Below are 277479 nucleotides of genomic sequence, written 5' to 3' on the forward strand. Positions count from 1 at the left end.
AACACTACTGACTGTTGATACACACGGCAACCTGGATGGCTCTCAAGGGAATCATGCTACACGGAAAAAGCCAATCTCAAGATAAGCATACGGTATAAGTCCACGTATTCATCATTTTGAAATGACAAGATCATAAAGATGTGTGAAAGATCAGTGGTCAGCAGTGTGGAGTGAGCTGTGCTGTGAAAGGGGACAAGCAAGGACCCTTGTGCTGGAAACTTTCTGTCTGTCCATTGCAGCAGTGGTCACACATGTCCGCACATGTGACAAAATTGCATGGAACTCAATAAACACATGGTGTGTGTAAAAGTGGTGGAACCTAAGGTTGGTGGATTGCATCCACGACAATTTCCTGGCTGTTACACTGCTCTGTAATCATGCAAGATGTGACCATGGGGGTAACTGGAGTGCAGGGTACACCAGCCTCTCTGTAGTATTTCTTACAACTGCACAATTATCTCAAAATAACAAGTTTGCAAAGTAGTGCATTTTTTGTAAGTTGTGAATTAAAACCATCTTTAAGCTATAATTGATTAAATAATTACGTGTTATAGGCTTTTATTATAAAATTCCATTTGCTGGATGAGTCACAAAGATTTTAACATAATGAAACCTAACAACTGTGTATTTCTATAAAACACAAAACAGAGTTTTGACTGGGTGAATTATTTGCTGGGATTGAAGAAAGAAATGTCACCATTAAAGATGAAAAGGTTGAAATATATGATTAAGTCTTTTTGTACAATGGCGCCAGATTTTACATAGATATTTACCTTTTAATATATGAGTATAAAGAATGACTACCTTCTGCTTAAGGTTTGATATAATTTTGATAGGCATACAATTTCTATTTTTTGTTGAAAATAGAAGCTAGATAAGGTAATAGTTTTACCACTTCCAAAGACAGTCCTTCATTGCTTGCAGGTTAAAGACTGGACACCCGTTGCCCTCTGGGGACAACACCTCAAGGCATGGTAGGACTAGAGAGGGCTGAAAGAAAGGAAAAAACTCTAAAAAAGTCAAAGGTGGATTTTGAAGTTCTGAAATATAATTAGAAAGTGATTATAAAAACTAAAAATTATAAAAATATCATCATAAAGTGAGGTCCAATTTCAGTAATAATGTCATACCATAAAGCCTGGATTTTATTTCATGTTAGAAAAATCAAGAACTAGAACATAACCAGAAACTTTCAACCCCACTTCATTGCGACTTCCTGTTCACCTCTCAGAATGTGGTGAATCACAGGGCGTTAGCAGGGTACCAAGCTTGAGAGAGTGATTTCTGTTTCTCCATGAAATATCTGTGGTGACGTGACCTTGGTCTAATCATTACCCAGCCTGAAAGTCTCCAGCAGCTTCAGTAGCTCTGACAGCTTCAACTATCATCATCAACATTTATCCCAGAGATAATTCCAGGGACTCCAAGCTCAGTATTTGGTGACAAAGACAATACACCTCATTCAGATTTTTCAAAACGCATCTGCAGGTGCAGGTACAACTTCTGAGTAACAGCAAAGTCCCTCCCATAACCCGAGGCTAAGACTTTATCAGTACAGTGATATTCGGGACAAGGCAGTCAGTGCAGGATGCAGCATATTCTAAGAAATCATCTTGAAATGGGTGAATAACTTTGGGAATTCCCAGATTCCCTGACCGGGGTAAGGTGTCTGGACAGCAGGCTGCACGTGCCTGTCAAAAGCAATTGATAGGTTTGCGATCTAATTGGTTTGCAATCAGTGCCCTGCTAAAGAGATGATGTGCTGACCACAGGCTCTCCCAAAACAAGATTTAGCTCCTTTTTGCTGTGTGTCCCTGATAGCCACGTGAGCCGTGCTGACTTTTATCAACAAATATGCATACGCAAACACCTCAGAGATTACTCTTCTCCGTGCCTAGCTTCTCACGGCGGAAACGGTCCAGTAATGCTCCCACACTCAAAGTGTGGGATCCTCTGCGCTGTTGAGGGGTCCCCCGCTTCCCTCCCCTTTAGACGCGTGTGCACAGGTTTGCTCCCACCATCAGACTGAGTTTGGTGGTGATGCAGAGCATGTGGACCTGTGCATCTCACGGATTGATATTAACAGGCAGATAATAACTTGAAGTCAGAGACACCTGTTCCACACAACACACTGCAGAGGAAGTGGCAGCTTAACTTGGACAACCAGGAACAGATAAATGTCAGAAGCACATAAAGCAAGTAACTGGCTTCTTTTCCGTGGCATAAGTCAACCCAATCCGCAAAGACCAGGTTCTGCAAGATATCGCATTCACACCTTTCCATCCAACCAGCGGCAAGGCCAGTAGTTAGTAAACCACGACAACCAAACAGAAAATTAAAGGGAGTTTGTGTTTCGTTCCACTCAAAACAGTAAGTAGTATCTGTTGAGAATGAACAGACTTTCCTTAAATGCTCCTGCCACTCAGTGAGGACTTTTTTCCTAATAAATGACTGATTTGCATCATGAAATCAGCTTGTAAGCAATGTTCCAGGGGACAGTGACTGGGGAACAGAGTCTGTCTTGGACTGTTGGTGCATATATGAGTCACCCGAGCAGGGCCAGCATGCTGGCCCAGCACAAAGTCGGGTGGTCTGTCTTGTGGGTGGCCTCGGAGAACATAACTTGTAGGTAGGTATTTAATGCAATACAAGTTCAAAAAACCCCAATACTTTTTGCAATTAACTCAAATTGTGCATCTGAAATTAATGTTTCCGCTCTCTTTTTTTCTCCAGCCAGCACATAAAAAGTCAAGACCTACAACTTAATACATGCTTTAAAAAAAACTGTAACATCATTAAAATCAATTACTGGAAGAATCTATATACCATTTGAAAAACTGTTATTAACTTACAATTCTATTTTCACTTCAAAATGGTTTAATATGTAGTAAAACAATAATAGAAGTCATGACAATAATATGGGAAATAGAAATGTAATGAACTGAATGTTAGCTGTTGGGGAACACATGTATTACTTGTTAATTACCTACCCCCATACCTCCTTCCTGCTGCCCTTGATCTGTGGCCACCGTGAGGCCATGCTCGACCACAATGCTGTACATGAATGTGGACAGAGCACGGGGTGTAGAAGAAGCCCAAGTCCCCTCTGGCCGTGCCCTGGGAGATTGTGTGACGGAGAAGGTTGTAACTGTGGCAGAAAGGACGTCTGCTATACTCTTGAGATTTTCATTCCCAAGGTCTCCGTAACCATAACTAGCCTAGGTTACTAACTCGTGATGTTTATCTACCATAGATGAGATTTCCATCATTTTCATGAGAACTTCTCCCAAAACTGAGCTGCAGCAGCTACTGGCAAGCATGCATTTTTTAGAACAAAGGATGCGTTTTCGGGTTGGAAAGAGATCACGTGTATGTGCCGTAGGCTTCCTTGATAAGCAGTCCAGCAAGGGCATGCACCTGTTCAGGTGGTGCACCGCCAGGAAAATCCCCCAGCAAGTAACCGGGAGAGGCCCCACAAATGGGAGCCTGGTTCCAGGAACATCCCCTCCGCGGTCACTGACCAGCTCGGGCGGGTCACTCATCTCCCTGAGGCCAGTTCCCTCACCTGCAGGGAGGGGCCCACGCCCTTCCTTCCAGACTTTCAGGGGGCATTTAATGAGTTCCTGCATGTAGAGCACCGAGCAGACACCTGGTCTCAGTAATGTTAGCTGGGATTAGCCTTAAAATAATTTCCAACTAGCTTTTTAATGACAGCCTCTAGGAAATGGGAAGGGAATTGGTAGTGAGAGCTGAGTGGTGGATCTCAACTGTTCCTTTCAACCCATAGATGTTGTGACCCCAAGCAGATCAGAGGAGGACCAGCCTCCACCCGGAAGTTATCACCCATGCCCCATGATCAAAGAAAGATTCATCTACTCTGCTCACTTCACAGTTTTAATTCCTGGTGAAACGTCGATGTTTCTTCAATGGGTATTGTGCAAAGTACAGGATTTGGGGTCAGAAACAGCTCTACGTGGGTCCAGCTTCTTACCAGTCCTAACTGGGAGAGCACCAGCCAGTTGCTTAATCTCTACAAGCTACTTTCTTCCATTCCAAAATTTATAAAATGATGTACCTGAGTGTGAGTATCCTGGAATAACATACGCAAGGTACCAAGATTTAAGTGATAATTAGGGGCTCTATAAATGCACGATTCTTCACCCCCTGCTACAGCGCCCAGAAGGAGGAGAGAGCTGGGAATGAATGAGCCACGCCCATCACTCCACAGAAAGCCTGTCTGCTTTGAGCAAAGTTGCAGAATATTGGTCCCAAAGATGTCCATGTCTGAATCTGTGGAACCTGTGAATAGGTTAGGTTGCAGAGCAAGGGGATTAAGGCTGCAGATGGAATTAAGCATCTCACCAGATGACCTTAAAATAGGGAGACAGCCTGGATTACCTGGGTGGCCCAACGCAATGGCAAAGGTCCCCCCTAATGTGGGAGGAGAGGAGGGAGAGTCATGGTCAGAGAGACGCCGGGTAACAAAGAGCCCCCCACCCACTGCTGGCTTCGCACATGGAGGAGGGGCCACGCAGCAAGGAACGTGGGCGCCCACCAGGGCTGGAAAGGGGAAGAAGATGGGTTCTCCTCCAGAGAAACCAGCCTGCAGACACCCTAACCACAGGCTAGCAAATCTCACTGGACGCTAATAAACCTGTGCTGTTTTAAAGCCACAAAATATGTGATATTTGTTACAGTAGCACAGGAAACAGTCAGCAAGTCAGGAGCCTGGGGAAAGACCCTTCCAGGCAGTGCTGTTGCTTTGGGGCAGCAGAGGAAACCTAAGCAGAGGAAAGAAGCCGGGACCAAAGCAAAACCGAGAGGGAAGACAGCTGAACCCAGGAGAAGAAGGAAGGCGATGCATGGAGAAGCTGGGGGGAGGGGCACAGGGCGGAGCCTGGGCGGGGCCCCGTGACACCGTCTCCACGGCGACAACACCGCCAGGCTCCCTTCTTACCCTCCAAACCCACCAAGCTGCGTCTGGAAACTTGACGCTTGACGTGAATCACTACCTCCGAAGTTGGAAACTTTACTTTGGAGGAAATTGTCCGCTGCCGTAGAAATGTGTATTTGCATTATATCTTAGGCAGAAATTACACATTTCTAAATCACAACATTGCATGAAATTCTGCCGTGTTCATAGCAAGTTAAGCACTAGAAATGTAGGCATGCCCCCCTTTCCCTTGTGACGTTTTATGTGGCGGTTCTACTTGTTGCAGAACAGGCCTATGTGTGTTTATATGGTCTCTAAACTCTTTTCTTTTCTGCCTTTATGAACTGAGCAGGAGAAGAGGATGGGGGCTGTTAGAACAGGATACGGGCAGAGATACGGGCTCCTCTGTGGACCCCAGATCCGTGAGGAGCCAGGGAAGCAGACCTGTTCACCCCCAGCCGCCCGGCCCCCCCTCCTGGGCTCAGAGCTGGTGGGCTCAGCGCTGGTGGGCTCAGCGTGGGCTTCAGGTGGGCAGTGGCCACCCAGCCTCGCACGGCTGTCTTACCAGCTCCTGGCCAGACGGTCAGTCCTCAGAGCTTCAGGAGCAAAAGGCCTTGGAGCGCTTCACGGCCTCTTCAGGCCTGAACCTGGCCAGGCTGGGCGTCCAAGGGAGGAGCCCTAATGGCGCGGAGCACGAAGATGACTCCATAGACGTCGGACCCGGCCTTCTGGCTAAGTGTCGATGACGGCCTCGTGATTCCCGTGGACGCCAGTGCTTCTGGTGGTGACCCGGCTGTGTCTGTGAGCCTGGTCCAGTCCGTCAGGTAAGCAATCTGGTTGACCTTCCAGCTGCTCGTCACTGAATCACTTTGCAGAATGGTGCATGCGTAGCCACAGCCCCCACGGTCAGAAAGAACAGAGACAGTTCGAATAGGCGGCTCAGAAAGGGGAAGTGGGGAGTGGGGTCTGTGACGATCGCTGTCTCTGTTTGCTGAGACAGGCGCCGCCTCAGTAAAGTAAAATCAAGTGCTTTAAACACATAAAGGCTTCTGTCTGACCATTTGAAAGCAGTACATCAAAGATCAAAGCAAGAAGCTGCACGTTGGGAAGCACCTGTATTACCAGTGGTAAAGGGGCGAGGACGCTGTGAGCCCTGCCTGGGGAGGATGCCGCATCTCCGTACAGCGCTTCCTGGATGCCCTGAATTTTCTGTGTGTCACATTCAAAAACACGGCAGGAAGTGGGTGATCTTCTGTTATTGAAGGCGACAACCGCCGAGTGAAGCTATGCCGGTCTCCACAGCAGAGGGACCTTGTAAACACCGAGACCTCCACCCCGTCCTCCCCCGTGAGCCCAGGACCCAGGTCCCTTCCCAGGAAGACCAGTCCCCTGGTGACAGTTCAGGAGGAGACTGAACGCGGACCCCAGTTCTGCATGTGGGAAGTTTGCACGTTTCCAGTCACAGGCTTCAGACCCCAGCAGCGCCTGTAAACCGGCAGCATGGCCGAGGTGCGTTATAACAAGCCCGTGATGTACACGGCTGATTTTGGAGCCTTTGGAAGCAGTTCCGCTGGCTGGTGGTGGGTCAGAATCGGCGGCCCGGGTGAGTTTAGGCTCCTCTGCAGCTTGAGGGTGGCTGGTTTGTAGTGAAAGCGCCCGGCGGAGGGGGGTGCCCCACGTGGCTGCCCCCCACCACTAGCCAACCCGGCTGGCTGTCCCGGGCTCTTCACAGCCTGCCCTGTGCTGTCTACTTGCAAAGTTATAAAGAGAAGGGCTTCCTGGCTGTCAGGACCTGGGAGCATCAACTTCATCCCCGGGCGTGGACCCCGTCCTCACCTGGCAGAGAGTAACCAACACGCGATGCCCCGGGTACCTCCTCAGCGTCCCTTTCATCAGAACCAACCGTCATGCGTCCAGCGGGAGAACTCCTTCCTTTCCAGCAGGCTGATTTGTACAGATAGGAAATATTGTTAAAGAAGCTCTGAGAGACCAAACTTCCCTTTCCCTCAGTTGAAGCTGGGGTTGCCCTCCTACGGAGTCTGGTCCAAATAATATGTACAGAACCTTTGGTCCCGGGCACCCAGCGAGTGTTCAGTGTGGGTTGAATGAACCCATGCACCCTCTGCACCTTTGTCACATCAGACTTTTACTTATTTTCATTGCTGGGATATTACCCAGTGTCAGGAATATCATCTCTCCCTCCTTCTATTTCTACAAGACTTTCAATGAACTTCTGAATCCCCATTATTTGCTGCAAGGGGATCTCTGTTTTGAAGTTTAAATAGCATATTGACTGAGATTCCAAATTGAGCTTAATCATGAGACAATGAAAAAGCATATTATCTTCAACCTAAGGAATCGACGTGGGCGCTCAGTCCTGTTTGGTATTGTTCCACAATACGCACCATCTTGGTGTAAAACTTTCCAACGTCATCATCCACAAACATCCGTTCCGTGTCACGGACTCGGGACGGTGCCAGGACGGGGTTGGCTCTGCCTGGCGTTGGTCTGCCGGGCACCTGCCTCTGCCCTGGCTCAGTGGCAAGAACCAGACTGGGTGGAGAGAAATCCTGCACCAGCTCTGGTCACTCGGAATCTCAGGTACAGAGGAATATGGGAGCAGTGATAGGCGATAATGTGACTGCAAAATATGGATTTGCTCTCTGTCCACAAACCCCCGTCCCTCTAACACGCAGTGTCCTCATCGGGGTGGAGTTCCTTGATGTTGACAGACGAGGGCTATAACTCTCAATTCATAAAGAAAAGAAAGGAGCAAAAATAATTAACTGGACTCCCACGTGAAATCAATAGTGTGGTGGCTCAGATGTCAACTTTGTTCCCTCAGAAACGCTCCTCCCATCAGGTCACCCATCACACACGGGAAACAGGCAAGAATAACGACGTGTGGGTCCTGAATCCTCCTCTTACTTACGGTGTGAACTTGGGGAAATCATCCCACCTTCCGGAGTCTTTTTCCTACTGTACAAATGGGGATAATGACCCCCAGATTGAAGTACTCCATGAAAGCCTGCTTTGTGAGTTCCAGGGAAGGCCCACCGAAGCCGGGGGGCCCTATGCATAGCTGCTGCTCAATAAACATTTAACTGAATTGCTGTTCAAGAGTCTGGCTTTATTCCCCTTCAATATGTGACTCTCATTTCATATCTAAGTTACATGTTTTCCCTCTGTGTTTAATTCCAAGGAGCCAAGTGGTCTAGGGTGGGTGGGTGCTTTTCATTTAAAAACAGTTGCTGGGACTTCCCTGGCGGTGCAGTGGTTAAGAATCCGTCTGCCAGTGCAGGGGACACATGTTCGAGCCCTGGTCCGGGAAGATCCCACATGCTGCAGAGCAACAAAGCCCGGGCACCACAACTACTGAGCCTGCGCTCTAGAGCCAGGGAGCCACAACTGCTGAATCCGTGCACCACAACTACTGAAGCCCACGCACTTAGAGCCCATGCTCTGCAACAAGAGAAGCCACCGCAATGAGAAGCTCGTGCACCGCAAGGAAGAGTAGCCCCCACTCGCCTCGACTAGAGAAAGCCCACACGCAGCAACGAAGATCCAACACAGCCAAGAATAAGTTAGTTAATTTAAAAAATAAATAAATAAATAAAACAGTTGCTAATTTATTTCTCCTCTGACAGGGTTCTTTGTATTTTGTGGAAGTGGTCCAACAAATAGAAGTCCATAAATGCGGACGAGCATAACCATGTCCAGATAGAAAGCTTCAGCCCCACTGCCCCCAACAGGAAAGAGTCCTCAGCGCCGGCAGGGCTGCCTCTGTCTGCGTGGGGGCTGCGTCATTTGTCACCGTGTCCCTGGTCCTCCCTTTCAGGGCCCCCCTGAGCGCCACCATCCCCACCTCCTCTGCTCAGTCCCATCACTGTAGCCCTGAACGTGGCTTTCATTTTTCTTTCCTCGCAGACTTGCCAAGATCTCATCTTTCTTTAGGATCCCTTCATATCTCGCTTCCACTCCCTTAACCCTGCTCCCCCGCCAGGCGGGGGTCCACGCACGTCCAGTGCAGCCTCTGCAGTGCCGCGTGGGGCTGGGATGCACCCAGCAGACGGTCCTGAACGTCTCTGGGGTGTGGCTGACCCCGGGGGGCTCCTGGAGTTTGCTCGGGGTCCACACGATGGCTAGTCACACCTGGAAGGGGCCGAGGGCAGGAAGGACAGGTTTCTGTGGGGGAAAGGCCTGGACTCCATGGAGTAGGGGGCCTTTCAGCAGCCCTTGGAAGGAGGATTCTTCTCCCTCAACCACAGATCAGAGCTCAGGACTTGAGATCAGCAGGTGGATCCCAAGGGTGGGAAGGGGTCCGAAACAGGACACAAAGCTCACAGAGGAGTAGAGCTGGGAGCAGGCGGGGCAAGAACAGGAGGGGGAGGCTTTGGGCATTTTCAGCAAACAGCTGGCACCCCTGGGTGGCCGATCAAACAACGAGTCACAGAGTGACCCGGGAGGAGCTGGCAAGGTACGTGGCGGCCGAGGTGAGCAGGGCGCAGTGGACTCGAAGGGGCCGGCTTTCCCCGAGGTGTCTGGACCAGCAGCGGAGTCCAGAGGCTGTGAGCGCTCCCAGCGCATACACGCCTCCTCTTGGGCCGGCACTCCTCCCCGCCCCTGTTTTCTAAGCTGACCAATGCCCGCAATTACACACTTTCCTAAAACAAGCGAATGTCTTCAATCTGCTTACAGCTCGGTTTTGCTCACTTAGAGCTATCCTGTCTCCTGAAGCGACCTTTGCAAATCTGGGATCCCGTGAGCAATGAGGAATCAACGTTGTGCACATTTAAGTTCAAAAGCCAACACTGCTCTCCTGATTTCCAGGATCTTAGACACACGTCATTGTCGTGACAGAGCCCCAAAAGTCACATACAGATACTGAAGGAGGAGGTATGGCAGGTGTCACGGGCGCCTCAGGAAAGAGGACAGCGCGCGGAGGGGAGAACCACGAGTCCATTTTCCCTCAAAGTCAAGGCCCCGCCCAGGACTCAGCGCCCGCAGGCGGGGGCGACGCAGCCCTCGGAGGCCAGAGGCAGATGATGGGGAAGGTCCTCCGTCCTTCCCCAGGCCCCTGGGGGGGGGGGGGGTCTGCTGAGACCGCAGGAGGCGAGACCAGGGGTGAGCAGAAGAGTGCAGGCAGCGCAGGACAGCGGTCCCCGCAGAGGCTGGAGGAGGAAAGGCTCATACCTTCCAAACCCACAGGGCTGGGTGTTGAGGGGAAGACAAGGGGGGCACTGAAACGGTCTCTGCAGGCCCCATTCCTACAGGCTGTGTCCCTTGGCCACTCAGCAGTGACCACAGGGTGCCAGGGCTCACGCAGGACCGTCTAGGGACCCGGCCCTCGCTCGGCTGGTGGTCCGCTGGGTCGTGCCGACCGCAAAACAGATCCTGCAGCAAAACGCTCAAACCCGAGTAGGGCCGTGGGAGACGAAGGCGGGGGGAGCTTTGCCGGCCCCCGGGGACATCAGAGCCAGCCCAGGGCCGGCCAGGCTGCCATCCAGGCTGCTGGCACCTCCAGCCCTTCACCTGCTCACTTACGCCCACGCATGTGCCAGGCCGCGTCCCGGCTCAGAGGCCCCGGGGAGGCCTGGAAGCTGTGCTTCCATTTCCCGGAGCCTCCGGGGACGGGCTGTCGGGCCTCCTGCAGGGTGGAGGTGGGGAAGGTGTGTGCGCACGTGTGTATGTGTGAGCGTGCGTGAGTGTGAGTGAGCGTGTGTGCGCGTGAGACTCTGCAGGTGTACGTGTGTGTGTGCGCGCATGCGCACTCAGTGTGCGTGGCTGTGGGCATTGGGCCCCGGGGGACACGGGCGGGAGGCGCGCCCTCGCGGGGGGCCGGGGGTCTGCACCGGAGCCGGCACCGCTCGGGCCCCGCTGACCCCCTGCGGCAGCTCTGGCTGCAGCCCTGGCGGAGGATGGGGTGACCGAGGGTTGCCGAGACCAGAGGCCCCGTGCGGGGGGTTCAGAGGGTTGTGAACCCCAGGGCCTAGGCAGAGGGGTGGCCGGCGGTCTCTCCGGGAGATGAAAAGCCGGCTTCCGCTGCAGGCGCATCCGGCTGGGTGACAGGAGAGACGGGGGCAGGCTGTTGGTGGAGAGGGGCTTTGCGGGCAGCCCTGAGGTCCAGAGCCTGTCTCTCCTATGGGGACACTGCCGGCTTTGTCCCCGAGCCCCAGGTAAGCCGGGATTGAGGCCGCACTTTCTGTCCCCTGGGATCCCTCATCTCGGCTTCCAGCGGCTGCGTGGGGACAGTCCTGTTTCGACCCCAAGGGGCCCGCGTCCCCGGCCCCTACTGGAATAGCCGCGGTGCAGAGTGACACTGCTGGGCTGGGCTGAGGGGGGTGCATCGGGACTTACCCCCGCTGATGAGCCAGGGCACCCACTCTTGCGCAACGCGCGGGAGACCGATTTAAAGGGAGCCCGTCCCCGCTGCCCGCCTGTGTGAGCATCTCTGGCCGCGCTGGTCATTTACCACCAGCTTAGCTCCCCACGGCCCGAGAGGCCCTGAGCGGCGCTGCCCTGGGAGAGAGGAGGGTGGAGGCGGCGAGGGTGGCTGGTCAAGGGGCCGCGGGGGGGGAGCTCGGTAGGGGGGCGCACAGAAGGGGGGCGTGCGGTAGGGGGGCACCCACGTTGGGCCCCAGGGGTGGCCGCTTATCTCCCACGACCCTTTCTATTAAAGTCAGAGAGCTTTTCTAGGGCAGTAGGCCCGTGATCCGGGTGTGGGCTCAGGTCCCAGCAAGGCTGGGGAATGGGTGAGCCAAGGACGCTGGACTGAGAGGCCAGCCGAGGACACTGGGAATCTGGGGGTCTCAGCTGCTCAGCTGCAGGCAGAGAGTGTGTAGGAACAGGGGTGTACCCCTGAGGGAGGCCGGGAGGCAGAGGTAGGGGGTACCAGGCTGCTGAGCGAGATGGCCTCCTGCTATCTGCCCTCTTAAGTCAGGGTGCCAGCCAGTCGCTGGCGACAGAGACCAAGATTCAGCCCTGGGACGGGTGTTAATGAGGGCGCGCGGGCATGGAGTCTGGGTGCAGGTTGGGCTGCAGAAACCAGTGCGTCCGGGAGAACAGACCGGGCAGTGTGGAGACCACGTGGATGCCCGAGGCTTCCGGAGCCAATCTCAGTCCCAGCCCAACTCATGGGGGGCGAGGGGGGCGGTGCCCAGGCCTTTGCAGGCCACGCCCACCACAGCTGGGAACCCACAGCTGAAGTCATCCTCAGACACTTGGTAACTATTCAGATACTCATTCTAGCCCGGACCTACGATGACCTTTTCTCCCTGGTGTTTACCTAAGAATTGACACTTGGAACAAGACGCCGATGGTCTCAGGCCCTCGGAGATGAAGACAAAGCCAGCGTGCAGTCTCCGTCTGGTTAGAGGAGGAGTCCCTGATGCTCCCTTCACACCCACACCCCCTTCCGAAGGGATCAGTGACATCGTAGCTGTGCGTCACTAAAGAGGAATTTAAAGGTGGCTCTTCAGGAACGAGGAGCAGTCTTCCCAGCTGCCTGACCTTTTCCTTCCCGCAGTGGGGCCCCCAGCTCTCCTCTGCACCCTGGTAGGCTCAGCCCGATCCTGGTTTCTGGGTCGTGCTCGGTCTTAAGGAGAATAAGTGCACTTGGTCAAGTGCAGTTCTGCGGCCCCTCAGGCGGGTCCAGTCTTCCACCAGCTCCGACTGTTGGATGTTGCATCGGGCATGCGACACTGGAATTCGATTTCTCAAGGACTGTCCATGTTGATAGACTCGTTGTTTCTTGGTGGTTGAGAGTTCCAGCACACTGGGAGGCCTGGTCGATGCGTCTCTGAAATCCCTCCCCGAAAGTAGCAAGTGCCCTCCTCTGTCTACACCTGTGTTCCTACCTGTAAAATGGAGACTGTGCCTGAGTGATGGTCTTGTGAGTAGAGAAGAATCAACAGGGAGAAGGGATGGGTATCGTGCCCAGCGGACGGTTGCTGGTCCGGGGCATCCAGGGCACAGAAGTCCTCATGTCTCGGTGGACCCGGAGCAGGGCCCAAAGCGCTCAAATCCTAGGGTGACTCTGCAGGCTGGGAAACCTGTGGCACTTTTTCCTATTGTCCTTTCTAACGCTGCTTCTGAGCACAGTTTTACTGTAGCCTTAGCAATCTTCCAAATCAGACCCCAAAATAGCTATTTTGACTAAATACAGAGTTTTCAAATAAATGCTTAAAATGTAGGGTGCTTCATAAAGCTGTGCTTACAGTCACATAATTCTTGGTGAAAAATAATCCAAAACCTTCCTAAGCCTATAATTTAAAAACTCACAATGAACTAAACTTCTACCCAAATGCCACGCGTCAAACAATAGACGACTGGGAACATGGAACATTCATACTCCGAGTATTCATGCAAGGCTCAGAGCTGTTCTGACAAATTGCACACACATTCAGAAAGTTGTTGGCGACAGTTCAAATCAGCTACAGCATAGCTTTCTGTTAGTAAACCCAGTGTGTTCTAGTTACCTGCCCCTACGTGAGACGCATGATTGCACTGGAGACACTTGCGGCCTGGTGCAAAATTTCACCCTTCATAATTTTGTAAGCACACATTGCTTTGACCATAAAAGAACCAATGAGTGTCTACATCTAAAAAACAAAGATTTCAAGAGCAAGTTGACACTAATTTTTTCCCCATTAAAAAGACGGCCGTTCTGAAATGCTTCAAGACCTATCTAAAATTCCACTTGGATTACTGTTCTTACAGTAGACAAAAGTACAATTTTAAAAAACGTAGTGAGTTCAGTCGCTGACAGGGTTTTTGAGGTGTTCGTTCATTCTTCTGCCAGCGTTTACAGCTGTAGTGAACAGTTTGGTGCAGCTCTAATTTCTAATTATGACTTCCTGGGAATGGAGGAGATTGTCAGTTTTACTCGGCCCGTGGTGAGAAACAAAATGATTCTATTTTCTCCTGCCAGCCAAGTCATCCTATTCTTCAGCAAAGCTAAGAATAATCATCAAAATAACAAAAATCAACAGGAGTGATTAATGTTTTAGGACCGGCTGCTACTGACTTTTTCAAAGAGAGGCAGTCAGGGAACTCGCATTCAGAGAAGGTTTTCAGAAAAGTCTTCTGAACTTCCCGTGGCAGGACTTTCCCTCAAGCTCTGAAATACACGCGGCCCAGAGAGGAAGCCAGTTACCCTCATATACACGCCCTAATCCAACAGCACACAGACGCTAAAAGGCTTCTCGCCCCTTCTCCCCCCAGGATGGCTGAAATAAGGAAACCTGAACAAATTAGACCCTCGTTGAGTTATCTTTATTTTAAGGCTGGAGATTCTTCTAGTGTGGTGAGCAGGTGACACGTGGGGCCGAAAGGCTGCAGCAGATTTGTAGAGAGCAGGACCAGGAAATGCTATTGGGACCAGCAAGGGCTTCTCATTCCTTCAAAGCAGAAGAAAGAAAGGCCGCAATGCAGAAAGAACACCCCCGAGGTAGACCAGCTGTCCGCCTCTGGAGCCAGCAGTTCTGGCTTCTTTCCTCCCCTGTGCTGCCCTTAGCACTTGACTGGTGAGCTGGTTGGGTGCAAAGACCACCTGAGAGGTCTGGGACTATAGCAGCCTGGTCAGCTAACAATTGATCCCAGACACCAGGGATCAAATATCAGAGTGATATGCATTTCAATAACTCTGGGTTGATGCTTTAAAGAGGAAAGACATGTTCGCAGGAGGGTGACCAAAGCAGATTAAATATTTATGCTGAGAGCACCTGTGAGGGACTCTCCGTGACCTCGGTCACCAGCCTCTCGGGCAATTTCCCTTAGCCTAGCCTCTCACCTTTTTATCTCAGAAGGTTAAATACATATATTCTTCTCAAGAAGAGCGGTGGGAAGTCTTTTGTAGTAGCTGTGGAAGGATTTTCAGCCAGCATCTCTGAGGCCAGTGGGTACTGCTCACCACAGTCTGGTCCCACTGGGCTCCCATGGACTCTCCCCAGCCGGACACAGGACACAGAGCTCCCTGTGCCAGCGAATGAAGCAAACAATGACATTCCTGTGCTCCAATCAGACACACAAGCCAACACACTCCGTTTCTTCTTTAAAGTGAAAAAAATCCAACATTTATGCGTGTTCTCAAATTAGCGACGTCCTATAAGAAAGATTTGGAAAGAATCTATAAGAATCTCATGAGAGAGATGTGTAAAGATTTATGATGGTGCACATACCCCCGTTCTTTAGATGAAGATGCTTCGGGGTGATGTCTCCCCTGTAACCTTCCCTGAGTATGAATACGCAGAGTCGCTGTACCTATAAATACCTTTACCTTATTTTCACTGTCATAAGCGTTTACGAAGACCCCGTGGTAAATTTGCAACGAGATCTAAAACACACGCTTCCTTTTCATTAGTCACTTGTGTGCACCCTCTTCATGCCCAAGAAACCATTTGAAAATGGATTCCTTGCTTAGCTTTCAGGAATTTGTTAATTTGGGCGTTTTAACACAAGAGGATCAGGTTACGCTGAAGCATGACCTTACTTGGCAGGAAGCATCATAAAAGTTATACAAAAGGGCCCCATTCACAGGGATGCTGGTGGTGTCGCCAACCCGGATAATCAGAGTTTACTGAAAAGTAAGTGAACACAGAGCCAGTTCTTCTAGCCATTCATTCTAAAATTAGAGCCTTTCAACTGCTTTCTACAAGAGGCCACACAGTGTGGTCAGGTAATAAAAATAACAACCCAACATGGAAATAAACAAATAAAAGACGCATTAGGGAGGGAAGATTAATAGGATAATCTAAACAGTTACGTGGCTGTGGTGGCGTGTTATGAGAAATTATTTAAGTCATGATTTTCACCCGGGCCATGTTCCACCACAGTAAAAATTCTACATATGGTTAGAGCACAGGGATGCAGGTCTGTTATTCCTGCTATAAAGTTTACTTTCTTGTAAGAATGTAGTAGCTCGCATTGGGGCTAGACCTCATGTGTGTAGACATCTGAAGTTAAGAAAAGCATTTCCCTTTCAGGTAATAAGATTCCAAAGTCCCAAACCATATGAAGATTAGTAAATGAAACTACTAATATTTTTGTCATTTGTAATGGAAGCGATAAATGACCACTGCAGACTTTGATCCGACGTACAATCATTCTCACCAAATCCCTGTAGCATAAACCTGGGAGCGCAGGAAGTGAAATGAGAAAGCGGACCCACTCGGGTTGAACTTGCTGGTTTGAATGGGAGCCAGGCCAGCTCCAAAGGCTGTAGGGATGGTCCAGACCATCTCTCCCTTGTGGGTGGGGTCCCATGAAAGCAGACAGGAGTGAGAACTTCAAGCTTGTAGCAGTAAGTCACAGGGAGCCGGACCTGCTACTCATCACAGAAGAATTACGGTGCAGCTGTGGTTCATGCAGGAGACGGAAGCACAGGCACCGCTGGACCACGGCTCATGTCCTCAGGAGCTCCTCCTTCCACAAGCCTGGTCTCAGCCTTCTCTATGCTGCCTTCCTCCCAGACGGCACCTGCCCATTCCCTGGAAGCTTACATTTTTATCAGCTTAATGACTTAAGCAGAAAGAGCGTCTGTTTCCCAGGGGTTTTAACAAAGCCCGGGGCTAACTTGCTCCTTTAGGTTAAGTCGTGCTGTGTGGCCTCTTACTTCCTCTGAATGCATCGCTGTTAACCTGTGCCGTCTATGCTGGGTTGTGTGCTCCTTCCTGGAACTGGGGCGGCGGGGTCAGCCACACAAAAGCCACAAGGACCGGTGACATCAGGGAGGCTGGCAGATAAGGGCCCTTGAATCGCATTACAAAAGTGCTCGATCTCCTAGTCATCATTTTCTTATCCACAAGTGAAAACACTAATCACATCTTATGATATTCATGTGTATTAAATCAGACAACACAAGGCACAGGCTTCTAGTAAATTCTCAATAAATGTTAGTTCTTCCGTGACCTCTGAAATAATAAAAGAGTGTTCAGTTAAGAAATGCAATGCAAACTATTATATACAGGATGGATAAACAACAAAGTCCTCCTGTATAGCACAGGGAACTATATTCAATACCCTGTGATAATGGAAAAGAATCTGAAAAAGAATGTATACCTATGTATAACTGAGTCACTTTGCTGTACAGAAACTCACACAACATTGTAAATCATCTATACTTGAATTTTTGAAAATTTTTTAAAAGAAATGCAAACTAGAGGGCAGGTGTGGGGGCTAATGGGACAGCTCTTCTAACACACCATGTCTGCGTTTTGATATCAAATGAAAGTGTATAGATAGATGTGATCGGGAAAAATGCGACTAAAAAATGACAAATGTTTATTGAGTTACGTACTGAGTACTTTAGCTTATCTCTTTTCCTTCCACGACCCTAGGAGGTAGATTCTATTAATAGCCCCGATTTTCAGATGAGGGCATTGATGCTCAAAGGAGCAAGTTCCATTTGTAGGATGAGCTGGTGAGCGAGCCCAGAGCTCTCGCACGGAACATTCCCTCAACTAAAAGATTAGAAAACAAACATTGAACTAGATGTGTGCCTTAAACCAACATCTCACCGCGTATCCTGAATGCATTGCGCCAGGCACGGGGTGGAGACGCCCGAGCCACCACTCCTGCGGCAGGGGACCGTCAGTCACCCGCGGACCCGCTCAGACAGAGCCCGGAGAAAGGCGCCTTCTCGCGGGGGGGCGGGGGGGGGACATCTAAACAGCACATGTTGCTTCCTTGAGGATCCGGAAGGACACAAATTGAGGTCACTGCTGTTCGTTAGGAAGGGCGCTGGGAGGCATGTGCGCTGAGTCCTGACCCCTAATAAACACTCGGAAATCATGGTCTGTGCCAAGTGACGACGGCCAAGGGATGACTTTCCGCGAATCTACACGTCATGGGCTTCCTTTAGCAATCGACTCCTAAGGGTCGCTATGCAAGTCCCCTCCACTACCTAGAAGACTCTTCCCCTGTAAGGGGTGGGAGTCTAAGGTTTTACCTCCAATGGAATTCCCATAATACTTTTAAAAATCCAGTCATCAGGGCTTCCCTGGTGGCGCAGTGGTTGAGAGTCTGTCTGCCAATGCAGGGGACACGGGTTCGAGCCCTGGTCTGGGAAGGTCCCACATGCCGCGGAGCAACTGGCCCCGTGAGCCACAATTACTGAGCCTGCGCATCTGGAGCCTGTGCTCCACAACAGGAGAGGCCGCAATAGTGAGAGGCCCGCGCACCGCTATGAAGAGTGGCCCCCGCTCGCCGCAACTAGAGAAAGCCCTCACACAGAAACGAAGACCCAACACAGCCATAAATTAATTAATTAATTAATTAATAACAACAACAAAAAAAAATCCAGTCATCAGCTTCTTGCTGACCAGTGACGGCAGTCCACATGGCGTGTGTTTCCGGTGGCCGAGCATCACGGCCACAGCCTGGATGAGTCCTACGGATCAGCTCATCTGAGACCGGCTCCTGAGGAGCGCAGGCCGTCCTGTGCACGGCTCCGCTGTGGAGCTGAGCTGGGTTCCCAGGATGGGAGCGTGGCACCTGTCCATTCTCCCAAGGGTGCTGACCAGGGAGAGTGTCCCCTGGTTATGCGCACGTGGCAGGTGTTTCCACAGAGCTGATGAGGGGAACAAAGGAGAAAAGAGTGGCGCGGAAGAATACTACTGTATATATTCACTATCCCTCTCTCTTTAGACAAAGACAAAAAGACTTTGTATCGTTTCTAATGGGAACACGCTCTCTCGTTAACCAAGCCGGAGGAGTTAGTGGTGATAAGCACCTGTACTGGTTGCCAGCTGTCGGTTAAGTGACTTAATCTCTCCAAACCTGTTTCCTCTTCTGGAAAATGGGCATTGAATGTCTGGTACTCACAGTGATTCTAGGAGCTAAAATTCAAAGCAATAAATATTTTTTATCTTCCAGTGGAGCTCATTTCATCATAATAAGTTGCATAATCAGATCTCTTGTTCAAACTGTGTCTCAGTTTTCAAATTTAGAAACATGGAGATAATGTCTTCCTACCCTGGTTTCACTGCAGAAGTTGACACTTTCCACAAGGAAACTGTTTTTTAAACAGAAGCACCGTATAAGTGCAGAGTAACGATAACTCATCACTGTAGCTGTACGTATTTTTTCCATGAAATGTTTTAAGTTTTTATATTTATCGTTAGCTTTTTTCAAGGATAAATATAAAGACATCATGGCAAGTGCTATATTTAAGGAGCTCCATGAAACAAAATTAGGAGGTGTTCCATGAGAGGAGAGCGCGAGAGAAGAAAAAACGAGAGAAAGAACTTCCGGTGTCTGTCAGGATTGAAGTTACAGAATTTGACAAAGCCACTGAGAAGTGAGTCAGAATCTTGGCATTTCTGCAAGATGCTTTTGTGAACAGGAGTGTTTAAATAGTTTATGATGTGATCACCGTGAACGCAGAGAATCTTCTGGTCTCAAAAAGAGAAAGGAAATTAAAAACGCAAATACTGAGAAAGTGTCCATACGTGCAGAGCCCGTGATTTAGTGATGCTCTTTTTACATTAAGTGAGCCAGGAGATCACAGACTTGAAACACCTAAATATGATTTTTCACTTAATTATGCTTCACTCATAATAGTATTTAAATTGCATTTAAATTGCTTATTCATTCATTGGATTTGTCAGATAGAAAATGTATTTTTACCCCGGGTTGTGCTGAGCCTGGCCGTGAAAGCGCTCAGTGCGATCTCTGGGTTCCAGGATGAGTTTGCAAAGATATGCAGGAGGAGACTTAAGTGTGCAGGGCAGCCTCCGTCATTGGCGTTCTGGGGCGGGTTTTGAATTTTTAAACAATCTTGCTAAAAGTAATCGCACCATCACTCTCTCACCTTTGTATTTTGCTAAATAAATATATTGTAAACCTTAAGGTATCAAAAAATGTTAGGATAAAACAACTTTAAATAGAATTAGAAAATAGAGTTCAATCTCAACTGCAAGTCATAACCACTAGACAATCTACAGAAAATGTTCCCAAAGTTTAAGTAGAAGTTCAGACTTAAGAATTTTTTTCTGTATACGTTTAAGGGAAAAATTATGAAAACTACTGAAAAGGAAAGAAAATGTCATGTTGATTTGATGAAACGCCTTAAATATGGACCCATATGGGGGAGTCGTTTATGAAGAGATGGGAAAAGCCCTTCACCTGCTGCCCTCAGCCAGGAAAAGATAAATATGGCCCAGATAAACTTGCTCATTGAGAAGGGTCCTTATGCCGATAGAAGCTGGTGGTGGGTCACATTCCTTCCCACATCCTTACAGGTGGGAGGGTGGTGGCCGAGGTTCCCATGAACCTTGTGCCTTAAGGACAACCAGCCTGAGACTGTGTCTTTCCAAGGCTTCGATCTACCGTTGCTCCTGAGATGATAGGAAAGACACCGTCACTCCGAGGACATCAGCGAGCCACCCCTTTTCTGAAGGTTTTCTTGTGGCCAAGGCCCCCCTTTTCCACTTCTGGAGTCCAGATCCCACGGGTGGGTCACACCTGCAGGGGTGGGGAAGTCAGAGAAGTCTCAGCTTCCCAGACACATGAAATGTCCCCAAATCCATACCAGCGCAGGTATGCGTCCACCGGAGGTGTGCTGCCACCTGTACACTATTTGTTATCTGCACAGCTACACACACACACACACACACACACACACACACACACACACACCCCTACCTGCCCTAGAAACCTCCCCTCTTATCAATGCAGATCGTAGCATCTTCGTCACTGGGTTTCTTCTTCCAGGAGACGGAGCCCGCTTGGAGAGTAAGGACCATGTTCTCTTTATTTAAATTCACAAGGCCTAGAACACAGCCTTGCTGACAGTTGGAATGTTGCAAATATTTACTAAACAAACCAATGAACTGGAAACCAGAGTCCCGTCCCTCTGCTTCATTCCAACCCCCGGGTCCATCGCCAGAGCAACACAGAAAACGGAAGCAATGATGTTCATCTTTGAAGCTGCTGACAACAAAATCAGGTGAGGAGCAAAGTCTCCAGCTGCATCACCAGCGACAAAGAGCAGGATATGGGGCGGGAGGGGCCGAGACAGGATTCTCCCCGAAACTCGGGGACCAGGCGCACGGCCCAGCGTTCATCTGTACTGTACGCATCTTCTGGGATAAGAGGATCATTTCTAACTCTAAACTTTGTGAGGAGGGGAAGAAAAGCATCAGCAAGTTGGACTGTGACCCCCTCAAGCTATGGTAGGACCACATCTTCAGGGCAGAGGAAACACTGGAAAAGAACGTCTATCCAGGGAAGAGGGGAGACCAGAGAGGTTTCCTGCTCCCAGATCAGCCTGTGTTCTCCCCAGCATTTCCCCTTGGCCGCTTCTCCTCCCGACCTTCATCTGAAGTTAATTCCCCACGAGGAAGGATGCTTTCCCGTGTCCTGGACCAGGGCACATGGGGGCTGCGTAAGGGTTTAATCACGCTGATCATAGCACAATAGCCGTGTCTGCGGTGGGGATGAAGTTACTACGCTTAAGTGTTTGAACAGCTTATGTGAACCGCTCACCAAGAAGTACAGGTCTTGGTACACTCAGTACAGGTTAAAATAACTTTCTTTTCCTTTGCCTTTTTTTTTTCAACCAGATTGGGGGCTTTAAGGTCTCATGATGTAACCGGAATATTTACAGAGCAGAAACTGAGAAAATGAGGAGGTGTATTCTTTCAAAACCCAGACTCCAGCCAACAGGAGGGAGCAGAGTGGAGAATGTCAAGACAGTACAAACACTAGGAACATGGCTTTGTTCCCTTCTTTCTCTGGGTTGGATTCTTCACTTTTTGATTCACGGGCTCCAACAAACGGAAGCGGAGACTAACGGAGGCCCTCTGAACACTTCTTCTGTGACTGAGAGAGTGAGAAAGTGAAAATAAAGCTTGAATCAAAATCTCCTCCCCTAAAACTCCAAGAAACCACTCATTGAGTATACTATCCTCAGCTTGGGTTGCTCACCCAGCAAACCTTGCCTCCTGAAGGGAGAACCTCGCTGGAGCTGTGTCAGTGCGTCTGTCCAGAGTGTCACCTCTGTGGACACGGGAACACCGATGCTGACACTTGCTAGGGATACCGCCTCCATCCAGCATCTCATCAGACCCCTGAACCTCGGGCCAAAGCAGGGTCATAGATGCAAACATGTCTAATTCCAGATACCACGTGTCCCAGACTCACAGGAAGACTCCAAACATGGATTTCCCAGAGCCTGCAGAGCCCGCCTCTCCATCCTGGGCCCACCCCTGTGACCACCCGGTGAGCGGAACACAGATGCGTTACCTCCAGCTGGGGCTGCTGTTAGTGAGCACACGTGAAACCTGCTGATAAATCTCATGTCTGGTATTTAGGCGACTGGAACTATTAGAGAAAACTCAGACCATCAGCACAGTTCACGAAGATGACGGCAGAGCCTGTGAAAGACCAGGGGTAGGTGTCGATCTCCTGGTCCATGCTGAGACAGTCTATCTCCAAAGTGCTTTGAGGCAATAATATTGATGAAGGTGGTGATGATGATGAAGATGGTGGAGATGATGACGATGGTGCTGATGGGTCATGACAGTCGTGGTGACGGTGATGCTGATGGTGATGAAGAAGATGGTGAAGGAGAAGGTCTCCCACAAGTCTGCTCAGAGCCTGCATCCCAGAGACGGGTCAGTCTGCGAGTGAGAAGCACGGGGACTGAAGGAAGAGAACAGCTGTGTTCAGCTCTCCAGAGGCCCGGAAGAAAGAAGGGGAACCCTGCCTTCAACCCCGAGCGCTCGGGGACCCTGTTAAAGAGCAGACAGGTCATTCTGGTTCCCAACGTGGACCTGCCGCTCACAGTCACGTGGCTGGACGTCACAGCTGCTGACCGTCCCATTAGCTCAAACCCCAACTCACCCAGAGGCTGCGCAGGACAAACGAGGCTCTGTGCCTAACAGGCTACAGAGAACCGAGCAGCTGGGCCCAGCAAAGGCCGGCTGACGACTCCGCCCACCCACGAGGCCGTGTCACGGTGGGATCCTCCAGACGCCACGTTCCCTCTTCCTGGTCACCCTGAGCCGTGGGCCCAGGCGATTGGAGCTGCCACGAGCATCGGTCAAGCAGGCCCTGGCTGTGCCGTCGCTCGGGGGCCCCGGGCACTGGGCCCCTCTGCTCCCTCCTTTTCCCTGCTGGGGGGCCCCGGGCACTGGGCCCCTCTGCTCCCTCCTTTTCCCTGCTGGGGGGCCCCGGGCACTGGACCCCTCTGCTCCCTCCTTTTCCCTGCTGGGGGGCCCCGGGCACTGGGCCCCTCTGCTCCCTCCTTTTCCCTGCTGGGGGGCCCCGGGCACTGGGCGCCTCTGCTCCCTCCTTTTCCCTGCTGGGACGGAGGACGGCTGCCCTGAGCTCCTCGGGCCCCTAATCCGCTTCCCCACGTTGGTGAGGGTGTACCTGCAGGAGGGACGTTTGATCCACAGGTCTGCCCAAGCTGCCCAGGCTCTGGGTCCCCTGTGCTCACCCTGGCCCTCAGAGCCAGCACTCAGCTGCAGCACAGCTCTGCCGGGGCCGTTGCTTACAGAGGCCCCATCAGACGCAGTGAGCTGGCAAGGCTGCCGTCCTTGGCGGACAGAGAAACTCCCACTGCAAATCCCTGCTCAGGCGAATTCACGCCAGGACACTCCAACTAAAGCTCTGTCCGCCAAGCCAGTCAGCCTCCTCCAAACACGAGGCCTGCCCCACCGGACACTTAAATCTTCCAGGCTCGTCGCTGAGGCCTGGGGTGAGGGCAACGTGCACGCACAGTCATGCACAGACACGCCACCACGCGTGCACAGAAATGCACCACAAGTGCGCACACCCACGTGCGCACACACACATTCATAGCCATTCGGGCCCACAGGCAGGGAATGATCCTGGATGTCCTCTCGTAGCACCACCGTTTACACGTCCCTCTCGAACAATCACAGTAAATATTCGTGTTTCCTTTGGCTGGTGAACTGGGCAGACAGCAAAGTGGCAAACGTCCCCCACACTGGGCGGCCTCACACTGCGCGCTGTCTTCTTCACACGCTCCCCTTGACACCGGCAAGGAGTCCTTACTGTCTTCCACAGCCCAACCCTCGAGGCCAGATTTTAGGGCGCAAGCCCCTGGGGCTCCAGAGGACCCTTAGGCCACGGAACCGGGGATCGCTGTCCCTGTGGCCCGCGTGGTGTCGGGGAGTTCCTACAGCCTCCCAGGTCTTCCCGATGCAGAGAAACGCTCTCTGGGGACCCTGCTCTCTTTCTGAAGCTGGCTAATAAATTTCTTTATGGAAACAAAGCCTATTTCTTAATGAAAATAAATTTCTTTGGCACAAGATTCTGTTATGATTTCCTCTTTTCAGGCTTCCTCTGCTCCCCACGCCACCTTGTACCCTGGTCGGTCCTCACTCTCTGGTGAAAGGCATCTTCATCCACCACTGGTCGTTTCTTTCCTGCTTCCACTACTCTAAGACGCTTGAAAAGTCTATTCTTAAATTTTCTTTTTCCAGTTTCACTTAACACACTCTTACATGTATGAACGTAAACAGACCATGTTCTCATGACATTGGTGTCACTGAATATTATTGTTTTCATTCTTTTCTTATTTCTCTTTCCTTTGCTTTTAATGACCTCTATCTGTCACTACACTTAGCATGTTCTGACTGACACACAAAAGGCAAGGTTTACACACACACACTCACAGGTACGTGACATTACAGGCTTCTTTGTGTGGATTTGTCTCACATAATCATGACGTCTGCCATCACCGTTGACCTTCATAAAAGTTTTATGTCAATATTGGACTCTATAGTCCAATATAGGAAGGACTCACATTACCAATCAATCCACAAGTATTTGAGGACAGTCCACTCTACCCCTTGAATTCTACAAGGCATTGTAAGTTTCCTGGACTCAAAGAATTCTCTAGCATAGTGGAGAATCCCAACCTAACGTTTGTAACAAACAAGTGACAGCAAACTGCATGATCTCTTCTATAGAAATTCTAAGGAGGGATATATACACAGGGCGGGGAGGGCAGCCTTCACGGAAGAAGTAACTTCGGAGTTAGACCAGGAAGGATGAGAGGATGAGATTAATTTGGAGAGATGGACCCAGGCATCATGAGATTGAAGCAGGGCCAGGGGGTGGGGGAACAACCAGAGAAAAAGAGGAGACGGTACTGGTTTGTACTGGGGGGAGAAAGGATGCAAGGACAGCAGCCGGGCTCCAGTGATGGGGATGTGTTAGGATGGGGACCATTTGGTGTGAAGCTTCATCTTACCCAGATGTTTTCCCCGAGCCTTCGTGTAAAGCAAATTTCAGTTCTTACAGAGCCGACTGCACCTACAGGGATCGCAAAATACTTCCCTGCCACGACCCTTCCCGCCAAAACACACCAAAGCTGGTCTCCAGGAACGTCAGTGTTGACCATGATGAGATCAGACTCTGATTGCCCCACAGAGGGACCGAGTCCTGAAACCTACCGGCTTCTCTGACCGCACGTTGCCCTGGGGTCCTTCCCGCCGACATTTGCACACAGGAAGCTCACGCCCATGCTAATTGTGATTGATTTCTGAGCTCCGTGTCCATCACCCCAGCCCCAGCGAGCCCTGATGACCTTGCAAAGACCACTGCTCTGAGGACAGCCGTCTCCACGGCTCCGGAGGGCCGAACAGGGAAGGAGCAATTCCTAGTCATCTTCACAGAAGTGTAAAGATTGCCAAGAAACCCATGAAAAGCGTAAAACCGCCTCCTAATTAAGTCACTTCCTAGAAGACTAGGCTTTACTCGCTGCAACCGTTCCCTAAGGAGTGTTTCCGCGCCGAGAGGAACCAGGTGTGCCCATTTCCCAGGACATAGGGGAGGTCAGAGGTGCGGGAGGTTTGTGCTCCCCAACCTATCGAGAGCGCTGAAAGCGCTTAGAGCGCTAATCAGTAAGTCGCATTACCCGGACCTAGAGTGTTACCACCCACAGGAAAAGCAAACGTTGTGTTGCAAGGGGACTGCTTGGCAGACTGCGTTGAGGTTTTTCTCTGATGTTAAGCATGATGGTTCTATCTGGGGCTCTTTTAATTAAAAACAAGCTCTGCAGAGCAACATTCTAGCTCCGCCTGCCCCGATTACACAACAAGATGCACAAATATCTGTATTTGTTTGAGCTTGATGCTAATTTATGTTTTATGTTATACTGATGGCCTGATCTGACCAGTTAAACAAAACGTACCATTACATCCTAAAGGATATTCAATGATGAGCTTGGCTACTATTCTTTTCGGTGTCGTCATTTATAAGGGGTATAATTTAAGGCATATAATTCATTCCACGATCTTTTATTTACAGCACACAGCGTGTCATGCTGGATGTTAAGATATACACAGAAGGAAATTGAAAATACATTTTGAGCACAACCAGTTTGCTGTGGATGTATCCAGTTCCTCATAACGTTCTCCTAGTGGTCGTAGCTTGTTCACCACGCTGCTGGCATCCACCAGGAGGAAATGTAAAAAGCCAGATACTGGTAACGATGACCAATATTTCCAAAGTGTAGACGGATACGTAAGTATTCGTTACTGTCTACATATTTTAAAAGAAAGTTGAATTTAGATAAGCCCGAATGGAAAATTCAAAACATACTGTTTTCATGGTTTTTGACTTAAAAAGGCCATGCATTTTGTACTTTGTATCTTCCGCGCAGGGAAGCCACAAAGCACATCCCTGTGTGTTTCCTCTGGTCCACTAGGACCTCAGGCCAGTTAGTTACTCAACGACGCTGGCTCTTCACGGACCACCTTTTTTTTTTTGTTTGTTTGTTTTTTTGCAGTACGCGGGCCTCTCACTGCCGTGGCCTCTCCCGTTGCGGAGCACAGGCTCCGGATGCGCAGGCTCAGCGGCCATGGCTCACGGAAACACCCAGACAAACTAAAAACTATATTAAAAACTACACCCGGATGCGTTTGCTGCTGCTGCTGGGTGAATGGCTGGCATTCAATACCTAATAATTTAATTCATTTACAGCGACGGTAAATCCTACCACGTGAGTTGGGTGGGGACTAGTTGATTTTCCCTATACTGTTTGTTTGGTCTTAATAGGCAGGCCCTCTCTTGCATTAATAAGGAGATTGTACTCCAGTCCGAATCTCAAGGGAGAGCCGGGGCTGTGTTCAGTGACAGTGACGTTCTCCGCCACGTCCCCGTGCGTCCTCACGGTGTGTCCTCTTCTGTCCACACACACGCGGACACACACATGTGCACACACACATGGACACACACGGACACGCATCATGTGGACACACACAGGCACGCACATGTGGGCACACACACACAATGGACACGCACATGCGGACACACACACACCCATCATGACTGCCTAGGTTGGACAGTGGTTCAAAGCTGAAACAGACCCCGTAAAGCTACCTGGAAATGTGAAGTGTTCACTGACCTGCTTTAAGATCGCTTCTTCTCACAGTTCAGGGGTCCCAACCCCACCAGCAAGTCTCCGTCAGAATTTTGTTCCATGAAGCGTCTGGGGGTGTCTCCATATCACTTAATCCCCTCTTTCCCGAGGACGAACAGTCAGGGAGCTTTGAAGGACGTCCTAATCTGTGTGTTTATCTGAGCTGCGTCTTAGCCGAGTCTCAAGACATCCGACTTGCAGGTGCAGCTTTTAGAAAACGTAACAGACAGAAGTGTCCCCATGGGCATAAGAGTTAGTGAAATATCATGGAGATGAGAGTTCACGGCTTTCGTAATTCAGTGACCCCTCTCCTCTCAGGCACAACTTCTATCAACTTTGGTACCAGGAAGAGCAGCATGTCCTCCTAACTGGACAATTAATGTGGTTCAGGCTGTGAAAGATGATCCCATAGTTCCAGATGCTTACATGTGGTCATTATGTTTAGATCTTACCTCCTAGGGAGCTAAAAACTTAAACTTATCTTGGAATAACTGAGCATAACAAAAGAAAAGGAAATTAAAATGCATTTGACAGAATGAGCTTGAAGTATCTTCTATGCACGTTTGCTCATTAAATTTTTAATTGTTAGGGGCTTAGGAGTGATTTTTCCTTTGTAATGAGCTATGTAAGGAAGAGTCAGTCTCCCAGGTGGGAAGGGGGCTGAAGGGTGACTCCAGATACAGCCAAGTTCCTGGCATTTAATCTAGAGCTAATCTAATTTGCATTAGAGACTTCCTTTGTTCAGCCTGGGAGGGGGTAGTTTGTTTAAGCAGCACTTTTATACTCTCACTTCATAATAGAAGATTTACAGGTATTAATCCAAACTGCAGTCAGTTTGATGCAAAAGAAGGGGTGAATTCCTGGGAAGGAGGAATTCACCTTCCCTCTGAACGCTGACAGGTCCCCCAGCTAGAGGGAGTGTTTCTGAGATCAGGAAAAGCTAACCCAGCCCTACTCCTTCTGGACAAAGTTATTTAAGCAGATCAAACTCATGAACAGTAGCTTAGCACCACGGAGGGAACCGACCAGGAGGTGGGTGAGGCTCAGATCAGGGCTTCGCCCCAAGAGGTACCCTCTCTCCACTGTCCAGAGGAGGGACAGAGAAACGGTGTGTTCTCCCGAAACCCGTTCAGAAACAGATGCTTAAGTTAATTTGTCTTTTTCACATTTTGTCCTGTCTGTAGTCTTACTTCATAACCTAGTTGGGAGAACAACTTTTCTCAAAATCCAAATTCAATGGTAGGTACGCCGAACTACTCAGCTCCGGGTTGCAGAATCATTTCGTATTTGCGGCACCAAATTTACCCTTTATATGGGGCGACATTTGCTGTTCAAGTGAAATTCTTCTCTGTCCATCGCAGTGTAAGCTTCCTATGGAAGGGCCCCATTTTACATTTCTGAGCCCTAAAACAGGAGAGCAGTTTGTAGCACATTAACTCCAATCGGCGTTTTTATAGGCATGTAGGTCCAATATTCATTCAGTCTCTCAGAAACAACTGTGACATGACCAGCAAAGGAATTACTACAGCTCTTTTCCGTTGCAATAATATGTATTATTTCATTAAACCTTAGATTTAGAAATACCTTTAAGAAGGCATTCAACTCATTTCTCTACTTCTAAGTTGATATTGGAAAACATAAAATAATAGCTTCCGTATCTAGTAAGTCCTCTGTGCAGGCGTGGGCTAAGTGCCTTAGACTTTATTTCTAATCCCTAGACTAGCCCTACGGGTGGCTATTATAACCCCCACGTTACAGATCAGAAGACTGAGGCTGCGGAAGAAGTGAGAACACAGAACCACACAGCTGGTGGACGCAGACGTGGATTTGAACTCGGTCAGTCAATCTATGCTGACGTCTGCACTTTTAAAGCAAAATAACTTAACCTGTGACTTCACTGTTGGGCACACATAAAACCAAACATAGATGGTTCCCATTGCAGGAGTGTGTCACTTAAAATATATATGATGCATATTTATGTATACGTCATGCACGGATGCATGCACACATATATTATATAAAATCATAGCTCTTGAAAACAGGCAAGCTTTCGAAGAGAATTCAGGATTTCTGCATGTAAGCAGTTTGCACTGGATTTAGACAAATATGATGAAGACGCGCAGAAGACTGAATGACTTTCAGAGAAGCTGCGTCACATCTGAACGGTGCATAGTGAGCTTCGAATAAAAATGAATCACGTCACCTAAGCAGCAGTGAGCCTTGCACCAGACTTTCTATAGAGAAAAAGTCTCAACTAATACAGTCATTTTCTTGAAGATAACATATCCTGTAAGTAAGAAGCTGCAGTATTTTCTGGGTGACATTCTCCCGTTCCAATAACTGGAAACAGGTCTGAGGACATCAGCAGAGGACACCCCCTCACACTCTCATGATCACCCGAACCCCATGCCACGCAGGGCACGTCCCACCCGGGAAAGGTGCCCCTTCCCTTGGTTTTCCGGATTCACCTGAACGTAGCCGGTGTGTGGAGCCTTACTGTACACACTGTTTACATATATGAACTGGACAGTCTATCCAGGCTCTGTATCTGCTGTGTAAGATGTGTTTTCCATAAAAACTCATTTCAGCCCTCATCAGGGCGCGTCCGCTGCCTCGGCCACCAGACGTGAGGATGCCTGCCTGTACCTGGTGAGGCCTGAGCGGGGTCGTGACCGGCTCCCTGGCCACAGGACTCGGGCACGCAGCCCCTCCCCCTCGGTCCACCGTCCCCTGCCCGTGGCCGCCGCTCGGCAGGGCCGGGCGCACGCCTGTGCTCCTGGCTTCAAGTCTGGTGCCCTGTGCCGTGGTCTCCCCGTCCTCTGTCCTAAACTCACCCTCCCCCCACCTCCCCACCCTTTCGGGACATGCCAGTCAGAGCCCTCTGGGGACACAAGCCTCGAGCCCTGTGGGCTTCTGCCTGACCTCCAGAGGTGGCTGGGGTTTGATTTTCTTTCTCTGGCTCTCAGACCAAACGAATAGCAAGCCCTCCTATAACTTTCACAGCAGATCCTTCCTCTCCAAGATGCTCCTGTTTTCCTCCTGCTCTGTAGATGAGGAAACCGAAGCGGAATGATTTGCTCAAAACTTTCCAGCCCCTGAGGCGTAGACCCCAGGCATGTCCAGCTCCAGAGCTCACCCCCCAGAGCTACCGTGGCCACAGCTGCACGTAAGGGCCTGAAGATGCATAACCCTGCCTCCCTCCCTGCCTCCCTCCCTCCCCAAAGCCTGTGCTTCTGACACATGAAGGGTGAAGACACTTATCACAGACAGGCGGTGCACGGGCAGCCCCTGCCCAAGAGTCACCACCGCTTTCCCTCATCCTCGAGTCCCCCAGACAAGAACAAGGAGGGAGAGGACTGCTGGTCACGTGAACGGGAAGGGGCAGAGGCAGCCTGGAAACCAGCACGAGGACGCGGCCGCCTGATCCCACGCCAAGCGTCAAGGCTCATTTCCGCGGCATCATCTCTCACCGGAACTTTTATAGAAGTCTGAGAAACTCCCTTTAAGCATGTATGTAATGTATGCTTTTATGGGACTGTCTCGGTGAAATTGTATCTCAGTCACAAATCTCTGCATCTGTAAATGTCAGACAGCATCAGTCCCCCGATACTCGGTAATGCCGGCATCCCAGCTCCATCCCAGCTCCTCGAGGAGGACCGGCACCCGGAGCTTCCTGCTCCAAGCAACAGCACGGACTTCCCAGGAACGGGCAGAGCTGCAACCATGGGGGCCGACCACCGCTGGCCCCCTGCACCCCCTCTCCAGAACCTTCCATCTGCACGTGTGAGCTTCTGCGTCCCTATCCAGCTGGGTTTTGAAACGGCCGTGCTGCACCCATTCCGCCAGGGACACCACACGGCGGGAGCCCTGCCCGGAAGCGGAGCTCACCCACCGCTGGCTGGAGAACGTCCTGGCTTCCAGTGAACCGCTTGTCCAACGAGACCCAGGACACAGAACTCGGGGAAAGGGAGCGGTCCCGAGAGGGGTTTTAGGGTGTCAAGGTTACCCTGCGGCCCCTCTAGGCCCTGCTCACTGCAGAGGCGCCCAGACTCTGGGCAGATGGCTTGTCCATCCCTGGAGGAATTTTCCAGAAGTCCTGCACAGCCTCCCACACTTGCTGCAGAATATTTCAAGTGGATGAAAGAGCCCAACAGACATCTTTTCTGGATTCATATTACGGGCCTGAATTTAATTTGTTCAATATACCCCACACTAACGATGCCCATTTAAGACATCCTGTTAAAAGCTGATAACATTAATTTAATGGAAAAATGCCAATATCACTCCAAGAACTCTATTAGATTTTCTCCCTGCTAAATTAATGTTACTAACTTTTAATGGACGCTGTAATTAGATGTTATTATTAACGGGAATATTACCCAAATTAAAATCAGACCGTGCGAGAGACACAACGTACTTTTCTAAGGGCATGAAGTGCGCTGTCTGGACGTCACACGTGCCCCTGTGGGTCCCACGGCCCGGGCCCTGCTCCTCGGACCCACGGCAGGACCAGGCCCGGGGCTGGGCACACAGGGCCTGAGTGGGGTCCGAGCCACTACCCTAGTTCCCACTTCGGAGGGGAAGCGATGGCCCGCACCCCCTGAGGGGGACAGGGGAGCCCTCCCCCAACTTCACACGCAATTTAAAGGGTCGCTCTCCATCCGGCCTGATTGGGTTCGGCAGTTTGAAATTGATTGTTTGGGTTGTAAAGCTCGCCTGCCTTCCCAGCCAATTTAAAAGAGGCAGCTAAGCTGCTGGCTTATTACGAGCTGGACGGCAGAGCCAGGAGTGCCGTGAATTCAGAGTTGCGGGGTCTGACCCCGCCAGGCCCTATTACTCTTCAGAGGTGTCTCCTCAGGACCACCACCCAGCCCGGGATACAGAGGAATACCTCCCTCGACACCCCCTACTGGTAGAGGCCACCAAGGGGCAGCTAAAGCTAGGACGCGGGGCGGGCGGAGGGGGGACAGAAAACCCACGTCTGCCAAAGCTTCTCTCCTATCAGCTCACCGTGAGGACCCGGGATCCCCCTGCAGAGCCAACCTGCGTCTGACAAAGCAGCCCTTGCCGCTCAAGGGCTTTGTTTCAGAGACCAAATAAGCACAGTTATCTGGGATACTGGCTCTCTGTCCCGCAGGTAATGTGAGGTCCCAGCGGAAAGCAAGGTCAAGACGAGGCTTGGGGTCCCTGGACGGAGACCACAGACCAATCAAGGCCACAGATTTTCTGAAAGCATCCAGCCAGCATTTTAACTCAGCGTCCAAGTGCTTCATTTGTATTTCAGCTTCTTGCATGCTTTCAGCCTATGTCTAGTAGGAAGTTAATCATCAGGAAATAGAGAGCAGAGTAGGAGAATCAAAAGGATTTTAAAATCTGCAGATCGGGTGATGAGCCCAGAACAACTGCCCAGGTTTTCTCTCCTGGGAGACCTTTCCTCACCCCGGCTCTCCACCCAGAACTCCACGCTGAGAAATCATCTTTACGTTTACATCACACTGTACCTGACGTCCGTGTATCTCCATTGCCCAGGTTAATTATTTTTCAGCAATGATGTGAGTAGACGCCCATCCATCGGCCAGGACAGAAACTGTCCATATCTTGTTGAATTTTCCCGTGCCTGGCATAATCCCTGGCACAGAGTGTGCATCTGATCACTTGAATAAATGAACTTACACAAAATGAGTAAGAAAAGTTGATTTTTACTGTAATGACAAAGGAGAGCAAAGGAAGTTTCTCATATCGTCGTAAATCTGAAGAGGGTCGTTAGGAAATGGATGGCCGAATTGTGATATTTTAGGAAGAGAGCGTGCGTCTTCTAAATTAGAATTCACCTAGCTATCCAAGGACTTGAGCACACTGCCCGAAAAGAGCAATGGCAGCGTGAAGAGGACGCCACACCCAGCAGGCCTGATCCTGGCTGCTTTCGAGAGTAGGGATCGTGAGAGAGTCCTGCAGAGGTGGTGTGGTCGTCGGGGGTCTTCTTGGCACTGACACGCCCCAGAGCACTGCACTTCCCTCCACTTGGGTGTTCTAGCTCGGGGGGCTTCTGTTGAGGCCACTATGGGTTTGGGTGGGATCGACTTCATCGCATTCCCAGAGCAGGCCCTTAGCTGGGCCATCCCAGCCCCTTTGTCTCAGTGAGGGGTCAGGGACTCGGAAGGCCCGCCTGGGGAAGAAGCAAACATACGTTGGGGGGGTTGAGAAAAGAGTGGTCAAGAGAGGCTGTTGGAGCCGTAAGAAACCACGTGTTAGACTGAGTACCACTGCGCTCGACACGTCCCACAAGCCAAGGACTTCCCTGCATGTTTTGAACCAGTTAGAGCTGGGTTTTTCTATAACTTGCCATTAAAAACAGTCTAATCATTCAGTCATATAAAATGAATAATGGGAAAATCATAAAATTCCCTATACGTTCTTTGGGGAAAAAGTCAAATCAACATTAAAATCATGATCTCAAAGTGACTGATTTCTTTAATGAATTAAAAACTTCCATACATGTTTGAATGTTATTTTTTAAATTGTTTTTTCATTCCTAATTCCATTTTGTGCAACCAGGAAGAATTTGCTTCTAAATCAGAAGGAGACTCTGGCTGATGTGAAATTTTTAATTAACCACGAGCAACTGAAATTCATAACCCAGTGGGAAGTTAGTATACTTCTCACGTACCTGCTTCCCAAGCTAGTATTAATCTATCCATGGGTAGTTTTCTCTGTTTTACTGACTGCATTTGACTAGTGTGTTAAACGGCGTGGGAGAGAGGGAGGCTACGACGGCAATGTCATAATATACTTACTGAAAAAGGACCCGTCCAGAATAGTGTTAGCAATGCAAGGATGGTTCAACATTCAAAAACTAATCAATGAATTATCAGGTTGACCAAAAAGTTCATTCGGGTTTTTCCATAAGATGTTATGGAAAACGCAAATGAACTTTTTGGCCAACCCAATATACCACATTTGTAGAATAAAAGTCAAAAAACACATGATCATCTTAATAGGCACAAAAAAGCATTTGACAAAATCTAACACCCTTTCATGATTTAAAAAAAAAAATGCAACAAACTAGAGATTGAAGGGAATTTTCTCAATTTAATAAAGGCATCTGCAACACACCCACAGCTAACACCATCCTTAACGGTGAAAGAGTTTGTAACAAGACAAGGATGCCCACACTCACCACTTCTAATCAATATTGTACTAGTGGTTCTGGCCAGGGAAATAAGGCAGGAAAAAGAAATAAAAGCCATCCAGACTGGAAAGAAAAATAACTGTTAGAGTTAATAAGAAAGTTCAGCAAATTTCCAAGAAGCAATGGCAAAGTTTAGGTCTAGAAGTGGGGAGTGACAGCTAATGGAGCAGGGCTTCTTTGTGGGGTGATGAAAATATTCTGCCGTTAAACAGTGGCAATGGTTGCAAAACTCCGTAAATTCACTCAGATGTGTACCTTAAGTGTGTGAATTATATCTCAATCAAGAAAAATGTGCTAATAATATTCAGCATCTATTGAAGCTTGTCCATTTCCAGGCAGCAAACAACCAAGACAAAAAGCAAGGAAGACAGAAGGGGATTCACTCTGGGAGCCAACGTGTAACTTCTTCCCACAGACAAAATCTGATTCAAAACAAATCCTAGAAGCTCATCCTGGGCTAATAAGACCAAAAGATAATCCGCAAATTTTAACAAGTATTATTTGATTTTTCATAATCAATCTCTGTCAAAGTCAACTTTACAGAGGAGCATTCTCGTTTCCACCTTCTGTAACACATGATTTTACAGAATAATAGTTATTTCTCACTCTTCAAACATTCTGATCAGTCCGTGCAAGACTTTCCACTCGGGAAAAATACGTTTCATCCTTAACAATCATTTCTCGTTACTATTTTAATCACAGACACTAAACAAGCCCTCGGAAAATGCAAATCAAATAGTGCACTTGAACCAGCCCCAGGCAACAACAGACCTTACTCTGCATATGCGTTTTTAGATTCCCTTTCAAGGGCAAACTCCCAACAGTAAAAGATGCCTTCTTTTAAGTATTCAAGTTTGAAATGCTAAGTAAGAGAGTTTATCGAACTTACTTACCTTCCACGTTTACTGTTGTGGACTTCTGAGTTTTTCCAAAATAAAGGTTTAGTCTGCAAGAAAAGAAAAAAAGGTGAGTTAAAACATAATATAAACGTGAGCGTGGTCTATGGGCTGTTTATATTATGGGTTGTTTTCCTAATTCTTTTGCTCTTATCTAATTCCGTACAAATGCATTGGTTCCCTCTTTCACTCAGTCATGTTTCTCTGAGTGCACATAGTGACTGCAGGATCCGTAGCACTGCATCAAATAACTCTTGAATGAATGCAGGAAGGTACCCAAGCTCAGAATACAGGGACCCCTGAGGGGCATTTTAGGGGAGAAATAGGGGCCCCAATTTGGGCCCTCCATTCTGGTGCCCGTCACACAAGCTCTGGGGTGGCCAGGACAGGGGCTGGTCCTTCGGTCCACGTGTTGCTTAGAGCCCCTGGTGTGGGCGAGGCGTTCTGGTAGATGCTGACATGTGATACACACGTGTGCTGCACACAAGCTGACCCAGTTGTGTGCAGCAACACAGGCGTCAGTTCCCTGACCATGGAGCTCCCAGAGCCCCGCAGTCCTGTTCAATCCCATCCCATCTTGTGATGGGTTGCTGGACTGTCCAGGCCTTCCCTGCTGGTGGTGGGCAGTGTGGCGACCACCCCTCACCCCCAGGGCTCCCCAGCGCCCAGGGCTGGCACTCAGGCGGCAGGTAATCCTCTGCTGCAGGTCCCTACTCGAGCCCTGCCACCCCAGCAGCAGGGACCTTCCCCCACTTCCTTCCACACGTCCCAGAGCTGATACGTGGCGCAGGTCTGGACTTTCTGTTGGGTGGCCACACTCGGCCCCAACTCCTCCTGTTTACCTCTCGCTGAGCACGCCAGCAGGACGCCTCACCCCCAGGCCACCCATCTCTTTGCTCCTGGGCCGTCATGTTCCATCGTCTCCCTGCAGGCAGACCCCTCGGCTGCCCCGACTTTCTTGAAGGTCATGGAAACCTGGACCCCTGGCTGGTAGCTCAGCACCGTCTGCTCTTAAGGCAGCCAGCACCCCAAGCTCTTCATCGCCCGGCTCTGGCGCCAGCCCCAGCTGCAAGGACAGCGTCCATTGACCACTCCGGCCATGCGGGCTCCATCCCCAGCTGTGCACGCTTGTGACTCAGGCTCGGCCTCGGGGAACGGGGGTCTCCGGCCCACCTATAGAGCACAGTCCGGGGGGTCTTCTGAGACCCGCTTCTGAGCACGCCCACTTCGCAAGCATTATCCCTCCTCCCCCCGTCTGCAGGAGCCCAGGGCTCTCCCTTTCTCAGCCTGGTGCCCCCGGCTCCAGGCTTCTCCGAGCAGGCCGGCTCCAGCCCAGGTTCTGCGCTACGTGTCACACCCGGGAGTGTTGAGAAGCGCCTCGGGTCCCCCAACCCTCACTCATGCAGCCTGACATTCTCCCCGAGGCCGAGATTCCTACCTTTGTCTTATAGCCCATGTCTTCCCTGGTCACACGTGACCCTTTGTGCAAGTCCAAGTCCTCTCACTGCCTGAGGTATTTCTACCGCCCCTGCCCCAGGCTCAGGGCCGCCTGAGCCCCTGGTCCAGGTGTCCTCCGTGAGGGCCCGCGGCGCGCCCCTCCTCCCCCGACGCGCATTCCAGCGGCCGCCTCGTCTGTCTGCCCAAAGCGAGCCATCTCAGTGGGTCCCTGCGGGAGTGGACAGCATCACTCAGGACTAGGTGACCAGGTGGGTCGGACGGGACAGCAGGGCCCAGGCAGGTGCTCGTCCCCTCCCAGCCTTGACCCCTGCTCGACCTTGGACCCGGTGCCGCTCCAGGGCCGGGACAGGAGCCGCGAGTCCTCTGGTATTTCGCTTGCGCCATCGGTGAAAGAGAACATCCTTCTTCAAACACTCACACCCTCCCCACAGAACAGCAAGCAGCCCAGGCTCGCCTGTCCTGCTTTTCTGTGACGGTGAACGAGGTGCCAGCCCTGCCCTCAGGGGCGTCACCTGCGGGTCACCGTGTCACCCCAAGCACGTGCTGTGCGTTCTTAGCGGGTGATTGATGGGCGTGTCCGTGTTCGGTCATTGTATGTTCTTAAGTGAGTCTTCAGGAATTGCGTCCTCATCACCTCCGATAGCATGAATCAAAGGTCCGGAACCTCATACAAGTCTTGATGAAGGAAAGGAAGGAGAGGGGACTCTCGCCCGGAGGTCTCAGCTCCCAGGGGACCCATTCGAGGAGGTGTCAGGCAGCAGGGTCTGGAGGACAGGAAGAGGGACTCGGTTTCCACCTCGGGGTCACTTTCCCAAGCAGCTTGGGGCGGGAACGTGCAGCCCTCCATCACAGCCTCTGACGCCCAAGGCCAGCAGCCACGGGGCTTAAGAGAAAGACCTAAACAGAAGCCTGCTTCTCACCCTGGGAACCAGTCTCCAGGGACAGCGACGCGGACCAAAGCCGACGTTTAACCAGGAAGGAAGGAGCAGCTCAGTTCGACTCAGCCCCTTCTTTATTTTTTAATTTTTACTTTATATTGGAGTATATTGGAATAAAAACATTGTGTTAGTTTCAGGTGCACAGCACAGCGATTCAGTTATACATACACACGTATCTATTCTTTTTCAAATTCTTTTCCCATGTAGGTTATTACAGAACATTGAGCAGCGCTCCCTGTGCTGTGCAGCGGGTCCTTGTTGGTTAGCTGTTTTATATATAGTAGTGTGTACATGTCGCTGCAGGACGTTTGCAAAATACTAAAATCCAGCCTCAGAGAAACACGTGGCCCCTTGTTAGGGGCCCAAGCCATGACAACACGGTAACTCAGGGGCATTTCCTGTCCAGCCCCGCGTCGCGGTGCCCACGCCAATTAACACCTCCCCCCCCCCACCCCCCCGCCACCGACGGGGCTTGTTTAGCCCAGGATGCGGCCATCACCTCTGAAGGAAGCCCTGGCCGGCAGTCAGCACCACGTCGCGGGCCATTGGGCCGCCTGCTGACCCGCAGCACCTCGGCCTGCGCTCTGACGGCCACCAGGAGCCTCCCACCCTCAGCAACATCCCGTCCTCAGCAACATTTACAAGAGTACGACCCTTACCTAACGGGTCCTGGGAAAGGACCCAGCATGTGGACCGCGGGCCGGGAGGGACAGGCCTGGAGGTGGGGTCTGCAGCTGCCATGGCTGTCGTCTTTTTCTCAGACGCTGGACTTCTGTGGTCGCCTTTCAGGTGCTAAAGAAAGATTTACGTGGAGTTTGGAGTAAACCTCGAAAATCCACTTAAACACGTTGAAGGACTCGGTTAGTCAGGCCTCTGAGAGCTCTGTGACCCCTGTGAGCAGCTAAAGCGAGCTGCGAGCCCTGGGGCCGGTCGCCTGGAGAAGGACCCGCAGGAAGCAGTGGCCGCTCGGGCTGCCCCCCAGGGAGGAGGCGACCCTCGACTGGCTCCACGGCCAGCGCCCTGGTCCTGGGCAAACAGGGCCCCTCGAGTGGCAGAGACGTGATTCTGAGGAACTGCAGGTGAACAGAGCTCAGGAAGCAGCGCATCCCCAGCTGCGGTTACGCCAGACACAGGGCCCCGGGGGGAGGGACACAGGATCTGTCAGCCAAACAGTGAACACTCAGAGGATCCAAGTCTATCCCACGGGAAAGATGAGCGCAGGGCGTATCGTGGTGGGCAACGTTCCAGCAGCGAGACACGACCTCAGGGGTCAAGGCTCTCATCAAATCTAAGGCACCTGGTGGACGTCCGGTGCTGGGACCACGACTTGAAAAGACTGGAGGACAGTGAGCCCCACCCCACACCCTGCTGCTTTAGAGACAATGAATTCCACAAGCCGCCCTGGGTATTCGGGGATCCACCCGCCCGACTCTTTTGGCTTTGATTTGCTCTCTTTTCTTGCAGTCTTTGCTAGGATTTCTTTCAGTTTCTTTGCTGGCTTCACTCTGGGATTCGTCTGTGTCACTGCCCCTGCGGGGCCGTCCCTGGAAACAGGGGACACGCGTGGACACAGATGACAGGACGACATGTGGGCGCAGGGGGTGTGACCTTCAGCCATTCCGCTCACTACAGGCCGCACCCACCGTGGCAACGGAGCAGGGTGTGCCCAGGGCAGCCCATACCCGGCCCAGGGGGAGAGGCAGTGTGGCCAAGTGAGGAAGGGCCGCCAAAGTGGCCTTTGGGGTGTGACCTTCGAGCTCAGGGTCCTCACGCCCATCGTGGTGACCTCTGTTTCCCTTGTGCCGCAATGAAACAGCTGAATTACCACCCCGACTGCAGGAGGATTAGGCCAACCAGCTGAGGAGACGGGCTTCACGCAGAGGATGCCCACTGCCCCGGATGGGGTGAGAAGGAAAGCAGAGCTCCCAGACTAAGCCCCTGGGAGCCATTCTTCACAGAGGGCCCCCCTGCAGAGGTCACCCGGGCTGACCTCACAGGAAAGAACTGTTGAGCGTGACTGTGTGTATTGGAAAAACATGCACTTGACAATATTGGTTCTTCCGATTACACAAGTTTCTGGGCCCCCAGCGGGATGCGCAGCGAGGCACGCGAGAAGCAGGCCTCAGCTCTGCAGCTGGACGGAAACAAGCATGTGGGGAGAGCCCTGGAGGGGCCCGAGACCCCGCACCACGTGTGCCGAGCATATGTCTGGAAACCTATTAAACGAGAGTGCGGGCAACTTGTCAGAAAGTTTCAGATCAGCCGCTCACTCTTCCCGAATACTTTTTAATTGGTCAATTAGTTCTGTAAGTGTTTGGGGAAGGCATTTCTTCAAAGGGGCAGAGTGTACGGGTCTGTCTGAAATTATCTAAATTCTGAATGCCAATCCTGCCGGCTGGAGTCGGGCTGTGTCTACACACTCCGACTGATTCCACCGTTTGGACTAATTGGCTTGTCACCAACCAGGTGTCTGACCAGAAAGGCCATCGATTCTGAGGAGGGCATGGGTGGGGTCCGCCTGATCGCTAAACGACTAGCTAGTGATTGGTCCACGGGTTGAGAAATGGGAACCACAGCAAGTACGGTGAACCGCAATACGGATCTAGGCTAATACTTTTATTTGACTCTGTCCAGGGACACATTTTAAGCAGCTGTTTCTGTGATGAGGCCATGGCCACCCAGGCTGAGGACGGCCATTGAGACACCGGTGGTACAGATGCTTCTGGAAATTCTTCACCCAACAACGTCTGCATCTTTATGCTAATTATTCGTGAGCAGATACTCTATCTGAACCATTGCAAACTGCTTCCCCTCATCTTTAATTGGATTTTATTAACTCGCATCTATTGTTAAACTGAGACAATAGCGTGGAAGGAGCGGACGGGATCAGTGTGAATGGCAACCCCCTTGTGGGGAGTAATTTGAACAGGTGGGCAAATTGAAATATTTAGTGAGGTGCTTTGTTTTAGCTCGCATTGAAAAGTTTATAACGATCCAATACTTGTTCAAAAATACACCCGTAAATGGAGTTTATCTGTAGATTTTACACAGCCAGGCCCCATGAAATAAGTAAACGCTACCGTCAGACAGAAGGCATTGAAGTGGCGTATGTCTGTGGGCGAGGGAAGCAGAACTCCTGTTTCTGAAATAAGTGGGTGGGCAGCCCCGGAGGAGTCTGCTCTGACTGCTGATGTGTCCCTGGAGGTGACTGCGTCAGTGCAGGTGGAGTGGAAGGGCCAGGATGCGTGCGACTAACACCCCCAGTGTTACAGGAAGAAGGGCCGGTCAGTGTTAAAATCCTCCCCAAGGCCCGTCTGGAAGGTCCACGAGCTGTGTCCCAGGGATGGGGACTCCCTCGGTTGGCATTCGAGGCCGCACTCTGCGCGCTGCCAGCTGGGAGAATCCCCGCCTGGTTCCCGCCCTGGGCGGCCACGTGACAAGGGGCCTCGGGAGAGGAGAGGACCGTCTGATGGAAGATGCCCAGGGAAGCATTGCAGATAAAGGGTCCAGGCAGGGCTTAAGGAAAGTGTCCCAGCTCTCGGAACAGACCGTGGGGAGGGCGTCCATCAGGACAGGGAGCCTCCTGAGCTTCACGGTCGCTTCTGGTGAAAAGTGATAGTGATAATCACCCTCACCTGTGTCCACACCTGCAGCCAGACCGAGGGCAAAGCTAGTATGGTGCTTCGTGTTTAACAGAGATTGGATCCAGCTGGGGACGCATCCTCGAGGACATGTGTCCTATTCCAGAACCATTGTGAACACCTACGTGCTATAAACACATTGGTTCGTGTGACTATCCACAAATTCTCCCCAAAGCTGCCATTCGCTCAAAGCTTACTTCTCCACTTTCTATTACGAAACAAAAAACCAACCAAAAAAAGAAAAACCAAAAAGAAACAAAAAGCAACAGCTTTTCCTAAAAAAGCTTACTTTTCTTTAGAGGAGTTGCTCCAGTTTCACCCATAAAAATTTCTGAAACTTTCCTCATCCCTATTTTCCACTCTTCTGTCCGCTACATGTCGATTCATCCTTCCCTTCTGCAGTGAACTTAGCCTCATCGTGGGACTGGTGTGTTTCCTCCTTCATCTAACTCAGTTTGGTCTACACGCTTGCAGCTCCACCACATAAACTTTCAGAGTTTTGTGCGTTACAGTCTGGTTAAATCCCAAGCGCCTAACACAGACCTTATGCAAGAGATGACAAGGGAGATGGTGACAAAGTGCTAGCACCCTTCTCTCCTCTGCAGGGTTCCCTAGGCCCTGAATTCCAGAGCGGCAGAGGTCACCTAAGCTGGTGAGAAACCCAAAACAAGTGTAAACTACGCTGTCAGGGTGCTCAGAGCATCTCTGCGTACCCAGCAGATGTCCACAGTCCACACCAGACATTATTTTATTTTTATTTCTCCCTGAGATTATCAGGGTGCTCTGAGTTAGGAGCACACTGATTTCCTCTTTTCAATGCTAAAAAGAATGCTTTGCGTCTTGATCAATTACACATTAATTTAAGATACTGTTCAATAACAATGATTTTCTGCTGTTAAAACTATATAATTGCTTTGAATCTCCCCCAAAGATACAGGTTAATGAAAACCAAATGACAAGCAGGGAAAGAAATGAAATGAAATGATAATTTTGTAATTCGAAGTTTTAAAAACTCTTAGAAGAAACTTGATCAGAGAAAATCACATGTATACACACAAATGATATTGTGTCAAAAATATATATATATTTTGGAACTTGTGTTTTATATATATTTATACATATGCAATAAAATAATACAACATATTATTAAAGGTTATATAACATAGGTTATAAAACCAAAGACGCTACTATCCTGAATTTTTCTTAGAGCACACAAAATATATGTATTTTTTAATTTCCAAATTGCTCACCTCCTACATAAACAAATAATGTAAATCACTGTGAATTAAATGTGAACATTTTCAATGACACCGTAACGCTTAATGGTTAACAGTCACTGTCAACGATGCTAATTTTTATAATGAATTTTCCCCTCTGAAGATAAATCCACTTATCTTTAAGAAAAATAAAGACATCACGTTCTCAAGTAACTGTTTGGAACAGAAGGAAAACCACACGGAAGCTTCAGGTCCATCCCTCACATCCGGATGGACAGCCACATGCAGTACGTTTTCATTCTCACCATAAATCAATTGGATAGTTTGCACTGTAAGTGCAATATATGATTTTCCCACTTTTTAAAAGAAGCAGTTTAAAATGCCATATTTCTATGTATCCCGAGCAGTTTGAGCGACTTGATTTCAAAGTTACAGAAACTGCTATTCTCATGCTGTAATTTGAAAAAATGATTTTGACAAAAATAACCGTTGAAATGAGTCAATTTAGCAGCGACAAAGAACGCTTTCGACTATAAATGCAGTGTTTAAGCAGTTATTTTAACAGTAGACTTGTCAAGTTGACAGAGCTGGGCATCATAAAAACTGTTTAAAACTGTAAATTTAACTGTTAAAATTAGCAGTTACACGGTTGGCTGCTAAACATGGTGAAACTAAAGCAAAAATGAATCCAAGCAACAGCAAAAAGTGTTTTTTTTCTAATGTCATTTTCTGGTCGTTTATTGTTACTTTTCTGAGGTTTGATATAGGATAATATTTTGAAAGGGGAAGGAAATATTCTGGGAAATTTGCTAGCAACAGATGCTCAGTTAGCACAGAGGAAGGAAAGCAGATGGGGGGTTAGCTCCCGGAGGGGGCGTCCTCCAGCCATGGCCCCTGGGACACGTGTGCCCTGGTCCATCAGGCCACTGAATCTTCAACGCCCCGTGGGCAGCTTCCCATCTGAGAGATGAGCTGGTCACCTTCCACCTTCCGCGTGAGGACTGTCCTCCATGAGCAACAAAGGCTCATATTCGCATCAACGGCTCAACTCTGCAGCTGGGAAAACACACTTGGCGAGAAACGATATTCCAAGGAAACAGCAGAGTGTGACGCTGGAATTTGTACTGCTGGGGGTGGACACCCCGGAGGGTCTTCGGGAGCCTGGGATGAGGGGGGGAAAACTCAGTCACCCAGAGGTTCCCTCACCGGAACTTCTCCACATGCCTTGACCAGAGCTGGGACATCGTCAGTCAGGACCCTCTGACAGTGTCGAGCCCTGGTGTGCTGGTAACTGGTTAGAAACGAGTCCTCCACCTAGCATGCCAGACTAGTTAGGACCTAATCCCCCAGAGTCACACGTGCACAGACAAACTTATGTGTACTGTTTGCTGGTTCCCATGGTGGGACTATTCCCACGGTGGCCGATTTGGGTACAAATATGATGTCAGGTAGGATGGAGGTGGGAGTTGCCTCCAGTCCCCCAGGGATCATGGCTGAGGCAGCAAGAAAAACATCACCAGTCCCGAGCTTCCCTCGGTGACGGTCCTTGAAGGGGTCCGACGGCCATCAAGAAACCGCGTCCTTCATGCTGCAGCTGCCAGGCGTCCCAGGCCGGGTCCCAGCGGCGTCCCAGGCCGGCTGCCAGCGTGGGTCCGCTCCACCTGGGGGCCCAGGAGCCCCTCTTGCTCACCTAGACCTGCCCTCATCCGAGGATCACGTGAGGCCGTCGCCGTGGACACCACGTCCTCTGGAAGCCCCCACCTCACACTCTCACACGGGGATGCGCACCCTGGCACGTGTCCCACAGTTAGCCCTTCTGCTACAGACTTCAGCTGTCCTCACGCCTCCTTCCGAGCTGGGCTCGGTGAAACTGTCCAGGAGCTTGGGGAACAGTAAGGCCAGCCCCATTACACAAACTAGTTTAATTGGAGAATAATGGGAGATGCATGCTGGTGAGCACTGAGGCCGGCTGTGGACGTCCTCAGACACCAGGCCCACTTTTTGTAGCAGTAGGGAGCCACGGAAGGTTCTTGAGCTGGAGCCTGACATGATTCAAGGGTGTTTCGGGGAAGCCGTGACCACAGTGTACAGTCTAGAGTAGAAAACAAGCAGGTGGAAAGAAACTGAACTTTGGAGACGCCTAAACGAGGGGTGATGGGGACCAGGGCCGTGTCCTGAAGGTAAGAGGGAGGCGCCCACGCTGGACAGTTTGGAATCGACAAGGCAGCGGTGACGCTGGATTTTAACGCGGTCGTGGACCCAAGCCGGCACAGAGCTTCTGGGTTGTTGATTGAAGCTCTCGGACGGGAACAAGAGCCACAGCTGTCAAAGGGGAGCTGAGGACGGATGAGTCCAAGGGCATCCCAGGAAGCCTTCCGGAGACTCCAGACACTCTTAACAAGGAAGCAGTGAGAGGGAGCTCAAGGTCAGCAGGGTGTGAAGGGATCCTTCCATCGAGGACCGTGGTCCCTCAGGGGGCTGGAGCGCCTCGTGAGAAGATGCCCGGTGGGAGGGGTGCAGGGCACCAGCGCCAGGCATGAAGAGCCTCCAGGAGCTTGGGGACAGACATTGGGGGCACGCCGCGGCCACAGCACACGCCCCAAGGCAGGCGGAGCGGGCAGCCTGAGGCAGGGAGACCAGCTGTCCAGACTCGCAGTCATGCGGGTGGGCAGTGCCAGAGGTCGGGGCTCAGGCGAGCGTGGGCAGCAGACAGAGCAGGGGACAGAGGTGAAGCCGCACCGCGCAACGGAGGCGGCCCGGGGGCCAGGCTGCCCCACGGAGGGCCCGCCCGGGCTTCCGCCCACGCCCCTGGGGTCCTGTGGAGGGGGGCATGGTCCGTATAGTTGTTTATAGTGTTAAAAAAAAACAGGCTCTCAGACTGATCCTGGGGGTTCCTGAAACAATAAATAAAAAATTGAAATCCTCTCTCCCTGGCGGAGGAAGACACTGACGAACACTGAGACGCAGACGCCACGTCGGCAGTTACAGGACTGATGACGCCCATTAGACGCTGATGAAGCTCGGGAAGTGTCGTGTCCGCCTTAACATTAGGAGCTGTTCCTGGCTGCCACCTGTCACAGGACAGCCTCTTACGACAGCACTTCGTCCCCGCGGGCTCGGCCACAGGGCCCGCCTCTGAGCAGGAATCAACACTGGTCTAACAGGAGCTTGAAAAATCACATCTTTCTGGAAATAATGATACCACCACCTTGCCTCATATACCTCTTTGCTGTCAAAGACCTTACAGCATTTTCATGGGTATTTTTCCCCGCATACCCAAAAGTTTGTACCAAGGAGTCTGGCAAAGGGCGTTTTTGCTATTTATTCGTAATCACAGCACGTCCATTTCCATAGTAACTAAAAGGAAAATGAAGAAGCTGGGCTCAGAAAGACCAGGAGGCTTCTCGAAGGCCACAGGCGTTTGGAGGAACCTAAGCCAGTTCACAGCACTGACCACCAGCTCACAGCCACCAGCACTGCGGTCGTCACCAAATACACGGGACGTCTGAATTCTGCACCTTCCAGTAAAACAGAAATGCTGAGAAGTACAGGTATTTGCCGGTTTCATTGGGAGCCCATCAGATTAAGAAGCAGGCCTGGAGGCCCGGTCCAAGCCTGTGTTTCCTGGGTCTGCGGGCCATCGGGGCCGCCCGTGAGATGGAGATCCAGGTCCACACCCCCAGGGACGGTGAGGGTCAAATCTGACCATGAATATTAAAGCCAGCAGCACTTTAAACAAACGTGTGTTATTAATCATCATCATATAGGAAACTATCGCATATGTTGGACTAAAATCAATGCAGGAAAAATGACCCTCCCTGGAAACGTCATTTGTCCTAATTCTTCCCTAAATATCAATGTGGCTATATATACGTGCACAAGTGCGTGGACCATTTTGAACCCAATGAGTAATTACTAACCAATTATTAAGTAGTAAACATGTGGCCACAGCTTGGAGATTCTTTCTAATAAGATGGATGGAAATTGAATCCGTTCCCTGTGAACGTTTTCGATTATTTTTGCCATAATTCTAAAGCATTAAATATGCCGTTTTCTGTGCTGTGGAGATGCCGTAAGTCAGACCTGCACGTCATGGACGTACTTCTGGTTTTGGCACTGGGCCATGAATAGAATGGAATAGAAGAGAACAGAATAGAATAGAATTATTTAGTTTAAAGGAACTTGGACGTTGATTTAGTATCCAACTCCTTCTTTCTATACTTTAGGCAACTGAAGTCCACATAGCCTAACAGATTTTTCACAAATCATCCCATTATTTTATTCAAATGTATTGACCAAAACGTGTAATTTCTCTGTTGATGTGACGGAGTTTCTAGCAGCTCAAATTTGACATTCCCAACCATGATCAAACAGACTTACCTTTTTAGTGGACAATTATGCGAACCCTGGCCCTTCCTCAACCCAGGGGCAGGGCAGTGAAGTGGGAGCAGTAGGTGCCCACCCAGGTGAGGCTTAGGGGGTCTAGAGCCCCTCTTCCGGGGAAAGTCTGTATATGTACGTTTTTCCAGGGGCTGGAAGAGCTGTCCTCTCATCCCACCCTTCTTAACTCTCTCCCCAAAATCGACTTAAAATGCCAATAATAACATAAATGTCATTATTAAAATGCCCTAATTAAATGAGTGCATCCTTAAGTAAACCCTGGGACCTCGGAAGCACTGTTTTATTCTCTGGTCAGGTTAGGGAGGAAATTTCCACAGTTCAGTTTCTTGCCCTCACAAGTTCAGGCCACGTCCCAGAATGTTTGTCGTGTTCCTTCCCCGCCCCTGAAGGGCGAGACACTGGCCTTATCAGATTGTAAGACAGCAGATGAACGTTTTGTACATTTTACTGTTATATAAAAAGGAGCATTAGCCCTTTCATAAAAGGCTGACGGGAATGCTTGTAAATAAATGTTGGTAAAATAAAAAGTATTTTCCTTCATGTTTCTGCATCATCATATTCTGTGACCCAGGCTCCGTCATCCCGTCAAACGCCCAATCAGTGAACATTTGTGGGCACGGCCCGCACATCAGAGAGCTGGCTGGGAACGTGCGTCCCTCTCTGCAAAGGTCCCCACGGCAGGGACACGGGCGGCTCACAGGGAACCCGAGATGCAAACCAACCTTGGAGCGTCCAGTCAACACATAGCACTTACGGACAGGGGTCCGCACACTTCCCAGAGCCTCGAAAACCTGCCAGCGAACCACACGGGGGTCCAGGAAGCCCCGAATCCGGGGTCTCGGTCTGCAGCTCTGGCTCTGGTGCCCCAGGCGCAGGAGGGCAAGGTTTGCTGAGTGAAGCAGAAACGTCTCAGCTGCTGAAGGACTCCTCCACGCACAGCTATGACCCAACCCGCAGAACCCAGGGCTGCCACGACTCACTGTCCCAAACGCAGTGGACGGGGCTGGCGTGGGGCTTTGATAAAGTCGACACCCGTGTCTGACCAAGCCGACCACGTGTGCCTTCCACACTGTTACTGATTAAATCCTAGGACTTATTTTGTGTCGCAGCGTCCTGAAGTGGCCCTTAATTTGAAATAAGAAGCTGCTTTGTCCACAGGGAGCAGAGCCCTCGGTGCCCCGTCCGGGGTGGACCATACCCACGTCTTCCTCCCTCGGGCCCGGAGCTGACCCACTGCAGCAGCGCCTGCGTGGACCCCAGAGCCCCGTGGAGGCCACATCCGCCCATATCCACGGGATCCCCGGACATCCATAAAGGAAGGAATGGCAGTTCAATTACTTTTTACAAACCTCATCTTTTTCCTGAACCAGAAGTGATGACTCTGTCCCTCCCGACGGTTTATCGACGTTCCAGGGAAGGTGAGGGCTTCCCTCCAAGCGGCAGCCTGTCCTTCCCAGTGATGGAGGCAACACCCCCAGCGGCGAGGGGGGGTGGGGGAACGGGAGGGGAGCTCTGTCCTCCCCGCTCCGCCCCGTCCACACTCGGCAAAGGCCGAGCGGCGGCAGAAAGATGCGCCCACCGCCCCCAGGCCCTGTGGTCCCCGGTGCCAGAGAAGCACTAAATCCTACGGGAATCCTGCGGCACCGACAGTCGGGGTCTCAGCACGGGGTGGAGAGGCCTCGCTCACTGGAAACCACAGAGCTGGCAGGCTTTGACACCTGAGGGAAACCCAGCTTAGGATTAAGTACTTGGAACATTTTAAGGAAAAGCTGTCTATAAAAGAATAAAGATTTTTTGAGGTCATAGCTTCTTTCTTGACATCACGATGCATCCTGGCTCTTTCCTCTGCATTCAGGGTTTCCTCCCTTTCACAGCTCAGACATCTCTGCTTGAGGCCCCCTAAGAAACAGCCTGCTGGGCCGTGCTGAATGGACTGGGGTCTGAGCGCGGCCTCCAGAAACCCTCACCAAGGAGCATCCCCACCGGCTCAGCGCCTGTGCACCTGCCCTTGGAGCAGCCCGTCTGGAGCACGGGCTACCCCAGCTCGGCGTCATGTCAGCAAGGCCTGAAACTCACAGCTCCCAGCGTAAGTGACTCTGCCCTCTGACCTCGTTGCGTCAGAGGTTAGCCCTGAAGGGACACGGACGCTGCGGATTTTTGTGTGAGGAAGGAGGAAGCCTGGAAAGTCGAGGTTATAACTGCACCACTACTTTCAGGTCATCGTACAGTTCCTTGGTCCCAAAGCAGACAATAAAGACTTGCGTGGCTTTTGTTTTCCCTTAATCTCTGAATCAACAGTTTCCCTCCCCCTTGCAGACCCCTGTTTCAGTTGTGGAATTTATGATTTCCTTCAAAACAACGACTTCTGCTGTTGGGTAAGCAAATCTCCTTCTGCTGGTTAAAGGTTCTGCTTAGGGCGACAGCTCACGCCCCACCTTGCTTGGCGCTTTGCTCCATTTCTGGTGGTGTTGAAGCTTCGGCTCCTGGCAGGGAGCTCGTCCTGCAAGGGCCAGCCCGGGAGCTCCAGGGGCCAGGGGGTCCCTGCCGGCCCCTCTCGCCGGCCAGCTGCCCTACTGCCTGGACGGGCAAACTGAACAAGTAAGAGGGAACATTGGAGCTACCTGGACAGCGCAGAGAGCAGGCGATGGGGTAAGATGGGTGACTGGAATTTCCCACCAATCACCAGGCAGCGCGTTGGCCGCGGCAGGGATTGATGAAGGGTTCGGTTGTCCATCTCACATCACGGCCTTGCTGCAAATGCCCACAGAGGGGCTGACACGGCCACCATGTCAACAGAAACTGGCCTGGCTCCAAAACATAAGGAGAGACCTCGAGTCCACAATTTGCCGTCTTACAAGGTGTTCAGTAATCACCCCGGATGGCCACTTTGCCCGCAAATGTTCCACGTCAAGTGTCGGTGCGCTTCTCCCCGACTTTGGGCCGGAGCTAAACTTACACGTCTTCACTGGGGGAAGGTTACCTTTTCCTTTAGGTTCAGTTGGTTTTTCCTAACTACCCTCAAATAGGAACTGCTACTTCAAGGGCTTTAAGAAAAGTCCCGTTGGGGTTCTTTTAAATGTATTTTAAGTGTCTACCGAGTGTCAGAAACGCGCTGTCTGTTAAAACATCACCTTAGGAGGACAGTTAGCGAGAGCGCGGTCAGGGCCCCGGAATCGGGAACACGCTACGTGCCGAGGAAGAGGCAGCATGTTCCCCGCGTGTGGCCTCACGGACAACAGCCAAGAGGGCACCTGAAGTGAGAGAGGTCTGGGATCAGGATGAAAGGAACGTTCCTGTTCACCTGTGATTTCTCCCGTCCCAACACCACGTGGGCACCAGACAGATAGCTGCTGAAAGAGCAGAGCGAAAGTGAACAAACTCATCTGCTCTGGAGGAGGCTGGACCCCGAGGTGCTCGCGGGGGTCCCTCAACCGAGCGGGGGCTACAGTAAGGCCTCTGGGAATCCCTTCCGAGTATGAGACGCAAGATCTCGGCGTCCCCAGACACGCGCCCACTTCGTCCTGCGGGCGGATAGAAACTCCCGGTGTCTGTATCTCCGTCAGGAAACTGAAGGGCTTACTGAGCAGGAGAATTTTTCCGAATCTGAGATGACGCCCAGCTACATTCTCTGCCCATCCTCTGCGGGGCGGGTCCCCTAGCTGAGTAACAGACCAGCTCTGGGCCCTCCGCCCCCGAGCACACGTGGCCAGCCCACACTGAAATCTGAAAGCAGATCTCACAGCAAACACCGGCCCAGCCAGGCCCGAGCTTGCAAGGGTATTTTGATTTCGCATTTCCTTTCTGAATCCATTAATATTTTATGAGACCACACAGAGGGCTCTTGCACTGCACGTTCCTCCTCTCTTTTTAATCATGTGACGTGCTGTAAGGCATGAGATATTGACAAAAGGAGGGGGACGGAAGGTGGTTTGGCTCTGGGAGGGGGAGCAGACGTGTTCTGAAGGGCTAGAGGGCCGTGCCCCTGCCTCCATCCAGTCACTGGGCTGGTCTTGACCAATGAGCCCCTTCTCCTCTGGTTCAAGTCTTGGAGTCGTGGACAAGCTCCTAGCTAGGGACACAGGCCACTTTCCAGGACACACGGGTCCAAGCAGCAGCCCCCACAAGCCGCCAGGAATGCTTTCCCTGACCCCTGCGTTCTCTCCGCCCTCATTCCCACCAGTCACCCCCCCCCCCCGCTTCCGGCAGGCTTCCCAGGTTTGCTATGCAGACGCCCCTACAACTGTCACAGTCCACACTCCCTGCTTCAGTCCCCACTTTGCTGTGTCCGGAGGAAAATGGGAGGGATTACCTGCATGGTTCCAGAGAGTTCGACCCCCCCTGGGAGCTAGTTTACAGGAACATCCCTGCCATTGTCCTAGGTACCACCTCACCTGTGCGTCGGGGTGCATGGCTGCTGGGTAGTAAGGCAAGCCCTGCAGTGTAGACAGCTGACAAGGGTAATAGGGTGAGCTCTGCAGTGTAGACAGTTGACAAGAGTAATAGGGTGAGCTCTGCAGTGTAGACAGTTGGCAAGAGTAATAGGGTGAGCTCTGCAGTGTAGACAGTTGGCAAGAGTAATAGGGTGAGCTCTGCAGTGTAGACAGTTGGCAAGAGTAATAGGGTGAGCTCTGCAGTGTAGACAGTTGGCAAGAGTAATAGGGTGAGCTCTGCAGTGTAGACAGTTGAGAACATTCAGACTCTATTTAAAAGACAGACCAAATCTCACTTCAGCATTTTTATTTTAAAATGAAAAAATGCAGTAGTCTCGCAGCGTTCATGGGTAAAACTTGATCGTTTCCAGTAGTCTTGAGCGATCCAAGCTTCTGGGTAGTGTCATTGTGGGTCACCCTGTGCATCAAATCTGGGGTGAGGTTGGCCTGTGAGAGGAAAGGCAGGCCGGGGCCACAGCAACTCAGCCTAAGAGGACTTTTCTTCTCTGCTCTTTGTCGCGGGGATGTTTTCCCAGTGAATTTATAAGCTACGGTGACGGTCGCAAAGGAGAGAATTCCAAAATGCTAAGGATCAAAAGCAAGATGATAGGAAGAATCGTGCGCACATGGTAACGGCAGAGCTCCAGGGCACAGGGAGGGTGCGGGTCAGTTCCGACCTCCTCAAGGCCCGCAACAAGCTGATGTTCACGACGTTCTCATGTCGTCTTCAGTGGAAGTGAGTTGTGCTGAATTAGGCACACCTCTCCTGGTCTTCGGAGGAGAGGAAGCCCTCTGATCTTCCAGGAGACGTGAGGGCCTCCTTTCACAGGGTCCTTTGTGATGGTCTCAATAAACTCACTTTGAAGAACCACACCGGCTCCTGCTCTGCATAGGATGCCTCCCCCAGTCGTTACAAGCATTTGCAAATCCATTTGGTTGATGTGTCTGTCCTGGCAGAAAATGCTCCCAATACCCATCTCCTCTTTCTCACCAGATTTCATTTGGAGTGGCAACATGCCCAGCCTTATATTTTATTTCCAGCCTCTCTTGCACCCAGGGAGGAATTTTCAATACGTAATTTGTGGTCATTGGGTAGAATTTCCAGAAAAGGAAACGACTCATGCCTCTTTTGCTTTTCTATACATCGTTCTTCTGAGCTAGGATATAAAAATAATGCCTAGAAATCAGCAGCCATCTTGTGAGCATGAGGCAACTTGGAGAATGGAGGCACGCATGTGCTAAGAACAGCAGAACGGAAAGATAAATGGAGCATGGGACGTCATGGACCTACCACGCCAGCCCCGAGCTGCTTATCCCCAGAAAAACAAACGCCTAATTTCTCTAAGCCATGGTTATTTAGGGTCTCTACTGCTCTGCTATAGCCAAACACAATTTCTAAATGACACACTGTAGTTTTTAATCTCAAGGAAGCAATGGATATAAACTTTCATATTCTGTCATCATCATCATAAAACTGTAGCAAAACCTAAGCTTCAAAGTCTCATGATCTCGGGGCTGTTTCATGCTAATGTAATGATGGATACCAGCGGATTAATCTATCGCTTCTACTAATTAGTCGTTATGTTTTTAAACAGGGTCTTCAGGAGTAACGGCTTTACCTACAGCAGTGAAATTTGATAACTTGGCAACCAATGAGAGAGTTGTGGGTCTGTTAATGATTAGGCCTCGTCCAACCATGGCGTGCAGGTGCCACCTTTGTTTTCTCTATGTTGTTCCAGCCTCCAAAGGGACAACCTTGCCCCCAAAATGATATACCCTGATTGAGCCGGACACCCAGATGTGACCTGAAGCAGGGCGACTGGCAGAAGTGTGGACAAGGCAGATATCACTGGAATTTGAGGAACTATATCATTTCTCATATTACCACTCTCTGTCCGAGAGCTTTGACCAGAAATAGAGTTTTGTTTTCTCTTTCTATTGTGATTAACAAGCACCGGACAGATAGACAGTTAGTCTATCTGTAGATAATGTGTCCGTTTCCATCAGGAAGACGGTACAGATGTGGAGGGGCTGGATTATAACAGGGTGACTAGTTGGGGAAGATGAACGCTAGAACAGAAGAGTAATTTTCTGCCATGCATGAAAAATCCATCTGGCGGATACTCACGGGGACTTGCCAAACCTACTTTCAGAGTTTGGACCGACCCTAAGTGTCACACAGATCTGACATTCACAGCAGCCACAGCAAGTGTTCCCAGTTCAGAATCCCTGAGAACCCTTCAAGTATCTGGCATCCATGTGTTAAACAAAATATGTCTCGTAGCTGAATTTGTTTATAAATTATGAGTGAGACATTAACAAAGTTTTCTGTTGACCACACAGCATTCATTAACCAATCACAAAGGTTTCAAAGGCGGTTTATGACCTTAGGAGCCATTGAAAAGTTGAAAGGGAAAACAGCGCTGATCTAAATGCTCAGCTTTCTTGCCCTTTGCAGAAACAGGTACTCTATCTCCTCTTAAACTGAAGCTTAGCCCGACGGACTCACCGCTGAAATGTGATGCTGGTATAAACAACGTAGCATCACAATCAGCGGAGCAAGGAAGCCCCCTGGAGAGGCTGCCTTTGAGGAGCTGGTCTTCCCACCTGAAGAAATGCAGGTTATGGACATGGAGTGACCACCAGGCTACCACACAGCAACCTCTGCGTCCACTGGTCACCTCGGAAAGAAACAGCAGGTACACCTCCCGTATCAAGAATCTGGCTCCCACCGCACTTGGCCACCTTCTTTCCATTAAATGACAAGATAACCAATTTCATAAATCACTGGTTAAAAGAAAAGCTACCTTTCAGAGGTGTATGAGCTGCAGAAATCATAGTGGGTGTTCTAATGGAATTTAGAAATACCAGGGAAGTTAGAATAAGAGAAAGTAGACATTCCACTAGTGAGTTTCTAGTTTTCTACTTGTCTGAAAGCAGGGATGATAACGACGGTAAAAAAGCATATTTGACCTTTTAGGACTGACAAAACAAGTGTGATGTTTGACAGTAATAGCTATTACATAATTCACTTTCCACTTAAGTTTTCAATAGCGCTCACAAAGTTAGTGCGAACTCGACGGCATGTGTATACACACGAAAGGAATGGAGGAAAGCAAACCCGCTTCTCAAATAGTTTACAGTGTTTTGATCGTTTAAGAAGACTTCAAGCATTATTTTCCTAGAAATTCTGACAAAATGATTCTATCAAATTAACTACTTGCTCCAAATTACATATTGTGTCATTAATCCCGAATATAGGTTATATTTACAGGCAATCAGCTTAGCCATCCTGTCATGTCGGAATCTTCTATTTCCAAAATTCTCGGGTAAGACATCTTGCAGAGGATCAATATTATCTCTGCTTCTAAATTTCTATTATCTTCATCCAATAAGTGTGACTGAATTAGATGCCTAGTGCCGCATGAATCTCAAAAATGAAAAATAATATCACCCTTTGTGTCCTAATTCAAGCTTCAAGTGTAAGAATTCATTGTTCCTCAAGGCAGGGCAGGCAAGGAAGAGCCAGGGGCAGGTGCCAGGACACGTGATGTCCCATCTCGGATGGGACAGATGCTGGGAAGTGGCGGGAGAGCCAAGGCTGACGATTAAGGAGAGGTGGGCGGCGGGGACGCATCAGCTGGGGAGCACTGGGCTCTGGGAGGGCTCTAGCCAGAGCAGCACATCATCATCATCTCTGTCACACATGATGCCGTGGACGTGGCTGCAGGCCTGTGGGCCCCCGTCTGTACCTGTCGAAGGGATGATGGAACATCGAATGGAGAGAGACATTGCTCATCCAGGCACCCAGGGGCGGAGTCCAGAGGACAGGACACGGGCATCCGGAGCCAGGAGCGCCGGCGCCCTGACCCAGGCCTCGCAGGCTCGGCACGAAGCCTGCTGGACAGGGGATTCGGGCTAAAATAAGTATTGAGTCTTCGTAGACTTTGGCCGCAGTCGCGCAGGCTGGGGGTCTGGGAGAAGAAGCAAAGATACGGGGGAAGTCCAACTCCAGAGTCTGTACATGCGCTGGAAATATGCCTGGCTTCAAACACTTTATATCTTCCTTGATAGCTGCCCTCCTTCCTGACTTGTCTCCATGCGCAGCATCAGAAAAACGAGTTTTTCCCATAACAACTCGCCAGTTAGATGTGAAATCATAAACACACAAAATACTTTCTGATCCAATCCAGAGACCCACACTCTGGTTTGAAAACAAGGATTCCCAGAACGGTCGTGGGTCTGGGTGGGTCCAGGCGGCGTCCGGCTTCCTTTCCTCAAACAGAGCCAAATCCCAGTGCCCGGAGGCCCTGGGGACGCTGAGTGCCCCTCCAGCCCCTGCCGCCACTCTGACCCCACCTGAGGTCGGTCCAAGGGCACGAGTTCTCCCCCTCCCTGCTCCCTCCTGAAGCCCCAACGCTCAGCCCCGCTTCCTGAACCTCCACTGAGAAAGCTGAATTCCTCGATCTATGTGCCGTCTTTCCCCACGTGCAAATTGAAACTTTGATCATAACTAGGAATGTTCTTTTGAAAGCTGTATGTTACATAACCCAGGGAAAACTCAGTCCAGAAGGAACTACTGTAAGTGAAGGTCAACGTCAACCTCAGTGGAAATAACTCATTTCGGCACCCGCAGCTGTGGAGTCATCAGGGAGTTGTCTGGCTACATGGTTTTTCACATCTGTCAGTTAATTTAAAGAAATGAACGCACACTCTTTCATTAAAGCGAATCACGGAGATTTGCACCCCTCCCTTGAGTGCCTGGAGTCTATACATGATAATAATATGTTACGCGGGGTCTGGAATATCATATTTTCAACTCTAATCAATAGACTTTACATACGATATAATCTGCGTTACGTAAGAGTGTAGATGATTTTTCAAATCAACAGTCTGACATTTAGGGACATTCTGGATGAATGAATTTAAATCCATACCCAAATTAAGATAATTAGCTTCTTTTATTTTGAGGAATGATGTTACTGTACAGGTAATATTCTTCTATATCATGAGTTTCGGACCAATAGCCAGCAATGGAAGTTGCCCAATAAAATGTGACCTTGCAGCATTTTGTAAGGCAAGGCAATTTTGAAGGATGACCCTAAACATCTTTGCTGAAATATATTTTGAGTCACCGATTTGAATTTGCTGAAGAGAATGACCTAGCTCATTCATTTTTGCCATGTTTTTTCTGCCCAGCACTTTCTCCTCCCAAATGGCTCTAGAGTTTAAAAGACTGAGCAGATCCAGCTAAGAAGATAAGGAACATTGCAAGTATTAACCAGTTTCAGTAGCTACTGAGCGTCCCGCACTCAAAACATGGCTGGAAGCCGGTGGTTCCCATCCCCGCAAAGCCTCAAGCTCCTTTCCGCTTGACATGTTGTTCTAATCAACACTCCGACACCTGGAGGCTCAACAGGCTGGAACCCAGGACAGGGACCCCAGTTGCAGGGACCACCTCTGTCGTTCTAAGTTTTATATATGGGTTAGCAAGGGTCCCCATCCTTCCCCGCAGCCCCTGCACGGGCGGCAGCTCAGGCTGCTCTGTCGTCCTCCATCTCCTTGGCAGACTCTCTGGTGTGGCCTTGACCCTGACTCATCCCGGGCTCCCCCCCCAGAACAAGGGGGACTGAAGATGCCAGCTCGGCACCCCGAGAACTTCCCGGCATCATATGGAGGAACAGATGCACAGGACAGATAGATTTCTTTTTTAAAAATTTTTTGTTGGGGAAGGACACTTTTTATTTGCTTGTTTGTTTCAAGAATGCTGAAATAAAAGAGCAGAGAATTCGACACCGGACGCCCAGCACTATGTCTCCATCTGTCCAGCCTGAACCAGGTTGGGGTCCCCAGGTGGAGGCAGAAGAGCTGGGGTCCAGGAGCTGTCACTCTGGAAAGGCTGAGAGCCCCGGCACATGGAACATTTCTGTGCCAATGGTGCTGAGCAGCTAACATCATCTCATGACGCCCCAGAGCTTGTTTCTCCCTTTAACCCCATCAGAGATAAGAAACACTTGAGGAAGGGGGTCGGCTAACTTGCCAAAGCCAGACACGTGTGTCAGCAGAGCCAAGAGTTGAGGCCAAGCTGTTCAACTTCAAAGCAGGAGCCCTTAGTCGCCACGGAGCCACCTAGGCTGAGTCTAAGGCACCTGGATCTTCAGTCGTCTGATCCGAGGTCGGGTGTATATTTACTGTGCTGTTGGGGGCCCAGCGATAGTGTGAGGTACACTGTTAAGGAAGGAGCCTTCTCTATTTAGGGGCTCAGCCACCACCCCGTTAGTTCCCTACAGATTGGCGGCTGGGGAGTTACTGGCCAACAGTACTTCTGGCGGGGGTGGGGAAAACAGTGGAAGGAAATATGTCTACACAAAGAAGGAAGAGGAGAATGTGGCTTCCTGGAGACCACAGCCACGGAGACCACAGCCATGATGACCACAGCCATGAAGACCATAGCCCTGGAGACCACAGCCCTGGAGACCACAGTCCCGAGGACCACAGCCCTGGAGAGCACAGCCCTGGAGACCATAGCCATGGAGAACACAGCCCTAGAGACCACAGCCCTGGAGACCACAGCCCTGGAGACCACAGCCATGAAGACCACAGTCCTGGAGACCACAGCCATGGAGACCACAGTCCCGGAGACCACAGCCATGGAGACCACAGTCCCGAGGACCACAGCCCTGGAGAACACAGCCCTGGAGAACACAGCCCCTGAGGACCACAGTCCTGGAGAACACAGCCCTGGAGAACACAGCCCCTGAGGACCACAGTCCCGAGGACCACAGCCCCTGAGGACCACAGTCCTGGAGAACACAGTCCTGAGGACCACAGCCCTGGAGACCACAGTCCTGAGGACCACAGCCCTGGAGACCACAGTCCCGAGGACCACAGCCCCTGAGGACCACAGTCCCGAGGACCACAGCCATGGGGACCACAAGTGTGGAGACGTCCCTTGGAAGCCCCAGTAGTAACTGGGAGAGAGACCTGGGGGTGGGGACTGAAGTCCTGGAATCACCAGGGATGTCTCAGGTGCCCCCCAAGCATTGTGCTCTTGTGACCACATTTATTCATGGACAGCAGGTAAGAGACACTTTTCACACCTGTCCTGTGTCACCTGGGCAATGAGGAAATTAAAAGACCCCATTGCTGGGCTTCCCTGGTGGCACAGTGGTTGAGAGTCCGCCTGCCGGTGCAGGGGACACGGGTTCGTGCCCTGGTCTGGGAAGATCCCACATGCCGCGGAGCAGCTGGGCCCGTGAGCCATGGCCGCTGAGCCTGCGCGTCCGGAGCCTGTGCTCCGCAATGGGAGAGGCCACAGCGGTGAGAGGCCCGCGCACCGCAAAAAAAAAAAAAAAAAAAAAAAAAAAAAAAAAAAAAAAAACCATTTCTGAGGTTAGGGAGAAAAAGGGACTTTCATTCCTTGCTGATGGGAATATCAAAGAGTACAACTTCTTTGGAAAAGAGCTTGGCAGTATCCTCAGAAGTTAAAGGTGCAGCAGCCACATGCCCCATCCTCTGCACCTTAGGTATTCACCCGAGAGCAGTGGAAGCACGTACAGACGAAGACGTGTACACAAATGTTCTTTTCAATTTTATCAGTAACAGCCAGCAAGTCCATCAGAAGGTGGAAAGATAAACTGGTGCATCCGCACGGTGGAAAGCCACTCCCAACGAAAGGCGTAAGTCTGGGTGCAGGTTACAGCACGACCAACCTAAATAACTCGCCAAATAAAGGGATCCAGGGCCAAAATGAAAAGTGCATACTTTCTGACTCCATTGATAGAAAATTCAAGGAAGTTAAAACTAGATTAGCAGCTGCCTGGGGACAGGAGTCGGGAACGTGGGGGGAGGTTCGGGGGAAAGGGATCGCAAAGAGACACAAGGGAACTCTGGGATGAATGAACACCCTCCCTGTCTTCACTGTGGTGATGACTTCACAGACAGACGATCAGATCAAATTGGCTCAGTTGCACATTTAAAATATGTGTAGTTGATTAATGTCAGTTACACCCCAGTAAAGCTGTTTTGCAAAGTTGCTCATCTGGTAGGAAAAAGGGCTTCACGGGTAAAAGAGGAGATACAAAGAGACTGAGGACTCTGCCCAGCTCAGAGCCGTTTCATCAATAAGTGGAGTCTGTGCTCTGCACGCGGGTCCCCCTTCCGACGGCCCCCGGCCTGGCCACGCTGCTGCGGACTCCGGCCTCTTACGGCGACCGTTAACCCTGAGTGACATCTGGTTATTTTCTGCACCAGCCCCTGATCTGCGCTTCGTGACGACAGCACCAGCTCCCTGGTAACAGACGGAAGAGCCGCGGCATTTCCCCTGGTTTCCTTGTGCTGCTGGGAGAACGAGGTTCGAATGGCCGGCGTACACGGAACGCCCTCCTCGCCCACAGCTTATATTCACAGAGCTGGCCTTTCTGAGTGGCTGAACACGTGGGAAATGCCAGCTTCCTTTGCAGAGGGTGGCAGCTGGGGGAGAGAAAGCAGGAGGAGGAAAGAGAAGAGGGAAGGGGCCAGGCAACCTGTGCGAAGCTGCGGCCTCGGGGGGGCAGGGGGCACCCGCCACACGCCCCGGGCACACCCAGGACCCCACTGTGCTCAGCGTCGCGGAAGCAGACGACCAGCAGGTGGGAAAAGCGAGGGGCCCTTATGCAGGCACGGCCTGGCCCCAGGGCACCAGCGCCGCAGCAAGAGCGTTTCCATCTGGGCCAGGGCCGGGCCGGGCAGACACACCCCAGGGAAGGGACTCGCAACGTCACACGTCACCTAAGGGAGGCTGGACAGCAGGCTGAACGTCGAGGCTCAGCAGCTCGCCGTTCCTCAGCCTCAGAGCAAGCGTGTCCTCGTCCCACGCGGGCAGAGAGCATCGCCCGGCTCTGTAGAAACGGTACCAAAACCAACCGTGCCCGTCTGCTCAGTCACTGAGAGAACAGGAAGTGAGGGCCACGCTGTACTCTTCACCCACAGACAGCAAGTCCTGAAGCCTGAGCTCTCAGCGTGCGAAGGGAGGGGCTCCGGGCAGGGGGCAGCGCCCGGCGTTACAAGCATGGGGCCTGGCGGGCTCCTCTGGACGTCATGGGGAGGTCACTCTGTCCCTGTGGGTCTGTTGGCCTAGCTTCTCCAGCTCCCCCAGGCTGGAGGTTGGCCTGTGGACAGCTCATCATGTGTCCTGAGCCCGTTAGACTTTCTGAAGGGCATCGCCAGGACACCTGCACTCAGACTGCCCAGGGTGGACCACCCCCTCCCTCAGTGACCCTGGCAGACAGCCGCGGGCTCCCCTGCCCAAGAGCCTGCCCACTGCCGCCGTCTGGCACAGTCCTCACGTGTGCCACCCTCCCCGGGAGTGGGACTGGTCCCTGGTCACCTGACGCCCGCAGGACTGGTCTGAACAGCAGTGGTCAGTGGCTGGAGAATGGGCTTCCCTCCCCAAGGGGGCACGAGTGCCGGGTCCTCCTGGGGCCAGGTGGTGGCACTGCTGCCTTTAGGCATCTACGGCCACGTCCTCGGGCCTCCTCTCAGGGCCGCTCCAGAAGCCAGTGCTCGGAGCCCACCAGGCCATACATACCGTGGGGATGGAGCACCCTGAACCCACAGGACCTCTAGAGGTGAGGCTGTCTCCTGACTCCACAGGGCTCCCCGTTTTGAAAATCAAACAGAGTGACTGGCGGTGGCCCAGGGGCACCTCTCTCAGCCTTAGCCCTCCCTACTCAGCGCAGGACAAAAGTAACCTCTGCATCTCATCCACGTCCTGGGGAAATTTTGTGGCAATTTAAAATGGTGCCTATGCAATTTATTTTTCCACTTCTCTTATGAGGAAAGTTTCCAAAAACCGTAACAGTGCCAGAGCTGATTGGAGGCCAGCAGAAGGTTTCTTTGTATTCTTGTCCTGCTTGCCTTTATTTACAATGCACTCCGTTCACTTGCCTGTTTCACATCAGGAACGCATCTTCTCATTTCTCTCTGTGAACGCCCACCCCGCTCCCAGAGAGGGGTCCCTTGGACCCAAGTCTTTCCCGTAGGTTTCCTTCTGCCCAGAGCAGCTCCGTCACCCTCCTTCACAGCCCCCAGCAGACACGTCTTCTGGAGCCAAGTGCGTTTTCACCACGACCAAGAAGGACCCATGAGGGTCCTTTTTAAAATGTCCTGTGCTTCTGTCAGCGTCACATATCTAAGCAATAATCATTTCCATTTGATTCTTTAATGTTATTTCTTATCAATTAAGTACACTGTGAGATCATGTTGATCTATTATCTGTAAATTTAGAGGCTGGGACCACTGACAAAGAAGACACAGAGAAGTACACTTTAGACAAGATTTTATCTTAGGAGATGCAGAGGACGGTGAGGGAAGTCAGCACGGGGACTTCCACCAACGCTGAGCTGAGAGCTCACAGCATCCACGTCATGGGTCTGTGTGGATAATGTCCAAGATGCTGGTCCATTCAGAGCACACGCTGAGTTCACCAGAGAAAACGGGAATGGCAGATCCCTGCGAAAAATGCCCCACAATCACGGCAAATGGTGCAAAGAGCCCCGAACGCCACATAACGCAAGTCAGGGAACATAGAACCCAGAGAAAGAGGAACGAGGTCACAGCGCCCTGTCCTCCAGCTCGAGACGGAAGATGCAGGCAGAGGCCTTCAGGGCTGCCCCTCCGCCTAAGCCCGGCCCAGCAGGGCCACAAGCAGAAGCTGCAGCATCCTTGCACAGAGAAATATCAAAGTCAGGGACCATGGATGTTCAACTAGGGGGCGGTGCAGCCCATCCCGTTCCGGCTGGAGCTGATAAAGGCCCAGGATTCCACAGAACTGGCCCTGAGCTCCCACCCCTGACTCGCCAAACCGACCCTGAGGCTGTAAGGTAGGTCCCCGGGGCAAGGTCTCCGGGACGACACGCACCCTTGTCCCACCTAGGAGACCATGAAGCCCAGGCCCCGAGTGCCAGGTGTGTTGACCCCCTGTCTGTCCTCTCCCGCCCCCAGTTCAAGTCCCATCTGAGAAGCTCGCGAGGGGGGACAGAGGCTGAGGCAGGAGTCAGGGGTCCTGGGTTCCCGGCCAGCCTCTCGCTGCCCTGTGATGTGGCCGCGGAAAAATCCCAGCGCTTCTGGGCCTTGCTTCTGCATCTGCAGAGCCAGAGAAATTATGTGCACGCGCACGCACGCTCGTGCGCACACAGCGCTTAGAGCCGAGGGGTTGATAAGTGATGCTCCGGTTGGTGAGGACAGGGCCGAGGAGTGGGCGGGGCCTGCTGGGGTGGGCGGGGCCTGGAGAGGGGACGCGAGGGAAAACCAGGAGGAAAGTGTTTCGGGAAGGGGAGCAATCACCGCCTCCAGAGCTGCTGAAACACCAAGAGCATGAGGACAGACCTGGTGATGGCCCGGCAAGATGGGAACCTAGGGTTACGAACAACCAGAGCGAAAGGAATGTCACCTACCGTCGGGCGGAGGGGACGGCAGCTCCTTACCCGGCATCCGCAGTGAAGACCACACAGACAAGCCCCCGCACAGTGTCACTGGGCCACAGAGGCCTCCCAGCGGGAGAGAGAGAAAGGCCCTTCCAGGCAGGACGCACTTGCGGGGAGATGGGCTGGAGATGCCTTTCACCCGAGAAGTCAGAGATGTGATGAAGCTCCAATGGAGAGCCACTCGGGGCTGGGGAGGACTGAACCCCACCCCTCCACGAAAGCACCCCACTCCCACTCACCCCTCCACAAAGACCCCCTCCCCAGTCACCCTCCACGAAAGACCCCTCCCACCCTAGACTTCTCTGAGCAACCCACTGACTCATTTGCTCTCATAGTCTTTGCTGAGACTTTATTCCTACATTATTCTGCAAAATCCACTGCAAGACTCAGATCACGGGAAAAACCCTACCTGAAAATAGCTTTCCCGAGGCGTGATTTTCTATCAGGAGGGTCTGGGGCACGTCCAGGGCTCCAGACACGAAACCGCTCTGCGGTTCAGAGCCTCCTGACGCACGACGGTGGAAGACTTTTTGTCCAAGTTTTCAAGGGTCACTTTGCACATCTTTCCCCTTGTTCACCGAAGCCATATTTCTGGTGTCATTTTAATAGATTCTGTGTGCATTTTCAATATCTGTTCAATTCACAGTTTGATTAAAGGTATAACGAATCGTTTTTCTGTCACATTCAAAAAGAAATGCGTTCATGAACTCGCACACAATCTGACTTCCCATAAATTCTCTTCTTAGACATGCATTTGGTCAGATTCACGAGAGCTTAATGTCAGATTATTATTTCTGGCACTCACTCATCAGTACCTCCCCAAAAATCCACCTCAGGATGTGAGTCCCGGATCCTGCACCAGAAGTAATTGATCCTGTGACATTCCCTGGTTAATGGAGACTTTCCCGTTCTTTCAGCAGCACGTTCAGTCAGATCCGGGTACCAACTGTGTGATGACACGGCTGTGAGTGTTTCCACTGAGCTGGAAGTGTGTTCTCACCGAACAGGGGGAAGGAGTTCTCAGTTAAAGATATGAAGCTGACACCATCTTTTCCGCCTTCCAGTCTGTGCTCCGTAGATGCTTTTCCCAGTGTGACCTCCCCCTCCCCAATTCCAAACTGGTGCCTGTCCTCCTCACAGGGTCTATGCTGACCCCGCCTGGAACGGCATCAGATTAAAGGGTCGCGCACGACACAGCCCGGCATCCAGCACTTCTTCTCTCTGGGTTGTGTACTTTCCTGCAAGGCAGGAGTCGCCGTGCTCTGCAGGAACGGCTATGACAACTTCCACATTAATCTCCTGGTTTTAAAGAATACAGGCTTTTCAGACTCTGTATCTTTTCCACTTTTCGTTTGAATTTAAATGCATTGATTTATGGTCATCTGAATGCAAAGCAGAACGCGTATTATATGAAAGAGGAGGCTTCACCTTGCCTCCTGGTGACCTCATCCCAGCCACACGCCCATCCCACCTCCATATAAAATGAAGACACAGAGCAGAGCAAAACACCAACTTGTCCTGTGTTTTCCCTTAAAATGCAAACTTTTCTTCACGTGTAAATTCCAGGAAGCGCTAAGCTAAGTGTAAAATAAAGGTGAGAGTCCTTTGGTTCAAAACCGCAGCCATCCTTCCCACCCAAGCAGCAGGCTCTGGGGCCCAGGCAGAATTGACAGCAGCAATGACAGTGCCATTTCCTGGAGGGGTCAGGAGCCCCCCAGGAGGCAGGGAGTTCCAAGATCCTCCCTGAGGGTGAAACGCAAACTCCGAAGGTTTTGTCAGCAGCCCCTGGAGACCCCACCCCTCCTTCCCGCCCTTAATCCCCGGAAACAGGGAGCTTCTAATTCACAAAATCCACTGCAGCCTGGACACACGCTTGCCCTGCCTCTGACTGTGGTCCGTTTATCAGCGCGGGACTTGGACATTAATTAGGGCTTTATTTGCTGCTGGGCCCCTTTTTCTACAAATATTTCCTCTGGGCCATGACAGCCATTTCCTGTCCTTTGATCTCGCCCCACAAGTAATTGAACCATTAGCCTCGTACCTGCAAGAAGCTGAATAGGGGCCCGTTCTGGGAAGGGCAGGACGGCTTCACACCAACACACATCCTGCTGGTCGGACAGAGCTCACGCCAGGAATCAAGGGTTGGACCCAGGTGAACATCGCTGAAAATAAAAGGAATAAAATATTAGAAAGTGTAAAAAATTAATTTTGCGTGCTGCCTGTTAGGGAAGCTTCAGGGTTTTCAGTTTTCAGTTTGGAAGACCTGAGTACCTGTAGTTAAGTAATAATAGTAAATTAAAGCAATAAGTAACACTAATGAAGTGTTTACTGGGTACTAGACACCATTCTACACTCCGATCCAAGACTCTCTGGCTGGGCCGTCCCCTGAGGGGACAGGAGTAGGGCCCCCAAAGCCACGCTGCCCTCAGAGGGAAGCAGGACACACAAGCAACACACGGAAAACCTGCAGACCACGTGAATCGAATGTGCATCCAACAGGATGGAGTCAAGTGTACAGCGTGTGGGCAGCCACACCCAACACCGGGGACAGGCTCCATCCACGTGGGCAAAACGCGGAAGGGCCCCTGTTCCACTGCGGACCTTAGGGCCCCAGTACAGACTCTGGAAAACTGAAGGAAAAGAAAAAAGGGGTTTCTAACCTTTAAGTTTAAAATTTAGTTTCTCAAGCTGTCAGTACTCTAGATGTTTCCAAGAACACTGGCACAGGTTTCAGCCTCAATTCACACAAGTAAAGTCCATTTCAGATCAGATCAGATGTTCATTTCAGGTCAGTTAATTTATTAAACCGACCTTAAGAAGTGGAATAAAACTGGTGTCTCTAATTCTGAAGGCGCCCCACTCAGATACAAGAAGAACGACTGAGATAGAGCAAGACGCACACCATTTCTGTCTCTCGTGTGTTCTTACCCTGCTGCCAAAAGGTGGAGGAATTTGAAGAGGACATTGCTGATAATCGCTTTGCTCAAATGTTTGGGGTTGCAAAGACCGTCGCCTACCGAGAAAGAGCATGTTCTCACTCAAGTATATTAACAATTATTATTTCAGTGCGGAAACTTCCACAGGAAAACATACAGAATTTATTCCATGTTCGAGGAGGTGAACCGTCTCCATCTCCTCGGGTATGAGAATCTGTTTCTTTTCATCTTAGGAAGTAAAATCAGCCACATGTAGAGTCATGACGTTCAAGAACTTTCTTTCTGATACAATTCTGCCTGAGACGCTGAATTTGTGTATTTTTATACAAATGTAAAAGGTCTTTTTAGTGCAAAAGGAGACGTAATCGGAACTATTTTTCTTTCTCTATGTCCCATTTTTCCAGTGGCTGCTTTAAGTTGTAATGAACCAGACAGGCAGGCAGTTCTTCGAAACCAAAGAAAGAGGGGAGCAGAGGATGCAACTGGGGCAGGGGGGTGGACACGATGTCCCCCAGCTGCAGCGCCCCCTGGAAGAGCCCACAGGTGCTCGGTGACAGGGAGGCTCATGACCCCGTCCCTGGCGCAGGCCCTGCTGTCTGCCCACCAGCCCTCAGTCTGCAAGAGAGGAGTGAGGACCCTTGCACAGAGGGCTGCCTGCCCCACCCCGCCTCCCCCTCCTTGGGGTCCCTGGCAGGTGGAGGAACAGGCTGGCAGAGGGCTGAGAGAAGAGTTCCTTTCCCTCCCTGATCCAGACACGGGCACCGTGGTCAGAAGCTAGGAGACGGCCGCCGAGGGGAGGCAGCGGCCCAGGGGGGATGGGGAAGTCCTGGGCCGAGCTGTCCTGCCGGGCTGGTCTCCAGCTGCGGTCAGAGCTCCCGCCCGCCCCGTCCGGGGTCAGAAGCCAGGAAGGCCAAGGGGCAGGCTGCCCGCTATGGGGTTGGCGCTGCCACTCCCCGGAGGCAACCAACACGGCCAGAGAGGCCACGGGATGCCACTCAAAATAGCCCATGGCCCTTTTGCTCAGGTATCTTCAGACCAAAGTCTGCAGCCCGTGGACAGGCCTGCTGTGTGTCTCGTCCACCCCCAGCCCAGGCAGTGGCCTCACCTGGGCCGAGGCTGACCCGGGTGAGCCTCCCCGTCCCTCTCCGCAGGTGTGCAAGGAGCGCGGACGAGCCCAGGCCCCTCGTCTCAGTGTCTGAGGTCGCCTTCCTGCGAGATGGGCTGACCTTCCCTGTCTCCTGTTGGTCTCCCAGGGCAACCTGACTAATTATCACAAACCTGGCAGCTCAGAGCAGCAGAATTTATCCTCTCTCAGCTCTGGAGACGGGAAGTCTGGGATCAAGGTGCTAGCAGGGCCGCACTCCCTCCAGAGGCTCCAGGGGAGGAACCTTCCTGCCTCTTCCAGCTGCTGTGGCCCTGGGGCCCCCATGGCTGTGGCCACATCCCTCCGGCCACACGGCCTTCTCCCTGTGTGTCTTCCTGTAAGGACACCAGCCAGTAGAGTTATGGCCATGCTGCACACAGGACGACTGCGTCTCGGGATCCTTAACTTAACTAAATCTGCAAAGACCTTAAATAAGGCCATATCCTGAAGTTCCAGGGGGGACACAACTCGGGAGGGGTCGGCCCGCTGCAGGACACAAGGCAGGTTCCGTCCCCAGAGGAGAAGGAGCTGCGGGCCGTGTTCTCTCCACCCTCCAACGCCTGCAGCTACTGATGGCAGCTCCCGCAGCAGGAACGGTGGCAAACCCTCTAGATTTATCATTTCATTCAATTCTCATGATAACCCCAAAAGGAGACACATTAGTCTTGTTTCAGGAGCAAAAACCTGAGCTTTGGAGAAGTTAAGAAGAGTAAGTAGCAGGCAGGGCTCCGACCAGGTCTTAAGCTTCCACTGCCCACAGCCCGCCTTGCATAGCAAGGAAGGTCCCCACCGGGGCCCCGTCCCGGCCCCTTGTGGGTCTCTGCGGGGACGCCGGTCACGGGGCGGAGCGGGACGGGCCCTGACGGGGGCCGAGGACGACACGGGGACCCCAGCCTGAAACTGTCCCGCCAGCAGCGAGTCTGGGCCTCCTGCTGCCTGGCGTGGCCGGTGAGGCTTGCAGTCAGAGGGAGGCGCACGTGAATTAGCTGTAGCAGATGTTTTTTCTCTGGGAACTACCAGACCTTTCTGGCCGCTCATTTATCCTTCAAGGGGTAAGACTCTAGCCTTCTATTATGCGCTGTCATTGGAGCATTGCACAACTTTATCAAACTTTTTATTCTGGAAACTGAATTAATTTTCTGCAAGGGGTTTTTTGTGCAGCTCTTTAATCACATTTACTGGAGAACATGTGTACTGTACAGCTGGGGAGCCGATTACGGCTTCCAGAAAGGCCACTTTCAAAGGAGATTGCCCTCGCAGCCGAGCCCTCCATCTGAAGGTCCCCGGGTTTTGTGAAGAGGAAAAAATTAATTACTATTTTAATAACGAAGCCAAGCCGGCTGAAAATCCTCTTAGAGGGCGGCGGATGATGTAAGGGCCGGCGGGGGGGATATTGAAAGCTCTGATCACACGTCCTCCCTCCTCGCTGCTCCTCACCCTCTGTAAGATGATACGGGCTGCTAGGTCACACATTAGGGAATTAGACATATAATAATAACACTGTTTTTTCTTGGGAAGGGGAAAGCTGTGACGCTGCGGCACAGCCTGCTGGGAACTCCCGTCAGCCTGGCCCCGGGCCGCGCTCCCTCCCCGCCCCCAGTCTCAGGCTCCAGCCGCCTGGAGTCGCCCGGCGGTCATGGGGGCCTCGGGGTGAGGCGGGTGGTCGTGGGGCTGGCCGGGGGCTGACGTGAGCATCTCCAGCTCTCCCCAAGCCTTTCCCCTCTGGCTTCCAGAGGAAAAGGTTGAGCTGGGGTCTTTCATCTGCTGGCATTTCTCCTGGAAAGTGAAAGTTTTGCACCAGAATGCTGACGCGATGAGGCAACGGCCGAGTGAGCAGAGGGGGTCCCAGTGATGAGGGACCCAGAGCACTACGGGCACCGTGGCCAGCCACATGCAGATGGAAGGGGCCCGGGAAATATACAGCAAACTGCGTGCAGGACGCATGGGAGGCCTGGTCCAGCCAAGGGCTCCCTGATTTCAGATCCATCCTGTTTAAGAAAGGACACCACCAAAAACTAGTAGAGAGAAAGAGACAGAGAGAGAGAGAGAGAGAGAGAGAGACTGTGTGTGCATGTGTGGCGGCGTGGGGACCTGTAAAAGAGATGCAGGCTTAATCAAAGAATCAGGAAAGAATTCTCAGACCTGCAGTAGATGGCATATTGATGACGATTCTGCACCAATCACATGAGCGTATATTAAATAAATAAGAGTTAGCCCTCACCAGAAATATTTTATAAGAAGTCCCAAAAGAAGGCATCGCCCAGTAAGAGAGAATTATTAATAATTGAGAAGACATGTGAAGGGGTTAAGAAATCGCAGAGGCTGCTGTGATAAGCAAACCAGTTATGTTTAAAGCGAACGTGCCCGAGAAGCTTCAGAGCCGGGTGCAGGCAGGGCCAGCGCACGTCTGTGGGACCGCGGTCCACCCAAGGATGCCCCTGCACCCTCGCTGCCGGCTGGCCCTGGGCAAGACCGAGCTGACGGGACGTGCACGCGGTGGAGGGACAGCAGCTGCGGGGGGAGGTGGCATCGCGGAGGCAAACGCTGCGGCGCATTCAGAGCTAAGGAGAAGAAGGAAGGAAAGTCGAGGCGCGTCCCCTGCAGCCTGGGGCTGCGGAAGGTGGTCAGGTCCCGGGTGAGGGGCAGAGTCGAGAGAAACATTTCAACCCGCGGGAACAGCCTCAAGCATGATCTCCTCCACGAATTAAACAATAACCTTCCTGAGTGTCTGGGGGTCTCTGAGCTTTACCCCGAAAGGGTAGAGACAGTTCTATCTCCCTTATGACTCTAAGGGGTGTAAGGACCCTTCTCCCTCCTGGGAGGTATCAGCTGACCCGAACTATTTATGCAAATTTTTAACCCACCCCGAGAGAATTCAACTACGTTTCACATCACCTAAACTGAGCTGGGATCAGTGCCTCAGTGACAATGTACACACAAAATGGCATTTGAAGAAATACGACTGTTCACATGTTCCTCACTGGCCATGATAGCATGACTATCCTGTGGTCCATGCTCCTTTTTGTTTTAAAAAAAGATAGAATATATGTATATGTATAGCTGATTCACTTCGTTATAAAGCAGAAACTAACGCACCATTGTAAAGCAATTATACTCCAATAAAGATGTTTTTAAAATTAATTAATTAATTTTTTAGAATAGAATAAAGTGATGGTCGTGTCTTTAGTTGAAAGAATTCCATACATGACCCGGCTCCTGCTGTGGATGGAAGTGGGACCCTCTCAGTCCCGGTCTCTGCTTTCTTTTCACCCACGAGGCAGCATCACCTGGTGAGAACAGGTGAGGCAGCCACGCCCCACTCACCCGTCATGCCTCCTCTCCACTTTCTTTCTCACGGTGTTTCCTTCCAAGTCAGGTGATCTGTCTCAGCCACAGGCCAGGCTGCCAGGGTGCATTAGGAGAAAAGTGGACAGGACGGAGAGAGACAGAGAGACAACAAAACGAGAAGTTTCTACCCGTGGGGCAGTAACACCAGCCAAATGTCTGAGCGCTGCCGGCTGAATTCCCACCAGTGGGCCCCAAACGTGGCCCCGTCCACGCAGCCACACCGCACTAAATGAAGCAGGCGCCCCAGCAGCACACGGCACAGGCTCTCCTACTTCCAGGCCCTCCCAGCGCTGAACACCCTGCCTCAGTCACGGGGTGATGCCATCACGCTGCCGAGCTGTGCAACGTTGGGCGCCCACCCGGATGGGCCTCAGAGACAGCGGGACCCAGCCGCACACCCACCGGGAGCCCCTAGTGCAGGGCGGGCCCCGCACCCCGCGCAGGCTGGAGCAAGGTTGTGAAAGAGGAAAGGACAACCACCGTCCCTGCCTGGATCCTCCACCCATTCCAGCTGAGGGCCCAGCAGCCACCGTGTTTAGACCCCCAGATAAGTGAGGGGCGTCCGGAACCCAGCCCTGCAGAGCAGTTCTGGGGGCACATGTCTGCAGGGCATCTGCGCTCATGGCCTCTGTGGTTCCCTGAGCCGCCCTGGAAGGAAGGGCAGGAGCCCCACTGTACAAAGAACCCATGACATCCAAGCAGGTCGTTTCAGCGCAGCTCGGCCAGTGGAGCACAGAAGCGGGTCAAAACCCAGCAGCCTGCTGCGGAGCCTGCCCTCTGTCCAGGGGTCAGCACACGGTGGCCCACACGCCAAATCCCGCTTTTGTGCCTCCCATGAACTAGAATGATTTTTAAGTGGTTGAAAAAATGAAAAGAATCATCACATGTCAGGACACGCAGCATCGTATGAAATTCATCGTTCGGGCACATAATCAAAGGTGTTTGGGGGACAGACCGAGGCTGACGGCTGCTTCGGCACTGAGAGTAGCTGAGTTGATGCAACAGATGCCACGTGACCAGAAAAGCCTAAGCAGTTGGTACCAGTCCCTTCACAGCCCGTTCACTGACCCCTTTTGTAACCCACACAGGGCCACGCAGCACAGTCAAGCTTGGAGTGGACTTCAGCCTTCAGCCCAAAGCCTACAGTCTGAAAACCCAAACGCCGACAAACCCGCCCGACTTAAACCCACAGGAGGACGTGCAGGTGACTCTTGAGCTTGTGCTACAAGCCCTTCCCCTTCCTGCAAACTAGGATTTCTCCAAAGCCAGCAGGAGCCCACGACTCCATCGAATGGAAAAAGAATGTATCAGGCAAACAAATGGCGAAGTTTTATTAGCTGTTTATAACCTGTACTTTTTTCTAAATTGCTAGAGTTAGCATAAAAGAGACATGTCATATTGATGTGAAGTCTCCCAGTTAGGATTATGAATTCCGTGACTGCATGATTGCCTTGATATCAATATGCTTTTTCATGAATTGCAAAGAAAAGCAGGTGTATAAAAATAAAACTCACATAAAATATAAATTATCATCGTGTGAGTTAATTCTATACCCTCAGGACACAATCGCTCATGCACTTTATATTTGCAAAACTGTTTGTGAGTTACTTTTTCCGATTTATTTATTTATTTCTATTTATTTTACATGTTTTCCCTTTGCTGAGAGAACTCTGTGAGATAAACATCTTATTTCCATAACCGTCCCAGGAAGACAACAGTCATAAAATGTTTCTATATTAACCTTGATATCCCAGATAAAGTGACGCAGAGTGTCATGCAAAATGCAGACAACGCTGGAGGCATCGGATCTTCTCCTTAGAGGGGGTAGGAGAGGAGATAAAGAAAACAAATGTTTCTCCTTATCAGAGCTGGTGCTGTAGCAATGGAATAAATGCGTGATGTCGGGGGAGAAGCCTTGCTTAGCTGCTAATGACACTGACTGATCTAGGAGGTAGTGTAACCCAATGGCTAGGGCACTGTTTGTATCTGTTGTACAAATGTCTTAACGTTTTGCATTTGGGGCGGGGGGGAAAGGGATACAAATTTCTTTCTTTTTTTTCTCCCAGGTTGAGATAAAATTGACACACAGCACTGTATAAGTTTAAGGTGTACCGCGTAAGGATTTGACTTACACGCATCATGAAATAATTACCACAGTAAGTTTAGTGAACATACATCATCTCATACAGATACAACATTAAAGAAATAGAAAAAACGCACTTCTTCCCTTGTGATGAGAACTCTGAGGTTTTACCCTCTAACAACTTTCATACGTAACACGCACGTGTTCATTCCATTCATCACGTTGTACCTTGCACCCCTGGTACTTATTCATCATGTGACTCAAGTCTGTACTTTTTGATCACCTTCATCTGCTTCCCCTCCCCCCTACTCCCACCTCTAGGAACCACATATCTGATCTCTATTTCCCTGGCTTTGTCTGATTGTGTCTGAAGTGTAATTGACCTACAACCCTACGTCAGCTCCTGGTTCGCAACGTGGGGATTCCACAATTCCATACATTTCAAAATGATCACCACGACCAGTCTAGTTACCCTCTGTCACCACACAAAGGTATTAGGTATTCCTAATTCAAACAATATTCCCCTCACTGTACATTTCATACTCATGACTCATTCATCTTGCACCTGGAAGTTTGTACCCCTTAATCTCTCTCACCTATTTCTCTCATGCCCCCCGCCACCCTCCCCTCTGGCAAGCACCTGTTTGTTCTCTGTGCCTATGACTCTCTCTTTTGTTATGCTTGTTCATTGTTTTGTTTTTAGATTTCACATATAAGTGAAATCGTAGGGTAATTGTCTTTTTCCATCTGACTTATTTTACTTAGCATAAGTGGTCCATCCATGTTATTGCAAATGCCAACATTTCATTCTTTTTTATGGCTGAGTAATATTCCAGTGTTTATATATACCACATCTTCTTTATCCATTCATCTGTCGATGTACACTTAGATTGCTTCCAAATCTTAGCTATTGTAAATAATGCTGCAATGAACACAGGAGTGCATATGTCTTTTCAAATTAGTCTTTTTGTTTCCTTTGGGTAAATACCCAGGAGTGGAATTGCTGGATCATACGGTAGTTTTATTTTTAATTTTTTGAGGAAACTCCATGTTGTTTTCCATAGTGGCTGCGCCAGCTTACTTTCCCACCAACAGTGCAAATGTTCCCTTTTCTCCACAACCTCGCCAACTCTTGTTATTTGTTGTCTTTTTGATAATAGCTATTCTGACAGGTGTGAGGATTGTGGATTTACTCTCTAACAACTCTCATTGTGGATTTGATTTGCATTTCCCTGATGATTAGATGTTGAGCATCTTTTCATGTGCCTGTCGGCCATCGGTGTGTCTTCTTTAGAAAAATGCCTATTCAGGTCCTCTGCCTATTTTTTAATGGATTTTTTGTTTTTGATGTTGAGAGTTGTATGAGTTTTTTGTGTATTTTGGATTTAACCTCTTATCAGATACATCATTTGCAAATATTGTCTCCCATTCAGGAGGTGGCCCTTTTGCTTTGTTGATAGTTTCCTTCGTTGTGCAAAAGCTTTTTAGTTTGATGTAGTCCCATTTCTTTATTTTGGCTTTTGTTTCCTTTGCCTGAGGAGATAGATCCAAAAACATACTGCTAAGACTGATGTCAAAGAACACACTGCCTAAGTTCTCTTCTAGAAGTTTTGTGGTCTCAGGCCTTACATTTAAGTTTTTAATCCATTTTGAGTTTAATTTTGTATACATTATAAGAAAATAGTCCAGTTTGATTCTTTGACATCTGGCTATTCAGTTTTCCCAGTACCATTTATTGAAGAGGCTGTCTTCCCCCAGCATAGTCTTGTCTCCTTTGTCATACATTAATTGCCAGTATAAGTGTGGGTTTATTTTGGGACTCTGTATTCTGTTCCATTGCTCTATGTGTCTATTCCTGTTCCAGTACCATACTGTTTTAATTACTGTAGATTTGTAGTATAGTCTGAAATCAGGGAGCATGATAATTCTGGCTTTGTTCTCCTTTCCCAAGATTGTTTTGGCTATTCAGGTTCTGTTGTATTTCTGTACAGATTTTAGGATTATTTGTTCTAGTTTGTGAAAAAAGCCATTGGTATTTTGATGGGGATGGGGACTGCATTGAACGTGTAGGTGTCGGTTGTAACTTCTTTTTCATTTCTGATTCTATTTATTTGGGCCCTCTCTCTTTTTTTCTTGATGAGTCTAGCTAAATGCCTATCAATTTTGTTTCTCTTTTCAAAGAACTAGCTGTTAGTTGCTTTGATGTTTTCTATTATTTTAAGTCCTGTTTCATTTATTTCTGCTCTGATCTGTATCATTTCTTTCCTTCTTCTAACTTTGGATTTTGTTTGTTCTTCTTTTCCTCATTCCTTCAGCTGTAAGGTTAAGTTATTTGAGATTTTTCTTGTTTTCCTGAGGTAGGCTTGTATCAGTATAAATCACCCTCTTAGACCTGTATTGCTGCATCCCACAGATTTTGGATCATTGTGTTTTTGTTTTCATTCACCTCCAGGTATTTTTTAATTTCTTCTCTGATTTCTTCAGTGATTCATTGGTTGTTTAGTAGCATATTATTTAGCCTCCATGTGTTTATGGGTTTTTGCAGTTTTTTTCTTGTAGTTGATTTCTAGGCTCATAGTGTTGTGGCTGGAAAAGGTGCTTGATATGATTTCAATCTTAAATTTACTGAGACTTGTTTTGTGGCCTAGCATGTGATCTATCCTGTAGAATGTTCCATATACACTGTAAAGAATGTGGATTCTGCTGCTTTCAGATGGAATGTTCTATATATGTCTATTAAGTCCATCTGATTTAATATGTCATTTAAGACTTGTGTTTCCTTATCAATTTTCTGTCTGGATGATCTGTCCATTGATGTAAGTGGGGTGTTAGAGTCCTCTACTATTATTGTGTTACGCTCAATTTCTCCTTTTATGTCTGTTAATATTTGCTTTATGTATTTAGATGCTTCTATGCCAGGTGCATATATATTTATAATTGTTACGTCTTCTTCTTGGATTGATCCCTTTATAATTATGTAATGTGCTTCTTTGTTTCCTGTTACAGCCTTTGTTTTAAAGTCTATTTTGTCTGATATAAGTATTGTTACCCCAGCTTTCTTTTTATTTCCATTTGCATGGGATAACTTTTTCCATTCCCTCAGTTTCAATCTTTGTGTGTCTTTACGTCTGAAGCGAGTCTCTTGTAGGCAACATAAATATGGGTCTTATTTTGTATCCATTCAGCCACTCTCTGTCTTTTGAATGGAGCATTTACTCCATTTACGTTTAAAGTAGTTGTTGTTAGGTATGTACTTACTAACATTCTGCTAATTTTTTCTGTTTTTTTAAAAGTTCTTTTTGTTCCTTTCTTCTTCTTTTGTTGCCTTCCCTTGTGATTTGATGACTATCTTTAGTATTATGTTTGGATTCCTTTCTCTTTGTTGTGTGTGTATTTATCATAGATTTTTGATTTGTGGTTACCACGAGGTTTATATATAGCCTTATGCATATAAAGATATACATAGCTAGACAGACAGATATGGTTCTTTCAAGCTGATGATCCCTTTCTCCCCTGCTGTCCACCCTGCCGTGTAGCCCATGAGACACTTGTGAAGAGGCGGCAGCTTTTAATCTTTTGCACAAAGGGAGTCACTGGACTAAAGTCCTGCTGGGTGAATGGACGTGAGTCTGGAAGCAACGGTGCAGAGCAGGCGCAGCCTGCACACCCATGCCCTCCCCCACGGCTGATTCCCACAGGTGTTACATCCTCCCTCCTGCAAAGCGTTCACACCATGCCAGACGGCTTTCACAGCCAAGGCTGAGGCGAGAACTCACGCGACTCTCACCAGAAAGTCTGCCTCCTTTGCATCAGGTTGGGGCCGTGGGAATGCGTTTACTCAAGGAGAGGGGGGCAAGGTTGTGTTTGTTGTGCTGTGGCTTGATTCTAAGAGTCTTGTGTGATCAGCTGCCTAATGAAAAGGATCTGGGGGGCTTTGAAGATGCCCCATGTTGAAGACAGTGGCCCCCAGGAGGAGGAGCCCAGACCTCTGAACCCACAGTCCCAGGAGGTGCTGCACATCAGTCAGTTGTCCCCGAGATGTGGTGCTGCTCTTACAGCCGCTGACACAACTGTCCTGACTCACACAGGACAGATTCTCCCCATCAGCCTCCCACTTACAAGAACCATGTCGTGTGCTTTCCAAAAATCTAATTGACTTCCTGCTTTCATTTCCATTTCCAGATCAAGACAGTGAAAGGGCATTTCCCCCCTTTCTGAGTAACCCAAACAGTTTTGCTCTCAGAGAGGACAGAATCTATATTTGTGAGCACAGAAGCAAATGTATAAGGGAATATGACTGATACTTTAATTAAATAAATTTTCTCTGAATATTTCAGACTGAGCACTCAGGGCAGAAATGCTGATACATGGAAAACCTCATCTGAATGTCCAAGCTCATCTTCCTGCCCCTTTGGCCACACCGATCACATCCTCCCTCTATTATGCATGATCAGACTATTATATTCGAGTTCCTTAGTAACGGAAATATATTTTGTATACCCCATAACACCTAGCACTGTGCTTTGGCCACTGCTGACACCTGATAAATATTTAATTAGCCCACTTATACAATATCAATCCTGCTGGAATATGCTGTCTGCCAGCCTTTTTATGGGGAGTTCATTTCTTAATTATATTGATCACTCATATCATGTGAAGCATAATTGGATCTTTTCTTCCGACAATATATTTTTAATGAAGTGCTTTGACCTCTTTGTATCTGTAAAGTATGTCTCCTGGATAAAGTGGGTCACTTACACAGGAATGTTTGCTGTAGACTCAAACTGAAAGTTTCAGGGGATATTTGCCTGTTTTTCCATCAGGAAAACTGTCCCGACAACCTGGTGCCCTGCTACCTGGTGACAGTGCGGTGATGTGACAACAATTATTGGGATCTTCAGATAAGGGAACTGAGGCCCAGGGGATCACACAGCTGCTGGGGGCAGACACCCCCAATGGCCTGCTCTTAACCACATGTGATGCTCACCTCAAACCCAGATCTGACAGAAAGGCAGAGCTACAGCCTCAGGAAGATACTTTTTATCTTTATGTCTTTAACTGTCTTCACAAAAGTGACCACAATCAAAATGTTCCTTTGTGGTTCTTCTTGGGCCTTAACTTTACTGGACTCTAACCTGCTTGAGACTGTCCGGTGTCTGGATTGGCGTGGTGACCTTATTTCTCCCCTCACCCCACCCACCCACCTCCTGTCCTCACACAGAACATCCTGGGCCTCTCCCCCAACCCACAGCAACACACCAGCCACTCAGAACCTTCAACTTTCCTAAAACACTTGGGGAGCAAGTGATGTTGGCCCCACCAGCGTTCCTTGTCCTGTGGCTCGAGCTGAACCCATGCTTGTCTACCGCCCACCCACCCCCAACTTCCTTCACCATCAGCTGAGGATATTCCTTGTTAATCACATGAAGTAGATGCTCTCCTCCCTAAGAGAGTTGGAAGCTGACTCCGGTGTGGGGGTCTTGCCAGCTGGACAAGGTTGGTATTCCCTCCTGCAGTCGCTGGTCAGGGATGCAGGCGGGGCAGGTGTGAGAGCTGGTGCAGTATCTCCGTGTTTCAGACGGATGGAAACCAGGAGGCAAGAGGACGCAGAGCTGGGGGAGGCAGCTGAGGGCCAACAATACGTCGAAGAGACAACATGACAGACCTACTGACCGACAGTTCAAATCAAAGTATAGAGGATCACATACCCCGCCCTTGCAGCAGGCAAAAAGTCTCTCATCCAGGCATCTGGAGGTCAGACACAGGACAATGCGGCCCAGAGATGTCAACCTACCTGGCGATGGCTTATGGGCAAAGTAGCCCCACATGAACCCTGCAGCATGGGCACCCACTCACCACGGCTGGTCAGCCATCATCCTCGCAGGAGGCCACCCTGCCAGCCATAGAGGCCAGCGCAGAGCCCCAGCAAAGAATGGCCTTTGAGCGAGTCCAGCTAGCCGTGTGTCTGCAAGCCAATTCCATGGGACCCTCCATTCTGGGAGAGGCAGTGTCCCACTCTGACCTGGATGGACACAGGTTCTGGATGTGGGCTTGCTTTCATCACATGCACCATGGCCACTGTCTGAGGGCTTACAGAGGCTTTGACCCTCTGTCCCGGAATCAGGATGAGACCCATGGACCATGAGAGCATCCTCACAGAAGAGGGGCTGCAGTGGTGGGCGTGGCCTGGAATCCCTGCCCCTTCATCTCCCCATAAACGCACATGCACACACATGCATGCACACGTTCACACATGTGAGTGCAGACACACACATACACACATGCACGAATTGTACCAAACTGGTCCATAGCTGAATGGACGACAGGAGAGGGAAAAGCTTCTTTGTTCCTTTCCCAGATGTCTACACAATCAGACTTACCTCACCTCTGAATACATGGGTCTACTCCGGGATTGCAAGCCTTGGGGTCTCTGCAAACACTGCAGAGGAGATGGTAATGGCCAGGTTCTCGAGAAGCCCGCCAGAGGCTCTGCTCTCAGCATGATGCCACATAAGGGCCAGGAGAGATGGACCAGTAGCTATGACACAGAGCTAATGTTCTGTGTCTGCCACGAAGCAGGGGTTGCAGGAATTGTGGGTCAGGCAGGAGAGTGGCTCTCTTTAGAAGAACAACAAAATAAGGCACAGTCTCTAAGATAGATGGTGTTACCATCCCGAGACTCAGGGAGCACAAGGGCTACGTGAAAGCTAGTCACTTATGTGGCCTGGACTCAAACCCAGACGTCCTCCACCTTCAGGCCTGTGACCACTGAGGAAAACAGGCTCACACACAGCCTGGAGTCTGCATGTTGTCATCATGTCGTCATCAGGGGATCTAAGTCAAATGAAGGCTTCTTCTGAAAGCCACACTAAGGCATGAAACGACACCATCATCCACTCACTCAGGCACCCGTCCAACAACAACAGTTTCCAAGCTCTGTACAGCTTGCCTGGGATGCAAATGTGTAAAGCACATTCTCTGTGCTCAGGGAAAGTAGAGTCCCACCATCTCTATTTAATGAAAAAGCCAGAAATGTAACTAAAGGAGATCCAGTGTAAAACGCGGTCTGATCCAGGTCGAGCCAGGGCGTCCCCTAGGCGTGGGGCGGTCACGGCAGCAGCAGAGCCTCCTGGGGAACACAGAGCAGGAAGAGAGGACGGTCGGAGGCTCTGCGTCCCTGCAGAACTGACAGTGTCGAGGACACGCGGATCACCGCGGGCCGGGAAGGGACTACAGATGACACGGGTTTGTGCCGCAGAGCAGTCACAACACTAATTTAATTTGCTCTTCAAGACAATTATAGGAACAGCTATTTTGTCTGTGCGGCTCATTTTCCAAAACAAAACTTGGCGACAGAGATTGGGATCTGACAGACGGGGCCGTTTCTGGGAAGGAAGGGCGTTTGAAAGACGGTCTTTGGGAATCTCCCATGATGGCCAAGTGTGCCTCCCGTGCCTGCAGAGCTCATTTTTAGGAACCAAGATATAACACACAGTTACAAATCAACAATTACAACTGTGAGGAGAGTCTGTTCCTTGAGTGCCCGTGGTCTGGGACCATGCGCGCTGAGCCCACTGCCCGAGGGCTGGACACAGTAGGTGCTTAATAACAGCGTGTGAGATTGAAATGAAATCACTAGGTGAAATGAACAAATGACGTCAAACTTGGAGCCGGCAATGCCTTTGTTTAGAGCAGAGATATCCAGACGTTACTCGAGACGTCTTATCTGGGGCTCATCAAAGCCAGGGATGCATTTATTTCTTCAATAAACATAATTTGTCGTTTACTTTCTGTAAGTCAGGGGGCTTGGTATGGGGGCAGGATGGGGAGGAAACTCCAGCACAGCTGGCTCCTTCTATCCATGAGAAGGAGGCTAACCTTGGTGCCATGCTTCTGTCTTCCCCTGGATAAACTGCAGAAAAATTGTGATGTGGAGGAAAACCGAAAACAGAATCTCAAAATATGCCTTGATTCCCTTTTCTATGAAATTTGAGTTTCCTGAGCAAACGTTCTCTTAAAAGAATTGGAACTCCTCTTTAGGGGCAATTTTAAGGGTCAGGATTCCCTACCAGGTGCCTCACATGCTATTAACAGGGAAATAAGACAAAAATATTTCAGTGGAAATATTGGCTAACTTTTCCATAACGATTACTCTAGAGGAAGAAAAGTACAAATTTTTTTAAGAATTTGCTTTACTTCTATAAAAATTTCATCATTAAAAGTATAATGAAGTGAGAAAGAAAAGAATTGAGGTAACCATTTGAACTACTTTTAGAAGAATAATAGGAGCTGATGATTTGATTTTGAAAAATTATTGGTCTGATCAACCCAAAACTACTAAATAATGGTTTACTTCATTCTTCCCTCTACTCATAGCAACTCCACCCACAAAGGATATCGCTGGGCTTCATTCTTTGCAATACGTTGTTCTATCATTTTATGATGCTGTTTAATCTTTCATTTAGCTTTTAAAATAATTCACATATAGCAACTTCAAAAGGAACAAAGCCACGCAGCAGAGTTTCTCCCACCTGTCTGCCAGCCCCTCTTCTTCCTCCCCAGGGGAAGCCAGTGGTGACCGTTTCTCCCAGAGCTACTCCAGAGCTACTCCAGAAAACGTGTGTGTTAGTCCTCTTAGTTTTCCTCTTGCCCTTGGCGCCAGACTCCAATTAGCCTTAGAGTAAAAAGTTTCCTGTTCTATTGTAGAGAGAGTTACAAAACTATTCTCCATAACTCATGAGTGTTTATCATTTATACATTATTTAGCTTTCTCTTCTCCAGGGTGAATAACCCCAATTACTTTATTTCTACTCACTGGCCATATCCATGGGGAGGACTTTATCTTCTCAGTGTTGTCTTCATCCCAACTATCTGATAGGTCACAAAACTGGCAAGAAGGTTGAAAACATGACAATGGTTGAGCTGATCATAACTACCTTAGAGCCCTAATGCTGGCTGTTATCTTCCATCGGGGGGTGTAACATCTTCGGGGGCGGGGTGAGACTGATCTCAAGATGAGTTTCTTTGGAGACTTTACTGCCCACTCTGTGGACACCAGTCTGACTTGTGCTGAGTCTCTCACGATCCCTGGCACACAGGCACCTGGGAAGTGAGTGTTTGCTAAAGGGACAGAGCTTGAGAAGGGTCCCCCAGTCACCCACCAAGACAGTCCTGACTGGCGTCAGGTGGACATGTCCCAGTTCTCTGGGAACGGTGGTGGGCATCCTGACCCATCCACACTCTTCTATCGGCCCCCGCACTGGTGACTGGCAAGGTCTGTCTAGGGGGTGAGCAGGTTCCCAAGCCCCGTTCCTTCCACTTACCCAAATTTCTGAAACCCCAGCTTGTGAGACTAAAAAACAAAACAACAGTAACTCATTGCTGCAGAAAGTCACAAGATTTTGATTCAGCCCTTCAGAGACATTTCCATCGGGAAAGTGGATAAACGCTGATTTTCAATTTAATTCTGTCCCCAAAGAAAAATTACGGCTTTGGGTTTGGTTTTGAATTCACTGAGTCTTTCTCTACAGTACTCTTCCAGAAGGGTCTGTATTCAGCAATGTTTTTCTGTCTTGACTAGTTCTTGTATCTGTGTGTGACCTTTTTCTTTCCTTGGCGCTCTGTCCTTGAACTTGCCTAGAATGTTTCCTTAGTTAAGGGAGACTCTTTGATCTCAACGCCACCTCATCCAGCGAGGGTCCACGGGGCATATTTACAGGCACAGTGGCAAGCTGGAACTCTCCAACACCTCATGAGATTTTTGTTTTTGACGAAAATTAGATTTTTGTTGTTGCTGTTTCTTTTCATTCAGTCACCAGGATGTTGATTTTGATTAAGTAACTTTCATTTGGGGAAAACAAACCTTCCAAACTCTGAGGAGACTGGAGATGGGTGAAGAGAAAAAACGGAGGCAGAAGAAAGTTAAGGAGGCTTAATGGAAAACTGAAAGTCAGGAAGAAAAGCTTTTTAAAACAGAGGAAATTGTTTCTGTTGTATTTCCAGAATCCACGTGGCGTGTGCAAAGACGTATCTAGAAAAGAGACAACACAGCCTCCAGAGCACGTTTGCTCTGTGATCAGAACCCGAAAATGAGAGTCAACACAGATACTGCGCTCCACTGCCCTGAGTGAAGTCTCCATTAGGTAAACAGCACGCACACAGGCACCCGCCGCGTGTTTCGATCCACAGACTACGGGGCACATTCTTCTTTCCATGTCTGGTTCATCCTCAGCACTTACGCAGCTATTTGAACGGGCCTCGGTGGGCCTGTCCTGAGGGCGCATCCGTTCTGGACCACCTGTGCCTGCAGGACAGTCCAGGTGATCTGCTAACGGGCCCCGGCCTGAACTAAGGACACAGAAGCAGCAGGGGGTCTGAGTCTCTGTGCTAGAAAATTAATGGTAAAGCAAGAACTCACTCGCAGTCCCAAGGACCTTCCAAGGACGAGCGCTTCTCCAACTTTAACAGATACAAAAATCACCTAAACGGCTACTGAAAACTCAGACTCCTGCGCCTACCCTGAATGCCTGATTCTGTAGATCTGGTGAAGGGGCCAAGCGATGGCGTTTAAACAGATTTTGTGGGGGGTTCATGTGCAGCCTGTGCCCGGGGCTCTGAGAAACCAGGGCTAGTCAGCGCCCTACCCCACCGTTCCCATCTCCCCAGGACCCAGCACGGCCCGCGGGAGACACCCCGTGTGCTTGCTTCCAAACAGTGGATGCTAAGAACACGATGGACCAAAGACCAAGTAGAGGGTACGCGGTCAGAGAGCCCCGTGAGGAAGGGCAGCGGGGCCCAGCTCTGAAGAGGGACCCCCTGCACCCAGGCCTCCCACACGTCCTGCCCCACAGAGGCAGTGAGGGCGGGCCCTGCATGTGACCGCTCTTTACAGACAGGGGGAGGGGCTCGGGGAAGCGGACCTCTTGCCCACGAGGCACAGAAGTGGCTGGAGCTGGAGAGGTGAGATGCAGACCCGGGTCTACACCTCACAACACGCGGTATGTTCCGCCTGCAGACGGCAAGACCCCAAAAGGCGACCGGGCTGCGAGCTACGTGGTGGGCGTCTTGAAGCTGGCGGATGAAATATGCCCGGAGTCAGCGCCCCGGCAGGCCTGCGTAAACAACATCCTTGCCGTATTCCGGACCATTCTGGGGGGATGCTGTAAGGTCTTCTCTAGCCTCCTTTCCTAAGAATACATTTGATTCGGGTGGAAGCCAAAACAAGAGATGATCTATGACTCAAGCTCCTGGCGTGGTGCGGGAAGGCAGAAAGGAGCGGCAGATGACAAGGCACCTGAGCAGGATAGTAGGTGGTCGGCCACTGCTGACGCCTGGTGCCACTTTGGCAGAGAACGCTCGCGTCCCCGGCACTAAATTGCAGCCTCTGAGAAGAACGGCTGGAGCCGCAGTCAAGGCCCTGGATTAATGGAGCTCGAACAACTTCAAATACCGCTGAACAAGTTCCAACCACCTCTTGTAAAGTTTCTCCTCTGCGGGCTAGGTAAACAGAACACTGTCTCTTTAACTGATTTTATTTTTTTTCCCCTTTCCTTTCCTTTTTTTTTTTTAGTTTAAAGATTACATTTAATATCTATTTCCCAGCAGTGTACAAACTGACATCATCTACTCATAAAAGCGGAATGCTTTGCTTTTTTAAGCTTCAAGCTGAATAACAAATTACCACGGATGACAGCATAAAAGAATAACAGAATGGAATCAGAAGAAAATTCATCGCCAACAGAAACCCCCCGCTGAGGAATTTCAATTTCATATAGCTAATTATCCCTGTCAGTTGGAAGAGCTGACAAAAAGCAGCCTTTGTTCTCGTTCTGCCTCCTGCTTTCCGCTCTCAATGAATCCCGGCATACAAATATGACTAATTGTCTTTGCAGCGCTCGAGAGCGCTGTGTATAAATGTTCACGAACTGAAAATGATTTGGAGGGTATTCACGCACTGATTTATGATATTTGAACACAACAGACATGCATAATTCAGGTGACCAACGTTAGCACCCTCACACGCCCGTATTACAGAGATTAAGCAAGATTCTCTTTTCACGTCCCTTTTTCGTATCTGCTTTGTGACAGTAACTCACTTTGCACCTATTAAAAGAGGAAGCATTATATGTCTGCCGTGGCTCATTGAAATTAGCATGAACAAGATTATCAGCATTTAAATAACATACGGGCAGTGAAGTGACTTGGGAGTGGGGCGTTCGGTGGGAGCAGAAAAATATTAGGGACTTTTGAAAAGCATGACAAGATCTCTCTGTGAAGGTTAAAGTTTGAGGGTTTTATCTCAGTTTGTTGGTGTGGTTTGGGGGATTTGCTTTGTGTTTTTGCTTTGTTTTGTTTCTTTTTTTTTTTTTTTTTTTTTGCCCCTCGGTCTTGATCAGTGTCGTCAAAATGCTTTTCCGTTCATGTAGCTAATGCTTTCATTGTCTTCTTTTAGTCAATGAAGGTAGAGTTTTCTCTCACTTTTTTTAACTTCAGCAACTGAAACTTTACGCTCTTTGTGGCAACAGCTGAACAAAATGTAAATGGGATTCAAAATATAATAAAGAGGAAATAACATTCAAGAGGACAAAGGTTTTTGTCACTAGTAAACGAACGTTTCTCAAAATTACGTCTTCTCTGTTTAACAAAATCATTTTTGTAATTATAATTTAAAGTTAACTCTAATTCAGAAAATGAAAGTTAGAGTTCTGTCCTAATTATGGCAGCCGAAGAGTCTGTTCAAACAAACCTATAAAACTACAACATTTATTAACTGTTACCAGATATGTGTAATTGCATGCTTGGTCTAAACATATATTTTATTATCATCTGTGCCTTTTTGTTGCAAAAAATTAAAAAATGAAGCATGCTTTGGTCAGAGCTGAGTAGCCTCTTTAAAGTTTAGAGAATGAAAGCTATTCACTAACAAGTAGACATTTTTTGGAGTCTAATCATACTGTCAAGGTTACTAATAAAGGACCAATATGACATTCTAAAGGGCTTAGTATAAATTACTCCCCCAAAAAAGTGCTTTTGAGCAGTGAAAGAGATTTTTTTGTAAATTGCTTCTCCTGAATTTTTTTAGTGTGGGAACTTTAAGAAGTGTGCTTCCGGGGTAATTTTTATAGGAAAAGCAGCAATTCGAGATACATGCTTTTTACTCAGACAAACACTGCCAGCAGCTGCTTACCTGTTAGAAACAGCTAAACGACCACCAAGCTCACATGCTCTCCTGTTGTCGAAATATGCGTTAACTAGAATCCCGCCCAGATGCAGAAAATGCCTCCTGGACCATCCCCCCCGTTACCCCACCCTCTGAACGTCCGTCTGGCTCTGAGGTGCTGGCACCTTCTGTGCTTCTGTTCACATCAGCCTCATGGTCCACAGAAGGGCCTCAGCACTGACTACAGAATTCCCTGTTCAGGGAATGAGTAGTTTAACAAGAATTTTTAAAAATACGAGCACCAGGGTCTCATCAAGATCTGACTTTGGACGTGAAGTTGTACGCGCTGGCCCGCTGCCGATACTGCAGAGGGAGAATGTCATCATGTTGGTTCAGAATCTCTATCTCTGTGCTTCTGTGTTTCCGCAAGGAAAAAAATACACCTGTGTGTGTGTCTGTGTGTGTATGTGCATCTCAGTACAAAAGATGTTTTGGGATAAAACGTAACTACATCCCTGAATTCACTACTAAATCCAAAAAGACAACCCCCTTGAAAAAGAAAGAATATCATGAATCCAAGTGGATCCTAAGTAGGGATGAAGGCGCAGGACCGACAATCACTACAGGTCTGAGAGGAAGCGCATGCCGGCGGTTGAACGCGTACTAGTTTGAGTGTGACATTTGACAAAGTGTTCCCAGGGTAGACTTAAAGGAAGAGGGCATCCTTCTCCGAATTTCCAAAAAGCAACTACCATCCTAAGTGTCACTGTCAAGTCATTCATCTCTTTGATAGAACAACAACTATTCATGAACTTTGGGGAAACTTTCCGAGAGCTCGAGTTATGAATTCCCAGAACGACACATTAAAACAATACAGTGGATTAAAGCTCAATCAAGAGAAAACAGGTTGGTTTGTTCTCAAAAGACATTTCAAGTTACCAGACGGAGTGGCGAGTGTTAGAGAGAAGAGTCTACTGTCAGAGGGAGACTCAGGGCAGCCATGGAAGCAGAGGCGCCCGGACCGTTCTCAGCTCCTGTCTTCCACCCCGAACACAGCGCCATCCCCCACCTCCACAGCCTGAGCCTGGCCGTGGTGACGCACCAGCAATGTGAACTGGAGGCCAGCAGTGGCCAAAGGACTAGGGCCCTGGACCGTCCAGGGGGCCGAGAACGGAAGCCCCAGACAAGCGGGAAAACTGTGGGGAAAAGCACAGGGTGGTGCCTTCAGCAATGGTAGGCAGCCAGAGCAGGCGTGGGGGGGGGGGGCAGGGTGACAGTGGACAGCATCCTCCCTGAGCACCCCAGGACACAGTTCATGCCAGGGGGAACTGGGGGCGGCCCGCAAAGTGAACGAGGAGGCGATGCTCCGTCTCCCTTGGTGTTCCTGCACGTGATATTTCATACATGGGCTACATGGAATTTTCTGTTAGTTAAGCTTTTTGTATAAACATATAATAAATACACTCAAATTTGCCTAGTCCCAGATTTGCTGGGAAGGGGGAAGCACGGCAGCTGCTTCTAATCGCCTGGGAAAAATCAAGTAAAAAAATGTTTGATTAAGGTGCTTTATAAAAGTTACACATGTTCAACTCTAAGCATCTAGAAGGAAGGTGAGCCCTACAGGCAGAGCCTCCACGTAGACACGTGATGTGTCATGTAAAACGCCGTCACAGAGCTGTTTTCACCACACACAACATATGATGACGCTGACGGTCAGTTTTACCAAAAATGATGGAACCTGGTTCTGGCCCTTTTATTTGCATGGAAACTGTGGTTACTGGAAATTGTGTTTTCTCCTGAGGCAAGAACAGTGCTTGGTAAAGATGGACTCGTGAGAGCAACGTGTTCCTTGAGAAAAACCTCAAGGATTCCCAGAATCGTAGACTGTTTTTGTCAGAAGGTGATTGAAGGTTTAGCTCATTAAGTTCAACTATTTGTTTTTACAGACTAGAAAACTGTGGTCTGGGGGGTGCTTCCCAAAAGCCACCCCGTTGGTGGCCAACTAAACTCCATCCCATGGTTCTTAACTTTTAGTGCAGTAAGAGCCTCGCAATGACGTCCTGCCTTATATTAAAGTGACAAGGACTTTAAATCAAACTGCACTTATTTTCAAAGCTAGTGAAACTCCCATAGGTTTTGCGTTGCAAAGCTGTTTCATCACTTTCTCTGCCAAGGTTCTAAAAATTTAAGGTTGTAATAGAACAATTGATCGCTGGGCCCCTCCAGGATGTATTGTGTTATGGCTGTTAGCAACACGAGGGCTGAGTGTCCAAATCCGGGCAAACGCAGACCACAGCTGGAGAGCAGGCTGTGTTGGGGGTGTTATTAAGGTGCCAACCATTTTAATGGGACTGACTGCATTTTGGAATTTCATCTCAGAATGTATGTAGAGACGGTGTGGCTCTCCCATGATAGGGTCGCTGCGGGTCTCGTGAGCATGAGGATGCAAGATGCCCCATTTCTGCCCCTGGGAGAAGCCGGCTGTTTGAAGGAGGGACTGGCAGGGCAGCTCTGGGTCCGTGAGGACCGCGGCAGCAGGCGTTGCCCCGGCCCCAAGTCCTCCTAAGCCAGCCCCTCCCCCAGGGCAGCGCCAGAGGTCTCTGCTGTGGGAGGGGAAAGATTAATGCGGGGAGTGGGGAGAAATAGAGAGACCGCTGAAGCCTAAGTCATTAACTGGCAACCTCCAGATGTTTTAACTGCAAAAATAAAAATTTGCTTTTCTTAAAATTATTTAAAATTTTACATTGTGATCATTACAGATTCATGTGCATTGTAACACATAGTACAGAGAGATTCTGCACACCCGTCCCCTAGCTTCTTCCAGGGATAACGTCTCACACACGCTAAAACAGCATCACAACCAGGAAACGGACACTGATGTAACCCATCCACCTGCTTTTAGATTCCACCAGTTTGACATGACTTAGACGAGTGCGTTTTTATCATACGAGCATGTTGCTGGGACCAGGGCTCAGTCAAGATCAGAACAGCTCCAGGACCGGAGCTTGTCACCACGGTCACCTCCCTCCGTGACCCTAAGCCCTGAAACCACTAGTCTGTTCTCCAGCTCCACGGGCTTGCATTTCAAAATGCCATGTGAATGGAATCAGGCAGCTTGTAACATTCTGAGATGGACTTTTCACACTCAGGGCAATTCACTCGAGATCCACCAGGACGTTGCACGAATCAGCATCTTCTCTTTGTTGCTGACTCGTGTTCCATGGCCCAGGGGTGCCACACTGGGCTTAACCTCTCACCTGTTGAAGGATACCTGGGTTGTTTCCAGTTTCTGCTGTTAAAGGGAAAGCTTTTGTGAACACTGTGTACCGGTACCAAGTGAATGCAAATCTCCTTTCTCTGGGGTAAGTGCCCAAGGGCAATTGCTGGGCTCGTGATAAGCATAGGTGTTGCAAGAAAATGACATCTTTTTACTTTCAATCTGCCTATGTCACTGTATTTGAAGTGAGCTTCTTACAGACAAATGTTAGTTTGCCTTGTTTCATTTTTTAAATCTCTTCTGCCAACCTCTAATTTTTAATTTTTGTATTTAGACTGTTTACACTTAATTATTGATCTATTAGGGCTCAAGTGAGCCATTTAGTTTGTTTTCTGTTTGTTTCTCATTTTTCTGTTTCTCTTTTCTTATTTTCCCATGGGCTACCTGAACATTTTTAGGAGTTCACCTTGATTTATTTACAGTGCTTTTTAGTATATCACTTTATATAGTTTTATTTGTTGCTCAGTATTATAATATACATGCATAATTTATCGCAAAACTGGTATCAGTGTTTTACCACTTTAAGTATTGAAACTTTAATTCCACTAGGTCCCTTTAAATATAATTATGTTATTTTCTCTACATACATTGAGCACCACATCACATACTGTTATAATTTTGCTTCAATAGCCAAGTGTGATTTAAGAGCTCGTGAAGTCAGCATATTACGTTTACCCTTATTTTTCTCTTTCTGGTTGTCTTTCCTTTCTGAAGTCCCGAGCTTTCTTCTGCTATCACTTCCTCTGTTTGGAAAACTTCCTTTAGTTGTTCTTTAAGGGTAGGTTTTCTAGCAACAAATCCTCTTAGTTTTCCTTCGTCTGAGCATGGCTTGATTTCTCCTTCATTTCCAGAGGATATTGTCACTAGACAGAGAATTGAAATGTGCTGTGCCTCTTCCTTCTGGCTCCGTGGTTTCAGATGGGAAATCTGCTGTCCTTGGAGCTGGTGTGACCCCAGAGTAATGTCCTTTCTCTCTGGCTGCTTTCAGGATTTTTTCTTTCTCTTTAGTTTCAAAAGATTAATTAGAACGGCTTTTGGTGTAGATTTCTTTGGATTTATATAACGTAGGATTTGTTTAGCTTCTTGAATTTGTAGGTTTGTCTTTTGCTAAATTTGGGGGGTTTTCAGCAGTTATTTCTTCAAATACTTATTCAGTTCATTCTCTCCTCTCCTTCTGGGAATCCAATGATATAAATGTCAGCTCTTTTATGATTGTCCCACAGGCCCTGGAGGGTTTTTTTTACAGTTTATTTTCTTTCTTTTCAGCTTAGGTGAATTCTATTGATCTGTCCTAAAGTTCACCAATTCTCTCCTCTGTCATCCCCATTCTACTATTGAGCCCATCTACCTGGTTTTTTGTTGTTTTATTTTTTATGATTGTATTTTTTAGTTCTATTTTTCCATGTGGTTCTTCTTTATACCTTCTACTTCTTTGATGAGATTTTCTACTTTTTATTTTTATCAAGAGAACCTGTCATGATGTGTTGAAGCATTTTCTGGATGGCTGCTTTTAAGTCCTTGTTGGGTCATTTGAATATGTGATTCCTCTCAGCGTTAGTGTCTGTTGATTATCTTTTCTCATTCAAGTTATGATTTTCCCAGTACTTTGTACGATGCGTGATTTTCAGCTGCATCCTGGATATTTGGGAGACTATATTATGGCAGTCTGGTCCTGTTAAATCTTCCGTTTATAGCAGGCAGTCACATGTTGAGATGTAGTGCGAGGGCCAGGTGGCTGTGTGTGTGGTTTTCCCCTGGGCCCTGCCAACACCACCCCCGCAAAAGTAGGGAACTGACTCCTACTGTATTGCTCCTTTCAAGTGGGGGCTGGAGCCCCGGTCCGTGCTGGCCACTGGTGACACCAGGTGGGGATTGGAGGGCATTCACACCGCTGAGCAAGGTCGAGAATCTGCTCCCTCCTGAGTCCCACCGACACGATCCCAGCAGAGCAACTGGAACACACCCTACTCCCACTGGCCGGCAATTGAAAGTTAGCAATGTGCTCAGCCTCACAGACACCACCATGCAGCCTGCTTCACGGGAGTGGGTGATGGGGGTCAGGGGGGTGTAAAAGGTCCGAAGTCTCAGGCAGGAAGGAGCCTGTGTGGTTTTTCCTGGTTCGGCTGGAGTAACGTTTTCTAGTGCTGGCCATCCTTCGGCGGCCCTTTGGCTAAGGGGACCTGGCTTTTCTTGGAGGCTTTTTGTCTGTGCCCATTGGCAGTTCTGGGCTGGGGGCTCTGAAGAGTCTGCGCATCCTCTAGGATGTCAAGTAGGCAGTAAGGAATTCACTGCCACATCACCCCAAGTCTCAAGCTCTCTAGCCAGTCTCACTGGCTTTCTTCTTTCCACCCTTTAGAGTCTTCTTATACTTATTTGTTGTGTTATGGTCAGAAATTTTACTTGTAAGAGGGATAAATTAGGAGGAATGGAACTATTTCCTCTTGGCCCAAACCAGAACATTTCCTTATAATTTTTAATCCATTAAAATAAAATGCAAAGGAAATAAAGAGATGTTGCCCATGAGTTAAATTTGCTACAGATAAGCATTTCCAAATCTCAGCAATACTGACATTTGGGGATACCTGATTCTTTGCATGAGGCTGATCTGCAGCCTTGACCTCCACCCATTTGACGCCAATAGCACGCACCACCCCCACTGTGACAACCAGACATGTCTGCACACATCGCCAAGTGTTACCTAGGAGGCAAAATCACTCAATACTGAGAACTAGGAATTCTGATCAACTGGAAATGTTTTATACACATACAGACATCTATATCTAGGGTATTTTATTGATGCTCCTGGAAAAAATAACAAATTATGGCAATTTTCTCAATATTTTTAAAATGTATGATAAATCGTTATCTTGACAAGTTATCTGAGAAATGTTGTACGATGCAAGAGCTCTTTGCTGGCTGGCTCTGAGACTGTGAGCCCCCCATCAGGGACCCTAAACCATGTGCAACATTAGGTAACACACTCAACTAAGGGTCGTAAGTTTCCTTGCATGTCTAAGCGAATGGTGAGTTCAGCTCTCCTCTTGACATGAACCATACCAGCAGTTATAACTTGTCTTTAGAGCCCAGCTAGCCCACCACCTGCCCCTTCCCTCTGTCCCCAGGGCACCCGGGTTTATCTTCACTTGCACCATCTGTGCAAATGGGACCTTCCCTACTAAACAAATCTGAGATGTTGCCCCAGAGGTTTTCACACCAACTCCTGCAGAAGAGATTTCCACACCGTCGTTAATTTAAAGCTGCCAGTTTCCAGAGAACCTCTGGTCTAAACATGTTACATTCACAGAAAAAAAAAATACACTCACAACCCCTATCAAATGATCAATCCCCTCAGCTCTGTCATATCAGAAGAGCCAGCACCTGAGGAAACACACCCAAAGGTAAACAAGAGCCACCCTGATGAAGCAGAACGGACCCTGCATTTGGGATCAGAAGGCCTGGCTTTGTGTCTTTACCCCTGACAGAATGACATTTTCTCCCATGAGCCCCACTTTCTTCATGTGTAAAAGAGCACAGTAATACCACCTCCGCAGCTACAGTGACGTTTAGATTAAACAGCAAAGGAGACACGATGGTCTAGTCCACAGACAATTGTTCGAGGTGGGTTTTCTCCCCCACTCTCCTCAAAGCCCCCCCACATTTACATTGCAGTGTATTGGTGGCTAAGATACATTATTCTATTTAGCTGACCAACGCATGAATTAATTAATTAGTGATGTCACCGAAACAACATTTTTAATGTTTCAAATGCAGAGAGTTGTGTTAAGATATCTGCTAGGCTTGGAGATATAAAGTTACATAAGTCACGGTCACCGTCTCAAGGAAGTCATAGCCGCTCATTCATTTCTCCAAACTAATTATCATTGAGCACTCTTGTTTACGCCTATGAGCACTGTCCTGGTGCTGGGAACGGATAGAACAATGGTCAAGACAGAGCCCTCCCCGCAGAGAGCTTACAGCACAGGAGAGGAGAAAGGCAGCCTGGTGAGCGTGACAAGAGCGGGACTTCATGGTAAGTACTATAGGAACACCAGGCAAAGGGCAGGCCCCAGCCCAGGGAGTCAGGGAGGGCTTCCTGTAGGACGGGAGACTCCAAATACAAACAGGGTTTAGGCAGGTGACTATAGGGGGACGGGTCATCTGGATAGATGAAAACCAAATAAAATGTGTAAACACAGAAGATACCCAATAAATGTGAGACGAATGATTGATTTGACTGACTGATTGGCTAACAATCAGATAAGCTTTCTTTCCAGGAACTGGAGGAGAGTAGGGTGGGGAGGGAAAGAAAACGGCCTAGGGTCTCAGCAGCTACTGACAACAGAAGAGCCTAGATTAAAGAACAACAGCATGAAGGGTCACAGGGACGAGAACCTAGAAAAAACAAACCAAAAATATACAGAAAACCAACGGGTCCTAATCTCCCCCATCTTCTCCCCCCAAAAGTCAAGAAGCAGTATCTGCCTGGAGAAGATGCTGTCCAGGTCGCTGGCGGTGGGAGTTCTTACTGAAGAAAACACATGGCAGGAAACCCAGAGGCAGAAAAATCATGTTCTTAGATGTCTAAGACTGAAATACGCAAACATAAATGCAGGAGTCAGGGCAGGAAATTAGAGGACAGCCGGCTGGGAAGGCTGGCACCGGCGCTTGAGCAGGTGAAGAATCATTGAGAAGAAAAGGGATCCCGCCCACCTCGGTGGCTGGGCAAGTGTGTCCGCGCATCTGAGAGAGCCCGGGCTCTGTGTCCCCCACACAGCCAGGGCCACTGAAATCCCCCTGGACAGAGACCCGCTGCACCAGCTCAGAGCATGTGCCAGACGGGAGCAGGATGGTAGCAGCTTAGGTTCACCGAACCCTCACCGTACATCAGGCACTTGTCAAGGTGCTTTCCTAACTTATCTCATTTAATTCTCACAACATACTAGTAGAATAGTACTACTCTCACTTTACAGATGAGGAAACTAAGAAAAATGTTAAGTAATTTGCCCAAAGTCACACAGAGGTAGGTGGCAGAGCAGGGACTTCTGTCCAAAGAGATTGACGCCTCTACACATATTCAGACACACACAACATTTGTACATACACACCAGGCACATTTAAAAAGGAAAGAAGAGAAAACCAGAGAATCCCAGCAGCCAATAACCAGGGGTGTGTGGAACGGGAACGGGGCACAGTTGGAAGAGGCATAACTCCAGAAGGGCGCCCCCTGCCCCCGACCCAGCTGTGCTGCTGTCCATGGTCCTGGAGAGTCTGGCGTCACGGGGCAGAGCTGTGCTTGCGAATCCTGCATCACTAGGGGTCCTGCCCACAGGAATGCAGAACCAGATGAGGGAAGAGCCGCTGCGGAGAGAAACCTGGGAGCAGGGAGGGAGGGTCCTGACGGCCCGGCCACTGTCACCGCACACGGAGGGACAGCTCGTTCTCACATACCCACGTGCAATATTTATTGCTGGAAAAATTGGCAAGAGTGCGCCTTTGCTTTTCCGTTTCACTGTCGAAAAATAAAAATTAGAAAGGTGACTCTGAGCCGCATACCGTGAGATCCATGTCTGTGTGCGTTTTCTAGTTTCTCACCATAGCCCTTGTCTCTCCTCCACGTATTGCCTCTGACACAGCATCGTCCTAGTAACTAAAAAGCCAGGATAACACCTCGTTGGATGTATCCAAATGGCTGATTGCAGCCGCTTTGCCTGCGTTGCCGTTCCCAGCCCATCTTCAGCTCCTTGAGAGGTAAACTTTCCTTGTGTCTGTCCTTGAAACAGAGGTTCCGTCCAGGCAGCTCGCTGAGCGAAGAAGCCCAAGGAGGAGGCTCAGGAAAGACAGCGGAGCCTTGCGGACGGCCCACTGCTCGCGCCCTGGACACCGGGCAGATGTACGGATGAAACGGTTGGCAGTGGAAACACAAAGAGAAAGAGCGCTCTTTCTATTATCCACAGTCTTCCCAGGAGCTGTTTGCCTCGTTGCCATGGCACGGGCGGTGAGATTTCATAACTGTCCTCCTGCCTGCCATGTGCTTCCCCGCAACAATGCGAATTTAATCAGCCCAGACAGTCGGTCGGGTTTTGTCCATGTGAGTGGAATAAAACTTTTCTCACCAGCTAAACCCACAAAGTATCTAAAAGCCATAAATAATCGGTAGCCCTCCTAACTTGCACCTGCCTGCTCTGTTTGATCAGGGCTGCGAGGGGCAGAGAACAACCACGGTTCCCATGCACTGCCTGCTTCTCCCGGCTGTGCTACCAATGTGTTTGCAGTGCAAAACATCCATTTTGGGTAGAGAAGTATTATTTCTGAACGGCAGAAATAATTCTGCTCCAAGCGACGATTTTAAATGGAAAAAGCTTCACAAATATTCCTTACACAGGGCAAAGAGAGCGCCCAAAGAACAGAGAGATGAGAGGAAAATACATCAGAAAGAGCATCTGAAAGGTTAGAGATGGCAGGAGTGAATTTCACTTGCATCATTAGAAATGGAAAGAGGACACTGAAATTCCACCCTTTCCTTTAATGGTAAAAGATGCCAGGACCGCTGGTCAGAAGAGCTGGTGACAGAGGGCCCAGAACTGAATTTATTCGTCACACCTGGAGACGTTACTGGAACGATTTGAAATTTTTTGCGTCTTTTCAGAAAATAATCTGCCCTATTTTGAAACGATACCATTACAATGCGATCAAGAGAAACTTCTTCTGTAAACAGTAACCTGATATTTGCATATCTTAAAAGTATGGTGTTAGATTTAAATTTACAGTAGTGGGTATTTGGATGTGTTTGTTTTTATCTCTGTATTCTGAGACAAGATGACTAAGTTTCCAAGACCCTGTTGAAAATACATTCGCTTTATGGTCAAGTGACCATGAAACTCTTTACTGTGTTTTTAGTGTATCAAAGGGCCGAAAAGTTATAAGATATGAAAAACGCTTCTTTGACACAAAACTAGGAGATGGGATTATAATCAATTTATCTGATGATCCATTTTTCAAATTAGTAAGTGTATTTCCATTATAGATTACCAAGTCATTTCGCTTCTCAGTGAAAGAGCTGAAGGAGAGAGAATTATTTAAGCTATTCCTCAGTTCAGCTACAATTAAAGAATAAGAAACAAATAATGGGATATTTGAAAAATCGTTTCTCTAAGGTGGGAGACTACTAATCTAGAGTTCCACTTTGACAAAAGTCTTTGAAGGAGTGAAAGGCGTTATCAGAAGTTGGGACCCTGTCACAGCTGTCCATGCTGCTGTCTTGTTACTTTACCCAGAGCTGCCCCGCCTCCCCCGAGGCGCAAGCCACGGTTTCCACCCACCTCTTCTGACCTTCGATGTGGCTGCAACTGGTTCCCCATGGGAGACATTAACAAAAAGTATCCTCGTTTTTGAGCTGAGATCCTGCCCAGGGAATGTTTGTAAAGTGAGGGAAACCCCTAAGCCACCTGTGCATCTCACCTGGAACCTGGGCGCAGCATGGGGTGACCCTGTCAGACCCACATGGGCTTGAATCCTGGTCATACCTGAGCAAGCATCTTCCAGACGGAATGTGGTAATGATCAGCTTCCCACAAAGCTACAGGGATTCTGTGAAATTAACCCACTGATTAAAGCCAAGTGAAGTCAGGGACGGTATCCTGAGCGCACCTCTCAAAAGACACTGAACAGTGTTGAGTGACCTTGAATGAACAGCGGTCTCAGGGGGAACACTGAGATTCGATACTTAATATCTGGCCCATAGGACATACCCATTCTGCTTTCCCCGTAGAGTTTACATGCAAGTGAAAGGAAATAATTTCACCGGCAAGCGAGCTCTCGACTCCCATTTTGTCTGTGTTTAATAACCAGGAGTCTGGTGAACTGTATCGCTGCGGGGGAGAGATATACATATTCAACATGATTTCCGCTGGAGTGCACCAGCTTTAACTTGTGGATTTTTGAGCAACGAGAATAAAAAGGAGATTGGCCTTCATCTTTCATTGTCACCTTGGCCAAAGTCTCCCTTGAGCAGGAAGGCAGAGAGGGAAGGAGGGGAGAGAAAAGGGGGGGGCCTCGCAGGATGGGGGCAGGCGCCCACTGACGGTCCTGTCAGCTTTAGGAGGCATCAGTATTCCCACCTGCGAAGGACGGAGCTGAGACCCCAAACGGTTAAATAGCGACACTTGGGGCCACGAGTCACATTTAACCAACATGTCCGAGAGCACATTGATCTTCAGTTCAGACGTGCTCCGTACCCCTGTGGGCTGTGTCTCCAGCCTTCCCCTGGGCAGACCTGCTTCATCCGTTCTAGCAAACGCTGCCTGTCCAGGTGACGGTCTGGCTTGGTTCTTGGGACGCACAAGGTGCTGCCTTTGATCAGCGTCTTGGAGGATCAGGAAACACAGAGACAGTCGGGAGGGGAGGGGAGTGATGGCTCCGCCCAGATTTAGGTAGACACGGAGCCAGGCCCTTCCAAGGCAGGTCCCATGCCTCCTGCTTGCACCTCCTCCAGTCAAGGTAAAACTCTTCCAACTCTGTCCCCCGAAAGGCGGCAGCCGCAGGGCCTCGCCGCTGGCCTCACACCGGCGCTGGGCAGCCGGAGCTGCAGCCTCCAGGGGCTCTGGTCCCGTCAGGCCGGCCAGGCAGTGAGCCCCCAGGCCCCCCGGTGGCCCACTTTCCTCCTACCTTGTCATGGGCGCCCAGAAGGGGGGCAACAGAGACACAGACCTGCACTTCTGGGGAACGTGTCAGAGAAGCGGGGGAGATGAGCTCAAGACAGGCCAGTGGAGGCTGAGAAGACCACCAATGAGAAGCACGATGTCCATCTCCCTACACCACATGGCATCATGGGAAATAATTCAGAGAGATGCAGTTAACAGGGGAAAATTCTGTCCTGAAGAAGCGCAGTCCTGTCAGCATAGGTGTTGCTCCTCTGGCCAGCTGGACAGGTCAGCCCGCAGGCCGGTCCTGCCCCAAAACTCCACCAGGACGCACCCTCCAAGCGGTCTGCAGGAGAGTAATTAGGGCCCCAGCTTCCCACCAGGGACACCCGGCTGCCTGGAATGGCCCAAGGGTGGCACCCTGTCCCTTTTGTGCTTTGCTCTAGCACCTGATAAAAACAGCCCCCCGGGCACGGTCTCCACGTGCACAGACGCTCTCGCTGAGTGGAGGGGCAGCAGCTCTAACTCACAAGCCGCCCGTAATTAAAAGCAAGAGGAAACACCCCTATACAACTAGCCGCTAGTCTGGTCTCACCCATCCTCTTGCTGGGCACGAAATCCAAAGAGCCCCACTTCCTGGCGGCCTAAGGAGACCCCACCTCTGGATGCACGGCCATGGTCTCCCTGAGGCTTAAATGGGTGAATGGAGGCTCTCAGAGAAGCGCTGCTGTCTGTGTTGGGAGCTCAACCTTAGGCACAGAACGCTCCTGTACAGAAAGGCTGTTGTTGCCTGTACCACAGGGTGCTCCGTGTACCGCAAGGACGCCCCCTGCAGGGACCACCCTGGCTGTCCAGTGGTTAAAGACTTCACCTTCCAATGCAGAGGGTGCAGGTTCGATCCCTGGTCGGGGAGCTAAGATCCCACATGCCTCAGGGCCAAAAAACCAAAACAGAAGCAACATTGTAACAAATTCAATAAAGACTTTAAAAATGGTCCACATTTTTTTTTTAATCTTTAAAAAAAAGAGAGAGAGAGAGAGCGAATGCTCCCTGTAGAGCAAGGATCCTCCCCGTAGAGCAAGGATATTCCCGTGCAAGGATATTCCCGTGCAAGGATGATCCCATAAGTCGAGCTTCGCTTTGGCAGTGCCTGGACGTCAGCTGCTGGGGTTCTTTTGCAGGAACTTCCTTGAGCTGGGATTTCTGACAATGTTATGTCTATGTTTTCGTTGCTAGGGCTGCAGTAACAAACTATTTCAAACTGTGAAATGTATTCTCTCACGGTTTGGAGGCCAGAGTCTGAGATCAAGGTGCTGGCGGGGTTGGTTCCTCCTGGGACTGAAAGAGAGAACGTGTCCCAGGCCCCTCCGCTCTCTGCTGGTTGGCTGCTGGCTGCGTCACCCCAGTCTCAGCCCTCACGGTCATGCAGCGTGCTGACTTTGTGCGCACGTGTGCCTCTGGGTGCAAATATCTCCTTTTTATAAGGACACAGTCATGTCGGTTTAGGGCCCCCCCAATGACCTCATCTTGAGCATCTGCAAACACCCCATTCCAAGTAAGGTCACATTCACAGGTACTAGGGGCAGGACTTTTGACACATAAATTTGGGGGACACACCTGCACCCATAGCCGGAGGTAGGAAAAAACCCTGAAGTAAGAGAACGGAGACGCGTGTGAGGGATTTCCACTTCAGAGATACCTGGGGGGTGTTGAAGGGTCCCCTGGGTCTGGGAAGGGCATCCTGTCTGCCTTTCAGGCCCCAGCACTTTGAGGGGCTGCAGCCCCGCACCCTGAGTCGGCCCACTGGTAACACAGCACCTTAGTGACAGCAGCCTGGCGAGGGCAGGACACCCAAAGGAATACGAGAAAGCCCAAACCAGCTTCAGACGCTCGGAGCGCAGCAACAAGGTGGGTCCCAGATTCCAGAAGGATGGCATTCCCATCTTGACACCGCTTTGCTATTTATGAGATTCTAGTGTAAAAAGTCAAAAGAACCTGTGAAAAAAGAAAGGGACCCCTTCCTGTGGAACTGTTCCTTTTTCACTCTTTTTACCCCACCTGCTCCTGCAGACTTCACACCACCCCGAACCATTCATCACCAGGGAGGGGCTGGGGGCAGCTCTGTGGCTTCTAGCGTGACAGGCACAGGAGGGGGGCAGGCTTCCGAGGGCGCGGTGCGGTGGCCAGCGGTCAGCGCTGCCGCGGCGCCCACCACAGGGTCCCACGGGCCCCCGCAGCTGCCCTCCTGCAGACGCACACAGTCACAGGATGGGCACCCCCCAGGAGACTCTGAACGGACGAGGAGAGGGGAAGAGGGTCTCCTAGGTGGGCTCTGAGTGGGCCCAGCCCCCGCGAACCACGAAGTGAGATTAAGGAACGGTCTCGGGGACAGCAGCAAAGACCTAGAGACAGAAATCTGGGGCCCTGGCAGGTCCGACTGTGAAAATGCGAGGCCTCCTATCTCGGCCCACTTCACGCTGCCTCCGGGCCAGCCAGGAAGACTTACCAGCCACAGTCAGGAGGCTATTCCCGTATTAGCAATTCACTGTCAAACGGTAAAGAGTTTGCCAAAGAATAATAGATGCTTTACATTTTATGCATAACTAGTTCTGAGACCAGGGCTATAAAAGTTTTCTATTAACATGTAAGCACCAAGACAAGTTTTTTTTTAACTTGATAAATATACATAACTCCCCCACAATGGGGCTCTTGTGTTGCTAATGGCGACCCTTAATGGGGAGTTATATTTCCAGGATTATATCTTTATTCAGTTGCAAATGATTTTTGGGGGGGGGGCAAGTTTTAATACTCTGCTCCCTCTATGAATAATAGTATCATTTGAATGCAGGGGACACCTGGTCCCGGGAGGAGGACAGAGGGGGCCTACACGGACCTGGCAGCGCTGCCAACTTTGCATTTTCCCAGCCTTCCCTATCCGCTCCATTCAGCATCTAATTTCATTCTCCCTCAGCAAAATGCTAGACACTTGTAACTTTATTCTCCCTCTGCAAAAACTTGCTCTCTTGTAAGGAAAAAATCCTGGAAAAAAAAAAATTCTCTTATCAATCTCTTCTTATATAGAGTCTAGTAATTTGAAGGCTGGCTAAAGTTTCAGGAAAAACCTTCCAATTAAATACTGTAAAAAGATAAAATAACAGTGGCCTTGCCTCTGCCCAATAGCTTTATTGAAGCGCTCTTTTGTTGATTTATTGTACATTAGCCACTGGGCCGTGCAAAGAACATTACGTTTCAGAAAGAGCTATTCGTATGCGGCCTGCGTCCACTCCAAAAACAATCAGGCCTGTATTGCGTTTTGCAAATTTATACCAGGATGTTGGTTTAGAGTGTTTCCCTGAAAAGTTTTTCAAGTAAGTGTCTGCTTTCATGGGCGAGAGAGATTGAGGCACACAAACAAACCTTTGTTTCAAAACTCACAGATGTATGGCCGGGGCTGGGCTTTGTTTTCTCTTTAAGAAGTATTCTCAGATTTTTGTTTTGAGCACAACACAGGATTGTACCAAAAAAAAAAAAAAAAAAAAAAAAAAAATCAGCTTGAGGATGAATGTCTTGTATAATCTTCGGCTTTCCCAGATTTTCCCAGGGTTAATTTTTCTGCTCCAAACTTCGTGTGTTGGGTTGGTTTGGGTGCTTTTGGGTTTGTTTGTTTGTTTTGTTTTTTAAACTCAGGCCCACAGTGAAAAAGGAATTCTAGCTACTTCAGCTTCTCATGGCTTCGGGAAACTTCATTCCAAAGCCATTCGGGGGTTTGCAAGCTCCACAAATATACTTCCGTCGGTGCTGTGATCTGCCTGTTGCTCTCCCCCCGCGCGGAGCCCTGCCCGGGACATCTGTGGGCACCAGGTTGGGTGTCCTGGGGGCAAAGGAAAGCGGAGGTGACAAAATGTTTACACTCCAAGCCAGGCATCCTTGGGGGCAGGAAAACAACTCTCCCTCCCGAAGAGCACATGAGGTGTTTTTATGTTCCACATGGTCACATGTTCAACTAAAAAATTCTTGTGCATAAGTGGTCGGGGGGGAGCAGTTAGGAGAAGAGTCTCAAGGAGGCAAAGCCAGGCAGCGGGAGGTCGTCCGCGGAGCAGGGAGCTGTCTGATGGGCCAGGAGCTGGCACAGACGGCGGCCACCCCAGGCGGCCAAGGTTCAAGTCTGCATCCAAACACAGGTCAGGCACCCTTCCTCCTTCAGGTCAGGTCTACAGGACAAGCCTGCAAAGGAACAAGATTCTTGGGTGTCCAACCCACGGAGCCCGGGAGCCTGCAAATCCTGGCTGTGCTCACCTCCAGCTGACTGGGGGGCGGGGGCGGTGTCTCCCTTTGAAAGCATCCAGGTGTGAAAGGATGTCCCCTCGTGTCAGGGTGGATGGAGGGGGAGGGCAGGTGTGGGCGAGACGCAGACACCAGACAGCCGGTGAGGGTGTGTGAGTTTAGGGGCAGCCGACTGAGCTGGGTTACAGCTGAGTCAAGGTTGGGTACTGTTCAGTTGCATTACACTTTAGTGACCACTGCTCATGTCTGTTTGTTTCATACTCCTATTTTATTTAGTTATTTTTATTTTATCTGACGCTCACAGCAACCCTACAAGGCTCAGATTATCAATCCCATTTTCAAGATGAGGAAGTTGAGACCCGAGGGCACTTAAGTAATTTGCCCAAGGTCACCCAGCTGGTATTCAGCAGGGCTGGCTTTCAAACCCAGGTCCTTCTAAGTCCAAATTCAACTTCTGTCCACGACGTGAACTCCCTCTGAGCTTTCCAAGTTCAAGGCAGGTGGGCAGTCGTTCTCATTCCTCGGACTACGGACGTGTTAGCTTTCATTTGTGTAGCTTTTCCTTTTCTTCCTCATCCCTCACCCCCGAAAATGATTTACTCAGCTCCTAGCTCTTATGGGGACGGCTAATTCTGGCTCTCCGTCAGCCTGAGCCTCTGCTTTTATTGTTTAAAGACCATGACTAAGTCGGGCTGTGCAAAATTGTACTGTGGTGTGAAAATTTAGTGTTGCTTTGTGACTCCAAAACTTCATCTCCATCGACTAGCAGAAGAGTTCTGTTCTCTTGGGATGGTCAGAGACACTGGTAATCGTCTTTGAAGTGTTACCTGGGACAGAACGTTACGTCTAGAAGTGGGGTGTTGGGTTAGTCTCTCAGAAGAGACAGGGACCTGGCAGGTGGCAGGTGGACCACCAGGTGAATGTACGTGGTCAGAACCCGGAGGGGGTGAGCCCCAGGCTCTCGAGCTGACGGGGCCCAAGGACGCAGAGTTGTCTCAAAGGAGAGTATTTCCACGCGTGTCAGATGTGGTAGCACTCGCCCCTCGCACCTGCAGGCTTCGCTAAAAACCACACAGGGGCATTCCCTTCTCAGTTACTGATGGCAGCGCCATGAAGTCAGTGAGTCTGAAAACAAATATCTGAAATTATGAATAAAATTTCAGAAGAGCCAAGGGCCCCTGGAAGCATTTGCAAAGTTAAAGCCAGCCCCCGCCCCCCGATAAAGGGCTTGTCCAGGAGTCGTGAGTGGGGCTCACATTCCTAGAATCACCTTCAGAACTGCTGGACACTGCACGTGGCTGCCCTGTGATCACATCACCTGCCCTTCAAGTCCTGCCAGCTTCGCTGAAACACCTGCTCTCCTGACCTTCACTCTCTGACAATTTGGGGCCTGACACATCAAGTGATCCTTGTCATTTAAGTCACTTATTGTCTCAAACCTGAGACTCATGTCCTTCAATCTTTCTCTTCAGGAAACTCACACTCTTTCTGTGGAAGGTTAAAAAAATAATTTTGTACTTCTACATTTTATAATATGTTGTTTTCGAAACCCCAAATCTCACCACCCACGTCAGAGTCTCAGAACCCCCACAGCACTTCCAGCATCTTCCAAGGATCAGAAGGACACAAGGCAGCCCGAGACAGTGGAGACGTCACAGAATGCAAATCTGACCCTCCCTCAAGTTCATACTCAGAATTCCAGGATTGCACTTGGGAAATACCTCGCCTGACATAATTTTCTGAGTTAACTTGCACTATTTCCAACACGAAAGCAAGGAGTTTCTTATCAGCTAAAAGTCAATTTTCCAACCATGAGCCATGTAAGGAAAACCCCTTTTGAGCGCCGGGTAAGAATAAGGACGGATATCGGGAGCACAGAAATCCATAATTACTGTTTTATGTGTCCCTTTCAAGGAAGAAACCAGGGTTCATTCTCAAAATCATCGCTCATCCTCTTTGGTGGCAGCCCCCCTCAAAGCCAAGGGGTCACACAGAACGGCCTGGCTCCCAAGCCCCCGGTCATACCTGGCCGGACTCCGGCGCCAGGGCAGCCAATGTGACTGTCACACCCACACACGTCCTCCGTCGGCTTCTGGGTCTGGGGCCTCAGCAGCCACCGCCTGGCTCTCCCCTGGGCACCCGAGCCCCTGCCACCCACCAGCAACTACTTCTGCTGCCTCCCGCCCCCTGCCCCTGGAACACTATGACCCTATGTCACAGCCCCTGTGCCTTTCCAAGGTAACACTTAGCCAATCCAGCAAACCGATCTCTGAGAATGGAAAAGGCCGAGGAACCCACCAAGCCCCCAGGTGACACCTGTGCAGTGTGTGCTGTTCCCTCAGACTTGGTTTCAAACCACACACCCAGTCATATCACCCAGCGGTCGCCTCCCCCTGTCACCCTCACCCCTGGCTGCTTTCAGTTCTCACCGTATTATCAAGTGGATTCATTCATCCAGTGGGTCCTAAGAAAAGCCAGGATGGGAAGAACCGGGGTCATGGGGGGAAGCCTGGAGCAAAGCAGCCATCCTCACCTGCTGGAGGGGGGCGGGGATTCCCAACTTTCGGGGGGCCTCCCCAAGGCTGCGTGCCAGTGAAAGAGCGGGCCGTGTCACGTGCTGAAGCCTGGGGCCTTGCAGCGGTGTCTCGAGGCTGCGACCCTCTGGGGCCTCATGTTAACACGGGAGGGTGTTTTCTTCTGCCGAGGGTCCCTCGTTCCCCAGCCGAGTGCCATGACGCTCACCTGTTCTTTGCCCTTATTCCCTCCCTGCTGTACTGGAAGGCCAGAGCTGGGGGCTTATATAAAACAGACATTCCTTTCTCCCAGTTCTGGAGGCTGGGAGTCTGAGATCGGGGTGCCGGCAGATTCCGTGTCTGGTGGGGACCCTTCCTGCACCCTGGGTGGCGTCTCCTTTCTGTGTCCTCGTGTGGAAAAGGGCAGGTGCTCTCTGGGGTCTCTGTTATCAGGGCACAAATCCCATTTGTGAGGGCCCCACCCTCATGATCCATCACCTCCCAAAGGGCCCACCTCCTGACACCATCACCTCAGGGGTAGGATTTCAGCACAGGGATCTGGGGGAACACAGATGTTCACTCCATAACAATCCTCACTGCCCTGACTGCCTCACGCCATCCACCCCCTCTCAGAGAGGAGGGAACGGAAATTTATCAGTATTATGCCTACAATTTTCAGTTCTGATAAACACAGATGTCCCAAATGATCCCGTGACCCTGTGGCATCACAGGATCCCCCGTGCTGGGTGACAGGTGACTGGTGGGCGCCCAGCCGAGCGGGGCTTCTCCTCAGGACGGAGAGCGTCATGTGGGGCTATCAGCATCTTACCCTGAATCATTGGCTTCTGTCTTGACACCTGTATTTTAGCCAACTTGAGTCCTGGAAAATCGTTTTTATTCAGGTGACATCAGTGATAAAGAGCCCATCAATAACTATTTTCCGCCTGAGAAGTGTGCTCAGTCCGCTCACTGGAACAAGAAACCACGCGTGGTGCAGCGGCCTGGAAGGTTCAGGGGAGGGAGCCTCATGGGAACACGGGAACTGGCCTGGTCCTCACCCGGGGCCACTGGCCACTGAGGCGGTGGCCGTGTGGCAGCACAGGTGGCAAGCCACAGTTCCTCATCTGCTGAGGACAGGCCGAAAGAAAGTGGGGTCTTCGGTCATCATGCTGAACCTCATGGGGCCATCATCCTTGACCCAGCATCCTGGGTCCCTGGGACCTGTGAGGTCCCAGCACTGACCCCATATCCCCGGGTATGAGCTCCCAGCAGCACTGGGACTGGCCTGGGTCAGTCTGTGCCCCGGTGAGCGCTGCCCCCTCCAGACGGGGTGAACAGCAGGTGGCTTCCAGGGTCCCTCCAAGCCTGGAGACTGAGGTTCTTTAAAGAAGCAGGGACGGGTCTATCTCGCTCCCAGGACTGCTGAGTCTTACCACCCACCCGCACCCCTCCCCGGCCTACCTCACAGCAACAGGAGCCCCACTCGGCTTTGCAATGGCTGTCAGGGGCCTGAGTCCATGCTTCACAAATCTCACAGGCTGTGGCTGTCCTTCGACGGGTTCCCTGACAGCCCAGCCACCTCCAGACCGCCCACCCCCACTTCCGTGCTTCCCAAGTGGCCTCACCTGCGCCTGTGGTCGTAACTGTCCCAAGATCATGTCTCCAGCCCCCATCTCTCCCCTACACTCCAGCCTCACCTGCCCCATCAGGTCTGACACGCCCCACCCCACCCCCCGCCCATCCCTTCTCCCCGGCCACGCCCAGCTCATAAGCAGCAAATCCCCTCTTCCTGTTCTGACCCAAAACCTGACGATGCGCCTCAGTTCTCCTCTCAGGCTGCACGGCAGATCCCGTGCTGTTTGTCTCCAGATCACATCAGGCTAGGACCACCCCTCACCCACCCCTCCAGTACCGCCTGGCCGCAGCCACCCCCCTCTCCTAAATATTCCAGACGCTGCTTGACCTTGCTCCACACGGCGTCTCGACTATCAGGTCTCCCTGCTCCGCAGCCAGACCCCCAGCTACCCCGTCTCCACCCTCCCCGACCTCAGTGCCTCCCTTCCTGCTCTGTGGTTCCCCAGACTCACCAATCACGTTCCCCCACCCCGTGTCTGCACCTGCTCCCCCGCCCCGCCCAGGTGCCCCCGATTCCCCGGCGGTTCACTCCCTCCTGCCTGGAATGTCACAGAGCCCTGCTGACCACATCCCAACCCCACACATCTCTCCCGCACAGACCGCCTGTGTCTCTCACGCTCATCAACACGGTCCTGCCGTGCGTTCCTTGGTCTGGTCACGGGCAGCTTCTCTTCCCTGTGGGAACACACGTTCCAAGAAGGTCGGGACATACTCCGTTCACTGCTAAATCCTCAACACCAAGGACCTGGCCCCTCCAAGGAGCTCGGTAAGCATCCGCCAGTGGACAGATGGGTGGACGGAGGGCGGGAGGGCGGGAGGGCGGGTGGCGGATGGAGCTGGGGCTGCACACCCACGTCACAGGCAGCCAGCGGGCAGTGCAGTGGGAGGGAAGTTCGGGGCCTGGGTGGGAGAGGTGAGGGGAAAACACAGTGGTGATGGACGGTGCGGACTAGGGGTGGGCGCCCCTGGGGCAGGTCCACGGGGAACCTGCTCAGGGTCGAGCCCCAGATCAGGCCCGTGTGCACAGCAAGCTGTGTTCAGGGGACACTGGGGTCCGATGCTCCAGGCCAAAGTGGGGAAAGGAAGACCTCCATGCCTCAAGCTACCATCTGAGAGGGTGGCTTTGGTCTCGGCCACCAGACTCACGATCTTTCCACAGTTCAGGTAGCGGCCTGCACGCAGCACCGTGCTCACGCTCACAGCACAGCCACGCTGCTCACCTGTGTCCACAGTTCAGGTAGCGGCCTGCACGCAGCACTGTGCTCACGCTCACAGCACAGCCACGCTGCTCCTCTGTGGAGCTTTAACGAAAGATGCAGAACAGCTCCTGGTCAATTCAACTCTCAGAGAATCCCACATTAACCAAGAAGCTGGGCGACCGAGAAGTCACCCCAGCTGTGGTTCTGTAGTGACCTTGCTGAGAAACACAACATCCCCAGGGCCAGGCACCAAGACCCTCTACCCGTGTGCAAACACCTTCCTGCTACCCTCAGGATTTAATTGGGAAAAGCACAAACATTCCAAACAGAACCACTTCTAAGAAACGAGGTTGATTCATTGAAAAACTTGTTCTTACAGCCCAACAATAAATGTCCAGAGAGAGGTTGGTCATTTCCTAGATGTTGTCCAGGAAATAGCTGCTTCTCCAGTCCCTGTTTTATATTGATTATTTCATGATTAACAACCTTAGATCTACAGGAGTGGATACCACCATTTGTTTATAATTCTTTGGGTCCAGTTTGGGGGAGAAAAAAGGAGACGCGTATGAGAGAAAAACAATTCAGACATCGCCCTCCACAGGCCCACCCTGTTCTGGGAAAGAGGAAGAAGCAGCCTGGTCACAGCATTTCCATATAGTTAGGTTGAAAATGTGCATATGTAACACCCAGCAATTCTACTTTTAACTGTTGACCCTGGAGAATGTCTCACACAGGCGCATGGGGAGTCATGTAAAGAGTATTCTGTGCACAACTGTTACAGAGAATGAAAAACTAGAAACCGTCCAATGTCCTTTGGTAGAGGGACAGATCACAGTTTTCCAGGAGGTGAACTATGCAGCCATCAAAATGAATAAGAAACGGGGCAGCGGAGGGAGGAAGCGAGAGGGAGTGAGAGATCTACAGAGACGACCCTTCAGAACCTACTGTGGGTTTATAAAAGTAAAGCTTCTGAGAGCTTCCCTGGTGGCGCAGTGGTTGAGAATCCGCCTGCCAATGCAGGGGACACGGGTTCGATCCCTGGTCCGGGAAGATCCCACATGCCACGGAGCAACTAAGGCCGCAAGCCACAACTACTGAGCCCACGCGCCTAGAGCCCGTGCTCCGCAACAAGAGAAGCCACCGCAACGAGAAGCCCACGCACCGCAAAAAGAGTAGCCCCCGCTCGCCGCAGCTAGAGAAAGCCTGCGCGCAGCAAGGAAGACCCAGTGCAGCTAAAAATAAATAAATAAAATAAATAAATTTATTTTTTAAAAAAGTAAAGCGTCTGAGAACAGCACGCTGTCTGCAGGCTCACAGCTTTACGGGTAGTTTATCTTATGCCTCTTGTGAGGTAATAGGACTTCAAGGCAGAGTGTAGTGAGTTAAATACGTATGTCATAAACCCAAAAGCTAATACTAAAATAAGCAAAAATAAAGTTATAGCTGATTAGCTAAAAGGAGATAAAGTAGAATGATTAAAAATTACCTGTTTGGTCCAAAGGAAACTAGAAAAAGAAGAGAGAGGAACCAACTAGAGCTGGGCATTGAATCATACACTTCAAATGGGTGAATCGTGTGGCATGTGAATTACGTCTCTGAAGCTGTTCTTAAAAAAAGGAGCAGGACAAAAGTTGCTAACAGGTCTCACGACACTCCTCGGGGATGGGGGGGAAAAACGTGTACTCCAGCCTCTCCAGCCAGAGGGGAGGAAAGTAAGCCTCAGGCTGGGTGGGTGAAGCCGCAGACACACCGAAGGTCCAGGCAGCGCAGGGGTGAAGGCTGCTGGGCCGCTGGCTCCAGGCCGAGGAGAGGGCCCGGAGGGGTTTCATGCCCTCTGCAGCTGCTTCACGTTGCTTCAATGTGGTCTTTGCTAAAGTTTGTTTAACAAGCACAGCTCCTGTGTTTACCTGGCACGGCGAGCACGTGACCAAGGTAAGACCAGGAAAGCATTTTTTAATTTTATTTAATCAGTTTTAGCATCACAATGATGCCCCGCCCCCCCCTCCCCCTGCCAAGAAGGACCTCTAGCTCTTGATTATTATACTCTCTGCAAGTGCACTGTGGGGACACAAATCCAAGAGCAGGCCCTCGGCTCCTCCAGGACCAGGCAGGTGCCTTCTCAGGAAGGGGATGCAGGAGCACGGGCATCCACCCTCTCCCCAAGACGGCAACGCCACTTTCCCCACGCCCCCTTTTGCTTTCTCCATCCAGACTAATTCTTGCTTGGGGTGCCTTTGAGCTCCACCGGCCTATGGAATTATATTTCTAACACTAGACCGAATTTGCAATGAGCCCCCAGCCCCCAGGGTGGGAAGTTCCTAGGAAACCAGCCGCACGTTCCCTGACGATCAGTGCCCAATCCAGCCTCTCTGGTACTTTGTCCTGGCCGACGGTTTGACCTACTGCCACTGTGGTTATCAGATTACAGCGTGATAAGTCATCCCGGGAAAGGAATCTGTTTCTTCATTGATGAGGTCTTTGCACGGCGAGATGGCTAGCTTAGGACACGCATAACGCAACTGTGGTTTCCCTGAGAATCACCAGAAAACCGAGCTTTTTTAAAAATGAAAATTCCTAAGACGGCCCTACAGAAAAGCACACGACCCCTATGCGTGGCCGTGTAGGCTGTTGTCTCTCTTGCATTCCACCCACACCCCATTCATAAGGCAGCTCTGGCCGGTTGAGGGACACTGTGGAGACATTCTGCAGAGGCCACAAAACAGGCACCTTGAGAGCAGTCCTACCCTGAGGCCACGGCGATCAACTCCTCATTCTGCCACATCCACCGCAGCGCCCTCTCCTCACCCCATAAATCCAGCAAAGACTTGGACCTTTTCTACACGCTGTCACCACGCTTCCTGAAATTGTCCATTCTAGCAAAACACCTACAAGAGGTCTTTAAGTGCAGCTTTTTTTTTTTCTTTTTGGCAAATGGTGAAGGCCAGTTAGAGCTGGTCCAGGAAAACTCTGGTCTCATCAGCCAGGCTGCACATCCCAGTACAGACAGCAGAAAACGGACCGTGAGTGCAGTGTGTGTAGACCACCGGCCGGGACACCTCCACACCCCAAATTCTGTAGTTATAAGGATCTGCCATTAAATGCTATTTACAATTCAATTATTTTAGGAGGGCAGCCCAGGATGTGGTTTCTGTTTGTTGCTTTTTCCCTTTATTTTTAATCATAGAAAAATATACATGACAAAATTTACCATTTTAACCATTTTTAAGCATACAGTTCAGCCTTGTCGTGCAGCCGTCACCACCTTCCATCCCCAAAACTTTTTTTTTTTTTTTGCGGTACGCGGACCTCTCACTATTGTGGCCTCTCCCGTTGCGGAGCACAGGCTCCGGACGTGCAGGCTCAGCGGCCATGGCTCACGGGCCTAGCCGCTCCGCGGCATGTGGGATCCTCCCGGACCGGGGCACGAACCCGTGTCCCCTGCATCGGCAGGCGGACTCTCAACCACTGCGCCACTAGGGAAGCCCAGAGCCTTTTTTTTTTCTTAGATGCAGATGCAATACTCTTGATGAAATTTTTCAAAAGATCTAAGGTGTTCTGAGCTCTTTTCATCGATGCTATTGCTAAAGGAGGAACACCAAGGTCCGGGGCTAAGCCAGAAGGTCCAGTCCACGTGCTGTGGTGTCAGGGCTGAGAGGGACGCCTGCTCTACCCGCTTCCATCGGAGCAGGGACGGCACTTCGGTGGTACGCAGAACTGGGCACTTTTATGGGCTTTATACACAGGGAGTTAAATATGCAACACGCTGTGCTCCGCGTAGGGTCTGACCAGGAACGCTTGGTGTGCAGGATACTGAATATCGTGCCCCCGGAAATGGGAGTTTTTGCCTCAATCTCCTAACTGCCCCCCTGCATCCACTCCACCCCCTTCACACTCCATCCCAGTGGTCCAGCCTTAACTCACAAGCAGGCTGCCGGTTCCCTCAGGGATGCAAATGTGTTCCCAGCCCCACACGTCCCCTCCCTCGGGAGACCCTTCCTGCCCACCCCTCGCTCCGCTCGACCTCTCTGGGCCTCAGTCCTCACCTTCACAATGGGGAAAGGCCTCCTGTCTCTCTTAGGACTCCGTGATGCTACATAAAATTACGGCTTAGCGAGGGCTCGAGACCTTAGCCCTGGGCTCCCTGCAGCCCACGGCCTGACCGGCTCCACAGCGTCTGATTCAGTTGCCGGCCCACAGCGCGTGAGCTGCACACTGAGACGGACCAGCAGCGTGGTGTGTCGCTGTTACTGAGCGTGTCCATCCAGGAGACACATTCTTACCATCAGAGCGGGAGACTGTGCTCCCAGTCCAGGGCACACACAGCATCCCAGGCTCAGGACCAAACCTCACAGCCCGACCTCCCCTTGGCGAGTGACGGGTAAGGAAACCCGGCTCCCTGAGGGCCAGGCCCCTTCCAAGGTCAGGGCGGTGAATCCCACGCAGGGTCCCTGATAGCAGGTGGGGGTCTTCCCTCCACACCTAAGTGGGACCCGCCTCTAACCTGGACGCACAGCGAGACCCTGCCCAAAGGAGTCTGGTTCACTCAGACCCACTCGAGTTCATGCCGCCCTGAATCCCAGCTCCCTGATCCCATTCACCAGGCCAGCCTCAGCTAGAAATTGTCATACAAAGACCTCAGACCCTTTATTCCCCAAATAAAAGTCTTTCTGAGGACACAACCAAGAAGGGCAGCCAAGCTCCACCCCTGGGAGCAGGGGGCCGGTGATCACCCGATTCTCGCAGGCCCTGCCCTGGAGCATTTCCTTACAGCCTCAGGATATTTTCATCAGCCAAACTGAGAGGAAGACTCCAGTTCACCTCCTTCACTGGCAGGTAACACCAGCTGGACGCAGAGAAGGCAGGACCGCGCCGCGCCCAGGGTCCGATCACCCGAACGTAAAGCCTCGCTGCCTTATTTGAGGCTCGAGCGTGGGGGCAACTGTGCATCAAAGACTGACAGCGTCTTCGAGCTGAAGCTCTCTTGCAGGGGAGAGTGGAGACGCTCAGGCTGGTGTAGCTCCCGGGGCCGCAGGAGAGAGACCAGCCCAGGACCAGCCTCCCCAGGTGCGAGCCATTTACAGTGCCCCTGTCACAGGGGAGTCCTTAGGGGCAAAAATACATGTGTGTATAAAATTGCATGTAACTGGGGGGTGGCATGAATTGGGAGATTGGGAGTAACACATACACACGACTATATACAATAGATAACCAACAAGGACCTACCGTAGAGCACAGGGAACTGACCTAAATGGGAAGGAGATCTAAAACAGACCGGATACATGTGTATGTATAGCTGATTCACCTTGCTGTACAGCAGAAACCAACACAACATTGTAAAGCAACTGTACTCCAATACAACTTAATTAAAAATTACACGTAACTGCAGTATCACACAGTGTGTGCGTGAACAACCACATATTATACATTTACAGACTTCGGGGGCACCTGCCGTCACACGCGACCTGTTCCTCAGCCACCCAGAGGAGCCTACGTCCTCTGTGCCTCTGGTCCCAGGGTGCCCACCTTGCTCTCCGGGGTCTCAGTCTGAACACTTTACGGTGAGCTCTCAGGAGCCCATGAAGCCCTTGGCCCCAGCACACCACCGCCACAGGACGGCTTGTCCGGGGTCACAGGGTAGTACTTTGTGGGTCTGGGCTGTCGGCTCAGTTCTGCATCTGTCCCTGAACTTCAGCACCTACAGGGTCGTTGAAAACACAGCTCTGGTGAGAATACTGACGATACTCTTGTCAAAACTCACGTCACAAATGAGAACTCAAGTGCTTTGCCAGCGGTCACAGCGTGAGCTCAGAACAGAGCTGGATGGGCTGATCTCTGCCTCCCAGACCAGGAGAAGAAAGTCCAAGTGAACATCACGACAGGCCTAGGTGTGATGCCACGTTACACGAGTGAATCATGTCAAAGGACTCGGACAAAATAATTGCAGTGACAACCACAGCAGTGATAATAACAATACTTTGCAATTTGGCAAAGAGCAGCTCATGGCTCACAAACCCCCGTCTCACTGACCCCTCTTCCACACTCTGAAAGGCCCCCACCCACCCGTCGGACCTGGACCAGAGATCCTGGCCGAGGTCTCCAAAGGGGTAGATTTGGGGTTTGACCTCAAGGTCTTCCAAGCTTGTCACCACGTACTTCGGCGATTCGGTCCCCCTGGGGTCACCCAGAAGAGGCCCGTCTCCACACCTCCCACAAGCCACTGTCCCGTAGTGAGGAGACGTGCCAGTCAGATAAAGCGGGGCACAACGTGGGGCGCTTCGTGGGCTTGTGTTAAAGGCGCCGGAGCCTCCCCAGAAAATGGCCAGCTCTGGACTCAGCGGGGTCCTGCCCTGGAAGCTGTCCAGACGTCTCCCGTTACCAGCCCCAGAAAGGCAGATACGATACCTGGGATCCACACTGGGGTCTCTGGGGATGGTCCCGAAGACGGCATGATAAAGCGGCTCCCCTCACACAGACGACGGAAAGGAAAACCACCGTCCCATCTGGGACTGCAGTGAGGGGACAGCTTCCACGCCTGAAAGGTAAAGTTGTCTGCTGTGAAGGAGCAAAGGGCTTGGCCAGAGTCACCGTAAAGGATGTGACAATGCGTCTTGTGCTGGTTTACTGCACGCGTGGCACCAACACCTCCAAAACAGAGGCCAAGGTCACTGTCCTCTGGGAATGTCAGTGAGAAACTAAGAAGGTAAAATCAGCGGTGCCTGCCGGGCGTCTCCTCCTGGAGGTGAGGCTTTGGGGTGTGGGCGGGGCTGCTATTTGCACCGTATTCAAGTCCACGTGCTCCTGAGTCTCATACGAACCAGCCCTGAGCAGGCGAACCCCTCCCTCACCTTCATCTGAGTCCACAGAACAGCCCCGCAGAAGCCCAGGTGGCCTCCAGCTGCGTGGAGGGCTGAAAGGCCAGAAAGAAGAGGGGGATAACCGTACCGCAAATGCTGCAAAGGTCTGAGATGTCAACCCACAAAATCCATTTTTCTGTTCCACGGGTCGGATTCTGTAGGAAAACCTTAACGAGGGAAAGAAATTCAAATCCACTTTCAAGAACCATTTCTCCTCCTTCCTAGCATCTAGCAAAACACTTGGTGCCCCAAGTGGCCTTTCTGTCCACACTGAGGAATCTGAAGCCCTTAGCTTCAGTCCTGGGCATCTGCTGCTCGCGTTTCTGTGTGTCTCAGAAGCGCACGTGAGAGCCAGGAGCACGGACCCTCCCCGTGACAAGGCCACTCACTGCCCGCGTCACCCAAGCGTCACTGACATCACACCGCCCCTCAGGCATCAGCATCTCGCAGACGGAAGACCCTCACCCTCACCCCTCACACGGACCGCAGTGTGGTAGTCAGAGGGTTCCCGCCGTGGGTGCCAGGCAGGGTCCCTCACCTGGGGAAGAGCATCTCTGTCCTTGAGGAGAGAGAGGTGCTGCCGCGGGCGCGGGCCCTGGTGTGGACGGTCAGCAGGACGGGGGAAACTGGCTGCCCGCCACCTGAAGGCCACCCACCACCTCAGCCACGCAGAGGACAGCAAAGTCAAAGCCTGTATCACGTTCCGAGGACTCAGCCCTGGCGCGGACGCAGCAGCGTGTCTCTCCTTCCCGCGAGCGCTCCGAGCGAGTCGATGATCAGCAGAACCTGGCAGCGGTCTGAGGCCTCTTCACCAAAGCTTCTGAGCATCACAGTCGGGACAGAACTGGGCAGCCGCAGCCCTGCGCTCCCCGACCCCCCAAGCCCCGGGATCCCGCCTGAAGGGCGTCAGCGTGCACCCTGGGGGGACGGGTCGCCCCCCAGAACCAAGGGTCGTGTTCGGCCCTGAGGCGTCGGTTACTTTCCCACTCCTGCTGCAATAACTGACCCAGCAAAAGGCTGAGAACCACACACACATCCTCTTAGAGGCCCGGAGGCCGAGTCCAAGCCAGGCCCACTGGGCCGGATCCAAGGCGGCCGCGGGACAGCTCCTTGCAGAGGCTCTGCTCCCTTCCCGGCTTCCAGGGCCGGTTCCGTGGCTCCTGGGCCTGCACCCTGGCGACCCTGCTCCCTCCCCCCCGTGATGACCCTTGTGATGACACTGCTCCTGCCTGGACGGCCCAGGGTCATCCTCCATCTCCAACACGTGCGGTGACACAGCCACGGCCGCAGGGATTGGAACGTGGACATGTCCATCCGCCACGAGCGATGCGGCGATGCCTCCGCTGCAGCGCCCCGAGAGAGGCAGGGCTGCTCCAGCCACAGCTCCTCTGCAGCATGGCAGGCCCCCGTCCCACCCACCTCCACGACCCCGTCCCCGGCTCCGGGCCTCAGCGGGGAGCCTCGTCCCTTCGACCCGCCGACCACAGCATGCCCCTCGACATCACTTGCCACCGGCTTTCCCGAGCCTTTGACCAGGACCCGGGGAGCCTGCTGTGAAAACCCGTCTCTCTAAGGCAGTGGGTCCCAAAATTACTTTGGAACTTTGGTTAAAAAGAATATTTTTTTCCTAAAGAAAAGTTGAACAGAGCTCTAATACATAAAATAGCTCCAGTGCCGCTGACCTGGCTGAAATGGGGGAAGACGTGGGGTCTTCCTTGCTCTGCCCCCCGCCGCTCACCTGCCCCACCTCGGAGGCCATCCGTGGGCACTGCCGACAAACCCAGGGCTCTGGAACGAACCTGGAGGACCCTGTTCCAAAGGAATAGGCGGTGCCGCTCTGTCGCGACGTGACCACCGCACAGGTCCCCCTGGCAGCCAGACGCGGACTGCCCAGCAGAGAAGCAGCATCTCATCAAAGTCGTCTCTGAACAGTTACATCTTGCGGGGGGGGGGGGCATCTCTGGAGCATGGGTGCCAATCCTGACACTTAGGTAAGGCCGTGGACACCACACCTGTCCTCCGAGGGCAGAGACCATACCCCTATTGGGCATTTGACCCACGTGTGAGGGGCGTGAAAGACACTCACCCCGGCTGGAGGCCGAGGCCCCGGCAGTTAGGACTGTGGCTCTGGGTTTGAATCCAGCTCTCACTCATGTTAACCTGGGTCTGCACATACTGTCAACCCCTCTAGGCCTCGGCGTCTTCATCGGTAAAACGTGACTTGTTGTGAAAGCTGAATGAGATAAACTGCTGAGACGCTGTGTGGCACACAGTATGAACTCAATAAGTATCAACCATCGTTTCTTTTTCTCGCTTTTCGCTCAATACAAATGGCTCCTCCTCTTGGCGCCAACAACAAGCAGTGCCCGTGGCTGAGCCCCTGCCTCTAAGGGACCCAGTGTCGTCAGCTCCACCAGAGGTCTGGGTGTGAGCGCATCCAGCCACCTTGCAAAACTGATCAAAGTCTATGACCAGCATCACAGACCTCCAGGTGGACCTGCTTCTCAACCACACCAACAGCAAGACATCAACAGAATCCGCCTCTGAAAGTTGTCTTTATGGGGAAATCACTCCTCACTTTCAGGGAGACGTCATGAGACTATTCAGACCTCACGACGTGCAGCTCCCCTACGGCTGAAGGTGTGGAGGTGATGGTGAGAGCTGATGGGCTGTGGCCTGCAAGGGACCGCCACCCAGAAGAACGTGCCAGATGACAAGCGACCCTACGCGTTTCTTTACAAAAGGAAGTAACAGAACCCTGAGCTGAAAGTCCGTTGTTTCTAAGACCACTTGGGAAAACCCTTTGTGATAGTGGCAGGTTACTCAGTAGCTCACAGCCAGGACTCAGACCTCCCTAGGATGGCGACAGCTATGAATCAGCTATTAGCGACATGTGCATTGTGGGAAACTATTATGCCTGACAGACGTCCACATTCTTCTCAGCTGGCTTAAGGAACTTTTAAAGAGGGCTCTTATAAATAAATTAATTAAATAAAACAAAATATTTCTAACTAAAAAAATAAAAATAAAGAGGGCTCTTAAGAGATCTGCTTTCAGCCTCAAACATCATCACCTTCAAGCAAATATTCACAGAGAAAGCACAGCAGGAACCACTAAGTGCCCCCGAAGTGAGCAGAATTGTCCACTGAGCTCCACACAACCCAGTTATTACTTATGTTTATTGCCCGGGACTGACAAGCTCACAGTGTCAAATGATACCACCAGGTCTGTACAGAAAGTAAATCTTCTCCCCACCCAGCCCCCTCGCTGGAAGAAGCCACCACGGCCAGTTTATGGAGAATAATACTCCCAAGAATACGCGTAGAAGGGTTTTTCTCCTGAAATAGTTAACACAGCGCGCCACGTGTATTTTGGCGCTTTTGTTTTCTTGGCGATCTTCCCCTGCGAGGGCACGTAGAGCTGATTGAGATTTTTTTTAGCACCTGGAGAGGGTATTCCAAAAAATGGATGGACTATGAATTATTTCTCAAGCCTCCTCTTCATGGACAATTTTACTGTTTTCATCTTTTTCTATGAAAAATGACACAATGAATATCCACGTACACCATTTCACACATGTTGAAATGATGTAGTCAATGGGTCAAAGTATATGCAACGTACATGCAAATTTGTAATCTCATTAGACATTACCAAATCGCTACTGATAGACAGTGGACCAATTTATATTATTACCAACAATGAATTAACCCACCTGTTTCTCTACACTCTTTTGCCAAACCATTATGTTACCATTATTTTTGGTCTTTGCATATCTAATAGGTGAGAAAAATCTCTGTAGTTTTAATGCATTTCTCTAGTTATGAGTGAGGTTGAGTCTAAGATCCATTTGTATTTCCTTATATATAAACCTTTCATATACATTTTTCTACTGGGTTGTTCTTTTTTGTTTGTTTGTTTATTTGTAGGTGATCTTCACCTGCTAGGAAAATGAGCCTTGTGTCTGTGATGTGAATTACAAATATTTTCCCTAATTTGTCATTTGTCCTGTGATTTTGTTGTGTGTTATATTTGTCATTAAAAATGTTTGATTTTAATGTAGTCGAATTACTTAATCTATTTTTTTATATCTTCCAGGTTTGGTTTCATACTTAGAAAGACCCTCCCCATCCCAAGATTCAGAGAGAAAAATACAAAGTTTATGTTAAATACTTTTACAGTTTTATATTTATAATTTAAATCTTTGGTTCATTTGATATTTATTTTGGCGGGAGGTATGAAGTATGAGTCCCATTTTATTAATTTATTTTTAAAGGAGTGCTGTCCAGTGTCCCAATATCTCTTATTGAGTTCTCTGTCTTTATCATGTAATAAATTGCAGTGTGGACTTGAGACTATTTCTGGACGCTCTCTTCTATACCACTGACAACACCTAACTATCCAGTATCATTCAAGCACCACCTAACAGTAAAATTGAAAACCCAGCAGTGCTAGATTGCACTTATTTTTTCATGTATCCCTGCTAATTTTTCAATATAATTTTGGAATTGCCCAGTGTGTTCTGTTGGGATTGTTACTAAGATTGCATTAAATTTGTAGGATAGTTTAGGAAGAGGTAATTCCTTACGATGACTCTTCCCAAGTAGAGATGCTTTTCCATTGTTCGATTCTTCTTTTGTATTCCACACTATGTTTTAAATGTTTAAACATATAGACTTTGAGGGTTTTTTTAAAGTTTATTTTTAAAGTTCATCTCTTGGTATTTTTATGTTAATGGTTGCAACTTCAAATGGGCTCTTTCCTCCAATAATTCTAACTGGGCGTTCTTGGTATATACGAGCGGCATTAATTTCTATATATTTTATTCCTAACCACCTCACAAAATTCTCTTATTTGCAATGATCTTTCAATCTATTTTCTTGGATTTATCAAGTAAACAATCGTATTTGTGAAAATGGTGATAATTTTAACTCTTTGAGATTTTCAGAACTCGTCTCCTCGTCTCATTTAATTGTATTAGCTGACGCCTCCAGCAGAGTATTAAATAATAGTGATGATAATTGCTTTCCCAGGCTCACTTTGTTCCTGCCTTAATGGGAAAGCTTCCCGTGTTTCCCCGTTACACACAGAGCCACATACTTAAAACCTATGTTCCCACACTAACGAAATACGTATCCGATCCCACAATAAAAGAGATATAGAATCATCTGCTTTAAATCATGTATGGAAGTTGGTATGTATTATGTAGATGTTATATATATTATAAAGATGTATTAACAAGTGCTTTTTTAACACCTACGGAGATTTTTATTAATGTAGTGAATAATGTTAAAAATATGTTAATATGGAGCCCCTCATGTTGAATTTTTGGATTCCTGAAATAAATCTCCATCGGTTAAGTTACATTATTTTTTAATCTGCTGCTAGACTCTGTTTTCTAATATTTCGTTGAGAATATTTGTTGCTTTTTATAAGTGAGACTTGATCTGGTTTCTTTTATTCTGCTATTTTTGTCTGATTCTGCTATCAATTTCTTTTTAATTTATTTATTTAATTTATTTATTTTGGCTGTGTTAGGTCCTGATTGCTGGGCCCAGGCTTTCTCTAGTTGCGGTGAGTGGGGGCTACTCTTCATTGCAGTGCGCGGGCTTCTCACTGCGGTGGCTTCTCTTGTTGCGGAGCACGGGCTCTAGGCACACGTGGTTGTGACACACGGGCTTAGTTGCTCCGCGGCATATGGGATCTTCCTGAAATAGGGCTCGAACCCGTGTCCCCTGCATTGGCAGGCGGATTCTTAACCACTGCACCACCAGGGAAGCCCCTTGCTATCAATTTTTAATCCATGAGAAGAATCTGAGAGTATACCTTGTGTTCCCACACTATGACACAACCAAGTAGTGTTGCCAACATCTATTCATTAAAGGTTTAAGAGAATTTCCTGTGAAACCAGGTCTGGCATATTTGTTCTGTTTCTCTCTGTTTTCTCTATCAATTGGTCCATTTATATTTTCTATACCTTCTAGACTCAGTGTTGGTAATTCATATTTCTGGAAAGTTCATACATTTCATTCAAGCTGTCAAACTGATTTGCATGGAGTTGAGCAGTTGAATTCTGAGTCTTTGCGTCTTTTCTCTACGAGCCATATGTCCATCTTCTCCTGGAGCAGGGCTGGTGAGGGTGATGGGAAGAGATTATAAGTCATTTTTACCATTTTTACTTTTTCTCCAAAAGAGCAACCTTTGAAAATATTTACTGATTTTCTGGTTTAAAATTTATTGATCACTACCGTTATCTTTAATTTATTCCTTTTGCTTTCCTAACATTTACATAGGTGCTAATTTTTCTAAATTTTATGTTGAGTACTTAATTTACTTTAATCTTTCTTATTTATTTGTATGGTATAATTATTTAAGATTATGAATTTTCCTCTGAGCACTGCTGTAGCTATATCCCATCAGTTCTAACATATCATTTTTATAATCATTATTTCTGAGAGATTCTGAGATTTCAGTTTTTATTCCCTTTTTTACCTGAGTTGTTTTTAATTATTTTTAATTGTTTTTTAATCTTAATTTTCTTGGTAGTGAGATTTTTGTCTGTTTATCTTATCTTATGATTTTTGTGGATAATATGTTATGATTTTGTGATTAATTTCTAGCTTTATTGCATTATGACCAGAGTATATAATCTGAACTGTTTCTTTATATATATATATATATATATATATATATATATATTCTAATGGGTGTGAGGTAGTATCTCTTTGTGGTTTTGATTTGCATTTCCTCGATGATCAGAGATGTTAAGTCCCTTTTCATGTACCTATTGGCCATTTGTATATCTTCTCTGGAGAAAGTTTATTAAGGTCTTTTGTCTGTTTCTCAGTTGGGTTATTTTGTTATGTTTGGAGAGGTTGTTTGTTTGTTTGTTGTTATTGAGTTGTATGAATTCCTTATATATTTCCGATATTAACCCCTTATCAGATATATGGTTTGCAAATACTTTCTCCCATTCCAGTGATTGTTTCTTTTGCTGTGCAGAGCTTGTTAGTTTGATGCAATCCCTCTTGTTTATTTTTGCCTTTGTTGTCTGTGCTTTTGGTGTCATACCCAAAAAATCATTGCCAAGACCAATTATGAAACTATTTTCTGATGAATATTCTTCACTTGCCATTTTTTCTATTTTTTCCTTTTTATAGTCTTTTTAAAATATAACCAGTGCTACCTCTGTCTTTTTATACCAAATATTTTCAGAAAATTTGTGCAGAGGAAAGACAAGGGCTGTGTTGCAGAGTAACAGAAATTCTTATGCAATAAGGCTATGTGTCTGTGAGTGTGTTATTTTGGCTCTCACTTCTCACAGATAGGCAGCTAAAGAGCTACTCAGGATACAGAGCAGCCCCCTTAACCTACTCCGTCAGCAGACAGTTACAGCCAGTGTGGTTTGCATGAGTCCTGTCCCCCCCACCTTCCAGACCTCATCCAGCCCATCTTAGTCCAGAGAAGGTCAGCAGCAGCCCCTACACCTATTTCTTATTGTTGTTCCAAACTCAACACCTTGCCAGGTGGGTTCAACTCTGCTGGGCTTGCCTGAGACCTGCCGCCATGCATGGACCCAGTTTTATCTTCATGACACTTGGCAGCCCTTCCTCACCCGTCATTCCTCGGGTTGCAGGTGTCTTCTGATCTCACAGAAGATGCCACTTGTATTTCTGTTTCTCAACATCCTGTGTGATTTCTGAGAGGAAAGAGGAATAGGCTGTCCATATATGCCATCCTGTCTCAATGTTCAGTAGTTACAGCCAATCCCCCTGAATTACGGGGGCTAACGGTCTGCCTCATCTGGCACAAAACAGATGAGCTCTGAGTAAGAGTCCTTTCCAGATGCTACCCTGCCTGATTCCAGAAAAGAGAGACCTAGGAGGTAGAGGTAAGCAGGAAAAGCCTGGCAAACACCTTGGAAAAGATAAAGATACTGCATGTTTGTCCATAAGGGAGGACACCCTGGCAAAACACAGGCTTCCGGGGAAGGGAAAGAGCTCGAGGGGCAGCCCAGAGCTTGTGAGGCTTTCTTGTTATCCACGTTGACCTAAGGTTGTTTGCAAGGTTGATGCAATATTTTCCCCATTGAATACCTGCATCTGCATCCATCTGCAACCACCATGACATCAAGAGGGGTCAACAGCTACCATCTAAGCTACCCTTTAAAGCAGCAGAACCCCTCACGACAGCTGGGCTCACGGGGCTTTTACTGCCAAGCTCTGCGTCTAGAAGGTGCTCTTCCCATCGCTGAGCTGATCCAGGCCTCCCTTCCGCAGCGTCTGCTCTGGAAACGTCCGGCATCATTTCTCCACCAGCCCTGCTCCAGGAAGCCTACATCTGACTGTTTGCACCTGCTGAGTTCCAGCTCCCGACCGTTTGCACCCAGAGGGCAGAATCCAATGGCGCAGCCCGCAAGGTCGAGGTCACAGGCGAAGGGTGGGGGCTGGCTTGGCTGAGATCCTGCTGGCTCCATGGGGTTTGGGGACAGGGCTGCTGCTTTTCCTGCTCCTTGACACCACGTTCACAAGCAGGTGACACCTAATTGGCTTGTTTAAAGCCCTGGTCAGAAGAGTCTGCTGGTCCGCTCGGCGCCCAGGCATGAGACGCGGGCTGTGCTAACTACCCCAGACAAGAGATTAAAATCCGGGCTCGGGAAGGCTGAGACTTCATCAGGTCACATATAGTCTGGCTTGAGATCAAATTGAAAAATCACTTTAAACAGAACAAAAAAGCATGTCTATAATGCAGGAAAAAACCAGGAAAGCAAATTACGGCTTCTCTTTGTAAGCCATCTCTGCCTGGCAAGCCCCCTTCCTCCTGCGGGGTCCCCCACTCCCATCTTGGCAACCTGGTTGTGAAGTTTGGCGGTAACAGATTTTCTTTTTCTTTTTTGCTGTTATTAATCTTTCATCGTGTAGCATTAGTGCACAATATGTCTGACACCCTAACTGTGTTCTACAATTAGTTTCCGAGTGACCATGTCAGTAACACTGACATTAGCGTGTTCATCTGAGGATTATGCTGCAGTAACCTCCTGGCTCAATCTGGTGTTTGTAATTAAAGGGTCTGGATCTCTGTGATGCGGGACATGGTACCCCAAGGTAAGGATGCAAAGATGTATTTCTTATCCCCAAGACCCCCACTGCCTCTGAAAGTCAGTTAAACAGAATTTTACTGTTTTGAATACTATTGAATAGAATATTATATTTTTCTCCTCTGTGAGAAATTTGCAAAACCTAGTTGAGTCATTGATATACAGGATATGAGCCTAATAAACATTACCTGAAATTGATTATACTATGAATCCACTGGGAGGAACAAGAGAGTAATTGTCAATGCATTATTAGCTCCTGGCAAAATACTGTATTTTACATTTTACTACACAGATTATCTATCCTGGCACACGCAGTTCTATTGCATTTGTTTTGTTTTGTTTTTGTTTTTGTTTTGCGGTACGCGGGCCTCTCACTGTTGTGGCCTCTCCCGTTGCGGAGCACAGGCTCCGGACGCGCAGGCTCAGCGGCCATGGCTCACGGGCCCAGCCGCTCCGCGGCATGTGGGATCCTCCCGGACCGGGGCACGAACCCGTGTCCCCTGCATCGGCAGGTGGACTCTCAACCACTGCGCCACCAGGGAAGCCCTATTGCATTGTTTATTCGCCAGCTTGGTAGTTACTTCCGCGGGTTTTCCATTGGTATGACCCTGGATTGCAAAGCTCAATTAATACAATTTCTAAAATAAGGGTTCTAGAATGATGCTCTCTAGACAGGCAAAGATGGTCACTGTGTAACATACTCCAACCAGTGTTCACTAATTACTGCTTCAAAGCATATTTCGTCTTCAAATAGTTCTTTTCTCAGAAGATAGTCATTTTAAATATGATTTCTAGCATTTTCTAATCTTTCACAGATATTCCTGTGCAGGGAATTTAATTTTCTAAGTACAATCCACAAAGAATAGAAGGAAAGGATGCAATTCCTGCTCCAGGTGGCTCCAATAAACAGGGGACGCAATGGGTTCCCGACTCAGATTCATGGACCGCGCAGCGTACAGACGGACTCACATTGAAGGAAAAGGAATTCAGTTGAAGGAAAATGAGTTCGGCACACAGCTTGTGGTGTCAGGGCCGCCTGGGTCCCCAGCCTCTGCGCCCTCTGAGTTCCCAGCTGAAGCCCTGGACCCTCAGCTGCAGACCCTGTGACCACAAGCAAAAGGCACCACGGCTGCTATGGCCTCTTCTTCAGGGCCATCCTCACCTGGTGCCAACCTGCAGTCATCACCTGGGACCCAGCGGTCATCGCCTGGGACCCAGCGGTCATCGCCTGGGACCCAGCGGTCATCACCTGGGACCCAGCGGTCATCAGTGTCCCAGGAACCAAAGGCCCCACAGCCCTGGCAGCTTTCTCCCAGGAATATTCTCGAGGATGAAATTTTGTCAGCATATACTAAGAATTTTTAAAACAAAAACCCAGCTTACTGTGAGCACCTCTGTGAACATTCTGTTGAACAGAGTCCAAATATATTTTAAAACCCCAATTCCATGCACTTTACAAATGACTTTTTGTTGTTGTTGATGTGTGTGCTTTTTTTATTTTTGGTAATGCTTAAGCATGTGGTTCCCTCTATAGGGTTTTTCTAAATCTTAGTCCCTTCAGCTGCCAGAAATTAAAACAAAAAGACTGTATGACTCTCTTGTTCTGATTCCTGAGGTTTCAGAAAGGAAACTATGGTTAACGGCAAATTACATTGAATAACTCACTTGGTATGGGTTTTTCACTCAATTCTAATTATTAATAATTACCTTAAAGTTTTGAGCTGGGTGTAAAAAGGAATAGCCTTGTTCCTGCACAGCCAAAGAGCAGGCCACCTTCCCTTCCCGCCCCCGGTGGATCCTCCCGACAGAAAGGCAGGGGAGGGAGTGGTCACATGCCTTGTTTTATGAAATGAATACAGTCGTGGGCTACGGCACCAACTGTGCCCTATTTTTTATGAACCGGAAGAATGAACAGGACCCCAGCAGTAAATCCTTTGATGCAGGAAACACTCTTTGCACATAATCATCCTTTAACTCATCTGGAGGGTTTTAATCATATTTTTGTGTGTTGGGTTTTAGTAAAGTAGGACAACTCCATAATGAAGCATGAATATTAGGCAGGAGGATCCGAGGAACCTGCCTCGTGGGCCTGGGGGCAGCCTCGGCCTCGAGCTGTGGTATCCGGAGCGCCCTGACACAGCTGGCCACCCCATGGCCCGCTGCAGCGTCTGGAGCATCACGCCGGCCAGCACAAACTGAGGTCCGAGAACCGTCCCAATACCCGGACCCCTTCTAGCTTCCAACAGCCACATCCATTAAGAACACGGACTCATCTTGGTTCAGATTTGGAATCTACAAAAATGTAAAACAAGGTGGAAGTTACTCTAGATGCAGAATGTTCAGTTCTTTAAACTGTTTTCCCAAAAGAGAGGTTTCCGTTGATAGTGCATAGATGAAGTTTCACAGATTTCGGATTTTTGCTTTACTTTGGTTTCTTTCTTCTTCCTTTTTCTTTTTCTTTCTTTTTTTTTTTTTTTTTGAGTCTATCGATTTGAACCAGACAATGGAGGTGAGAACTCACATGGTCACCTCACAGCTCAGCAAGCCGTGAGCCAGAAAAGAAACGGCTGCAAGCAGTGATGTGTTATCGTGACAATGACAGCACCACACCCGCGTCCTGCGCTGAGACCCTAGTGGGGCAGTTGGCAAAAATGTCACCTTTGAAGGCCCGAGCCTTTGGCGGGAAGCTGCCAGCCAGGATACGCCGCCTCTGGGCAAGCATTTCAGGGAGATATGATGAAACTCAGTTGCTGGCTCTGATCGGCAGAATCGGAATTTATGAGATGAGTGGTGGAGCGAAACTGGCAGAGTTGTTCTGCTACAAACCCAGTCAGAATGAAAGGGGAAGCTGAGACTTCTCCTCGTTTTCCCTCCCACTGCTGCAGCACTGTATTTAATTGACTTACAATTTTTCCCTAATATCATTCTTTATGAAACCTGCCTTGAGCAATGGATCCGTGATTGTTCACCGAAGGTCGGGCCTCATTTGTTCCTGTAGATTGTGCCTAATTAACGTTAACTTGTCTGTACATAAAAAGTACAATAGGCTGTCCTTTCCAATTTAATTCCGACAGTTTAATCGAATCTGTATTCTTTCAAAAATAATTAGATCATTTACACTTCATTAACATGTAATGTAATGTTGAGACATTCATCATAATGATTTCTTATTTTTCTTGTGCAATATTATCTCCTCTAATGAAACTGTTAACGCCATGCATGCCTTAATTAGCTGTATCATATCACTGGTGATTTCTGAAGAAAGCCACGTTTTTACAGATGAAATTGAATTATCTCGGTAGGTACATTTTCGGCAGAATCTGTTCTTTCCTTGTTGAGAAACACCTTCCGGCCTCCCAGCCCCGGTGCTGCAGGCGCCCTCACGGTGGCTTCACCCAGGCCTGGAAGGGAAGAAGGGTGTGTGCTTCTCCACTGGGTCGCGGCGGAGCAGACCCCGCACCCAGGACACTCCCTCACAGGCTGCCACGTGCACTGTGGCCTGGAGGGCATGGCTGCCAGGTAGCAGGCCTCGCGGGGCTTAGAGAATGGAGAGGTCAACCCAGTGGAGATGTGCATGGCCTCAAGCAAAAAGATGAAGCCGCAGGTTCCCCTGGCTCAGGAGTGAGGCCGCTTAGCAGGCTGTGGCCACCCTTCACCGCATGCCTCCTTACACCGCGTACCGTGTACAGTGTCTTCAGACACCGGGACAAGGAGCCATGGGAAAGGCCCCACCTGACCCGGAGCGGAGCGCTCACCTGGGGCTGGTCCCACAGGACAGGTGAGTGGGTGGGAAGGGCCCCCAGGTGTTCAGCCATAGATCAGCTTGTTTAGGAGGAGGGGGTGGGGTGAATAAGCTGCCCCTCCCAGAAGGAATAGCTGCTGGAGAAACAGGGTCTCCACTCCTCAGACACCCAAGCACACCCGCAGCCCTCTCCTCCCTAGCCCCCAGCGGCCCCTGTGGGAGCAGAGAAGCTTCTGGGCACAGGTGGATGAGGAGATGGGCCTGAGCTGGGCAGTGAAGGGGCCCAGGTCTCACTTCAGAGACGAGGGTCCTGGGGTTGACAGCATGACCTCTTACAGCTCAGTGACCTGGACAGCGACCAGGACGAGTGCCAGGCAGCTCAGGCCACAGTCAGGCTCCTCATTCTGGAGAGTTCCTTGGCTACTGGCTAGAGGCCAGCCCCACTTCTCCCAGGACAGGTGGACGGACGCCCCGGAGCGGGGTCCACCCAGCGCTTCAGCTCAGTGCTGCCGCATGAGAATGCGGTCCGGGTGGACCCTGGATTGCACACCCGGGGAACACGAGCCCCTGTTACCTGAGAGCCGCTGAGTCTGGAGGCTGATTAAGAGGAAAAGCATCCTATGAAATCGCATCTGAGCACAAGCGGAATGCAGGCGACGCCCGCGGAGAGGTCCGGCCCTCTCGGTCCCTCGGGCTGAGGACGGACGGGAGAGGCCTGGCTGCATCGGTGCAGGACCCCGTGTCCCGCTCAGGCAGACACCCCCTCCCCAGGCGGCAGACGTGCGCTTCTTCAGTGAGTTTAGGTTCAGCCTCTGGGCACCGATGCCCCACGAGCGTCTGGCCTGTTCTGAGGACCTCAGCCGCCCCGGGCCTGCTCCGTCTCCCATATCCTCGTCCCTCCTGCCTTTCCCTCCGCTCTCAGACACACCTGATCTCTCCAGTTAGACAGGCAGCCTCCCCCGACGCCCCCGACCCCCCTCCCCACCCGGCTCCTCCCCGGAGCCGCCCTCCAGCCCCACCGTCAAATTCAGCCTTGCTTTTCCATCCTCACCCCCTTGCCTCTTCTCCTCCGTTACACCAGGGAGCCAGCCTCCTTGTTCTAACCCTGCTCCGTCACTTCCCCGTGCTACCCCTCCTGACTCCCCACCTCCCAGCATAGGCCACACCCTCCAGCACAGGCCACACCCTCCAGCATAGGCCACACCCTTCAGCACAGGCCACACCCTCCAGCACAGGCCACACCCTTCAGCACAGCCACACCCTCCAGCACAGGCCACACCCCCGTCTGCCCTGGGGCATCAGTGCTGCTCTGCGTCCCAAATTCCATGCTCTCCCCCAAGAGACACCGTCCAGATCCAGAGCTTTAACTACTTCTGTGCGATCGGCCCCCAAACACACTTTCCAAGGCCCCCGGCAGACCCTGCATGCTCTCTCACCGGCCGGATGCCCCACACCCACCCACGCCTGGTCTCCTGGTGAACGGCAAGGGCACCCCAGGGTCCCGTCCCGGCCAGGAACCCAGGGTCACTGTGACTTCCCCCACACACACTCCCCCTCAACCAGACTCCAGGCCCCGCAGGCCACCCCCCTCCCCAATAACCCTGCCATGTTTTACACCTGCTTGTGCCTAACTGAGTGACTGCCCCCCTGCGCTCCGATCCTTCTTCTATCGAAAGTGCAACTTCATGAAATCGATCCTCTGCCAGCGGTCCCTCAGCGGCTCCCCATACCCCTCAGGACAGAATGTCACCCCCGACTCAACCCCCAGAAAGCCCCCTGCTCGGACCGCTGCCCACCTCTAGCTCAGCCACATAAAGCCTTTCCTCCTCGCCTCAAGGCCTTCACAGTGCTGCTCCCTCTGCCTCAGAGGCCTGGCCCCGGATTATTACCCAACACCTTCTCCTCCTTCAAAGCACAGCTCAAATGGCGCCTCCCCCACAAAGGTTTTCCAGGCGTCAAGGCGAATTCGGATGGTGTTACTTTCTCCAAGCGAGCTGTTCAGAGGAAACAGCTGTTCAGAGGAAGCCGCTTTTCTTACGCCATCATTTAGCTCCTGCGTCTCTAGATACGAATCGGTAAACTCTTAATATGAAATGTGCTCTGGACTCAAATGGATTTTCCACACCAACTAGTAAGAAGGGAGCACAGACAGCCCGAAGACGTGGATTTAAGTCCCAGTTCTGCCCAGTACTACCTGCTGTGTGCCTCCCTTAACCTTTCTGAGTCTCAGCTTTTTCATGTGTAAAGGGGCATTACAGTATCTACTCAGGACGGGTGGAGACGGGCCATGGCCCCCATGTCGGGAGGTCGTGTAGTCGTGTGATCTCACACCTGCATCGTATTCTGGTCAAAGGGCGTGAAACCCGGGGGCCTGCCGTGGTGCCGCCCACTCGGCACGAGGCGGGAAGCAGAAAAATCATGGCCAGGAAAAATCTGTTCTTTAACCTAAAGATGGTCTATGCACACGCTGTCTTTACTGTTCTGAAACTGGCATGAAAAGAGCAAGGCACGTTCATGCCATCCTGGGTCTGCGGCTGCCCTGGTGTCTGCAGACACGGCTCTCGTCCTAAGACGGGACCTCTCCATCCCCATCAAGCTGGTTACGTGCACATGATCTAAAAGCACAAAAGCGGGGAAGCAAAGCCAACGTGGAATAAAGCAGGAACCCCCGAGACAATGTGCTAACCCTAAGCCCGTCTTCTCTGTCCAGAGAAACGCATGGTCTCGGTGGGGTGAACACGTAACCACGCCATCACCCCATGGCTCCCTTAAATTTGCCGCTGGAGTTCTTGGCTCTGGGGGTGGGACCACCGGACACGCTGACGAATGACAAGTGCTCAGACCCGGCCCGCATGTCGCGCCTTTGCCGCGGTGTCTGCTGCTTCCAGATCTCCTTCGACTCACTCCATCTTTTGCCCACCACTAAATAAACAAAAACCATAAACAGAGTTTTATTTGGGCAAAGGCAACAGAGGACAGTGTGGCGTATGACAACTGCAAGGTTATTTAGGTGCTTTTTGTTTACCTTCTCTGCCTTAGCTGGGCGCCAGGAGGAAAGCAGGGTGACCAGAGGATGGCTCGCAGAGGTACAGCCAAATATCTCCCCCAAACACGGAGCCCTTCGAAAGCGGCACAGCATAATTGTCCTTCACAACGTTTGGAGAACCCAGGCTACTAATTAACGGCTAGTGCATCAATTAGCTACAATAGCTGTAATAATACACAAGCAATGCTCTGAAGTTACGCACCGCTGTGCCGTGCTCTCCATTGGTGAGCTTTTCTTCTTCTAAGCTTTGGCTTTGAAGATTTAAGTTAATAATTTATCCCTAATGAATTTAGCCTTTCTGTTTCTCCAGGACGCAGGGTATTTAAACGACTGAAAGAAACCATGCTATTAACACAAGTTTGCTTTAAAGAAAACTTTCACCATTAAGAACAATATTTTCATATGGATGTTTGCATGTTCAGTTTCCAGAGGTGTGTGGATGAGGTTAGCTAGTTGGGCAAAGACATCGGAAAGGGGTCGGGGTGGCGTGAAAATATACAAACTTCATTTGTCTTTGGTCGGTGATTTGACATTTCATGCAAATTTAGTTCATCTCCTATAAGATCTATAAACTTATGCAACACATAGATAATCTGTGAATAAAAGTAACTCACAATAAAGCAGAAGTGTTCATAAGCGTAGTTTTTTTTTTTTTTGGATGGGAGAAAATGATCAGAGAAGTAAGTATATTGACTGAAACGAATTCCAAATAATAAAAAAAAACTTCCAAGACGCAGCTCCAGCCGTCCACGCGCCAGACAGACTTCCTCATAAATGGGAGCCCGGAGCCGGCTCTCTCTCCTCTGCATCTTCCTTTCCTCCCCACTCCCGGCGCCCCCAGGCCCGTTCTGATGTGCACCTGTCCCTTCTCTCTTTGATGAGCCGGCGCATGAAGTCAGGACCTTCCGACTGAAACACAGCCCACGCACCTGTGTTCTCGACGGAGAGAGAAGCACAAAATCCCGCACATGAGGAGGCCAGACCGGGACTCAGTGGGCAGGCCGGGGCAGCCACGTTCAGAGAAAATCCGACTCGGTAGCCTTCAAATACTTACATCACCAAATTCCTACGCTTGAGAAGTGTGTTTAGAACAGCGTGAAAGTGCTCCAGTGTGAAGCTGGGGGAGGCCTGGGTCTGAGTGAGGCCCCCGAACTTCAGCCCCCCGTGACTGTCCCCACCCTGAGGTCCCGCTTCATACGTAGACCTAAGTAAGCAAAATAAACACAAACCAGGTGGGAGAGGATTTAGTTTCTTTAAAACATTTTATGTGGAAATAACTATGGATTCCAGGAAACGGCAAAGAAAGTACAGAAATGTCCTTACTGGTTTTCCCCTTTTTACTGAAGTGTAGTTGACATGTAATACTGTATTATTCTCGGGTACACAACATAGCGATTCAACATTTCTGTGCATTACCAAGTGATCACCACGGTTAAGTCCGGTTACCACGTCACTATGCAAAGTTATGACAATGTTCCTGACTATGTTCCCTAAGCTGTGACTTACTACATCCGTGTGACTTGTTTATTTCATAGCTGGAAGTTTGTGTCTCTTAATCCCCTTCCCTTATTTCATCCAACCCCCACCCCCTTCCCTCTGACAACAACCTGTTTGCTCTCTGTATCTATGAACCTGTTTGTTTGTTCATTTGTTTTTTAGATTCCACGTGTAAGTGAAATCACACAGTGTTTGTCTTACTCTGACTTATTCACTTAGCATAACGCCCTCTAGTTTCATCCGCGGTGTTGCAAATGGCAAGATTTCATTGTTTACGGCAGAGTAATATTCCATGGAGTATAAAAGCCTCTTCTTTATCCATTCACCCATCAATGGCTTTAGCTCTGAAGTGAGTCCCTTGCAGGCAACATAGATTTGGGTCTTGTTTTGTAACCATTCAGCCACTCTCTGTCTTTTGATTTGAGCACGTGGTCCATTGACATTTAAAGTAATTATTGATAGGTATGTACTTGTTGCCATTTTGTTGATTGTTTTCTGGTTGTTTTTCTAGTTCTCTCATTCTGTCTTCCTCTCTTATATACAAACTCTTCCCTTATGATTTGATGACTCTCTTTAGTATTATGTTTGCATCCCTTTCTCTTCGTTTTTTGTCTATATAATGGAGGTTTGTGGTTACCATGAAGTTCACATGTAACAACCTATGTATGTAGCCATGTGCTTTAAGCTGATGGTCACTTACGTCCAAGCACATTCTAAAAGCACTAACATTTCTGCTCTCCCCACGTTGTATGTTTTGGACATCATATTCTACATCTTTTCGTTGTGTGTATTGCTTAACTAATTATTTTAAATGTAGGTGATTTTCCTACTTTTGTCTTTTAACTTTTATACTTTTACAGGTGGTTGATCCACTATCTTTACTGTATGTTTGCCTTTACCAGTGAGACTTTTTTCTTCCATAATTTTTTTTTGTTTCTAGTTATGAGCTTTTCTTTTCTGTTTAAAGAAGTTCCCTTAACATTTCTTGTAAGGGCAACTTAGAGGTGATGAACTCCTTTAGCTTTTGCTTGTCTGGGAAACCCTTTATCTCTCCTCCAGCTCTAACTGATAACCTTGCTGGGTAGAGTATTCTTGGTTGTAGGTTTTTTCCTTTCATCCCTTTGTGCTTGTTTCTTCTGACCTGCAGAGCTTCTGCTGAAATATCAGCTGATAATCTAATGGGGGTTCCCCTGTGCAATACAGCTAGTGGTTTTTCTCTTGCTGCTTTTAAGATTCTCTTTTTATCTTTAACTTTTGACATTTTAATTATGATGTGTCTTAGTATGGACCTTTTTAGTTAATTTTGTTTGGGACTCTCTGTGCTTCCTGGACTTGGACATCTGTTTTCTTCCCCAGGTTAGGGAATTTTTCAGCCGTTATTTCTTCAAATAGGTTTTCTGTCCCTTTCTCTCTTTCCTCTCCTCCGCGACCCCTTTAATATCAGTGTTAGTGCCCTCCATGTTGTCCCAGAGGCCCCTTAAACTATCTGCATTTTAAAAAATCTTTTTTTTGTTTTTGCTGTTCCAACTGGGTGATTTTCACCGCCTTGTCCTAGGGGCCGGTGGTGGAGATGGGGGTCCTCGGAGGGTGAAGCCTTCCAGGGCATCACGCAGGGTCCTCCTGAAGCCTCACGTCTTGGGCGTCGGGTGAGGCTGCTCCGGACATTTTATCTGCGAACAGGCTTTTTCGGATGTGAGTCTCCACACACGTCACTTTGTCTCTACTTCAAAGTGTGGCTCCCAGTGGCACCTCAGGCCCATTGGTGTCACAGGGTAGAAGCTGAGTCATCACTTTTAATCCAAACGAAGAGATTTCAGTGTAAGAACAAAGTATTTGTCCACAACCGCAGTGCAAGGGAAATAACATTAGCATCTGTCTGTTGGGGTCACACAGCGTTGAGAACTTATTACATTCACTTTTGCAGTTTTCTGTATTTTTTTCTACTTTTCAAGATAACATCACTTATATGTGTATAAGCAATTTATATAGAACGGGCCTGGGCCTCAGGAAGGAGAAGAAATAGCAACGCACAGGCACGGACGCATCGGGACGCACTCGGTCTCGTACACTTGGCCGTTTGCCTGGGGCCTTCCTGTGTTTTTCAAACAGAGAAGAAATTCCTCGTCCACCAGAGGGTTTGCCAGGCCTGCTCTGCCGAAGGAGCTTGACCACAGCAGAAAAAGTGGAAAGAGAATCAGAAGGCCCGAGGCTCAGTGGGCCCGGCCCCATCTGGCCGTTTCCCAGGAAAGGCGGGCCACGCCTGCAGGGACTCACACGGTTCACCTTTGCTCCAGCTGAGGCCCTGGGGAAGGAAGAGCAGACGGTCTTCGTTCTCCTTTTCCCTTTTGTGTCTTTGCCCTGCTAACCCACACAGGTGAGGCCTCTGTGCGGAGCTTCCTGGGCAGGTGTCCCCAGGACAGCTGGAGGGGGGACAGGAGCCCAGGGACTGGGGGCGCCCTCTCCCACCTGCTGCTCCGTGTGCCACGGGCGGCCCCGCAGACGCGGCTTTCTCTGTGGGCCGGAGGGGAAAGCATCAGCAGAGACACCCCAGCATCAGAAGTGACGGTCTCTGGTCCTGAGCCGGGGCTGGAGCTGGGCCACCACCCGTCCTGAAGCAGACGAAGCAGACGCGTCCCTGAGCATCAGCTCCTCCATGAGAGCTGCTGGCCTTACCTCTGCTTGTAACTCTACTTTCCAAAAGCGCGTTGTCGATTTTACCTACAGTGTTCACACTCCTCTTGGAAAGGACGGTGGAGGTCAAGACAAGGAGGGGTAGTTCAGCCCCTGTGGGCATTGCGCGGGGCCCAGGTGGGGACGGCACCCTGAGCGCCGCAGCCGCTGACCAGGACCCGCTCTCACCCAGGAGACCCCCGTCCTCCCACTGAGGCTGTCCACCCCCAAACAGCCTGCAGTCACCACAGTCCTCAAAGAATCGTTCCCGGAGTGTGAAGATGGGGGAGAAGGTAAGACTTAGAGAAAATAATTTAAAACAGGTGAGAAAGAGAAGGAATATTTTGGAATGTAATGAACATTATGAGATGAAAGACCTGTGACCTGTGAGCCTGTGACCTGTGACTGATGAGCCTGTGACCTGGCGACCTGCGCCCCACGGCCCCAGGGCCTCCCTGCCTGCTCTGCAGGTGACCCCAGCCCCTGTCCATCAAGCTCCCGGCCATGCTCTCTGGGTCCTGACGCCTGGCTCAGTTGGGGTGAAGGCTGGACACGCCCCTAGACGGGGTCTCTCAGCCCCCTGTGTGTGCCTCTGGGCTGGAGACCAGGGGGAGCACGGTCCGCCCATCCCCACCCATGTCACCAGGCGCTGGCCCAGCCCTGCTCCCCCTACCCCCCAGCTCTAGGTTCTGTGCACACAGCCACGCTGCCAGCGTGCCCTCCAGGAAGGGCCCGGCCACGTGACCGGCCTCGCCTGCGGCGGGAGCATCCCGTGTACTGAGGTGTAGGCCCTGCTCCCCTCGCTCCGTCCTCACTGGAGCTCGGGGACCTCCTGAACCACTGTGGAGCCACCAGAGCCCGGGAGCCTCCCACGCAGTGCAGGTGCTCCCACGGTGACCCCAGCCACCCTGTGGCGACCAGACTGCAGCCACCTGGAGCTGACGGCAGCTCCGCAGTGGCAGCCAGAGAACGTCAGGGGGGCCCGAGCTCTGCGGCCCCAGCACGGGAGGAGGGGCCCGAGGGTGCTCACCGGCCCTGAGGAGGTGGCTTCACGCCCATTTCCACCCATACTTGAATTGGGAACACCAATTCTGCATTGGATGTGACCAGAACCAAAGGCCCAGGTCTCACCAGATAAAGCGGCCACAGTAAGACCACAGGGCCACGTCCCTTCCATGTGACACCCAGCAACCTCGCAGGCAGCTCCTTGCACGCAATTGATTTCCCACAGAGTTTTGTCTGAAAGATGCTTCTAGATTACGGCAAGGAAGCGTCCTCTAATCCTCCTGCCAATGCCATTATGTTAGCAGACAGGCCTCTCACGGCTGATTGATAACACGTAACTCCCAGCATATTTCAGCTCCAGGCGCAGCCGCCGGCCTCGGAGTGAAGCTGACCCCGCGGTCCGCGTGTTTGCTGAGCGCACGCCGTGTTTGCGGGGGAATTTGTAAGGTGGGGATGCGGGAGGCTCTGATGGATTTGCTATCTTAGCCTGAAGTGTGGGCTGCTGATTATGTGATTAAATCGATCATCATCTCTGCCCGGATCCCATGCTTCCTGACCCATCTCCTGGCCACGGCGGAACCGTGAGCTCCAGCACTGGGCCTGAAGCGCTTCGTTGCAGAGAAAATGCCGAAGTCTTGGCAGGCGGCTTCCGAATCTCTTTAGAAAGCAAAATATTACAACAGGCCTTCGGGTAACTAAGCAAGCGGCCTTTGTCGTCAGGAGGGAACGTGGCAGGTGGGGTAGGGGCCGTCTGGTCGATGGGACTGTTGACCCCGCTCTTACCTGGGGCCATGCAGAGCCTCCGGTCTGTATTCAGGAGGTAGAGACCCTCTCGTCCTACGGACGGGATTTATGTTGCACGACACGGAGCTCACTTCTGCACCCAGTGGGTTTGCAGGAGGGCACGTCATGGCTCACAGCGCCCCCCCTTCTTCTTCTCCAGTCTCAGACCCCAGAGGAGGGAACCCCAGCCAACCCAGGAGGGGAGTGCGAGCCCCGCCCCAGGGGACACAGACATTCTCCCTTCTCGACTTTTTGGCTCTGGACCATCTCAGGCGGGCTCGACCATTTGACCGCAAATGGCATCAGAAATGCCATCCATCATCTTTCACGTGTCAGTCTGTGCTCAGCTCAGCTCTGGGGACTTTTCCCTCCCTCCCGCCCCTCCCAGGCTCCCAGGTAACTGAATAACTGCACTTTGCCAGCAAGTTGGACCTCTCGGCTCTCAGCAGGAAAATCTGGGACAATTCAATCTCCCAGCAGAAATTGCTGTGACCCCAACAGATCTTCTAAAAATCAGAACATCTGGTCAGTCACCTTCTCCCACATGGGTGAACAGAGCTGAGTTACTAAGGCCACATCAGGAAACTGGGGAAGCAGGTAGATTTAATGCTTACAGGATGGCACTGGGCTAGTGTGTCAGCCCCGGGAAGGCACGTGGGGAGGGAACAACTGTGCTCATCAGTCCTTTGAAACAGCAAATCGCTCACAGGCATGAAAATATTACTTTAAAAAAAAGTAAGACAGCTGCCGGGGCTGTGCTCCTTGCTTTGGAAAAGGCAAGCTTCCTGAGCTTCCTGCACTGAAAATCAGTTCAGCTTCTATTAGGCTTATGCAATCAGCATTGTAATCCCTATTTATCTATTGGAAATTGGGCTTTTTTTTTTTTTTAAGTATTATTTTGCTACAAGAGGGGACCAGGGGAGGGGAAGCTTCTGTGGTTCATGACCCAGAGGCCACCCCCAGGATCCTCGAGTTGGGAGTCAGAGGTCCCCTCTGCCCTTCCCAACAGGAGGCAGCTGCTGGGTGTAACAAGCAGGACCGCCTTCCCAGTGCCCGCAGGAGGCTGGGCTCTTTCACTCCAAGCTGGTGGTGTGTTTCCATAAAACAGAAGCGTTTCCGGGCGGCTGACCACTCCAGCACTCTGGTCAAGCTGTTTCTCTCGGCAGTGTCAGGTCACTGCAGGGCCCCAGCCGCTGCCTTCCCACTGTCCTCCCAGGCCCCTGTCCCCCCGCCCGCTCCCCGGGGTCGAGGGCTCTGCCCCGCCCCGTCCCGCCGCGTGCGGAGCACAGGTTTGAAACATGTCTAAGGACATCCCCAGACAGGGGCCGTCTTCCCCCAGTGTGTGTTTGGGGGGGAGGAGGGATGGCTCTTTGTCACTTGTTTTATCAAACTCTACGGTGAGTTAGTTGACACTCCAAGAGGTCACCTACCCTTTAAGATCGTCCACGGTCTCGGTAAGCAGCCGTGAGGGACCGAACTGCAGAGCAAGTACCTACACCAGCAACAAATAATCTAAAACGAAGAAGGAATCCTGTCGCTGAAAACTCAACCGATAATCTAGAACTTTTTCTCCGCAGAGATGGCATCTGGGCCCGAGTGGCCCCCAGTGTGAGAGGCACGGGGCCTAAGAGAACCCAACCCGTGGGTCCCGCTAGGGTTTCTCTCCTCCTCTCTCTCCTTTCAGACACTCCCCAGGGACAAGTTTACAGCAGCACTTGTCTCAGATTTCCGGAGTCGGCCTCAGCGCCTGTCGTCGGGCCGGGCATCCCCAACCGTCACCCAGACGTCCCCAAACCGGCGCCCGTGGGAAGTGGCCCGAAGGGTCACCTGGGTCTTTCAGGAGCCCCACCTGGACCCAGAGCTTGAGGCCCGCCCAGAATGAAGGCGGAGAGAGAGGAGACCCCCTTGCTGGGCCCCCTCTCCCCCCGTGACCCCTCCTGTCTGCCAGCCACCCTGACGGTCGTGGCACCCAGAGTCCGTGGGGGGACAGAGCCAGCGTGAGGAACCCCGTCCACAGAGGTTAACGCCAGGCAGCCGCACTGCCGCTCCAAACAGTGAAGACGCTCAACCCGACTCAGCCTTCTAGCGTCTTTCCTTTTCTCCATTTCTCTCTGATGAAAGCTCACGTTGTCCACACTCTAAATCGGGAGTGAAACTAACTTGGCAACTCTGCACCTCTGGGCTGTATACACACACACAAGTGTAATGCAGATACAGCTTCTGATGAGTCCCGACCAGCCAGAGCCAACAAGGGCTGTGCCTACTCTGACCCTTTTCAGGAACTGTGAAAACAAGACACAGGATTACAAATGACCGGTGCTGGGCACAGTGACAGCAGGATCCTGAGGAAACAGACGACCCCAGCCTTGCCCAGCCTAGCAGCCCGCCCTGCTTCCGGACCCCGCGCTTCCCAGTGCACGTGACCCCCGAGGGACCCCGCCCCTCCCAGCACGTCTCTAAGGAGGGGCCTGCTGGCCTTTGACCGTGTGGGTGGCAAACCCATGATAAGATCTGCATTGGAATAGCTAAAATAAATAAGGCGCATCTACAAAAACCACCGCCTTTCACTCTTGGAGACCGACTGGGTCCGTGTCGCACTCACCACTGCTCTAGCTCTCCTCCAGTGCGCGGGTTCTGGCACCACTGTTCTAGCTCTCCTCCAGTGCGCGGGTTCTGGCGTTTACTTTAGGAGCCTCACCACTGCTCTAGCTCTCCTCCAGTGCGCAGGTTCTGGCACCGGCATTTACTTTAGGAGCCAAATAGCACATTCTTTGGCAATTGTGTCACTCCAGGTATAAAAAAAAAATCTTCCATTATTGTGTGTCATTTGGTTAAGTCTCCATCAAACCTTTTTCAAATTCAGAGAGCCAGCTCCACGATAAGTAACTACAGCCCAGAATTAGTGATCACGTTTTTTTCCTCGGAGTTAATTGAAACTGATGTGTTTTGAAATCATAGTGGGGGTCTCTCGAGAAAAGGGCTGTGTGTTATTCAGTCGGGGGCATAAAGCAGCCGGAGTCAGCACGACTCCGCCACCAGGACCGGTCCCGTTGGCACCGGTGGGCCCCGCACTGCAGCCTCTCCCAGTGGATAAATATTTAGATTATATGTGTGTCAACGGACAGAGCAACGTGAAAGGAGCCTGCTCTTCCTCCTGTCATCGGGCTGTGAGCCCCGAATAAATCTCCAGGGCAGCGGAGACGCCCTCTCCAAACCACAGAGTAGCTGGCCTCTTGGGGCAGACCTTCCCTTCTTCGCCCTGAGACTAATTTCTCCGGGCTTAGAGGGGCATTTCCAATGAACAGCAACGTCATTTTTGATCACAGCTTTGCACAGTTTCAACGCTAAGGTGTAAACATTGCAGCACTCAGCGGCAGTGATTCACAAGCGCAGGAAGGGAAGTGCACGCGTCTCATGGGCTGCTTCCAGCCAGGTCCACTTGCTAGAATTCCAGGCCAGCTGCACTCCATACATTTTTCACAATGGTCATGAAGCTCCTTTTATTCTATTCTTATTCCTCAGCCCCTGTGGTTGCTTCTGGAATTTCTTCATGACACGTGAAGTACATCCGTGCTGCAAAATCCGTTAGCAAACACTTCCAGACCCATCACAGCACTTTTGAATTTGAATTTGAATTGAATTCATTTTGAATGAATGGAACGATACCCCAGCCAGTTAATGTGAGGATAGTTGAGTCTGTTAAGCACCACAATGGCCAGGTCCCATTTCCAGCACTGCACAGATAAACGGATTACCTGGCGAGCGGCTCCATCTTAACGGGGTGTGGTCCTTCTGGTGCCGAGCCCCTCTGTGGGTACCACAGTACGCGTTTGGGGAGAAGAGATTTGGTTCTTAGCGCAACCAAAAATACCCAGAGAGCTGGGGAGGTTGGGAGGCTGGGAGGTGCCCATGCCTGGGGCGCTTCTGAGAGATGTGATTGGCTCCACGAGCAGATAGAGAGCTGGGGAGGTTGGGAGGCTGGGAGGTGCCCGTGTCTGGGGCGCTTCTGAGAGATGTGATTGGCTCCACGGCAGATTTCAGGTATTCGATGGAGGAGGACCCGCTTTGGCCTCGTTACCAGCGGTCCGGGATTTAGCTGACGTGACCTGCAATGTGCTCAGGAGATGCTTCTGGGACTCAGGGCCAGAACCCCCAAAACTTCCTCCCTACCCAGAAACCAAATAGAATTCTCAAAACCTTGTCACCACCTTGTAAAAAAATCTTTACTTGTTCAGGTTGCAGGGTTCATCCTCCTGTCTTTGTGGATGAGGTCGAAGTTGGAGTGAGTACGAAGCCGGTGGACGGGGCCACAGGCAGAGCAGGGATCTCGGTCGGGAGGGGCTGACGGGGGCCCCCACGGTCCCTACTTACCTTCCTCAGCCACCACCCTCCGTGCAGCTGCAACGAGGAACTCACACTGCGTTTTGTTTCACAAAAGGATGCGATCAGGTGCTCACCTGGCCTGTGACACAGGAGAGCAGGCCCTGGGGAGGGTCCCCGTCATCCGCCCACCCACAGGATCTAGGGGCCCGAAGTGCTTCCGAGATGCTCAGGGCGCGTCCGCGGTGACTCTGCCTCCTGGAAACCTGGTTGCTGCGGTCAGCTGAGAAAGGGTGCCTCCCAGCGCTGGTTATCTCCGGGCAAAACTACAGCTTCATGGTTTTTAAACGTAAATAAACTTTATAGTTTAGTTTTTAATTTAATTTAACCCTCAATCCTCACCTTCCATTGAATGTCAACCAAGAATGCAGTGGTTTCTATTTTGGACGAGAGCAGAAGTCCAGCCCGAGTCTTTGCTACAAAATGCATGTTCAGCCAGAAGTTGTTTCTGGGACTCTCTCCCCTCCCCACCCCATCTCCCATCCTCACCAGGAAGGTCGATGAGACGGAAAGTGCGCAGCGGATACAGAAGCTGGTGACGTTGTTAAGATGTAAATTCTCCATCGGCAAGACTGTGTCTCCGGGACATCCCAGACTATCCTGTCCCTGCTCAGATAGCGCAGCTGTGAGACAGCGGAGCCGGTGGCCAGCTCCCGGGCGCCGCACGAGGCCAGCGTCAGGCGAACGCGTGGTGGCAGGAAGGGGGTCATTGTCTTTGGCCCTGGCGTCACTGATTTTCAAAAAGCTGAGGATCTCCTGGATCGGAAAGCAGTTGTCAAGAAACTGCTCTCTCATGGAGATTTTCCTTTAAGAGACAAACAGGCACGCATGCGCGCACACACACACCGACGACAACAAGTAGAAATTAGACATGTGAGTGTGAAGGTAAAACTACGCAGATGCACGGAAGGCAAGCATGACGGCAGATAAATGTCCAGAGAGTAATGGCGGGGGGGGGGGGTGGTGAGGAAGGTGAAGGACGCAGAGGTCACGGGTGTGACAGTCGCCTCCCCTGCCGTCCCGGGGGAGCCAGCATCTCACCCCCGCCCATCCTGGGGGTGCTGTCGGCTGAGAGAGGCCTTTCTGCACACGAGCCATCAAGATAGGCTGGGAAGAGAAATCTCCCATGGCCTAAAATCCCGACTGACCCATGATCTGAACAGGTAACTGGCATCCATCTTACAGACCCCACACCACTCGGTGTGCGTTCAGCACTGAGCACGGCGAACCAGCATTCCCGAGCTTCCGTCCTACTTGTCAGCAGTCACAGAAACCACCGCTCACTTAGGAGGGTTTTCTTGGGGGTGAGGATGGAGACATCTGCGTTTAGCAATTTGAACGCACTCGTGAATTGTGATGAACGACTTCCTCACTTTAGGGGAATTCAGACAAGTGCTTCTAGGGGGTTATATTTATGACAAAACCATTTAATATAACTCGTACCTTTGCTGACGAACCAAAAGTTATCGTTTCTTCTCAGCATAAATATTTAACAAATTAGTGACCTACTGTGTGGTCCATGTAATCTCCTGTTCACGATGGTCTCGCTGACCTGGCAAATTTTATCTGTAAATTAGCAGCATGGCCTTTCAGTCTCCAATTTATTCTTTCGGTCTGGTTTGGGTTTGGATTTTTAATTATAACACCAGACTGGCTTGCATGGAAGAATTTGGCCCATTTTCACTGTTTTAATTGGATTGTTGTTGATGGACTTATACATAATTGAACCTATTCCAATTTTTATCATCTCAGAGTTCACCAAAATCCCACCCCCGAGCATTTCAAGAGTCAAATATCTCCACCAAGAAAACCGCGGAGGTTCACGACCCAGAGTCAATCCCGCAGCAAAATGGGTGTGGACGTGCCCCCAGCCGTGCCAAAGCTCCCAAGAGGCAGGCGTCCCTCCTGGCAATTCCCATCCGAGGATTCATCCCTGTAGAGCACATAGCACTTAGTCACGAGCCGGCCTTTTTATTGTTAAAAAGAAGAAGATGCTCGGTGAGGGCGATGCTGAACCCCAGCATGGCTCATCACGGCGTTCGGAAGACCTGCTGGAGGGGCAGCACCTTCTATGCTGTTGGTCTGGGATACGGGCCCCCGCCCCCAGGACTCTTTCCCAACGTTACTCCTTCCAAGGGGCAGCGACGCCCTGCGCAGCCTTCTCCGGGCAGGTGATCCGTCTCTCTCGGAAAGTGTTCCTCGCTCTCAAACACCTCTCATGTGTCCTAGCCCAGCGCTGACTGATGAGACAGCTGATCAGCTGAGCCTGGGCACCTGAGGGGAGGGAGCCTGGCGGCCAGGGGATCAGATGCAGGGGCTGCACGTGGCCACTGTCCCAGGCCAGACGCGGTGTCCGGTGCCACTGGCACAGCCGCAGCTTCCTGGGCCGCCTTCCTGCGGGAGTGTGGGTGTGGACAGAGGGCAGGGCTGGAGCCTCCCTGGTCCTCGGTGGGTTCATCTCATCCCTGCAGCCCCTGGCACTCGGCTCTCCCAGACCCCGCTGCACCGTGGCCCCTAGAGCAGCTCGGGGTGGGGGAGAGGGTCACCACTCCCAGACGCTTGGACCTGGGTCCCCCCATCCCCACCCCGTCCTTCAGTCGAGGGTCTCAGATGTCCTCTGCCTACAGCCCTCGGTACGCAGTGAATCTTTACGGCACCCTTAGGCCCCCCAAAACAGCAAATGGTTCCCTTTATCAAGAGGCCAGGTCCAAACAACTGGACGCGTGTTCACGTCCTAAGAAGTAGTAGCCGTTTGGGAAAACAACACACGCCGTCGTAAAGAACAGCTGTTCCTTCCTTCTTAACCACAGCCGCCTACGACGGGGCGTGTGCCCTTGCTGGCTCCCTGGCAGGTCCTCGGACCCCCAGGGCACCCACCTCAAGCCCCGCCCCCGCTGACCGTCCGGCACCAGGTCTCTATCCAGAGTCTCCACGTGCTTCCAGCACAAAGGCGCTGGCTGAGGGCCGTGTCCGGAGTGCGGGCTTTCCGTGCAGCCGGGGAGGGCAGGATGGTGGCCTCGGTACTGTATCCTGAGACAAAACTGAGCCAGGGGCAGGGCAGGAGGACGGGCGTGGCCGACGGGGTGCAGGGCTGGGAGGGCAAGGAGCCAGGCGGCTCACACCTGGGGGAAGGTGGCTCCTGAGAGGACCCCAGGGTCAGAGGCGGGACAGGCAAGACCCTTAGACTGTCCGCAGGCAGCTTCCACGCATCCTCCCTGGCCCCGAGAGGCTGGGGACTGGAAGGCCCCATCCACTCACATCACACAAGGGGGCTGAGGCCGGGCGGGGGTGCTCTGTGCCCGAAGATGCCCCTTGGATTATTTCGAACCTGCTTAAGGCGACGCCTAGATGAACAGCGCCCTGGGAAGGCAGGGCCGCGTTTCCTCTCGTACAACCTTAACAACAAAAGCTGCTGTGCACCGACGACCTCCCAACCCTGAGCCTCCGGCCCTCTGGCCTCGGGCGCCTGGCGCCAGCGCCGCCCTGACCTTTTCAAAGCACAGGCCTGATACCGCGTCCCTTGCCGTGACCTCGCGGCAGCTCCCCAGCGTCTTGACAGTAACGCTCCCCTTGTGGCTCTGACGTCCCCTTGGGCCCCAGACTCCTCTTCTTCCAGCCAACAACTACAACGAGACGCAGAAGACCGCGTGCTTGTTCCCACCTGAGCCGGCGCAGACAGCATTGCATCGTTCACTCTCAAATCCCAATGGCAAGAACCAGAAGCATGGACATGTCTAGGTAGCAGACGGGGCAGGACACGCAGCCCCTGGCTGGCGGCCACGTCTGAGGACACGGTAACACGCGGACGGGGACACACAGGCATGGGGACAACTGCTCATTTCTGCCACAGCCTCTGGCCCTGGACCACACATACGACCCTAACTTCATCACCCAAGTCCTAGCTCACTGCGTCCAGCTCAGGCCCCAGGCTCTCGTGCAACACGATGCCCCATCAGGGCCCAGCTGTGCCTCCCGCTGCCCAGAGGCCTGTGAACCCCAGACGGGTGTGGTCGGCCCCTGCCTCCACCTCAGGGACCCTGCTGGGCCCACCACCTCCATGGCCACATCTGAAGTCGTGCTGGGGAAAGGAGCCCTACTTGTGTAGGTTTGGGGTCCGATGGGGACGCTAGGCTTGGGCTCTCCGGGACCTCTCAGTCTGGGTGTCCTGGCCCTCCCTGAGCAAAGCCCACAGAGGATCGCCGACGTGGGCCTTCCGGGTCCCAGAAAGAAGCGGCGGGGGGGTCTTACACACTCCGCGGGCCCGCTGTGTTCCCTGCTTGTCTGCGCCTCCCCCCACCCGCCAGCCTCCGCCTTGAGACCCTGAGACACGGGCAGGAGAGCGCTCAGCCCGGGCCGGCACAGAGCGACTCATTCTGTTCAACAGAGAAGTCTTCGTAATCCAGACTACTTCTCAGTCTCATCTCTTACCTTTTAGGATCCAGAAGCAATTTCTTCCAACCCCGTAAAGCTCTGACGCCTCACCTGGGTTTTTCTTCTGTTTCTACTTGAAACCCACCAGCTACCATCCGAGCTCACCTTCTGCTTGTGACGCCTCCCTGGCGACGGCCGTGGCAGCCAGCGAATGCTAGCATCTTGGGCCTCCCCGGAGACTCCCCTGCGGCCAGAGGCTCCGTGACAAGGAGGCCTGCCTTCCAAGACATTGCGGGCGACGGTTCTGCCAAACGCTCTGCCAGGGCTTGATGGCCTCACCAGTCCTCTGGCCTGCAGCGCCAACCTCACCATCCGTCAGCATACCGCCAGAAGGAGGCCGTGGTTTTAGGTTTTCATCACACCTGCACCCCCTTCCAAATGTCCGTGGCTTAACCCATCTGCCTCCCATTCACTTAGCAATCCTGTAGGCGAGTTCCGTTGGCTGCTGGCCGCCCTCCACACGGCCATTCTGGGAGCCAGGCTCCCTCCGCCTGTGGTGTAACCCTCCTCCCCGGCTTCAGATGCCCTTCACAGCCATGGTGGGCAAAGACCACCAACTTCTTATCACGTTGGCCTGGAAGGGACAGACGCAACGTCCACTCCACTCCGTCAGTGAGAACTAGTACTGGGCTCCACCAAGACGCAGGGGGTGGGGTGCAGAGCTGCAAACGAGCCCCCCATGGACGCTGTCCCGGCAACAGCTCCCGCTACACCGTGGACGAAGGAACCCAAGTCTCTGAAGCCATCTCTGCAAAGAGTAGCATAAAAAAATTCAAAAGAATGGCTGCTTGTGCTTCTCAAATTTTTCTGTGCATAAGAATCAACATAGAGTGGAAATAAAAATGCAGACCCTTGACTCCATACCCAGTGGTTTGGATCCAGCAGGTCTGAACCTGGGGCCTGAGCTTCTGCACTTTTGACTAGGACCCACAGGAGGGTCTGCTGAGGGTACTTCGAGAACGCAACAATAGGGAGTCTAGAACGATTAATAAAAGATCGATAAATCGCACTGATCCACAGAGAAGAGGACGCACTCGCTGCGGCTCCGAGAGCGTTAGTTTCTGGAGGGCCCAGCACGGTCTCAAGGGTCTCTCCTGCTCTGTGCCTTGTGACCTTGGGAAAGAAAGGGTCGTTCACGGCCACTTCGGGGGTAAAGCCTGGAGACCACAAGGCCACCTCCTCACTGGGAGGATCCGAAGGGTGCATATGTAACTGCGTGGCCGCGCTTCCTGCTCAAGCTTTGCGCAACACTTTCTAAAGAAATGCACCTTCCTAAGAGCAGCTCCTGCCCAGCCTGGAACATTGTGCCTGCAGACTTCAAAGTACATCCAGTCTCTTCGTGGCACACAATGAACACCTGACAAATGCTCGGCCGTGTGTTAAACACAGGAGCCAGACAGAGGAAAACCAGATTCGCCCTCGGAAACCAAGTCTTCCAGGCAGGGTGGACCGCAGGAACCGGACGGTGACACAACAGGTGCCGGGGAGAAGCACGGATTACGTTTGGGGAGACCGGCAAGGAAAGCGGTGTGTGCGGTGGCTTAGGAGTTCGTGGGATGTTCATTAAGCCTCACTCCACGTGGAAAGGGCACGTTTACCTGTTTAATGACAGTCAGTACCCAAGAGCGAAGGAAGGTATCAGACAACATAAAATGACAAGTGTATAGTGTCAACCAGGCAGAGAAATGGGAAATTTTGAGAAAGGGATTTGCATTTTTCATTATTTCTAGGCAGGATGGTATCGCAGTGGCAACATGACATCTAAAAATAAGACAACAGAGAAGAAATTCCTTCCAGCACCCCCATCAGCAACTTGCCGTCTTTGGACGACTCACAGCTTTGGACAACTCATCTCGTGCATCCCTGTTTGTTGAACAGAGGTGCTAACTTCTTTCTCCCGTGAAGATGCTGGTGGGGCGGGGGAACGACGGTAAGGTAACAGCTGGATTCAGACTCTCTTTCCATCCCCGGTCCTCAGTTTGCCCTCCCTTCAAGGTCTTCAGACCCTTTTTCTAGCCCTGGAGCTGTCCGTGGTCCTCACGTTCTCTGGGCACATCCTCTGAAGTATTGACTTAACACTTCAGCTAAACTTTTCTTTGCATAAAATGTAATTACCCGTTCCCCTAACACAAGAGTGCAGAAAACATTAGTAGGACTTCCATGCGGGTCGAATCGCAGCAGAGGTAACTGCTGGTGAACCTGAAGGATTGGTCCTCTGGAAACTTTATTTGCTATTAATCATCCAAGCAGCAGGAAAATAGGATAGGAAGTTTTAATTATCCTGACAGCCAGGGTTTCAAAGTGTGGAGACATTTGAGGCTGTCTGACAAGAGCATCAGATGAGCTAAAGTCACCAAGGAGAACGAGCGCGTAAGTGCAAGAAAGGATGTTCTCTTTTTTAAAAAAGATGGACCTTGATGTTTCTCCCCCATGATTTCGGGCAAAATGCACCATTACAGCCTGTTTACGATATACTGAGAATGTAAGCGAGTGGAGACTGGTTCTTTACGGGGCATCTTGGGATATTCAAAAAATTAAATCCTTTCTATGTCTATCACGCAGAAACACGGCTCTGAGATGCGGAAGCAGAGGGTTTACGTGGCAGTGCTCCTGAGAGGGGGTGAAGAGGGACAGCAGAACTCCAACCACAGTGCAACAGCCCCAGAGACCCCCGTGTGGGAGGAGCTCTGCAGAGAAGACGGCCCTGAGCATTGCCCCAGTAAAGCGAGCGGGCACTTGTAGGCTGCGCCGGGCACCTCCATCACCCGGTCTCTGGATGGGGCTGCCCCAGGGCGGGTCCCTGCGCGTGTCTACCCTCTGACTTCTTACCGCTGTTAGCTGTCATCTGTTTCTCCTGCTGTTAAAATCACCTTTCAGTGCACTTGCCAAAACTTCCCCCAGTGACTGAGGAGTCTGGTCACTGGAGACCTCCCTCTGCCACCCATCTGGACCTCAAATCCTCCTGACTGGTTAGAGTTCTTTGCAATTGTTCTCAGTCAAATAAATGGAGAATGAAAGTATCTTCTTCTTCTAATGTGATATTTTATGTACAAAATTATAATAAAATATTCTCCGTGCTCAATAAAACAGCTGATTTAAAGCTTAGCAGGAAATATCTTGGCTTCCTGGCTAAGACCAGCTGCTAAAGGACAGTAAAACATTTATATGCAGGAGAACACACACCCAACTCACCCCATCTTGCAAAAATATTCTTTAATATCCATGTGTCATTTCTTTTGAAAGACTGAGGGTAAAGATATACGGTGCCTGTAAAGATGTTTTTTCCAAGAGTTTCTTTTTTCCCCATTATTTCTAAATTAGCTGATTCCACTGACAATTTTTTAGCTTTCTACATCTAGAGATTCACCATGTCTCTATTTAAATATATGAACTTATAATGACGCGCTATAAGATTATTTCAAAAAATTTATATTAATATTTGGTTTCTGAATCACAAGACAGTGTTCTAAATGGACAAAAATCTTAGAATAGTCCTTTTAAGTGGACACCAGTCAATCACATTATTGAGTTCCAAAGGCACAAAGAAGTGCGTGAACTTGAAGAGAAAATAAAATGACGCCGGACATGTGAATATTCCCTGGATGAATCCTGGTAACAAGATTTAATTTCAACAGACATTTTCAGCCAAGCTTTATACAGGAACTGTGTTGATACATATTAGGACCAGTATAAAGGTTCCTAACTCCCACCATGAATGATGGGAGGAAGGGGTGTCACTTCCTTAAGGAAAAAAACCCAATTAATAAATATAGAAGAAGTGAGAGAAACAGGAAATCACTATTCCAACACCTCATTAATGATGGTCACAGGCAAGCTCCATCATGAGATGTGAAATTGGTGAGAAAAGTTTCAGAAGAAACTAAATATTTGTATAATTTCAAGTTTCACCCCCTCCCCAAGGTATTTATTCTTACAAAAGGAAAGATAGTAACTTTGCTGTGGAGAAATCTGGCAGACGCCACCTTAACCGAGAGATCAAGGTTACCTCACCCGCAGCGAGACACAGAGACACCACGTGCCTTCCGATACGACGCCCTGAGAATCAGACGCCACACCCTGGGCACTCCTGCCCAAAATGCATGACTTCAATCTAATCAGGACGAAGCGTCAGACAAACCCCAACTGAGGGACCTTCTGCAAAGCAGCTGCCGGGATTCGTCACAAGTGCCGAGGGCGCGAAAGACAAGGACTTTCTCCCGCGCCACAGACGGGAGCCTGGGAGCTGTGACCCCAAATGCAGCAGGGGACCCAGGCCTGATCCCAGCCAGGAAAAGGGCGTCCTTAGGAAAGCCAGTGAAGTGGGGCAGGGTCTGCAGGTTAGTGACGGTCCTGCATCGAAATTAAGGTCTTCACTTCACTACTGCCCCCTTGTAGCGCTCAGCAGCAACATCGCGGGGAGCACGCGGGAATGATTTTTGCAACTTTTCTCTAAGTCTAAAATGATTTCAAAATGAAGAAACTAAACGAGCCGAACACCTCGTGCTGCAGCCACGCTGACTTCCGGGGAGGCTCTTCAACGTGATGGTAGGGTACGTCGCCACAGCGTACTTTATCCGGGAAGGAAAGTGGTTCACACCACGGCAGGGAGAGGAAAGGGGCCGCTGAGGACCCCAGATAACGTCTGACTGCTGACACCCCGAACCACAGCAGGAGCTGCTTCCCCTCCACTCCGCACCCTGCAGCAGAATTTCTTCCGCTCCCACCTTCGAGGGGCGCGGCCGTTTTGACTGCAAGATGGGGACAAACACACCAGGGGGTAAAAGGGAAAATGGGAGTGGAACCATGGCTGATGGAAACAGGACATTCAGGGGGAGCCAGGACACAGCCAGACCGCGGGTGCCCCTGACTCGGGCCCTCGCGCACCCTGGGTCCCTCACTCGCCTCACAGACAGCAAATGCCGGCAGGAGCTTCAGTTAAAAGGGGAGACGTTAAACACGGCACCAAGCACATCGTGGCGCATGTTCAGAAGCACTGGAGAGACAAAGTGCCTTTTTATCCCATCGAGAAGGGTCAAAACAGTGTCACTTCCGAAACGGGGGCCAGAGGGCCACACGCCTGGGGTTGAAGGCGTGTAGAAGGCTGGACGCTGGACAGCAGGAGGAGAGAGAGGCCATCGCTGACGCCCTCACCCCGGCCCCCCAGACCCCTGCAGGCGCATTTCAAACAGGCGCCACCCAGTGACCTCCCACGATGCTGACGACGGTGACCCCACCCGGTGGGGCCCGGGACGTGGCTCGGCGTGGCGACGCCCACCCCGAAGCGGCTTGTGTTTCTAACACGGGGCACAGTGACCCTCAGACGAACACTCAGAAATGCTGTTTCCAGATGATTCAAATTCCACCTGCAAGAAATGTGACGGAAATGCGAGCTCCGTACCACCCCCGAGCTACGGCCAGCAGCTGGACCAGACAGAGGTGCTCATGGGTGCATCTCTACAGGCACCGGCTGAACGGAGACGAAGCCTTTCCTGCGTTATTCGAAACAAAAGGAAAATGACATTTGCAAAGTAAAATGCCTCCAAGTCTGTCCAGTAAAGGAAAACTAGCTCCATGGAGACCACACAGTTTATTGGAGGATGTTAAAGAGATGCTGCTGGTCTCTGGGCCTCTAACATCATATGTGGCAAAAGGGAGAAACGCTGAAATATTTATATGAATATGAGATGAAACTTAACCAATGGGGCCTACTTCGATTACAGGTATTTTCATGTTACTGCTAAGCTGAAGTCCTCTGTCAATATTTTATAGGCTGCAAGTCCGGCCTAGGCACCGTTACGCCCCTGGCTCCTACCACAAATGCTGCCTGTCATTCACGATGTGACAGATGTGCCGTTGGAAGTTATACAGAAAAGAAAAAAAAAACCACTTTCACATTTTACGCTGGGATATTTTTTGCAGTGCATTAGTGATGTGAAGATGATACTAGATTTGTTGATAAGTTTCAGAAAATATTTTTCTTCCAAAATATTTCCATAATTATAAATAATCAAAGCATAGAAATTGTAGCTACACTGACTCTTTTTTAAAATTTTTATTGGAGTATAGCTGATTTACAATGTTGTATTAGTTTCAGGTGTACAGCAAAGCGAATCTGTCATTCATATAGGCCATTACAGAGTATTGAGTAGAGTTCCCTGTGCTATACGGTAGGTCCTTATTAGTTATCTATTTTATATATAGTAACGTGTGTATGTCAATCCCAATCTCCCAGTTGATCCCTCCCGTCCCGTATCCCCTACGCTGACTCTTTAATTCCATACCGTGTCATTACAGGTTGCTTTTCACCGGGACTCTTGATATGGTTTCAATGCTAAACACACCCCTTGGTCCTTTTCAAAGACAGAGAGAGAACCTCTTTGAAGAAAAAGGAGCCCAACCCTCCCACAGAACATCAGGTCGGTCTTTGCGCCGAGGGAGGGTGCAGGGGACAGTCTGCTCTCGATGTCTCCACCTCTCCCTAGTTAGCGTTACCGAGAGTCACACATGCGTATCCCAAAACAGGTCCTGTAACGTTTCAGTTAATTTGGGGTAAATTACAGTACAGGAAATATCAATGCCTCTTAAAATGAATTCAACAAGCTGCGAGGCTCTATCACCAACACAAGTATTAGAAACCCAGCTCCTGCCCAAGGCCGTCGCTGCCCCGCCAACCCCTCCATGGCCACGAGGTCCGCTCACCCGGCACCTGCTGGGGTCAGAGGTCAGCACTGGCATCACGACCCCAGCGGGCACCCCGAGAAGTGAGCTCGTGGCCCGGAGCCCCTCGACATGCGGGGCCCCCGCGCACCCCGGGCCTGGCCTCCTGCACCTCACAGCCTCCCTGCCAGGCTCAGACAAGGCGCCGCACTACTCAGAGCTGGAGTTTTGTCCTACCCTCCCTAGGATAACGGTGCCTCAATCCAACACACCCAAACCAAAGCTGTGGTCTTCCCAACAGCACCCAGAGCTCTGCCCCGCGCATGGTACCCAACCCGAGATGTGATGCAGAGCAACGCCAGGACCACACATCTCATCGACTTCTCCTGCCCTCCCCCACCCACTCCCAGCCAGTCTACACGAGTGCGCTTGGCTTTACAGCCTAAATTCTACTGAGACCGATTTGGATGGAAATCACCGCAAGGGGCAGCCCACGGCCCCTGCCTCTCGGCTCAGACCTGAGGCCAGGAAAGCAGGTCTGCTGGGCCCACCAGCAGTGATACAGCCTCAGGCCCTGATACAGCCTCAGGCCCTGTGCTCTGTGTCAGGGACAGTCCACCACGACGTCCAGCCTCACTGTAAACGACAGAAATGCACCCTGGGCTACAGGCAGGCCACGAGGCTCAGAGAAGCCCCCAGGGTGGCCTGCTGGCCGATCCCACCTTGCTTCTCTACTTCCTTCAGGAGAAGTTACCAAGGAAGATGCACCCAGGCCACTGGGTCAGGACCGTGTGTCGGGAGAGCAAGTCAGAAGGAAGAAACGTGCTCCCCTGAGGAGCCGCCAAGGGCAGGTGGGCGTGCGCCAAGCCTCCGCCCAGCCCACCCTCAGGACAAAAGCACAAACGCCGCCCCATCCTGAGGAAACAGGTAAGGAGATCACCTTGATCGTGACCTCATCCCCCTCATGTCCTATCACCCAGCAACCGCCTCCCCTGAGAAGTCATAGGAACTTGTTCATTCATCCGACAGATTCTCACAGAGCTGCTCTTCGCTGCCAGCCCCGTTCTAGGCACTGGGAAACCACAGAAGTAACTCGAATGTTCTCACAGAGACGGACAAGACCAGGAGCAAGTTGGTCTCGGTGGTGACGTGGTGCCGGGGGCTATAAGGAGGTGGAACGGGAGCCCCGAGAGCCAGCGAGTGGGAACGTGGGGCGCGAGCCTAACCCCAGGCACGGGGCCAGGTGGCAGGAGGGAGCGGCCCAAGGCCCCAGTCACCAGGAAGCCATCAGGGCTGGGCTGGGGACAAGAAGAAGGAAACACACAGACCCCACAGCCTTCTCATGGACGCCAAGACAGCTCCCTGCCCTCGGAGATGCCCCAGGCCTCAGGGCATGGGCGCTTCGGGGAGTAGCGGGTGAGTCCTCTCACTGCCTGTTCTTATGTGAACGAACCCACATTGTGACGCCCTCAGGCCTGAAGAGCTTTTCCATACCCGCACACGCCTGAGGTCAGAAGGCATGTCTGTCTTGACACCAGGGAACTGGAGCTCAGAGGGGCCACACTCTCCAGGGAGCCACAGAGCCGGGCTTCCAGGCCCGCATCCGGGTTCTGACCCTGTGCTCATGCTGGCATCTCCCCGCGTCTTCCTAGTGACTGCCCAGTACATCCAGCTCCAGGACCCCATGGACCTGTCTACACAGTGGTCATCCCACCAGGATGAGTCCGCCCATATCACCCAGACCTCCAGGGTGAGGAGGGTGCGCCCTTCCTCTTCTCAGCTCACCTGGCCCACAGGTGCCAAGAAGCCCTGCAGAGCACAGATGAACTGATCTGAGGACGGTCGCAAGAGGAGCAGCGGCACCAGCGGGGCAGGGCGCATCCTCAGTGTGAAATGCGGAGCAGACTGAAGGCCAAGGGCTGGATCTGAAGGTCAGTGTCTAGAAGGCAAGCTCAGGGCGGAGCTGGGAGGAGGGCGGAGTGGACAGAGGGCCACGGTCCTCAGGGAGAGGCTGCTCAGTAAAGCCTCCAAGGCCAACGCTGATGGGTCCCCACCCTGACGCGGGCTCCACCCAGATCCCGAAATCCCGCGGTCTCTGTGCCACCCTCACCTGTTTCCTGCACATGTCCAGGGTCCTAGGAGGTGTGCACTTCCCCCAACCAAAGAGCTTTAGAGTTTGCCAAGTACCAGCTGCAGGAGGGGGATGGTCATGTATGAAACAAACAGACACATTTGCTGTGACTCCAAAACTGAGTACATTCCACACTTGGGAAGGAACTAGGTCTGGGGAAAATCAACTTAATGCATTTTCCAAAGTCTCCAAAAAGGTCCTTGGGTAGAAGAGTTACAGTGAGACTTGCCCGCGGTCTCTCCCTCCCTCCCTTCTTTCTCTGTGGTCTCCCTCATTGCTGGGAACCTGGAACAAAATGTGGGACCAGCACCTGCAACCTGGTGAGGCTGTCGGGGGCGGCCTCTGCCCGGGGTCCCGGGGCGGGTGGCAGCTTCCTCTCAGGCGGCCCCCACGTGTCCCGTCACGGAGGAATTGGACACCATGTGAGCCGCAGAGGAGACAGCTGCCCCCGTGGCCCGGGCTGGCGCCGAGGAAGGGGAGTGAGGTCGCCACCAACGGGGCTGCCACTCAGGAGCAGACAGGACACAAACATCGCAAGACAAGGAACTCCCGCTCGCCAGGACGCGCCGTCTGGCTGACGCGCTTTTTTTTTTAACGCTATCGATTCTATCTGCCAAAGGTCACGAATTACAGGAGGAATTATTCTTAAGGTATTTGCTGAGCCCGACCTCTTCTAATGATTTTCCTACCTCTGGCCGGTGGGTCCAGGAGGATTTTTGCTGCTCGACTGTTGTTAAAAGCCCCTGCTCTCTGTAGTCACCCAGCTTCTCGGGGAAGATGCAGATAAGTCCACTGGGTGGGGGGCAGGTTAGCTGGATAAACCGTGTTCTGTCCACAGCCTGGGCTCAGACGCTCCCCTCCTGGGACACAGGAGGCCTCTCTCAGCGGGCATGGGTCTCCTGAGTGTGGACCCTCTGCACAAAAGAAGCACACGCACTTGAGACACTGCAGAGCCTGACACTGTGGTTTCACTGCAAACACAAGTACAAAAGGCCTCAAATGTCCCCAGAAGGCCCAAGTGAAAGCACGGTGCATAGAATAAGGCCAGTTTCGGCAGGTCACCCAATGGAGAACAGATGGCAGCTCAGAAGTAATGCTGAGTCACTCACTGGTGTCTGGGGGGCTTTCACTCCCCCGAGCTGTTTAAAACCAACACGTAGAGCTCCAGTGGAAGCAGCTGAGGGAGGCATAGTCCGACGCGCCCACACAGACACTGTCCTAACTTGCCCCCTGGGCGAATTGCGGAATTTGTTATCTTTATTGTAAGAGGCTTATTATGTTTCTTTTTGTGATCACTTGAAGTTTGGTAAATGATACAATACAATTTATTATTTATACAGTGCCCTTCACAGAGAGTATCACAGAATGTTTTGCAGGAGGGGTGAGACAGAGAAGCAGACAGCTCTGCAGAGTTGGCAAGACCCTCCAGCGATGGGGGTGGAGGCCACGGGGCGGCCCGAGGGGCTGCGCTCTGTCCTGTGTCCCGGTTTCCATCTGGGCGCGCCCGTCGACGCCTGTGGGGACGCAAGCGTGGACACACCCGCGGCGTGTCCGCCGCCTTCGGGACTCAGCCAAGAATGGCGTCCCTGAGATTCATCCACTAAAACAAGCACCGAGGTAGGGCTTCGAAGCTGTGAGAGCGCCACCCGACTCTGCGGGGTCTTTGATTTCGTCATCGTGGTGGTGTTTATCCTCAGAGGCAGATCAGATTAACTTTACTGCAGCTGAAAATCATGCATATATCGTTGAGAAAGACGCGCTTATTCCTTACTGCTCTTGCACACGACACAAGCAGCACCCCTCCAGGACGAGCGCTGGCGGGCATTTTCAGTGTTACTCCATGATACAGTACATCATGATGTTAATTTTCCACATTACTTTATTCCTGCTCCAGACCATATTTTACAACAGAGAAAACAAACTGCCTGTAATTACACCGCATGCCAGGACAAATTAAGTAAACACACATTTTTTAATGCTTCAGGCTGTTAGGGTAGAAAACAAAGGACTTCGGTTAAGGTCAATATTAGAGTTATGCAATTGCCCAGGGATACAGAAGACAAGCCCTGATTGAATGTGGGCGAAGAGGAAATGGTTCCATTCAACGCCACAGAGCTAGATCCTCGAAAAATAATATACTGCCAATGAGGCCAGGGTGTTTCTCCTATTTTATATTCATTTTCTGGGAGATCAATGCTAATGCCAATAATTAAAAAATAGTAACAAACTAACAGGAAAATCCATTGTGTCATTAACAAGGACATAACTAGAAGTAAGCCCACTGTCCTCTACACCTGCCTCTGGAACTTACGTCTAAACAAATACGTGCGATCAGTGGAGCCCACAGACCTGAGCAGCTATGTTTTTCTTTCCTGTTCCTTCCTGCAAAATACTGACGATCACACCGAATGTTCAGAGTTGAGGAAATGCGGAGTTAAGAAAGGATCCGGGGGGCACGGGTGATTTTAACAAGCCAGTGCAACGAAAAAGAACATTGTAAATGCCCGGCAAGATTGGGGAAGGTCAGAAATAAGTGTTTCTGCTTCTACGCATCCCGCATCCCGCCATAGCAGCCAGGACAGAAGGAGGAAGCGGCATCGCCAGGAAGGTGCGGAGACAGACACGAAGGCTTTGGTGTCACCAGACTGCTGATGAGCTCACACGCAGGCCACGCGCCTTCAGTGGCCGTGGCCGCACTCTCATCCTCACTCCAGCTTCGCCAAGACACGTGCTTTGGTTTTCCCTAGAAGACAGAAATATTTGCCTTCTCCCCCTACGCAGGAGCTTCCTAGACATCAGACACAGCCCATCCTCTTGGATCATGGATTCCGTATTTGCAATTCACTCACGCCCTAAAACATGCCGTCACCTCAAATCAACGCTCAGGGCCTCACGGTCCTTCGCAGACACACAGAGACGCCAGGGTGCCCGTCCCAGCTGACAGCGAACAGGTGATGCCTGCCTCCTGCACCAGCTCTTACACGGGAGACACACGTCCTCTTCAGGGTCCATTCAGGGCCACGTTTCTCAAATTTTCAAGCTTCTTCTTGATGATTTCACTGTTTACAAGTGTCCCGTGTGTGATGCTGGTGGGTGTTCTGAGCACAGGAAGGCCGTGACGTCGCTCCTGCTGAGAACACGTGTGTTAGATGAGCCTCCCTCAGGGCGAGTTGCAGTGATGCCGGCCATGAGCTCCGCGGGCGTGGATCCACGGTACGTGCTAAATAAGGCGCCCCGGGGCCCTGGACCCTGGCTGTGCAGCCCTGAGCACCGTCACCCAGCTCTCCTTCCCAACAGACGCAAAGAGCAGCAAAAAGCACTGCAAACTGTCTGCACTGGACTCATAATCACCACTTAACATACATCGTATATACATAACATTACCTATTGTGTCCATTATATATACATACACACAGAGAGAACCTGCAGTCCACATCCAATTTCAAAGCAAGCTCAAGCAAACTCAAAATAATACTTCCCCTTTGCCTGTATTTCATTACAGCCTTAAAATTCACTAAAACCCCAGGTCAACGTTGCTCAGCTAACTTCTAGGTCCAGGATTTTCAGGTGTTTTATAATCCCATAATTGGCGATTAAATTTGTTTTTGCAAACCGACATGCAGGTCCCCGCGTGGGTCCCCGGCAGTCACACAGGTGGATGCACGGCCTCTTCTTAATTTGACCGCCCACTTGATTCTTTAGTTTCACAAGGCAAAAATGAGGGTGTCTTATCTTCAGTAATGAGGACAAAGCTGGGGTCCACAATGAGGAATTCAGCTAACGTGGGTTTCCTTTTAGCCGTTTACACCAGACTCTTCCTCTGTCGAACAAGGACCTGTTGGTTTTGCCCCATCCTTCCCTAGAGAGTCATCTGATTCATTCAGGGCAAGGAAGACTTGAACTTCAAAAAAAAAAAAAAACTCCACTGGCCATTTCTCAAATCTGCAAACTCCAATGGAAAGGCTATTTAAAGAATTGAGCCTCTGGAAGGATCCACCCAGAAGGCTCAGCACGGTGCCAGGATTTGAAGTGGTTTGTCTCAGCTCCAAGTGTTTTCTGCCGTCCCCAGTATTTTCCAGCCTGAGAATGTGGGCATGAAAAATGGTCATTGTGGGAAGACCAACTCCCTCCAAATCACTCCAGCAGGCAGTAGCCATAACAGCATCACTGTCACGTTGGCCAGGGTCCTGCACTGCTCTACAAACGGTAGGTCAGGATGTGCACGGCGCCCCCCAGAGCATCACGACAGCTCCCAGGACCTGCGGCACCGCCTGCCTGCTGCAGGAGCTGTTGTCTTTGTGAGATGTGACCCTCAGTTATTTAAATTCTTACCTCTGAGATAACAGTATTTTGGTAATGGATATGACACAACGCCAGATAATATGCAGTAGAATCAACCCCGCCCAATGGCACGTACACACTCATATATTCACACACATGCACGTACACACACGTTCACATACATGCACGTACACACATGCACACACGTAAACACACGCAATGCGCATGAATGCATATACACATGCGCATGTGCGTGCACACACAAACACATGCATACATGCACGTGCACGCACACGTGCACATGCAGACACACATGTACACGCAAACACACGCACATGCACGTGTGCATGCACACATTCACGTACGCACACGCAAACACACATGCGCGCACACGTACACAAACACACATGCACACGCTCACCTACATGTATGTACACACATGCATGCATACACACGCACACACATGCACACATTCACATGCACGCCCGTACACACATGCACACACATATACAAACACACACACAATACACTCACACATACATGCCCATACACACACACAAACACACATGCACATACACACGCTCACACGTTCACATACATGCCCATACACACATGCACACACATGCACACACACACATCTATCTGTCAGAGGCGAGTCAGCTGTCTTAAAACAGCCGAGGGATGGCGCTGATCTGAGAAATGTTCTGTGCACATTTGAACCCTCGCAGGTGGGGCGGGGACCAGGCAGCACCGCTCGGGGCTGCGTTTAACCCCTCTGCGTTGTTATTATTACCGCACAGGCCACTCCTAAAGCGCGCCCTGCGCTGGCACGGCGCCAGAGGGTCCTCGCACTTTTCCCACGCCTCGCACCGTGTCGCAGGGCCTGGAGTGACTGTGGCTGCTTCGTGGACGAAAGCCCCGCGACCCAGAGATGGGCAGGGAACCGGGAGCCAATCTCCCCTTGGCAGGCTCAGACCACAGCGGCCCCTTCCAGCGTCGCCCGCGGTGGCCGCGGCGTCTGTGACTCACACCCATCCCCCGGGGAAGGCGAGCGGTCCGTCAGAACCCTAAGATCTCGGAGAGCTCAGATCAGTCTGGTTCTGCTCCCTGACACGCCTAGTATGCACAAAAATACTTTACCTGGAGAATCGTCTCAGAATTCTATCCATCAAAGAATTTGCCAAAGATTCGCGTGCACGGAAATGCACCAGACGCACACCCGATATGATCGCAGGGCTACAGGTGAGCGCAGCCCCTGGGGACCTGCCGCTCCGGCAGCCTCACCTTACAGACGAGGTGAATGAGAACCGAGATAGCGCCATCAAATACCCCCCGCCCAGATCTTCTTCTTTCCTGGAGGTGTCTGCTGGGAAAATGTCACTTCGGCCATGCGATAAAATCAGAGTTTCCTGGGCCCAGCACGACAGCAGCCTCAGATCATCCACGCAGACAGGACAGAATTTGAGACCGAGACCTGGGGAGCTCCTGCAGCCCCACACGGTTATCCAGAGACGTGCTCACAGATACTGGCAAGTCCTGTTCCCATCTGCTCCCCGACTCGGGTAAACAGAAACCTGAGGACTCGTCCCAAGGAAAACTCTAGAACGGACCTGAGTCCTGTTTCACTGACCTCGTGAGAAACCCAGGCAAATTTCAGGATCAGAAGGGGATTTGGAGCCACAGATACTCGGGAAGATGAAGAGCCGGTGTTCTCCTGTCCAGAACCCGCTGGCACACGGACTCCCCTTCTAAACCTGACCCTGCGGGTTTGCACAGTACCCTCCCCCGTTCCCCCTTCCCCCCCGATCCTGAACCGCATGGAGCCCCAGGCACCTCACACCCGTGTCTCTGCGAAGCTGCCTCAACTGTCGCAGCCGCTTCTAATCCTGGGACACAGGCCAGCTGGCACCCGCTGGAGACCCAGGGCGGCTCTCTACCCCTCCGGGCCCCCGAAACCCCAGCCAGGGTTTCACCTGTGCTTTCTGCACCCGTCAATCATCTTTAGTGCTGGGTGGGCCAGGCTTTTCTGCAACTTTCTGCTTCTCTCTCTCTTTTAAAGCATCCACTCCTTGAGACTAGGGATGTACCTTATTTATTCTTCTCTTTCCAAGGCCAAGACACGTGGTGGTCTCCGCAAATGGTCACGAAGAGTCAGGGTGTGGATTAGCCAGGCCCTCTGCTCCACGCTGGGGCGTACGGCAGGTCCTGGAAACCAGGAGGCCGGGTGATGGCTCGAGTCAGGCGTTAATTCAGCTGCATTCATTACAGTTCTCCGTGGAACGCCGCCAGCTAGACATTCAGAAGATTAAGGTCAGGATAAGATTAAAAGAGGAAAGAGTGAAAAACGAAGGAAGGAGGAGGGCGGGATCTGCCGATCTGTTGCTCAGAGACTTAACGTCTATCAGTGAAAAATGTTTACAACATGTACAGAGAGAGAGAGAACTTAAAATATTTACCGCACACCTTCTCAAATATGCATCCGGTATTACATAGAGAAACTACGAAAGGAAACAAATACAAGAACAACAATTTACACTTCAATAAGATTCTATTCTTTAAAACAATATTACCTCAAATTTCTTTCAAGGGAGAAAAAAGTACGTTCCCTAGTAAATATGAGATGCAAAGCACGGTTTGTTTAAATTTGATTTACACACAGCTTTTCTGGGGACGATCCGTGAGGGACAGGGCGAAGCCCACGCACCAGACATGCAGCAGTAAGGGTCCTGGCCTGAGTTGGGGGGCGCGGGGCATGGCCACTGGAGGGGCCTCTGCTGGACTCCGAGCCCAGGGTGTGGACGAATCCTGCGGGACGGCCCGGGACTCCAGGCTGTTGGAACCCAGAGTCCCTGCTGGGAAGCATCGGTCGCTCACTCACCAGCCCTGCCCCTCACCTTCCAAGGGGCCGGGGTCTTGGCCGGCCCATGTGGCCTGGATATCACAGTCCCTTTAGTGCTTCAGATGGGCCGGCGAGCGTGGGCCCCGTCCAGCCAAGGACACGGCGAGGTCTGCGCTCCTGCCCGGGCTCACGTCCACTCAACCCACTTCCTCCTCCACGTGGGAACACTGGCTGAGGTTCTCCTGTGGAACGGGCATGTTATGCACGGCCAGCAAGCCCTGCGGGAAAGGGGCTTGGTGAAGTAGCAGCACCCAGAGAGTCGCATCGTGACAAAGCGCCACAGTGACACTGAACGGCAGGGTCGCAGGAACGGCCGAGGTCCAACCTGGTCCCTGCAGGTGACACTCAACGTACAAAACAAAAGCAGAAGCTTTCTGAAGAACCCGGTGCTCCGACACCTGTTTCATCCTCGTCCGCTTTTTATTTTGTTTCTATGTAAATGCTGGTTGCGTGCACCACTGGGTCATGAGCCCAGTAGTTTGAAAATCACGGGCTGGGGTGACCTGGGAAGTTTTCCTGGGGAGTCGCTGCTCTGGGACGGTGCCCAGGGTTGGGGTTGTGTGAGGAGAGCCCCCGGGGGCTCCGGCGCCCCCCGTCCCCGTCCTTCGCGCTCCTGAGGATGTTCCAGCACGTTGGCTCGGGGGGGCCTCTCCCCGTGGGGTCGGCTGCCTGCCTGAGCCGGGGGTCCCACACGGTCCTGGATCTGCTGGCCTCCCAGCGCTCACAGACAGGCGGCCCGACCTAGGCCTGCTCGGTGGAAGTGGGCTGAGGTCATTGCACAAGCTCCCGCCTCGGAGGTTTGGGGATGGAAGAGATGACCGGTGTTGCCAGCGAGGCCAGAACCCGCTGCAGGTGCTGGTTATTTAAGGACGGGATCGTAGGTGATTTGCCCACATTTCCAGGACCAGCCAAGGGGCAAGGCCAAGAGCGGACGCTGCTCTTTCGGCCTCTGGACGGCGTGTTTGCTGCCCCCTCGGCTGGTTGAGCTCCTGTTGCCGCTATAACCGACCTCCGCGTGGACTCTCTATCCTCACACGGTAGCATCGTCACGGTTCCCGTCACCCTACCGTCTCCCCACCACCCTGCTCCCCCCCGGAACCCAGGGAGATCACCGCCAGCTGGAACGGCATACTTTGGAAATCAAAGTCTTCTTTCATCTGTCATTGGACAGCTAGTAAGTTTTCGAAGTCAAAGATATGGCTCAAATTTTAGCAACTAAATACACGTGAAGAAGAAAGTTATTACTCATCCAACTAATTGAATTTTGGAAGACTTGGCTTTCCCACTGAGTTGCATGGCCTGATGTTGATTTTGTCATAGATCCTGTCAAATAACACACTATACCGTGCGTCCCATTATGGTAACATATTTTAACATAATCGGTCAATCTCCTGGAGGTTAAAAAGCACTAAACTGAAAAACCCAGAGCTATTGGGTCTTAAGATGTATGGATGGCATGACGTTTTTAAATTTTTGTCCTCTAGAGCATTGCTGATTTTCAGAATGGACATGTCCTGTTTACAAGAAACTCCCAAGATTCACGCAGTCTTGTGACGGTGACGGAAGAGGCCCCTGCTCGGCCCCCTCGACGGCTCCTGGAGGGGACGGCACCACCGGTCACTACGTCTCGTCCAAGAGGTCGTCTGAGTCGCCATGTTAACGAGAAGCTGCGTGGCCCCCACTGCCCAGCAGGTCCTCACTGAGGCAATCACTGCCCCAGGACCTCGAAAGACAAGAATTCCATTTTTTAAAAATCTAGTTAACATATCAAAGAGCAGTAAATGTGCAAATTGCTGTTCCAAGGGCTCCTTTATTGCCTTTCCTTCTCAGATGTCCTCCGGCCCCTGCACCCGGCCCCCTGACACGGTTACTCACTGGCGGGAAGAGTCAGCTATTTATACTCCTCAGATGTTTACCTTCGTAAAGACACTTCAAAGAGTGCTTGCGGGGCTCTCCCTGGCCCAGCAAACACTTAAAACCTATTGCTGTGATGGATGGAGCCTCTCCCCAGATTTAATAAATAGACACCGCGGCCCCTGCTTCTCTCTCAGGGCAGCTGTTCTCCTAATGGGCTCACGGGTGGCCTGGCTGGCCCGGCTTGAGAATTAGGCGAGGCTGCAATGACGATCCAGGGCCTCCTTTTTATTTCTTCCCCCCGAGTCTCGCGTCTCAGAGCCGGATGGTCTGTTAATGTTTCCCGCCAAGCATTCCACAATATTGACTTCATCTTTCTATGGGGGATGATTCCCATAAAGATTACTCGCTCTTCTTTTAATATCGAGCTGCCCCAATGGGTCAGATGAGCAGCCTTGATCGAGTAGAGAACATAAATACATCTAAACTTCGCCTCACCAAACACGTAAGTTGCTCCGAAGGCTTGATGCCATCAGTAGCTCCCAGGAGGATACACGAGGGGCGGAGTCCGTCTGAACGACACAGACTTAAACGCTAACTAACACCAGCCAGGCTTCCCTTCTGCGGCCGCAGAGGGTTTGGAGAGGCACACGAGCAGGGGGCTTTGCTCAGGCAGTAAACAGCATCGTTTCTCGACGTCCGTCATAACCGAAGGGCCCGAGTCACACTGTACCCAGGACCCTTTGGGACACTCACTCAGCTTCCTAATCTTTATATTATTAGCCCCTTTTAAAAATAAAGAAACGGAGGCTGGGCGAGGTTAAACGTCTTGTCCAGGATCACTCAGCAGCCTGACATCCCAACAAATTTCTGACCTTGGAATCATGCTCTCTGATCACCTGACGCCACGTCCTCCACGCGAGGATGACTGAGAAGAGGGGCGTGCCCTCCAGCCACGCTCAGCTCCGAGACGCTAGTTTCAACGCTAACTGAGCCCCGTGAGACGGAGGTGTGTTCCCTACGAGGACAGGCGCCCCTAAGATGCTTCAGAACAGCCAGGGCTGCGCGTTGCAACAACGCAAAAGAATTTTGAATGGAGTCTATCATTTCCAAAGTTTGTTCGTTTCCTGGACTGAAAATCAACACCCAGCTGCAGCCATGCGAGTCAGATTCTGTGGAGGGTTTTTTGCTTGACATCAGCTGCCTGGTGCTTCGGACTGTGTTTCTGTTCCAGCTGCAGAGCCAGGGTTCCAGGAAGAAGCGTGAAGCCCGGTTACTCTAGATAGTTCCACCAACAGGAACCCCACCAGCAGGAGGACGGGACAGCACATGGCCGGGGCCACAGCAGACACCCCAGGAGGGGTGACTCGGGCAGTTAAATCCTCCAGTGCCTGTGCATTGAGGGCAACAGAAGAAATTAATTCAGGAAATAAATGATGCTTTTGTGTCGTTTCTACGTACTAGCTAGTTCTAAGTTACTTAGAAATGTAACCACAGATGAGAAAAACTACAACTTGATCTTCCAAGAGAAAAAAGAAACGTTTGGCCAACCGGTGGTGGGTCAAACCCTGAAACCTTGATCGAGAGACCTGGCAAATTCCTCCGCAGATCCCTCCACCCCCGGCCTGGTCCGGCCTCCAGCAGTGCTCGGGCAGAGCTGAGCCTCTTCCCAGGGACCGAGTCACATCCAAGATGAGTCCCCAGGTTTTATTCAGAGGTTTTCCCGTGACTTTCCATCTTGGAGTCACATGTGCGTGAGGATTGGGAAACGGATGGAACGGGGACTGCGTGTTCTCGACTCTGATGTCCCCTCTTGGGGTCACCAGGGCGGAGCAGCCCTTGGTACTTATCATCCCGTGACCCCAGCCATTGCAGTAGACGCACCTTCTAGAATAAAACCAGGGGCCAAGGCCACTGCTCTCGGTGTGTCTGGCACTGTCCTAGATTCCAAGAATAGGAACCCCACAGACCTCACAGGGGGTCTGTGCAGTGGGACCTGTGCTGTGCCCCTTTACACGTGGGGAAACTGAGGCACGGAGGTTAAGCCATCTGCCCGGGGCCATGTATCTCGTGGCAAAGCCAGCATTTGAAGCCAGAGGTCTGGCTCCTAGGTCGGTTCACTTAATTGCTGTGCTAGGCTCGTGAGTGATCTACTGGCCTAAGTGTCTGTGTCCAGAACCTCCATCCACTGGGAGCTCATGTGCAGACTAACCCCCAGAGCGTCCCGACCTACAGAGGTGAGTGGGTTTCCCCGGGCTGCTGTCACACAGGGGACATTCCAGAAGCTTCCTTCCCTTACCTCGAGGCTCCAGGGTGCACTGCGGGGCTGCAAGCACGCCAGCCATCCCCCCTCATTCCACCACGGCCCCTCCTCACGTCCAGGCTGCACCTCAAGGTCAAGCTGCCGTCTCCAGTCCCCTCTGTCCTCACATGGCTGTGTCCCTGGAAAGAGGCCTCATCTCTGTGGCTCCAGGACCCCCCATGCTGGTCCCCCCCCTTCTATGGTCTGTCCTCCGTCCGCTCAGCCCACATACCCCACTGGGCACCAACTGTGTGCCCGACACCTTACGGGCAGGAGAGCAGAGCCCCACTTGGGAGGGGCCCTCAGGGCCCCCCACAGAGGCAGGCGTGCGTGTCCTCTACCCTGTCAATGGCAGAGTGACACTGGGGACATGGGAACAGAAACCAGGGACCTGTCTCTGTGCCCAAACACAGGCCATTAACTCAAATCTTCAAATTAGTTCCGCCAAGTGGTGGTACGTTGTATTTGACTACTATCATCCTAAAAGAGAGAGATGGTTAAGATATCGTATGTGGGAATAAAATCCAAGTCCTACAATAGCAATTTTAAGACACTGTGATGATTATGTGGTTAATCCTATTGTCATTCAATAAACAGTATTTGTTTTTCTTTAAGAGGAAAGCTTGGGGGAAAAGGATATGATAAATTCAGTGTTAGGACAACGCTCTTTCGGGGGCAGCTGCTCTCGCAGGCCGCACGTTCTGCATCAGGTGCGTCTGATGAAGGCATAAGTTGTAGTATCGTAGCTAAATGACAAAGTGTTTGTCAGGAAGATCAGTTTGTAATTGAAATTCAAATTTAATGAAAAAGAGAGAAAAATCCTCATCACATTCCTAATGAAATGAGGGGTGTTGTGTGCATTCGGCTGAGAACCAGCCCTGAAGAGTCTCTAGGAAAATGTGGGTGTTGCTCCCCAAAGATGTGCTTCTTCTGACTTTACAGAAAAAGGAGGGGCTCCTGATGGCCGTGTCCTTTAGGGCAAGTTGGACGAGAAGGGGCAGAGCGCTGCAGCGGCGCCTACACGGCCCACACACCTGCCCAGGCCTGCCCAAGCTCTTCCCTCCACCATGCGGACCCACGCTGCTCGCGCTTCCAAAACACTTCCCAGGCCGCTGCCCGAGGGCCACACCGCAGCCGGGCCAGGGCCACGCCCAGAGACCTCCCTCCACGAGACCTGCTGCCCGCTCCCGTAATGCTCACTGTCTGTGCTTTTCCCTGGGTGTTTGCGGCCTTCCCTGTCGTCTGTGGGCAGAGGACCTGGAGGGGGCGCTCACCAGGCGGCCAGGGACAGGCAACGCAGAAGCTGGCACTGAGGTTTCCTGTCACCTGAGGCGCAGGTGCGAGATCAATCTCATGAAACCCCAGCAGGGCCTCTGCCTGGAAACGCTGGTGACCAGCATCACTCCTCGGGTCCTGCACCTTTGAAAACCCAAAGCCAGAAGCCTCCTTTCACGAGGACCCGAGGACAAGGACCCTGGGTGTCACGTGGAGCTATGCAGGGCGGGCGGGCCAGCTGGGGGGGACGCTGGGGGGGCGGGGCCTGAAAGGCCGCCAGCGGGGCACCAGCTCCGCCCCACACTTGGGCCATAAGGAAGGGGCAGGAGAGCAGGCATCTCCAGAGGGGCCGGCCAGCATGGGCTTGTCCCCTGGACGTAGCCCAGTCCCACCATCCTCCACAGAACCTCGTCCTGGAAGCAGGAGGTCCCGTCCCCGACAAAGCAGAAGCTAACGAGAAGGGCCTGGCCGGTGCCTCGGGGGACATCAAGGCCCCAGGTTCCACTCCCCAGCCAGGCTCACCCCTGGGTCTGGTAAGGATCCAGAGGGCCTTGCAGGAAGGTCTGCGGAGTCAGAGGGACGTCCGGGACACCGGCGCCCTGCCCCGCGGAACATCTGCATCACAGTGCCATAAAAGGTCAGTGGCATGAGCGCAGCCCGGCCGACGCGGGCCAGGGCCTGTTCCTGACCGGAGGCTCCTTCAGGACCTCGGGCTCACGAGCGCGGGCCCCGCCAAGGGACCCCCTCAGACACCGCACAGGCTCAGGGGATGGTGTGCAGACACCCCCAGGGATGAATTCTGCACGGGAGAAAATAGAGGTCATTTTTGTTTCAACTGAACTGATCGGTTGGAATGCAGGTACAGCCATCAAAATCCAAGACGCGCAATTTTTTTTAATTTTTAAATATATGAGAATTTGCTCATCTGCACCAGAGGTGCCACGGCCCGGCCTCAGGCCCCTCCCCTCTAGCCCCGACCCTGCCCCACACACCCTCAGCTCCGGGCAGCCGGGGGCCAGGCCTCGGCCCGCGTGACAGGCCTGGCCCGTGGCTGCGGTCGGAGCACTTGCTTCCCCACCTTCCTAGGGCGAACAACTCGAACAGTTCAGATTTGGACACACGAACAGCTGCCGTTTCCGCGTCCCCTCCCTGTGGCCTCCGCCAAGGCGCCTCCCTCACTGCCCCCTCCTGTGGGTTTCTTCCTACTTCTCCTCCGGCCCCTAATCTCTCTCTTTTTCACTGTAACACGATATACTGCCTTTTTTTTTAAGGGCCATATAATCTTATTTCTTCTCTTTTGTGACTATTTCAGAAAGAACCTAATAACCATCTATGACCTAACAGCTCAGGATAATCAGATAATAGACACAATCTCGTGGGACTTTTTTTGATTTCTGGGAAGAGGAAACGTGTGGTGCTTTGGGGGCTTGGTTCCAGGATCTGGACCCTGCCCCAAAACTCCCTGGCGCAAGCCTGATGCTCAGAAAACTGCAGAATCCAGCTGTCTGGAGCCCTCGTGTGGGTCCCTAGAGGTGAAGTGACCTGGTGACATCACGCACACGACAGCTGCTGACGCACGAGCCGCGGGGCAGGCGGGCGGCCAGCCACAGGGGCACGGGGAGAGGGTGGGCAGCCCACCGCAGCCTGGCCTGAACTGGCAAAGCAGCGTCAGCACAAAGTCAGGAGGGCCCTTTCGTTTGAGGGGAGCGATGCTGTCTGGGTGAAGCGGCCTCCAGTGCGATCATCCCCAGGGGTGTGTCCGAGAAAGCGTGGGGAGCACATCCTCTGCCCCGCGGCCTCTCCAAGCTCCACCGGTAACTGGCTGTTTGTACCTGGGCTGGGATCTTCGAATGCAGGGCTGAGCTGTCAGGGCCTCAGAGTGCAGGGCTGAGCTGTCGGGAGCTCGGGGTGCAAGGCTGAGCTGTCGGGAGCTCGGGGTGCAGGGCTGAGCTGTCGGGAGTTCAGGGTGCAGGGCTGAGCTGTCGGGAGCTCAGGGTGCAGGGCTGAGCTGTCCGGATCTCGGGGTGCAGGACTGAGCTGTCCGGATCTTGGGGTGCAGGGCTGAGCTGTCCGGATCTCGGGGTGCAAGGCTGAGCTCTGTCGGGAGCTCGGGGTGCAAGGCTGAGCTGTCCAGATCTCAGGGTGCAGGGCTAAGCTGTCCGGATCTCGGGGTGCAAGGCTGGGCTGTCGGGAGCTCGGGGTGCAGGGCTGAGCTGTTGGGAGCTCGGGGTGCAAGGCTGGCCTGGTGCTGTCGAGCTCCTGTGCTCTTCAGCGGTCAAGCCCCACCTTTTCCGTGTGTGTGAGCTGAGGGACCCTCCTAGTCCTTGGACGCAGCTCACGTCTAAACCACCTGTTCTGTCATGGGAACCTCCCCGCAGGGTCCTCCTGGCTGCCCGCAAGGTGGTCGCTGACTGACGGGGATCAACACATCCATCTCAAGTTCAGGACACACATAGCAGCAAGTAGCATGGCAAGCAGAGCTCCGAGGGCCAGTGTGAAACCACACAGCCCTGGAGACCAGGGGTCCCTGTGTCCGAGCTGCGTGCTGGTCTCTGCTGCCGCTCCGTCCACGAAGTGATCCTCGCCCTCGTGTGGGAAGCAGCACTTGCGTCGCCACTCAGTGGAAATCCATGAGCTCGCTGTTCCCACACGTGCACAGAGCTCACGTCCTCTTTAGTCAAAACGAATCCCATTCTATGTCCCGAAGGTCGCTCCTCATTAATGGAATCATTGTAATTAAGAATAGAAAAAATAAATGCAAGCAATGTAAAATTCAGAAGTCCAGTTGCCGCTGCAAGATGACTATTAGCTTCCTGATTACATCCACTTCTCACCTATGTCCCTGGCCGCCTTGTCATAGCGTGGCCTCTTCCCATCATCACTGGAGTCTGAGATTTACGAACAATGAACTTCCTGAAAGTGAGAGCGATTATCCGAGCTGCGTCCACTTGACCACAAGTGAGCCCAGGAGTGAGGCCAGGAGTGACCCCAGTTGCCAAAAAGGAGTCATGAAAACGGGGCTGGCGTCGGGGAGGGCGAGCGGGCTGTCCCCACTCACCTGGGAGGCCGTGCACCTGGGCATCAGCATGGAGGCGGGTCACTCACATTCTGTACCTCTGGGAAAAGTTGGGCTTCTTTCAGGTGGTTTACTAAATGCTCATTCTCTTTAAAAACTCAACTTGCTTCCCACTCTATGCCCACTGTTGGGTGGACGAGGGCTCCCAGTTTGCGACCTGGAGACACCACCCCTGCAGAGCTGCCAGGTGTCAGGGCCCCACGGTCCTGCTGGCGTGGCCGCCGTCAGCTCACTCGAGCGCACAGGGCCCTCGGAGCCCCTCCGCCGCCCCCCGCCACCCCTGCAGCCCATGACAATTAAATCTGCGGGTGGAGGGAAGTCACCGCACGCCTCTCCACTGTAATTGTAACTTGTTGCCGATGTCAAGCTCCGACAGGCTCCGTCTCGTCTGCCCCTCGGCACCGTGGCATTTATTTATAACCTCAAGAACATCTCAAACCCAGCAGCTGGCACGGATGCCAGGGTGGGTGATGGATACACCGTGGGAAGTTAGCCAGGCAAAGAGCAGAACAGTGGACGGTCGTGTAAATTTCCCAGAAACGTCACAGGTGGCCTCGGCAGAGACGCGCACAAGGGTGCTGCTTCCCCGCCTCAGCCCACGTCCACGGGATCTGCAGCTCAGCCGCCTGCCACCCAGGCCCCCGTCCCTGCAAGCGCGGAGCTCTCCCCCTGGCTTTGAGTCACCTGCCCATCCTCACCCCACCTTTTCTCTCCTTTTTCTCATGGGCTCCTCTGCTCGTGACTTGCAGCGCCAACCTGCAATATTTTATATTCCCTCTACCCGCCAAGGTGACGCGTCACAGACCTGCCACGTGGGAAAATGGTCAAAGACGCCACAGCCTTATGCAGAAAAGAGCCTGGCACGGGGCAGGTCTCAGACGCTTACAATGAGGATCAAAGCAAGTGATTCCCGCCACGTCCCCCTTGACGGCGAACACAGACCGAAGATTCTATCCAGTCCTGCTTCGTCTTAAATAAAGCCTGAGCCATGTAATACCCCTAAGAAAATTATGAGAAGTGAGGCCAGACGCCAGGTATTTGAAAGATGAATCACTCAAATTACAAGAACATTTGCATTTTACGTATAATATGCCACTTTCAATAACTTATTATTGAGCTTTGCAAAATCACACTTTATCCTATAATTTAATGCATAAATTGCTACTACGCTTCCCGCGATTGCATGGGCATCTTTGGAGTGTGAGAAAGAGAGCACAGTCTTTGGGACAAATGATTCCTATTCCTGCCGATATGCGGGTTAGTGTGTTCATCTGAGAAACGGGTTCATTGCCCCCAGCCTCAGCAGCACATTGCAGTGGCCTCTGCTGCTCCGAGAAGGGCCGTCCGTCCGTTCTGAGGCCCCTGTGTGTCCGTATGTACTTTATCAGGGCCTCGGCTCTGAGGGGTAGTCAGCCAGCTTCTGACAGAAGCTGCTTCCTTCTGCTGGAGCACGGTCCTTCACTGCGTCTCCAGGCAAACCACACTGTAGGAGAGCGGGTAATGGTGGGAAAGGCTTACAACACAGTAAATGGTTAGAGCGGGAGCCACGTTCCCAATGTCACAAAAGCACGAAAGATACAAATGCACACGTATAAGAAGCCCTGAAGGAGATACAGCACATCCTCAGGTCGGCGTCTCTGCCCGTTCCTCCTTCTTTGTGCTTCCCGACCTCTCGAGACCTCTTTCTTGCCGCATGCAGTACATTCAACCAGAGAGAAACAGTGAACGTCGCTGGGTGTGTTTTCCAAAGACCACACCTCCTCCTGTCCCCATCCCATCCTCCGGTTTGAGCAGAACCCCGCGGATTTCTGCATCACTGAGAAATACTCTTATTAGAGCTCGATTGCTGAAAGAACCAAGAATATTATCCTTCCTTCTGCCGTAAGAACAAGCAGAGCCCACTTCCTAGCAGAGCCAGAGACCACAGGAACTTTGTCCGCTGGGGGCGGGTGCCGGTCCGGAGGAAGCAGGCATCGGAAGTGGAGAAATAGGCCAGGGAGGAGGTTCCCGGTGGGACCAGGAGAGAACATCAGGGAGGAACATTCTGGCGCCTCGGGGGGCCTGGTCCGCACTCCCTGCCACACTGGCTCGTCGTCCCTGTCAAGGCCGGGCCGCAGGTGTCAGACGAGCTGGTGATGGGGGTCAGCTTGCACAAAGCCAGCCGCCAGGCGTTCACAGCCTCGGTTCCAGCTTGAGCACGAAGGGCCAGACACGGACAGCCCAGCACCCTGTCCAGCCTGGGTCCCCAGACGCCCCGCCTGGCCCACAGGAGGGATGAAGGTGAAGTCGGGCAGGTGGACGAGAGGCCCGGCGCAGGGGTGCGTCTCGTGCTGCGACCAGTCTGTGCACATCCTGGTCCGGCTGAGAAACCGATTCAGGGCGAAACAGACCTCGACTGGTTCCCTGGGAAGTGGCAGGGCCTGTGATGACACAGTCCCAGTCTTGGGGAAATGGGTGTTAATTGCCGTCTAGACGTTTTATTACACAGAGAGGCACTGGTCACTGACCATCTCTCTCTTTACAGAGAAACCCTGGGTCAGCTGAATCGTCTGTCCCAAGGATAAGAGCCCAGGCCCGGAGCGTGTGGACTGAGATCTCAGAGCCCCACTCACCAGATTCCAGGAGAAAAGCAGGGGCAGGTTGCCTTGGGGCTGGGGACCAAGTCCATCCGTGGGTAGAGATTTCCCTGTGAAACGCAGACTAACCCACTGTGGCTTCCAACAGGTCCCAACACGCGTGTGGCTTCTTCTCAGCTTCCGTACTGTTTTCTTCTCATCCTTCATGCACTAGTTTTTTTAAATCACTTTTCAACCACCCACTCCAGAGGCATGGGCCTTGTTTGGAGTTTGAGATGTAACGGTGAAAACCATGACAAGGGGCTTTTCTTCCTTCTCAGACGGGCTCGGGGCCGGCCTGCCCGCTCCCGGACACTTACCCTCCACACCGACCTGCTCTGGGCCCAAATCACGGGAGGGACCACACCAGGCTTCCCGTGGGTTCTTCCTCCTTCGAGCATAACTGCAAAAGAGGCAGGAGGGAGGCCGGCGGCGGGATCTCCGGCGAAACAGCACGCGAGACTTTCCTGCTCCTGCGGGGTCTCCTCAAGACCCTCGCCCATGAGGGCCGCCAACCACACCCGAGGACCTGAAGCGAACTGGAGCCTTTCCTCCACCTTAAACGAAGGCCCCGTGGCCACTTTCCAGGCCTGACCCCCCGCGGCCAAGCCTCTGGCCGTGGCCCACAGGACACTTCCGAAGCTCTGCAAGGCCTCTGAGCAGCCCGGTGCTCCCAGAGCCTCACCCCTGAGGCGGCCCCAGGCCCCAACGTGCACGCGGAGAATCCCCGCCGGCCTGAGGGGTCCCCCCGGGCCACCGCCGGTGCAGACCTCACAACCGGTCAGGTTGCTTTGCACCCACAGACTTGGGAACCCGTTCCCTTGGCTCCTTGGCGATTCGCAAGTGCCAGTCAGCAGGGGCGTTGGCATCGATGCGGTGGAATCAGATTGCATTCCGGGGTGCTCTCGGGGATGGCAAAGGGCGAGTCACAGAGGTCTGCAAAGCCATCTCAAGACTGAACATCTGTAAAACGCTGTAGGCCCCCCAAAGGGGGATTGAGATCAAGGAAAGGGCCCCGGGGCCCCGGTGGTACCACGTGACACCCAAGTACTTCTCCCCGACTTTGCAGCTGGCAACCCCGAGTCAGGGTCCACAGGCTCCCCGAGACCTCAGCCACATCCGCTCTAAAAACAGTGCAGGTTCTTTGTCCCAAGCACCAAAGTTCTGAGTCTAGTCCTGTGTCTTGCTAATTAGGGAACGTCGCCTCTTGCGTACTGCGGCTCCAGGGCACGTGCGACCTCGTCACCCTTCGGTGTGAGGCCGGGCATCTGTCCATTTCATGGAGAACCCCGTCAAAGGCTGTGAACGTGTTCCGGCTGGAAAATGCCAAAGGCGGTGGGAGAGGGACGTGTCTCTCAGATTACCCGCAGAACGAGCTTGTCTCCTCAGTTGTGTGAAGGGCAGAAGAGGCCAGTTCTGAGGGTCCTGCCGGGAGCGGGGACCCTCCTGCAGCATGCCCAGGTCCTGTCCAGAGCCCCGCCTTCAGGAAACCCACCTCAGGCGTGTGTTTACTGCCTGAAAGCACTGAAGAAAGCAGAGAATTTTTTCACTCAAAGAAAAATGCTCTTGATTTATTTGGACTTTTTCTTGTTTTTAACAACTTTATAATAATATAACTTACAGTCAGCCCTCTGTATCAATGGGTTCCCCATCCATGGGTTCAACCAACCTCGGATGGAAAATATTCAGAAAAAAAGATTCCAGAAAGTTCCAAAAACCAAATTTGAATTTTCCGTGTGCCGGCAACTATTTCCAGAGCATCGACATGGTATTGGGTGTTACGAGTAACCTGGCGATGACTGGGTGTGCGGGAGGACGCGTGCAGGTTAGATGCGCACACTGGGCCGTTTGACCTAAGGGACCTGAGCATCTTGGGATTTAGGTACTCAAGGGGATACTGGAACCGACGTCCCACAGACGCCAAGGGACGACCGTACATCCCATAAAGTCTAGCTTCATGTGCACGTTCAAGGTTTTCAGTATGTTCTTGGAATTATGCAACCGTCATCGCATGCTAACTTTAGAATATTTTCATCACTCCAAAAAGAAAGTTTATACCCATATGAGCAGTCACCCCCATTCCCCCACCCACCCTCTGGGCAACGACTAATCTACCTTCTGTCTGGACATTTTATAGAAACGCTGTCACACAATAGATGGTCTCTTCTGGCTGGCTTCTTCCCCTGAGCAGAATGTTTTCAAGGTTCATTCCTTTTTATGGCCAAACAATACACCACCGTACGGACGGAGCCCGTGTCGTTGATCCTTGATCAGCTGATGGACACGACATCTGGGTTGTCTCGACTTTGGGGCTCTGGTGAGTAAAGCTGCTGTGAACGTTCTCCTGCAAGCTTTGTGTGGACACACGTGTTCGTTTCTCTCAGGGTTCTCTCCTCGGAGTGGAATCTCTGGGTTGTGCAGTAACTCCACATTTAACATTTTGGGGAAACTTCTGTTGACTTTTATAGCTGTTGAACTCCAGGACTGCCAAGAACACCTTTCCTTTTGCGAGCTCTCTCTGCCTCCCTCTTTGTCTCTCTCTCTCTCGGTCTCTCTGTCTCTGTCTCTCGCTGTCTCTCTCTCTGTCTCTTTCTCTGTGTCTCTCTGTCTTTCTGTAACTCTCTCTGTCGCTCTGTCTCTGTCTCTCTGTCTCTGGTCTGTGTCTCATTCTCTGAGAGATCAGCCCCTGCTGGTCTGCAGCTCTGGTTCTCGTCTGCACAAAACTACAGCAAGACCCTCCAGTTCTGCAGCACGAAGTCTCTGGACGCCCAGGGGCACAAGTCTCAATTAACCCGAGTTAACCCAAGTGTGGCCACAATGGCCCAGGACAATGGGTGTTGTTTTATTTCTTAATCCTCGGAGGGTCCTGAGAATGGGCCCCAGCTTGAAATGACCTGAGAGGCACTTGCCCCAGACCCAACTTGAAGCGTCTCAGTGACGCAAGGGCTTTTATCCCTAAGCTCTGTACATTCCTTCTACGCATAATCTGTTCCTAACAAGGTACCTGCTTTTGCTAATTCTTTTCTTCTGAAAAAAGCAGTGGAAAAGGAGTTGATGTTTTACAATTCATGTTTGCAGGAAGAAAAATTACTTTTCAACAAGCAAAGAAGACGAGAAAGGGGGTGACTTGTGCTCAGTCTGAGATGCAGCGATTTTGTAAAATCCTTCTTTTCACTCGCAGCTTTGCAGAAGCAGCCCCTCCCGGCTTGAGTCCTGCAAACGCCCTGCTTGCTGAGCCGCTGTCCTGAGCCAGCAAGCCCCTTCCCAGCTACCGAATGTCAGAGTTTTTAACCAAGTCATCAAGTGAGTAAACGAAGTCATTGTGCAAATAGGGCCACCAGCCGCGGGATGGTTTCTGTCGCTGGACAAGGAATCTTCCCAGAGCAGCAGTCACCGTGTGTGGGGGTGGAGCCCACCTCTGTCCCCACGGGGCCCGAAGCTCCCTGGAGAGGCAGGGTCCTCAGGAGCTGCCCGTCCACTGGGCGTCCTGTCCACTCCTCTCTGGACCCCAGGTCTCCAGGGAACCAGTGTGAAGCCCTCCCCGGCTGTTCCCAGGGTAAGGCCCAGCATGCGACCCCTCAGAGGCCACCACAGCCAGAGGCCCCAGCCTCACCTGGGTGCAGAGAGGGTCCCCACCCTGGCCGGGCCGCACCAGGGCCAGGCCCAGCACGTGCGGGCTCCTGGGATCCATCCCGGACCAAGCAGCGTCCTGCCCTCGCGCAGCGTGTGTTTTAGCGGCTTCACTGGGGTCGAGTCCTCTACAGCCTAAGTCAGTAACGTACCATCAGGTGACAGTACCCGCAACAGTAACACCCTTGGTTCATGTTAATAGAGCATCTGCTGTGCACGAGACCTTCCAGCTCAGTTCTGACAGCAGGCCGTGGAGTGGTCATTCTGTCCATCAGTGGGCCTTTCGTGCTTCCAGGCTCCCCTCCGCACCAGGGGAAAGAGAGGGACAGGACCGCAGCCTCTGTGGACAGACTCATCAACAGAGTAACGCAGGAGTGTCTGAGCTGCCATCCTGTCCTCAGGTTCTCCACAAACGCTCCCACCCCCATGACATAATCACCTCCCAAAGGCCCCACCTCCCAATGCCATCACCTTGGGAGTTGAGATTCCAGCCTATACATTTGGAGGAGGGGCCACAAACACTCAATCTATGAGAGCCATACCCAGATATTTGGTCACACGCTATTCTAGATGATCTGGGAAGGTATTTTTTTGGAGGAGATTAACATTTAAGTCTCTACTTTGAGTAAAGCAGGTTGGTCTCCATAATGTGAGTGGGCCTTGCCCCGTCAGTTGAAGGCTAATCCCCCAGAGAGCAGGGACTGTCCCAGCAGACAGCGGTCAGACTCGAGATCTGACCTTCCCTGGTCTCCAGCCGGTCCTACCGATGTTGGACCTGCAGCCAGAGCTACCCAGGCCGCTCAGTCCCTCTCTCCCTCTTTATATACGTCGTTCTCTCTCTATATAGGCTCTGTTTCTCTGGAGAACCGTTGCTAATATCTTCATATGTACAAGATTTTCCTTAAACCATCATGCTTATAAAATCTAAACCAAAAGAAAGCATATCAAAGGTAAAGGAAGTAATTTGAAATCAAGATGTAAAAATGGACTACATATTCCATTGTCTCAATGTTTCTTCTTTAATATTTTCAAAGAAGAATGTAAAATATAGATAGGTAATTTCTGATTTCTCTTAGCTTAAATCATGTGTGAGATCACAACTTTTGGACCAGAAACTTTTAAGTTTCCTTTCCAAATTAAGGTTCTCAGTTTTATGACTAATTGGGTTTAGGTATTAGGTAGTATTGATCATTAGAACTTTTTTAAGTGAGTTCTTTGGAGCAGCAATCATTTTGTAACATAGAGAAATATCAAATCACTATGTTCCTCACCAGGAACTAACACAGCGTTGTAAGTAAATTATACTTCAACAAACCAACCAACCCATAAAGAAAGAGATCAAACCTGTGGTCACCAGAGGTGGGGAGTTTGGGAGGGGAAACTGGGAGAAGGTGGTCAAAAGGTACAAACTTTCAGTTACAAGATAAATAAGTGCTAGGGGTGTAATGTACAGCATGACAAATATAGTAACACTGCTGAATGTTACACATGAAAGCTGTTAAGGAAATAAACCCTAAAAAGAAGAAGTAGTTTTTCTACTTTTATTTTGTATCCGTATGAGATGACGGATGTTCACTAAACATACCGTGGCCATCATTTCCTTATGTCTGTAAGTCAAGCCGTTATGCTGCACACCTTAAACTCGCAAACTGCTCTGTGTCAATTTTATCTCAATAAAACTGGAAGAAAAAAAGTGAGTTCTTTGGAGGATGTTTCTTTCCCTTTCCCAAACATGAATCCAGAAACTTAAGAGTGTTAATAAACAAAAAGATAAACATGAAATAGCTGGACTACCGCATATCTCATAGTTTATACCTACCTATATATTATCTTTTCCCCAAAAAAGATTTAAGGCAACTAGCAAAGATGCGTACAACAGACCAAAACGTTATAAAATACTAAAAATGAGGAAAATGAAATTGAGAGGAAATAACGTGGAAACACACAGCAGAGCGAGGAGGGAAGGGGTTCCACTTGTCTGGGACCCAGCTCCTGTCCTACAACCGTGTCGGGGCCAGGCGTGTGGGTGACGGGATGCCCAGGGGGCACCGAGAGGGAAGAACCCGCGAGGCAGAGCCGGCGTGGAGAGAGCCCGGTGTCCCCACATCACGCCAGACACGGCCCTGCTGGGAGATAGCCCCCAGGGTGACGCGTCGCATGTCAGCAATTCCATCTCCCCGTCACCTCTCATTGGTTTAGAGGGGGCTCCTGACCCAGTCGAGAATATCAAAGCCTGACCACCGACCTACGACAGAGATGCGCGCCTGCACACTCCTTGGCTACGTCATCTGAGTTCAGAAGTTCCAAGAAAAGGGGGCAGTTGACAGTTGGAGCTGGAAACCTAAGGCATCGGGTGTTGGCCAAGCTGTGAGGTGTCGTGTGGGTGAGGTGGGCTTCGCAGAGGCAGGAGAAAGAGGACGAGACGGAGACAGGGAGAGAGACGCAGAGCGAGACAGCAAGGGCCAGCGGAGACGAGGAAGCACAGAGCGAGACAGCGAGGGCCAGCGGAGACGAGGAAGCAGGGGACAGCCTCTCAGGATGCCCTCGGCTCTGGTGCTGGCGTCAGGTCCTCACTGCCCCAGGAAGAAATGAACAGAGGCCATCCTCCCCCGACGGCTGTGCGGCTCTGCTCGCGCCTTCGAACGGCCCGATGAACGAGTTAACTATAGGAAAGCATGTCCTGGGAAGACACAGACCACAATGGCAGGCATTTCTCGCTGGTGGAAAATGTGATTTTTATTCTTTTTGTCTCTCTCCTGCCCCTGTACTTTATAGGTTGTCAGTACCTTTGTCATCAGAAGCATCAAGTTCTCTGAGCACGAGCTGTTTTTCACTCTCGGGACTGAAATCAGATGTGCAGTCGTGCAATCAGGGCAAAACCCACGTGGATTCGGCAGCAGCTGTGAGCAGCACCCCCGGGGCACCGGGCGGGGGCGTGGAGACGAGCGCCACCCGGGGAAGCCAGAGCCCCGGGGTCACTGTCAGGAATGGCCAGTCAGAGCTGGGGACATGGGTGTGGATGGACACTGGGGGCAGGAGAGGCCGTGACCACACGCAGGGCAGGAGGGGGGCCACCGCGGGGCCAGAGCACAGGCTCGGGACACCGCCTGCGGACGCCCACATGGGAGGGGGTGGGGCCGGGGGTCCCGGGGGCCTCCACGCCCCCGCACGGGGGCCCGTCACCCGTGGGATCGTAACCGCAGGGGAGGCAAGTCCGCAAGGCTTGTGTGAAGAAAAGCGAGCCTGAGGCTACAGGTGCCGACCACGCCCACCATGGGCCGCGGAAGGGAGATGACAGCGTCCCTGCCACGGTGAGCCATCAAACCCGGAACAAGTGCCTGAACGGGGACAGCAGGCTGGGACCCCCGCCCAGCAGGCAGGTGCACACGGGCTCTCACGACAAGGCCACGGCTGACCAGGCGACAGGCCCCGTTATGACCCGCAGATCACAGATGAGGGAACCGACGTGCAGTGCGCGCCCAGGGCCACCCGACCGACGGCCCGTGGGGCCAGAGTTGAGGACAATTGAGAGGAACTCAGAGGGGGTGCGGGGCCCTAGATATGAGCAGCAGTCGTTCTCACAGAGCCCTTCCTTAGGTTCAGAGATCAGCCACCTGCCTGACGGCTGGTTCATGACATTCAGATAAGGACAAACATGCCTGCGAGATCGGGACCCACATCTTCCAAACCCGTTTGGCCTTGAAGGTCCTTTTCTCTGCAGTGACCAACACCTGCGTGCTGAGCAACAGTCACCCGAAACCACCGCTCCCCCGGGACCCCTCCCAAGGCCCCGCACAGCCGCCGGTCCAGGCTTTTGCTGAGCAGCGGCCTTCCATCCCCGGGCACGTGTGTCAGTAGGTCAGGCTCCCAGGAGAGCTCTGTCCTTGAAGACGATCACTTCCGATTGATTAGCCTCAGCTCTGACATTGGCTAGTGACAGAAATCACGTAATAACGTCGGAAATCTTACAGACAGCTTGTCAGCATCCTACAGGAAATCCTCTTTCCATCACAAGAACCAAAAAACAATTCTGCTTCCATGCCCCACATTTACCTTAAAAAGCTGTGAGTAAAATCGTCTCAGAGAGTCAGCATGAGATCACTGACAAAAGCAGGTGCTTTAGAATCAGGAACCCCAGGCCTCGTCATGCCTTGGACAAGGCCCAGAACTTCCATGAGCCTCAGTTTCTTCAGCTGTAAAATGGACACCTTCCCTAAATGGAAAGGCTGTCATGAGGACTAGAAATTATATATATAGTGTGGGAGGACTTCTATGTTTTATTTTTATTATGTGCATCAAAACTTGTAAGAGTCAAACTGCATGAGTCTGAGGTACTCTTTTCATGACAATCGGGGATAATTTCCTAATTGGCCACATTTACATATTCTCACGCATTTAAAGTAAAAGGAAGCACACCGTTGCCTCACTGAACATTAGTGATCAGAGCAGTTGAACACTTGATGTATTCACGAATACTTCCCAAGTTATGTATTTGTATGCATGTAAAAACAGATGCAAAACATATTTGGAAGTTCTCTGTCAAAGGAAATTTCCTTCAACTGTACTGAAAATGTTCCAATATGTGATTAAAATGTTTTTGCCATGTATATTGTCAAGCTCATCACTTTACGGTCTGTGGGCATGTTTAGGGTGTCACAGAATGGAATCCCCTGTCATTATAACTTATGATGGATTACAGATAAACAATATGATGTAGGTCTGCTCAGAGCATTCTCTGTAAGCAGCCAGACTGTAAATCATCCTGATTTATGGGTCGAACATCCCGGTCGCAGCTATTCGACTCAGCTCTTGTACAAATGACACATCCATGAATGTGTGGCTGTGTGCCAATAAAACTTTATTTGTGGACACTGACATGTGAACGTCACATAATCAGGAAATTTCACATGTCAGGAAATTCCATTCTTCTTTGGATTTTTTTCACCCATTAAAAAAATTTCAAAAAATCCTTCTTAGTCTATGGGACGTACAGAACCCAGCAGCTGGCTGCATTGGCCACCCACCAACCCAGAATATCGTTTATTATATGATCAGATTCTCTGTAATGTTCCTCTTTCATATTTGCATGAGCAGAGAAATGTCAACTTATACATGGATTTCTTCAAGGTGAAAATGTAAGAAGTCTTACCATAAACTCAAGTTATCCTCTACAACCCGATAAAGCAAACCCCTGGTGCTGGCAGAACGCGTTCTGATTTGGACCCTCAGGGTCGGAAGTGGAGATGCTCCGGTGGGTCCTGAGCTGAGGGGGGAGGGACTGCGGGAGGCGGCACAGCGGCCTTCACAGGATGGAGAGCTGAGGAGAGGCCGGCCCCTCCTGCCTGCAGCTCTGCCTCCGCGTCCGACGGCCTCACCCTCCTGCCCTGCCCAGACTCCAGCCATACAGTCCCGGCCGGTGCAGCCCACCCACCCCCACGCCAAGCCCCCCTCCAGGAGCACAGCCCATGAGGCCCAGGGGCCATCCCCCCTGTCACCCCCGTGCTGCCACAGTCCTGACCCAGCTGGGGCGTCAGGGCTCCGGGCGCTCGTGTCTAACAGGTCAGAGCGAGGCCGACACCTCCTGTGGCAGCTCCCTCCCGGGCGCATCCTCACATCGCCAACTAGAAGGCTTTGCAAAGGCCTCAGTTAAAATCGGAAAACGTTGCGAAAGCTTTGCTAAGACGCGTTGCTTTCCTGGATAATTTAGCAACTGGGATGTGAAAGAGGAAAGAGAAAGAACAGTAAGCAGAAAAACACAGAAAGAATTACACTGAAATTTAAATTGTGTGGAACAGGTTCAGGCCTTTTGAGAATTAATAAAGAGCAACGAGCAAGGACATCTCCTCAGGGAGTGTGTGTGTGCGTGCGCACGTGTGCGTATAAGAGAGTCCACGCCCCCCCCCCCCCCCCCCCCCGCAGACCCCCGCCCTCCTGGTCCCCTTACGGCCCCGCCCAGCAGAGGAGAGCCTGCCGGGCCTCCGCCCCACGCCGTTGGAAACAGAGTCACAGAGCCTGGGCTCTCGCTCCTGGGCCGTCCAGGGTGTAAAGGGGAAGGTCGGTGAATAAATGTGCGGGGAGGTGACAAGTGACCTGAAGACTTGAAGAAGTAGCAGGTGACTTCAGAGGACATACGGGCTGCAGTCGAGAAGGTCGGGAACGTTCCTACAGGAGAGGGGTCCCTAATGGACCTGCTGGACGGGGACAAGTGGACACTGTGCGCAGAGGGTGGAGCCAAGGGGCTCACGGTCCCCTGTCCTCAGACAAGGGGGGATGAAGGGACCTGAGCGTCCTCGGGGGGCAGCCTCGCCAGGACAGTCTCAGCGCCTTCCGGCTCCCTGGGCAGCTGTGACGTGTGACAGGAGGGTCATAGCTCAGGTGTGATGAGCGAGACCCGCCAGGTGGCCACGCGCCTGTGGAGTCACGGGGCCTGTGACTCTGGCCGCGTCCGCGCACCCACACCAGCCTCTGGGGTCAGAGGCAGAAGGTCCCCCGCGTCGCGGTGGGGACACAGGACGAATCCATCACCAACAGGCCCCCGAGCAGCGGGCGCCATCCGAGGGGATCCGTCTCCCGGCACCTGCCCGGCCTCCTGTGGGCTCTGGACCAGGGACCCGCTGCTTCGCTCCGGGCCCGGCCCTGCGCCCTTCGAGCCGGCCAGTGCATCTCTTGCAGGACTGCTCAAGGCCGGCGCCTTTATTCCCGTGCAGGGCGTCTGTATCCCCGTCCCAATTGTTCCCTGTCTCCCCGGTGACACGGAGTCACTCGGCTTCAGCTGGAGACGCAGCGGAGAAATGCAAAGCGGCTTAGCATCCCTCAGCCTGCAGATTAAGTGTCTCTTCAAAGATGCCAGCCCAGATGTGGCACGGCGCGCCTGCTCCCCCCCGCAGCAGCTGGGAGCCACATCCGCCCCCAGGGCAGGTTCCCCACGCGATGAGCAGGAATGAAAGTTGCCTTCTTAGGGGCGGGCGTTTGTGCGGACGCATAATTTTCTGTTTATATTACAAAAGGGCAAGCTTGAGGGTTTTCATTACGGACACACAGAGAGAGAGGCAAGGTGTTCTCCCGTCAGCAACTCCTGCCGTTCGCAGGCGACGATGGTGTTTGCATTAGTCGGAGTCACCCTCCGCACGCCCCACCACACACACACGCACACACACCCACACATACACACCCACACCCGCACACCACGCACACCCACGCACACCCCTCCCACTCCCCCACATCCCCCGACAAGTCACTCCACCGCAAGGACAGTGAAATCAGCCGTCAGCATCCAACTTCACATCCGAGCAGGGCGCACTGCTCTGTGAAGCTCGAAAAGCGAAAAAGAAATACTGTTCTCAACTCTTTCCTGCCGGCGGATTCCAACAGATAGAAACTCAAGCGTCAGAAAGACGCTGATGCAGTCCTGGGCGGTGAGTCAGATTTTAAAAGGGTTCAGAACTACTCGCTCCCATTTAGATCAGTGGCAACCACGGTGCACGGTCTCTGACAACCGCCCGTGTTGGGAGAATTTCTTTGAAGTCTGAGCCACAAAAGCCACATCCATTTGTAAGCTTTGGTCTTGCTGCCAATATGAGCTGAGACATCTCCAATCACTGGCTCTGGCTTATGGCGAAGTTGACTTTTTTGTCTGTAATCCAGATGTGATCCTTAGAAACGAAGTTATTAGCTACACTCCTGAGGAAAAACTCAGAAAATGCCTATTCAGCTAGCAGGAAACCTCTTTAGGCCGTTTCGAATGTGCCACACTTTTCCAAGGGCGCCTCTTTCTGTCCCCAGAACCAGGTATGTGGTCCACGTGACCACGAGTCTAACTCTGCTGCTGCCCGCTCTTTCCCTGGTGGGTGAAACGACGCTAACAACGCGATTCCCATGAAAGATGATCGTGTGCGACACAGTTCTCGGGAGAACATAGTGTCTGGTACCCGCAGGACATCTATCCAGGGAAAGTCGTCTGGACAAAAATGCCCCCCAAAGAAAGACACGTTTCATCTATTCCTGGAATCAAAGTGGTCTCGACTGCACATCAGAGGAGATTCAAGGGGTCCAGTGATGACCGAGTGAAACCACTGGGGAGAACTTAGTGCCCTCCACTAAGACCCTCCACCCTGTGCCCACACACACACACACACACACACACACACACACACACACGATGAGACAGACGAGAGGATTTGAATTTGCTCTGATTCACATCTCCAGAGCAAAGAGGCGGCACTCAGGCGGGTCCTGTCCTCTGCTCCCTGTGCCAGGCGGGGCTGCCACGCAGCCGGTGACCCTGCACTGGAGCATCGCGGCCGGCAGGGCTGCTGCAGAAAGGGGGCTGCGAAACAGTCCAAGGATCATGCGGAGGCCAGCAGCACGGTGGGACAGGACCTGAAGCCCTCCCGGAACATTTCCGCAAAAGCCACACGACAGGCGCTAAGTATGAGAGACGGTATAACTGAGTTCGATGAAGCAAAAGCCCAAGGACAGAAGCGTGGTGTCTGCGCCGCTCCTCCACGGACGGAGGGGGGAAGCGTCAGGAGCTCGGACGCCCTCCCGTGCAATCGACGCCCCAGGGCACCAAGCGCTGGCAGGACACGGGCCTCTCCGGCACCGTCTGCCTCTTCCCCACGAGACCCCGTGAGGCCCTGGGAAGAAACACTGGGTCAGGCCCCCCAGGCTTGGGGTACTCGGAACAATGTGCCCCTCAGAGCCCTTTCTGCTGTAGAAAGTGACTTTCGACTGAAAGCTGTTCTGGGGCTGGGGCTGGTTTCCAAACAAATCCAGTTTCATGGAGTTAAAGGTTTCCATGTGGATGAAAGTCAGTACTTTTGAGCCATTTCTCCCCAACGAGCCAGTGACAGCAATTCCCTCGCAATTTCTGCAGACACACATTTCCCAAAGCGGATGCTCTGGGTGGCCCGGGACATACGGGGGCGGCTCAGAAACTCCTCCTGGACAAACGAGGCTGAGAACTAACCAACTTAGTCCAACCAAGTTAGCCCGGCCGCGTTCACACATCCAGTGTCGCCACAGCTCGCACGGAGAAGAACCAGCTGTCTCTCTGGACCCCATGGGCACGGCCACTGCCAAGGGCGGGCACAGAAAACGAGGAGGGACAGCCGGACACCCCGGGCACGCGGGGCAGACAGGGGATATGTTTGGGCTCCACGTGCCACTCCTGGGGCTGATGCACTTCATGGTGACGGCGGCTTTTCCCTGAAACCTCACTGGTGCTTAATTTCTGGTTTCACGTCACTGTTTTAGTAAGACCATAAAGAACAGAGCACAGGGCAGAAAAACCTGGATCCAAACAATGGATGGAGAGGATTCCCTCTCCATCTGGCCAGCGAGTTTCTGTGTGGCCCTAAAATCACTCCTCTCTCGCCACATCAACATCTCTATTATTTCACCAGAAAAAAAAGAAAACATCTTTATGTCTCTCTCTCTCCCTCATGTGACCCTTAAGGACAAAAAAGTCCACAAGGAAGGAGATCTGGCCCCAGCCCAGCCTGGAGCCCGGGCCTCGGGAACCCCTGAATGTCACGAGCCTGCTTCCTTGTCTGTAACCTGGGACTCACCGCGCCGGCTCCAGAGACCTCACATCACAGGAGATGCCAGAGACGGGCCCGGGAAACAGCGCAGTGCCGTACAGAATGCGTCTGCTGTGATTAAAGGTGACAAGAACCAACAACGTCTCAAAGCGTTCTCTCGTCCCTACTGGGAAGGCTGTGCACACGCGTGTCTGTGTGCATGTGTGTATGCTTGTGTGTATACATGTGCATATGCCTGTGTGCATGTTTGCACGTGTACATGCGTGTTGTGGTTCATTGTGCATGCATGTGTGTCTGTGTATATATGCGTGTGACTTGTGGATGGTGTGTACATACATGCCCGTGTATATACATGTCTGTGTGTAGATTAACATGTGAGCATGCATGTCTTGTGTGTATGCGTGCCTTGTGTGTACGCATGTGCACGTGTGCGTACCCGTGTCGGTCCCCACGGCAAGCGCAGGGGCTTGTGGTCCTGAAGACCGGCGTTCCGGCTGCCCGGCTTCGGTGCCGTACCCAGCTCTGGACTTGCCCTGTTTCCACACGTCCACCGTTTGGGGGATGCTTCCACCAATGGTCTGGACCCCGGGAACTCCCTCTGGTAACTAGTAAGTCATGATAAATCATACGGCGACATTTTAAATCACCACGAAGTCCAGTCTTTAGTAAGAATGCCTATCACGACATTCAGTGAAAAAGCATGAGACGAGAGTAACACATGGTCTCTGCTGTGCGTGAAACAGAAAAAGTAACAGAGATAACACAAGAAAACAGGTTTGTTGGGAGATGAACAATTCCTTTCATTTTGTTCTGCCTCTGAGAATGTTGTAGTTTTTATGCAATGATCACACAGTAACGTGTTACAAAAGGAGAAAGCAGAAAGCCACTTTTGACGTAGGGGCCGGGGAGCATGTGCGGGAATGGAAATTGGGTTGGAAGAGCCAGGCAGCAGGGCACCCTCCCTGGGGACCGTGCTGGGGCAAGTTCACGTTGAGTGAGAGGCAGAGGGCCAGCTGCGCAGGGGCAGGGAGCCGTGGGGCCCGGGTCTGTCCTCTGCACCTGCCCGTGGGCCCAGCAAAGAGATTTCATGTTATTATTTTTTGCCCCCAAGCTCACTCTGACACCCGCTCTGCCACATTGCGTGCGAATGTGAGTCGGACTCTGGCCCCTCCCATCACTGTCCCTGGGGAGTGAGGCCTGCTGCTGGGCTCCCGCCGGGGCCACACTGGGGCCACACTGGGCCCACCAGCGCTAGAGTGGAAGCAGCAGGTGCCAGGCGGGCGCTGAGGGGCGGCAGCAGATCTGAGGCCTCGGGGCCCCCAGCCAGCGGGGATTCTAACACACGACAGGGCCCTCGCCCCACCACAGAGGTCCTCACGCTGCTACCCGACGAGCCCTCCCTGGGGTCACCGTGGACACAGGAAAAGGAATTACTGCGGCCATAAGCGGACAATGTGTCCCTCCCAGAGGCCAATCTGCAGCTGAAAGAGGACAGGACGATACTCCCTGTCCCCAGGGCGCTCGTTTCCTTCCCAGGTCCCCCTGCCACGGCACCCTCTGTCCGTCATAAACCCTGGTGCCCACCTAAACGGCCCCGAGGGTTTTCATGCCAACTCTCTGAAGGGCTGTTTATTTGCCTCAAGTACAAACCATGTTGACGACACTCCCAGTTTGGAACAAACATGCGAAACAAACAAAGTTACCCAGGAGAAGAGCATGATTTTTATTGCAGGAATGGCACACGTAGGGCGGTATTCAGAAAGCTGTATTTGCCACTAGTTCAATCAAGCCTTTAGTGAGCACCTACTGCGTCCCACCATCATACTGGGTACTGGGCATGAGAAGATGAGCACCTACTGTGTCCCACCATCATACTGGGTACTGGGCATGAGAAGATGAAAAAGACACGGCAGCCCATCCAGAGGCCGAAACACACACACACACACACACACACACACACACGAATTGCTGCGGCTCATAAATGCCACAAGGAGGGAGTGTGGAGGCCGAGCCAGGGCCTGGCGTCCACACGAGGGGCCCGAGCTCCCGAGAGCGTTGCCCGGCTTTTTCTGAGTCAAGCTTAAGTACAGAAAAAGCAGATTGCTTCAAAGAGGATTTAACTTTTTAACACTGACCATTTCTGAAACCAGCCCTTCCCACCTCGTGGAAATGTCAGCTGGGTGCCCCGGGGTGGACACGCCTGGCTCTGCTAAGAATGAGGCTGCGTCTCGAGGCTCGAGGGGCACGAAGCTTCATCAGACACACGCAGCATCACCTCAGCACCTGCGGGATGCCGGGATCCCACGGCAAGCTCGATTCCTAAGTGACAGAGCGCCCTTGGCCTCTGCAAACGCACAATATCATAACCCGTGCTGGGAGGCGGGGAGGCACGTTTAATACCTAATGCTCTAGTGGTTCCCCATCTCAAAGATTTCAAGAGACAATCAGGGAAAACAAAAGCAGAATGGACAGTTACGAAAAGCAAATTGGAGGGTATAGACAAATTGAATTATTCTAATAAGATGTCTCTTTGAGAGTTTTCTTCATCAGGCCCAAACCTGACTGCTAATTAAGTTATTCCACTGGAAAGGAGAACGTGTATCACTTTTTTTTTTTTTTTAAAGAACCACTTTATAACCTTTAGTCCCATTCCTGCTTTGGGCCACAGGGGTGTAAACCTGTAATTAACAACTTCTTTATTGCTTCCGCAGTAGTGATTGCCATGTATAGCCCTAAGGCAGCGAGAATAAAATCCTTCCTAACCCTCCTCCACTCTCCTCCCCACGTTCAACCGGGCACCCTGGTTGTTATTCGATCTCGCCAAGATTTCACCTTTCACGAAACCTCGTGCTCACCGGGCAGTTCCCGCACCGTGACCTCCCCTCAAGGCGATCAATACGTCCGCTGTAATAATTCCCTCCTTGCAGAGAAGCCTGGAAAGAAAAGGGGGAAAAGAAAAAACATACAGGCCGGGCTGAGATTAGATTATCAATTATCAGGAAACTGTCTGCAACTTCAAAGGGCCGGGAGCTGGGGAAAGCACAGTTTATCGTGACTGTAAGAGTCCTCAATTATTTCCAAGCGGCCCAGATGTGGAGCAGCGTGGGGCCAGCAACTCTGGTCGGGGGTAGGGGGGGCTCGATGGGGAAGTGGGGAAGCGGCACTTCCTCTGGAATGTGAGTTGTCCGTTCTGGGTCAAAAGTGACAACACGGGGACACTGGGTGTGCCGGCGCCTCAGCCCAGCCACTCAGGTCCACGCGGGGCCAGCACTGCTTCAAGGACACCAGGACGCTCTCATCCCCTCCCTGAAACTCCAGCTTCACGCTGGTCAACAGATGGCGAAGAGTATGTCCAAGGATGATGCCTCCACGGTCCGCAAAGCTTCAGGACCTACGGCCTGAGGACGCAGGCGGCGGGGACACACCAGCCTGGGAGCAGAGCATCAGTGACTGACATCACTTTCTGATTAGAATTCGGCGGAGTTTTTTGGGTTTTGCTTCTTTTGGGCTTTTTCCAGTGGGATTATTGAGACCTTGATTTGACCCACGGTATCTCAGAACTAACCAGAACAATGGAAAATTAATGTAATGTTTATCAATACAGAGAAAAGTCCTCTGGCTAAAAAGATACCAAATAAAAAACAATTAAATTCTCCTGCGGTCACGGGGCTGGTTAATGAACAGCCCTTGCTGTGTGCAGAGCACCAGAGTGGAATTCCTTCCACAGCTGCTGCCAGCCGGCCCGGCCTCTGCTTCTCCAAACCCACCTGCTCTGGAGGGCGAGCAGTCCACACTCAGCAGAGCCTGGCCCTGCCGCCCAGTAGGAACCCTGTCTGAGCAGGGCGTCGTCTTTTGTGTGTCTGGGGCGGGGCGGGGCGGGGGGTCCTTTCAGAGGGAGAGCACATTCCCTGCCAACAGAGAAGAGCCAGCTTTCAGTTGCCCTCCCCCAGTTTAATTTTCACGGACTCGAATTCCCAAATTACTATTTTTTAGAGCACAGCCTCTCAGAGAGAGCACCCTGCTTGTTCTGATTTCATCATTTGTTTCCAACTTTTAAATTCACTGTGTGTGTCAGTGTAGCTTGAATAAATGAAATATATAGAACCTTCCGTTCTCATTTTATTTTTGAGTTGGGGGAAGGATCTCTACCTATGGGGGAAAAACACACAATTATTTCTAAAAACTGAGAAAGGATAAAGCGAAATTCTTTTTAAGACCAGCCATAATCCCAACATCCAGGGGCAATCCAGGTAATACTCTGTCGTATTTCAATCTTCTTTCCAGTTACTTTTACATTTTGACATCATATGGTTCTTATCATTTTAACTCTACTTTTTTCAAAAAACTTTCTTAAAGTTTTCCATGTCCTTGAAAGCTCTACAGATAACTTTAAAGACTATGCAATAGTCTGTCATATAGAAAGTAGTGGTTAGAGCCACTCAGTACTACCTTGCATCAGTTACCCCAGGAGGTGGCCGCTTTCCTGGGCCTTTCTGTGATCTGATCACAGGTCTTCGCGAGGACCCGATAGTCCCCGTGTAATAGATGAGAGACTGTGGAGCAAAGATGTCTCGTCCAAGATCTCACGGTAAGTAACCAAGATGCCTGCAGGGGCTTACGGTTCCCAAGCCAGCTCTCACCCTCCATCCTCAGCCCGGAGTCAGCTCCACCCTTTCACTCTGTTTGAACATCCAAATTGTTTCCAGTTTTTCACTGCACAGATCTCATTTTCATGTATCCAACTTCTTCCCCACTACCCAAAATGTATCCAGAACCATAGAGATGTAGCCAGGCTGATTTGTTTTACTTCCTTTCTTGTTTCCCCTTGCAACAGTGAACTGGCAGTGCAGTGGGTGGGGCCCAGGTGGAAGAGAGAAACAGAAGCAAAGAACCTAGATGGTCTATAAAACAAAGAACCACAAAAACAAACAAAACAGAGTCCTTGAACTGACCAAGGCTGTGACCTGGGCGTCAGGGAGAGACCCGTCTGGCCTTCTGCAAGTTGTAAATTAACTGCTACACGGTCGCCGGACACCAGGCCCGTGAGGGGACAGAACCACCTGTGACTTCGGGACAGAAAGGGCCACTCAGACCTCTTGCCTCTGCCTGCCTGGGGGCTGCCGGGTCTGTGCCGTCAGAACAACACGCTGGCAGATGTGGTTTCAGATGCTGCTGCCTCACTTTAGAATATCTACAACTCGGATTTTCAGAAGGGCCAACCAACCCAGAGGAAAATGAAGAGCAGATGTTACTCTGGAAACCAACCCTTCAGCCGTGTGTCAAGAGGCCACCGTCGCCAGGAAGTCCCTCACAGGTGGGCGTCCACATCACCAGAGCTGCAATGTAATGGCTACCAATCGACATCCTTGTTAGCATTTCAAGAAAAAGTATTCAAGCGAATGGATTTCCCTTCACACTTTAGAAATAATGACAAGGCAGCACAGAGATGTGTCTGTGTTTTCTGAACAGACGCGGCGAGCATCCTTCTCTGGCCTGGCAGCCGTCTGACATCTTCATAATCCAAACCACTAAAAATTCTTACAAGACCAAAGCTCAGTTCCCTCTTTTGCAACGACTTTTTTTTGCTACCTTTTAATGAGCCAAATTGCTAGTCCAGACATGCTAGGGAAGGAGCGAGTGCCAAGTGGAGAGACCCTTGCTTTTATGTGCGCCTCTCTGAGATAAAATAAAATGATACGTAATCTTGAGTTACGTCACGATGCAAAATGCTGTGGTTTCCTGGAAAATGTGGAGCTAATCAGTTATTCATTAGGAATTAACTAGAGCATCAGTTGTCAGATTAAACTCCTTTAAAATTCCCAGTTTCCCTTTCAGGGTGTTAACACTCTAAGTATACTGAGTCCTTTGTGTATATTTAAGCAGGAAAGAGGAGAAGGCTTTCTCATGCGCAAACGGAAAAAGAAAACAAAAGTATCCTTTGCTGCTGTTGTCCAGCCAGCACTTGGTGATTTGCCGCAGTGGCTCAGACTCAAAGCCGCAGACACACACTCGGCCACATGTGTCCCCGACAGGCAGAACCGTCAACTGCCCCAAAGGGCCAGAGGCGGATGTCAGTGGGGGATTATGCCCTCCTCGGCGTCATTCTTCCCTGTGTCCGCCCCCAAAGCCAGTTAATCGCCGCGTCCAGCTCTCCAACTCCCCACCCCACTTTCTCCGCAAAATGTAAATTGTAAACTGTAAACACGCTTCCTTGATGAGCTTCGTTGCTTCAAAACAGCCCATCTTAGCCCAGTACTGTCTTGAAAGACATAATCTAGAAACTGTAAAACATCACACTACTTACTTTTGGCAAAGATGTTACACAATTTTCTATCGCTACCCATGCAATAGCCATGTCTACACAGGTATTTTATGTGGCTTCAGGTGAGAACCACGGATTTTCCTTTTCTGTGTCCATTTACTTGGTTTGGCCGTGTGTCCTGAGTGTCTTCTAGAGGCCATGTGTGCAGGAGAGGGGAGGACCCTGACTGGCGGCTGCGAGCTGCCTGAGTGGAACCAGGGGACCAGGCATAGGTTTTGATTCCATGATTTAGTGTACACTCAAGAACTGTGGACAAAGATTTCAACTTAAAAAAAAAAAGTGTTTCAAGCGGCTGGAAACATTTTAGAAATTTCTGTACTTTTTCTTCTTCCCCCCACATATTTAGTTGGGTATTTTTAAAACTTTGTAGTATCTCCCATGTTTTGTCTAGATGCTTTTAAAGAAAGAATTTCTTCCAAAGTTTGTGAGCCTTTTGAGGGAAGCCTGGCTGTGTCTCTCCTTGTGTGGGTGGCACCATAAAAGTCCCTTTTTTATTCAAATCTCCCCAGGATCGAGTAAAGCTCTGAAGCCACCGGCAGAGAAGCAGTAACAGATGTGACGGGCGTAAGGCGTCAACATGAGAAACAGGAGTCTGACCTAAGGCTTTTTAATATAAATAATAATTCGCACTTGCTGAGAGCAATTGGGTTAAAACAGTCCTTATATATGACACACAAAGGTAAAAACCTGGCATTAAGGCTTCGTTTGTCAATCATCCTAGGAAGTTCCAGCACACAGAACAAGACACGTACAAAGTTTATCCACCTAAGTGTATGGTGAATAGTCATATGTTTTTGCCAGCGTGTCACTGATGACCAAATACTGGTAGTTCTTTTTCCAATCAGTGGTCGCTGACATCACAGGGACACGTACGTGCACAGGAGATCTGGGCCCAACAAAGTGGTAAACGTTCTCTCTGTGGATGTCATTTTCCTTCCTGGAGCTAACAGCTCACTTCATTTTGACGTGGTAAGCATTCCTAATAATGAAAGTTAAATCAGAACCCACTGGGCTGGGAACCAGAGTGTCACAGACAGAAATCAATTTTCTCAGTGTTAAAAGACCACCACTGCTTACTGTATGTTAACCGAGCGTGCCTCACGCCTACCACAAAAATACCACATTGCATATTACTTATAAGATATGATTGTATTCACAGTAACCAAGACATGGAGACAACCTAAATGTCATCGACAGATGAATGGATAAAGACGACGTGGTACATATATACAATGGCATACTACTCAGCCATAAAGAGAATGAAATAATGCCACTCAGGGCAACATGGGTGGACCCAGAGATTATCATACTAAGTGAAGGAAGTCAGACAGAGCAAGACAAATACCATATGATATCACTTATGTGTGGAATCTAAAATATGACACTAATGAACACATCTAAGAAACAGACTCACAGAGGTAGAGAACAGACTGGTGAAGGGCGGGTAGAAGAGGGATGGACTGGGAGTTTGGGGCCAGCAGATGCAAACCAGTCTGTAAAGGGAGGATAAACAACAAGGTCCTACTGTGCAGCACGGGGCACTGTATACAATTTCCTGTGATAAACCGTCATGGAAAAGAATATAAAAAAGAATGTCTATGTGTGTATAACTGAGTCACTTGGCCGTACAGCAGAAATGAACACAACATTGTAAATCAACTGTACTTCAATATAAAAATAAATTAATAAAAAAAGATATGATTCTGAAGCAACGAGACTAACAGGTTTAAACAAATGCACTGATTTCAATATGCAAACACACAGTTATCCGGGAAGCCGGGTGGTCTTTCTGTTTCTCTCCTCGAACCAAAGCCACTCCAGGGAGCCTGTTTCCAAGTCGTCCTTAGAGCCACCGGAAACCAGCCTCCTCTCTCACGGCCGCCCTGGAGCTGGCCCAAGTGGTCCCGCAGCCTCAAGGCGCCCTGCTCATCACAGCTGGTCCTGGGTGCCTCTGTGCCCACACAGTGTGACACTCGGCCCACAGGGCTCTGCCCGCAGCCATGGGCAGCGGGGCAGCTCTGCATTCAGATCGTATCCTTGGGCAACGGAAGTTTCTTTTGACCAAATGTACAACCAGGCTCAGAAGTGATTGTTCTGAAGAAGGCTCTATTTGGATGCATAAATTCTATGTTTGTTAAGTAAACCTGTCTCTTTGTCGTCATACCTTCCATGCCTTCAGAAAGCCTATACGGCGGAGTGAGTATTTCATCCTAATTTCAAGATTTCAATTACTACTGTTATGAATACATTATTGGTTTTATTATTAATGATGAAAACAGCAGCTAATGTTGAATAACACACTAAAGCACTGTCCACACGTGCCCTCACTCTGTCCTCACAACGACCCCGTGAGACAGGAATCCCAACTCCCCCCACTTTTCACAGCAGAAAACTGAGCACAGAGGCCCCTGGACGCCCCACTCTGACGTGGGCAGGGGGCGCAGGCGGGGGAGCAGGGAGGCCGTCCGGGACACGGACCCACCCAGAGGCTCAGAACCACCCACGGGAAAAAGGAGCAGCCCGCGGTGGGCAGGCCCTCCAGGGCCACACCAGCTCCCGGCCACGGCCTCGCGGGCCAGCAGACGGAACAGGTGGTGGTGGGCTCTCCTGGACCCCGGCCGAGCTGCAGGAGGCCTCTGGTCCCCAGGCAGTGAGACACTCGGGGGGCGCAGGGGCCGAAGCCTCCGTCTACACCCAAGTTCTGCAAGCTCAGCTCAGCCGATGGAGCCAGCCAGCCCCCAAGGACCCCCGGGTGCCCGTGGGAGACCAGATGCCCTGGGACTCTGTGCTAGTCTGTGAAGCAGCATCAAGGCCACAGCAGCCAAGACACAGGGCTCAGGGCCTCCCGGCACCTGTGCGCTGACGACCGGCCTTAGAGCCAGAGAGCTGGTTCCTGTCCCGCCCCCTCACCAGCTGTGTGAGGTCCAGGCAGCAACACCCCGAGCCCCAGAGTCCTAGCGGTTGGATGAGGTGGACCAGGACCGCCCACCTCCCGGCGCTGCCGGGTCAGGGGAGAAGTGATGCACGTACGGGAGCCCACGGAGCCTGTCGCTTTGTGGGTCCTCCGAAGACGGCCGGCCCCAGACCGCAGTCCTTTAGCGGTTGTCCGGATCACGCTACGCTGAACTCGGACAGTTATGGGGTAGGAGAGCGCGACTTTTATTCATTCAACAAACAACTGTAATACAAAAAGTGCGTTTGACACCGGAATAGTCCCCGAATCAGCACTCTCTTCACAGAGATTCAGATGCTCGGCCCCAGGAGACCCGACTTCTTACAATGAAACACTTCAGTCTTCAGGCAACTCAGCCAGATCCCTTTAAAACAAACCCTATGCAGGACCGCTCTACAGAAGGAAAGGGTAACCTATTCCCAGCAGAGGCCGCGCTGGCTTCGAACAGGACTCAGTGCGGCTACGTTTCACAGGCACCCAGGACGCCGAGCCCTTGGGGTGTTGCCAGGGGGTGACGGTTATTTGTTTGGTTTTTGAAAGCTCTTAACCTACATAAGGCTTGGGAAATCAAGGGCCTAAGAAAGAAACTAGGGAAGCCTGTGGACCCACAGTAACGGCATCAGCTCCATTAACAGGTCCATTAACTGGTGATACAAACAGCGAGGCAGCCCAAGGGGGGCTGCCACCCCCAGAGCACGTGTGTTTGGGCCGAGCCGGGACCTCGGCGGGGCGGAGGTCCCTGCCTGAGCTCTGCCGGGGGGCGGGGGGGGCTCAGGGAGAGGCTGCTCCGAAGAGACTGACAAACGTGAGTCAGGCCCCCCTTTATTTAGTGCCGAGTGATAAGCAGAAAAGCAGCCCGCTTCTCGCTCGTGGGAGAAAGGGCTCCAGGCTCTCATTCAGAAGACCGGGCTCCGGGTCCTCTACCAGAAGCGATCCCCCCACCCGCGCCACGTCCACCTACCAGGTAGCAGTTACCTTATCTGTGAAATGAAAATAACCAGGTGAAGTGGAAAGCCCAAGGCAGACCTAGGTCCTCGCGGCCAGAGGGTCCGGGGCTCCTTCCTGGGCCTCCGGCCCAGGACGCTTCCTGCGGCCTTGCTTTCAGTCAGTGGTCAGTTCTCACTCAGCTGCAGCTGAGAACACACCCAAAGCTTTTCTTCCCAGAGTTGACACACTTACCAGAGGCTCTTGTTTTTGTTTCTAAGGCTACAAAGCCTTTAGGTTTCAAATAAATTAATACCTGAAGAAATGATTCCAATAATAAGCAGGGCATACTTTCAGTTCAATTTAACAAATTTCAAGGAGCGCTGTCTATACAGGGATGTACATATTTCAGGACACGATAAGAAAGGGCAACGCTTTCTGCCTGCAGTGAGTTTGCGATTTAGGGAAAAGCAGTAGGGGGTGGGGAAGCCAAGATAACACACAGGCGAGAGGCAGAGGGAGATAAACGCCCTGAAGGGAGGAGACAGAGGACACCCGGAGAATTCGGAGGCTCACGAGTCGCCTCCAGCCAGAAAACGCAGCAAGTGTGGACAGGGGTCCGCACGTGCCGAGGGGCCCGAAAGCGGGAGACGCTTCCTAAGTAGAGGAGGGAGGAGACCAAGGCCCCCGCAGGCAGGCGAGAGGAGGCTCCCCAGCTCCACCCACCCTGCTGGCCACGCGGGTCATGCCAGGAATGCTCCTAGCGACAGCAACTCAGGTAGGAAAACAGGTGACGGCAGCAAAGGCAAGAAGCCTCTGAAATCAAAGGTGAATGAAAAATGCAGACAGCAAAACTTTGTTAAGACGCTCTCCTCATCAAACGGGCCCCCCCAAAGCACTGACTTAGAAACTGACGTGCTTCCATACGACCAGTCTTCTCAAAGAAGTTCCAAGGAAGCCCCTGATTTCGTTCCACTTTCTTAGTTATTTCACGCAGAAGGGCAGGGGCTCCAGGGCGCCACCCCAGGAACTCATTACCTGCAGTGAAATCCTCGGTTCTCTATTTCACGTCCACCTCAGCAGAACATAAGAAGTTATTCACGCTGCACCTGTGAATGCTGAGTGGTACACACTTTGCAGATGTCTGGGAATTGTGCAAATATTGGGCCTCACTGTGAGCAATCCTGAAAGGTGCTCCATTAATCCCCAGGCCCTGATCAGGACGATCCCAGGAGCGATGCCACCGTTTGCAACAGGAATGGTGGAGCTTTGTCATAAGAGGTGTCTGGTTTAGAATTCAGCTTAACTCGGAAACACGCACCTACGTGGAGTAACAAAGGCAAGCAAAGAAAACAAATGGCAAGCATGCAAAATGATAAGGGAGCTTGTTCCTCTAGAGTGGAAAAGGTTCTAAAGCATTTTCGCTGCAATTTGCATTGCAGTTTATAAGATTTATTAGTTCTCATTCAGGTCACCAAAACTACAGTGGAGAATTTGATATTAATTGGAACATTAATAATGCATTTCTAAGCTAAATGATGCCCCTGGGATTCCAAAGGAAACTTCAGAAATGCGTGGCTGAAACGCTCCACGTAACCAGACATGCCGAGCCCTGCATCAGGTATTCATTCAAATGGATTTTTCCTTCAGCACGTCCACGGGCACTCCGTAAATTGGTGGATAAAGCAAATGCGTTCGTGTAAACTGGTTTGATTAGCACCTCTTGCCCTTCCAAATGAGGGAATAACATTCTGTAATTCTCTAACAGAAGCTATCTCAATCAGGTCTATTCAATATGCACTGCATCCCTTAAAGATTCCAGTTTTATTAAAAGCCAAACAATTACCTAACCCAGGACATTCCACAAATGAGAAGGAATCGTTAGGGTTTCCTTCTTCGCAGAGGCTGTGAATCAGTGGAAATGTATCCCCCAACGCGATGAAATATCAACAGCGTCCAATTCTGGGCGTTATCTCACCCCGAGTGCAGAGTCCTCAAGGCACTGAGCCCCAGCCTGCCCTCTCTCGCTTTTACCTTCTGCTGGGTTACATTCAGCCTCAAGCTTTCACAAGTTCTCTGAGAAGACGGACCTTGTTTGAAGCTTCTCTGGAGCGGCCCCAACAGGACCACAGCACGAAGGGTCGGGTCGGTACTGCGGCTCACCTGGTTGCCACGGCAGCAGCACCTCCAGCTCAGGTTGGAGCTCCTCCTTTGCCCTCTGTGCCCACAGCCAGGGAGATGTGGGCCCGGGACAAGGGGGCCCACTTCTCCCACGGCCACCGAATGTCAAAGTCTGAGGCATGGGGATCACAAGAAAGCTCTTGGGTCTGAGTTCAGCCCAGATGATTCATCCAGGTTCCTTGTCCACATGTCCCATCTGTCTGTCCTTCCCAACTGCCTGGTCTGGCCGACTTCAGGCCCTAACACCAGGTGCAGGAGGAACGGCCCTTTCTGACGGCGTCTTACCAGCTCCACAAGTGCTGACGGCCAAGCCCCATAAAACAGCCCCTTATTACAGATCCCTCGCAGCGGTTCTCCCTCTCTGCTTGGACCCTGACACACGTATTGCTGAGGGGCAAAACCTGGGAGTGAACCAAATGTCCTTCAGCTAGGAGAAGGGCTGAGTACTTCCTGCTGTATCTACGTTAGGAAGAACACAGAACCTCGAGAGGAAACGAACTGCAGCGAATCACCACAATGGGGTGAACTGTGTCATCACAACGTTGACCCAAGAAGCCAGACCAAAAAAATGCACACTCCGTGAGTCACCACGTTTAGTCCCCAAACCACAAAACTGAGGCAGACCATCAGAGGCTGGGACAGTGCTTACCCTTCAAGGTAAAGACAAGGACCCAGCTCTGCTGAGGGCTCTGTGGTCCCCTCCTGTCTCGGCCGTCGTCAAACGGATCTTAACTTTTGGACAATTTACTGAACAAAAACAAAAGCCTGTGAGGTGGTGGACCCCGTACGGACAGGAGCTCTGCCCCCTGCAGAGTAGAGGTGTGGAGGGAAGGGAGAGGAGACTCCTTCCCACTGTCCCCGTCCGGGTGTGATCTGGGTTATCTTCCCTGAACTTAATCCTGCTCTGTCATCCTCCTTCTCAGTTTTCTTCAGCGTCGGATACACTATGAATTTGTCAAAACAAGCATTCATCTTACTGTTTTATATAATCCAAATAGCAGTTTTATATATTATATAAAATATATTTTATATAATCCAAATGAAGTACACGAGGAGCGAGAGAATAAATACCAATATTTCTCATATTTGGAATGGAGCTTCCGGCTTCGTTCCGATTCAGGCTGCCTGAATTACCATCTCTTGGAGTGTTAGAAAACTGTGTAACAGACCCTACACAGAGCACTCAGGAAGCGTGTGTGAACACAGCTGCGGCATCAGAGCTCTGGTGGTGGACGGCGCCCAGCGAGCCTGCCCTGGGGGACAGACAGTGGCCTGTGCGCTAGGACACCTCCCCCCAAGGCTCGCTTTCTTTCCAATGTATTCTATCGCTAATTATACTAATATAGCTAAGGAGAAACATCATATAAACACGTCCAGAAGTGCTCAAGGCCTTTGACAAAATTCAACCATCATTCTTAATGGAAACACTCAATGAAATACACATAGGTGGGTATCTCCCCAACATAATTAAATATATCCTAACCCAAATGCCAACATCATGCTTTTTTAATAAAAATGGTATGTACTTAAGGTATACCACGTGATGTTTTGATATATATATACATTGTGAAATGACCACTACAGTCAAGCTAATTAACACGCATCATCTCACATAATTACCATTGTGTGCGCGTGTGTGCGCGTGTGTGTGTGGTGAAAACACTTAAGATCTACGCTCTTGGCAAATTGCAAATACGGTATTGTGCCACCATGCTATACGTTAGACTCTAGAACGCATCCATCCCGTGTAACTGAAACCCTGTGCCCTTTCACCAGCATCTCCCCACTTGCCCTGCCCCGACCCCTGGTAACCGCTGTTCTCTGCTTCTATGAGTCTGACTTTCTCAGGCTCCACTTTAAGTGAGATCACCCAGTATTCTTCTTCTGTGTCTGGCTTACTTCACTGAGCATATTCACAATAGCCAAGATATGGAAACAACCTACATGTCCATCAACGGATGAATGGATAAAGAAACTGTGATAGATCGATAGATACACAGATAGAGAGAGAGAGAGCTAGACAGGTGGAATAGAATATTATTCATCCTAAACGCAGAAGGCAACCCTGCCATTTTCGACCACAGGGATGAAGCCGGAGGACGTTCTACTAGGGAAGCACTTTTGGAGTCTAGCTTCGTCACGGGGGTAGATGCGTGGTGACTGCAGAAAGCGCTACTGAGGACCGAGCAGGGGAATGACAGCACAAGCACCTTAGAAAGTGCCTTCCGAATGCAAGGGGTCATGGTTGGTAAAACTCAGCCCCAGCCCGTAACCCACCGGCTCCCAGCTAAGTGGGGAAAAGGACGGGTTTCCCCCGGCCCTGTCCAGCTGTGACCTAATTCCCCGTGTGCTTTTTTTTTTAAACACCTTTATTGGAGTATAATTGCTTTACAATGGTGTGTTAGTATCTGCTGTATAACAAAGTGAATCAGCTATATATATACATACGTCCCCATATCCCCTACCTCTTGCGTCTCCCTCCCTCCCACCCTCCCTATCCCCCCCCACGCCCCACATGTGCTTCTGATCAAACCTTCCGTATACACACGACTTCTCAGGTGCAGTTTTGACCTGGGGCTCTGGCCCTTCTCAAAAGGTGTCGTTACTTTAGGAAAATCAAAAAGTCACAAGAAAGAAAGATAACAGAGACAGGAAGATCAGGGGCTGCTAGAACAGGGAGCTGGCAAATCACTGCAATGTCATTAACACAGACGGTTACTCCAACTGCAAGATTTTATAATGTCGTCTTGATCCATAGTCACCTTTTTATACTTAAAAAAAACTAGAATAAAAACCCAATAGTAGCATCATTCATAATAGCCTAAATGTGGAAACAACCTGAATGTCCACCAGCTCACGAACGGGTGACGGTGCATCCCTACGATGGAGCGTTCCTCAGCAAATAACAAGAAGGAACGAAGTGCTGATAAATGCTACCAAGTGGATGAACTTTGAAAACACTGTGCTGAGCAGAAATCGGCCACAAAAAGTCCCATAGGATACGATTCCGTTTATGTGAACTGCCTGCAATGGGCCAGTCTACAGATACAGTTGCTCGTCACCAGGGGCTGGAAGGTCGGGGGTCATGGGAAGTGACCGTGAAAGGGCACGAGGTCTCTTTTGAAGTGACGAGCATGTTCTAAATTCAACTGTGGTGACAGTTGCACAAACCCGAGGAGTGAGCTAAACCCCGGAAGTGCACCCTCTCAGGGGTCGAACCCCACGCCGTGTGGGTTACATCGCAATAAAGCTGTTACTGAAATAAAGACAAACCTGACTCTTTGACTCCGGCCTCTGTGGGGTGGCTGTTATCAACTGATGTACAGCGTCTGGATGTTTGACAAACAGGTTTTTCTCATCCATTATACACGTAACTTAACACAGTACTAACAGGCACCTGCAAAGCACGCAGGTCCCTCCGTCACCAGGGGTGAGAGCTCTGCAAATTAACCACAGGACGGTTCAGTGAAGCAGGTAATGGGCCGTCTACAGCACCAGAACCTCTGGGGAGCGCGTGTGGTTACCCATATGGGCTGGCTCATTACGGCTGCCAGGAGCAGTGGCGTAGGTGCCCTGAGAACCGGAAGGCAAGGCTCCGCACCGGACACGGAGGCTCCGCTGCCACACACGTCTCCACAGCCACACGCGTCTCCACCGCACGCGCCGCGAACCTCCGTGGCCGTGGCCCCCACGCGCGCCTGGCACGCCCAGCTGTGAGCACAGTGTACACGCTGTCTAGGGTGGGGGGCGGCGAGCGGTCAGGACATCCTCTGTCCCCTCCCACGGTCTACCCTCTCCGACCACAGCATTTAAGCAGGTGCACACGGTCTACGGGGCCTGACGGTTCGTGGGTTTGTTTCCATGGCCCCAACCTTGGCCAGAAGTTGGTGCGGCCTCTCAGGACCTTCCCCGCAGGAATATTTCCTTGGAAGAGCTCCTCGGGGGGTTTCTGGCAGCAGCCCCTCCCCGGCAGACAGCAGACCGGGCCTCTCAGGGCTGGGAGTTCCCTGCACTCGTAGAGGAAACGTGCCAGCACCTCTGGAGATGGGACAGAAGGACCTGCCCGCGAGCTTCTGAAATAACTTGGACTCAGGATCGTGGCCACTGTTGGCCGTCGGCTTTGCTGCCACCAACACAGGCTGCCAGGACAGGTGCCCTGGGCCATCCCAAACCCAGGCTTTCTCTCTCTCCTTCCATGATTCCCGGGCTCTGGTCTGACCCCAAGTGAGCCCAGAGCTCTGAGAAACCAAATCCCCGCTTGTAAACCAAAAGGGACCCGTGACAAACTTGAAGTACAGCGAGCTGGCCCATACCCCCAGCCTTCAGTCCTCGTTAAGACAAACAAGCCCCCTCTGCAGCTGTGCATCCATTAGGGTTCCAGCCACTTCCCAACAGCACTCAGGTCTGTGGGCTGTACGGGCTCTAAAACTCAGGAGGCAAGCCTGCCCCCCCACCCCCCAAGTCTCCCCCCCTCATCCCCCCCCACCCCGCTCTCCTTTGTCACACGTGCCAAGCATCCGCCATCAGCCACCCCACGCACCTGGAGAACTCACTTTAGCTCATGCACCTTTGGTCCATACAAAGAAGGATACAATTAGCAACGTGAGGTTCAAAGCAATGGACCCACCATCATCTTCTGCAAACAGTGGTCTGACCTCCCCCAGGCGGCCACCCCCAGGCGGGAGCAGAGAGCCAAGCAGAGGCCCAAGCGCCAGGCCCAAGGGGGCGCCCGGCTGGCTTCTTGGCCTGCAGGCCCGGGGGCCTGGTCCAGGCTCCTCGCCACCGGAGGGAGAGGAGAGCGAAGAGGCAGAGGCCTTGGCCTCCTGGACGCGCGTCTGGATCCCAGCCCGGCCATCATTGTGGGCACGATGCTAACTGTTGGGTCGAGTCCTCAGGCTTCTTCTCCGTAACCAGGAATGTGAAGAATAAAAGTGCAGCCCCGAGGACCCAGGCGAGGGCAGCACACACGACGGTTCTGTCCTTCCCTGGGAGAGAACGGCTTCCAGAAAGGACCCCAGAGCCACCGCTTCTACCCCAGGCAACGGCGGGCGAGTGGAGGGGAGGCCGCGCTCCTGGTCCCGTGTGGCCTGACGGGCTGCCCGTCCCCGTGCGGCTGGCAGGAGGCTCTGGTCCTCACCCTCCCTCCGTCTACAGCAGCAGCAATTCGATGCCTGGAGCAGAGGCGACGTGTGAAGGAGTCACAGGACGTGGGGAGAGGATACACGGCACCAAGGGCGGTGCTGGGAGACACAGCCGCCCCGAAACAAGGGTCAATCAGCAAACGTCGGGCCAGAGACGTGGGAGGCCCTGGTGTGAGGCAAAGTCGGCAGACCCTCGGGAATTCAGAGCTCAGCAGAGGCAGCACCACAAAAGAGCCACCGAAACGGTCACGACCCAGACGCTGGCGCCAAACCGCCCCGTGCTCCGATCCGCTCGTCCGGCAGCTTCTCCAACCCCCCAACCACCCGGAAAGGGGGGCACCCGCTCTGCAGGGAGAACAGTCCCTGCTGGCCGACCACCCAGGACGGTGACCGTCGGGGCTGGCTGACCACCCGGGACGGGTGACCGTCGGGGCTGGTCGGCCATCCAGGATGCTGACCACCTGGGACGGGTGACCGTCGGGGCAGCACCTGCGCAAGGACAGCTGCAGGTGTTGAGGCTTCTCAGCACTCTCCCAAGTCAGGCGCTCTCCCTGATGCCCAAATGCCCCTCCGCTCACCTCTGAGGACTCAGCCCCACAGACGTCAGCATCGCAGGAGCTGCTGTCCGTCTACTCACGTTGCTTAGACTGGCTATGAAGCGGTCACCTCTCTGGTTCTGAAAACCTCATTCTAAAGAAGCTGGTTTATTTCAGGATTTCAAACGTTTCATAGAGTCTTTCCCCTACTCTTTTGTACCCTAATATATCAGCAAGCATAGAAATAAAGTTACTACAGGCAGCTGGCCTAAATTCTTCTTCCAGCCCCTCCGTGAGCACTTTCTGTGGGTTGCAGAATGTGCATATTTTCTGCGCTCCACATTTGGCTGATAGACGCTGCTGTGGGCACTGGGTGGGTAAAAATGTTTCTCTTTCATTTCTGAGTCTTTAATTTTATGTTTGAGCTCGGCATAAAAATAGCTTATAATTGCTTTTTGACAGTAATAAGCCTAAGATTGTGACTCAAAATTTTGAGATATTATGTTCTTTTGTAATTGTATTCAATGAAAACATAGTTCAATATGGAACTTAAAAAAAATTCCAGCTTGTGCAGTTCCTATATTCCACTGACACCATTAAAGTTACAGCGAGAGTTGGCACATCAAGAGGATGGAGCAGGGTCCACGCTTACTCTCTAACGGAGCCCATTTCCACCAAGAGAAACGCCTACCTTGCAGAAGCTGCAATGGATAAAGGAGAACATTTAGACCCTTCCACCACCCTTCCTGACACCCAGCCTGTGTTGCACCTGCGGCATCATAGAGCCAGCAGCAGCAAGGACTCTAAGTCTTATTTCCTCTAAAGGACAAACTGACTGGAAAGTTCACATATTGCATAAAAGTGTACAATGTAAATAAAATAAGGTCAGAAAGTAAAAGCCAAAAGTATGCAGTGCCTTCCACGCATGAATTAGACTGATACGGCTCTAAGCAGCAAAGACATTACCCAGAGACAGTGTGAAGTACAGAAATCAAACAGAACAGTCTAGGAATATGAGAGCAAAATCTATCGTGACGTCCCATAGACATCAATTCTGCACAGACGTGTCATTTCTTCTTTGTCAAGTTTCTTCCATAAAACACAGGTGCACAAGTGTCCCCCCCTTACATTTCAATGAACAGCCTTGGTGAGAGGGGCTGGGGAATGGAACCTAGGAAGCCACCAGAATTTAGAAGCTGCCACTCTCATATTTATTACATTCACATCATGGCCATTGTTCTCAGTAGCAAGATATAACATGGAACAGTTTTCAGATACATAGACTATCATCTGAAAGTTAGGAGAGAGAGGTGGTATTAATAGCTAAAGTCCAGGAGAATAAAGCCTTTAATGAATAATGTTTTTCAAGGCCAGCATCTCTGTTGTAATGGGTAGGTTCTCTGCAGACAAACAGCTCAGAGCCACAGGATCTGTGTCCCCGTTTCAGACCAGACAAGCAGGGCTCTGCCACTATCGGCCACTTGCATCACAAACTGAACAGAGCAACCAAAATTCTCCTTTCTAAGCTTCAAAAAGCAATGGAGTGATTGTTTTCATGCTCAACACAGGGAACAGTTAATGAGAAACAATTCATTTCCAATAAATTACACATTTTTAAACACTGGGAGTACATAAAATGAGACAATACTGGCAAAGAACAGAACGCACATGAGGTGGCACCCGGTGGCATCTCTGTGGTCAGGACGGTGGTGACAACGATACCCATCTCAGGGCTGGCGGAGCCCCCAGGACGCGGTCAAGCCTGGTGTCTCTGTCTGGGGTCTCTGTTCATAGGCAGATGCCCTGAATTTGGGCAGTTCTGCACTTCTTACACCACTGATGTCAGCAGCAGTGGAATTTGAGGTTCCAGCTACTCTCCCGGCTTTTTTTTTTTTTTTTTGGCCATGCTGCATGGCTTACGGGATCTTAGTTCCCCAACCAGGGATCAAACCTGCAGTGGAAGCACAGAGTCCTAACCAGTGGACCACCAGGGAATTCCCTCTCCTGGTTTCTTCTTAAAAAGTTTGTTTGGTTTTTTTTACTCATTATATTAGGTAATGCTAGTTGCCGTTTAAAAACTAACCCATCTTCATAAATATAACTTTCTCTAACGTGCCAAATACCATCAACCTCTTTAGGTATTCAGAGTTTGCCCAGAATTTTTTTCAATAACAAGAAAATGCTTTTTTTTTTACTAAAATGAACAACATTGAGTTGTAATAACTGTCTGCCCTGAAGAGTTTTGTCTGTCTCACCAGCACGCATGTCCCCCCTCCCAGGGCCGCGTCACCCGCACTCTGTCTGGGGTGCAGCTGTTCTGGACTCAAACGCACAGCAGAGAGATGAGGCTAATTATCTAACAAGGGAATCACTCAAAATTTTATAAACATTAATATAGACACAACTTCCATTTCTTTGAAAGTTGAGCAGGAAATGACAATTCTGTTCATACCAGTACCAAGTGTTCACTGTTACACAGGGGTTTTACAGCGTAGGGGACTGCAAATCTAATGCCATATTCGTGCTGCAAATTACTCTCCTGGGCACTGAAATATCACCGCAATGAAACCTGCCGCAAAGTGTTACACAAAAGCCCTGTTTCCAGCAGAAGCCTGAGGCTCTCAGGACACCAGGCATTGAAGGCCGAGTCATCAATTCTATCATCACTTTTATTACCGGCTCAACAGTTCTCTATAGTTTGTTCTTGACTTTCTGCAGCATGGGTTTGCATTCCCCAGGGCCGGGTCCACTGTAGAGAACCCAGGTATTCCCCGCCCCCAGCCCGATTTCCATGATCCATTAGGTATACACACCTCTTCCAGCATCTACACACCAGGCCAGGTACATTTCACCACTTTCCAACTCTAGGAAGCAGGTGATTTCAGGTCTTAGAACTATGTTCCCAATTCCTTTACCGTCAGATCAGGAAGCAAGTCACCTGGCACCTCCTGAGTGCTCTGCGTTTGGAACACGAACATAAGAAAGACAGACGCAGCCTCTGGTCTCGGGAAATGTACCTTCTAGTGAGGATGAGTGACGTCAACCCAAAGAGCAAGTGTGCTGAGTCCCCTGTGGGCAAAGAGTGGAGGGAAGCGTCGGAGGGCGCAGACGGGTCAGCAAGCGCGCACACCACGTGGGCAGAGCTGGGACAGGCCGCGGTGTCGGCTCTCGGAAAACTCGCTCGTCTGCTCACAGAGGGTCTGGCGCCCTGGGAGATCCGGCTGAGAAAGGACCCTTTCAGCAAATACTGGGTCCTGCCTGCTTTTTTCCACCCCGGTGCCCAATCCAGGACCCTGACGGGCAACCTGGCTTCTGTCCTTCCTCTGGGTTCCACCTCCAGTCAGCCTCACCCCTCCGTCCTCTCCCGGGATAGCCTCCACCTGCACGCTCTCCCCGTCTGAGCACTGTCTCCTGGACAGCTGCCTCGGTCTGAAGCTGCCCTTTGCCCACCATTCTTGCCCTCTGATCTACCTTCCAGCCATATGGACTATTCTAGAACACGAATATCCCGTCACCCTCCCCGCTCAAAACCTTCCCGTGGCTCAGGATGACTCCAAACGGAAGGCACACCTGCCTCTCCGGCTCCTGACTCACCTGGCAAGTGCGTCTCACGCCCATGTAAAGTGACTCTCGCCCAGGGTCTCCCTGGTCCCTGTGCCTGTCGCCCCACTGCTCTGTTATTAGAGGTGAGCACGTCCAGGTGCGTTGGTCAGAGAGCAGCTCCAAACTCAGACTGCCTGTGTTCACAGGCTCCAGCCTGGCGAGTGAGTGACCGTGGACAGGCACACGGCCTCGAGTGCCTGGGCACCTCCATCCTGGACCAACTGGGCAACAATCGATGTGTGTGACCATCACTGATGCATAAGGTAATGTCCGTGTGTGGCTGTCAAACCCAACGACCCTGAGGGAGGGAGCAGGTAGAGCTACGGTTCCCACAGGAGGGTAAGCACGGTGGGCATCCCGCACAGGGCACCTGGGGCCTAACACACCCAAGAAACTGGGCCACTTCAAACCCAAATGCCCCATTATCCCAGGACCTGTAGCCTACCAAGCCCCAAGACCTGAACCCCAGCCCTGCTGCCCCTCCCCTCACACCTGCCTAAGCCCCAGCAGGGCAGACACTGGAGAGGCACAGCCCTGGAGAAGCCGACCGTGGGCATCGCTGGGCTGTGAGGGCTTCTGCGCGTGCGTGTGAGGGTATGTCCTTTCTCTTCTTCTTTTTCTTCTTTATTTCTCTTTTTTGTTTTTGAGAGAGAGAGAGAACAATAAAGAGAAACTTCTCCAAAATGGCAATAACTTGTTGCCCTCCTGTATCTATCAGATGCTGAATTCCCACAATAGCTTATGAGATTTAAATCCAGGTCCAAACACTAGGTTTGCATCTGTGCCAGAGGGAAGTTCGAGGCCAGGTGGTAACCAGAGCTTGAGAATCCTGTACTTCGTTCCTGAACTTGCAAATATATAATACGGTATAAGAAGGAAGGAACAAAGAGATAACGAATCTTCTGAGATTCTCAGCAGCAAATTCAAACTCAAACCAGAAGCCACAAACTCAGCCCCAGGACTGAGCCGGAAGGACACGCACAGAAGGACCCTTCGAGAGCCTTCCCAGATGCCCCAACGTCATTTCCAATGGCTCAGTAAGAAGCAGCTGTGGCCTGCGAAAGGGACTGAGAGTCATGAGGGATCGTGGCTCCAGCAGCCCAGTGGGGGCCCCGAGTGCCCTGTCCACTGAAACACCATTTCACATCACGTTCTGCACTTACAGACGGGGGGTAAAAATTAAAAGGATCCTTTTAAATTCTCGAGACTCTACAATTTAAACCCTGGGAAAAATAAAGGGACATGAAAAGGGTTCCTAAGGGTGAGGACGACACAGCAAACTCGGAACAAACCCCTTCACTGACCCACGTCTCGAGCTGGGGGCAGGCTCACCCATGTCACCGTGAGCCGTGTGTTCTGGAAAGAAAGGGCAAGCGTGGGGATGAACAGCACACGCCGCGAAATTTCAGGATGACACACGAGTGAGTCGTAAAACAGATTCGGAAGGTTCAGCCGGAAGTCGGGAAAGCATAGTGCGAACCAATACACTGGGCAGAAACGATTTAAAGTATAAAAACAGGGGCGGGCTTCCCTGGCGGCGCAGTGGCTGAGAGTCCGCCTGCCGATGCAGGGGACACGGGTTCAAGCCCTGGTCCGGGAAGATCCCACATGCCGCAGAGCAACTAAGCCCGTGCGCCACAACTATGGAGCCTGCGCTCTAGAGCCCGCGAGCCACAACTACTGAAGCCCGGGCACCTACAGCCTGTGCTCTGCAACAAGAGAAGCCACCGCAATGAGAAGCCCGCGCACCACAACGAAGAGTAGCCCCTGCTCGCCACAACTAGAGAAAGCCGGCACACAGCAACGAAGACCCAACGCAGCCAAAGATAAATAAATAAATTTTAAAAATAAAATAAAATATATAAACGGAACGAATACAGCTAAGAAAACGGGACGAATGCTGCTAAGGGAACACAGGCGTTGGGAGGCCGTGCAGCCCAGACGTCGCTCGGCGTCAGCCGCCATGAGGAGGGGAGGGATGTCCTGTCTGTTGCAACCTGTCTCACCGACGTCTGGATATCATCGTTCAATTTGGGAACAAATCAAAGGAAGGAAAACTAAACTTTAGCAGGTTTGACATATTGATGTCAATTTGGTTTAAAAAAAACAAGAGAGAACAGGAATGGCTTAGTAAGTAATAACTAGAAAAGTTGTATTATCACAATATCAATGAATCTCTAAAGCAAAAACCCCAACCAAATAAAAAGGCTCAGAGGCTGTCACCAGAGGTTAACAGCACGGCTAGGATGAAATGGAACCCCAAAGTCGGCACCAAATAGCAGAAACGTTTCCTCGAGAAAGACTATTAGTCTGTTTAATTGTCTTCGGCAGGAAAAGAAAGAAGCCCCATAATCTGCAGGAGTTTTCAAAGTGGGTCAAATAAAACCCCAGAATAGGCTCTGGAAGAGTCCAGCACGGGAGCCTGAGGGACGGAGCCCACGACCTACAGTCCATTCCCACTGTTACCGGCTCTGCTCCTGCAGCTTCAGGGTACCCACGCTTATGTACCAAGGATGGAAAATTGTGCTTAAGGATACAACACAGTGGATCTGGGAGGGTATCCTACTTAAAGGAGAGATTTTTTTTCCATCTCTTCGTTTTTTGTACCTGATGTGTGCTTTCAAGGTGCTTCTATCTGAGATGGTAATAAAATATTTGATGAGTGTATCTGTAGTTGGTCTACAATTAGACATGCAGATAACATGGAATTCCAAAACAAATACAGATTCTAATCATTTTCTAAAATTTAAATTTCCCTTAATTCCTGCAACAATTTTGAACCTTTTCCACAGACTACTGGGCTTTTATGATGCGACTCTGAGTTTAAAAGATAGCTTCCTTACTAAAAAGTACAAGAAATATATTTTGGTAATGTGCACAAACATTTCATAGTCTCAGCATCACTCAGCTGCATGTGATAAAGCTGAAAGTGTATTGATGTTTCAGATATAATGTAAAACACATATGAAAATAGATCTAGAACATACATAATAAATCTGGTTTTTAAAGTTTTGGGTTTTTTTTTTAATCGTTGTTAGACTGCTTTCCAGGAATTTGAATCTTTTCCACTTCAGCAGAAGTTACTCGTCAGGAAATCCAGCTGAAGCTACGACCCCCTGGATGGACAGGCTTCTGAGACGCTGATGCTTCGCACCAGCTCTTTGTGTGCCCACATCCTTACGCTGGATTTTAAATCCGTTTAAAAAAAAATGAGTAGATAACTAAGCAGTTGGATTTAGTTGGGGGTCATATTAAAAATTTGCATGTACTGAAACAAAAAGATGTCTTTGGTTAAAAAAAATTTTTAAGGAAACAAACAAATAGTATTATATGACACAACCCTATTTTTTTAAAGTGTGAATGTTGAATGCATAGGGTAAAAAGTCCAGAAGGAAACACATCAAAATGTTAGCAGTGTTATCTTTAGATTGCAGTATTTATCTGCGTGTCTTTATAGCTTTACAACTAGGAAGGCTGAAACCTTTAGGTTCACATGCGAGGCCCTGGAAAAAGCCCTCCTTTGCAGCGTCTCACCTACCCTTGTCCCCCTGGAATCCTCCACGGAGCTCTTTCCCTCTTAGAAGCGCCTATCAGCCATTCACCTTCCTGCAGAAAATCCCAGAACTCATGGAGAATCTAGGGGGCAGCAAAAATAGCAGCTCTGTGCTTTTGCCCCTTTAAAAAAAGAGCCCGTCCTTCCTAAGGCTCTGCTCACCTGAGACACAGGAGAAGGCGCCGGGGTCATCAGGGCCCCAGGCACAGGCGTGGCAGCTGCATCCCGGTAGGTCGGACAAGGGCTGGAAGGACAGCATGGCCCCAGCCTGTGTCTGCCGCCACCTCGCGTTCTCACCCTTCTTTTAACCCTCCACCCTCACCCCGCAGAGCTTCATCACGCGCAGGCGCCTGACGGATCGAGTGAGCGTACTGAGGCACCCCTCATGTTGGAACACCCGTGGAGTATCTGGACGGGAGGGCAACCAGCACCCACCATGGGCTGCCGGCCACCCCTCGCTCCACCCAGACACACAACGGGGGCGCAGGGGGCAATGAGACTCAGTAGGGAGTGCACACCTGTGATGATGCCAGGCGACAGGAAGCCCCGTGAGGGATGGTGGCTTGGAGCAGGACAGGGCGGGACCCGCAACCCCAGAGTGGCCCAGAGGCGGCTCCCACCCAGCCCTTCCTTCCCCGACTCCAACCCCGGACCCGTCGGTAGCCGGGATGCTGCGCTGCGGTGCGCACGGCTGGGGGGTGGGGGCAGGAACACCCCTCCCCGAGGACCCCCTCCTGCCACATGCACTGGGCGGTCACATCAGAGAGTGACTGTCCCTGGGTAGGAGCGTGTGGGCAGAGGGTCTAGGAAGACCTGGTGTCCCCCCACCCCGGGATCCCCTCACCTCAAGTCACCGGGGGAAGGTCTGCCTTGTTTCCCACCCAGAGCGTGTCCACTCCCAAGAGACCAGAAGGTGAGTTCACCAGACGTCGGAGGTGCTCCAGGACTAAGGAAGACAGACAACGAAGAACAAAAAGGAGAAATACACGAGCAATAGAAGGAGTGAAACCGGCAAGAAGAGCTCAGAAGAAGCACAGTCGTTCCCTTCGAAGAACCAAGGGAGAGGTTAGGAGGAGAGACAGAGTCAACATCAAGATCGCGACCCCAGAGAGCGGGCAGGTGGCACGTCCCTGTCAAAGGAGAGAGCTCACTGAAGGGGCGACCAAGGGGCGTCCCCGGGGGCCCTGGCCGTGCACCTCCCAGCAGAGGCATCCGAGGGGCCCAGCCTCGGGGGGCGGAGGGGAGAGGCAATGACCAAGACAGCCCAGAGTCGGGATACAAGTCCTCCAACTAAAAGGGTGTGTGAAGCACAAATGGGAAAGATGAGGGGAAACCTGCCCTCACCTCCACCGTCAACCAGGACCGTTTGCGGAGAGACCCCAGGACCACAGGCGGGGAGGCCGAGCCCCCTTCCCACCCCAGTCCCGCAGCCGGTGACCGTCTGTCTGACGACCCTGCAGGCAGGCAGGACTGGCCTCGGGACCAAGAGACCCTGTGTCGGAAAGTGCTTGGAGTTTTGGAGATAAAATGAGAGGCAAATGCAAAACAAAGTGTTTGCTAAATCACAGCCATTTCGGAAAAATGTTCGCCGCTGGTGTATCAGCCGTATTTCAGCGTCTGCCCAGAGTATGTGTTTCCAATGGAAACAAAATTCTACGTTACCATCACCTTTGAAATTAAAGCTTCCAGAGCCTTACAATGAAATTTATGTCAAATTAATTTCTGGGACTCAATGAAGCTTAAAATGAATTCATAATGAGGTGCATTTAAGAGGTGTATATAGTGGTTTGGAAGGGCTGATCAAAGAGGTCCCCGTCCTGCCATTAGCTCTAATTTCATGATTATGACACATTTTACCCAGCACACAACACATCATCTAAGAAATGATATGCGTTTACAATTACTGTACATGCAGAACGTGTGACCAAATGGAAGGTGCATATTGCTACATTATTATTGTCATTATTAGTTAATTGAGTATCGACAACGTGCACTTATAGGAGATACAATGAAGAGAGAGCTCCTGTGCTGGATATTTATATTCTAATTTAGACATACTTATAATTCCAATATAACATGTACAACCTGAGAAAACGATTGTCTCAAAAGTGCAAGATTTCCTGAAATATGTGCTTACAATCGTCACGCTTCCAACTAGATGTCGACAGTTATATTTAAGAAATTCTGCTTTCAAATAAAATAAGGTATTTTCTAATCTTCATATGCAAATATTAAAAACTTTAAAAGCATATCTTAAATAAATTCAGCATCTTCAGAAAATGAAACGTGGGGTGCTATAGAGACAGTGGAAAATGTGCACAATTTCCGAATCCACTTCTCATGCATTGGATACTCTGATGTCATGATTACTACCTTTAAGCTGAGAAGCTAAAAATGGAATATATTGTTTAATTTAGTTCAGACACAGGATCCTAATGATATAGACAAGATTTGTACCACTGTGTATTCCACCTTCCTAAACAACACACATTCAAGCAGAAACAGACAAATGATAGCATCTGTGGCCTGAGCATAGTTACATAGACCATTTCATTCCAGCACGATCTGGAGAAAATACCCAGTGACGACAGTTCCCAGCTACTCCAGGACACAGACGGCAGGAATCACCCGGCTCCAAGCTGCACCCTGAAGCAAACCCTCCCCAACCGGAACTGACTGGGCAGCCCCTCGGGTTGCCAGGTGGCACCCCTGCCTTGGGCCCCCAGAAACAGGGTGTAGGAAACAAGGAGCCCATGTATCGCTCTTTCAAAGACTTGTGGGTAAGAACCACATATTCCACAAGAAACACAACATCCTCTCTGCCAGGAATGATGTACTTTTCCCTCCAACATCGGGACTGTGCTTTCACAGAACGATTGTTATTTTGTCAATCATATAGCAGTGGGATGTGATTCACATTCATATATTTATACATACAGATCCAATGTTGCTCATATAAATAAGAAAGAGAATTAGATAATCATCTAATCATACAGAAAATTCACAAGATAGATGTGAGTCTTGAAAGTGACCACCTATCACCTGTGTTGAGCACCGGGAAGTCACAGCCGGCTGCCCAGGGCCCTGGGCACGTGGGCACTCCCTGGCCTCCCTGCAGGGATGCCCCTCCCCGCCTCCCCACACCCTCCCGCCCCGCCTTCTCTTCCCCTCGGACTGACACTGTCTTTCTCTAACATTTTGTTCTTTTAGCGAAAACCTGGAACAAGTCATGATATAAATACGTGTAAAATTAGCTAAATAAAACCTTAAACGCTCGTTTCATCTCTACCATGAACATAAAACCTGCTGAATTTTTTGATTAACTAGAGGAGTCATATCTTCACTTCCATCCTTCAAAATTTGCAAAATCTAAATTAATAAATATTTTATTAGAAGTCTATAAAACATATCAACTCACTTCATTAACTGTTCAACTGGGTATTCATAAAACTTCATTGCTTCTGAGAACAATTTATACATTGGTTGGATATCCTCACCTCCCAAAATTCCTGAATATGCACCAGCATTGCCAAGAAACCGGGCCAATTATCATTTAACCAGGTACCACATTTTGAAAAGTGATTGGCCCTTACGTATTTACAAATTAAAACATCATTGTTTCTGGGCATCAGAACATGACACTGGAAAACAAAAAAAAGCCATGGTTCACTGAGATATAACACCCATGAAATCGGCAAATCAGGGCATAAAATATTCACATGCCTCCCAGTGGCCATGCAATAACCCTCTGGACAGTTCCTCCTGAGTCTCCCCTGCTGCCCCAGGTCATCCTGGTACGAACCCAGGACTCCTGTTCTGCCCCGGGTCTGCACGATATGGAACTGAGGTTTGGAATTGGTGGCAAAGGAAAGCCTCATTTTGAACAATTCTTTTCTGCTGCAACAAGACATATTTGCCCCAAACGTTCTTAAAACAAAAGCCAGTAAAAATATGCTTCCAAAAAAATCCTGCAACCATAATAGATAACAACAAAAATTGGCTGGAAAAATGTTTTCTGATACATCCAAATCTTCAGAGTTTGGGGGGTTTTTTTCATCCAGCAATGGAAACTGCTGAAACTACTCTTCATCTCCAGAAGCATTCATCCTTTCTACCCGCTCCATGTGAAGAGAACAGAAGTAAAGAGCTGTGAAGGGGACATTTCCAGGTACAAAGCAAGACTGCAGACACGGACTGTGAGACAGGCTGGGACCTGGGACCTGGGACCCTTTGCTGCAGTGCTGGCCCCTGCACAAACACGAGGCACTACAAATAACCGCATGGACAATAAGACACAAAAAGGCCAAAACCCAACCGCCGCTTCTGAGGTGCTGGGGGCAAACGCAGGGCACTGCGCACGATCCCTGCACACGGCGCCACCAGGGGGGTGGGCAGACCCCCTAAGCCAGCCCTCCAGCCCCACCCTCATGCCATTTAAGGGAGCAGCCCGCCCCCCCTCGGGGGGCAGCAAGGGCACCTGTTACGTGGTCTCACTGCTGCCTGCTGCAGCAGGAGCCCCAGTAAAGCCTTGCCTGAATCCCTCATCTGGCCTCTTATCAATTTCTATTGATTAAAGAGTCCAAGGACCCAGGTGGGTAACAAAGCCCCCTCCTGCCACCCCACACCTCTGCCCTCATGGGAATATAGCAGGTCAGCCCTGTACACACCACAGAGAAGTGGTCGGCCAGCAGCTCACACCAAGAACTGCTCCCAGGGACACGCTGATTCCCTAATTTAGTGTGTGGTTTCCCGTGAAGGCTCCTGTGGTCTCAATGCTGTGTCCCCCAGAATTCAGCTGCTGAAGCCCTAACCCCCAGCGGTGGTGCTGATGGGAGGGGGGGCCTTGGGGAGGATGGAGCCTCACAGTGGGATCAGTGCTCTTACCAGAGAGACCCTCACTCACCCCCTCTCCATGTGAGGGAAGGACGGGGAGTCTGAGCCCCGGAAGAGGGTCCTCGCGGACTGGGTGGGCGTCCGTATCTCAGACTCCGGCCTCCAGAGCTGGGAGCAGGACACGTCTGCCGTTGCTAAGCCCCCATCTGCACTGCTGCGTCACCGCAGCCTGAACTGACTGAGACTAACGGTGGCCAAAGCTCTTCCACCCAAGATGCCAAACTTGTGTTTTCATTTCATGTTAAAATTTGAAAACCTGCGGGGCAGTTGGACCGAAATCTGCTGTTGACATCTCAGCAAAATGTCCACACCACCTTCCGACGGGGAGCCCAAGAGGACAGCCCACCCCCAAAGGACAAACGCGGATCGGGGAGGGGTTTGATACCGGAAGATGAGGAGAAGCACGTGGGGCCCGGGAGACGGCCCCCAGGGAATCTGCGGCCCCTGCGCAGCCCGCCCATGGCCCTTTCCCTCCTGCCGCCAGGCAGCCCCAGGCTCGGGGTCACAGCTGTCAGGTGCCTCCGGGAGTGACTTCGGCCTTTCCCAGAGCCAGGAGCTCCGAGCCCGGCCCAGGGTGAGGGCTGTACGGCACAGCCCTCCCGCCGGCAGCCTGGGCCACCCCGCGGCACCTCTGCCGGCTCTGCTCCTGGCCAGTGGGCGGGCACAGAGGGTTCTGGAGCCTACGGCCCAGCACAGGAGCCTCCCACAGGGCCCCCTTCTGCAAGCAGACCTCACAGCCCCACCTGTCTCCTCTCCCTGTCACAGGTGTCCCCCCAACCAAGCTTTTGGTGTCTTTTTCCCAGGTGACCCGGAAGACACAGATGGGGGAAGGCCCTCTTCACATTCACTAACCTCCACGGAGATTCCAAAGGACCCTCGGTTTGGGGAGCAGATGGCGAGGAAATGCAGTGGCACCAGCAGGGCCCATGTCTGCATCCGAGCTGGAAAGCACGGCCCCTTCCTGTCACTGGTTCCTATCCCCTCGATAACCTGTAACTGGAATCCTGATGCTGGTCGGTATGGGAAGCTGTGGTGACCGCGACCCTGGCTGTAGGTCTTGCTGTGCGATTACTGGTTAGAAGCGCATATATAGTACTCTTATATACTGTATGTAACACCTTGATTCTCACATCTTAATAACTTGGACTTCAGTATAATTTGCTTCCCTTGAACTCGTACGTAAAGGCACAGGTGGTGGTCTCAGACTCTGCCCTGAAGCCGCCACGTTCACCTCCCTGCCGCCCAAAGGATGGGGAGGGGGGAAGAGATGCTCAGGACGGCTGCACAGGACAGCGTCTGCAGGAAGGCGAGGGAGCTTATGCTCCCGATTCCTCCCGAGTCGGCCCCAAGCGCAAAGGCAGCACAGAGCTCCCGCCAAGGCCCATGCTCTGAGCTGGACGGGGAGCTACGGGAGCCCCCCAGGCGCTGCACCACCTCGCCTGACATCCGCGGGCCCCCGGGCCCCCACCAGGTGCGGCCCGCACTCGCGGGGCCCCTCGCGCACCCGCCCGTCCACCCGCCCTCGGGGCCTCTCTGGGGCGACCAAACCGCCACGTCCCCGAAGGGCATCCCTGTTCAACCCCAGGACCTGCTTTCCTGCTTCAGGGTGCCCACGCTGGCCCCGGGAGCAGCAGCGCCCCCAGTTCCCCCGGCTCCCCCTCCTGAGGGCTTGCCCAGCGGCTCTGAGCACGTCCTGGGCTCCGGACGGAGCCACCCACAGAGGCGGCAGCTTCCAAGCCGCTCCCAGCAGGCCCCCGTGCTCTCCGGGCTGCAGCGGGCGTGCCAAGGGCACCGCCCCGCCACGTCCCCTCCACCCACCCCGGGCCTCGCCTCATCTTCCTTTGCCCGGGCTCGCTCACCTGCCTCTGCCCCGCACCTGCTGTGCGAAGCGCCCGCGGCGCCTGGTGGGCCGGGCCCACGCATCAGGACGGCGCCCCAGGTAAGCAGCTCATCCGTACATCCGTGTGGTGCCCACGCACCCGACAGCCCATGTGCGCGTCCTTCCTGAGTGTCGACACCACACAGCAGAGAGCAGCCCACCGCAGGCTCGATCCCGCAGTTCAAAAATCAGCGCCCGTCCTCGTTCATGGAGATCTCCAAACGAGCCTGCGAACTTGGTCATCTCTGCAGGACTGCTGCACAGACCCAGCCCCTCCAGTTCAGAGCGAAGGCGCAGAACCTCCCAGGGAGCACCAGCCCCTCCCCAGCCTCCACGCCCACCACTGAGCGCGGGCTGTGATGGACCCGATGCCCGTTCCGACTGTGTGGAAACTAGGTGAGGCCTTGCAGAAGGAGGCGGGTAGTTAGCAGAGCTGTGCGATGGCAGCCCCGTCACACCGCAACGTCGGGATTTCCACACGTGCTGGAGCCAAAAGGCATCAGCTGAGATAGAGAGTGCATCCTCCAGTCATCGCGGAGGCCTCTCGAACCTCCCCTCCTGTGTCTCTACCGCTGGCCCGTCAGGACCAAACGGACTTGACCCCCGTGGCGCAGGCAGGGCCCCCGACACCTGTCCGTCTGTGTGGCGTCCACACAGCAGCAAGAATCGTCTGTGAACACACAGAGCTCATCGCGGGGCGGCCGGCCTCCCGCTCGAGGTGCACGCGGGCCTGAACTTCATTCACCCTGGGCGTGCGAGCCCCAGCGGCAGGGCTGCTCCAGACGAATTCGAACCTGGGCCCCTGTCCCAACTCTGACCTCTGTTGCCTGGTTTCATCCCCAGCCTAGCAGAGGTGTTGCAAGGCTGGGAGAGAGCCCTGCAGGGTCCAATGCATGTGGGCACCCAGCAGGACACAGCTCCGTACAGCATCGGCCCCAGAGCCCAGGGCCCCTGAGCCCCTTCCCTCCAAACTGACGCGTGTTTCTGCTCTCCCCTGTCTTCCCTGAACCTGAGAGCTACGAACGCAGGTCCCTCACTCTTACGCAGTGAGGAAGTGGGGCACACGGAAAGGGAACCAGGAGTCCAGGCACACCTGCATGGAGGGCTAGCGTTCATGCTGCCCCGACCCGCAGCGGCACCTGCAGTACCGACCTGCACCCCAACACGGTGTCCAAGACACCCCCAGTCCTCGGCACCTGCACCCAAGCAGGGGCCAGGCGGGGGGCGAGGGGTGGGCAGCCTTGTGGGACTGAGCCCTTAACCTGTGGCTCTGACTCCGGGTAGACAGCGTCAGAACCGAGTTAAAATATAAACTGTACAATGGGTGTTTCATCGGATCCCTGACAAGTAGCTGACATTTTCTCTAACAAAATAACATTTCAGCTTGCATTGCAGGTGATGAGAGGGAAACTGAACTATAAATGAACACCTTCTATTTCTTTCATCTCGGAGCAATTACGCCTCAAGTGCATCAAGCCAACCACCTAACGAATCCCATGGAAGCTCGACGGAGTCCTTAAGTCAGATACCTCCCATCCCCCCGGATTGGCGGAGAAATTAAAGGAGAATAGGGGGTACATTTTATTTCTCCACTCCAAACCCTCCCCCCAGTTAGATTTCCCATCAATGGAGAGAATTATAAACGCATTCACCTGGTCAGACACCTGTTAGGTAATCTCTAAGCTGAGATACACCTGGTTCTACTGGACTCTAATCCTCCCCAATCCAGAGACGAGACAGCTTTGCCTTCCAAACCCGCTCCGATGACGCCATACAGCCCGAACGGCGCTTGCTCGGGAAACCCTGACACCCTTCCGAGGGGCGATTCTGACGCCCATTACAAAGATTCGTTCTCAGTACGACACGTTATTAAGTCGCTGTTCCCCGTCTGCCTCAGGAGGAGGGGGCCCACAGGAGCCACATCAAAGCTAGGCCAAGGGATTCTCAAGTTAATTTAGTTTAATTATGAGAGTTGAAAACTACTACAGGTTCTGTCCTGTCAACAGACGCTCCTGGTTAATGAATGCTTCTCGTTAAATTGTAGCTCTTTCACCAGTCGCTTTCTTTCCTGCAAACTTCTCCAAAAAACTGCTGAGTCACAACCCGCGTCCGCACCCGAATCATGAACTCTGCTCACACGCGCTCACGGGGAAGCAACTGCGGGGCACTGGTTAGGGTGGCGGGGGGGTGGAGGAGGATTTTTATACACAAGAAAATTTAGATTTCACCCCCTCCTTGTTCATGAATTTGGACCACTCTCCCCACATCAAATACCGTAGACGCGTGGACAAGGCCCAGACTCTGCCGCCCGCCCCCGGATTTCTTTTACCTTGGGAGCAGCACAGGTGCCGTCAGACTCACCTGAGTTAGGATGTTCCTGTCCCTTCCGCGTCGCAGGCTTGGACTCCTCAGGGTTCACCTCCTCCAAGCCGGAGATTCCCGGCTGCATTCCTGCTGAGTCACATCCGGTAGAGGCCACGCCCCTTCCCGAGGCCACGCCCCTTCCCGAGGCCACGCCCCTTCCCGAGACCACGCCCAGCTTGTCTGTGTGGACCACGTACACGTGCTTCGGGCATCCTCCTCTTCAAAGAATAAAACCCACAAACGTCAAAGCCTCGCCCCGGGGCCCACCCTCCTCACACCCCTTCACCGTCCGCCCTGGGGGCAGCCCTGCAGCTTACGCCCCAACTCACACACCAATTTCTCCACCAGGTTCTCTGGATTCTGCCTCCAAGAAAGCCTGCTCCGTCCTCACGTCCCTGGCCACCCTGAGCCCCTGATCTGTGGACCCTGCCATCCGTCCATCGTCCTTGGGCTCCGTGGGCTCCGTCCGGGTTGCCCTCCCAGTGCTGACTTCTCTTCCCTCGTCCCAACGCGGGGACCCCTGCCGCAAGCCTCAGCCCCGCCGCCCTCTGGCTTTCCCCTCCTCCGGGGACTCATTGACTCCGAGGCTTCAGCCACTGCCCACTGATTGACGATTTTCTAATCTGCTTCCGCTGTCTCAAACACTGGCCACCCCGATGCCATGCAGACACATGAAGCTTAACACGTCCCTAACAGACATGTCACCCCCTTTCCTATAAATCTCTCCTTGCAAAGTGGTACTCGAGCTAAAAGTCTGGAGTCACTCGTGCGAATTCCCTATCCCTGACCTGCTCCCCAAATCATGCAATGATGACGTCATGTCAGTTCTCACCCCTTAATTCTCTTTCATTTCTGCCCTTCTCTCCATCACGCGGCCTCTATCATCTCTCAGGTACATTAGCAGGTAGCCTCCTAACGAAATTCTATGCACTATTCTTGTCCCAATCTAATCTCTGACAAAAGATCAAACACCATCCGATCACATCTCTCCTTCTAAGATCCCTCCGGGCCGTCAGGGCAAACTGATCCACGGGCCTGCGGCTCCCAGCCTTGAACCAGGTCCCATCGAAGGAACCCTGCAGCCTTTGGGCCAGTGCCCCCGGGTTCCTCAGCTTGGAATCCCCTTTCTGATTTCTACCCTCCCTACTTGGTCTGCATGCCTTTCAGTGGTCCTTAAACCTCAGCTGGGGTCGCATGCCTTCCAGGAAGCAGGCTCGGCCTCTGCCCTCCGGCTGAGTTGGGGACCCTGGCCAGGAGCTGGGGACTCCAGTCCATCACCGGCATTGCACCTGGTGTGTGGAACCCTGCTCTAGATTTACCTGCCTCCTTCACCAGACTCTGAACCTTGAACCCTGGATTCTTGTGTTTCTAGCCCGAGGCTTCACGCCTGGCGCACGATAGTTGTTCAGTGAATGTCTCTTGTATGGATGTGGGCTGGTGGGAAGGGGGTGTAGAGGTTACTGCAGCCACTTGTTTTGACTGGCAGAGACTCACAGGACCCCCTATTCTATGCGTTTCTCACTTAGAGTTGACTCATCTTTAACCAGGAGATGCCTGTGCACCAGAGACAATGGGCCGAATGCGGTGCTTAGCTGATGGCTTTGTTTTGATTAAAAGCAAGCAGTTAGGCAGAGACCCCACAAAGGGGATCTCTCACAAAGGGCTGCCCTGAACACAAAATCTGCCCTGAGTGAGATTAACCGGGCGCTTTGATGCTAAAACAATGAGGGTGAATCTGTAGCTTTCAAAGGGTTGCAAGACGGTCTTAAGGAATCAACTTCCAGATCCTCAACTTACAGTCTTACTCTCTCCTAAAATCGATCTGCTTGAGAATGAGCCTGTGTCGTGAGTTCCTGTCCCCACTTTCCTTCCATAGCAAAGGCTTGTCACTCACTCCCCCAAATGGACTGTGGCACATGCCTGGGTGGAAAAGCATCTCTGGCCAACAAAGGAACAGTTGCAACATCGTCGTCAGCTCTGGAAACGTGAGTGACGCCAATGACTACACAACAAACCCTTTTGCAAGTCTGATGGTTTCCAAATCTTTGCCTTCAGCAAAGTTGAAGGAGGCCCTTAACTGAGTCTTGAGGAGATAGATCACCGAAAACATTTTTTGATCGATCACCACGTGACTATTGGCATGCAGCTCAGAAAGAGTTGGAAATATTGCATGCCACTGCCACAACAAAGTTTCTTCCATTTCTACGGTGAATTTACATTCACAAGTTTCTTAGCAAATATATCTATAAAATCAGAAAGCAGGAATAGATTTGAGGAGGAACGCCATCCCATTCTAGCAATGAGAATATTCATCTACAAAGATATAGCTAAATAGAAAAACAAGCTATCTGCATTGCATCTATAGATACACTTCTGACTACTGTGTTTAATAGTTATTAACATTTATTTTAAATGATTAATACTTATTAAATTTTATAATTTATTTATTTTGTTTTGATAGACTATGTCCTTACAATAATTATACTAAAAAATCCAGAAGAAATCAGAGCTTCATGAACACAAAATTCTTCCAATTATTTTAATTTTAAGCCTATGGATTTGTTTTTTTACAGAGAATCATGATAAGATAAAGGACCAAAACAACTGAAACATAATATTATATAACATGAGGGTAAACTCCTATTGGGAAGAGAAACAGAAATATAAATTTAAGGGAAAAAATAATATTTAACTTCTGGCTGTTAAAGAAGAGTCTGTTCCTTGTCTTTTTATTTTTTCATTTACTTTTTTAATAAATTTATTTATTTTATTTATTGATTTTTGGCTGCTTGGATCTTTGTTGCTTTCTCTAGTTGCGGTAAGCAGGGACCTCTTCATTGTGGGCGTGGCCTTCTCATTGCGGTGGCTTCTCTTGTTGCAGAGCGTGGGCTCTAGGCATGCGGGCTTCAGTAGTTGTGGCTCACGGGCTCAGTAGTTGTGGCTTGTGGGCTCTAGAGCGCAGGCTCAGTAGTTGTGGGGCACAGGCTTCGTTGCTCCGCGGCATGTGGCATCTTCCCGGACCAGGGCTCAAACCCGTGTCCCGTGCATTGGCAGGCAGATTCTTAACCACTGTGCCACCAGAGAAGCCCTGTTCCTTGTCTTTTTAGATTGATAGTAAAATGTACCAAATTGCTATAGTACTTAGACTCCATGTGATTCATTTTAAGGGTATTATAGAAGTTTAATTTTTAAAGAGCAGTAGATATTAATATAGTGGAAATGACATCTGTGTAACTATTTAAACTTCTGATGAGAAAACGCAGATGTCAGCTTAAAAGGTGCAAAGGGGTACATCGTTTTGTGATGCTCTTCAGGGACCCAAGAGAAGAAGCTTGAGGGTTGGTTATTCTGTGCCTTTGGCAAACTGTGTGTCCCAGGGGTCCCTCTGGGTGCTGGGGAGACACTCCCACCCTGCAGGATGGGAGCTTAGAGAAGTGAACAATTAACATGGAAACAGTGGGAGATCAAGGGGGCCTGAGGGTCTTGTAGGGAAGGCTCCATCCAAAAGAGATCTCGAGTCCTGGGCTGTGAAGTGAGTCCAGGAAGGTCTCCACGCAGGGAGGAGGTTGAACAAAATGCCAGAGTTGGGAGGCCTGTGGTGTATCGGCCTCAGGGCTGCAGGTGGAACAGAGGCAGAGGCAGTGTCCGGAGCTGGGTTGGAGAGGCTGGGCCGTGGGCAACAGGCGAGGGGTACCCCTGGGGTCTTCACAGAGCAGGGCATCGGCATCGGGTTTGGACACTAGGAGCGCCTCTCTGGCCGTGGTGGGAAGCTGGGCGGCGGGGAGCCCAGCTGGGAAACGCCACACTGTGCAGGGGAGATGGGAACGTGGAGCAGGGAAGCAGAAGGAAGTGCAACCCCCACCCTTCTCGAGGAGCCGGGAAAGGGCGAGGATCAGAAGGAACGGGGCTTGGGGGGCGCGGGTGGTGATGGGACAGTGCGGAGGAGCTGGGGGTGGGAGAGGGGATAGAACAGTCGAGCGTGTCCCGGACCCGGGGGTGAAACAGCCCTGGTTTACCGTGTATGTCCCAGTGCCCAGCACACCTGGATTAACTCTTAATCCTCACCGCAGTCCCACAGGGGAGGAAGGGCTCTTTGTTAACTGCCTTTGACAGATGAGAATCGAGGCACAAAGAAGAGGAGGAAGCGCCCAGGATGGTGGGACAGCTGCTCAGAGAGGCTGCGTGTGGCCAGCTGCGTCCTGAGGCCGCCCGGGGCAGCGGGCCCGGCTTGTTGTCCAAATACAACGCGCCTTGTAAAACATTACTTGGACAAAACCCAAGTGCCAAACGAAACGCATCTGCAAGCTGGCCTCTTACAGACCTCAGTCCTTGACTCGCTTCTCTCGGTCAAACAGGAAATTTGTATGAAAAGTGTTGTGGTGGGAGAAGCATTTGGAAGGATCTAGGATGAACCCCAGATTTTTCACCTCAGGAACTGCAAGCTCTGGGGTGCGGTTAGAGTGAAGATAAAGACTCAGCTTCAACCACACAGAGGCCCTCGTGGCATGGCTTCGAGAAGCCACAGGATGGCCACGGGTGTCGCTCTCCCCACGGGGACTCCATTCAGGAAGTGTGGTCCCCTCGTCTTGCTGCTCTGCTGTCCCTGGGCCTTGTCCTCATTTGCTTGGTCCTTCCTTTCCCGCCTGCAGGGAGGGGTGTGAATCCAGGGCAAGGGCCCCTTTTACTCCAGGGAGGGGAATTTCCACCCAGCACTTCCGCTCACGTCCCGCTGCTGAGAACCTGTCCCACAGCCTCACCTTAGCCACAGGGAGGCGAGGACCCTTCATCTCTGGCCAGATGGTCTTATTCTAAGCAAGAAATAGAGAATCAATTCAGGAGGACAGCTGGCCATCAGCCCCAGAAAAGCCTGGAGAAAGAGCTGGTTTTGTGGACGTGAGAATGAGTCCGTTTCTAACGCACTGAGCTGAGATGCTCTGGGGGCATCGGTGAGGATGCCCAGAAGGCGACAAAGCTGGACTGTGGTGCGCGGTGGTCAGAGACACAGGGTGACAGCCGCACCACTGGCGCTCACGCCCTTCTTGCCGTGCACAGTGAGGAAAGAGGGGAGAGCGGGCACTCCGTGTACCTGGAAAGCAGAAACAAATTGTGTACCGATGGGGTCATTTCTCCAACTATGGACAAAGCCCCATAATACGTCTCTACCAGGTTCAGTGTTCAGCTAAATAGTTTGAACAATTATTTAAATAAAATTTTCATTTTTCATGGAAAAATGTAGAATTGGGAGTGGAAGAATGAGCCATGCTTTTTCTCACCCATCCACACCTGAGGACCTCCTGGAATCCAAGCCGACAGGACCGTGAGGGGCATCACTACCTGCCGAGCAGTGGCCACCAGTCCCAGGAAGTGGCTCGGCCTGTCTGCTCACCCCCACGGAGCAGGCCTCATGCTTGTGAAAATCAGGGGGAATGTGAAACGGTACAGCCGCTTCGGAAAACAGTCTGGCAGCTCCTCAAAAAGTTAAACACAGAATTACTATACGACTGTATTGTCACATTTCTATATGTGAAATACCACCTTCCCTTCAAGTTATAATAAATGAAAAATAACTTAAAAAGAGAACTACCATATGACTCAGCAATTCCACTCCTAGGTATGCACCCAAGAGAAAGGAAAACACGTGTCCACACAGAAACACATACACGAATTTTCACAGCAGCGTTATTCACAATAGTCAAAACGTGGAAACAACTTTGCCCATCCACTGATGACAAGTGCGGCAGTATCCGTATCTGGGAATATCATTCAGCCAGAAAAAGCAATGAAATACTGATTCGAGCTACAATGTGGATGAACCTTGAAAACATTATGCTCAGTGAAAGAAGCCAGTCACAAAAGGTCCCATCTTATATGAGTCCATTTATAGGAAACGTGCAGAATGGGCAAATCTAGAGACACAGAAAGTACCTCAGTGGCCGCCAGGGGCTGGGGGTGTGCAGGGTGCTGCCTGCTGGTGTGTGCAGAGCTTCATCCTGGGTGATAAACGTAGTCTGGAGTGAGACAGTCGTGGTGGTTGCCCATCACTGAGATGGGGCATGTGAAGGAATGGAAGTGGTTAGGGAGATGGGCCGGGCTCTCCCTCCGTGCTGGGCAAGGCTCCCATCACTCAGACGAACGCAGCTCCTAAGAGCGATTAGCGAAGACTGAAGGTGCGAAGGCCCGTGTGGTTGCAGGAAAGGAAGGGTGAACAGGCTTCTTTCATCTATTCTATCTTCACAGGTAAAACTGGGATCTAATTAGGATAGTAGGGCCAATGGCATGAGAGCATTCAGCTTCCACTGACACCTGACACGGCCGGCCATGTCAAATACCCAAAAGACGTTCCTGCCGCAAGAATTTCTTGGAAGATTTACATAATCTTATTCACGCCCCTGTAGAAGCAAAACTATGCAAAAGCAAAACAAGAGAAATCAAGAGATGCCGTTTCATTAACTGCTGAAACAACAGTCCGAAAATATCTCTGTACATCTCACGCCTCTGTTTGCAGAAACTCGGGGAGGCTGCACGCCCCTGCTGATCAGCTCGCTGCCAGGTTTGGAGGTGTCGTTCCAGGAATGGAAAAAGCACTTTCCCTGAAAGCAATTCCTGCAGGAGTCCTAGTGGAGAGTTAGGGATTTATTTGAGTGTTGCCGTGTTTTTAAGCGAGCTGAGTGCTCAGGAACCAAGTCAGATGAACAAGCTCATCCTTCAGGGAGCGGCCGGGATGCCCAGCAATGCCCCGACCCTGCTGCCACGTCAAGAGAGGCTGCCCCAGGCACAGGTGTCTTCACGCTGAGAACCCGCAGTGCAGGCGGCAGGTTTTTGCCACTTAACTATGAGTAAAAATCAAGCCTGTGCCGTAAGTTTCCAGAAGCTGGTTTTACCATATCACAGTTTTGCTACCATGTGGGTCACATGAGACTCAGTCATGACTCCCACTGGACACTACGATGCTTCTTAATAAACATAGGGGATCGAAAGTGACGCCAAAGCAGGACCACTGTATCCAGAAGAAGGTGCCCATCCTTCCTACTAGACGGTGGAAAGGGAGAGGTTTAGATAATTCATCCCATAAGATATTCTCGAGAAAATCTATCATTTGCTTACATTGATCCTGCTTTAGACAACGGCGCTGACCCCAGTGCAGGGTGCAATGGTTATGAAAGGGTTAGCAGAAGACAGAGGCCCGTGGCCGGGGCAAGATCTGTGAACGGCAGAGAATATACAGCTTCAGAAAGTGGCAAATATCCAGCAGAGGTAGAAAGAAACGGCGACCTCTCAGGGCTTCGTCTACCCACGTATAAAGTAGGAGCTGTTCCTGTTGCCAAGAAGCGCTCAGGGGGCTCCAACCGCTGTGATGCCCTGAGCGAGAGGCTCCCCATCCCGTGAGCCATGGAGCACGCACACCTGCCCCTCTCAGGTCACCTGGGCATGCACAGAGTTTAAGAGCCAAGGAGACAGGAGTGGTGAAATCTGTTTCACTTTATGTGGTCAAGCATTTCCTAAACCTGTTGGATCACAGGAACACAGATGTTTCCCTTTAACATTTATTAACATCACACATACTGGGAAATGCAGACCAAGATGCCTTGACAGTCAAGATTCCTTACGGTTCCTTCTTAACAGCATCACTGAGATACAATTGATAGGCCCTAAAATCCCCCCGTTTAAATTGTACAGTTCAATGCTGTCTCGTATATTCATTATACTGAAAAGAAGCCCCGCCCCCCCATTAAAAGCTTCTCACTATGCCCCTGCACCCTCGCTCTAGGCAACCACGAATCCCTTTTCTGTCCCTACAGATGTCCATTTCTGGATATTTCTTATGCACAGAATCATACAGGTCCTTTTGTGACTGGCGTCTTTCACTCCAAATAATGTTTTGAAGATCCATTCTTGTTGTAGCCTGTGTCAATACCTCATTCCTTTTATGGCCACATAATATTCCCTTGTATGGACGTACCACAGTGTGTGTATCCATTCGTCAGTGGATGGACACTTGGGTTGTCTCCACTTTTCGGCTATTATGAATAATGCTGCTATGAACATGCGTGTACGGGTTTTTGTGCTGACATGTGTTTTCATCTCTCTTGGGTGCATACCTAGAGTGGGATTGCAGAGTCATGTGATAACTCCATGTTTAACTTTTTGAGAGCCCACCAAACTGTTTTTCCACAGGAGCTGTAAGATTTTGTATTTTCACCAGCAGTGTTGTGAGGGTCTCAGTTTCTTCATGTCCTCACTGGAACGTATTGTCTGTCTTTGTGAGAACAGCCATCCTGGTGGGTGAGAAGTTGTGGTTTTGGTCTGCAATTCCCTGATGACTAATGGTCTTTCGTTTGCTTATTGGCCATTTGTAAATCTTTAGAGAAATGTTTATTCAGATCCTTTGCCTATATTTAAATTGGGTTATTTGGTTTTTGGTTTTGGTTCTTTTTATTGAGTTGTAAGATTTCTTTATATATGCTGGGTATGAGTCCCCTATCAGATATACGGTTTGCAAAATAGAAACCAAATAGAATAAGCTAATTCTTGACTTTTGGCCTCCAGAAGCCAAGGTACTGGCATAAACATCTGATTTGGGGGGACACATCTGGTGACATTTTTTTCCTCCATCACCAGAGAGAAGATAAAACTCTCTCAGGGTCAAGGGACGCTGGTGACGCGAGGAGAACCTGGATTAGATGCCGGGGGGTGTCCCCCAGAGGCGGGGGCTGGATGGGCACCGAGTGGCCGAGGAGAGATGATCACATTGTCCCGCCAAGGACACAAGGACAGACATCCGCCACCTGTGAATCCGCAGGGTGGGCAGGTGAGGGCAGCCGGCCCCAGGACCGTGTGGACCACCCGACACAATGGGCGAGTGGGCAGCTCAGCAAGTCCACCAGGAGGGACAGAGGGATAGCGTCTGGACAGGGGCTACCCGAGGGCCTGCAGACTCAGGGGAAGGAGGAGGCGGATCCCAACGACTGACCCTCCGGGAACTGGCCAGGACCGCCCTCTCCCACTGGGCAGAACCCGTGCTCAGAATAGGTACTAGTTGAATTGCAGGAAAAGTAAGTTGAGTGCACAGAGCACCTGAGCTTTGTGGGCTGGAGTCTGGACCCTTGGCGCACGGCCCAGGTGGGTCAGGTGTCCCCAGCTGCAAGAAGCGTCCAGCTGAGACAGAGGGCGAGCGGATCCTCCTGAGACAGCATCTCCTGCGAGGGGCCGGAGGTCTGTCCCAGCCCAGCTCCTACAGCTCTCCTTGGCTTCAGGCCCGGCCAGTGTCATGGTCCTGGGCTCACACTCCCAGGAGGCGTGGGAAACCAGGAGTGACCTGTCCTGAGCCTCACCTGGACGGACGCCAGATGGTCAGCAACGTGCTGGCCCCAGGACGGGTCCGAGGATGGTGCAGCTGAATCCCCCACACACACACCCTCATGTCCAGCTGGGACACGTTTACTCGGTGACACCTGGACTGGATCCCGGGGGAACCAACTAGAATCCGCTTTGAGATCCACCCGTGAACGGCGATTTCATCTCAGCACCACCCCTGTCCCGGTGGCAGGAGGGACCCTGGGGATCCAGTGGGCACCACCTCCTTCCGCCATGTCCTCAGGAAGGATGGGAGGCAGGGAAGGGGGCAGGGGATTGTGCATTGCACACCTGCTGAAAGCTGGAACTCACCTGTTACCCAATTTGTCTTAACTACCTTCGCCAAAGTGCATGAGAAATAATAAGCAAATTATTAAGACTATTTAATGAATAGCATTTTAGCAAAACAAACCTGCTGCCATCCATTGAGTCATCGGTGAAAAGGATGCAATGACTTGGAGTTTTGTTTTAGGGGATAAGTATGGATAAGTCAGATCATGTAAAAGATGGTGAAATCATTCTAAGACACAAGCACAGTAACCTTATTTCACTTTTCACTAAAAACTTACTTTCAATGAAGGAATACAATTAATACCCAAATTTCTATTTGTTTTTCTTACAGCGGTAAGCTAAAAACTCAATTATTATTAATTCCATTTTGGTTTTCTTAAAAAGCTCATGGATTTTGTTATAGTAACTGTTCAGATAATCCCTTCTCAAAAGAGCAGAATCTTAACTGCTCAGGCTGCTGGAGAATGGTCCCCTGTTATCAGGGGTATGTGAGGAAACTGCTGGAAAGAGAAAAGCCCCCTGGTTCCAGGGGAACTAAACACTGACCTGTGCCTCGGAAGGAGAGCTGGGTGTGAGGCAGCAGCCGTGGGCCTGCGCAGAGAGTGGGCCCCTGAGAACGATCCTGGTTAGAATCATTTCTTCGCCTTATTTAGGCAGAGACAGATATGGCTACAGAGATGCACGTGTGTTTGACGGTCCTTTTAAGCTCCATTTTTGCTAAATGTTTACGTGTTACAAAACATTCCCTTCCTTTTTCCTTCATCGGTCTGTGAATTCCAAACTAACAGCCCCACGCTCACCAACAGTCTCAAGAATGATGCAATGAGGTTAAAACAAGAGAAGGACCGTTAGAACCCGGCACCTGCCGCCCTGGTGAGTTATTGGCCCCCGAATGCCTGCACCCCACCCCCGCAGTGACGTCTCTTATTTACCCTTAAGGCACTTGCCAGCTTCTGTGTGGCTGTCTATGCAGTTTGGTGGAAACGATAATAATACATTATAAATCAATGAAAATGGAGTTTTTGCTGTGATAATCCGATGTAGATCTGCTAACATTTGTATGAAACTCAATTCTGTTTGATTGCATCAGCATATGCTGCATTTCTTCCAGCACTATTGATTTGGAAGGTTCTTATCCATGTGTCTAAATTATTTCTATTACATCCTTGCATTACTGTTCAGAAACAACCTGGGTAAACAGGGGCCATTTGCCCATTTTCCATTGTTGTTCCCTTTCGCTCACCCTAGTTCAATGCTCAGGTCTATAGTTTCAGTGGAAAGAGGCGCCTTTTGAAGAAAGTCTTCCTTTCTTCACCAACAGTTAATGCTAAGCTGTCATCGCAAGGCGCCCGTTTCCACTTTTAACATTTATGGTTGTCATTATTGTTATTTTCAGTGTTAGTGTTTTCTGAGAGCATCTGTCTGTTATGATGGGTCAGAATTTCAAGGAGCATTTTATTTTATTTTATTTTATTTCTTTTGCGGTACGCAGGCCTCTCACTGCTGTGGCCTCTCCCGTTGCAGAGCACAGGCTCCGGACGCACAGGCTCAGCAGTCATGGCTCACGGGCCCAGCCGCTCCGCGGCATGTGGGATCTTCCCGGACCGGGGCACGAACCCGTGTCCCCTGCATCGGCAGGCGGACTCTCAACCACTGCGCCACCAGGGAAGCCCACAGACTCAATTTTTTTCACGCAGGGTCTTTAGTTAGTATCACCTGCTGTGGTGGGAACACGAGGCAAAGGGGAAAGTTAATATATTCACTGAACGAGGCTTTTCTAGTTGGAAATGAAATTGATTTCTAAATCAGTGCCCCAGGAAGTGTGCCGGCCTCGAAACAGCTCTGAGTCTTCGATATCGTTAAGGCTGAGTGATGATTACTTGCCCAAATAGTGACACTTCTCACTCCAACTTGACCTGCCTTCTTTTATATAGCAACCTATCTATTGTAAATAAAGCAATTTACTTTAACTGTAGCAATAGCTTTTAAAATAATGAGGACAAATTGCAGTATTATAAAGAATACACCAAGCTCACCAGAACTCCAAAAGTAGAAGAAACCTTGTCGACCTTGGTAACTTATTTCAGCAATTCTTGCACATACCTTACATTTGTATTCACACGTGAAACAGAATCACGATCGTGCATCACATCACCTTAAAAACACAATTTTTTTATCTCCTCTGAGACAAATGCCACCTGTATCTGAGACTAGGTAGCACACAGCCATTTTTACCACAAGCAACATGGAAAGTTAGTTTGCTTTTCTTTTCTATTGCATCATCACTCTCTTTTTTTTTTCATCCATGGCCCTTAATTTTTAAAGCACTGCTCTTAGGGACTAAAAACAAAACAAACCCAGTTGCTAGAGATCAACACGCGTTCTCCGTGCCTCTGCAAGGGCGGGCTCTGAGCCCCGCCTCCCTACAAAAGCTGGAGGGACAGACGGACAGAAAGAGAGCAGAACAATGGCGCCGGGGATGGAGGGGCCTCGGGAGGCCGGTGGGTCCGCCCGCAGCCCCACGCACTTCAGCCCAAACCATCCGGACAGATAGGCGGCTCCAGGGGCAGAGTCCATGAGCGCCCTCGTAATGTGTTTCGGAGTTAAATAAGGCATTTCACCTGGGCTGCCTGGGGCCCTAAAACTAAGTTGAAAGCATTCGGAAAATGTGTAAATATCTAAGCCAACAAAACGCTTATGACAGAGTCATCCCAGACTCTGCCCGTGGTGATAACGACTCAGTAGAATTGGGGGTGGAGGCGACTGGCCTTGATTGCATTTAATGATAAGGCATCAGTCTCCGCAAAATAAATAGACAACTTCAGCAAACCACTTTTTAAAAATTTATTTATTTATTTTTGGCTGCCTTAGGTCTTTGTCGCTGCACACGGGCTTTCTCTCGCTGCGGGAAGCAGGGGCCACACTTCGTTGCGTGCGTGGACTTACTGTGGTGGCTTCTCTTGTTGCGGAGCACGGGCTCTAAGTGCACGGGCTCAGTAGCTGTGGCTCGCAGGCTCGAGAGCACAGGGTCAGTAGTTGTGGCACACGGGCTTAGTTGCTCCGTGGCGTGTGGGATCTTCCCGGACCAGGGCTGAACCCGTGTCCCCTACGCTGGCAGGCGGATTCTTAACCACTGCACCACCAGGGAAGTCCTGAAACCGTGTTTTTTAAAGACATGCATTAACTTTATTTTACTGAAACTTGACTCCAATCAAATTAGTTTTATACATGCATACATATATGTGTGTATATATATATACCTAGAGAGAGAGAGACACGTGAGTTTTCACCAGGAGTTACTTGGTCAATAACAGATCCCTTTAAGTGACTTTAACAGAGGAAACAGAGCTTTAAAGGTAAAGATGTTTTTGTAAAAAGAGGGAAGCATCAAAAGCTACTTTATCAGATTTAAAGTTTCAGGAGTTTATTTGTATGACGCCTTTGATTAACAACTATCTTTGTCTGTTAGTCAAATGTTGACCCTGAAGACTTTAACATAAGTCTTAATTTAAAGTTTAAATTATACCACTTCTGATTTAACTTCACACTTTACCAAAACCATTTTTGAGGGAGTTTTCTGTTGTGGTTTTATAAATCGTGTTCACACCACTCCCCTCCATTCATTCGTGCAGCAAATGTCTCCCAGACACCTGCTTGGGGACAGTCACGCAGCAGCACCTCGGGGGACTCAGGGAGTGAATGGGGGCAGCCAGTGCGTGAGGCCAGTTTCATACGGGCAGAGGCTGAGCCACGCAAAGGTGAAGCTGGAAAATGCACAAGTCCTGAATCGTAGGCTCCACTCTTTGGGGGGTTTGGTGCACATACGCCGTTCAAGCCCTGTTCCCTCCTGACACCCTCTGCATTTCATGCCCTGGAATTAAAGCGAGCTCTGAGTGGCCTATGGATATAAGCATCGTCTTCCGGAACGGCGTTCAACGTGAAGACAGGATCGGGGCTTCCAGAAGGAGGCCCTATTAGCACACAGACACCTTCAGCTTTGTGACTGGGATTCGAATCACTTGCCAATAAATGAAGGATATTTTAAAGTGAGAGAGCCGTGTGGGACGTGTGCGGGTTGTTCAAAATGCCATCTCTGACCTATTTCCGGGACTTCCCTTGTTACCCACTGGCCACTACCCTTCAGTGTTCTGAGACCTTGTCTCTTTTAGGTCAACCAGACCCTGGCGGAGCTAAGACCTCCTGCATTACTGTGTTCTTACCTTAAGATGCCTCCAAGACCCCAGTGCACTGCCTCCGGCTGCGCTGGCCTCCATGGTCACCCTGAGTGGGGTCTTGGTGCCGTCTCACGGGCTGGGTGGTGTGTCCTGGGGCCAAACGTGGGCCTGGCCGTGAGCCCACCCTGAACTCTGTGCCCAGCTTGGAGCGACACCGGCCTCCCCCGGCCTCACCGCTCCGTCCGGAGGGCCCAGGTTCTGCTGCTTCTCCACGTCTGAGGCTGTTTTCTCGGGTTTGTCTAAAGGCACCTGCATTTTGCATCGTGTGGTCATTGCGAACCCACATCCCTCCCCGCGGGGGACAGCGATGGGCACCTGTGCTGCTCGTGACTAGTAACCCCTGGTCCAAACTCCCAAGCAGATGCCAGGTGAGGGCACACACCTCCACAGGGCAAATCAGAGACTTGGAGACATGAAACACAGGGCGACATAAACCCGGGGGCTAGAGTCCTGGGGGCCCATTTCTCTCCCGTTTTCTCCACCGCAACACGGGGGAGGTCACTTCACAAAATATCCCACATCAGCCTCTAGCTTTTGTCAAACGGCGGTACCCTTGCCAAGAAGCCCGGCTGTGGGAAGGGGCTTCCAGACCACAGGGAGAGGTGCAGAGCCTACCGCAGCGGGTGCAGGGGCGGGATTCGGTCTCTCGTGCCCTGGAACGGGCTCCGGGCTGGCTGCCAGGGGCTGCCCAGGGCAGCCGAGGGAAGGTGCCCACTGCCCACACACACACCCAGCTAGCCTGTGAAACGAGAGACGGGCTGAAAGGCCCTCAGTCGTCGTGCCAGGGCTGTGTGGTGTCCATGTTGCAGTTGCCACGGGGCGGAGCGTGTTCATTTCAGAAAGACAGTAAGCAGACAAAGGCTTCGAGGCTCCTGCTTCGCGGGCTCCGCGGCCGGCTGTTCGCTGGCTGCTGTCCCGACGGTTCCAGCAGCTTTGCAGGACTGTGCTGATGGGTCGCCCACACGGCGGACACGTTTTCCTCCACCCCTGCTTTTTCCCGCAGCTCACACGCACTGTCCAACCCTCTCCGCTGCCTCCTCGTCCTTTTCAGTCTTTCTCGTCAGGCCCTTCCGTGGCTGTTCAGCCCACTTATTGCTCCCAGCAGCCCTGACATACCGCATGTCATCTGAAACCGCAGACGACAGGATGCTATAAGCTGGAGGAAAGCGGCAATCGGAGGAAAGTTCTTCATTCACTCTCGCTCCTGACTCTTGTCTTCTTACCCTACATAGAAAATAAAAAAATCAATACCACCTCACAGCGCTTGATAAAAGTGCTGGCCGAGTACAGCAGACACACTGGATATAGTAAATTAAAGTGATCAAAATTTTCCAGTCCACTCTGCCCACACCCTCCATAAACTAACAGGCCTGTCAGCCGGGTGTCCATCACAAGAAGCTTTATTTCATCTGCGCCTCTGATTATCTGGGGAACGAACGCATACCTGCCGGGGTCCGGGAGCCTCGGTATCGGGGCGTGAAGACGTGTACCTGGGGGAGAGGTTATGTGGGAGCCGAGGCCAGGCCAGGCGCCTGTTTTCCATCTGAGATGCACGTGTGGTACACGGGACGCAGGCGGTGGGGTCCACGGGACACACGCCTACAGGCGTGTGTTTAAGCTCCTGAGTGTGGGAGAGAAAAGTGTCACCTGGTGTGCTGTCCAGACGCAGGTGGAAGTGTGGGCTCGGAGGGCCGGCTCTGCCCCCTCATGCAGCCGTAGACGAGAGACGTGACCGAAGCAAGCCCGAGGGTCCTGCTTGCAAAACAACAACAATGACAGCAGTAATAGTAACACCCAAAGTACAGCGTTGAGGGGAATAAAGAACAACGCGTATAAAAGACGGACGTCACACGTGCTCACACAGGTTGGCTTTCTTCCCCCTGGTGTGCAGGCAGACATACACCCACACACTTACACATACACACACACACAAACGTAGACACACACGCACGCACGGACACACACAAGCACGCACGCAGGTATCCACAGACGCAGGCACGCGCGCAGATACGGGCGCCACAGGAAACTGAGACACCGTTACGCTTTTCGTCTCACTAAAAGACGATTTTCCCTCCAGGTAGACAGACACTCAGGGTATATATTCCTAGCAGATCAAATTATGACGGAAATATCCATTCGGTAGCAGCTCTTTGCATACAATTTACCAGCATAGGAATAAACATTTTATTTCGTACAATTCATAGGAACTGGACTAAAATCCAGCGGGTTGCCAGCAGGAGGGGCTGGAACGACTGTGTTCCCGGCAATGACAGCTGAGGAAGCGCTGGCCCTGCTACATTAGCCAGATTCCCCCGGCAAAGCCGCGACCCGTGTCAAGTAACTGACACTTGCCCGACGTTGGAAATGAACTAAGAGCTTCCACTGACCGTCGGAGAAATGAAGAAGGAACCAGAGAGCCGTCGGCACGGCCGGGCCGGCCTTAGAGACATCACGGGACAGCGCAGGAGCCCGGGCACCACCTAATGGGGCAAATCGCACCTGCCGAAGCGCACGCATGTTCCCACGCCCGGATGTGGCCTCCGACGCGCCGCGGGGATAACTGGGCGGTGCTCGGAAGTCTCCGTCCACCGCCTGCCTTAGCGGCGCGCTCTTTCCGTTGAGGTCGGAGCCACGCGGCCTGCACGGAGGTGCCGGGTGAACCGGGCATCCACGGACGTGATCATCGGTCCCAGGGCTGGGGGCACACCCCAGGGCAGGCGGCCGGGGCCCTGCGCACACCTGGCTCTAACCCACTGCCTGGTCAGCACGGAGCGCGCTCGGCCCAAGGCTTCTCACGAGTAAAATCGGGGTACAGGCACCCACATTCGGTCTCGCTGGGAAGAACAAGGTGAACACGTGCAGGACGGCTGCCGTGAAGTCTGCCGCGATGAACGGCAGACGCCCTTCTTGCGAAATCGGAACCAGTTCACGGCCACCTGGCCACGTGCGCTCTCGGGGCCGGTGGCTAGAGACGGACAGAAACACAGCCGGCTCTTCCCACGGAGCGCGCTGCATCCGAGCTCAAGTGACCAGGCCACACACCCCGGCTTTGATCTCAGCCCTGTCACCATGGGTGACAGCTGGCCTTCAAAAAAGTAAACATTTATGACGGGAATGTTGGAACTCACATAGAAACCGAGCACCGCGGTGGGCCCGCGCGGCCCCCGCACCGTGATGGGCTGCGCCTGGGTCGCCTGGGTCACCTGCGTCCTGCAGGTTCTCTCCACCACACCTGCTGTTTCACAGCAAATCCCGACAGCGTTTCATCCCTAAACACCCTCCTTTTCCAACGTAGCCTTGTCGTCATTACTACACTTTAAATAATTAAAGACCATTTCCTCATGTGATCAAACATCTAGGCAGTTTTCAAACATCCCTGACGGTCTCAGAAACGTCTTTTTATAGTTGGTTTGCCTGACTCTTCGCCACCCTTTCCTGGGCTAGAAGCAGGTGCTCAGCCTGATTTCCAGGCACGAGACGCACTTGCTATGTGTCGTGATCTGCTTTGTCACGAGCTCTCATCTCTCCCCAACACCTCCTCCCCGGCCTTCCGGGACCCCCGGGTTTCTCTCCGTTCAAGTTTCTGTTCTGAGTTGCACCGTAGTTGCTTCGTTGCTGTTTCATTCGAGACCAACTCCAGAAGCCTTGTCTGCAACGCGAGGGCTTTCCAGTCCTTCAGAGGTCCACATCTCACATCTCACGTCCTGAGCTATGGCCAAGAAGTGAGCCCCAGAGCCACCCTGTCGGCAGCACACAACCTCAACCGGGAACGGCTCCCCCTTGCCGTCGAGATGAAGACCAGTCAAATGAGAAGCACCCTCTCGCTTTAGCGCCTGTCTGAAAAGCTTGACTGGTGCGGTTCTGTCTTATGAAGCATCTCTCCTCACTGCAATCTCCTTTCTCGCCTCTTTATTTATTTATTTATTTATTGGCTGCGTTGGGTCTTCATTGCTGCGCGCGGGCTTTCTCTAGTTGCGGCGAGCGGGGGCTACTCTTCATTGCTGTGCGCGGGCTTCTCATTGCGGTGGCTTCTCTTGTTGTGGTTCACGGGCTCTAGGCACGTGGGCTTCAGTAGTTGTGGCGCACGGGTTTTGTTGCTCCGCGGTATGTGGGATCTTCCCGGACCAGGGATTGAGCCCGTGTCCCCTGCATTGGCAGGTGGATTCTTAACCACTGCGCCACCAGGGAAGCCCTCTCACCTCTTTTTATAAATGAAAAAGTTTCTCCCTAGACACACTTAGGGCCGGAGTCAACTCCCCTAATCCCTTTACCACGTTTTATGCCCACCTTCATCCTCTCTCCATGAGCTCTCCTCCCCAGGCCGCCCATTTGCTCTAGGTGCACACAAGCCGGTCTGTGTAAACGTACATCACCTCTTCACATACAAGTCAGGGCCCGTCAAGGGCAGCTTCTAGAGCTGGACACCCAGCATCGGCCTGAGCCGGCCCCGTTCTCATGCCGAGGTTGAGATGCGTCTCGTAACAGAATCTCGCACGACTGGCCAAGGGCATTGACGTTCAGAGGTCACGGCCTCTCTGCCCAGCCACGACCCCCCTTGCTTTGGAGCCAGACCCAAGGCTTTTCTTAGGAAGATTCTTACAGCCAATTATTAGGAGTTGATTAATAATAAACACTTCTGACAACTCTAATCTTTTCATCTATCATCTAGTTTGGGGGAGCCTCTTAGAGTTTCACAAAGGACGTGATTTAAAGTGCACCTGTGTCTAGCAGAGATGGGCATAAACTATGTGACTATGATGTTTGGTGGCTCCTGCTGGATCGTGACACTTACGAAGGCTCCCTCCTCTGCCGAGCAGACTTCTAGGACTGCATCCCACAGCCATCTGCTTGGACACAGGCAAGGAAAAGAAGAAAACTTGGAAAAGCATTCCCATCCACCTGGCGTGAAGGTTCTGGTTGTGTCCTGATCTACAAGGAATGAGAAAAAGCACACTTACCAGTTCTCCCAAATTCACATGGAGTCCCTTCAACTCTCCCCCAAAACTCTCACTCTAACAGGACTACTCGGGCCCGGAGCCTTCCTCTCCCCTAAAGAGACAGGAGGGGCCGAGGGATGGGACAGGACACATCACACAGGTCACCACGGAGGCTGAGCCATCCGAGCCCCAAATGACCAGCTCAGAGCAGGACAGGGTCCTCCCACCGCCAGGCCCGCAAAGTTGTCTATCTCTCCCGGAGCAGAAAGGAAACAGGAAAAGCCCTGTACACGTGGTGTTCAGAGACCTTCCCTCCCAAGCAGATTTTGGTCACGAGCTTGGCCACAGAGAGGGACCGGAATTTAAATAATTCAGATCATCAGATATTTTCTCTAGTGCGTGTGATGGAGACCCCAGGCTGAGAATCAGGAATCAGGTTCTGAACCTAAGACCCGATGATTCCAGGGCACACTCTGTTTAAAGCGTGGTTTTTCTCTCCCGGGAAAGGAAGGAGCTCCCGGTGGAGGCTGCCTGCGGTTTCCACAGCAAAGCTGGCACGGAGTCTAGGGCGGCACTGATGCGACACCCACACACAATGGGCCCCTCAGTAACCTGGCGGTGACTTCACAACCCCACACAACGCAGACATTTGGAACCTTGAGCTCAGGGGTGTCTTTGTAAATCTCTTAAATGGAATTGCTGTTTTTATCTTACAAATAATATCTTTCCATCGCTTTACATGTATACATTCTAAGTAATAGAGTTTTTGTTTTTCTTTTTTGCGGTACGAGGGCCTCTCACTGTTGTGGCCTCTCCCGTTGCGGAGCACAGGCTCCGGACGCGCAGGCTCAGCGGCCATGGCTCACGGGCCCAGCCGCTCCGCAGCATGTGGAATCTTCCCGGACCGGGGCACGAACCCGTGTCCCCTGCATCGGCAGGCGGACTCTCAACCACTGCGCCACCAGGGAAGCCCTAGAGTATTATTTTAATCTGATCATCGTGGAAAAAAGAGGTCGCTTCTAATACAAATAAAAGGTCATTCTATCCCAAATATGACATTCTGGTATCTAAAGCCTTTACTTCAGATCACCCCCTTGTTTAGCAGCGTCTGAGGCACTTAGAGGAAAGGCAAAGCCCACCTGGCGTAGGGAAAGTTAGTCTGTAACTACTTGAAGACGGGGCTGCAGGACACTGTTCTTAGGTTTAGTATGTTCAGCTCCAACCTGTGGGCTCTGCCTGGTTTATGGCACTCGTCTGAGGACAGGACTTTTCAAAAACATTGTCTCATGATTTGTAGGACTGGAGGAGAGCAGACGCTAAAGATCTTACGGGGTGGAGGGGGACATTGGATGGCGACCATCTGATGCCAGTAAGAGAACTGGTTTGGGCGCTTCCTGTGGAGGCGGGGGTGGGCTCAGAGACAGCAGGACTCAGCCTTGGGACGCATCCTGCGAGACTGGTTTCTCCCCTTCTGCCTCCAGGCAAATGTTGGGACACATCCAAAGGGTGTTTAGATGAAGAATTTCAGGGTGTTCCCATTCTTTCATTTTCAGCAGAATTGGTGTCACCTTTCCTGATGTCACTAAAGGTTCCCCTAAACACAGGCCGCCTCTGGGGACTGCATGTCACACACGGACTTGCACCTTCTGAGTGTGTCTCCTAGCACTTTTTGTTATTGTCTGGGGACGGATGGTTCTGCTGCCCCTTTACTGCAGCGGAAGAGCCTGATGTGTAAACATCTACTCTTATCTGATTATTCCTTAAGCAGAATTATTCGGTCAAATTGCAGGAATGTTCTAGCCTTTGATACCGTATGGTTCTGATAAGTGACAACTCAGTCGTTTCCCTAATTCCGAGATGACCCAGGTTTTTTCTGTGAGTGTAAAGCCTGACGTCGGAGCTACTTCCTCCGGGACCCTGGTCTGGCTGTGCCCACCCCGGCCTCCTGCCCCTAGGCTGGAAGATTCCACGTGGAACTTGGGCAGGACACCTGAGGAGGTGAAGCTGCTGGCAGCCCCTGAACCCACAGTTTCCCCGAGACTCTCCACCCGACGAGAATCCCGTTAACTTCTAGTCTCTGAAATTTAATGTGTTGCCACCCCTCACGGCTACTGACCATGACGACGTAGTGCCTCTTGGTTCCCAAAACGAAGGTTAATGATCAGAAACCACCCGGGATCCTAGCAAGCTGTCCCCGAGCGTATGTTCTTGCGTCTGTTGGTCTAATTCTTGTCTCCACGTTAGCCTGCGGCTTGGAGATGCTGCTCTTAGCTGAGGAGATCAGGCCCTTCTCCATCTCACGAGCCTTCATTTTTCTAAAATCCTCAGCTGACACCCTCACGTGAGAATTCCGTGCTAGGGAACCACACGACCAAGGGCTGCCTCGTGTCCCCCCTCCACTGCCCTTATGCTCCTTCTGTCCTTAGCATGACAGCAGCGCGAGGTGGACGCTGCAGACCCTCTAAGTGCCTCTCGCAGGGCCTCTCAGCGCCTTTGGTTGGTACCACAGTCAATGGAAAAATCACATGTAACTCGAGATACAGAAAAGAGGAAAGCGAGCCCCAGCAGGGGCAGCCTTTGTTGACACGTGAGGGAGGGACAGGCTGGAGGGCTGGCTCTTCTCTAAGACCCTCCTGAGGCCGCCCACATGGGCAAAAGTGCCCCTGACCTAGGCGCTGTGCACCAGGGGGTCTGTCCAGAGAACGCTGTATTAAGAAAGATGTGGCTATTCTTATATTGAGTTAAGAAAGGTTCACATCACTCTTTGAGGGGGAAAGAAGCATATTGGGAAAATAAACAGAGGAAGACAGAGAAAGGAGACCAGAGAGGGAAATGATTTAAAAGAAAAATGTAATTATACGTGGAATCCAAAAAAAAGGATACAAATGAACTTATACGCAAAACAGAAATAGACTCACAGACATAGAAAACAAACTTACGGTTACCAAAGGGGGAGGGGGTGGGGGAGGGGTGAACAGATATACACTACTGCATATAAAATAGGTAAAGAACAGGGGCCTACTGTACAGCACAGGGGGCTCTAATCAGCATCTTGTAATAACCTATATGGAAAAGAATCTGAGAAAAATAGATACATACATATGTATGTGTAACTGAATCACTTTGCTGTGCACTTGAAACTAACACAACATTGTAAATCAACTAGACTTCAATTTTTAAAAAAAAGTTAAATGGGGGAAAAAAGCCAAAAAGAAGAGAACTGTGAAAAGCTCCACTGGATCCTCCCCAAAGGGCAAGTTACCGTCTCTTATATTCTCTACCTAAGGAACCTCAAAAACAAATGCTGCGTCTTCCCTGCTTGTCTTCGTGTGTTTGCATAAACTGCTAGAGAAGAGTCATTTCCGCAGGGATTGGTTTTGTAAACTCATGGTTCAAATAACAGCTGCAGGAAGTAGGAAGTTAGGGGATGGACAGGGGTGGCCGGGGGTGGCGACCGAGGACGCAGTTTGTAAACAGCATCTGGAAGTAGCCCGTCCCGCTCACCGGCTCCCCTGCGTGGACCCTGAGCTTTAACAGCCCACATCGTCCACGAGGCAAGCGAAACGGAGGGAATTAAAACTGTGACTGTAACTGATGTGGCGTGTTCAATAAACGTCAAAATTATTTTAAAATACTTGATCATCAAGAGAAAACTTTCACCCAAAACTAAAATTCATCATATCAGGGGGAGTGACGGCAGCAATTAGGCACGTTCATTTGGAATGCTCTGATTCTGGTCTGTATTTTCGCAAGACCCTGAATTCCACCTGCTCGAACCTGCAGCTGCGGGGACTCTGCCCTGGCCCATGGCGTCCTGCGCTGGCTGCTTCCCGGGCGGAGACGCCGACCACGTTCTCTTCGGTTCAGTCTGTTTTGCCCTCTTGTCTGATATTTCCAAGGCTTTTTAATCGCAACCCCAGCAGACTGATCAATGACAGATACGAGCAACAACTTTTGCATGCTAACCGTGCCGGATGTTTCATCTGAGATAATATTTCTCCCTTAAAAAGTCTCTGCACGGCTATGTATTAATTAAAATCTAAATACTAAATATTGATTGATGTGTTATCAGGCCACAGCAGTCGGGCTCTGCCACATCGATTTTTTGCTGTGATTTATTATCATATTTAAGAAAAATCATTTTGTGTGATTATACGGAGAAATAGGCTTTAGTGAGGGTGTAATTCTTTTGTATCACTTTTGTCGTGTGGCGGTCAGGCCAATTCCTCAATTGCGGCCGAGATCGCCGACACCTTCATCGTCTCTTCTCTGCGGCTGCACGGCTGAGGCGTTAAGCCTCCTTGGTCTTGTCATTAGGAATAATGGGTAATAGGATTCCCTCCTTAATCACAACTAAGATTAACAGATGGATGAACCCACGTTCGTAAAATTATCTAGTTATTAACAAGTATTTCTTTTTATCGCATTAATAACACCGTCGCAGAAGATGTCTTTTTCCTTTGACGATGAGAATTAAAGCAAAGCCCAGAACAACAGCCAGCCAGCCCGATGTGTCACCATCAGCCGATGAACCTTCTCTCTCGGTGCAAAAGCCACGGCGCAGCAACAGAATCCAGCCATGAGGAAAGACAGAGACACACAACTACACAAAACAGCCCAGTGCTGGGCTGCACCTGCAGCTATAAACGCAATTTATACGCAAACAACACGCGCGATTAAGGAAAGAAGCCTTTCCAACTGCTTAGATGCCAGTCATTTACAGAATTTCCCACAGACTCAGCCATCTGCACTTCAACTTCCAGATCAAAGTATTCATAGAAACATGTTCACTCTGTCATTTGAATTATTGAGTCTAAATATTCCTAGCATCTTATTTTCTTCTCATTTATCTTGTGTGTTCATCTTGGGAGAATAAAATTACTTTAGTATTAAGTGAATGCCAGAACCACTCATTGTTCTTCCCGCTCATCACTTTTTTCTGACCTTGGAATAAAAATAAAAGAAAACAAAGGTATTGCCTTGCACTTCATAGTAGTGATTTTTCGGCTGTAGTCAACGATCCTTAAATTACATGGAATTTCAGCCATGAAACCTCCCTCGACACTCACCTTACTTACGGTCTCTCCCTCTCCCTTGGCTCTAAGGGAACCACTGTCGCCAACAAACCTACCTGCACCTCATCGCTGTCTTGCTCTTCTCAGGAAAATCAGGATGCCCTGCACACGCGCTCAAAAAATTCAAACAGCAGGCTTGTTCCAGGTTCGCAAAGGGAGCTGGACAAGGAGCCATGGGGAGGTTTGGGAAGAAAAAAGGAACGCTTTTTGTGGAAAAGAAATTAGACCATCCCATCATCGTTAAATTGAAATAAATTTAAAATATGAGGCCTTTTTCTCTAATTTCTCAAAAATTTAGCAAGTGTATTTAAAACATAGAATCAAAGGTAACATTGGGAAGAGACCACATTGGGGGAAAAATATAAATACACTAATGTTGTGCCTATAGTTTGTGTCTTTCTCTTGTTATGGGTCTGTCCTCAGAGTGGTTTCATGAGAAGGAGGGAAGGAAAGGGGGGGGGAGGGAGGGAGGGGGGGGAAGGGACGGGAACTGTTGCTCACAATAAAGTTTATTTCGGGGGACACGAGCATGCTCACTGCACGCTCAGCATGGCTGGCTCTCAGGACCCCTCTAAGCCCAGGTCGGAGGACACAGAGATGAACCAAACGCCCGCCCTGAAGCCACCCACGGTCTTGGGAAGGTCACCCTGTGGGTAACCCGAGTCGCACACACCCGCTGTGGGGATGTGGACGGGCGGCATCTAACAGCCACAGAAGCTGGGCGTGTGCATCAGGAAAGAGCTCCTGAACTGAGTAGAGAAGAGCAGAGGTGAGGGGTCCGCCAGTCCAGCAGGGAGGCCCGGGAAGGGCAGCGGTCCTGGACGCAGCACCGGGACCTCACCAGCCAGGAGCTTTCGCTCGTCATGAGAAGTGTGTGTGTTTTATGGGCATCCACAAAAATGAATTCTGAATCCAGTCTCCTATATCAGGCAGGGTAGAGAGCCTGAAGCGAAATTTGTGGAAATTATTTTATAGGAAAAACACTAAACTCCGTCGTACCTATAAAAACTCTTGGCGTGTGGAATTGAATTATGAAACAGAAAATAATACTACACGGTTCCTCCATCATTCTCACAAGCTGCACACAGGCCCCGTGACGAGAGACTTGCACAGTGTGGAGGGTGGGAGGGAGGACGCCCTTCATCCTTCCTTTTACCGGGCTTTGCTTTGTACTGAACAACAACCCGAAAAGCAGCTTAATCTCACTGCTGCATCGCTCCAGCCAAGCACAGCATCTTCACAAGAAACGCAGTTGCCAGTCCCTCACGTGGAGAAAACAGTTGCGTTTGCCTTCCTCCTTATAGTTGTGAGAAGCCTATTATCGAAGTCTCTAAAGCCGTGCGCTGGAAAAACCTGCCCTGGTTTTGCCCTAGATTTCCCACCTGTTCTGGAAGGAGGGCTACTGAGAATCCTGGACAGAGGCTCTGGCCTGTCCCCCGGCTAGAGCTCACTGCAGCCAAATGCAGACGCCAGAGGAGGGGGTCACACTGGGGGACACGAGCTGACCTTGCTCGACGACAGGTCAAAGGCCCGGGACTCAGGAGGGCAGGACGGGAACTAGGAGGAATACGACGGTCTGATGCAGATAGACACGTCTAACCAGCCCGTCCAGCGTCACAGGAGGAAACACCCGGTCTTGGCTCTCCTCCTGTGGGTCATGGGACCTAGGCACCCAATATCCCAACGTGTGCTGCATATGCACCGGGGGGCCCTAGGGGGGAGCAGCGCTGATCCCAGGGAAGCTGCATCGCCTGCAGCCGGGAGGGCTGGAGAGAAATCCCATCTGATTCTTCAGAATAACGGTCCGGCCTTGGACGGCACAGGCCCCGCTGGATGAGGTAGACTTGGCTCTTACGATGTATTCACCACGTTCGTAATGTTACCTAGTGTGGCCCATTGAAAGATTGTATTTACCCAGCCCCCTTGCCATAAAATCACTCTGGGAAAATCAACTCTGTAAAAATGTGAATTTACCGCAGTGTAACGCCTACCAGGGCCACTCGGCCCTGATCACACCCCCTCGTCCCGCTGACACCGGTTCAGTGCAGAACACGATGCGGAGGAACAGGAAGCACCCTCCAGATCTCACGCAGGAGCAGCAGCAGCCCCGTCAGGGCCCCAGACCCAGGCGGCTCTCAGCCCTGCCGCCCGCGCGTCCAGGCGCCCGCACCGTGCTCTCAGCACCTGGTCATCCTCGCTGGTGTCTGTCCACTGCTCCTTCCATCCTGAGTCCCTCCCGCCACCCCGTTCCCGATCTGTGCTCTGCTTTGTGCCTGAGCCTGGAGCGTGGTGGCGGAGCTCCCTCCCCAAAGCCCGAGGTACTGACAGGAATGTCCTTCCTCAGCCCCGGGCCAGCGGGTCCAAGGCCCAGGCACCTTCACGCTCACTGCACACTGGCTAACTGGCCACAGGTGACTGGTGTCACCGGCCTCAGCAGGGCCGAGGGTGGTCCTGCAAGAAGCATGGAGCCTGGAGCTTGGATGTGACCCCCAGCCTGACAGCAGTCACTCTTGTGATGGGTGCTACAGACACACTGATGACCACAGGCGACCTGCTGACACGCAGCCATCTTCCTAGTGACCTTCTTCAGGACCTGACTCGTGCTCTCCCCACGTGAGTTTCTAAACTGCAGCCCAGCTCCACCCATTGCATCTGGCCTCTGTTCATCAGAAACTGAGTCACTTGTTCACAAACGTAATTATGTGCGTAATGTTCTTTCTTTTCCTGGGGGAGGGGGTGGGTATTGGGGGTGACTTGTGTCCCCCTGAACTATATATTAAAGTCCTAACCCCCGGCACCCATGAACGTGATCTTATTGGGAAAGAGGGTCTCTGCAGATGAGGTCAGGAGGGTAGGTCCCTAACCCACTCTGACTGGGATCTTTATACGAAGAGGAGACGGACACTCAGGGAAAAGCCCACATGAAGATGGAGGCAAGGATTGGAGTAATGCATCCATGAGGCAGGACCGCTGGCCCTGCAGAAGCGGGGACGGGGCCCAAAGCAGGTTCCCCAAGAGCCTTCGGGAGAGCCCGGCCCACGGACACCTGGATGGCGAGCTTCTGGCCCCCACAGGGCGAGCGAGTGGATTTCTGCTAAGCCTTCAGGTGTGTGGGTGCTGTGGCGGCCACAGGAAGCTGATCCAGGGGTGAGACCTAACTCTGATGCCCCCAGAAACAGAAGGTCTTCCTCATTCCCACAAGGACCTCACCCACCACTGAAGAGTCAGCTCAGAGCAAAGATTTTCAAAGGCCATGCCCATCATCATGCCCATCTCCATCACCATGACATCCCCATCACCATAACATCCCCATCTCCATCATCACCATCTCCATCAGCACCATCACCCTCATCATCCCCATCTCCATCACCATGACAACCCCATCACCATCAGCACCATCACCCTCATCATCCTCATCTCCATACCATGACAACCCCATCACCATCACCACCACCACCCTCATCATCCCCATCTCCATCTCTATCTCCATTCCCACCACCATCCCCATCCCCATCTCCATCTCCAACACCATCACCGTTTTCATCACCGTTGTCATCATCATCATGTAAGCGAGAGCACTGGTTACTACATATGCCTCCAGACAGGCCACTTAATCTCTCCATATTGCTGTCCTTGTCCACAACGTAAAGAGGCTGCCTTATATGCCCTCCAGGATGGTCCTCATTATCTGTGGACCTTAAAAGCTGCCCAATAAGTGATCAGTTCTGAATTTGGTGTGGGAGTCCAAATCCAGTGAGTCAGATCCTAGTGAAAACCACGCAGGTACAGACCAACCGGTGGTCAGAGTGGAAGAGCCTCAGAGAAGAAAGACGCAGGCCTGTGAAACCGGGTGGATTGGACCCACCTTCTGCTGGCGTCCCAGGTGGCGCAGAACCCAGTGATGAGTATCTCGAGTAGATTGGCACCACGCTCTGTGAGTGCTGATACCCACACTGGCGGTATTTTAAATACCAGCTGCTGTATAAGACAAAACTTCATAATTACCCTGACTTTTTGAAGAAACTGGGCACGTTTCTAACTCAGAAAAAAGAGTCTGGTGTGTAGACAGCACCTCTTTCCCACTGTTTCTTTCTTGCCCCTCACCAAGGGGGACACGAGCCCCTTTCTTGCCCCTCGCCAAGGGGGACACCAAGGGAGTACCCGCCATTCCAAGGCACAGCCTTCTTGGTGGCCAGGGGCATCCCCAAGTCAGCGAGATGCAGAATTCTAACGAGAACAGGCTCATCGCCGTGGCGTTCATCCCTCCCTTTGGTTCCTCTGAGGTTGAGGAGTGTGATTTATCCGGCCGGTCCTCTCCATGTATATCAATAGCTACAGCACATCAACCCACAGTCCACAGCGTTGCAGGGGGACTTCAGCCCCACGCCTCCAAGCCATCATCCTAAGAAGTCTCCTGAGCTCTCCTGTTAATTACCCTCGGCCAAATGCAGAATTCAGGTACTACCTGGAATAAATATAAACGTCATACATTTTCACAGGGCGTCCAAACTCCATTACGGATTTTCCATCACATCTGAGTCGTGTGACACCCACACGTCCCGTGGACGTGATGGCTAAGAGTAAACTACCTGCATACAAAATCATAAAGCTACTGTGGGCGGCCAAGTGGCAGCCCTGACTTTCTCAGCGTTTCCTAACGTTGCCATCTCATGCCACCGTCTCCATATTTGTAGAGCGTGGCTGATCGAGGACATCCTCCCGGTAACCGTAGCACCTGCTACACGTGGGCAGTCCCGTAACAGAGCAGCCCCTGCCGCTGCAGACTGTCTGTTCCCAGAGTTCTATGTCACCGAACGCAGTATTCTTTGGGATATCTAACAATTAGAAGTCACGGAAAAGCAGCCTTGACCTTCCACGGAAATGGGCTTATTCACTTGAACCCTGACGCTACTCCCCTCCGAAGGGCCAGCCGATTCTAAGCCTGAAAAAAGGAAGCTCTGCTCTGGCAGGACTATTGTGACGCTGGCCAGACAGGAGCCAACAGACACCTCCGCTGCCAGCCTCGGCCCCCCGCCTGGCATCACAGCCCAGTGCCCACTGCTAGCAGGCACGAGTAACAGCGCCAAAAGGCCAGTGAACAGAAAGGGGCCGCCAGGGCTCCGCTCCATCCCGCGGGAAGGCCGGCTCTGCTGGCGTCAGCTCCCAGCCCTGGCTCCATCAGGGGGACTCGTGCCTGCAGAGAGAAACCACCCTGAGGAAGGAAAACAGGGCGAGAGGAGCACAGAACGTGAACACCCCTATCAGCAGGTGTCTGTCCACCAAGATCATGTTCTTCTAGAAGAAGATGGCTTCCTTGTGACTAAGGAACAAACTGACAAACATAGGAAATTTCTGAAAACTGCTAACGTGAGAAAAAGCTCTAAGCTATAATGTGCTGACCCGTAAACCCCAAACAGCCTCCCGGGGGAAGGACTGAGGGGCAGCGCGGAGCTCTCGCTGCCCAGCTGGTCCTGGTTGTGGCCGCATCTGCAGAAACGCACATCTCTGCCCTTTCTCGTATCTTCCTGCGCAGCCTGTCAAAGTCCTGCTGGATCCTCGTTCTCATTGTTCCAAACTGTGGTTTCCAGATAAATCGTCACAGCACTCCGGGCTTGCAGCAGAAGGCACAGGACGGGTGAGGAGAGCCAGGCCTCCCCATCGATCTAAATCTTCCTCCGACACTCTTCCGGGGTCTGCGCACCTTCGTCAGAAGCATGTCATCCCTAACTTCCCACTGCAGAGCACACGGCCATGGAATCCTGGCTATTCAAAGCACGGAGCAGCTCAGCTAGCAAGGAAGGCGTGTCGAAGTTCTTGTAACCGGGTAGTAATTACTAACACATACATGGTGGGTTTTCTACTTTAAAAAAATCTTTACCATTCTAAGATAAGATAGGACCAAAACAGTGATGTCTAAACTGCAGCAATAATTAGCAGTTATAATCAGTCAGTCTCTCCACAGCCCGGAATGTATACCCAGGGAGATAATAGGACATACATCATCTTTTTAAGCTTATAGGGAAAAGGAAACGTTTGAAATGAAAATATGTTTTTTTTAAAACGTAATTGCCTTTTGGGGATTTCCTCCTAAAATGGGTACTAACTGTGCAACATCGTAGAGCTGTAGCTGTTTCTGACTCCATGGATTCTCCGTGGTCAGACTGTACAAAGGACGGAGATTTTTCTTGAAGCATAAGAAGAAATTTTACTACCGGCTCCTAGAAAGAGATGCTTCGCTCGCGCCAGAATTATGACATCGTCCGTCGCTGTAACTACGAGCTAAGCAGGACGAGGGCGTGGCTTCCCCGCGGTGCCGACGCCCTAGGCCTCCCTTTCGGCTGTGGGCGCGTGAGGTTCTCAGCCCCACGGGCACCTGACCAGTCCCGGCGCTGCCCACTCACCCAAACCAGCGACGGCAGACCTCGCGGAAAAGCTGTTTAATTCAAAGCCAAGCAGACGTTTATGATGTGTTCAGTGAGCCAATTCTGTGATGACCTGAGAACACGCTCTAACTGCATTTTGTAATTATTCCCTCCATTCCAGCCACACTATGACAAGAGGAGAAAACCAGCGCCCAGCTCTCTGGACACTGAAGGCACCTTGCTGACCGGGAAAGCGGCCCTGAGTGGGCGCGCGGCCCAGGATGTGACGTGCGCGTGAGAAGCAGCTCACTTCCTTGGCTGCAACTCAGTTCGTTAGATTTAGACCCTGACCCCGCCGTGCCCCACATCCTGGCGCCGCGCTGCAGGGCCCTGGGGGCTGGGCGCCCATCAGAGGCCCTTTGGTCTCCTCAGGAGCAGGAAGCACCAGCTACTGAGATGGTCACCGTGAAACACGAGCTGCCCAGCCTCTGTGGGCGCGCGGCTGCAGCCGCCTGACCGCACACTTGTGCAGCCGCAATTTCATCCTCACTGCAAAGATGGTGACATTTGGACATCTGACCCGTCAGCCGCCTGTGTCTGGGGAGGTGTTCCCGGCTCACCCCTGGTGTCCGCACCGAAGAGCAGCAGCAATAAATGCAGGTGTGTGGTGAGCCCTGGATGTGGAGGCCTGGGCCCGGGGCCCCTGGCACGGAAGGGGCAGCACAGCCCTCGGAGGGCCACCGTCGCTGGGGGCAACACCCCCTTTCCTCCGAATCCAGAGGCTGGTAGTGCGCCGGACAGAGCGCGACAAGGGACCAGGGCAGCCGGGCTTGGGGAGCGGTGTCTGCCCAGTGAGGACTCCGACCGTGATGGGCGCCGTGTGGTGGAGCCCAGACGCTAGACCAAGAGGACGGCCCTGAGCCTCGCCTGGCCGGCACCCGCTTGGCTGGGGCGTGGGGAGGCACAGGGCGGGCCGGCAGCCGGAGCTCATTCCTAGTTGCTGAGAACTTCCCAGGTCCACGCCGAAACCACAGGCCCCACCAGGACTAGACATGCAGTCCAACTTACAAAGTGCAGCCCGCACGTAGGCGCCCTTGGAACGGGGTCGCGGGAGGGATGTGTGTGCCCATGAAGGGCCTCGGCCGCAAAAACGAGCCACCACAGGGGCTTCCCACGGTGCCCGCCCGGGCCTGTGCCACAAAAGGGGACCCCAGACCCCAGACGCCGCAGTCCACCCTCACGGGCACGGCAGCCACGCGGTTGGGACCAGGGCGACCTGAGACAGGTCAGTGCTCCCTTCAGGTGGTCAGGCACAGTCACCGCTGATCCTCTGCTCCCCGAGTAAATCGAGGGGATCCCACCCGTCACTAGCTAAACCCCGGCCCCCAATCCAGCTCCGGGGTGACCTACTACGTGGAGGACCGAGGGGAGATGCAGCCCCAAGCCCACACTCAGGCTCGCGCAGCCCTAGAGCAGACGGCAGACACCCGCGGAGGAAGGTGCGGAGTTAAGTTACTCCTGGGAGGACGTGAAGCCACCCGGCCACTGCTCACCTTCTCCGGAGACCCGGCTGGCCCAGACCGAGGGCAAGGGAACCAGAGCCACAGGACTTGAGTGCCTCCCGGGCAGGAAGAGACCCGGACAGCCCTGGGGCCCGGGCTCAAGTTTCTGGTGTTCACTCAGCAAGTCTGATGGCAGGAAACCCCTTTAAAGGTGGACCACAATTTTTCTCACTGAGTAACATCTTGTGTCAAATTTGGCCACTCATACGTTAATCCTTTTCAGATAACACAAAAGTAATACATTTACCCTTGCACTAACCTCACGACAGCCGACAGCAAATGTGCTGTTGGTCTCTAAAGAAAGGCATAGAATAAAACAGTTTTCTCCAATGATCCACATATATACCAATAATTTGTGGTCAAAACCATGTAGCTGCCATTTTTCAAGAATTAGGGGATATTCTGTTCCTGAGTCACGTGGGTCCCCAGCGGCAGTGACTCCATGGGCTGTGCTCACCTCCCACAGGGAATGGGAGACCGCGGGCCACTTCTCAGGTGGAAGGACGGTGCTCTGTGGCAATCACTGAAACACCTAATTACGTTTAAATATTACTCAGGGCAACCAAACTCTTCCGCATGTACTTAACAGAAAGCAAAGTCCTCCAGGCACAAATGATGCCTTTCTTTCAGGATTTTTTAAGGGTTTCTTTCCCGAAGAAAGCCGGCTGGGAGGCGTGTAGAAGAATTCCAGCCTGAGATCCTGCAGCTGCAGGACGGGGTTTGTGGTGTGAAATGCACGGCACGCGCTTCCCACCCAGCCCTCGGCTTTGCCATCCAGGGACAGGAGAGACGCAGATGCCATGGCCTGGAGTGGGTCCGGCATCGTTCAGTGAGGGGAACACTGGGACATCATCACGCCTCCAGCCCCGTCCCACGTGAGGCCGTCCGACGGCCTGCACCACAAAGACCATTCACTGATCGCGTTAAAATTACATACAAAGACAGCTGACAACATCGACTTCCTAAAAGTAACATGTGGAGAACTGAGATGAGAGAAGAAGTTGGAGAAAAGCTGGCAGTGATCCGAGTGCAGAAGCAACAACAGAGATTTCAAAACTGCACTGGCTAATTGTTAGCACAAACACGTAAGTTTTCGTCAATTTTTTTGGAAATCACAATGTGATATTATTTTAATTCTCTTTGAAATTGGTGCATTGTGACAAAATAATAGCAGCTAAATTATCTCTGCTTTGATAAGACTAAACTGTGTGTCTAACATGGAATATGAGTAGTTAATATGTTTGTGTTTATAAAGTCTTTGTAAAATTCAAGCACCAAGTGACTAGAGGGAAAACAATTCCAGCCAATTCCAATATGAATTATAATGACAGTTCTCAGCAAGAAACTAGAGTTTCCAAATGTGTGTTTGGGTCACCCCACATACACACAGTTCGCACAATTAACAGGTAACGATGTAAAACGAGATCCACTCTAGCGAGCAGTACACGTTCTAATTCTTTTTAGAGCAATTACCCAAATATGCCACTTTTTTCTGATAGCTCAGCTCTTAAACGAAAAAGGCAAAGACCATCCAAAAAACATCTTTATCTATTATGTAATTTACATTAAATGTATTTTATAATACGCTTTCAATATTGACACTTTTCAGCCGAAATCTGATTGATAAAAAAGGAGAAGAAAAAAGCAGTCAGCATAAGCAAAATGAAAGAAAAATTAAGTTAATAAAGTGGAAAATTCACTTTATAAATAAATTTTGCTTTTTTTTTTTACTTTCAAATAAATATGGGATGTGTGCCTCAATCAAAAAAACAGTTGTATTTCCACTTAACTTTACACATACAGCCATGATCTAATTTCTTAAAAATATATAGTGTTACTTATGGAAGGAAGGGTTGGGATTAAGGTAAACTGAGGTATAAATGAATTAGCAATTCATTCATCTGCCTTGTCCAGTATCTTCCCTTGTGTAAAAGACTAATCACTTGCCTTTCAAAAATTTAAAGACTAAAGAAATCAACCAAAAAGTGAATTACAAGTCTATACTTTGCAGAAAATATTAGTATATGAAATTTGCTTTTCATAATCACATGGCAAATTGGTCTCATTTAAAAATATATATATCAGAGAGTTGGTTCAAGAGGGCGGAGTAGAAGGACGTATGCTCACTCCCTCTCGCAAGAGCACCAGAATCACAACTAACTGCTGAACAGTCATTGACGGGAAGACACTGGAACTCACCAAAAAAGATACCCCACATCCAAAGACAAAGGAGAAGCCAAAATGAGACAGTAGGAGGGGAGCAATCACAATAAAATCAAATCCCATAACCTCTGGGTGGGTGACTCACAAACTGGAGAACAATTATACCATAGAAGTCCACCCACTGGAGTGAAGGTTCTGAGCCCCATGTCAGGCTTCCCAACCTGGGGGTCCAGCAATGGGAGAAGGAATTCCAAGAGAGTCAGACTTTGAAAGCTAGTGGGATTTGATTGCAGAACTTCAACAGGACTGGGGGAAACAGAGACTCCACTCTTGGAGGCCACACACAAAGTAATGTGTGCATAATGACCCAGGGGAAGGAGCAGTGACCCCATAGGAGACTGAACCAGACCCACCTGCTAGTGTTGGAGGGTCTCCTGCAGAGGCAGGGGGCAGCTGTGGCTCACCAAGGGACAAGGACACTGGCAGCAGAAGTTCTGGGAAGTACTCCTTGGCATGAGCCCTCCCGGAGTCCGCCATTAGCCCCACCAAAAAGCCTGTGGGTTCTGGTGCTGGGTCACCTCAGGCCAAACAGCCAACAGCAAGGGAACTCACCCCTACCCGTCAGCAGACAAGTGGATTAAAGTTTTACTGAGCTCTGCCCACCAGAGCAACACCCAGCTCTACCCACCACCAGTCCCTCACATCAGGAAACTTGCACAAGCCTCTTAGATACCCTCATCAACCAGAGGGCAGACAGCAGAAGCAAGAACTACAATCCTGCAGCCTGTGGAAAGAAAACCACATTCACAGAATGATAGACAAAATGAAAAGGCAGAGGACCATGTACCAGATAGAGGAACAAGATAAAACCCTAGAAAAACAACTAAATGAAGTGGAGATAGGCAACCTTCCAGAAAAAGAATTCAGAATAATGGTAGTGAAGACGATTCAGGACTTCAGAAAAAGAATGGAGGCAAAAATCGGGAAGATAAAGAAATGTTTAACAAAAACCTAGAAGAATTAAAGAACAAATACCTAGAAGAATTAAAGAACAAACAAACAGAGATGAACAATACAATAACTGAAATGAAAACTACACTAGAAGGAATCAATAGCAGAATAACTGAGGCAGAAGAACGGATAAGTGACCTGGAAGACAGAATGGTAGAGTTCACTGCCACAGAACAGAATAAAGAAACAAGAATGAAAAGAAATGAAGACAGCCTAAGAGACCTCTAGGACAGCATTAAATGCAACAACATTCGCATTATAGGGGTCCCAGAAGAAGAAGAGAGAGAGAAAGGACCCGAGAAAATATTTGAAGAGATTATAGTCGAAAACTTCCCTAACAACATGGGAAAGGAAATAGCCACCCAATTCCAGGAAGCACAGAGAGTCACAGGCAAGATAAACCCAAGGAGAAACACGCCAAGACACATAGATCAAGTTGACAAAAATTAAAGACAAAGAAAAATTATTAAAAGCAACAAGGGAAAAACGACAAATAACATACAAGGGAACTCCCATAAGGTTAACAGCTGATTTCTCAGCAGAAACTCTACAAGCCAGAAGGGAGTGGCATGACATACTTAAAGTGATGAAAGGGAAGAACCTACAACCAAGATTACTCTACCCGGCAAGGATCTCATTCAGATTCAACAGAGAAATCAAAAGCTTTACAGAAAAACAAAAGCTAAGAGAATTCAGCACAACCAAATCACCTCTACAACAAATGCTAAAGGAACTTCTCTAAGTGGGAGACACAAGAGAAGAAAAGGACCTACAAAAACAAACCCAAAACAATTAAGAAAATGGTAATAGGAACATACATATCAATAATTACCTTAACTGTGAATGGATTAAATTCTCCAACCAAAAGACACAGGCTTGCTGAATGTATACAAAAACAAGACCCATGGGCTTCCCTGGTGGCACAGTGGTTGAGAGTCTGCCTGCCAATGCAGGGGACACGGGTTCGTGCCCCGGTCCGGGAGGATCCCACATGCTGCAGAGCAGCTGGGCCTGTAAGACATGGCCACTGGGCCTGCACGTCCAGAGCCTGTGCTCCACAGTGGGAGAGGCCACAACAGTGAGAGGCCCACGTAGCGCAAAAAAAAAAAAAAAACAAGACCCATATATATGCTGTCTATAAGAGACCCACTTCAGACCTAGGGACACATACAGACTGAAGGTGAGGAGATGGAAAAAGATATTCCACGCAAATGGAAATCAAAAGAAAGCTGGAGTAGCAATACTCATATCAGATAAAATAGACTTTAGAAGAAAGACTGTTACAAGAGACAAGGAATGACACTACATAATGATCAAGGGATCAATCCAAGAAAAAGATATAGCAATTGTAAATATTTATGCACACAACATAGGAGCACCTCAATACATAAGGCAAATGCTAAGAGCTTTAAAAGAGGAAATCGACAGTAACACAATAACAGTGGGGACATTAACACCTCACTTACACTGATGGACAGATCATCCAGACAGAAAATTAATAAGGAAACACAAGCTTTAAATGACACAATAGACCAGATAGATTTAACACACACACACGCACACACACACACACACATGCTCACATGCACACTCACATACTCACACTCATACACACCTCTCTGCCCACTAGGCAATAAACTTGTCATCTGTCACTGAAGCCCCATCTCTCCATCAAACAGCTGCCTTCTGAAATACAATGACCCCCTTAATAATCTCTCCTGTGAGTCGTACCTTGTGTTCTTTGAACCAGGAAATGCTGGATTGAGCCCCATTTACCTCAACATTAAAACGAGTTTCAGACACAAGTGTGATCTAGTCTTTGTGACCAAGAGAATCCCCTTTAATAAAAGTTGTGCTGTTCTAAGTTTTCTGTGATCATTTTAAGTCACTTCCTTGAAACTAATTTTTCAAATGGTGCCCATTTTCCTGAAGCATTATAGTTTTCAATAGCTTCAAAACTTTGTGACACATCAGAACAAAATTCATCCTTAATAATCACGTGACTCTATAGGACTATTTTAAACCATCTGTATGTGTGCATCGTGACGTTTTAAATATACACATTGATACATACATTATTCATAAGAGTAGAAGATACCACTTCGCAAAACTCCGTAAGCAGAGCGCATGACATAAAATCGCACTAGTTCCAGACACAGACCGTGAACCACTTGCAAAGGAAGCGCCCTGGGGCAGAGCTGTGCCCTGTGTCTGCACGGCAGCCATTATCTTTTCTCACAATTTAACCCGCTCTATAAACAGACACTTCCCTGATTGTGACAAAGACGTTGTTATAACGGCAAACACCACAACCTTGGGATCTTTAAGTACCTGTTGACCATCAAAAGACTGATTTACCCACGTCGTCCAAAGAAAGCCGCTCTATATTCAAAACCAAAGGTCGACACGAGTGCTGCCACCTCATCTGACTCTGAATGAAAGGGTCGTCGAGAGACGTTACAGGAAACCAAGGCACCAGTGGTCCACTCACCCCAGCAGCGCGAGGTGTGGTCACTTCCCAGGAGCACGATGCCACTTCCTGCTGCGCCCACCGGAAAGTTCTTAAACACAGACGTACCTGACGCCCTGGATGGCATTTCCATTTTCCACAAACTCCCTGCAGCATATGAAGATCTTTGTAAATGGAGGGAGGAAAATAACTTCGAAGCAGGCATCGATCATGAGGAAATGTTGGACCCTGTGGCGTGTGCCCAGCCCAGCCCATCCCCACCACCCAGGCCATCGGGGGGCCTCTGATGGGCCTGGTAGCTGAGGGTTGACCGTGTCTGGGTCCTCCCCCTGGTACTTAGCACCTGACCCTGGGCCCGGGCCCGAGCTTTGAACCGGCTTCCAAGGGTCCCCCACATCCACCACCTCCACGCTCCTGCCTCCTGCACCACCCCTTACTTTGAGACGTTCATCTTCTCTGATTCAGTGCAAAGAAATAAACGCTTCTAATGACCAGGGGAAAGTTCTTATTTGTTTAAGTGGAGCCGCTTTTCTCAAAACACAACCCCAGAAAGGGTCCAGGACAAGAAAAGGAGCCCCGTGTCTGGAGAGGCCTGAGTGTGGCTGGAAGAGGCCCCGGAGCTGTAGCCGTGTGGCCTGGACAGTCACACCAACACCTGTGGCTTCGGGGCCCTCATCCACGACATGAGGATGGCAATGAGCACCTGTAGGGTATGAGGGTCAAATGGGACGATGTGAGGCCTCCGGCACAGAACCTGGCGGGCGAAGAGTAAGCGACCTTATCTGCGGAGACGTGTGCCCAGTGCAGACAGGCCACGCGGGAACCGAGCGCCGGCCAGCCAGCCACCGCCCACTGCGGCATCTGAGCAGATGGGAAGGAAGCTAGCAGGACCCGGCCAGGTGAGATGGCAGTGATGTTCAGGTGTCGCGGGGTGAGCAGGGTATCCTTAATATCTTCCTTAACAACTGTCTGGGATAACTCATGAAAAAATGTAATATTCTTTTGTTACTCACTGTGTCCATGATTGCACAAAATACGTGAAGAAAAGAGGAACCATAAAGTGGAATGCTTCCTCAATCAAAGAAGTCTAATTCCAAAAATCAGTCAAGAAAAAGCAAGCAGAGCTGATCTCAGGGGCATTAGATGTTCAAAGAGGGGAAGGTGAGTGGGAACCAACAGTAAAATCCGCTTACGCGGCAGAGGGTCAAGGCAGGACGGCTGGAACTCAGGTCATTGGAGCAAATTCATCTGCAGAAGAAGACATACTTTGCCCCAGAAACCCAACCAAACAGCAACCATGACCAGAAGGATGAGGGCAATACTCTCCGAGTCCCTGAGGCGGGAGACGGCGCGCTTAGGAAGGCTGACATTGTTGCAAGGGAGGCAAAAGAAAACTCTGGTGCCATGTGGGAAATTCTGAACGTCAGCCCAGTGAGAGGATGCATTAGCAGTAGCAGAAACTCTGCACCATAATTAGGATGGTCAGTACTCTCTAAGGACTGTCTGCAATTATAGACAAAGTGACCACAGGCTCCTTTACTAATTAACAAGTGACCTTGGGCATGTCATTAACACCCTGGATCTATTACATCAACGCATCTGTAAAATGGGTTAATAAGCAGAGCAGTTGGAGAAATTAAGGAAATTCAAGAATAAAGGTGAGCGCTCCTATAGGATGCCTGGCTGCACAGGTGGTCAGTACAAATGCCCCAGGAACAGAGAAGTTTAGAGGGAACAGAGGACAGACTGAACCACCTTTGAGTTAGCCCAGGAAACCCAACAGGAGACAGGGTAAAATTTCACCAAAGGCGTGTGTGTGTGTCTGTTCCCCTTAGATCACTCCCAGCTGCCCTGGCACCAAGCAACCCCCGCCACGGGGGCTCAACGGAGCACTCAGGGCCCTGAGGTCTCCTAGAGAAGATGGAGAGCCTTCTGGTCTGGGCGCACAAAAGCCAGCTGTGAAATGAATTTGAGAATAATTTAAAATGAAGTCTGGGGGACTCCCCTGGTGGTCTCATGGGTGAGACTTAGCCTTCCACTTCAGGGGGTGTGGGTTTGATCCATGGCTGGGGAGCTAAGATCCCACACGCCTCGTGGCCAAAAAACCAAAACATAAAACAGAAGCAATATTGTAACAAATTCAACAAAGACCTTAAAAATGGCCCACATCAAAAAAGAAAAAAGAAGAAGTCTGACCAGAGTTAAATTGCATGGGAAGGACTGTAATCTTCAGGGTTCATAGAAGAGAGACAACTGGAGAAAACGAGGTGAGAGCTGTGCTCTGGACATGAGAGCAAGTATGATTTCCTTTGCTCAAATTCACCAAAACAAATAAACAGCCCCCATAGTCATTCTGTTTACCAAGCACTTTCAGAGCCACTTTCACAAATTCTGTGGACCTTCTTTCTAACAGAGGATGTGGGACTCGGCTAAAGACAGAAGCTGGGGCCGGGGGTGTCGGTGCTGAGCTCAGGTGACGTAGACCAGGTCTCACTAGAGCATCTCTGTGGTGTGGACGTGTCGGTGGTGGAGACAAGGGTGGTCCTCCCATCACGGTACAGGGCACAGGGTGCTGATGTGTGCCCTCCCTTCAGGCTCTCTGGGCGAGGCCATGGCTCTGGGGCCCAGGGCCACTGCTCCGTCACCTCCTCCCCCTCTCTCTTCTTCCTCATCCACGCTGGTCTCTCGGCCTCCCTCCTACCCCACCCTCCTCTGGCGGGGCCACGGCCCCTCCCATCCTGGTTTCTGGGGTTTCTCTCCCACTCTCCTTTTGCGGTCATAGTGGCTCCAACATGTAAACAAGCGTTCCTTCTTTGGCGTAACTGTCATTAATGCCTTTACTGTTGTTGGCTTTCCTCGCATGCCTAGACCCCCTCTTCCAGCCGGTCATTTTCTCTTTCAGCCTCTGAGGATGCTTTTATCTCAACAGCTCTGACCAGGCCCAAGGTCATCACGGTCCAAGACAGACCTGCCGCCGGCCCGGGACCGGGGGCGTGGGGAGCAGAGCTGCCCAGTCCTCGTGGGTTTCTGCAGTGGACAGACTGCAGGCTGCAGCATCTCCCTGGAGGAATCAAAGGAAAACGTCCTCGGTCCCGAAGAGCCACTCCATTTCTGCCGGGGATGTGGGTGAGCCTAGTTTTATGAAATTGATGTTACTGTGCATACTGGCCACTTCACCATATACTGCCCCACTGGCTACTTTAGAGAAATCTGCAGTTACACACCCAGAAAAGTGAAGAACCCTTTGTTGAGTGAGTAATGGCCCCTTCAACTTTCTTTTTTCTTTTGCAGTACGTGGGCCTCTCACTGCTGTGGCCCCTCTCGTCGCGGAGCACAGGCTCCGGACGTGCAGGCTCAGCGGCCATGGCTCACGGGCCCAGCCGCTCCACGGCATGTGGGATCTTCCCGGACCGGGGCACGAACCTGTGTCCCCTGCATCGGCAGGCGGACTCTCAACCACTGCGCCACCAGGGAAGCCCCAACTTCCTATTTTATGAATTCTAATTCAGTAGGTTTTCTTAAAGAGCACACACGCACAGCATGCAAACACACCCAGACTTTGGGAAAATCCACTTTCCGCACACTGATTCAAATTTTTATAAAAGATTCCTTTTTCCTTAACTTTCTGATGCCAAGAGAATCAGTGTGTTTGGGGTACAGTGTCTCCCTCCATGGAAGGGCAGGGAGCACACCCTGTGATGGCGGGGCCTCTGCATCACTCCTCCCATGTCTGACTTCAAACAGAAAAGTCTGGATAAATCAGACATATACAGCTCAAGATGAAGAATACATCATTAGGCAACACTTGCCAGCAGTGGCCAGCAGGGCAGAGGAAGAAGCAGAGATGTGCAGATCTGAGGGCTCCCCGGGCACGTGTAAGAGCAGAAGGTCGGTCCTTTCCCAGCACGGGTCAGGAAGGCCGAGAGAAGCACCCTGTGCCTTGGCTGCATCCACACAGGCCAAGCACAGTCATTAGCGAGGAGGGGGCCACGTGTCCGGACAAACCTATTCATTTACTTAGCTCATCAATCCGACTGCACGGTTTGAGTGGGAGACTGTTTGTTCTGCTACCAGGTCGGTTTTCTCTTGCTGTTGATGGTTTCCAGGAGGATGTGGACTGACTAATTGTTCCTCTCCCCCAGGCCTGACCTTCAGGGACAGCCTGAATGGGTCCGTTCAGTGAAAGGCCCGGGGCGTCCGATCACAGCGCAGACGTCCACCCGGAACGGGAGCGGACCCGCACTGGGGCTGAGTGGTCTTTGTCGCCAGCACAGCGCTTCGGGGACCTCGAGGAGCCCTCCGCAAGGCCGGCTTCTGCAGAATTTCAGCTCTGCGCTTTTGCAGAGATTGGAGCCAAAGCAAACGACACTTGTGATAATGAGGAAGCCAAGGCCGATGGGAACGGTCACATCAAAGTTGTGCCCGCCTTCCTAAAACGTCTTTGAACACGTTATGGAGAGCGGCTGTGCTTTCCAGCGAGGCGCCTCACGCGTGTTCGCGCGCGGGAACCCGCGCCCCTCCCCCACCGGCCCGCGCCGAATTCGCGGGGTCTCACCCGGGCCCAGGGCGGGGGCCGGGGTGGGGCGGCGCCTGACGCCCAAGCACTCCAGCTTCGCCTTGCGAGACCCCAGCCCGGCGTGCCAGGCGACCGCAGGGACCCCACGCGGAGCCCCGGACGCCCCTCGGGTGGGCCCGACGGCGGACTGGGACAGCGGGCCGCGTCCTCCAAACTGAGTGGCGTCCGGACGACGGGGGACCCTCCGTGCCCTGGCCCCGCCGCCGCGCGGATTAGGAGCCGGGGAGGATGCGGTGGGCTGGTCTCGCTTTTCACATCCCCGCCCCGACTTGGTCCGCGACGTCTGAGGGTTGCCGAAACGCGGGTGGGAAGGATTTGCGGAGGGGTCGAGGGCAGGGGTCCCTCGGATCCCACTGAAGCGAAGGCCCCGAAGACGGCCGCCCTGGAGACTGAGTGCCTGTAGGCGCGGCCGCTGGGCCCGAGAAGGTGCCAGGAGGCTTCCGCCCGCGTCCTCCCTGTGTCCCCCGCCGCACCCCACGGCCCTCTCCTCCCAACACGCGCCCGAAACTCGGCCTAGACCGGGCCTTGGCGTGCAAGGGCGCCCCCTGGCCCGGGGACCCCCGCGGGCGCCCACGCGCAGACACGCGCGCACTCGCACACCGCCGGGCACGCTCGCGAGCCGCTCGTCCCCGCGTCCGGGCAGCCTGCTGGCGCGGGGGGCGGGGCGGGCGCAGGAAATGCTGTTAATAGGGGAAATGCACACGAATTGCCCGGACGGACGGCTTTTGATGTGCTCCTCGGGGCGGCGCGGCCCCTCCAAGCCGGCGAGCCCACCCGGCGTGCGCCCCTCGCCGCCCGCGCTCCCGGGAGCGCAGCGGGCCCGAGAGCCAAGGACGCGCGACATTGATCTCGAGCGAGCAGGAGGCGGAGGGTCTCATCCTGTGCCTGCCGTCAGGCAGCTCGCACGGAGCCCTTTTTGTCTCCCTCCACCCCCAATCCCCTGGGCCTCCCGGCTCCCCGATTCCCCCAGGGCGGGTGGGCAGGCCGAGCCCTGCGGAGGGTGGTCACGATGCCCGCGCGCGTGCTCACGAGCAGAGACCGCCTGCTCTCGGCCTAATGTATGTACACATATAAATATAGTGTTCGTCCAAATGACATTCCGCTCACTCTCCCTCTGGCCCCCCGCCCTCCCCCCTTCTTTTCATCATCAGCAAATAAAGATTAGCCGGGAAGATTATAGAAAGCGTTTTCAGGCTCGTGCTGATCTCTATTCCGGAGGCTTTGTGATGATATTGATGATGATGATGGTCAAGTGGACAGTTTGATTTTTGTGTTTGGAGCTAGTTATAAAGAATCAATATTATATCAAGGGGTAACTTTCGTGATAAAGGACTTTAACCAGTCCGGCTATTCATCATAAGTCTGTAGCAAGCAGATAGGTCAAAAGAAATTATATTGCACTAAAGAGTGAGTCTTCTTATCTCTCCCATACCAGGGGAATAGGGACAAGCCGATCGATACAGTAGCTGCTGTATACTTCTTGCAATTATCAATAGCTGATTTCGCCTTTCGAGGCCTGCATCTAATAGTGCAAGCTAATAATAATCGTTTGAGCCTCCCTATGGGCAAGGGAGTCAAAGTTTTAGCTGGCCATTATGGAATCATACATGCTGGAGTGCCCCAGCCGGGCCCACATGCAGCCCACATACGCGGCTCAGCGGTCACAGGAGAAGTACTTTCACATGGCTTTTTGCGTCCCTAAGTGTGAAGACGAATGGCTGCGTGCTGATGTTTCCCTGCGTGTGACAGAAGAAGACATGGAATGTTTGCCTGTGATGCCCACATGTGAGGTTGCAAGCCGACCTGGAAAGAACATACAGGACAGCTTCGGAGCACACAGACCTAGATGGGTTTAGATATTACACACGTGGCACCTATCTATAACAATATTTAGACATATTTATCTCAACAGCTTTGAAAGCAGAGGGGGCGACAGCAGGAGTTGGGTTGCTTAGGGAGAGCATTTTATTTTTACAGGGAAAGTGATTTTCAAATGGGTGAGCAAGACGGTCAGAAAAAAAAAAACATACGTATAATTTTTGGCTACACGTTTTCTAGCCCAGCCCCCCGCCCAAATGCAATAGAAAAGCAACATCTTTATAATTGGCACTTGACATGCTGTTTGCGTTGGGCTGTGGTACACCAAGCACAGATTTCCTGTTGATGGAAACATTTATCATCATGATTGCCCCAGAGTGGCAGGTGGTGTTATCAATTACCTCTTCTTACCAATAATAATATTAGTATGGTAATATCTTTGCTCAAGTGAGAACCAATTAGCAGTCACTTGTCACAGCATTAAAGACACAAAATCACGCTGGATTTAATGGTAAGGACCTAAAACAAAAGTTGGGGTGGGGGAGGAACCAGAGACAGGGGAGAGAAGGCCAGGGAGAAGAAGAAAGGAACTTTGATTTGGGAGGGGAAAAAAGAATGAAAAGAGAAAATAAAGCCCTAACATTTGAATACTCTTTTTGTATAAAGTAGCTGGGGAAGTAAGCACATTGTAAATAAAGTAACAAATGCACCTTATGCAAAACTGTCTTTTGTGGATGGAAAGCCAGTAGCTTCAGTAAACTGGGACATTAAAATAGAAGCAAGTCTCCAACATCCCCTTGTCAAATCAATCTTGCACATAGGCTTTCTGTTTTATCTGAATAAATGATACAAATTAATCAAACACCTAATTATACGTTCCACAAATGTAAAATGTACAGTATTAATTTGTAAATAATATTATTAAGTAGACAAAATAATAACGTGTCACCTCCTAAGATGAAAACAACATTGCAAGAGGAAAGACAATTAACAAATTAGATTTAATTATAGGGAAGAAAAGCAACTTTTGTTTTTGCAAGAGTGTTTAGGTATCACAATATTTTAATAGGCAGTGGTCATGTGACGGTAGGGACTTGTGTGTCGCCAGCGCGACTCGGTGTCTGCGTCTCTGATGCACAGCTCCGGGGGTCCTCCAGTCTGGGCGTGACTGGAGGACACATCCTGTACCTCATCTGTGAAGATATTCTGCTTGACACTTTGTCGCCTGGCGATAAACCTATTGCTGGAACTCAAACTTTAGACGCCTGTGCTTTCATTAAAACTTGCTGCACTAAATAAAAACAATTAAAGAAAAGTTTCAGACCTCGGTGGAGGGAGGCGAGGAAGGGAGAACAGGTTAACTCAGAAGGTAACTCGCCTTTTATTTTCGGCCTCTACTTTTTTTTTTAATTTTATTGATCTTGAACACCCGAATCAATTTTTTAAAAGGTGCGCCACACAATTTACTGATCCGCACCATTCTGGCAGTGGCGGGGAATTTGTGTAGGTGCCCCTTTCACAGCCTCCCCGGCTCTTTCGTCCAAGTCTTTGCTCCATCTTCTCAACGAAATCCCAGCGTGGAGAGCGCGGGGGCCGAGGTGGAGCCCGCACCTTCGGCCAGGCGACCCCACCGCGCGCGCCCTGGGCGGGGACCGCACCCCACGCCGGGCCGGTCAGACCGCGAGCTCCGTGTCCTGCTCCGCGGCCGCTCACTTTGGGGGAACCACTGCGTTCACCGCAGCGCCGAGCCCAGCCTGCTGTGTCTCCGCACTTACAACGCGCAGCGCGGGCGGGCGCGACACCTCTGCAATCTGACAGCTCGCTTCTTACAGATAAAGGGCCGGGGTCTCACTTTCGCCTTCGCTGGAGGGACTTAAGATCCTCCCCACGGCCGCACACCGTAGAAAATGCAGAGCAAGTCGACGGAATTAAGCAGTGTCGTTCAGGAGTCCGGGAAAGCCCTAAGGAAATCGTGCCAGTGTGTCGGAGAGAGAGTGGGGGCCTGGGAGGGGCGGACGAATGGCTTTAGGAACAAAAAAGGTGGGGCCGGTGCGTGCAAAGCGGCCCAAAGAGGAGGAGTCGGTGACACCGGGCCAGGAGGCTGCCGGGGAGCCGGGCTCGGGCTTCCTCTGAGGGACTTCGGACGCCGCGGGAACCTACGTTTGCTTCTTTTCCCCAAAGTGTCGATTTTTGTAAAAAGAGGGAAAAAAGAGAGAATTAAGCAGGCAGTGCACCTTTAACCCGACCCACCGACGATCGTTTTGTGTTCTTTCTCTGCCGGGAAGCAGACATCTACCTCTCTGCTGCGGCGCTGCAACTTCCCCAAACTCTGGTCCGTCCTGTAAATTCTGCAAGAAACTTCCACTCTCTACCACCGCCCTCCCCCACCAACACACGTCCCTTCCTCTTCCCTCCTCCTCTCTTTGCCACTCTTTTGCCAGGAGAGTCCTGGCCCGCTCGCCCCAAAACCCTGGCTGCGAACTTTTCACTGCCGAGCGCCTCTGCGCCGGATGCGAGAGCGTCCCCAAAATGCTTGCAGCATTTGCCAAAGTTGACAGCGCACTAGCGATACAGACCTTTCTCCCCACAGCTTAACTATAAAAGCCCTACCGTGGTGTGTGTGTGTGGGGGGGGGGGTAACTCTAGATTTCGAACATCTTTCAGATGTCATTTTTTTCTTTTCAAAAACAAAATTTCCTAAATGAATACGCCTGCCACCAAACAGCAAAGCAAAACCGACCTTCAGGGATTGGTTGGGAGGAGGGTGGCAAAAGTGGCGGCGGGGTCTCTTTGGAGATGATTCCAACCTGTGCACTTCCTTCCTCTGTATGATTTTCCTGCGCTTTTCCTGGAGCCCAAAGCTGTTGCTTCGTGAAACTTACACAATTAGAGGCGCGCGGGAGAACCGCGGCTGGGTAGCGGGAAGATTCTAGAACGGAAAAGCAGCCCTTGGAGAGCCGGGCGAGCGGCGCGGTGCCGGGGTCCAGCCGGGGCGGGGGATCCCCACTAGTCAGAGCCCCGCGCCCAGCCACGCAGGGAGATCGCAGCCCTCTGGGCGCCCGGGGCTGTGTGCTCGCCGGCTGTTCCCCGCCAGCACGCGACCCTGGGGGAAGCGCCGGGAGGCCATCTGTGCCAAAGCTTCGTACCAGACAGGGCCACTTGTGAGGACAAATATTATAAATTTAGGAAATGAAAAAAGACACGCTGGGGCGAGGGCACAGGCGCAGGCTCTGCGGCGACGGGGCCTGGAGCACATCCCAGCAGCCGCTCGCGATGGAGGACACGCGCGGGAATGAGCGCGCGGGAGTGGGCGACGGCGCGTGTGCACGTCTGCGGTGGGTTGCGCGCGCGGGGGCGAGGGCGCGTGCCTGACAACCCGCGAAGGTTGGGTGCGCGTGCGGGAAGCGCGCGGCGCCGGCTGCCCGGGGATGCTGGGCCGGTCCGAATGTGCGCTCCCCCTCACCTGCCCTCCCCCCACGTCGCCCCCGACAGTCCTAGAACACGGGGCGCCGCGCGCAGGACTTTTGTGGACTTGGAACTTTCAGTAACGCGGTCTCGGGGCACCCTGCGCCCCCTGCCCACGCCACAGGCGCCCCAGGACTGCACACATCGGGCAAGGGAACTGGTGGGGGGGACACCGGAGCCCTGTCATCCCCTCCCTTCCCCTGGATTTAAGGAGCCGCTGGCGGCGGGGAGGCCCGGCGGGCGGGCGAAGGGCTGAGGCGGCCCCGGTGGCGGCGGCGGGCGGGGCGGGCGCTCAGGAGTCAAGGGGCCCGGGGGTGGGGGGGCGGGGAGACGGGGGTGGGAGCGGAGGGGAGGGAGGACGAGGGGAGGGGAGGGGAGGAGCCGCTCGGCCCGCGCAGCTTCCGAACCGGAAAGTTGGTCTTGCCGAAGTCCCGCCACCCCGGCGTGCGCACTCCGCTCCGCTCCGGCCGCGAGCCTCCGGGCCGGGCCGGCCGCCGGGGGAGCCCGCGGAGGGGACACGAGCCCGGAGAGAAGGTCCGGAGAGAGGGGACACCAGAGCCTGAGCGGGGCCGGCGCGCCGAGAGCCGCCGCGGACGAGTGGAGGCGACCAGCCGGCCCTCCGCGCCCGGAGCGCAGGAGGCTCGGCGCCCGAGCAGCCCGGCGAGACAAAGGCGCCGGCCGGAGCCCTGCCCGCGGCCGCCCGCTCCGGGAGGGGCGGCGGGCGGTGGCGGGGGGGGCGCGGCGCGGGGCGCGGGCGGCGGCGCAGACACTCTATAAAGGGGCGAGCCCGGCGCGCCGGCGGAGAGGCGCCGCGCGGACGCCGCCAAAGTTTGCTGCCTGTGCCCGGGGCCAGGCGGCCGCCGCGGCCCGCGCCGCTCCCGGCCCGCCGGGCCGCACCGGGCGCCGAGGAGAGCGGAGCCCGCGATGTGAGGCGGCGCCGGCCGCGCGCCCGGGTCCCGCAGGCGCCGGCCCCTCCTCGCCGCGCGGCCGCTAATTGCGAGCGCGGCCTCATTTGCATAGGCCGCCCGAGTCCGCTGGAGTCCGGCCAATCGGCGCGGCCCTCCGCTAATGGCCATGCATTATTCACCAGCCTAATTGCTCAGCCCCATGCGCGGCCCGCGCAACCGCCGCCGCCGCCGCCCGCGCCCCGCGCCCCGCGCCCGCCCGGCCGCCCCGCGCCGTCCCCGCTGGCCGCCCCGCTGATGCCGCTTCCCCGCGCGGGGCCCGCGCGCCGCTAGCAGCATGTCTCGGCGCAAGCAGGCCAAGCCCCAGCACCTCAAGTCGGACGAGGAGCTGCCGCCGCCGGACGGGGCTCCCGAGCACGGTGAGGGCCCGCGGACCGCGGCGGCGCCCGGGGGCCTGGGGGGAGCGCGGGCGGCGGGCGCCGCGCACCGGGGAAGTTCCCCGGCTCCTGCGAGCCAGTGTCTGCCGCGCGGCGCTCGGCCCGGGCGGGCCTGCCCGGGGACCCGGTCCTCCACCGGAGCGCGCGGCGCGGGAGTGCGGGAGAAGTAAACTTGGCTCGGCCGCCCGGAGTTGAGCTGCGCACGGAGGCGCCACGGCTCTGGGACCGCTCGGAGTCCGCGCTGCCCGGCGGAGGCCGGCGGGCCGAGCCGGGCGCTGGCGGGAGGGGCCGCGCCGCCGCCTCCGCGCCGCCCCTCGGGCTCCCCGCGCCCGGACGCTGGGGCCGGCCTCGGCGATCGCGGCGTCCCCAGGGCGGTCGCGGCGGCGGGGACGCGTCCGGGGCTCACCCACCACCGGACGCGGGCCGGGGAGGCCGCTGCCGGGACAGCTTTGTTAGGCGCCCGGCGCCCTGGCCGGTGCGCGCTCGGAGCGGGTCCGCCGCCCTGACCCCGGCTGGCCAGCGGCCGCCCTGTGTGCCCGAGGGCCGCGGAGCCCGCGGTTCCGGGCGAGCCGACAAACCAGTGATCCCATTCCGAGGACAGTAGGAAGCCGGTGTCGCCTGGCCTTTCCTAATGGCCGCCTTGGGAATTAACCCCGGGGTGAGCTGCGCAGCGGCGCGGGGGGGGGGGGGGGTGGTCCTTGCACGCGGTAGGACCCCGGCACGTTTCTGGTGCCTCTCGGTTTTCTGGGGCCTCTTCCTGTTCTTTTGGAGGCGCCGCGGGCAACTCTGCAGCCAGCTGGCGGGTAGGAACTTCCTGCCCATCCAGGAGGGAAGGTAGGAGCCACGAAAGTTAGCGCTCGGCGAGGAGCCGGCTGGCCGTGGCCGCGCCCCAGCCCGGGAAGTTAGGGCCCCGGCCGCTCCGGCCTCCCGCTGCCCGCGGATCCCCAGGGGGCGGGAGGGGCGGCCGCGGCGCGATCGCGGGACGCAGGGAGACCCTCCACTGCCCCGGAGCCCGGGCATCGAGTAGTTTGTTCCCTACAAAATAGACCGGCCAACTTTTTAGATTAACCTATTCTAAGTGGTTTAGAGCAGATACGCGTCTTTTCGCTTTGAGAATTAGCCTGCAGAAAATAAAAAGTTGAGTTTAGCGTGTGGTGTCGTAAAGTTTGCAAAAGCCGATATACGTCCGCATCGGAATGGAGAACGGGAGTAAAGACTTCTTACGCGGCTGGGAATTCAGGAATTAAACAAAATTTGAGAACTCGTGAGGGTCTTTTTGTCGCAGCAGAGGTAAGGGAGTCTTATCTGTGTCGCCTGGTCACCCAAGATTAGAACGGGAGATATGCTAAAAAGAAACGCTTGCATATGGTGGGTAGATTAAGGACAAAGAATCTTTTTGTCATGGAAATGGTTTTTTTTTTGTTTTGTTTACTTCATCACATAGAATTTCTCACACTTGGTTTGTTTTCTATTGCCCTCAATGACTACATGATCAAATGAATGGATTTATTTCTGCCGAATGAGAAAGACAGTCTTTCCTTCAAAAGAACTACATTGCATCCCAGTGAGGAATTTTAAAGCTTTATTATTGTGGCTCCTGAATAGCTTAAAATCGGCTTTCACAGCCGCCCCAAAATGCAACAATGTAAATACTTCTGAGCTTTGTAGGGTCGTTATCAAAATGTGCAATGTCTCCTTTTATTAAAGCATATTTTAATTAATAGAGTAAAACCCCTTGTATTTAACAATTAACAAGCTGAGGCACTGCTATTCATTTTTAATTTCACTTCAGAAATGAGAGCGTGGTGAACCTCCTAGTGTAAGCGTGTGGAGGGGTCCAGAGCCCTTATTTGAAAACCTAAGATGGAGTAAATTATTCACAAGTTCTCTTTTGAATTCCCCTTGTTGTTACTGAATTTATTTAGGGGTGAAACACATTCAGGTTTTTTTTACCCACCGTGGGATTAAAGTTTCTGTCAGCCTGTGTTTTTCACAATCATTCAGGGTTGTAATCAAGATATTGCCACAGTTCCTGATCGTATTTTGCAACAGGCCAGAAATAGCCTGTCTGGGGCTGAGCCTTAGTCAAGTAGTGTGTTCCCTCGATTGTTCGGGCGAACTGTTTAAAAAATAGTTCTTTCTGATTTAATTATTCTGAAGCTGATTGTTCATGGAGCATAAAAGATAGTCTGTTCTCTCTTCACTTAAGGCACGTTCACGTATAGATTGCTCTGTTGTACTGACCGTCATCAGGAGGAGAACTAAGTAAAATATTTTTTTTAAAGCTAAATGGTTGTGAAAACTAAATTACTCCAACGTGAATCAGATATTCTCCAAATTATATTCTGTTAAATGCAGTGGAAATCAACAGACTATGCATGAAGTTATAAGCGACCTAAGTTAGGTTACAGTGTTTTAGAAACGAAGTAAATAATTCCTTTGTATTCCTTTGGATGTTACATGTTAATTAAAGCAGTAGATGCCCGCAATAAAATGGAAGGTTCTTGATAATGATATGAAACACAAATATTCTATGCAAAAATTTTAGTATAATGTGGGGGGAGGCAGTCACATTAATTTACAGTAGAAGACTTTATTTCTTTAAAAAAAAAGAAATCTGACTATTATCTTTCAGGCTTTGGTTTTTAGGCAGTGAAAAGATAGCTGTCCAAAAATGCTTCAGTGCTCTCCAAACCTTATTGCAGGAATGAAATATGATGACATATGTAGAATGAGAAAAAGTGATAAAGATTTACGTTAAAGTTCTAAAGTTATCCTGTTGTAAAAATGTGTTTTAAGGATGACTGGGACTAAACTTACATTCCCACTAGGTACTATCTTTTAAAATTGCAAATTGTTTCATTCCTGTTTCCGAAAATTTAGAAATAAGTGGGATGCAGCTTTAGGATTAAGTTAATTAAATGTATGCCACAATAATGAAATCTTTTGAGCCAGCCGAATATTTTTGTTCTAAGAAAAATTAATTAAAACTTCTAATGACGGAACAGCACTTACACTCCTACTAAGAGCTTTAAAAGGTGTTTGTTGCTGTCCTTCACTGGATAAAATACAGCTTAGGATAGATACATTTTACTGCCCTTAGAAGGAAAGTATGTATTTAAGGAGAAACAAAAGGATATTATAATTTAGAGCAGTTTGCCATCCTGTATTTTGTTTGTTTTTATTTTCTGCCAACTCAGAGTTACATGGCTATCTTAAAAATCCTTTTAAATGATCCTGTGATTTAAGACTTTACCAGTGGTGTTCATAGACCGTGTTTGAATTAAGGGGAAGAAGGCCCCCAGCCCTGGGTGAAGAGATCTTTTCTCTTTTATCTGTCTGTGCATGCTTTGCCTTCAGAGCTCTGGGCACTCACTCACACACTTACAATTCAGCATTCCAAAAGGAAACAATACAGAAGCCACTTTCTGACATCCCTAGGCAGACTGTTTTCTCTGAAACATGAAAGGTAAGGAGTAAGTTAAGCAGGGAGGGAAAGGAAAAGAAGAATTTGCGAACGTTTATTTTTTAAATGACATTTAAAATCTTAACCTATTTAAAAATGCATAATTTGGTGGCCAATAAAAAGCATGCCAGTTAATTCTCACCTTACAGAGAAAGAGCTGATTATGTTACAGTTAAGGGGTTGGTTTTTTTTAGGCACCATTTAAACTTCCACAGTCTACTCATAATGCAATATTTTTTGATCTGTTTAGAGCCAGAAAATGAAGAAGGTATGGACCAACAGCAGGAATTACTTACCAAGCTGATTATGTTTTGTGTACAAGATGATGGCAAAAGGAGGCCAAAGTGGGTCAGATTTCATTTTCAAGTACAATCTCTAAGAGGCTTTGCCATTCACCCCGAGATAGCTCCAAGAACGTTTTCTTTTGGGGGGGATTCAGTAAAGGTACAACCAAGGTTTCCGTTCTGTGTACTGACCACCAGTTAGAATTTAGCATTCTTAAATGTAAGTATTTTATTTACATGAAATAAAAACCTTCTTAACTGTCAATGAGGTCATGCTCCATCCTTCAATGCTGCATATAGTTTCAAGAAGGATAATTTTTAAATAATACTTATAATAGGAAGAGGTTTTGTTAGTTTTCATTTTCCTTCATGATTTCTTGACCAGTTGCTAGGATACGAACAGCATATCTTAGTCTTGTGAAGATGAGGGCTAATTCTACCACTGGTGGGACAGGTTTGTAGTTACAGCATATGTGAAGTTGCCACACACTTCATATAAAATCAGGCATAAGTAAAGTCTGTGTAGAAATTGAATGTTTTACTATTACCTTACATAAACTTTTACATTTGAAAAAAAGAGCCCGGTCCTTAGATTTTTTTTCTCTTGTTAAGTTGAACACCTTTATGACCTAAAGTGCAGTTAACTGTGTGATTCCCAAGCAAATAAGGCGAGTCATATCGCAGAAAGTGAGATATTAATTGAAATAATAAAATAATGTAATGGGCTCTATTTATGTTAGAGGTTAGGATTTGATCTGTTTGTTGAAGGCAAGAGTTCTCTGGGCTGAACCATTGCCCACCAAAGAGACCTGAGGCTGCCAGGGTGGCGTCCAACTCCGCGGTGCCCTCCGTGGGCCTGTCTTTTCCGGTCATCCCAGATTCGTTATGCTAACCATCGGGGACCCCTCCCCTCCTAATTCCCGGGAAGCCTTGGGGCCCACACAGCATCCAGCCTTGGTGGCCTGGGGTCTGTGGGCAGGAGGGCGTGCAGAGGGCTGGCAGCTTCCCACCCATCTCCGCGAAGGTGGGTGGTTCAGGGTGCTGCTGCGACAGACCTGCTGACTTAACCTTTGCCTGCTTTGCCCTGCCGGGGGTGGCCACTAGATGTCAAGCTCATAATACAATGAGTGCATCTTCTGTTGACCTTGGCAACAGGACTCACCAGTGTTCTGTTAAGTGTTAACACTGGCTCCGAGTGCGGACTGGGGACCCACGAGTTTGCTCTGTGCTGCTCGGTTTATCAAATGCCCATCTAGTGCAGCACAAGTGTTTATAGTGCTCAAAGAGGGAGAGAGAACCGTTTTCTTTTGTGTGGCTGTTACATCTTGAACTGTTTAATTAACCCTGCAGGTGCCGTGGCGCTTGGTCTTCATTCGCCGGCGTTCTCGGTCCTCTTTTCCAGAGCGCCCTCTTCACAGCACCGTTTGGTAATTGAGTTAGGGCTCTGCACTGCAGAGCCGCTAGCTTCAACCCCCCAGGGCAGGGCTTTTCCTGGATGATTTTTCGCATGTGTGTAAACTTCGCCCGTAGAAATGGAACAGTGCGGTGAGGTGATGACAAATCATGGAAATGATTTAATGACCTAACCCCGAGTGCAAGCAGTCCGAGGGTTACAGTTGATCGCCGCCTTGTTCCCGGACACCGTGTAGTTCCTGCTGCTCTGGGGCTGTTTAGACCCAGGTGTTTATACGTCTAAGTGGCTTTGCTTATTTATGTGTTTTTATGCGCGGTGGATTTGAAAAGTAACGTGTCGAGGCCCGTAGGCGCTTCCGCAGAGGGGTGTCGTGGAGCAGCACGTTTAATTTCATGTGTGAGGTTAAACCTCCGCCTCTGAACCGAAGGTGACCCTGCACAGACCTTGTTTTTCCCCCTCCCCGAGCTTTGATGGAAATTGTTTGCATTTGCCGCCGTATTCCAGGTTTGGGCGTTCTCGGTGAGGCAGAGTGATACTCGTGTATTCATCGTAAGCAAGATTACAGCGTAACATGTGAGTGAAAGAACTATTGTGCAACCTTAAAGTGTAACAAACATCTTATTATTTGATGCAGCAGATAGTTAACACAAGTGAACGTTGTGGCCGCTTTCCATCTGCGTGTGTTCATAAAGGAAACAGTGTTTCCCCTCCCTGGTGCATCACCCCACAGATGAAAAACCGCAAATGTTTTAAACAGAAGACGTTTGGCGCCTGTGCCACAGGTGGTCCTTACTTAACAAATTTGAGGCGTGGGCCGCTGAGTCGGCGGAAGCGGCCTGCGGGTCAGTGCGGCTTGGGCGAGGCACGAGCGCCCTCCGCTGTTCCGCTCCGAGCTCACACGCTTGGAGGTCTAGGAAAAGGACAAAGTTTTTCTGTTGCGTCTGGAATTTCTTCTACATTGTTAAACACGGTAGGGGTCTCTATTTGTCTCCTCCTGCTTCACAGCTTGGGCTCAGTATGTGATAATTCATCTTTCTTTATGGGATTCAAAGCTATCATAAGGAGTTAAAAAGAATTAATTTGCAAGAAAATAGTGTCTCCTAACAATTTGGGAAAACTTGAAAAATGCTTCCTAGATTTTTAAGGGATGGAAAAGGCACAGGAGAAAGTAAGGTTTCCTTTCCTAGAGACCCACGTGGCATTTTCGAGTTACTGATTAAAGTGGAGAAGTTAACATTCCTTTTCCCGGTAAGGAACGTTTGCTTCTCTTTTCGTTAATTGTAAGGGATTTAAAATGCGTAGCAAAAGGGTGGCAGAATGAAGGTGAGAGTTTGGGCCTGATCAGCAGAATTATCAAACACCTGTTTACTGCCCTTTGTAATTCGGTTACTGATTTGCAAGGCCCAGCCTCCTGGAAGGAGAGAATAAGAAAGCCTTGCTGAGAACTGCGGTTTGAATTTTTTAAAGAAAGCATCTGGTCTCAAATATTCTTATCTATGTTACAGGCACGCTTTTAACTCGTGGCTTTAAAAGATCATCGTGAGTGTAAACATTCTGTCCATCTTCTGCCACGTCGTTTTTATTTGGAAGGCCGCATATGCTTAACATTCTGTCCATCTTCTGCCACGTCGTTCTTATGTGGAAGGCCGCATATGCTTAACATTCTGTCCATCTTCTGCCACGTCGTTCTTATGTGGAAGGCCGCATATGCCTTTGCAGGCAGCGAAGACATGGCCCTTGTATAACATGATCCTTGTGTATTGTATAGCAGACCAGGAATCGGAGCTGAGAGAGCAATGGGAAGGGGATCCTTTCACACCCAGAGTTGTCCTAAGAATAGGGACATTTTTGCTAAACGTTTTCTGCATTTTTTATCAGTGAGAAGGAAAAAAATCATGTCATTTTAAGACTGCTGTTGGAGCTGTTTTTTGGTTGGAGGCCTCTCTGAAAGGCGGTGGCACCCTTTCCCCCTCCTGCAGCCCCCAGAGGCGGCACGCTTACTCAAGAACGTTTGAACGGTGAGGCTTAGAAACGCTGGAAATCTCAGGCATAAATAGCAAGCGTGGGGCTAGCTGTAGAAACTAATTGCGCGTTTCCTCTCCACCTGAAACAGCTTCCTCTTCTAGCCTCCGTGCTTTTCGCTCCTCCTGACTGCGTTCAGGAAGACAGACTCGGCGTTACGTGCAGACACCCGGCTCACAGCCATGGCTGGTACATCCTTGGTGTTAGCAAAGTAGAGAGCTCTTTCCAATACGTCTTCTTCCTCGCATTGGTAGCCCGCGGATACAGCAAAACTGGGTGGTACTTTCAGAAAGTAACCTCAACCAAATATTCCCGTTAACCAAGAAGGGAAGACTCTTGGCTAAGTTCTGTTCCTGGGTGCATTGGTTGGCGTTTTTCTTCACTAGGTCTAAGAGAACCCTGGTGCACTGTAAGGCCCCTGCCTATTTACAGTTTGAAGTCTCTTAGTTGTTGAGGAGCCAGTATGCAAAAAGTAAATTATTTCGACATTAATGATAATGTTAACAGTGCTTGTTTTTCAGTTCCCCCTTAAAGGAAGAAAGAATTTTCCCATTGCATTGGAAGTAAATTTCTCAAACCTTGTGCTGTTGTTGCAGTGGCTTTGACGTGGTTTCACCTTGAAACAAACTTTTTTGAGCCATGTCAACAAATGGATATAATAACTTCTATTTTTAGAATGAAAAGCCAGTTACACATGTAAATTTAATTGAAAGGTAGTTGGATACATTCGAATCCGACCTAATACTGGCTTAAAACAATGGCAGGATTAAGGGCTTTGGAAGTTGCATGATAAAATTTGGAGCTGCTGTCAGATCTCTCCTATATGGGTTTTCTAGTTATATAGACAGCATTTTTTTTAAAGATAACTGCTTCCAGATGAGCACATCTACACTGTAACACGATGCACGTAATCACTGTAACGGAACTGCCATCGAAGCAAGTTACAACAACTTACTTTGCATCTCGCTCTCCTGAATGTGACGGAAGGCCGCTGCTTTCACTCTGGACTCAACTGCAGTCTTGCTGCTTCTGAAGAGCTGTGTCCCTAGTGAAACAGGCTCGTTTTGGTTCTCCCCTACCAACCAATTCAGTTGAAGTGCTTGTTGTTGTTTGAAAACATTCTTAAAATATGCACCCAAAATTTCAATTGCACACATGACGTATTAGAGGCTTTTCATTTGCATTCATTGTATTCAAGACTGTCTTGTGAAATTTGTGCTTCTCTGTAACTTTTATGGAATGCTAATCCTACTGAGATTTTGATCGTGAAACAAGTGGAAATAACAGTTGAAGTGATCGCGTTATGGTACTTCATACAGACCCCAGTAAGAAAAATTACAGGTGGAGATTCTAAATTATTTGCCCCCAATAAAAAATCTGAATTGTATTGAAGAATGTTTTTCCCTCGCTTATTGTAGTTTTTAAAATATGTTTTTGTTAAAAGGCAAATTTATTATGAAACTTGGGTTATAAAATCCAACAATTATTTGTTTTGTTAGGTTCACTAACATAACGAACTAACAGGTCCCAAATGCCATTTTCACCCAATTTCCTCCCTTCGGTTTTGCTTTCCTTCTTCAATTTTAGAGGAATACAGTGGAGGCTTATATTACTTTGACAAGAATATCTTCACTGTGTTTAGGTAACTATCAATTTGCGTTAAACAAAATGGCTTATTATTTGGTAAATAGTACTTAAATATTATTCTATGCACAGTTTCTACAATGGAGAAATAATTGTAATTTTGCTAACCTGCCAATGGGAGAAGAAGAAAATTACCTTCCCAACTTCCATGAGTTTGGAGGTGAACCCAAAATACTTAACACATGGAAAAAACCAATAGAAATGTAAAAATTTATCTTTAAAGTAAATAGAGATTTCTTTGGGCTGCTTAAGACCTGTGAGAAAAGTACAGTGTAAAATAAAAGTCCTGTTTCTCTATTTCACACGCCACAGTTGTTACAAAGAAAATCTGGGAAATGTTCCTCTGTAAAGATATAATTTATTTATAATTAGTTAATTCTTCCAACAGTCAACGCACTTTACCAGAAATCAGCCTAATTTTTAAGCATTTTCTCAGTGAATCGTCCCTAAGCACATATTCCATGTGGAAAAAAAAGTATTTTTCTATAGCACAGGGAACTATATGCAATATCTTGTAATAATCTATAATGGAAAAGGATCTGAAAAAGAATATATATATAAAACAAATATATATATATATATAAATTAACTGAATCATTTTGCTATATACCTGAAACTAACACAACATTGTAAATCAACTGTACTTCAATAATAATTTTTAGGAAAAAGAATTATTTGGACACAGTCTACAC

The 277479-nt window shown here is 51.1% G+C and overlaps 1 protein-coding gene and 1 long non-coding RNA gene across 4 annotated transcripts in view; one reads left to right on the forward strand and one right to left on the reverse strand.

Annotated features, from left to right (window-relative positions):
• Window positions 1-22444: 22444 nt before the first annotated feature.
• LOC109550210 (uncharacterized) lies at window positions 22445-219374 on the reverse strand. Of its 3 annotated transcripts, none has more exons than XR_012325485.1 (7): window positions 219294-219374; window positions 187803-187880; window positions 159842-160043; window positions 154163-154387; window positions 65009-65129; window positions 35415-35467; window positions 22445-22554 (listed from the first exon to the last, which is right to left on the reverse strand). It is a non-coding gene; the product is annotated as an uncharacterized lncRNA (long non-coding RNA). The 3 variants fall into 3 exon arrangements; XR_012325484.1 differs by having other exon boundaries at window positions 22519-22576; XR_002176598.3 differs by lacking the exon at window positions 22445-22554 and adding an exon at window positions 33058-33498.
• Window positions 219375-267857: 48483 nt separating this feature from the next.
• SALL3 (spalt like transcription factor 3) overlaps window positions 267858-277479 on the forward strand; it is a 17127-nt gene continuing 7505 nt past the window's right edge. The window contains exon 1 of the mRNA XM_019936449.3: window positions 267858-267939. Within this exon, the coding sequence (XP_019792008.1) occupies window positions 267858-267939 (82 nt within the window). The remainder of the gene's footprint in view (window positions 267940-277479) is intronic.

Source organism: Tursiops truncatus, chromosome 13, assembly GCF_011762595.2.
Source record: "Tursiops truncatus isolate mTurTru1 chromosome 13, mTurTru1.mat.Y, whole genome shotgun sequence".
In the NCBI taxonomy this organism is placed as follows: Eukaryota; Metazoa; Chordata; class Mammalia; order Artiodactyla; family Delphinidae; genus Tursiops; species Tursiops truncatus.